A 213280-nucleotide genomic window follows, 5' to 3' on the forward strand; every position below is an offset into this window, starting at 1 on the left:
ACCTAGACCCAGTAAGTTTGGAAATTCATATATAGACCTTAGCTCGTGAGTGTAAGTATGATACGCAGAATTACCATTTTCCCTGCGTTGGAAAAAGACATCACATCTGTCATAAAACTAGATAAAACTATGAAACATGGTTGTCAGTTCATGATTAAAATAAAATAGTAATGTAAATTATTTTTAACATTGTGTTAAATATATTCACATGATCACCATAGCTATACGAAATGACCACTACTGCAATCACACACTATATGTACATAACACGTATGCCACAACAGTTTGCAAGTGTTGAGCTTTCACAGACTAGCCAATTCTACCAGACATAAATAATCTTGTACCAATTTTTAGGCATTTTAAAAGGAATTATATGTCCTAAATATATCTGTTCCTCTGCAAAATTAAAAAAAAATCCTAAAAAGTCAGTGCAAATTGAACTTGTTCACCAAGATAGATTCTTATTAAGCTGGGGATAAACAAAGTTTAAGAGATTAAAGGAAGAAACTCAAAGCATTGTCAACTGCCTTTAGCAGAGGTTAAAGGAGATGAGGAATCCGAAGTCCTGGATCCTATAGCAGAGCCTTCTGTGAATAAGTATGCTGTGGCTGTTGAGGTGGCGGAGGCTGTGGCTGTTGTGGAGGTGCTTGTTGACTGCCTGTTGTCTGTGGCAGAGACGTAGAAGCTAAGTTATAGTTTGGCACCTGGGACATATTAGTTCCAGCATTCTGATAAGCAGCAACATCAACAGTAGCAGGTGGTGGACTGTACACTGAAGCTTGGTTAGAGTAAGTGTTTCCAGCAACAGAGCCAACCATTGCACTGAAAAATAAAATAAAATATTTAAATTTAAAAAAAAAAATTACCAACAGAACAGCAAGACAACTTTTATTGTTCCTTTAACTGTTCTATATACACACACAGGAAAAGCTACCTCCTGGCTCCTGACACCTTGCATACATAAAGTTGTAGCCAGTGAATATTCCAATTAAAATTTAAACATACTCCTCAGATTTAAACACACCTAACACATTTCTAATAGTTTTAGAACTAAAATAAAACAGATTCAGTCTAATGTGCAATACAGAACCCCATCCATTTTCTGTTCTGGTCATGAAAAAAAAACAAAAACAAGTGTTTCATACAGTAAAACAAGTTTGGTGAAGTGTGCAGAAACTTGGTTTATCTGTTTATTTGGCATGTCTGACCACCCTAAATTTGGAATAATTTGAAATATTTGAAACAAGTGTGACATAATATACACTATCTCAAAAATTACGCAAAGCTAGACAGAGCAGCAGATAACTTTTTTAAAATAAATTTCAATAGACGTTTAATGATGAAAATTATAAATACAGCATTTTCTCTAATTTTACATATATGTAAAATATGTATGTACATATGCATGTAATTGTATATATATGCACACACAAAGAAATGTTTGAAATTTGTCAGGAATTTTTACCAAATACACAACACCAATAAAAAAGCACCACTGGAAGTAATTGCACTTAAATATATTTCAGTTGTCATTAAAACTATACTTCTAGAAGACAAATTTTCTCCTTCAAATATGTAGTCCTTTATGTTTAAATTGATTTAGGTTTAAATAGGAAAGTAACTTAAAATTACTTTGTGTAAGACGTTTGTGCAGGCTGGCCAGGCAGTACCGAGCTGGCAGATGGAGTAACTGTGCCTTGGCTGAGGGAGGAGAGCTGTTCAGGAGGAAGATTATAGCCTTGAATATGGCCCATCTGTGCACTGCCTGCCACCAAATATGCATTACCTTGAGGTTGCCCCGGATAAACCTAGGAAGTTAAATAAAAGAATATTAAGAATAAAAGAAAATAAAATTTTGGTAGTTAATATCTGGTGAAGAACTTAAAGACAGTCTCTGAAAACTTTTATTACAGGTATTTTAAATAAAAAGTGACTGATTGTCTTCTATTAGGTGCTGCAGTACAAAAAAATGCTGGATTTGTAAGGACACTATTTGCATTTCTATCCTCAGGCTCTAGTACCAAAATGGTCAGACAGTTCACTGGACAACTTGTATTCCTCATTTTATTTCAATTACTATCATTCATGCTAGTTAGTTTCATTCCTCTTCTGAATGAAAATACTGCTTATGTTGTATAATAAATAGCAGTCTAAAGCAGAGGTTTTTGATGCCCAGAAAACAGCTCTACTTAGTGAAAGTTAAAATGGACGGCGAATCACACATCATTTTCCTGCCTTTAGCTAACCTATAATTTCTTTTAAGTAACACCTGAGACTGGCATTGTGAAATTGTTTGAGAGGGGCAGAATGAAAAAAGAGGTTTTAAGAAAAGTTTCAAGTGAAAATGAAGTTTTACAATTAGCTGGAGGGAAAGCTTGCCAGTAGATGTTTCAACTAGATTCCAAGGCTAAATTAGACTAGATTAGAAGGCTAAATTTCTAAAACCTATGCTTTTGTTCAGTCTGAATTATCTGGCTTAACAAAAATTAAGAAAAGAAATTATCAGGTCTCATGCATAATTGAGTTCATATAAATTAACATCATACAGCCCTTCTATCTTAAGATCCATGAATCTCTTATAACATTTAAAAAGTGTAGATCAATAGGTTCATGTTCAACCCCAACAATCCAGTTTTTCCTCTTGAGAATCCCCAGAAACATACCCGTTAATAAAATATTGAGATTACTTTAAAAGAGTTGTGACATGACTGCTTGTATAATATGCATGGTACACAATGTTTTCCTTAATAATACTGGGAAAATATACATTTTTTTAAAAAGACACTGAAAGCAGGGACATATTTGTAGGAAGCTAAAAACTAAATCTGCTCCAATGATTTTATAATACTGCATGAGCATTAATAAGCTGAAATTTGTTTGTTTGTTTGTTTTTACTTACTAAAAAAACAAAGTAAACTATTGAAATAACAACTTGAAATATTACGTATTCCTACAAAGAAGAAATATAGCAAATATACATTAGACTGTGGAATTAAAAGCAAAATAAAAAACAACAATCACTTTAGGGTGGAGTATAACTTTTAGGGTAGAGTGTAATTGTAATTTAAGAATTACAATTCTTAAACAGGAATTTTACTCCTTTGATTCTGTACTTTCCTTGACCCACTATGCAAAGGCCTAGTCAGCTTCTACTTTCCAGCTGTTTATGTGTGACTCAAAACAGGATAGACTTTTTCCTTGATCAAAATAAACTGAGCAGAAAAGAACTAGAATTATTAAAACTGGCAAATAGAAAATCTCTAAAGCTTGCAGCTGAAAACACAATATTCTGTTTTCATACTGTGCTAAGAAAGATTTGCTAGTTCATTTTAGAATATTTCTGAGGGAGCAAGATGATTTTTAACCAAGAGTTAAGGCAATGAATTTTCCTAAATAGAGATTTCCAACTTCTAGGGTGGAGGAGGCAGCAGCAGCAGGGCAGAAACATGAAATACATAACTACTTGCCATCAACATGCCCCACACTATAGAACTTGCACTTTCTTACAAAATCAATACTTTATTTCAGTACTGTACAGAAGTACATTGTAAAAAAAAACATTTCAGCAAAATTTGAGCAAATCACCTCTAATCTAGTATGTACTTGATAATGTTAATGGCTCTTAAAGCTTACATACGTACCTGAGAGCCAGAAACGCCAGATGACGGCATGTAATACTGTTGGTTTTGTAGCTTTGCATACATGGAATACATTGGGTCCTCATTCATCAACTTGTTATACAAAGAAAGAGCCTCCATTGCTTTAACATTGAGCTCTGAGAGTTCTGAGTGCTTCCTAGAAAATACATTATATAGCTTATTCTACAGTCTAGATAACTTCCATACAGAACAGACAAAAGAGAGGAACTTTCACAAGGGGTGATAATCAAAATTCTCCTACTGCCTGTCAAGCGATGCCCATTAAGTGCCATAATGTCAAATGGTAGAGTACTACAAAATACTATGTGACCTTGAAAAAAAATAATCCTTCAAGACCTCCTCCCAGATGAGAAGATACTAATAAATACACCTGTTTTCTTTACCAGTATTGACAGAAATGGCTGAGTATATTTAAGTAGCAACTCTATTATTTCTAAAAACGTGTCTTAATTGAGTCAAAACACCTATGTTTTACCTGTCTATATCTTCCAACTTTTCATCTATGAGGGGTCCCATCTGGTGGCACATTGCTAGAAAAGAATATTAAAATATTATCAGAGTAATAAATATTTCTATATAGCAAGTCAGAAAATAGCTTTAAAATGAATTATCGGATAGAAATGTGTAGATGCAAAAATAAAGAAAAATGTTTAAAAAGAAAAATTATGATTAGTCCTATAAACTATATGCTAAAGAATTACAGTAAGAGATGCAGTTTCATGAACAATTTAATAATGAGATCCAGTTGAAGTTTTCAATAATAGCACAGAGAAAGAATCCCAGTTTAAATAGAACAAAACAACACATTTAACATCCAGGGAGTGTAAAGCAGTATCAGCTGTAGACACTTATGGCACATAAAAAAGGTAAATAGAATGATGAAACTATTTTGCATTAAAAAAAGTTCAGGTAATATGAAAGGTGATCTTTCTTCAAGGAAGAAAATTTGCCATTGGAACCTTGATTGTGTGCTCCATCAACATTACTACAAAAAAAATTGCCTGTTAAAACAATGAAGGGGGAAATAGACTGAAATTATTCAAATTATCTGCACAACAAAGACACTAACAACTAACAGCACATTGTGATTTCACTGGAATCCTAACTGTGTGAGGGGGATCCTGTCAGGTAAGGCTTTTTCAAACCACTAAGATATTACATGCAAAAGCCAACACAAAGAAAAACCTAGCAGAAGTAGAATGGAAGAACATTAAAATAAAAGTGCACCTCCTCACCCCAACTTCCAGCATAAGGACATAGGGCTCATGTAACTGCAAAGCAAACAACAATTAACTAACAGAAAGTCTGATTTTGTCACATGTAAAATAAAGAGGAAGGAAAGGTAAAATGGGATACTACAGCTTAACCCTACTTCAGAATGCAAAATGTGCCTACTTCTCCAAGCAATGAATTATTTACCAATTTAAGGTAACCTGCTCTAGGGGACCTGCTTTGGCAGGGGTGTTGGACCCAATGATCTCTTGAGGTTCTTTCCAACCCCTACAATTCTGTGATTCTCTGAAAAGACTGGAGATATCCAACACTTTACAGGCTCAAGCATCTTTTCTTGCTCAACTTCTACATAGATTCAGAATCCCCCATTTTCTTAAAGTCTGATCCTATCTGGATTGTAAATTAAAGCCAATATTCTGTTCCATAACACGTAGTTTCTTTACTTCCTTCTCCAAGGTTCCCTTCTAAAACCTTCGCTGCATCTATTGACCCAGATAGAATGGCCTATAATGCCTCTTTGAAGAGGTATTCTGAATAACTTTGAGTCTAAAGGACAAGTCTTTGTAGTTCTCTGGAAGGTATTCCCTAATTCTAAAATCCTAATAGGAAAATGCATGCAAGTGAAAAGCAAGTGGAACACCCACAGGCCCATCCTAAGTCACAGAAATATTTTTATTCTTCTCATGGAATTCTCTTCGCATTGCTTTTTCAACTTATGCTGTGCTACTCCGTGAAGGAAAAAAAAAATGGAGAAAATTGAATTAAGTATTTCTGGGTCTTGAAAAGTAAATGAAAATGTAATATAAGGTAATTGAGAGAAGAGGATAATTTCTTCAAATTAAAATACTGCATTTTGGTCTCTTAGATATGGGAAACAAGAAGTGAAAAGACAGTTAAGGCTTAAGCACTTTCCTCAGGCATATTTGCAGCATGTGAAACAAGCTGAAGTAGTTTCAATTCGTTTTGACATAAGTAATTACTGGAAAGCAAAACAACAACAACAAAACTGAGATTTTCTTACCCTCAAGATGAAGCAATTCTGGGAGGTCAGGTTGGTCATCGGATGGATCTGCACTTTGTAACATCTGCAGAAGTTGGTCCATTTTATCCTAGAAGAAAAATTGTGTAATTAGTGTGGAAGAAGTGGGGGAAGAATCAGCAGTTTCAGAACAGTAACTTAAAACAGCTATTTACAACATCCATTTGGGTCTCCTGGAACTGGGAAATCATCTAGACTAGCTTTAACAAATGAAGATATTTCAACAAGGAAAAGCCAAATGATAAAAAATTGATTAGTAGCAGCAAGTGGAATATGCAGTATATCCCTTTAATTTTAGAAGTCATTCTAAACAGTATTTCCTGAGCAGTTTCCATTTTTCCATTCTGCTTATTACATATGCAACACTACCACCTAGTGGGATTAGTGCAAATGTTTTGACAGAATACCCTGAGTAAAGAAATAGGTACTTAAAACTAAATTCACTGAAGAACCAACCCACATTTTGTACACACATGATGCCTATCAGCACACTAGCAATGTCATAACTAATACATAGGAAAGAGTTTTTTAAGATGATGTTCGGAGGGGTTGTATGGTTTACTTCAGAATCTCACATCCTCGATTAACAAGGTTAAATGTAAACTATTTAAAAAAAAATACCAAGGGAAAAAAATGAACATTCATAAGCTCTTCAGAAATTATGCCTTGCTGTAAATTATACTGCTTAACTAAACAATACATGTAAATGATTAAGAATCACTTTTTAGCTGAGTGGCATCAAACAGTCTTAACAGGGCAGAGTTACATAGGCAGTATAAGACATGATTTTTCTTCCTCAACCCCAGGAAAGTGTGGATAGAAGCCAAATGAACTACTTCCTAAAAAAATATTCCATGGGAAGTTTAACAACAAAACAAAATGCTTATATGCAAACTAACATGAACTCATCACAGAAGACAAAGCTGAAAGGCACCTCAACACAGGCCTGAGATAAGTCATTTCTGCAGATTACAAACTAAAAAAAACCTCTCTGGAGGAAGACTACCCGAGAAAGGGACAGATGAGGCAGGAGATATACAGGATTTTAGGAAGGCAGTAACTCATTTTTTTCATTTCACAAAACAATGAAATAACCCTAGTTGAGAAACATATAGAAGCTCATGAGAGAGAAAGGAAAAAAAAATCTTACGACAATAGCACCCTTGGAAAAAGAAAAGGACAGGGGAAAACAGCTTTGGCTGAGAGCTCCTGGGAACCTTGCAGTATCACCAAGGTGAGATTGTGTGAATCTTAATGGATATGTTTTAGACCAACAAAAAGCTCACAGTTTTCACAGAAGGAAGTGCGGGAGAAGACAGCACTGGTTATACTAGAGATAAATCTAAGGGAGTATTTATAATTGGTACATCTGAGGGGTCTTGAGGTCTTTAAAGCACAGCTTTAGAACAAACATGACTCCACACCAAGCATCTAGATGGGAGGTAAACAGTCGTGGAGTAGGGCCCTAAATTGAATGCAGCCTCCAAATTCAGTTTCAGAAATTCCTGAGAACTTCAAGGCAAATGAACAAATTAGAGCACTGTAGATGCCCATTTAAAAAAAAAAAAAAGTTCAACTTTTCCTTCCCATTTCTCTTTTGGTTACGCTCTCTTGATATTTCAAACTGATTACTTTGGAGGTAAAGTTTGAAAGGGTTAAACATCGCATGTTTAAGCATACCACTAGTTGAAAAATCAGTGGCTGTATCACACTTACTTCATCAATATAAACTGGTTCGGGCTCAGGTTCTATTGTCTCTACTTGAACTTCATCACTGAACTGCACTGTTTTCTTCTCGGTTTTCACTGTAAGGTAAAGGCAGATCTTTATTTTATAAAATAGAAATAAACAAAGCAATGACAACGTTTCACAGCTAGCATGTTACCTAAGATCTTTGGATCTGAAAAATCTACTGTGAAAATTTTAAAAATTATTTTGTTGACATTATTTTGTCCATTGAAGGACAAAAGCATCTCCACAGACAAGAAATTTTCAGAAATAAATCAATAAATTGCACTAGAAAAAGACATCTGTTCACACAAGGTCAATAGAAACACACGTTTTAACAACTAAATGTCTTTATTATAGTCTCCCTCTACATAACACTGCCTAATAATAAATAATCAGGAAAGCAGACTAAGAGTGATTGGAAGAAACAGGGCTAGTGAGTAAACCTTACAATAAAAATGGTAAAATCATCCATGACAAACTGGAGTCTTCTTTTCCCCAAAGTAAAATACAGAATGGAAAATTGTCAAGTTTTGCTATTCCTTCTCCATCAAATATTGTCTGCAAAAGCATCTCACTCCTCTGTTGCAGAGGACCCACCAAAAAAGCTGCCATATACTACTCTTACCAATTAGCCTTAATACAGAACATACAACCCCAACAGGGTCTAATTCTGCTGACCTGCTCACACCCTTGACACACAGATATTGAGAACACAAGAAATTCATCTTTCAAACCCATCCAGTTTACAGAAATTAGATTTAGCGTCTTAAAACTTTGCCTAATATTATTTTATTACATGCTTAGAGTATGTTAGACTGATAATAAGTTGATACAGAGAGATAAATCAATATGCAGCAAAAAATTCCTTCCACATATATACTGATATAATTTAGATTTCTTACACCATTCGAGCAATGGAAATCTGTTTCTGTCTCCTACCTTCAGTTTTTCCTTGATTAAATATGTACTTTTGCAACCAAGTAAAAAGACAGTTTGGAAAAAAAGCTGCTGTTGCCTACAAAATTTATCTATCTGTCTATGAAATTGTTAAATGAGTCTCAAGGAAGCTAATGACAAAGCCAGCAGCAGGTAGCATCCTATTTTTCAAGAGATGCCAGCTTAGGTAACCTTGGTCTGCCACACAGAGACATGACTGTGAAAGCACAGTAAGGGCTCAGTTTTACTTCAAGCTTTACATTAAATTGCAATTGAACCTTTCCCATTCAGGGATCACAGAGATAATACCTGACTACAGAAGCATCCCTTGAGCCAAGGCAAATCTTAACTTATAAGTAAACATAAAGTTACTTACTCATTTCTGGCTCAGCAGAAAGATCAGCTGTTACAAAATTAGATGGAAACAATCCTATACCCTGTTGAGTTTCACCCTTCCACCAGTTTGGATCACTAAAAGATAAATACATATTTAAAACCCCATACTGACATGGATTTTTTCCAAGAATTGCACTGTACAAGGCATTTTTATTACTTGTACATAAACACAATTTGCATATATGCAGAAATCTTTATATATTAATCTTTATACCATTACATTTCTGTGTCAAAAATCAGAGATAAAATATTTAACGTATAAATGTATTTAATTGCAATGGTATTCCAATATGCTTCTACATACCAGACACCATTATTCCTGATCGATTATTAGAGTCTAAACCACTTCTAGAAAGCATTCTGTACAAGGTACCTGTCATCGAGGATAGTTATAAGTTCTCCAGCTTTAAAGGTTAATTCGTTGTCTTCAGCAGCCTCAAAATCATAGATTGCACGAACCTTTCGGCCCTCATGTTTGTGATTTGTTAAAAGACTTGAGGTGCTTGGATACAAGCTGGAAAGTGTTGTTTGCTGTTGCCTTTGTTCTTTTAGTGACAATTCAATAGCTACAAAAAAAAAAAGTTATTCAGATAGGTTATGAAAAGTTCTTAATCTGAAAAAGTTATCCAGATGAACATTTGCTTTATAAATGCGTTGAATGATTTGAAAATTTATCTCTATGAAAACTTGTAGTATCATTCCATTTTTTTGCATCATAACCAACTTCTGACTTTCATTTATAAATAACAGTAAAAAGATGAAAAGACGTTTTACAACTATGGAGCATAATTCCACTCCTAGTTACTGAGACTTTCAACATGGACAGGAGGAATGAGTAGTACTTAAGCACAATCAGGATAACTCAGTGAAGTGATCCATTTATTATTATTACTATTACTGTTAGCGTCTTAAACAGATATGCAGATCTACATTCTAACTAGCATACATGAGGTTCAACTCTTCCAGACTGCTTAAAATGCTAAAAAGATACAGCTGTTTAGCTGCACACTATTTGTCTTTTAGATCAGTAGGCTTTAGCCTAAATCAGACAATCACACAGATTAATTAAGGTTGAAAATTAAGGTTGGAGGTCATTTGTTCCAAATCCCCATTCAAGCAGGGTCATTTAGGGCCAGCTGTCCAGGACCACATCCAGATGGCTTTTGAATATTTTCAAGAAAGGAGACTACCACCTCTCTGCAACCTACACCAGTGCTCAATCACCCTAACTGTAAAAAAAGTCTGTCCTTAAATCATAATTTATAGAAAGCCTTTTGCTTGTCTATTTGTCTATCCTTTTTTCTCTCCCTATCTCTCCTGGAACAATTTTATAAATTGCTTTATCATTGTCAACTAAACTTCACTAAGCAGAAAGGTTTCGGTCATAATAAACTCCTCCAAATTTGTAAATAGATGACCATGTATAAAATGGGACAGACTGAGACACAAAAGAATTGGACAAACGTTAAAGAACCCATGCAGAATCTGAACCTTGAGACAGAAAACCCTTGAAAACCAGACCTTGGTGGATCAACTACTGAAGAAGCCACAAGTAACATTTACAGATGGGTTAATGGTGATTTAAATAGGTCAAAGTTATATTAGACAATAGCTAAATGAAGAATTTTTCTATCAAAGATGAGAAACTGCAAATATCCACCATCTACTAGCACAAGGTCTTCATTCATATAATGAAGAGTCATTAACTTTAAGCCAAAAGCCATACTACATACAAGGTCTAATTGATGCCTTTATGTTGCTGAAATCTGAACACTCTGTAAGCCATACGGATCAGTCTAGTCTAAGAATAACTCTTTGCACACGGTATAGGATCATTAAATTATCTTTAAATATACCTTGGTACAACAGTAAGTAAATAAATAAATAAAACACATCCTAGCTTTGTTTACTGGGACTGCACTGAGACATTTAACAGTCTGCTTACAGCAGTCAAAGGCTTAAAGTCATGTTAAGTACATTAAGGAAGCATTATTCAAAGAAATACAAAGTTTAAAGTAGCACACCCAACCTACTGAATTCAACTTTGCATACCACTTATACTATAATCCTCATGGTCTGCTTCAATCAAATGTTTAAATTGCAAGTGAATATGCTTCATTGGCCCCTGAGAGAGGGAAAATTCAAGTGCAGAACTTGTATCAAACATTTACATTAAAACCTCATGTTAAGAATGTTTTCCATACAGATTTTTACGTTGTTTTGGTCTGGCAAGGGTTAAGAAAATCTGGCATTATTCAATTTTGTTTTATACATAGAATAAGTTTTGATCTCTAACCCTCCAGAAAGGAAGGAATAGAAATCATATCTACAATCCATAAATACACTGCACACAGTGAGGAAGGAAGCAAAGTTCCTGCCTCACTAGATACTTACCAACAAATTATTTGGGTCAGCAAGTAAACGTACTCACCTTTAGCTAAATCCTCCTCTTCCTTTTTGTTAGCTACTGCACCAGGATCTTTGGCAACTAGTGCTGGACTTGCTTTTGCCTGTTCAGCAGCCTAACCAAAAAAATTAAAAATGTAAAAGTAAATTAATTGAAAAACTGTGACAATGCAGTAAGTTCACCGTTTTGATTTGTATTCATCTGCAATATAAAAATAAAAGGAAAACAGGGCAGTTCAACTCACATATGAATGTTTTATTTAGAAAAGAAAGATTTTGTTTTGTTTGCTAAATGCATTATAGAATTCAAGATTACAAATTTTAAAATACAGAACTGAGGATAAAAAGAATTTTTCATTCCTTTTAAGAACCACCACAAAATGTATTGTACCTGTGAACCAATAGCTGGGAAGGTAACTCCTTGCTCTTTAAGATTTTTTATCATAGCAGATATTAAACTAAGCTGCGGGTCATTCTTGAATTCATCAGTCCATTCCACCATAAGGGCTTTCAGCTTTTCACAAACTTTTGGATGACCCTGCAGAAAAACAAGCTAGTTAAATAATGTAGGAATCTATTCTTAATTCTTAAATTTCATGTAATTTCATATTGTTGTCAACATAAACTGTATAGACACTTTAAAGTCACGTACATTACTAAGTGATGTTCTTATTAGAAAAGGGACACCCTTTAAGCACCCTTTTCAGTACTGTGTTTGATGGCCTTCACGAATATCACTTAAACAATAAGGACTAGCCCCAAAACAGAGTAAAATAAGGTTATAGAAGGTCCTGTGTTATGTCCATTTGTATACTTATACAGTAATCCCACTACCCACGTGAACAGAATACGTAAGTCTCAGTATTGTGAAGTGATATTCCGGAAGCTTTTTCTCACAGTCAGTCTTCACAGTCATCTTGTATCCTTCTGCCCAAATCCCCCCCTTCTCCTTTGTATCCCCTCCCAAAATTTCCAATCTTGCAGAAGTAGATTCCACTCCAATTTCAGGTTACCCCAACTCTCTAATTCAGCTTTTATACGAAACATAAATTAATGCAATACATTACCTTATTCAATACATTGCTGACTTCACTGGCAAAATCTCTTGAACAGACTTCTAAATGAAAGATTTTACCACAGTTTGATACACATGCTCCTAGAAGCTAAAGAAAGAAGGATCAAAGAGAAAAGTCAGAGAAGAGTTTTTGCAATATAGCTTTCTAGGAAGGAAAAAGACTACATTAAAAAGTAACCTACTGTTAACGCCTGCATAGCAACATGGGGATCTTTATGGTTCACTCTCTTCATAATAGAACGGAGACAATCCTTAGGCCTAGAGAAACACAAGACAGCTTTAAAATAATGTACTGCAATGAACATTTCCTACTGCACACATGACAACACCAACAGAGCGCAAGCTCTCCTGAATACAAACAGTAAATTATTTAGTAGCTTTAAAGTGCAACATTCAATTAAAAAAAAATAAATCAACACCATTAGCTGTTCTAGCCATTTTTATCTGTATGATTGCTAGTCTTAGTTATCAAAACCTCTCAATAAGCTACATATCCTTTTTTTAGTTGGAGAGAATTACTGTAAGTACTGCAGAAATGCATAAAATTCCTGACAATTAGAGTACTGTAGCTCTGTGTAGTCTGTACACCTTCATTAAATACTTCTTTTTCACTCTAAGAAAAACTCTTATCAGAGAAATCATTATATAAAATATTTGTATATGATTGCAATGTATTTCAAAACTCCATAACAGGATTTTAATGAAAATACTTTTTTGCTACATCAAATTCATATTGTTGCTTTAATTTCTTTTTAACACAGATCTCTTAAATAATCTGGTATCAAAACAAAATCTTTCAGCATCTAAGACATGCAAGTGAATTTACAGTCATCACTTCAACCACCACATGATTTCTTGTGCTTCTCTCCTACCTGCTCCCCAGAGTGTCTTTCCCTGTATGGGTTACTCTCTTTTCCCACTCCAACCTTCTCACACAACAAACACATTGAACTCCTTCAGATATCAGAACTCTGTGTTACTTCCCCCTTCTCCAAGTGAGCTCTACAAAGTGCCCAAGGACACTGAACACTTCCTGCAAGGATTCAGAACTCATACCCCATTGATGACAATACAGCTCAAGAAAGGAATGCTTGCATTTCGCTTAAGAAGGAGCAGGGCAGAAGTTGTCACTTTTACATGAACATAACCAAGTTTTTGTACTGTAAATCCCTTCCTTTTCTCCCTCATTTAACATCTCTCTAATTCCCATGTGTCCATTCAAATCACAATGAAAAAAATCTGACTTTTTAAAGTTAGGTTACAATCTCTACTTACATCAGTCTTGTAAGCCTAAATCAATGTAAAATCTTCTCTGGAAATACATATACAATATCATAACTGTCAGCGTTAGTCACTAACACGTAAAACTTCATAAGCAAAAAAGCTGAAATTAAGACTTAAGTGCTGTAGAAGCCTCCTCGGATATTCAATGTTTTAATGTCACAATATAATTTTTATTAGTAACTGAAGTTAAGCAGAGAGCAGTTTCCTACATTTAACTTGTGTCATGCTCATCAATCACCTTCAAGAAAAGTGCTCGGTAAGCTTAGCTTCACTTTCAATTCATCCCAGTCCATACTTAAAAATTAGTCTGAATATTCTATCCCTTTTAGTAGATATACAATCACCTTATGCAATTAATATTTATTTAACGAATTAGGGTGATAATTACCTCCACATACGTTCCCTTAAGATCTACTCCTCCTCCATATTCCACACACATATCTAAGAATATTTGCTTACATACTGATTACCAACACGCCCTTCCTGCATTGTTTTTAATTACCACCACTATGCTCCTCAGAGTCCGCTTTAATCTACAGGATAACATTTATAAAGAAAATACATAGCAAATAAACAAGTGGGGGGGGGGGGGGGGGGGGGAAGTGTTAGACAAACTGCACAGAAGTTTTAAAACAGATAAATATAGAATTCACGTTTTACCTTTGTCATCCTAAATAGACATAAAGGGAAAAGGAAATTTAACAATTTGAATGGGATTTTCAGACAGTTTAATGTATTTAAATCCGTGTGTGTCTCAGTTATTTTGTCTCTGGAGATGGTAGAAGGCTGAGCAAGTGTAGGGTATAATTACCATGAGCATACAAGTATTACCTATTGAATAGCCCTAAAAAGATAGCCTTGAAATAGGCAACAGTAGGGAAATAGAAAAAGAGAAGGGTATATTTAAAAGTAAGAGATTTTATGTTTTTCTGAGCATTTACAGCAACTTTGTGTTTTTGTGTTTTTTTTTCTTGGAAGCAAAGTCAGTTCTATTGAACTGATATCCAAGAACTAATATGAAACTCAGGTATAAGTTACACCACTGCTTGGCTATACTATATTTGGCAGTGTCTACATTTTACAGAAGTGTCTCTCTCATGTTCAGTAGTACTAATTATAGAAAATGCTGTCACATTGAAAGACTACATATTACTCAGTGTATACCTTCATACAACCAATTATTACTGCAAATGAAGGCTGTAAGACAAGTACTGTCCATTACCTATTAATTATCTGAGACTTCTGCTATGTTCATTTTACCTGAGAAAGAATACATGATAAAACTTTCAGAAATAACTGTGTTTTTAATGTATACATTATTATATAAATAACTGTGTTCATTTATGAGTAGGATAAACAATGTGTTAGAACTGCAAGCAACAAAAATCATGAACAATGGACATTAATTGCTAAGCCAGTATTTATAAAAGTAGGCTACATGTTCAGGAGCTTAGTAGTCCAGGACCAGGACCATTAGTCTACAATGATTTTGTTATGGTAACTCCTTCTGAAAACTAATAAAGTAACAGGAAATCTTCAAAATCAAATGATCTTTCATATATGTCAAGTACAACTTTAAAATATATATATATGTTAAAAAAAAACCACACCTTTCTCATTAATTCATAAAAACTTACAAATACATCAGCAAAGATTTTTAGACTGACCACATTCCCTGTTCCCCTGCGCTGCTCAGGGGAAGGAGGTGGAAGAGGGTGGTTGGGGGGAAGATGTTTTTAGTTTGTATTTAGTTTTTCGCTGCTCTAGCTTGTTAGTAATAGGCAATAAATTTCTTTAATGCTGAGTCTGTTCTGCCCACGATGATAACTGTTGAGTGATCTCGCTGTCCTTATCTCAATCCCTGAACCCTTTCCATCAAATTTTCTCCCCCATTCCCTTTGAGGAGTGAGATCAGTTGTGGTGGAGCTCAGCTACTCAGCAAGGTAGAACCACCACACCACGTGTCTCCATTTTCCTCCTTGCTCCATGAGAAACAAGCTAGTCCAAGAGCTTCCTGGTTTCTGTATGACACATACACTGGATGACTAGGGATGACTACGTAAAATGGTACTTACATTGGGTAACTTGAGGGGGTAGGAAAAAAGGTAAGAACTGGTTTAGAAGACTATCAAGCATGCAATTTTACTGTTTTCTCTTGTACAAACAGGCATGGAAACAACAAAAGGATAACGAGCTAACCAGAACACAGACTCACAGAGGCAGTGATTAAGCCATAAGGACTCAGGACAAAGTTAAACAAGTAGCAACACAGAGAAGCCATTTCTGAATGACAGGTTTTCAATACCCAAATCCCTCTCCATGAACAGACAGCACTGCAAAATGTTTCTATTTTCTTAACCATTGCTATCTTCACCCAGTCACCAACTTCCTATTTTTTCCATTGCCTCATTGTTATTAACTACCATTCCTAGAGAAAAACTGCAGTAGTTATAGTTTCAAACATAAGTACTGATATGTCTCATTAAGTCAAAACAAAAGGTACAAACTTCTCAAGGCCAAATGCAAACAGATTTGGACTCAAGAACTAGTTAGCAATGAACTAAAACTCACTGAGGAATTAACAGAGAGCAAGCAAGACGGGTGCACCTCAAACTAAAACATATTACATTTTTTAAGTTTCCTTTTCTTTCTGTTTAATGAGTAATTCCAGTGTCATAACATTATTTTACTAGGAGCTGATAAACTATAGATTAAGTTGTGTAAGCACTTTGATTGCAAGCCAACAATATGCAGAATGTATAACTTTCCTGTAGTGAGTTGATTTAAAATGCAAGTCAAACACAATCAACGGTTCTAAAATAAACAATTTTCCAAAAACACTGTGTTTTAATCATCTTTTCATGTTGAAAAGGCAGCTTGCTCACTGAACCATTTTGGATACTACCAATGTTCCTAAAAAACGTAACACAAAAATGCAATATGCAACTGCAGAACTGGACAACTTACTAAAAAAAATAAATATATACATATATATATATATATATCAGAGATTTAAAAAGCTGTTTTGATTGACTCCAAGTGAGACAAATTCTAGATCACTGTAAGAACCTGATACACAAAACATGCAGAAAGTATCAAGTTAATTCCAATTAAAAAGAGGGAGCTGTGGAGGGGTTCTAACTTGCTAAAGCAGTATTATTTTTTTTTTTGGTTGAATTAAGGGAAGAAAGATAAAAGTGGTTGCTATTTGTGATTTGCTGTACCCAAGGTATGGCAATATAAAAAGTAACAGTAGCACAATTGTATGCATGCAGTTAGCCATTCTGTTACTGGACTGTAACTAATTTATCTTAGGAGAAAATGAAACTTCTTTGCAGCACAACAGGTATCCAGCAACTACCTTGGATGAAAACAAATTGTTAGCATTGTCTGGGACAATGTGCCAGATAACACTATGCAACAAAAAATGCCACTTAATAAATAATACAATCCTTCTAGTCTATTTTGGCTTTTGGTATAAGGTGATTTCTATCTACAGTGTTGCAGGGCATGCAATTTAAAGACTAGTACAAAAGAAAATCCATAAAATAGAGGCTACATAATCTAAACTTCTGCCAACACCAGACAGTTTGCATCAGACCAGAACTGGTGAAGAAATTAAAACAGATGCCAGTTCTGATGACCAGTATCCCTGCCATAGGAACTTAAATTGCAGAAGAGTTACAAACAGTGTAGCATATCTGCCTTAAACTTAATGGGGAATTCTGCCTTGCTTTACCTTGCTGTAGCATGACATAATCCATCAAAACAAAGAAAACACACTATCAGCAAGTTTTAACAGAATCTGATGTTAAGCAATGAGTCAGCTGGCAGCTTATTACAAGCAGGGTAAGTATTACAAAGGTTAAAGTCACAGCCAGTATAAAACTACTGTTGTTTCGTTCTGTTTCTAAAATCACTGCAGAAATTCCAGCTGTCGTGGAGACATCTAGCTGTATGTTGCCAGAAGATTTGCCTGTACTCCCAAGCAGCTGTCTCTTGCAGCCAAACACATTTGAGCACTGCTCAGGGTAAGTCACTGTGAGGCTAAATCTTGCCTATGCAAAAGCTTTCAGTGATGAACTAAAGTACTGAAACCTTCAATAATAATATTATTGTTACAGGCTCAGCAGCAACACACACACAGCAGAAATACAGTTTTACATATAGGGACTAACAGCATTATTAATAACTTACCAGCTGTTTGTTATCCTAACTGGAGTGATACACAACAGCACAGCAGTCTCAACACACCATGCTATTTATAAACACTCCTGTAGAGACCATCTCTAATCCCAAGGAATAAGCTTATTTTCGAACCTGTCCTTCGGAACAAAAATCCCAGGTGGGAATTTGCTGTCTGACATCCTGTACTGTTTCCCACAGTCTTACAAGGCAGTCCGAGTCCTCCTGAAAGAAGCCTTTCTCTAAACAGCAGCAACGGCACCACTCTCTTTTTGATGCCATTCCTTATGTGAATTATTTCAGAGAATGCTTGGGGGGGATGTATTTAATACATGTCCAAAATCTGAATACAGCGTAAAGACAATATTTCAGTGTATCTATCACGTTTTTATTCAGTGTTGTATTTTTATTTGCTATCTCAACTCACATTTTAGCTTTTCGTGTCCAAGAAATGAGGCCATACATAAAGTCTACGAGAAAGTTCATTAAATAATTAATAATGGAAGCATTAATGGCCTGTATCAAGGTGGGTTTCATTCAATAGCACATTTTCAAAATGAACAGTTAATAAAGCCCTGATGTCATAAAACGGCTTCTCAAAACAAAAACACAGCCTCATTTCTGTGACAAAGAGGGGGCAGCAGATGCTTTCTATTTTGGTTCTAGCAAAGCTTCTACACTGTCTTATAGTCTACTTATCACTCAACTGGTGAAATATTGGTTGGATGGAAGGGTGATAAGGTGGGTGGAAAGCTGGCTGGACTGCTAAGATCAAAGAGCTATCACCAGTAGTGCAAATTCCAGCTCTTGGGACCAGTACTGCTAAATGTACTGCTCTAATGACCTAGATAATGGGAGGCAGCGCACTCTCAGCAACTTTGCTGACCAGTTGGAAGAAGCAGTCAATACACTGGAGAGCTGCGGGCTAACTGCAGGGATCTTACTGTCTAGTAAGAGTCTCCTTACTGTCTAGTAAGGAGAAACTGTCTGGAGAAATGGGCAGACCTCATTAAATTCAGCAAGAGAAAAGCAAGGTGTTACATTTGGGGTAGGCAGCACTAGCCTGCCACCAAGAAAGCAGCTCCACAGGAAAGGATTGGCAGGTCCTAGTGGGTGACAGCAGTCAGCAGAGCAGCCTGACTGAAAAGATGACCAGCCACATCCTGGGCCACAGTATAACATCATAGCCAGCAGGCCAGGGAAGAGATCCATCCCCTCGTTCAGCACTTGTGAGACTGCAGCTGGAGTTTGCCTGGTTTGGGGTTCTCCAGCACAAGGAGGATATTGACACGCCACAGCAAGTCCAGTGGAGTGCTGCCAAGACAGTTAGAGGAGAGTCACGTACAAGGAGACATGGAGATCTGGGCTTAGTTTTGAGAAGGGCAGGCTAAAAGGGGACCTTATTGCTTTCTTCAACTCCTTAAACAGAGAACACAGAGAAGATGAAGCCTGAGTCTTCTCAGAGCTGTGGTCACAGGGCATGATGCAGCAAACAAGTAAGAACAAGGAAAATTGCAATCAGATGGCAGGTTTATTTATTCACTTGCTTACTATGAGGATAGTTAAATACTGAAATGGGTTGCCCATATAGGTTGTGGAAACTCTGTCCCTGGAAGCATTCAAGGCTCGGCACGGTCCAGAGCAACCTGATCTAATTAGACTTGCTTCAAGCAGGGGGGTGGACTAGATGACCTCTGGAGGTCACTTCCAAGCCAGATTATGGTTCTACAAGAAAACCCCTAATGATGTCTCCTGGATTTACACTGACACTGCTAAAACATATCAGCTTGGTTATTCTGTTACACCAATGAAAAACTGCTGTATGTAATTCCTAATTTTAACAGATCAGTTAGTATCTCCAAAGGAAGAACTGTAATTATTTGGGCAGAAAATCTCTCTGTTTTCCTCTTCCTTGTAGTACTTACTTACCAGAGTAGATTTAAATTAAGTTAAACCGAGCTGTTTCAAAAGTCTTTACAAGATAACGAAGTTTTCATTCCTCTCATCTGAATATAAGAAAGACTGATACAACAAAATTAAAGTCTATGAGATAATTTCTAAACTCACTTACCCTGTGCGCGACTGTCCAACTTTATCACAAATGTCTAAAATGAGGCCCCAGTCCTCCGCAGTGTTCATCTCACTGGTTGCTTTCTCTGATAAATAAAGCATAAGTAAATCAAAATACAATTCTTATTATATTTAAAAATATAACAATTTAACAAAATTGAAAATAAAGATGTTGCAACATTACCTCTGTATACTGCTAAATGCATTAATATATTTAATAAATTCATACATTAAAACTGTCATACCTAATTCTGTTTACTTTTCAAATGTTCGCTTGCAGCCCTAAAGTTATATGAATAAGCAAATTAATATACATATTTTGTCCACACAATAAATATATACCCAGAATATATATACAAAAGGGTATCAGCTATCTACAGATTTACTTGGGGGGTGGGAGAGGGAAGTGAGCATTTGGAAATGTTAAGTTTAATACGACAGGAATACTCCAAGTATTAATTCATTGTTAGCAGAGTCAGACATAACAGCATTTACCCCATTGTCAGACACTAAGTTGCTGTGTCTTGCATTTGCTTCATACGTATTTTCTCCTTTCCCCTCAATAAGGAGGCTTCAACAATTCATTAATAGTCACTAAACTTTTATCTCCCCATTCTCGTCTCTGCTTTGGTGATATATTCCACCTTCGCTTTTCAGCTACAGACTGCTAAACTAAAGCTGATTTGACAGAAGCCACTGGGACTCCTTCTTCCAAACCTTCTGAACAGGACAAGAACAGTCCCTGCTGAAAAGTTAAGAAATAAAGAGGGTAGGTATAAAGAAAAATCAAATAACAAAAATAAGAAAAACCCTGAGCAGACAACATGCTAACATACGGCACTAAGAAACACCAGCAGATCAACTGACAACTTCTTTTTTTTTTTTGGTCTGCTGATGTTCTAAATCACACTTAGGGCTAGCACAACTAACAGAGAAATTCTTGGGTTTCAAATCTTAGTCATAAAGAAGACAGAATGGTGGAACCCAGACATCAAGCGAAATAAGAATGCCAAAACATGACCACAGAGCAATGAGGCTGCACCCCGTTTATATCAATGAGCATTGTTCCATTACCTGAGAATTTCAATTCTGGTTTTGAGGATACCTTATAACATACAAGTAAATGAGATACTAAATAAAGCCGAGGAGAAAAACAGACTGCAGACAGCTGGTCAGCACAGTCCGGAGCCAAGCTAGACAAACCGCACGGAGGCAGTTTAGTTCCAGGATTCCCCTGTTGAAGTTCGTTGCCAGTTTTGCTGGAGCTGGACCAGCTCCATTCAAAGTGTGTCTACACAGCGCCCTGCAGAGCCCTAACGTGCAGCCAGGCTTAGAGCTCACGTGCAGCCTCGTACACCCACACAGTTCACCCCTGCCCCATGCTGTCCTTCAGCCAGGGCATCCTTCAACAGTCAGAGGGCTGAGAAATCCCATGGAACTGAAATTTGGGGCTATTTTCTTGTTGCCAGAAGTACTGTCTGTTATGAAGATTAATGTAATTCATCTTTCTTCACAACATCAGAGAGAATCAGCGTGGCAAACTAAGATGTAAAGAAATGGATGCTGTAAGGTCTCCCTGGAGCCTTCTATTCCACAGGCTGAACACCCCCAGCTCCCTCAGCCTGTCTTCACCGGAGAGGTGCTCCAGCCTCTTGATAATCCTCACGGCTTCTTCCGGACTCACTCCAACAGCTCCATGCCTTTCTTGTGCTGGGACATGAGAGCTGAATGCAGGGCTCCAGGTGGGGTCTCACAAGAGCAGAGCAGAGGGGCAGGATCCTCTCCCTCTCCCTGGCCACCCTGCTTCTGATGCAGCCCAGGACACAGTTGGCTTTCTGGGCTGCAAGCACACATTGCCAGCTCACGTTGAGCTTCTCATCAACCAACACCCCCAGGTCCTTCTCCTCAGGGCTGCTCTCAATCCATTCTCTATCCAGCCTGTATTTGAGCCGGGGATTGCCCCAGCCCAGGTGCAGAGCCTTGCACTTGGCCTTGTTGAACCCCACAAGGTTCGCACAGGCCCACCTCTCAGGCCTGCCCAGCTCCCTCTGGATGCCATCCCTTCCCTCCTGCGTGTCAACCCCACCACACAGCTTGGTGCCATTGGCAAACGTGCTGAGGGTGCAGTCGATCCCACTGTCCACCACACTGACAAAGATGCTGTACAGTGCTGGTCCCAGTCCCAACCCCTGAGGAACACCACTCATTACTGACCTCCACCTGGGCATCGAGCCACTGACTGTAATTGTTTGAATGCAACCACCCAGCCAATTCCTTGCCCACCAAGCGGTCCACCCATCAAGTCCACATCTCTCCAACTTAGAGACAAGGATATCACGTGGGACAGTGTCAAATGCTTTGCACAAGTCCAGGTAGATGATGTCAGTCTCCCTTCCCCTATCCGCCAGTGCTGTAACCCCATCGCAGAAGGCCACCAGATCTGTCAGGCATGGTCTGCCCTTAGTGAAGCCGTGTTGGCTGTCACCAGTCCCCTCCTTGTTTTCCATGTGCCTTAGCAAAGCTTCCAGGAGGATCTGCTCCATGATCTTGCTGGGCACAGAGGTGAGACTGACTGGCCTGGAGTTCCCCAGGTCCCCCTTTTTTCCCCTTTTTGAAAATGGGGATTACGCTTCCCCTCTTCCAGTCAGTGGGAACTTCACCAGACTGCCACGACTTCTCCAATATGATGGGCAGTGGCTTAACAGCTACATCCACCAGTTCCTTTAGGACCTACAGATGTATCTCGTCAGGTCCCAGGGATTTGTGCACCTTCAGGTTCCTTAGATGGTCAAATACCACCAAACCGTGTTTTATGCCAATTTAAATTGCTTGGCTAAAACTAGAGATAAGATGGTGGTTAATGAAAACCCTAATCCTCATCCACCTCACCAATTACAACCTTCACTTTAATTCTCAAATGGAATATTTTGCAGCTTTACCCATGAATACAATTACAAGTGTTCTACCACAGCTACGTTTCTTCTTGAAAGTTGAACTTAGTCCTGTCTAAAAACTGCCATTTGCTTGCAAGTCCTCCCCACCTCCTGGTATTAGACAGACATTTCCTCCATCACCAAACACTGAGTAGTTTCTTACCTTATTTCAGTCTGAAACCCGGTTTCTGTGTGCTCTCTGTCTTCTCTAGTAATAAGCACCTCTTACTTCCCTTGGATAAAAATCAATCGTAGGACATGAGCAAAGTTTTCTGCCTCTAAAGGTTCAGTTAAATTCTGACTCCAAGGAGGGCAGTCAGAAGTTACTGGCACAGCGTGAGCGTTAGCTGACAGGGACTGCCCACAAAAAAGGCCAGTGCCTCTGTCAGAGCATTAGCGAGCAGCTATCACCTTTCACCACACTGGCAGCAGGAGCAACAGAGACGCTTTGACGAAATTGCTATGTTGCATCAGTGTTTTGTAGGCAAAATTACAACTCAGGGCTACTTAAGTTAAATTACTTACATTATCATCACTTTAAATCCATGAACACTCTCTCCTCCAACACGAGGCAGGCATTTGCAGCCAAAAAATCCTTCACGTTCGTTCATTCAGCATTTCCTTACTCTGACTAACAGCTGGCACCCCACCCGTCTTCAGGTACAGCTGGCACGTCACTATCTTAGCACCAAAATGGACTAAAATGGAGGTGAAAACACAGATTTCAAGTCTTAAGGTAGCTTAACACAGGAGACAGAAGATAACCTCAAGTTAAACTTTGAAATGTTCTTCATCCTCCATCTCTGATCAAAAATAATTCTGTTACAGCAATATTAATGTTTACCTCCGACTCCCTGAGTGCACCTCATCACTGCTACAAAATCTTATTTGGCTTGCTGAGTACCAACACGGGATCAGGGAACATTTCAGGCTTTACTAAACAACTTTTAAAGGCAGCACTGGCTCCTGCATGGAATCAGTGCTCTTTAAGACTTATTCATGCTATTTCAAATGCAAAGGAAAACTGAACTACAAGACACAGAGGCATGCCTTACCAGGCTTTGTCTCTAGTTTTCCAGCACAGCTCTCTCCCACAAAGTTGTCTCACTAATGACGGAAATGCTCAAGATTTTGTGTGTTTTGTTTTTTGTTTTTTCTAGCATAAGCAAGGCCTACAAATTAATGTACCAACTTCAACCTCTGCAACACTGCACCATCCTTTGTTGCCTCAGATTTTAATTGTTAGTTTCTAAATTTTACAGCATTGCTTTCTTTATTTGTCTCCATTGCAAGCTCTCAACTTTCACCTCTAAAAAGTGGCAAAAGTTGCTGTTTCAGAGGAAAGGGATACTTAGACCTATGGCTTCTTTGGACAATAACCAAAATTCTGCATAATATAAGAATGTCTTTCTACATAGCTTCTAATAAAACAAAAGAAACACATACAAAAGTACCATCACAATTTTCAGCCAGTTGGAAAGACACTGGGTGTGAAATCAGTAGTCTTCTCCCTTTGCATTTCGTCTGTCCTCATACAACCTATCACACCAAGTAAGACCAATTCCATCTTGCCCCAAATTCAGTCTCTAATATACAATACAACTAAAGAAAGAGAAGCCTAGGAAAACACAGAAAAAGACTAAGGTAAGCATTAGTTGTACTTCCCTACAACACACCTGGAAAGAACCCCCCAGAAAGGTGACAGGATTGCTGACGTGCATCTACACCAACACACACAGCATGGACAAGAAGCTGGAGGAGCTGGAAGCTGTTGTGCAGCAGGAAAACTACGACAGCTCCATCACCAGCACATGGTGGGATAGCTCGCACAGCTGGAGCACGGCACTGGGAGGCTACAAACTCCTCAGAAGGGACAGGCTAGGAAGGAGAGGTGGGAGGTGGCCTCTTTGGATTGACTAGAGCTTAGTAATGGCAACAAGAAGTTTGAGTGTTCATGTATAGGAATCAGGGAGGAGACCAGATGTCATTGTGGGAGTCTGTTAGAGACCACCCAACCTGGGTGGGACTTTTGCTCATAAACGAGAACACAGGCTAGTGATTGTGAGAGTTCTCCCAGCTGCTGATGAATATTTCATCTGCAATTTATCAGCAGTCCAGGCTATCAGGGAGGTCCCCGTCAACTGGTAGCTAGCAAACGTGACAGCCATATACAAGAAGGGCTGGAAGGAGGACCCAGGGAACTACGGGCCTGTTAGGCTGACCTCAGTGCTGGGGAAGCTTGTGGAGCAGATTATCCTGAGTGCCATCACGCAGCACTTGCGGGACAACCAGGTGATCAGGCCCAGTCAGCACGGGTTTACGAAAGGCAGGTCCTGCTTGACAAACTGGACAAGGAACCTGTCCTTCTATGACAAGGTGGCACGCTTAGTAGATGAGGGAAAGGCGGTGGATGTTCCCTACCTACACTACAGCAAGGCTTTTGACAGAAAAGGATCTGAAGGTACTGGTCAACAGCCAGCTGAATATGAGCCAGCAGTGTGTCCAGCATCCTGGCTTGTACCAGGAATAGTGCAGCCAGCAGGAGCAGGGAGGTGATCGTCCCCCTGTGCTCTGCTCTGGTGAGGCTGCACCTCGAGTGCTGTGTTCAGCTTTGGGCCCCTCGCTACAAGGAGGACATGGAGGTGCTCAAATGTGTCCAGAGAAGGGCTACAAAGCTGGTGAGGGGTCTGGAACACAAGTTCTGTGAGGAGTGGTTGAGGGAACTGGGGTTATTTAGCCTGGAAAAAAGGAGGCTCAGGGGAGATCTTACGGCTCTCTACACCTGCCGCAAATGAGGTTGTAACAGAGCAGGGGTCAGTCTCTTCTCCCAGACAACTATCAAAAGGAAATGCCATGTTGTGCCATGTGAGGTTTAGGCTGGATATGAGGAAACATTTCTTCACTGAGAAGTTGATGAGGCATTGGAGCAGGCTGCCCCGTGAGGTTGTTGAGTCACCATCCCTGGAATTATTCAGAAGACGTAGGTGTGGTCCTTAGGGACATGGTTTAGTGGCAGTCTTGGCAGTGCTAGGCTGGACTTGACAATCCTGGAGGTCTTTTCCAACCTGAATGATTTTATGATTGTATAATCTCACCATGTCTGAGGCAGCCTCATCAACACAAACACCACTCAGCTCAGCGAGCTGCACAGAACGAAGACAGAAGGATTAAAGATCTGGTAAGAACGCTGAAAACAAAGTAAGACAAGCTGGGCAAAAATAGAGATTTTATGCAAACCATAACAAATCCACAGAATTTAAACAACCTTTCACCCAGAACTACCACAACAGAGCAGGAAGGTGAGCACATCAGAGAGAGATGGTAACGATGGCGACGACTCCACAACCAGGGTGCATCACAGGGAAGTAACACAAACAAATGGTGCCAGGAACTATTTGCAGAGCCCCACAAATCAAGCCATAGTAGAAGTGGCATTTCAGAAAGATCAGCATGAGACATTACTATCCACAGCAAATACATAGTGTTATTTTTATCAGCTAGAGGAACAGATTTTACATACTACTTTGATTATTTGCATGTTGATGTTATAATGTATGTTGCCACAGCTGAAATGAAGGGAAGCACTTAAAGTGACAGCTCTTTCCTGGGAGGAAATAAAAAGAATTGCCAGTAAAGTACAGCTACAACTCCTTTGCCTAGGGAATGTGAGTTGTTGGCTTCAAATTTGCTTAGCTCAACTCAGAGTCTGGTGATTCATTTGCAAAAAGTGTGACACTAAAAAAAAAAAAATTTTGGCTATTCTACAGAAGAAATATTTATTTCACTCATCTGGAGCCTGTCAGCATTGCCATTTTTCATTGAGAATGTACACCAAAGTGAGAAATCCTTGTTCTTTAGAAACATTTATAAATAACTGGAGAGGGGCTGGCTACACCTCCTTTCCCACACGTTTTCTGCTCAGCTCACAGTTAATATCCTTCTCCCTAAAACAATGCTGAGAAAAGCAGTAGGCCAACTTGAGCAGAACAAGTGCCAGTCTCCTGACAATCTGAACCACTCCTTGGAAAGTCATCCTTCCTTGCAGCCAGAGGTAAGTTGCCTCACTCTGCATTCTCCAGAATTCTTCAGGGTCAAGAGTCTCCTCGGCAACAATTTGCCCTCCTTTTGGCAAACAGAAAAGCCCAGCTTACAGAAAGGCACAGTTGGGTGGTTTTGAAGACTACGAAATGGGATAAATCTAAAGACTATCCAGATTAAACAACAGTATTTTATTATGAGAAATTGCACAATGCGACTTGAGGTCAAAGCATTTCTTACACCCTAATGTATCAAACTGTATACAGTGGTAATTTAACTTACTTACTGTACCTACATATGACTGAGTACAGTCATACGTAATCCATGCATATTATTACATTTCTAAGAGTTGTAATAGTAAAATGGTCAATAAATACCATAGTTGATGAAAATGTAGGAAAAACAATGACATCAGTTTGACAGTACATTACTAAACTACCTGCTTAATTTTCTATTGGTGTAAATATTAAGCCTGAATCCTTCCTTTGTTCCCACTCCTGTGATGCCTCAAACCAGTACACCAGCTACAAGGCGAACAAGAATGACATGCAAAGCAAATGCAGGACATGCCTCCATTCCTTGCTGTGGGTAAGGGAGAAAAATCATTCAGAAGAGTTGCATCATTTGGCATTCTGGACATTGCTGAATGACGGATCAACTTCAAAAAGTTTTTATTTTAATTCCTTTCAAAATTAAAAGTAAACATCTCCCCTTTAAATTGGGTGATTTTTAACAACTCATACCAGAATTTGTATTTATTATAGCCTATAAAATTTCAGAAATATATTGAAATAGTAAGTTTATGCCACAGAGTAAAAAACTCTTCCAATTCTCTGCTTACAACATAGATTAAGTTTACAATGCTTAATGACAAGTTAGAGTTAAATATGCACAGCATTAAGTCCAGCGTTACCGACTGTATTCTCAAGACAGCATCTAAATAACACTTGAGAACTGCTTCAGCAGTGAGTTCTTCATCACACCTAGCCTAACCACTGCTACCTTACCAATGAGCCTGGCATGACAGACTAGCAGACAGTCTTTTGGTTCATCAAGCACGTTACATCGTTACCTTGCCTGCAAACTTACAGATAAACCCACACTTCTCAGGAACAATTCTCTGCAAAAGATGTTATGACTGAGGTTATGAAACATGGCAGAAATGGACTTCATGTTAAACTACAAGTACATCATCAATTCAAAACCCTCATTTGGAGGATTAACTATATCTCAACTCTTAACTATATCCTCAACAGTTCAGTATCTTGAAGGATTTTCTTATTTCGTATTTCAGCATTATGTTCCTTACATGGACACACTGTCAAAGTTTTCCACAGCTGATTGTGAAAACCCACACCAACTTATGTCACCATTGATTAGCATCCCTTCATGTTGAAATATTCCTAAATATGGTAAAAAGAGGATTGAGAAAACAGAAGTATTGGGACTCCTTGAGGATGACAATGACCTATCTCCTGAAATCTAGAGGCAGCTTAAACTAATATTTTAAAATGTTTAACAGTAGTCATTAACATTGTTTTGACTAAAGAAGTACACCCCTCAAAATCTGTGTACAAAGCTGACTCCAAGTGGTACACTATTCCAGATGACCAAGCTGCACAGCATGAGCGCGCTAACTGGATTAGGCAGATGCTGATGACCAGAGAGAAAAACTGAGAAATTTCTCCTCCTGAGCTTAGAGACGCTTATGCTCCTCAAAATAATGGTAAACAAGTTAGTCCCAGATGCGTTCACTGCAATCCATCATCCAAAATGATTCCGAAGTCATTTCCAACCATTACACAGCACTAATTAGCTGTCCAGGAGGCAAGAATTCACAGCTACCCCAGCAACACTATCAACTAGACCGATGCCCAGCTTTGTATGAAACTAAGACCAGCTTTTGACTGCTTTCCTACTTCGGGAATCTGATTTTCAAAATAAAACGTTCTTGCTGAGCAGGAGCAAAAGCAGAGCACTCAACTTTCCTTCTGAGAAAAGAACTGTAAAGTAACACTACTGCTTGACAACTTTGGGAAGTTTCCCGAGAACACGAGAGCTTACTCTCCAGCTGACGTTATCTTACGAAGCCTGCCAAGAAGTTCATCCAGATAATAGCGCATTCCCAAGAGGCCTCGGGGAAGAAGGGCCTGGGGACACTTTCCTGGAGACTTCACCATTGCTGCCTCCATGGCACAAATCCAGTTAAGCGATGGATAAAGGCAGCAAGTAGCTCTGCCACCAACTCCACTGTCTGCTGCTTCTTTGCTCTCCCTCAGGGCACTATGAAAGGGGGCCCACACAAAGAAGCTGGATTTATTGCCTGGGGAAAAGCAGCCCATAGCCTTCTACCTGCTTTTCCAAGAACAATTTGGAAGTAAGCAGTTATTTACTAGTGTTCATACGATACACAGAATAAAGCTTTTGAAAAATATCTACTGGAGTCTGTACTAGGCTGTCACAGCAGGTAAGGTGTTGGCGGCATCCCCTGTCCTCAAAAATAGCAAATAGCCCACTGAAGTACCAGTTGGGCACTACTACTCCACATTGTTAAACCTACAGTGCTGACAAACATATCTGTCAGCCTCAGCTCTCTATAAACTCCCTCAAGCAGCCTGATCTTCACAACTGCTAGACAGCTGCCTTAAGAATTAAGAAAATGAGCACTTTCCAGAACCTCGGCTATCAGTTTTTAATCTTATTAGTTCAAATAATTCTCACAGATATCACCGATGTTTCAGTCCTCTAACAGTCCACAGAAAATTGGCAAGCAGTGCAATGTCTTCTTTGTTTTCAGCTGCCAAATTATGCTACAGGACAGTGAAACAATGAGGAAAAGATATTTACTGCTCTTCAGAACATAGAATTGTTGGCTTTGCCATCAAGAAAATTACAAATTAAAGGGCAGCCTTCACCAGAAAAGACCGTGGCACACTTAATTATTCAACATGGGAAGAAACGGAGCTACGCCTCATTAAGATGCAACAGATTAACGAATCCTGATAACACACACACCGAGTCTGGGTAACACTCGCTTGTTTATGCGCTAACCCTTCCCCCAGAGAAAAATACCTACTTTCCAAGCAGTTTTGAGTTGGTTTTTTTTTTTTTTTTTTTGAAGGCCTGGAGTAACCGAATCGGAGCCCTGGCTTCTGCAGTTGGGTAAACCGTCAGAAACAAACGGTGCATTTGTAGCTGAGAGGGGCAGCAAATGTAAGGTTAATGAAGAGAGGTGTTCCCAGAAACATCGGCCGTGTCACTCTGCTGTGGGGAGGTAACAGGGGAGCTGGGTGCTGGTCCAAATAGGAGAAGAAGTCAGCCCGTATCCTGCTGTATCACTCGGAATTACACCGATGGCAGCAGCAGGTACGAGCGGAGCCTTCTTACACAACCAGCCGTGCCAATTTTCGGGCTGCCTACGTGTGTTGTTTTGCCTCGGGTTGGGCCACACGAGCAGGCAGCGGGATTTCACCCCCCCACCACCCCCCCCAAACCGTGCAGCCTGGCCCTGAAACCAGCCAGGTGGGGCTGAGACCTGCCCACAGCCCAGGCTGCACCCACCCAGAGGGGGCTTCGCGTTCAGGCAGCGGAGCCCAACCCGGGGCAGGGCGAGCTCCAGCCTCGGCCCCGCACCCCCCCCCCCCCCCGGAGCCTCCCGAGGCCGGGCAGGGCCCGCAGCCACCGGGGCCAGGCCGCAGCGGGAGGGCCGGGGAGGCGGAGAGGAAGCAGGAGGGGAGAGCCCCGGCGGGGAGGGGGCTCCCGGGGCCGCCACTCACCCACATCCTGGTCGAAGGGGTTGGTGGCGAAGAGCGGCATGGCGGGGCGCGGCGACCGAGCCACGGGCCCGCGGCTCCTTCCTCCTCCTCCTCCTCCTCCTCCTCCTCCTCCTCCTCGTCCCGCCCGGGGTCGCCCCGGCCGCCGCCGCCTCCTCCCCGCAGGCCCGGCCCCGCTCCCTCCCCGCTCAGCACGCCGGGAAAGCGGGGCCGGCCCCGCCGCCACCGCCACCACCCGGCCGCGGGCTCCCCCCGCCCCGCCCCGCCGAGCCCGGCCCGGCCCCGGGGCCCCGTCACACGCCAAGGGGTGGCCCCAGGGGGCTCGCAGGGAGCTCGTTGTCCCGGGCTGGCGGTGGTTTAAGGGCTCGGGGGTGACTGGGGAGCAGGCTGAGGTCGAAAAAGAAAAGGGCTGATGGCCGAGCTGGAGGCATCAGAAAGTGATGGAGAGGGTGTGGGGGGCGCTGAGGTGGGCTGGAGCAGCTCTCCCTAAAGACAGGCTGAGGGAGGTGGGGGTGCTGGAGAAAAGAAGGCTCTGGGAGACCTTATAGCGGCCTTCCAGTGCTTAATGGGGTCTTATAAAAAGAATGAAGAAGGACTCTTTACTCGGGTAGATAATGATAGGAAAAGGAGGAATAATCTTAAACTAAAAGGGGTTAGATTTAGACTCGATGTTATGAGGAAATTCTTCACTCAGGGGGTGGTGAGGCCCTGGCACAGGCTGCCCAGAGAAGCTGTGGATGCCCCATCCCTGGAGGTGTTCAAGGCCAGGCTGGATGGGGCTTTGGGCAACCTGGTCTGGTGGGAGGTGTCCCTGCCCATGGCAGGGGGTTGGGACTGGGTGATCTTTAATTTCCCTTCCAACCCAAACCATTCGATGATTCTAATATTGTCACGTGACAAAAAATGGCAAAGGTACGGCTAATGTTCGCAGTGCAGAAACACTAGACGAAATCAATAGCCCTAACTATGCTCAATAATGAATGTAATTGCATGCATTAGGCAGGCTTTTGCCACATTAGATGAAAAATCCACACCAAGCCTTTTCCCATAGGGTTTTACATTCATCAGGCGCTACTTGTTTTCATTTTTCCAGGACCTCAAGTTCAGTTCCTTTCGCTATCCACAAAGCCTGATGCAGGTCAGCATTGATCTACTGCTCAGGACAGACTCCTTTTAAGGAATCTAGTATTCTCTTTTTAGATTCTGCCTCAATTTAATGACATCTGCTAGGTATTCCCAGAGGACGCTTTACCTCCTCGCTATTCATCATCCCCCACTATGTTCACAAAAGACATATGGCAGATGTTCTCGGAGCCTGCTTTATCCCCTCCTTTTTCATCCCTTCCTTCTGATGGGTTTCAAAATGAATTGTAAGAATCCTTTTAAAGTAGGCAGAGCCTTTATACCTTTTTTTTCTTTTCTTTAGTAAGAGCAAACACAAGATGTGGGGAATTTGGCTTTTAGACCCTCTTCAGCCTGAATGGATTCCAGCCCAGCGTTACTTCCCAGGCAACATCCCATTCAACATTATGAAAAAGGTAGCCCATACTCAGGGAGCATCTTAAGGCTTTATAACCATGGCTAGTATTTTGTTTCTGTAATTATTATTTTTTTCTGTTGGACACAGTGTAAAGTACAAGACTCCTCTGAATGCTCAATGCTACACTGAATCTCCCTCTTCTCCCCATCCCATGGCTCTAGCACTCCTATTGCACAACACTGGACGATGGTTAGAGCACTCTCCCATGAAGCGTGGGTTTTGCCCTCTCAGACAGAGATGGTTATGGAAACCAGCTTTACCACTTTATGTGTGAGTAGTGTAAGGAACATGCTATTAAAAGGGTGTGTTAAGCTTCCCTTATTTTATGTAGTTCAAAATGTGTGTATTATTTCCTACTGTATTTGAAATGGGATTCGTGCTGCCCAAGCTAGCTATCTAAAAGTAAGGAATCTTGTCCAAGGGTACAGTGTCAAATTGCATCTAATTTCAGGGTAACTACAGCTGATACAGACTGCAGCAACACTGCACTCCCCATGTCCACAGCTATGTGCTGCCATCACATTTCTTGCTTTAGATATGGAATTTGATCCAATTCATTTGTGGCTGCACAATCAGCTGATCCAACTGAAAACTACCTCACTGCAGAAAAGTTCCCTGTTGGATCATGTCACTCATCTTCCTCACCTTGTAATTAGATCCCGTGCAAGGGAAGAGCTGGGAAGGAGTTGCTGGGGACTGTACACCAGCTTCACCAAACTGGATCAAGAAAAACAGGCACGTCCAGGGGATTATTCATCTATTTCTATTTCAGACCTCCTTCCAAAGATGCCTTCTGCAAAGGTCTGACTATTAATTTCATAGAGGAGCCTATCTGCCCAACACTTCTCTGATGCAGAACTTGTCTTCTGACAGCCTTATAGCAAGTTCTTTTTTTTTTTTTTTTCTTTTTAAATATATGCTACTTTTGTCCAAATAGAACAATCTCCAGACATTGGTACAGGCATCTGCTGTTTGGGCACATTTCAACTTTTATATATCGCACGGTTGTTCATGTACTGCTGTGTGATCAAGGTTTGCATTCAGTTAATTGCCACTGCAACTCACTTCCTGAGTTTTAAAGATGTAAAATACTTCTAAATTTAGTTATGAGTCACTATCAAATAACTTGCCCTGATATATATTCAAGTCATACCACTATCTATATCTAAACAGTGAGAGTACCAGCAGTATTAGAAAACACTGCGTAAGAACTGATGAGTAAATGCAAAGATGTTGCTATAGAAAAATGTTATGATATGTAGGACGTTCACTAGAGTTACATTTTCTATTTAAAATAAAAAAAAGCTGCAAAGTAATGCCACTTAAATATTTTCTGAACTTACTATAGAATGTACTTAGGAAATGCACCGTAGTTATTTATCCACTAGCTAACACAGAGAGTGATTCTATAAAAGACCACTGTAAACACATTAATTTTGTAATTTAAGAAAAGTAAAGTGTTAAAACCTGCTACTTGTTGTCACTGACAACATTGTAAAATCTGAAGCAGCCAGTGTAGGCAAGTTTCTTCGCATTCTATAACAAAACTGACAGCATGCGCTAACAGACTATTTTTTGAAGATGAACACCTGCCCACTAAGAAACTTACCAAATCCAATCATGTTTTACTGCTTGACCACTCTGTATTCATCTAATCCTGATGAAGAAAACTACACACAGGTACAAGTGCAGACATAACTCTTTATTGTTACATGTTAAACCATGTAGAATGTTGATGTCTAAGTAGCTGTGTGTTTTGTTTCCTGTTGTTGTTGGTTGGTTATATAAAATATTGCTTATTTTTAAAACATCAATAAGGTTTTTTTCTGTACCAAGCTCAGTGCCAGATTCTGACGATACACAGTGAATCATTTCCCTATAGTCTTTTGCTTGGAAAGGATACTTGGAAACAGTAACTTACCTGCTAGGAAATTTCTGATACTTTTAGCAGTCCCTCAGTTGATACACAGTTGCACAAGAAGTGTATTTTTTAGAGGAAAACAAAAACATTGTGTCCATGGGAGGGAAGGTTCACTGCAGTTCCTGTTCACTGGAGGAGAATTTTACTTGGCATCCCCATTTATTTTAGCACGTATTACTTTGCTCGCTGCTGCACTGTCAAGATAAGGTGTATAACTCCAGGAAAATGTCAGTTCAGTACACTGTTAACAAGGAGACAGATATGAAGACCAGTGGTTGTCTCTGGGATCAGTCTCACTGACCTTGGTTTTAACTGCATTTTCACTGCAGTCTATTGCGTACATTGCTTTCTGAACTGGAAGCTGGGCAGAAAAGAAAATCAAAGGAAGAGAGGAAAGTTCAGGATGGAGAAAGTGCCAGGAGTCCATTTAATCACAGCTTTTGTTTTTGACAGGACAAGTACAAGATGTTTTGGATGGCACACAAGATGCTGTAATGCATAACAATGCAATGATATGACTAAGACAAAATTTATCCTGGTCACAAGCCACATGTAGGCATTCCAAACACTGGACTGCAATGATTCAGTTCCCATCCATAAGTTTATTGTGCACCCTAATATTTTGCAAGTTCCCAAATTGCATGGCTTGCTTATGGTATTCTTACACATTGCCTTATATAAAGAGTATTCATGAAACATATCAAAACTGTAAGTCTGGTGTCCTGTGTTAGACAACAAGTCAGGCCACAATTGTTTAATTGTCCTTTTTGGCCTCAAGATTTTGAAGTATGCAAACGGAAATGCATATACCTGGAGTTTCTTCAAACATTAGTACTAGGCAAGTAATCAAATAATAAACTTAATAGAACAATCCCATTTGCCCTGACCATGTTAGAAATCACTGTGCAAATTTCTAGTTAATATTTGCATGTATTTGTGCCAGAAACTAGAATTTGTCTTCCTATTTTTTTCCTCACTCAAAGCAGTACTTGCAGCTCACATTAAGTAATACTTAATATGTTTACATTGCAGTTTTGTTAAATGATTTTGGATAACAAGTTCATCAAAGATAAACATAAAGATGTGCTTATACTATTTGCTTTAGTAATCTTACAGTGATGCTTTGTGATATAGCTGTAAGAAGCAGATAATCGGTGAGCTGCTGGAACTTCTGGGTGCCTGGGCTTCCTGGGGTGCTGGTAGGAGCATCACTCTGTGCCAGGTTCCTGACACAGCCACAGGGAACCGCTTGTCCTAATGCTTTTTTTGGCACCAGCACCTGTTCTCAGTGTGGCCAAACTGACTACACCCAATATCTTTTCCTTGCTGATAACTTGGACCAGATTTCCACCAATGATGAGGTTAAAATTAATCTTTATGTTCTCTACCACTCTTCTAACAAAGAAGATAGAGATATTTCCACCAACCCTAATGGAATTTAGATTGGAACACTATTCCTTTGATAAAGAGCCCTTTTGAACTCAAGTCCTTGAAATAAAACTAAATGTCAAGCAAAGACTGTGTGTGCTACACAACTAGTAATGGAAGCAGTGTCCTCTATAGAGATTGTAGTACTCACGTAAGCAAGTTACTGTAGAAATATACTGAAAATCAAAAGGTTTTTTAATGTTACTTAAGTGTGCATTTTGTAAGGCTGCGTGACACATGTTGACAAGGTAGCAAAGCTTCTTTATTTTAGAAAACTATTACATGCTACAGGGAAGGGAACTTAAACTAAGTTGATTTTAAACATGTACTCTAACTCACATGAACAGTACCATTGAATTTAATGGTAATAACTTTAAGCTTTAAGCATTTTGTATGTGCTTCTGTATAATTAGAACATTATAGCAGAGTTAGCTTCTTGATACAGCCAGTCTGCATGCTGTGCAGAGAAGCCAATTGCACAGGCTACAGGCTGTGGGACAGGTCTATCCATCAATCTATCCAAGCCTAGCAGTGCAACAAAATGTCAGGCTAGTTACACAGCAGTACAGTCCGAAATATCCCATAAGGAAAATAATTATTTTACAGAGTCCAATTAGTCTGTTATAACAAAAAGCACACTGAGTGCTAAACCAATCTCACATAAGGGGGATATTCATCTCCTAACATGTGTGCATCCTTCAACACTGCAGTTTGAATTATACTTTTGTTTCTGAAGAGGATTAAATAGGACAATACACAATGGCATCTCAAACCGGTTTATTTTCAGATATATAGAATCAACAGTTTTCATGTACAGATTTCTAAATGTTCACACCAAAATTTTTATATTTTCATATATAGTTTCAGCCTGTGTTCATGACACATTTTTCTTCTCTGACTGCTAAACTATATAGTCAGAGGCTTAATATGAGTCATTTATCTTGTGATAACAGCACAAAACCCCAGCTGTTTCAGACGTACCAAACAGAGATATCTTCTAGTTCTTTCCAGACGACATGCAATCCATTCTACACTATGTCTTTTGAAAGCATTTTCTATCCTATTCCTGCAGCAGTAAAAAAAATCATAGACATATGTGCCTGGATGAACTCAACACACTAAAAGTGCATAAACACTGTGTTGTTCAATCTAAACATAACTAAATCTAAACATAACTAAATTCTGTTTACTCACCCTTGAACACCTCACTGATAACTCAGAAAATCCCAGAAAGCCAAAAGCAATATGCAAGTCCTATACATAAGTCTGTTGTCTCAACAGCTTGTTCTAGCAAGGTATATTAGGAACGTTAAGAGAAGAGAGGGCAGGGGGACAAACAGAATTTAAGCTGTTATCTTTTTAACAATTTCTCCTTCCTTGGGATATAGTTATCATCTGGCATTCAGCTACTCTGAAGTGTAAAAGGTGATCTCATGATGAGATCGGGGCTCATTCTAAGTAATTTCTGCAGCATTTCATGGTAGGTGACCTTCCCCTGTGATAGTGGAGCTGATAAGTCATTACATTATTTTCAGAGTACCGCTACTTTTCACTTTATAGGAATATTCCCATATTGGATAGGTAAATTTTGTAACAACAACAACAAAAAATGTTGTAGAACACAACAGGAGAAAATAGTTCTCATAAAAGCATCACCTTATGTTCCTGAAAATAATTTGGAAATAAAAGCCATTCAATTTTATAAGGTGTTGAGAATCTATTTGTGAAAAAGGGAAGGTATAAAAGAAATGTACATTGATAATATCAATAATGAAGTAAGCTGGGAAAAATGTTAATTTTTGTAATAACAGTGTAGCTGTTTATGGTTGGAAACTAGAGCAAGTAAAGGAGAACAGCCTGTGAAAGTTATGAATGAATATCAAATGTAATGGTGTGCTCACCTACCATACATAAGACCAACTATCTTAAAATTTATTCAGAAATTTGATTTCAGACCATACTTGAAAAAGAGCCTAGTTGAGATAGATGGGTGTGTCAGTCATTATAGGAGTTTAAAAACTCTGCTGGTTTAAATAATGCAATTAATATATAAATTGATTCAGTTCCATTGGTTAAGTTTCTGTGTGTAGACAAAATTTGTGTTAAAAATCATTCAGAGATTTTGGGGGCCAAAAGGTGCTAGACAAAGTTTAAATATTAGAGGAAGACATTGCACTCTGAAAGAATTTGATGATGAAACAATTTTGAAACCACAGTATTTCTAATTAAACACAGAGATTGTACTTAATGCTTTGAAAATAGCTGACATTTTAACAAAGTATCTTGTAGTGATTCAGAAACTGCACACTAGTAAACCCAAAATATATATTGGAGCACTGACAGAAAATATAATTAAAAAGAGAACAATAGAAAGCTTATGAAAAGGAAATTATGTTTTAACTAATTTATTTTAATTCCTGGAACACGTCATCACAAGAATGGTTAATATATATATATATATATATACACATTAACATAGCAAACACATTTGAAAAAGGCTACTGAAAAAATTTTCACAGAACGACCAAACGCATGAAATAGTTAGAGACTAAAGAACAAATAGCTCCATGGATCAAAACACGGGAGAGAAAAACAAAGAGCAAGCATTCTTTGTCATGGGAAAAAGAAATCAGTGGGGTGTTTATGAACACTCTGCAATAAGTCATGCTTAATATATTTATAATAAGTGATTGGGAAACATGGGCAAAACATTGAATGGCAAAACTTGTAAATGACACAAAATGTTTAGTTAATTCAAATCCAGAAAGGATTATACGGATCTTCAGAAATTTCTCATCATTTGGGTGAATGGGTAATGTGGTAGCAAAAGAAATTGTACTTTCACAAATAAAAAATATAATACTAGAGCAAAAACAGTGAGATACTTATCCTTGCTAATAAGTTCTTAATTAACTAAATGAATTAAAGACAGAACTAGTTATAGTAAAAATAAATTGTTTATCCAAAATCAATGATTTTGAGCAAACAAATAACAAGAAGGAAAATAATACAGAATTTTAATGAAAATATTTATATATCGTTGCTTATCAAATTTCAAAAGCTTCTGTGCACAAGTATGGAAAGCATCAAAGGAAGGATTTAAAAACTGAAATTCCCTATTTCAGAAAGCACATATGACTTGTTCTCTCAAATCTGCTGTGGAAAAATCTTGAAAGAGAAATGGCAAGCTATAGTGCTAGTGGTATTTTAAAAATTACAATATTATAATATTAATTTGGGTCAGGCAATGACTTGTATCAAAATTTAAGATCAGAAAGACATTAGTGAAGTCACAAGTAGGCAAATTCAAATGAGAGAACTTTTCACATACATGGTTAATTTGTGATACCCATTTCAACTCCACATTCTCAAAGCCAATAAAATGGGAATATAGAAATACAGAAAAAGTTTTTGAAAGCTTTGGAGTTTAAACCAACTTATAAGCATTACATTAAGATGAAATTTAGGCTCAGATAAACCATGTATTTGCCTACCATGCAGTTCTTTATGCTTCAGATAAATTGGCAAAAGTTTTTGAATTAGGTCGTTTAATCCTGTGTGTAAAATCCTCTATTTTTTTTTTTATTTTTTTTTAAACTACAGGATTCCCAAATGGTGTTATACTTATGACTACTTGTACATGAAAAGTGCTTGTGTATGTGTGCATATATATATGTGTGTGTGTGTATGTATATATATATATAAACACTGGTACTATAGTTTTTCCTATAGTTTTAGTAGCACATACCTGGTGCCATTTGCCAAAGTTTTGCATTGCTGCATATGTTACATATTCGCTGTTGCCAGTGGTATGAAGCTGAAAGCTGAATATCTGTTTGTGTGCTTTGGTAAGAAGTGCGAGAGAAAGTTTCTGTGTGGCATACCTACTAATCCTTTAACCAAAGGCCCACGAACTGAGACCACCTAAGTGTTTAAACAGTGAGATGACTTACCGCATGCTAAAGAAGGTAGACTCGGATTCCTGAAATCTTTTGGGACTGACAAAGTAGGATTTCAAAGATAGGTCCTGACTTGCTTTTGGAGTTCTGCTGTCTGTATGGCTGTGTTCAAGGGATTTGTCCCAAATGGCAATGCCTGCACCTCTGTAGGACCATGTCACATGAACACAGTGATGCAGCTTTGGGTCTGTAGCTAACAAAAGCTCTGTCCAGGCTCTGTTTTCATGTGCACAGGCTGCAGGCTTACAGTTTAGGACAACTTTTATGTTCATATCTCATCCTTCAGTCTGTCAGCTGGTCTCTCTCTCTTCAGGCCATAGGAAGGACTTTTCCCCCTTGTCAGGGGGCCTGCCTCACTCTGCCTCGTGTATGTAGGGTGACACCGAGACACACCACACTGGAAGGGATCCTCTCCCTTAGGGGGACCCCTGAGCCGGGGCCCCATGGACTTGGTCCAACAACTCCACCTCTCACCAACCAACCTCAAACCTCTTTGTGCTTTGATTTGTGGATGTGTTTGGTTTATATATACATTTTTTAAGACCGATATTATCTGTCAGTGGCGTTTGGAGCCGGGGACACGGCGCCAACTTCCCGGTGTCGGGGGGCGCTGAGGGGCAGCGAGGGGCGGTGAGGGGAGGCGAGGGGCGGCCGCGGCCCCTTCCTCCCGCCCGCCCCCTGCCCGCTGCCGTGCCCGGGGAAGCCCGGAGTGGCGGAGGGTGGAGCGGGCAGCGCCATCGGAGCGGGTGGCGGCCCCCGGGGCAGCGGCCAGATGGGCTGAGGGACAGGGCGAGCTCCAGCTGTCAGCGCGGCCTCAGCCCCGCCGCGGCGGGAGCCCCTCCTCCCCGCGGGCGGGCGGCTTCGCTCGCTGCCCTGCCGCGGGGGGGGGAACCATGGCGTCCAGCGAGGAGGACGGAGGCGGCAACGGCTCGGTGGAGGAGAAGGAGAACGGCAAGAAGAGGAGCCTGGGCGCCCTGGCCACGGCCTGGCTCATCTTCTACAACGTCGCCATGACCGCGGGGTGAGCGCGGGCCGGCAGCGGGGAGCGGGGTCGGCGGCGCGGCGGGGACCGGGAGGGGGGAACCGGGACCGGGACCGGGACCGGAGCCGGGGCGGGAGCCGCCGTGGGGCAGGGGGAGAGCCGGGGGGCAGCGGGGGGCTGCCGGCAGCGGGGCTGCAGCCCCGGCGTGCCCGGCATTGCCTAATACGGTGCAGCGCTACCCGCGAGCGGGCGCGGCGAGGTTAAGTATAGCCGGGCCAGGAATGCCGGGCTGCCCGCTGCCCTCGCAGCCCGCTCTGCCCGCGGGTGAGGGCCCGGCCGGGGCCCCGAGCTGCTCTGGAGCCCTCCCGGGCTCTGGGGACGAGGCCGTGTGGGCGCCCGCTGTCCCCTCAGCCGCCGGCTGGGCGAGCGGTGGGGGAGAATGAATCGTTCAAACGGCTTCACCTCGGGTCCCGAAGGGCGAATTCCCCCTCATTGCAATACTGCAGAGGACTGGTGATGCTTTAGTTCTGTCAGGGTGGCCACACAGAAGGGCAGGAATGGGATTTAAATGGTTTTCTTCCCACTAGCATCCATGCGCACACTATTCGTATATCACAAGCCTTTGGGAAGTGCCTTTACTGGCGATTTTTGTAGCTTGCAGGTTAATTTCCCCTCATGGAGTTCCCTGCCTCCTCCTCCAGGTGTGAATTTGGCAGTGAGCGCTGACTATTGCCATTGACTTTCATCTGTCAATGCCATTGCCTGTCATCTTAGTCTGTGTAGAAAATTATTGAACCATTTTAGTTCTGACCCTAGGTGCTGATTCAGGCTCTCCCACTTCCTCCTCCCCATCTTTGGTTGTCATCCAGAGGGATTCAGACTTGCTGAACTGTGTATTTTATGTGGAAACAGAGAAAGAAGAGATAGGAACAAATTATTGTCATCTTTTCAAACAGATACAATTTAAGAGAAAAATAAAGGTTTGAAGTAGAGAAATATTTCACAGGGGTGCTACAGAGGACAGGTGAACACGAAGAACAGTGTGTTTGTCCAGATGGTGCAATAGGGCAAAACATTTCTAGAATTTTAACAACCTCTCTGATACATAAGCGCATGTGAACAACCAGCCCAATACCAAATTGCATTTTATCTTTTGTTCTAATGAAGATTTAAGGCACACATTCTGTGACTAAAATGGCAGGTCAGTACCCAATCTTACCAAAAGTCCCAGCTGGAAATCCTACCTTTATTACACAAATTGTTTTCCATTTCCTGCTGATTTTCAGTGTTCACTACTTCGACAGTCGAAGCCACTGAAAGCTAAATAAAGTGATCGGCAGAAATTTCAAACGTCCAAACAATAATTTACTTAAGAAAAAACATATTTACAGTCTTTGGTTCTGGATGGAGTCCAAGACTACTTCTCTCTGCAATGCTTTTGTTAAGAATGAGATGCAGAAAATGCCTTGTGAGATTAGATGTAACATGACTTCTCAGGCTAGGGTTAGCACAAAGCTGTGGCTGTCACCATTCGTGCTGCCAGCTGGATGCACACCCGCTGTCACCTTCCTCTTGTCCAACACGTCGCTGTAAAATGGGGCAGCCTTGCTGTGAAGGACTACTAGTGAGATTCCAGCAATTCCTCATTTCCACTGTCGTAGGAGACAACCTCAAATTAACGCATTCATGTTTAACATCTGTTATAAAATCTAAATAATATTTGGGAAGGGGGACAGATTTTGGAGCTCTGGCAGATCAGATTCATGGGCTTAAGGTAAAAGGATGGAGGGGAATCATTCCAACAGTGTGGGGAAGCCTGACTAACTTCATGTAGAGCTCGAAATGCCGTCATGAACTGTTGTTGGCATGGACAAAGCGAAACGACTGTGTCATGGTAGATGCTACACGTGAGAGTTGTTGAGGGACTGATACTGAAGTGCATGTCACGCGTGGGGAGTACGGAGCTGTTATGATCCATGCAAATCTCATGCTGTTACAGCATAACATGTCCGATCAAATATCCATCTTTCCTGGTGTCTTGTTTCCAGTTTTAGTCAGTACATTATGTGTAGGGGACAGTGTAAAAGCTGGGGAAGAGTTAAATATTTATCCACATGTTTATATAAATAGAGAATAATAGAATCATTCAGGTTGGCAAAAGATCTCTAAGATCATATAGGCCAACCTTAAACCTTGTGCTGACAAGTCCCACTAAACCATGGTACCAAGTTCTACATCTACGCGTTTCCTGAAGACCTCCAGAGATGGTGACTCAACCACTTCCCCGGGCACAACCTTTTCAGTAGTGAAATGTCTCCTAATATCCAACCTAAACTTCCCCTGGTGCAGCTTGAGGCCACTTTCCCTCCTCTTATCACTTGGTGCTTAGGAGAAGAACTTGATCCCCACCCCACTACAACCTCCTTTAAGGTAACCGCAGAGCACAGTAAGGTCTCCCCTGAGCCTCGTTTTCTCCAAGCTAAACAACCCCAGCTCCCTCAGTGGCTCCTCATGAGACTTCTCCAGGCCCTTCACCAGCTTCATAGCCCTTCTCTGGACATGCTCGAGCACCTCAATGTCCTTGTAGTGTGGGGCCCAAAACTGAACACAGCACTCGAGATGCGGCCTCACCAGAGCCGAGTACAGGGGGACGATCAGCTCCCTGCTCCTGCTGGCCACGCTATTCCTGGTACAAGCCAGGATGCTGCTGGCCTTCTTGGCCACCTGAGCACTCTGCTGGCTCATGTTCAGGAGAGCATTGACCAACACCCCCAGATCCCTTTCTGCTGAGCAGCTTTCCAGCCACTCTGCTGCCTGCCTGTAGCGTTGTGTGGGGTTGTGCCCCAAGTGCAGGACCCGCCACTTAGCCTTGTAACATTTCATTTATTTCCCTGAATATTTCTATACTCTCCTGGTATGCCTCTGAATATTTCTCAGACCTCACCACTTTTTGTTTTGGGGCTGCCTCAGCCAGAGTTCGTGTTGCTGCACAATGCGCTTGTGACGGCTTTGCGGAGGATGAAAGGATTGAATGATTGTTCTCAAATATAGTCAGACAAGAAGTTAAACTAATGTTATTGCAATTCGTATATTTTCATTTTTAACAATCAAAATAGCCGCTTGCAGCTCTGGCTGTGCCTATGAATTTATATTAAAGAAATTTTGTACGTAGCCCTTGTGGTTTTAAGCCTGAAGTTTCGAGGAATCTTGCTAGTGTGATGTTTGTAAGAGTGCAGGAATGCATTAACAATGGAACATGTGGTATATTATTTTGAAAAATTTAATTTCATAAACATGGATTAATTATGTGGAAGCAATTGCTCATACCTTCTTATTGTACTTGATCTTGGCTGGGATGGTGGGGTTCAATCCACCATGGTTATGAAGTGGGTTTTTTTGGTGTTTGCTTTGTTTTTATCTCAGTTTCCATTTGAGATCACAAATTTCAGTTTGGTTCAAAGATATCATTACTTTCTTTCATTTACATTGAAAGGATGATCAGTTAAGAGCATCACTCAATTTCATTAAATAATTTTTAAAAAATTAGCCATCAAATCTGCAAGTTAAATGTTCTTGCCTCTGGAAGCCAGGAACTTAGAGCACCAACCTGACAGCACATCAGACTTTGATTTCCAAGATGACTTCTCAGCACTTCTGAATTGTAGAACAGAAGCTCTGATCCCTAGTCAGTTCTGAAAATAACAAGTTAAGGTGCCGTAAAAAATGTAAAAATGATGTGCATCGGTTCCAACCTGAGACCAAAATGGTAGCATCAGTGCTGAGTTCATCAGATGTTTTCCAATAATGGTAATTCACAGTAAAGACACATGAGGATTTAACAGTAAAAATATAGAGTGACTTCTGGTCTGATGGGCTCTTAATTTAGGTAATTCAGATCAGTCCTCTGAAGGTAAACAAGTCATTCTCTATCCCTTTCCAGGTAAAGAGATAAAAGAGTGTAGTGCTTATGTAGCACTACGTAATATTTCTGTCTAAAGACTTTTTTAACAATCTCCTAAGAACACCGACAAGTAAAGAAGCAAAGATATTCTGTGAGGAAAATATTCTACTAAATTATTTACAGCGGATGGATATTTTTAGAATTCTTATTTGAAATGTATCCATTCTCTTTCTTTTGTAGGTGGCTGGTGTTGGGTATTGCCATGGTGCGATTTTATATACAGAAAGGAACACACAGAGGCTTATTCAGAAGCGTGCAAAAGACGCTTAAATTTTTCCAGACATTTGCTTTGCTTGAGGTAAATTTCAAACATAGTTTGCTTTACTGGATGCTGCGTATCATAGGCAAACCACATTATTAGCCTGAATTTAATATCAAAATGTTATATTAGTGCTGAAAGTTGTTTTACCTTCCTTATTTGATTATTTTTTTTTTTTTTGTGGGGGAAAGGAGATTAGTTGAAAGAAATGAGCATATTTTTTAAAAGTTAACTCTTAATATTGCCGTAAATCAAATATTCTCTGGGAACTGGTGTGCTTCTAGTTATTTCCAGACTGGATTCACATGCCCCATATAAATCCTTACAACAAGGTCTGTGCAAGTTGTGCAAAGCATTCTTGAAATAATATGACTTTGCCAAGCATGCGCTCATGGTCTCAATTTATGGTACACCCGTGAAATAAAACTGTTGGGTATACTGAGCAGTTACGGTTCTTTCCCAAGCTCAGCAAAGAGTGTCTGTCTGCATTTTTACTCTTTCTCTCGGTCTGCCCCTAACATCTGTGGTTCAAGCAGCTGTTTAAAATTATGTGGCCAGCTCTCTATTGGCTTTTTTGCTATTAACCTTTCCCAACAGGTAATTCCACTTGGATCTATCAAAACAATGAAAAACACTCCATTTGCTAACCATTACTGACCAGAAGATAAATCTGAAGATTCATAGCTAACATTGGCAAAATGATAATAGTGATATTAGTCCATAGTAAATACAGAACATTTTAAAATTTCTATTAATTTAGCGTACACTGTATGACTCCTTCCACATTGTCCTGTGAAATTATTCTTTGGGTAAGATAATGGAAGGGAAGTTTACCAGTTCAAAAAAGAAGTACTTTGTAAGTATTTAAATGTTCAATATATCCAATTAGGAAAATAAATCTCTTTCATTTAGTGTTTACACAGATCAGATAATGAGCCCATCACTGGTTGCTACAGCTCCAACATGTACTTATTTTAAAGATGCTGAAATATTAGTTGGAGAAAAAAAACAGCAGAAATAAACCTAGGTTTAGATTAATATCAAAAAGCCCATGTTAGTTACTATGGCAGATAGTAACATACTGTAAATTAGTAACCTTTAACTTATTTTTATTTACAGGTAGTCCACTGTGCAGTTGGTGAGTTCTTTCTTTAGTTTCTGCTGTAACTAATTAAAATATGAGTAGTGGAGCAGAGATAACATGTTTCTCTTTTCAAGGAATAGTTCGCACATCTGTGCTTGTGACGGGGGTCCAAGTGAGCTCAAGAATCTTCATGGTGTGGTTCATTGCACATAGTATAAAACAGGTATGTGTGTGAGCAAATTGTGTTTCAATTGTTAATAAGAAGGAATTATTAATACAGTTCTCATTTCATCAGGAAGACAAATTTAAAAATTAGTAAGATTCATACAGAGAAGACTGACATACTCAAGTGCAGTTTCTGAAATAGGGGTTACAGGACTGAATTTACGTACTTCTGCCCAAGTGGCTGGGTCTGGGTCTCAGGTGTGAATCAGCACTGTCTTCAGCATCATGTCAGCTATGGTCTGCCTAAGTGAAATCAACAACTAGTGCTTTCATTTACCTGCATATGTACCATAATGCTACCTATTCCTTTTGAAGAACTTAAGTTAGCATTTACTGAATGAATCTAAATGAAAATGTGTCTTAAATTGAACTTACCTGGTTTAAATGGTTGTGATTTTGCAATTCCTTTTAGGAACCTTCTCAAAATGTTATTGTTATGGGAATATCAGCATTTGATGGCATGCATACTGCATTGTTTTCATTAAAAGTATATCAAGTTTTCCAGCATGTCACAGGAACACTTAGGTTCCTGAATAAATGATAATAACTTCTTTGCCTGGCTGTAGGTGGTTATTGTAAGTCTAGTGATTTTTTAGCAGAATGAAACAAGCAGACTGCTTACAGCTAGTAGATAGGATATTTATTCTGCTTTCTGTAAAGGGTACGTAAGAATTCAGTGATAGATTTTGAGCCTGTGCTCCTGAATTTCTTTAAAAAGCTGAGCCATTAAACTGTCTCACCAGCAGATGGCATATGCCCTTCTGCCGATGGGATATCATAGCTCCTGCCTCAGTTGACAAATCCTTTAATTTCAGTTCACAGAGAACTTTTTCTCAACTCTTCATCTTTTCCTTTACTGTGCCTTTTTTTAAACATGAAATAAGCCTTTCATAGTTGTTTTTTTTTTTTTGCAAGTTAAGTGTATTCAGTGTTTTCTTTTTCCCTTATGTGAAAAAGTCTCAAAGAGTCACACGTTTTTTAAATATTGAATATTTACATGAATGCTGGAACTTAGCACTTTTTCTTTTTATTATTATTATCTGCAGTGGATTAAATCTTTAGCATAACCAGTCATTTCTCTTGTTTCCTCTATCTTCAGTACAGCTGTGTCCAAGCAAAATACATCTAAATGTATGTCTGATTGTATTTCACGCTGTTACTGCTTAGCAGGCATGAATGTTCAGGGTCACGTAGGTGGTGAGAGGCATGTTAGTGATAACAGCCAGACCCAGATCTCTGTACTTGACTGGAGATTTGCAAGGCAACAAATAGGAATTCTCTGCATACTTACTTAGAGCACTTCTGCTTGGCTTTAGCACTGTGACAGGAATCCAAGTTTGGGTTATCGATGTTTGTCTCTAATCGCATGAGGCTAAGAACAGCCTAATTCTGTCTTTTCCTTTGCTTATCTGTTTGGATGTCTTAGCACTGCCATTGTTGCTGTTTCTTTGTGAGTTTGGTGGGATTTTTATATCTTATTTTGTTTGTGAGATCCTTTCACTAAAATTGCACCTTCTTTGACACATTGAGGGCGCGATTTTATGAGAAGATGATCAATTAAAATTCTTCTTGACTTTTGACAGAGTTGTGCATTTTCAGCATCTTTGTGATGTATTAAGCTTTGTCATCATGTTGCATTCTATTAAAAAAAGTCACTTCCCTTTTTTTTTGTCATTTTAACAAAATTTATGTTGCTTTATTTTATTTCACAGACATCCCTGGAGCTTTTCAGCCTTCAGGCATGGAATTGTATTACAAAATTCCCTCCCTTTTAAAGAACAGAAAATTACTTGCGTGTAATTCTTCTTCAGAAGGTAGTGTTTGCAATAGATCCCCACATGCCTTCTTTGTATTTGGGGTCTTCTGTTTATTCGTTCACTTAAGGAGAAAAAGAACTGATGTTTTGAAATAGCAGATAGATGTGCTACCTACTGATGAGGCAGTTTAATGACTCAGAACTTAAATCTTAGACACGACAGTCGAGTAAGTTTACACAAACATCCTGATCTGCCAACTACTCTTAATTTAGTGTTCATCCATGTTCCAACTCCTTAACCATCTTGCACCCAGATTTGATCTGCAGCTAAGTTCCAGTCACTATACGCTACTGAACAATTCATCTCATCTAAAGTTTCATGGAGACATGCATTGTATGGTGGGGAAGAAGCAATATAAAAAGTAAAAGAAAGTCTAGATAGAGGGAGTACTGAAATATGGAATAGGTAAAAGCTGGTTATGAAAGGAGTGTATTTAGTGTTTTCTTTTTTCTGTTTTGAGGAGCAAAAAAATAAACAAGCAAATCAACCACAAATAAAGAGGGAAACAGCATAGTGAAAGTGCAGATAAAGAGGAGGAATAAGCTCAAATATAGTTTTATGGGTTTGTATTTGCATAATGGATAAAGATTGCTGAGTTTGCAAAATGTTTCTATGTTAGTAAATATATATATGATAGTAATGGTTTCAGCATGGTTTCAAAGAAATTTTTTTTCTTTACAAGATGTTAGTTCTGTTCCATATATCTTAAACAGAAGACTGTTGCAGTTTGCACAGAAAAGAAGCTTAAGGATGAAGAAAGTGTTGGTTCTTTATACTTCTGCAGATCCAGAATGAGGAGAGCGTTATTCTTTTTCTGGTTGTATGGACTGTGACAGAGATTACTCGATATTCCTTCTACACATTCAACCTGCTCAACCATTTGCCATACTTCATTAAATGGGCCAGGTGGAGATGTCTTGCATTTCAGTTTCTCATGGTTCTGTGCATGTTAGTTTCATGCATGCAGAGCTAACACACGGGAGAGCTTTGGTTATGTGCCAGCAGAGTGCAAGTTGGTTGCTTTCTCTACTTGTGATTATCATTACGTGGTTTAAAATATGAAAAATATTTTAGCTGAGATTTTGGGGTGTGATTTGTTCCATGCTTTCTGTGTCTCATGGCTTGAACGGTGTTTTAATTCACTTTAATATTTTTTCCTTATCTTTGGAGTCATCTTTTAACTTACAGTATGATTCCTTAAAATGCTTTTGAATACAGTGCCTAAAATTAAGCACCCGTACTAGTGTTTGTAGATTTAAGGTCTTTGAAATTATTAGAGCTGTTGTCTTTTTCTGTATGTGTAGTACTGCTTTGTGAGAAGTTCTGCTTTATCAGAGCTTTTGTAGTTACATTAATGTAGTGAAGCTAAATATTGGCATAGTTTAGCCAACATAAAAAGTGTGTTCTGTATCAAAACTGCTTTGATTTTGAAACACACTTTAAGGTCTGTCACTATATCAGATATATTACAGAGACTGCGTGTTTATCAGGAGATTTAACTGGAAGAGTAACATTCTCTCTAGTTATCGTTTGACAAATATATGCCAAGACAGACAGACTTCCCCTGTTAGAAAGGAAATACCTACATTCAGCACAGGTGACTATTGAAACAAGTTTGTGTGTTTGTTTATTCTGCTTTATTTGTGTGCTGTAGATAATGCAGTTCTGATGCTTCTAATGCACTTCTTTGAGGTGTCTGATAATTATGTCCATTATTAAACGTTATTTTTTTGCTAATACCTGAGGTTGTAGGTTTGGTCATGTTTAAGCACTAAACTTGCAAATAATCAGGTCCAGTTTTTGTAACGATTTTTATGTAGTCTTCAGAAAGAGAAATGCATTAAGAAAGTAGTACACTGACAGGCTTTTTGCCATCAAATCAGTGTATGTTGAATGATAGAATTTTTGTTTCTTCATAATAGGCAAGCTGCCATTCTCACAGCAGAGATGTATGGTGAAATATGATATAAACAAAACATTCAAAAATATGTTATCTTTCCAGGAGTTCAAAATATCCTATCAAGATTTTTAAAGAATCAAATAGCACAACTGAGCATAAATCCAGGATTCCTAAGGAGCTGGACCTTTCTGGTCTTTAAGATATCTGCCTGTCCATAGTTAATGGTATAGGTGTGATCTAAATTTTAGCTCAGAGTTTTTACGTTATTTCTTTTACGCTGCATAGAGCCAATCTGTGTATAGGTCATGGCATCAGTTCCTTCTTATACCTCACGTAATCTGTTCTCTGACCTATGAGTCCTCTAAGCCCATTGGCTCCTGAGAGGGTTTCATGTTCAGTTGCTACCATTTTGGATCTCATCTCTTTTGGTCATGGAATGCACGCTGTACACTTCTCTCAGACCCTGTGTGACAGCTCTCATTGCTCTTCCCCTGCGTCAGCTCAAGAGAGCTGTTCCTTAGGAGAGACTGCAGCTACATGATGCACTGTGCATAAGGACTGCACAAACCCCATTGATTACATTTTTCATTTTGTCTACATGTCTGTAGCCTGTGGCACTCAAACCATAATTTCTTTAAACTCAGTGTCTTTGCCCTTTATTTGAATGTGTTCTGCCTATTTTTAAATGGATTTGATGATTTTCTGGAGTTGTTTTCTTTAATTTTTAATTTGTATTAGTTGTAAACGTAGTATTACTTAGATTTCCCTTGTGGCAGTGGGTAAAACAAGTTTCTGATATTTCTCAACTTTTCCATTGTCTTCAAAGAAATTATAGTACATAGAATTGACCTAGCGTGCATGCACTGTGACAGGGATGTGCAGGATCATCTGAATTTGGGATCCAGTTCTGGTTTTAGTCCTATCAGTGACAACAGACGTAAGATCAGTAATAAATAAATTAATTAAAAAGACATTACTGGAGACTACAAATTTACAGAATAATTTTTGACTCTTTAGTATTAGAAAGGCATACATGCATTCCAATATTTCTCTGTTTTTAAATAACGTGATTGAGGAATTCATTCTCTGTAAACAAAAACGACCCAATCTAAAGTAATTGAAACTGATACTCTGTGCCAACTGAGGAGGTGGTCCTTGACTTTGGTGCAGGAACTACTCCAATATATTGCTGTGCCACTAATAATAGCAAAAGGAAATTTTAAATTCATTGGGCATTTCTCACATTTTTTAATTTATTTTTTAATGCAGATACAACTTTTTTATAATTTTGTATCCTGCTGGAGTTGCTGGTGAACTGCTGACTATATATGCTGCTTTACCCTATGTGAAGAAAACAGGAATGTTTTCATTGAGACTTCCCAACAAATACAATGTCTCCTTCGACTACTATTACTTCCTTATTATTGTCATGTTCTCCTATATACCATGTAAGTATTATTTAACTTCAGTAACATTAGCAATATAATAACCAATTATCAGCAATGCTGGCAACAGTGCTTGTAGTTACATTTCCTGACACTTTCCACTCTTAACATCTGATTTCTGTTGTTTCAAGCTTTGCTGTGCTTTAATTATTTAAACTGAAATGTTCTGTTCTGTTATTTGCATCAGAACATAAGCTATCTTAATTTCTGTGAAAATGCTAAGAAGACCAGCAATAAGTAAAAATATTTACATACAGAAATGTCTGTCTGTAGTTGTAGCTCTGTGAATTTCTAGTGCCTCTGCTGCTTTGAAGCAATGACTTTAAAATTCTCCTGCAATATCCAAAGATATGCCTTCTCTCTTTTTTTATTTTTTATTTTTTTTTAATTGCTGTTAGTATCCTCTTACCTGAAACCATTTGAGCAAGCATGCTTAGGAAAAACTTGAAGCAAAATTTCAGCTTCACAGAAATCCACCCCCTGCCTCCAAAACCTCTCTGAGTGTACTTCAGTCCTGGGTTTAACCAGATTTTCCTTGTGCTTCTGGATACCAGGAGCCACAGAACAGTTGGCTAACCAGAACTAAGACTAAAGAGACTATCTGTCTTGAACTTCCATTGTTATTTCCACTGTAGTCTAAACAGTGCAGCCAAGGGGAAAGCAACATGATTTAGATACAGCACATTGACAACTGAAATGGAGCTAGAGCAAACTGGGCAAGTAGTTTATGTTAGATACTCTGGACAGTGAGGTTAGAAAAAAAGCAAGAGACGAGGGAGAGGAACTGAGAAGCAGGAAAACTGAAGTTGAAAGGAGCTGTGATGTACACCCATAAAATGTATTCCTTCAAGAAACTGACTTAAAGTGTGGACTTTGTATGTAAACACACTTTGAATTTTCTTGTTGTAAGAAATCATGGAGACCAATGAGAGAGATTTATATGAGTAAACTGATGTTTGAAGTTATCACAACTTACTAACAGTTTAAGAATTGTTTGCATAACTTTATGTTTCAGGAATAAATCCAATTTTCTTTGCATTAAAAATAATGATCAAATGCATCAGAACCGTAATATAATAGGACCAAGAGAAAGAGAGAGCTCTTCATTTCAGACTTGGACAAGTAGGGTAAATTTGGATCCTCAAGGTCTCAATTCATACATGCTTACCTTAGCATAGGTTTAAAGACTTAGGTACTGCTAAGTCCTGTTAAGTGGTTAAGTCTTTTCTGTACAAATAAAATGTTGAAGGGAAGATCCATAAAAGCAGAGTATACATTCAGAGGGCTTTGTCTGACTTTTGAGTAATTATTGTTTTGTAACTCACTGCGAAGTTCATGACTCACTGTTATTTGCCTTAACCAGCTGTGGCACTGTGTGCCATAATTTTTCCTCAGTTCATCATTCTGCAAAAGTGTACTTTTCCGTAATGTGATCTGTTGATTTTTTTTTTTAATCTAATTTGCTTTCTTCTATGCTTTGATCAAGTATTTCCACAACTCTACTTCCACATGCTGCGGCAGAGAAGAAAGGTGCTTCATGGAGAAGTGATTGTAGAAAAGGACGATTGAATTGAGCCGTGTAATTATGGTGCTTTTAACGGAAAAACAAGGGTAAAAAAACAAAACTTCCTGTGATTTTTCTGAGTCCAAGTTTTAAAACATGGAACAAGAATAAATGTGTATAAAGTAACATGGACTGTATTATTTATACAGATAATATATCATCAGAATTACCTTTTCATCTTTGGTTTCACTTTGATTTTTAATTGTTCATTTCTTCAAACGTTTTCATATTTTCAATAGGCTGAAAAATAGCTTTAACAAACTGAGTGGTTGGCTAATGTGCTTTCTATTGTGAAAGGCCTTGATGATCTGTAGTCATGCTGAAGAACAGAAGGAGAGTTGATGAGTTGTGTTGAAAATGAGTCTTCTGGAAAACAGAGCATGAACTAGGTAATGATGTTTTTCATAGAGTAGGTGGGTTAAATGTTATTTAAGTTGTATGTTAAATTATACCTTTACAGTTATAAGTACTGTTGGTGTGTTGTTGAACATTCTTTGAATTACAGGATCACACTGTAGAATTCTAGAAGGATTTTTGAAAGGAGCTGAATTCTTGATCGTCAATGCGAGTTTAGATTTCTCTATATTTTTGCATCTAATTTAAAAGAAATGTTGATTAATAGATATAATATTAACTGGTTAGAAGTTTGTGCTGAGGAGTAGTCTTGATGTTCTTACCTTTCTCTGGTCAGTGGCTGGAACAGGACTCTTGTGGAGGAAGACTAATCGTCAGCATGTTTCTTATTCTACATTTAATTATGTATGCAGAAAAATTATGGTGTTGCATTTAGAAACTGTAGCTACAGTGAGATATTTTTATTCCCATAATTAGGTAAGAGGGATAAAATATACTTGAAATAATGTCTTAAAATATAGATTGTGCTTTGAATCATCCCATTGTGCAATTTTAATTGCTCCCTCCCCATTAATTGTTTGTAATGTGATTATGTAATTCTAATTAACATCTTCAATAATATGCAAGGGGGATCTACAGTGTATTAATAAAAGTTACAGCTGGTACTGCACTATATGATACCTGAGGGAAAGAAGTCCAATAGATGGATTAAATATGGGCAAGAGTTGGGCACAGAGATCCAAAGACAAGGTAATGCATTTGAGGATACTTTGATAGTTAGTGAGAGGGAGAGAAGATTGAAAAGTAATAATGTAGCAGGAAGTCTTGATAATATAGGCAACAAAGTTGCTTCCAGAATCACTAATATAAAAATAAGAGAATATATGCGGAAGAGCTGCATCAGGCAGCTGGAAATCAGAATACTCCCTGTGATCACTGAGGTAATTTCTAGAGTACTGTCTTATATTTTGGGTACCTCGGGAGCGCAGAGTTGAGTCGTTCTTCAGAAAGGTCAGAAAACATTAAAAAATAGTTAAAATAAGAAGGAAGTTGGATAGGTTGAGTCATTAAGTATGTACAAATTTTGGTTATGTGACAAATACATGTAGAGGAAGAGGCTTTATTAACATGAAGGTGTAACTAGAACTGGTTATATATCTAGTGAATGTCAGGAGAAAGATCCTACCAGTGAGATCAGAATCATAGAACCATAGAAACACAAGGTGGGAAAGGACCTACAGGATCATCTAGTCCAACCATCCAGAATGATACAGTAAAGCTTATCAATGCATATAATTTTTTGAAAGGTTTTAAGTTGGATGTAATACAGTACTGGAAAACAATCTTTCGTTGGAAGGAGTTTGAACTTCATACTCAAATAGGCAGTTTCCACTTCTAGCTTCAATGATTTGATGATAGTACAACTTCTTTTGAAAATTGTAGATGCATCTTTTTCAGGTGTATCAGGTACTTTGATGAAAAAGCAAGGATTTACTGTACCCCTAACTTTTAAATTCCATTTTGTACCTTACAGTTTTGATATTTACATTGTCTTTATTACATGTAAATGAGATTCCTTTTAAATGGTAGGTGCATAGTGGACTTGAGATAGAATAGCTGTATTCCTTGAAATTTTAAAAGGTATAATCTTTTTATTTTTTAGAACAAATGTATGCAAGGTGCTATAAGTTAACTTATTACTTTTCTGTTTTATATGCAGCTAAAAGTATTTAAAGTTTAAAATATAAACCACATTTACAATTCTGATTCACAAAATACTTGTGTTACACGTTCAGACTAGCAGTTGTATTTGTCCAAAGTTCTTAGAATACACTTTTATAAACTTTGCTTGCATTTTGATGCATGAGGAGCAAGCATCATGGCAGTTTTTAGAAATATTTCTCAGTAAGCAGAAGAGTATGAAGAAACATGAGTAAATAAGATTAGATTAAGTTCTGTGTCTTTTTTTTTTTTCTTTCTTTTTTTCTTTTTTTTTACTGTCAGGGCAGCTCACCAAAGACCATAGCTATCAATTTATTGAAAATGCATTGAATACTTGCAGTATGTGATTTTGAAATCCTTTATTGGAGTGTATCCCACAGATACTATTCTTGTAATAAAAGAAATACCCGAGCTCTAATACTGTATTACATTTGTTTTCATTGTGGCTTAAGGCTCTTATCATATGACAATCCAGGAGCTATTTTTATATCCTTTTGTAAATGTGACATAAAAAAATACAGCACAGCTTGTTAAAATCTTGTTTTTCATAAAACATCATACAAGATATTGATACAATTGTAAAAGTAAGTTTATTCTCTTCCTCTTCTTTTCTTCCTCTTCTTTTTTGTTTAAAGTCTTTCACTGAAGCCTCAATGTATACCTTTTGTTTTAATATCTTCTCTAGAGTAGTGAAAATTTTGGGTAAAATGGGCCAGGACTTTATCCTTTGTAGCTTAACTAAACTTCAGTATAACACCGTGAAACATTTAATTAATTTGTTAAATGGACAGAAAAAGTTAAGTATGATTTTCTTATGGTGCTCTCTTTCCAACTTATTTTTGACACCTCTCTTTTTTGTATTCCTCTCTGCAATATTCCTGGTTTGCATTGAAATCCTCCAGTTTATGAGAGATTAGAATGTAGTCAGGCATCAGTGTCTGTAATGCTTTGATGTAGTCTTTAACAAATTGTTTGTATGAATATGTTTTCTTACTTGTGCTGTATTTGCTTTCTGACATGGATTAATACAAAGTATGACCTTATGAAGGTTTTTTGTTTGTTTGTTTGATTTTTTCTTTATGCTAATACATAGGAACAGGCATTTGGAATGAGATTTCTAATCACGAAGTGACATTTCTTACTATTGCTAGTAATGTAAACACGAGGTCCTTTTTGTAAACTCCAGTTGAAAGCAGTTGGATTTGTTGAGGTTTCCCCCAACAGACACGCTGGGAAAGGCTGTTCGAGGACAGGTTGGGTGAATCACCTCCTTTCACAGCTCTGCCCACAATGTCTGGAGGCCAAATCCTGACATCGGGGTGAGGCCAGTACAATGGAATATAGTGCTGAGAAATTGCATCCTCCACATTAGCTGCCAGGAGGATCGCGGAGGCCATTGTGAACAGTAGCTGTTATGCATCATTTCCCTCACTTCTCTTTGCTTGGGATTTGAGAAGAGAGGCAGCTGAACATGCTCTCATACCCTCTGCATAAGGAACTAATGAGATCAGCTGAGAGGATCTCTGTGCACAAAGGGTGTGTTACAGAAAGAGGCTTTGTGCTTCACTCAGCTCTCTGTATCTGTATCTTGATCTATAAGCGTATATTTCTTGAAATACTGGTATGACCTGTCAGCTGCTGTCAATAGTACAGCTCAAAATGAACAGCCCTGGAGAAATCATGCGGTGTGCTGCTTCTCCTAATTCCCATTGAACACAACACCCGGCCAAGTCCGCATTAATGGGCAGATTGCAATGACTCGTTAACGAGGAATTGAATGGAGACCTTTCCTGTGACCTTTATTTATCCAGAAATATGTGCAGTTTAAATCTAGGTCTAGCTACTGCTCTGACTGTGGTACTTGCTCTCTTCATAATGGCTTACCTTATTTGTATATTTATGTGATTAGAAGGCAAATAAATTAGTAACATTGCAATAAACTATAATTTAGAATAACTGCTATGTTAACAGTTTCTGTGAACTGAGCTTTTGCTTAATCTGTTTTATTAAAAAAAAAAAAAAAAAAAAAGGAAAAATAATACAAGTAAATATTCTGCACTAGGCAGAAGGGCTTCATAAATCAAAATTTCCAGGCAGGCATGCAGTTCTTTACAAAACATTGGTTAAATGTATTTTTGAACAAAAAGATGGAAAGCTTTTTCTGAAAATTAAATTTTATTTCACAATGTATATTTTAAAATGTGCTCAGAGAGACTGTATTGTTTATGATCAGTTTACAATTTAAATTCATGCTTATCACAGACTTTTATAGATGATTAACCGTAGCCCATTGAAATGTTTTAATATATGTTTGTTTTAATGACTGTTTAAGAAACAGACACCTTTTGTTTCTGCAACGCTCTTCTGTCTGTTCTCCCTTGCTCAAGTGAGTTCAATAATGTGAAGTTTTGCTAAGTTTTGCAAGGCCGTTAAAAGGGCAGGTTCACATTTGCCAAGGGTAGTCCCTTAATCTTGCTTTCGTGGTGGCACACCTTAACAGGGTATGGTACTTTTGTTTCAGTGTCTGACATTGTAAGCCACTGATGCCTTTCAAGGGGTCCTGAGTGCCTTTAGTAGGACAAGAAGCTTTACAGATGTTAACAAAGTTGTTCATCCTTATTAGCAGATCAGGGGACCTATCCAGTGAATTCTTAGGCCACAGTAGGAATAAGTTGAAAAAGTGAACTTAAGCCTGCACCAAGACAAACTATGGAGAACCTGAATGTTGGGTAACTCTAGCTCTCTTACAGGAGCTGGTTATCAAGATCAGGCCTGCAACTGCTAATGGTTTTGGAGTTCTAAAACGTAAATGTGTACTACTTTCCATGTCATGTTGTATCAACTGGAACATGTTGTCTTTTTGTTTGCAGTTCTCTTGCTTCTCTGTTCAGTCTTGACTGTATTTTATGTCCTTTCAGATGGCTTTGTAAAAGTGTAAGTACGGAAATATTTATGTAAGCATATCATGTATAGATTGTACTTAAAGATTCTTAAAAATGTAAATGCACTGCAGCTGTTCATTATTGTTACTTTTCCTGGAATGCATTATTATCATTAGCAGTTTACACAGACAGGAAAACGCTCACTATGATACTTTTAATAACTTATTTATTTGTAAAGATCATAAGATTTGATGAGCTAGAGATTCAGATATTTGTTTTAGAGATTCCTAAATTGCTGTAGCACTGTAGAAATTCATCATCAATTAAAAGCCATGTTTTAAACTGTGTTCTGTTTGATTTGATTTGATTTTTTTATTATTATTTTTCTGTGGTAGCATATAGAAGTCAGTTCATACAGACATTATCATTCAGTACTGCTCATACTGTTCAGAGTATTACACTAGACTGGTATCTGTTTATAAGTACTGTGTGTATATATATATATTTTTTTAATCTGGAATTATTTCACAAATCTTGAGGTTCCAACTTTAACGTATTTGCTAGTAGTCAGACTTCCTTTTTATATTCCACATAAAAAGAGGTAAGTGGGAATAGTAATATTGGTTTAACTTCTCTTTAACAAGACAGAACATTACAGGGCATAAAAAAAAAAGACGTATAGCATCACGACAGATTCATGACAATATGAAGACAATTACATTACAATGATCCTGAAATAGGTATTACAATAGTGGATATTTCAATGTTTTGGAACAGGGCTTTTAGTGGTATTAACCTTTCAGGGGTGCAGGCAGCGAACATCCTCTGGCTGTCCTTTGCTGTATAACTAACAACGACATTGCAGCTATGAGGATTTTGTTGCCATGACAGTAAGATAAAGCAGTATGTGAGCATTCACACCTACTTCTTTTGAATTAGGAATCAAGTGGTTGTAACCCCAAGGAGCTTAACTGCATATAGAGGCTAAATCCTGTTAGTCAGAGGTATTATAATGCAGACTAAGATCTCCTAATCTGAAAGTTGCAGAGGTGGACTTCTGATCTAAATTTATAAGAGAGGATTTATTTGTCCTGGCCCACTACCAAGGTTAAACCAGCGTGATTTCTATAGAAGTTAATTGAAGAATGTCCACTGATCTCAACAGGAGTCTGATGGGACATAACCATTCATATATTCTGTGTAAATCTGGATTTAGCAGGAAAAAAGTAAACTGTGGCCTCCTTGTTAGCACTATCTCATAGAAAGCCTGGGCTGTTGCATGGTGGCTTACCTGCCTCACAGCTTTGCAGTAGCTGCACCCATCTCTGCTCCTTGAGGAATGCACCAAAAGACCAGAAAATCTCAGCAGTACACTGCCGTTGCATTATACAAATCTGAATTCAGCAGAGTCATACAATCTCTCTTCACTTATCTGCAGAAGTATCTTTTATTTCTGGAATTAATCTAGGCCCAATGACACATCTCATTAAAAATAGGCAGGGTAGATCAGCCCTCACAGCTGCTTTGACATTCCTGGCCTGGAATGCTGCTGTCACTGAGTAACTTTGATTTTCGTATGTAGTCTCTTGGCGGTCTCTGTTCATACCACTCTCATAAAATGGCACTTTGCCTGCCCTTAAGTGGCTGTTCCAGGTTCACTAGAACAAATTGTAAATGACGAGCAAAAAAAGATTCACATGGGTATACTACTTCACACTCCAAGCCCTCTGAAGTGGTCTGTAGTCCGGGGTGTGTAGTCAAATGTATTTGTCTCTTAATCTATCTTGTCTGAAATTGCATTGTATAATGGAATGAGACCTTCATATCATGAGGGAAAGAAGGAAAATTGAGTACTAAAGGCGGTAAATTACAATATAGTCTAAATTAGTTCTGGGAAGACCATTAAGACTGAATTCACTCTGTGAGAAAACAGAGACTGAATTTCAACTGGTGGATCTCACAGCCAAGTGGAAGCCGGAACTGGAACATGGCTCCCGTTTGCATTCAAAGAGGTGATATTGCTGAAAGTAAACATCCAGTTGTTTTTTTTTTTTTCAGAAGCAGTCTTTTATAGTGATCATCTGTGATGACCTCAGTTGATTTTACTGTCCAATCTCTTCATCGTAGCAAGTAACCTAGTGAAATGGCCTGTCTCTCAGAACAAAATGATCCTGAAAAAAAATCCTCTAGAATTCCTATACAGAAACTATGCAGAAACTTCCTATACAGAACCTTCACCTAACCATGAGCTGTGAACACCTTGGGACATTCTCAGTCTATCAACTCTAAGCAAAAATAATCATTTAATCAGATGTGGATTAATTAACTTATTTATTTGTTCTCTGTCCTTACTACTGTAATATCAAGCATATTTGTAGATTTGGGTATCTGAAGAAAGATGCCCAGTTACTAAATATGATGGTATTGAATCTTCAAAAAGTTGATAATATCTTAGGGCTAACAGCAAGAAAGCAGAGACACAAACCAACTTTTTTCAAGACAGAAAGAGTGGCTCGGATCTTGGGTCTGCCTGTACAGCTCTGTTTAATCCCTAGGCAGTGTTTGCTTTGTCTAATGTTATAATTTCCACTACGTTCATACATAGTATTGAAAGGGGTTTTTTTTGAAAAAATTAATAGACATAATTAGTGACTGAGAGAAATGTGTTACTACAGTGTGCAACTCAGCTCAGAAAAAAAAATGGGAATGGTTTCTTCATTTCTCAACCCTTTTAAATGGAAAGGTTTGCTCATTGTAAAAGCCACATTAGACAGTGTTGACATGACATTTTTCTTTTGCCATGAAACTGAAGTTTTGAGTGATTATTTTTTATTTTCCCACTTCTTGCGTGTGTTTGTGTGGGGGGAGGAATGAATGTATGATTTAGAAGATTTTTGGTTCTCTTAGTGCCCTGCTTTGTTATGAGTCAGCAGTAGTCCACAGTGCACAGCTGGAAGAATGCTGCATTATGGTATGGCTCAATGGATGCAGCTGCTAGGTTCTGTAGAGGGATCTTCATTCTCCCAATGATGGCAGGTTGAAGATAAAATATTCAAGACTAATTCTTTAATGAGTGTGATTACCTTCTGAATAATGTCTGTTTTGTGTGAAGAGTTTTGAGGTTTTTGTTTGTCTGCTTTTTCCACCTGTACAGTTACTTAGATATTATCACGATATTATCTACAGACTATGAAGTCACTACACTTGTGTGGTTGGCATGTGGTTTGAGTTCCTTGAGTTTATGGCGGTTTTATTGTCCACTTTCTTGAACATTAGTTTTAACACTTAGCTGCAAATATTTATGGGAAAGATAACAGTGATTTCACCTCCTGTCTGAAGTGTGAATTATACTTCAGGGTTTCTTTCTCAATGCGTGCTATATTTAAGCATGCTTCTCTTTTTGTCTTGCATCCTTCGGATCTGTGCAGGCTGCTGACAGAAATTGAACAATCACAAGATCTCTTGTAAAAGGCAACCATTTCTTGTCAGTTCTGTTGTTTCACTCCCCCAGCTCCAATCCTTCAGCTGTTAAACAGCTCTAAGTTGGAGATAGCTCAATCGCCTTCATATTGTTTGTAAAGTTTCCTTCTCACCTTAGAGCAAGACTGTGGCGCATTTCATTTTCGTGCTGCGAGATCTGGCAGTGCATCTTGCTCCTCAGCAAGGAGCTTGGGTGACCAGAAGCAGCAGGGGGCAGAGTGTCCTGCTTCCAGCCTGCAGAGGACAAAGCCAGCAGAGAACAATGGAGCTAACATTAAATTCTGCGTGAGGCGAAGAGTGGCCAGCTTTAGCCGTGTGCTGAGGACGGTATGTAGGGTGTATGTTTAGGGAACTGAAGAAGAGACAGCGTGTTTCTGAGTCAGAGTCACTCCTAGATGGCTGCTGTGCTTGTGACTGGAACAAGCTTGCTGTTTAGCACATGGTATTGAGAAGATACATGAGACGTGCTTCACTGTATATCTGTTCTGTGTTTCATCTCTGGGCACATTACGTGTTTGCAGGTGCTGCTTTTTAAATGTTAAAAAAATTAACACCTTCCTCTAGTGTTTTAACAAAGTTTACTTCCGAGGTGCCAGGGACTTCTTGGAAGAAGTAGCTCCTTAGACTGACCTGATTCCATCTTGAGAGCATGAACATTTCAAGCAGCAGAAGTAAAGCTACTCAGGGTTTCGGGTGCTATGTGTAAATAGTTCTGTCTCCTATCTTTCTTGTGACGTCTTCTTCAGCATAGCCTGTATCTTCTTCTTTTTTTTTTTTCCTTTTTCTTTTTCTGTGCTATGCAATATCACTACATGAACTATGTAGGAAGGAGAAATACTGAGTATGCAGGCAGAAAGCATGCTTAAAATATGGAAGCTATCCTTCCTCACTACGGTCTTCTGTGACATTCCTGGGAGAAATGTCAACCTGACAGTTCTGAGGACTAGCAAAAAGGTTGGTCTCTAACAGTGGCCTTAAAGTTTCCTGACTCAGTTTGAGAAGAATCTGCTCAGGATTTATTTACTTATTTGCTACGTGCTTGCTGAGAAGCCAGTTGCAAAGTCTCTTTTCCAGGGCTTGTTGGGGTGATCTTCCTGCCTTAAGATGACTGCTTCTTCTTCGCTTTGGAGGTGATGCTTAAACCTTCAGGGTGCCTTCTACTAATACTAAGATTTCTACCTTTAAGGTGGCTTTAACCTTATTGTTATTCATTTATACTCTGCAGGTACATTGCATCTATCCAGTGATAATCTTTCCTCAGTGTATTTCATATTTCTCTGTGTCGCTGTGACTGTTGTACTCAAGTGTTCAGAGTAGCATTTCTGAGCATTTCCTCTGGTTGAGGTAGGGTATTACCCTTGTTTTGATAATGTTGAACGTTTATTTCTTTATTCATTTTGACCAAGGAATGCTTAGTTTCAGAGTTGTAGCATCCACAACAAAAGCAGGAAACCTCAAATTGCAGGAGGGGTTAAATTACTTTATTATTTACCAGAAACTCTAAGACTTGTAACAGGTGCACATTGAATGAGATAATTAGGCATGCTTTAAAGTCAGCTCCAACCAAGCTATTATTTCAGCATTTCTCTCTCAGAAACCACAGGAAGAGAATTATTGGTCTCATGATGATAGTAAATGCCCTCAGAGCTCTACTCAGGCTAACCAGTGTTGTTTCCCTTTGCAACTCCTCTTCCATGGGAAAGTGAGAAATAATTACTGTGCGAGTACACTGAGCTCCAAACAGCAGGTGTGCCGTGGTGCAGTCTTTACCAGGGGGTTTCATCTGCAAGTAATACGTTTTGAGCTGGTACATGGGGAGGATGGGACAGTTTAGAAAAACCTTTAAGAGATCAATTTTTAAAATTTCATAGCTGGGTGAGCTTGCAGTTCACAGTGGGTTTGGAGCTACAGATAATAGGAGCAGATCCACTGCTTCCTCGCCTCAGTGGCATTACAATGACTTACACAAGCTTGAGGACTTGACTCCTTTAAAAAGCTTTTTTTAAGGACATTTAGTTTGAAGTTAGAATGTGTAGTCCATGGGAAATGCTGATGTTTTTCCTTCCTGAATTTATGGAACCAGTGGAAACACCACCATTTCCTTCAGAACGAGAGTTTTAGAAAAACAAAGCTGGGAAGGTGTGGTTTTGTTCTGAACCAGTTCTAGATTAAAACTTTTTCTGAACCCTCCGTTTTTGTGAAAATGTAAAATTTGCTGTCCAAAACGCATTCTGTATATGGGAAAATCCTGACCAGCTCGGCCTCCAGGTCCTGCGACTGAGGATGGAGGAACAGACAGACAGCAGAGCGGAAGAGGGTGAAGGAAAAGCGGTGCTACCTCCCCAGCTGTGAGCAGGCCAGCAGGAAGGCTCCCACGTGGAGAGCTGCTGGACGGGACCGCAGCCCCGGCAGAACGGGGTCAGTAGGTGGAGAGGCTGCTGGCTGCCAGGGGGAGGCTTTAGCGAGGCCAGCTGCAAGAAGCTGTGGAAGGAGCAGCATGGAGCAAAGCCTGCCAAGTCGGGGAAGTGGGAAGTGGCCACAGGGAGCGAGGGACAGAAAGGAACAGCTCCGGGTTGCTTAGCACGCGGTCATTAAAACCAGATGAAAGATTTCCTGGGTCTTCTGCCCTGAGGGGAGAGAGGGGGTGGAAAGAGGTAATATAATATTGCTGGAGGAGGAGAAAGGGGAAAGGATTAATTAATCCCAGACTTGAGGTCTCAAAAATACGGTCTCCTTTTATGAGATTCCAACTGTATTAATTTTGCCCTCCTCTGACACTTAGACCACGCCGTCTTTTAGCCCAGATTAATTTGTTTCATCCCAAAATTAGCAACGGAGTGGAAACATCTTCTGACGTATGATGGCAGTGAAGAAAGAGAGTCCGTCTGTTTTCTCTGCTGGTGCTTTTGACTTGGAATTCAGAGAACAGTGGCAGGAGCTGGATCCAGGAACCAGCCAACTCCTCCTGAAGGCAATCATGCCTGCATTTGTGCTGCCTGAGTCCAAAGGAGCGTTTGGTTCATTCTGTGTATTAGGAGGTGAACCCTGATATACCTCAGCTCCATAGTGTGAAAATTCTCAAATTTTCAGTCTGAAACACCTAACAGCCGCTTCCATGAAGCCTTTGGGTGTCAGAGTTTTGCTACCAATCCCGCAATTTGAGATCCACCTCTGCTGATCTGCAGGAGGGAGGAGACAGGAGGGTTTGGCTTCAGGCTCAGCAAGCCTCCAGCTCCCCTCTGCTGTGGGAAACCTTCGGAGGAAACCCAGCCACGGCCATGAGTCAAGAGTCTTGCACTGGTTCATCGCTTTCAGTCTGGCAGCATAGATGAGGTTAAAATAATCCCTGTTCTAACAGTTCACCCATCTCATTTTTCACCACTGTGTCCTTTGGGAAGTGTAATGAGCTGAAGGAGCTGTATTTTGAGGTTTAATGTTGTGACAGACAAGAAATTGGTTGAGAAAGGAAAGGATGAACAAAAAGTTTAGATGGTAGGAACGTGGGATTTGACAGCAGCATGCAGTAAAAAACAACTAGTTCCAAAGTCTAAATGCTGATCTTATAGATTTGAGGTAAACTGAGAAGGTTTCCATGCTTCCTAGGTTTTTTCTGACACTGAAAGTGGACCAGCTGGTAATTCAGTGGGAACTGGCTTAGTGCCGTGAAAGTTGCTGGTTTACATCAACTGCTACGTGCCCCCATATGAGGATAAAGCAGAGCATATGTATTTTCCTGCTCTATATTGAATTAGGATTTCTAAATCACACTTCTCTAGATCGTTTTTCTTTTTTGAAAACTGAAAGAAGTTCAGCAGTTCCCTCACTTCGTTGTATTAGGCCTTACTTGGTTTAAGGCAAAGACAATTTTTTTCTGTGTGAGTCCCTTCTGACACTATCTCCACATTGCACTGTCTCCACAAAGAATTGATGCTCTTTATTGGACGTAAAACTAAAGGGTGCACTAAAACCAATGATAATAATATAGTATCTGCAGACAAACAGGTTTTCAGACACAAAACAACAAAATGAGCTATTGCCATAAGTATCAATTAATGCTTTAAAATGCTTTAATTGCACAGTATCTATTTCAGAATATTGAAATGCAGAGTTAATTTGAGCTAAAAGAAGATATGATTCACAGTCAAGATGTAAGCTGTGACTTGACAAGGGGTTTAATAGCTGCCTCAGGCAGATCAGAAAGTGTGATAATGAGAATCCAGCAGAAAAACATCACGGAGCGGAGCTGCAGAGTTTGCCAGGGTAAGCGGTGTCAGTGGCTGGATAGCAATGCTCCTTCTACAAGGTACAGAGACAGAAGTGGTCACTCTGGGTAACAGTGACTGCTCTAAGCTTTCAATCTAGTTACAGAATACTCCTTTCTGGAAGGAAATACATCCTTTCATGTGTAGCCATATTCATATATGCAGGCATACTCACACATATATAAATATAGAATCTATTTTTTCGGAGTACAGTTTAGTGAAATGCATTTCAGTATGGCAGGGAAGTAGGTTGATTGCCTTCACCAATAGATTGTGCTTCGTTGTCCCCTGCCAAGTCCTTTCTGGGAAGCTGTAAAAAGAAAATTATTTGCTGGCTTAGGGTTGGACTTGTCTCTGTACCCTTCATTGCTACTGTACTCTTCTCTGCGGGGGATCATTTTACATTTTCTTAATTGCAGAGACAGCTCGTGGTGTTGGCAGTGGTTGTACCGAGAAGTGGATTTTAATGAAGTGCAGTTCTCTTAGTCCACTGGAGCTTCAGCAATCGCAAGCTGAATGATAGCATCCTGTCAGGCTAATGCAGACAACATTGTCACCACGAGGAAAGATTTACTCGAGACCCGTGCATTTTATAGCAAGATTATCCTGTAAAAATGACTTGTCGTGTTGCTTTATGTGTACTTGCATTTTTCAGTCTGAGAACATTTTTATGTGGAAGTACAGTGAAAGGGAAGTTACTGCCTAGGTGAGATTCCTTCCACGTAGCTGGGTGTCCATGGTGCAGATGTTTGCAGCTGCAGCGGGCACCCAAGGCTCCTTTCGAATCAGGAGAGAGAAGCGGGCACTCAGAGGGCTCATTCATTTAACCTATGGCAGACACTGGGTTAAACGTTGAGTTGAGGTGAATCACACTCCAGCCACTGTGCTGTAGCTGCTCTGCAAACAGCGTTGCCACAGGTACACTGGCAGAGGCCTCCTGCACCACACGGCCCGTAGGCTGCCCCACCAGGAGCAGGCAGGTCGTGTCACTGCTGCCTAACTCCTTTACCTTGAGAAACTCTCCAAAACAGGTCACTCTCCACGACTTCTGAACCCCGTGTGGAACCAACGGAGGAAAGCATTGTAGATGATCTCTCAAAGTCGGAAATAGATCTCATATTTTTGAAGTTTTTGCCTACCAGAAGGTTCAAAGTGCTGCGTCTCTTAGCAGCTTCCCGAGGGATGATGCATATGGGACTACTTTCTGTTTGTGCCTGATCCTGCCCCCTCTCCAATGGCTTTTCCACCCAGTTGCAAATTTCAGCCACATTAAAAAGAGGTGGTAACATCTAAAAGACATATATATGAATATATTTAAATTGTTTTTTGGATAGATAAGGAAGGACCAACTGAGTTTTACCATAAAAGAAAGGCAGTGGCAGCAGCCAAGCAGTTACCTGCTGTGTTTGACTCGCTGAGGGGTGCACCCTTGGCTGCCCTGCCAGCACCAACAGGCTCTGAACCAGCCACTGCCCCACCGGCCTCTCTGGCTGGTACTTAGGGGATGCTAAAGAAAACCAGGATTTCAGGGATGTGAGAGCAGGAACTGGGGCCGCTGAGGCAGGATCTGTAGGGAATACCTGGGGCTGTGGTGAAACGGGTGGGTTACAATCCATAGGAGTCCAGGCTGAGGGTGACTGGTAATCATAATGTAAATGCTGTGAACTTCTAAAAGTCAAAGGAGGACCAGGAGGATTTGAGAGGGTAAGAAGGGCGCCGTGTTCCAAAACTAGAGCAAACAATTGTCTTGCCTTCACCTGCAGCATCCTTTTCTGCAGTCCCCAGTCTCCTGCTGTGAAATCCTCTTAGCATCCCCCCGAAACACTTACAAGTCTAACGAAAACTGCACTCTGTCTCCGGCTCTGTTTAGGTAGCAGGAAAGAGGTCACCTCTGCTGCCTGCTATTGTCCAAATGCTATACTTCCTTAGTCTGCTTAAACAACTTAATGAGAGAAAAAGGTGTAGCGAGGCTATTCCTCCAAGCAGTTTATCACAGGAGCTCTTAAAAGGTCAGCGGTGGAAAGGCTGTGAAATGTGCAATGCCTGTAGGAAATGGAAAAGCCTTTTCTGTTGAGGAAACAGTTTTCTGCCCTAAGCACAATTTGTAGCCTGTACAAAGCTTGCTGCTCAAGGCCTGGAGCACCCAACAGCAGTCATCAAGTGGTGTTTGGAACAGGGAGATTCATTCTGGAAAGCAGCCCCTCATGTTGCTTTTCAGTTTGTGTCTTAAACTGAAGAAAATCTAAGTTTTAATTGTATGTGCTGCAGTGTGTTGTGAGGATTGATCAAGGAGAACTCGGGGCTGGAGCACATACCTGAGCCACATCTCTGTTTTACCTGTATTAATCTTCCCTTGACCACAAGGGCTTTGGGTCACATGAGCTTTTTGATTATACATTTTCTTTTTGATCTGTTTTATTATTTTTTTATTGTGTTTTAAAGAAATTTTAGTGCTTTTAACTGCTTTTAACAGCAGTTGTTCCATGCTGAGGTGGTGTCTGTGTCAAACAGCAGACAGCAGTCCCAGTGCCCCTGGCAGTGCTGGTCTCACTCCTCTCCCCAAGCCTCCTGGCAGTTTCAACACTGCTTTCCAGCAAGGCTTTGGACTGTGCCTTACACGCTTCTTAAAAGCACCTGAAATTATCAAAATCATGTGTGAGCGTACTACTTACCATCACCATATGTGGAAGCCAGTAGATAAGATGCAATTTGGTGTCTTGCATTGTCACAGTGCTACTTCTAAGCAGTGCAAATAATAATCCAGATGCAGTATGTATTTATTTAGCACAAATAAGTTCATTTCACGCTATATTGAGTGCTGTGAATAAAACACGAGACTCTTCTTTATGTTGTTAATGGTAACAGTACCTTTTGTTATCTTATTTCTGCCCTTTTGTCTGCTTGCTCTGGATTATACTTCGTTTGCCATTTCTAGACTGCTGTTTTGTCCATTGTTCTTTTTATCTGTGTGTTTGCTTTCTGTCTTATCAGACTCTTTTACTTTTTAATGAGAATGGGTATTTGACCTCTTTTCCCCTTTACAACAGACGCAGTAGTCCATTGCATAGAAAGGAGGTTTTGAGACATTTTTGCCCTTGTGCATGAAGCCCTTGAACGCCCACCACAGCAGCCCACAGAGCAACCAGCAGTACCAGGTTTTCTCTTTGAGATCCCTGGTTAGCTCAAAAGGCAACGTCAAGTTGATACAAACTTCTACTTAATAGGGGCCCCAGTACTCTGGGTAATATTCTGATGGAATGATTCCCTTTCAAAACACTCTTTTTCACTATGTAGACTGAATGATTCACTGTTTCTTTACAGGTTGTTATAGGTACCTGATCTAAAAGCTCTTACAAAATGTATTTCCATATAAATGTAACTATTCTTCTCAGTGTTTGGATGCTGGCCTGCAAAAATCCTAAAGTTCCTTATTTTTTCTTTGTCTCAGTGACTTTGGGTTTATCCCTCCATGCTGTAATACCATCTGCTCTTCCTTCTAACTCTTGCAATTCGATCTGGATCTGTTTTGCTAACACTGAATAATCCCACCTTTTTCTCAGGTTACATCAGGACTGTTGATTATTTTTTCCCCCGATATTGATATCTGACCCCCTTTTACAATTTGTTCTGACCTAGCGATTATAATAACAGTATAAAATATATTTTGAGTGAAGACAAGTTCCAGATCTGCCATACTTGGCCCAGAAGTTTTTTTTCCCTCAGTTTGGTTCCTGTTGCAGCTGATATCTTTGATAAGAACTCTTTTTTTCTCCTAGATGTGTTGTACTCCTTCAGTATCTTACTGCTGACTGATCGTTGGCTCAGACGTCAACACTTGAACACTTACCTGGGTAAACCTGAACAGATGAAAACCTAGTGCCTCTCCCCTGACAATATTTTTTAAAATACCCACCCCTAAGGGCCATCTTTAAAGGGACTGTAATGGCCCCTTGAGTTTCTTCCACTTGTTTGAAACATTCCTGGAGAATTTCACCTTTCTTGCAGTTTTTAACTGTCTTCATGAAACATTTTATTCGCTACTCCTTTCTTTTCCTAAAACATTCTAATTTTGAAACGAATTTTGTTTATGCTCCCATGACTTGCATCAAGGAGTATTCCTTGGTCTGGGAGCTTTTGGAGAATTCTGAGTTACAGCTTCTGAGTGCAGTGAGTCATTATTACAACAAAAGGTAAAAATTAAGACACCGTGAAGAAATAGCACACGAGGGAGGGAAAAGAATCCAAGTAGCCCCCTCTCAGCCTGCCTGCACATCACCTAACTAACAATATGGCTCCAAGTTGGCACGTTTCAGTCTCTTTCATGGCCCGTTGTCCTAATTCGTGTGACACCAATCTATAATCAAGTGCACTCTAGGACAAATGTTTCCCTTGATCTAGTAAGTCAGAAATGTAGTTAAGAAACATTCTGGACACTGAAGAATCATAATACAGCTCTCCGTACAAGAAAAAGTGTTGGTCATTATTTCAGCTGTTGACATAAGTAATACAATAATTATAAAGTATAAAGACTTTATCAGAAGGTGATATTCAGCTGTTTGTAAAGATGTTAGTTGGAAGCAGGAAAAAAAAGCAGTAAAGTTGAGTTATAAGCTGATTGTGAAGAGGATCTGTGCTTCTGGCAATTGATGCTTCCTAATTCCAGTGGGGGAATAGATACGTGCATGCAAGAGCCCCAGGGCTCCCATCAGCTCAAGAAACATTGCACTGCTCCCCTAGTAGCCGCTCCCCAAATGTGCTCTTCTACCTTTGCAGAATGAACCTGATGAGTGACTGGTGTGTTGTTGGCAGCAATAAATAACTGCTGGGAAGGTGCTTATTGAAAGCCCTGAGACAACAGAGATGAAAGAGACGAACGATTATTTTCCTAGTTAAGAATCACAGCTATATGGAAAGGTGCGTCGTGATGAGCAGGAGGGAAGGAGACCTACCAGAAGGTCTGTAGGCATAACTGACAGCAAGAGACAAAGCAATTTAATGATGTGAGTACCAGCCTCTGGAGTGAAATAATATGGAGAACAACATGGCTAGGAGGGGTGGTTTGCTTTTTTATTTTTTTATTTTTTTTTTCTTTTCCCAATAGCTGACAATAGCAGCAGGAGGAGGTACCAGAGGGTGAATAGACTGGGGGAGCTGGGATTATCAGCAAATAACAGTAGATAAGTGACTTGAAAAGGCTCTGGGTCCTGGGTGGCTCTTAGAATAGTGAATTAGGACAACAAAAGCAAGAGTGTACTTTGAAAGAAAATATAAATGTTCTCTTCCACCTGGCCGCGTCTGAACCCTTTCTCATCTGATAGATCAATGCACAAAGCAAAGATCTGTTGCATCTTTCATGTGGCTATGCTGTTCTATAATAAAACTTGAACAAACAGTTTCTGTTTACCAGCCTTCCAGAGAAGTCACATCTTTCAAATGTGTCCCTTCTCGTGTCTCTATCTCCACCCTAGAGCAGCAGAGGGCTAGATCTTCCCTTGGCATTGGTGAAGCTGCACCAGCATGCAGTGGTGAGTCTCTAGCTTCTCACTTTGGAAGCAAATTTTGTCATGGAAAAAAAAAAAAAATCTTTAGGTTTTGGGTATGGGGAACAAAATTTGGTTTCGTCATGTCAAGAGTTCAGTGAAAGGCAGGCACCAACAACTTTTGGTGGTCTGAATTTATGGGGTTTGCCAACAGACCTGAATTTTGATCGTCACACCCAGGTAAATAGCCCACTCTTCCCTTGGATAAACAGCTTCACACAGTTGTGTTTTCCTACTTGGTTGGCTGGTTTTTAAAAGTGGAGTTTGTCAAGAGACAGAATTTGGTAGGTGCCCTGCAGAGTGCCTAACAAATAGCTCCCTGAATCAAGGATGGGTTCTTGCCTTGTTTTCTGCCACTGGCAATCTCGGAAGGAGCTTGGGTCAAAGTACTCACTGTCAAAGACTGTGAATCAAGGATTTGTGTTCAGACTCCATCAACATATGTTTAAAAACATTTCCTGTTTAGTCAAGTACTTATCTTTGTCTTCATACTGTGTTTTTAGCATCTCTTTTACTGTATATTATTTTGGGGAGGCAACAGCAGCAGCAAAGACATAGGCAGTAGTGTGGAGCTCTGACCTCTGACAACAAAACTCCCTTCTCAAAACCTTGTCCTCGCTCATGAAAAACGTAAAAACCCTTAACTAAGCTGCCCTATCACGGGCAGCCCAGCTCTGTGCAGCCCCAGGTTAGATACGAAAACCCTTTCAGATATATCCCTCTCGTCTGAACATAATGTCATGGAAAATAAAGTATGACAGTCAAATCTGTCGGTAACCACGAGGAGAATAGTAAGTCTTCCCCCCGCTCCTGACACGTCCAATGTTCACAGCGGTGGCTGGCAGAGCTGCTTCATTCGCTCGTTTCCTTTGCTGTGAGCCAACATTCCCAGTAGCGTCAGGACAATTTTAGAAGCAAAATGCACTCAACTGAACTTCGTCTATGAAGACATGAACAGGTGCTTATAGCTGAGTTTTCAAGTCCATATATTACCTTGATGGCTTTTTTTTTTCTGTCTGAAATGGAGCAATTTTTGAATACAGGCATTTAGCCAGGCCCCGAATCTCAGGAAGCAGTCTCTCCAGAATTTGTTCATTCTGGGAAGAAATAGAAAAGCAGAGAAGAAGATAGGAGCACATCTGCAGCACACGGGTAACTGAAATAGGTGAAATAATTGTTTGGCAATATCCCGAATGCCTTCTGGTGCAATAACGCTCTCCCTCAAGCCTGCTTACTAAATAGATTTTAACTTATCTTTGCTTTGCTACACTGAATGATTTCAGATTATATCTCGGGAAGAAATAGGGCTGAGGACATCCACAGGTGTAAACAAGTGATAAGAAAATGTTGTGGGGAATCAAGAAGAAAGGAGCTGGATGTTGTGTGAGTCTGTATGAGGAGGAATGCGTGAACAGCCTGACATATAGTCTGGGGGTTCAGATTTGGAAGCGTACAGCCCGCAGGCCTGGAGATGTGTCAGCTGACGTGCTCCAACAGAATCGGAAGCAGCAGAGAGCCCATACTGCTGAGCAGATCATCAGACGCATAAATCAGCGTGAGTCTGGCTGGCGGGTCTGAATGGACACCCACACTGGCAAGTAGTGCCAGGCAACAGGAGTAGGTCCGTAGAGTGAAACAGTTGGCACTGGGGATCCAATGTCCACGCTATTCAGGGCGGGGAGGGGAGGAGGTTCAGATTAAATTAAACACGAGGACATGCTCCTGGACTGTACCTAATGTGCTGGACTGTACCGAATGGAGCACATTAGGTACAGTCTTGAAGCATGTCTTCATGTTTAATTTAATCCGAAAGCAATCCAGCTTGAGCACCCTGAGACCGTACCACAAAGCAAACAAAAACAGGGTTGATAGGGTGACTTGCTTCAAAAACATATGCTCTGATGTCCTGCTTTCTGCTGGAACAGAGTTAGTTTTCTTCCTAGCAGCTGTATAAATCACTGGTATATGTGCAGCCTTTTTCAACTTCTCTAATGATATAAAGAATACATGCCATCTGTGTGCAAATCTTCCCTGCAGGAAAGTTTGGTAATAGGTAAATGAGTACGCATGAAAAAAAAAAAAAAAAAAAAAAAAAAAAAGCCGTGTTTGTTCTAGAGTTATCTATTTAGGATGCCAAAGATTTTCTCATGTAGCTCAACAATTTGTAAAATACTGCAGACCCACAGTTCTGTCTGGAAAACTTCCTTTGATTGCCTGCGCACGCATCTGTGGGCACTTGCACAGCAGATCTTTGATCCCCCTGCTGGGTCCTTGGGTGATACTGCACAACGAGTAACATAAACCAGTTGCTATTTCCTCTGATCATTAATCACTCAGGATTTCATCAGTACTTAATTGAGATACCTAAGACACCCTTATAAAGACTATACGATTTCTTGTGCTTGGAGCCCTTCTCCCTTTCTAAGGCACTTACATTTTCTTTTTCTAGGAATAGCCTCGGTGATAAAATGAGTCACCTAACTCTTTGCCAACAGGCAACACGATGACTGACACTTATACGGCACCTTTCATCCCAGGAATGTTTAAACCTATGCCTGGAATCCTGCCCTGGCTGCTGGCAGGGCTGTCGGAGTGATGCAAGGGCCTTCCCACCAGCACCGAGCGGGGGGAGCGCTGTGAGGGTTCAATGCCCTTTGTTGCTGCTCTGAAAAGTGTCCATGCCCTTGGCTACCTGATCTGCCTGACACGCATATGCATTAGAGAGAGGGTTTGTGGGCTCATAAAGAGGCTAACCATGCCCTGGGAAGCAGAAATGGAAGGGACCTTGCATGTTGTTGGGTCAGGCTCCAACACGGCTGTGTGCCAAGAGCTCCATCCTGTAGCGCACCCCAGCTCTCAGGGGTGTTGCAGAGATCCAGGCAGTTGAGTAAGCAAAGGTGAGTGGCACCAGCGGTGCCTTTACTCTGTTCCTGCCGGGTTAACATAAGCATGACTTGGCTGTGTATTATGAGAATGAATTACTTTCTCTGGAAAGTGGTGCCTAGCACTTACGTATGCCTAACCGAGCACAGCAACACTATAAATAATCAGGCAAAGGAAAGAGACATCGCCTGATCACAGTCTATGATGGAGTTGAGACTAACTCCATTATTTTCTAATAACACCTCTGGGATATTTACTTATCTGTGTTGTCCAAGAGGACCCTTGCTTTATTTCTCATTTAAATTCCTCATTAATGTGTGTCCTAATTGTTCTCAGGAGCTAGGTGGAAAAATATTCCCAGCTCAATTTTCAGCATTATCTCCTGTCACCATTATTAGTGATTTTCTCACCCAGCTACTAACAAATTCCAGCTCGGTAAGATGTGATATGATAACACTATAGAAAATTGCTTCTGTAGCATGGCAAAGTTCCTGAAAAATGAAGATAATTTTTTAGATAAATCAGAAATAAGATAAAATGTGAATGTTCTTCATAATTTTTTTAGTACTGACTGAGTATCCCTAATACTGTAATTAGGAAAAGGGTGTTCAAGGAGTAAAAGAACAGGGTCTATAAGCTTACAGACTGTTGCACTACAGCAAATGGAAACGTGCCTCTTACTAAGCGTAAATGTCACTCTTCCTACCTTTTTGTGCAAACAGCTAGGACTGATGCCATGGCTGCTGGCAAGGCAAGCTGCAATCCAAGGAGGGAGACTTGAATATTGACAGGTAAAGCACAGCACAAAAGCCAAAGTGCTTCTATACAATTGAAATCTATACTTCAGTCATGGGCCATTAATTAATATCTTGGTGCTACTCTAAATTACTGCCATGTTACAAAAGTAGAATGACACATTAGTTTTGGCAACTCAGCAGCAAATTCAAGAAGAAAAAGCCAATAGGAATTTTTAGATGTCAGTCTGAAGACTGGAATTATTTAATGCTAATAAGGAAGCCAAGAGTGATCTGCAGATCTCAGAGAGAAGACTAGGAAGTATTTAATATTAAAATTGGTAGTTTACAGAATGCTCTTCATGGACAGAGTCACGATGCAAAACCACCTGAAGAGCAGACACCTCAGCTGTTCCTTGTACTAGCATGGCAAACACGTCCTTGGCTTCTGCATTACAAACTGCCTGATTTGGAGAAGCCTGAAAACTGCATAAGGAAGAAATTAGAAAAATGAAATTGGACCTCATTTTTTCTTTTCTGAAACTTGAGCTTCTGCAGGGCAGATACAGAAGTTCTTAAATGAAAGTGTCAAAATTATCAGATGAAAGTAATCATTTAGTTCCAGAAGAAGTGGGTATTTCTGTAGCCAGAAGCAAGCAAGGAGGCCAAGAGGGAGATGTAAGTGGATGGTGTCGTTCAGCATGAATGAGAGCCCTGGGCTTTTGAGTGCCTGTGCTCATCTGCCCAGAGACATCAGTAGTTTGCTGTTTAAAGTCCAAGCACTGGTACACTGAACATGTCTCAAAGATAACCACAGCGTGTTTCATAAAACTGCAAAATTAATCAGAGTGAAATGTATTGGAAAACAGTAAGGTTTTCATTTGCCTCAGCAGTTTCCTTATTAGGTAAAACAAGCTTTTGATTGTTCTCCTAGGGCATACAATACCTCCACATGCTGTAAAATAGGCTGTTATAAAACAAGCCCACGTGACTCGCATACTTCAATGGCCACTTCTGCATCAAATTCAAATTGATAGTTTGATTCCAAGGTCAAATCTTATCATTCAAATGATGGCAGCACTGCTGGTGACCTGTTTCGTTCGAGGTGTGCCCTGCTGTGCAGTGCTAGCTTGGCCTGGGCTGACGGGGATCTTGGAGGGGGCATGCAAGTAGAGGGCAGGGACGTCCAGCTTCCCTTGTGCTGCGTTCCCTAGAAAGTCACAATGCAAGTTCATCCCCCCAGATGCGAAAGAGACAGGCATGTGATCAAAATCTTCTGATGGAAAAGGAAAGCACATTAAAATAGAAAGATTAGAAGCTCATAAAACAAAAGGTTGGCTTAGAGTTCCAGATATATCATATTGCAAATGGTCTTTCACAGTTGGCTCCTTTCCTTGGAACCGCTGAATCATTTCCTACTTGGATATGTTTAGAAATGTCAGCTTTTTCCAATTCAATTCTATCTGGTTGCATCACTGAAAATTCAGAGTTGCTCAGTGCCAAAGTCTGGTAAAGACACTTGCGCAGAAGAATATAAATGAATTCATTACCCTAGCAGAATTAGCCTAGTTTAAATAGCACCACCCTCCACCCTGAACAATGCTAGAATAAATATTAAAGTAGGTCCTATTGCAGGAAGAAAGTGTTTCTCTAAATCTGGATTATGTTTCAGCAAGTAACGCGGGTCTGGGCAACTTTTTAAACCTTGAGAAGTTGTTATAATGGGAGGGAATGTATTAAGAGTTGTGACCTCCAGCTGCAAAATACTCAAGCAGGCAACTGAGCCACTTCCTTGGGCTCTCAGGATTAAAGCCTGCATCCTTCTTACATACATTTCAAATTGTTCTGATATCATTTAGATAGTATTCGATTACTAAGTAGATAAATCTGGGATGAGAATTAAAGTCTTAATGAGGAAAAAGTAGGTATAATGTGAAAGCTGCCATCATACCTAGACATAGGTTTTATAAGGCATTAAGAGCCAGCTTCTAAGGCACGCGATGGAGATTGATGGGGGCAAACACTCCCAAACTTACTGAAACAGATAATCCATCTTTCCTCCCGTATTAGTGTAAAAGGGAGAGGCTGTCATAGGAAGAACCTGGCAGAGCCCCTTATGAACCTGAATGCATGGAACAAGCCCGAGGAGCAGCACCTGTGCATACAGAGATGTTTTATCACAGGAGCTGGGGTGCTTTTGGTGTCTCCTTCTCCTGCTGTCCAACTGCAGGTGGCACTGGTTGGACACCTTATAACAATTTAGGGAGTTGAAGATTACTTCAGCTCTTGGGAGTTATGGAAATAACTGGATTCAGGCGATCTGGATGCTCTGTGGCCCTAGCCATGAGGGATGGGGTGATAAGACAAGAAAATCTTCTGAATTAAGCCTATGTCCAGAACAATTAATTTTGGCTCTGTATTCTTGATATCAGCTGTCAGCTCAAAGGAGAAGTGTGATGGTGATGGATGTTTCAGTGCATATTATTGAATTGATAGCTACTGATTAATGACTACTTTCTATCCCGGATCTGAAAAATGACACAGACCCAAATTTTATGCATCTCCTTCCCAAGTGCAGATTATGACTAGGAAAAAAGAATGAAAAGGGATGGTGAGACTGCTTCATATACATCCCTACGTCTGGTCTAAACGTAGGAGACTTCCTGGCCCAAGATGTGAGCTGACGGTGTGAGTTCACTCAACTAATAAATCTGGGATGATGTTAAGACAACACGTGCTGGATGGACTTCAGACCTGTCCCCTCCTGCCTCTTTCCCTGCCCCACCAACAGCAGCCAAAGCAGCAGCGCCCTGGCCAGCGCTGCAGTGTCAGACATCCAAGGCAGGAGGTTCTCCCCTAACACTTCCAGAATGACTTCATTTTTCAGAATCACAGAATCATCTAGGTTGGAAGAGACCTCCAAGATCACCGAGTCCAACCTCTGGCCTAACACTAACAAGTCCTCCACTAAACCACATCACTGAGAGTGATATGAGGGTTTTTTTGAATGTCAGGGTAATGTTGACAGTATGGATGAGAGGGAAAACATCTTGCTACAGATAAGAAGTCATCATAATATCAAGGTAATTATTTCTAGTGTTTTGTTGTCACCTGTAGCAGCAGTGAAAAAAAAGCTTGACCATAAAGCAGTGTTTATGAACATGTAATTTCTGAGATGACATTTATTTTCTATCCATATCATATTTGCTGCTTGTAGAAGTTAAATTGTAAAGATTTTCTTTTTGTCTCCATGAAAAAAATGGAGTTTTACAAGTAAAACATCTGTGAAGATGGTCGGTGTGCCACTATCCCCTTCAAACCTTCAGAAACAAAACGCAACCCGAAATTCTGTGATGCTCAGATCCTTTCTGTTTGCTATCCATTATTGATATTCATTGTCAATAGTTCATCAGTTCTGGTCTGTTTTTCCACTTCAAAGAGCCTGTTTTTCATGCATACAGCCGTACAATAGAAAAAACAGCGTGATCAATGACCTCAGTACAATGAATATAACCCACTTAAAATGACCTTTTTGCATACAATCCACAAGCTGAAAATTTCTCATCCCACTTATGCAAAAAACATTTCAGTGAAATGAAATTCGTTCTCAAATCGAAATGAGTTTTTTCTTCCTGTTTTGAGCGAGGTATATGAATGAATTCTTGCAAATAACAAATAGACTGGTGGAAATCAGGACGGGTTTGTAAACAGCCCACAAAGAGGAAAAATTGCATTCTTCTGATAACATAGCCCTCTTCATAAATATTGTAGGTAGTCCCACCTAACCACAAGCTGTTCATCAGCATTTCTCAAAGTGATGAATGGCATCTCACCATTTCATTCTCTTTCTGATGATCTGTTACAGTGGCAGCAGCTTTTATCATAACTCTGTTTGTAAGGCTTTCTCTTTCTTGCAGTCTTCCTTGTCTTCCTTCTTTTTCTACAAAGGCTCTCAAAGGAAGCCTTTGTATGTCAGGAGATGCTAAATTAACATAATATGCAGCACCTATAAATAGTTCCTTCAAATTGGATTCTTCCACAAAACCTTGAAGTGATATTTCTTACATTTTTTTCCCACAACAGTGTTTTTGGCGTTCTGATCTATTTAACCTGACATTTTCTTTGGCTATTTTTCAGTGTTTTCATTCAGCCACAGGTGAAAGATAGTCACCACCTTGGTATCGTATCCTGAATTTGTGCAAAAAGACCTTGTTAGAAATGTGGCCTGTAGTATTGGCAAATTAATTACCAAAGACAATAAAAGAATGTCCTAAAGACAGATATTGGAAACCTTTGATATCTTTGTAAATTGTGTTCCTACTTTTTTTTTTTCAGCCTTTTTGAGGATTGCTTCCAGATACAAAGGAATAGAATAGAAAATAGCTCATCAGCTTAGAAGCATTAAGACAAAGATATTTAAATCAATGGCTGGTATGAGGATGATAAATGAGAAAATGTTAGTCACCGTTTTCACGCTGTGAAGATCATGTGGTGAAACTACCACAGATTTAATCCAAACAAAGTAGCAGACTGTTGTTTTTTTGGTTGTTGTTTGTTTGTTTTTTTTTCACACAATGCCCAACCAAAGTGTGGGATTCAATTCCACGTGGCAAAAGGAGTTTAGACAAATTCATGGAAGACAAATCCCGTAGTTTTTTTAACACGACAGCCTGGAGATCACCAGTAACTCAGAGATTCCACAGTGCTCTGACTGCTGCAAGCTGAGGAGTTTCACAAAGAGAAAGCCTGCTCTCTGTATCCCCTGTTCCTTGTATTTCTCCTCTTGGACATGGTCGGACAAAGGCATTAGGCTACCCTAAGTCACGGTGGCTGTTGTTATGGCCTTAAATGTGTGACAGCTGTTGTCCAGCTGTCATTCTGGAGGCAAAGACCCAGCTGTCAGGACAGTGTGTGTGTGTGTTAATACTGATCTGCTCGCTTTCATAACAGCCTGGCTTAAAAATCTGCTCCCTGAATACGGAATTAATACTGCTGTTGACTGAGGGTAGTTGCCACCGGGTTGTCAGCACTGTAAATATCAGCCACTGTCAGGAGGCACCAGCTCCAGACGTGTCAGAGCTCCCACCTGGCCCGTGTGTGGCTTGCTGCAGAGGAGAATGTGCCTTATCCTCTGCTCTGCTTTATCCTCTGCTCTGCCTCATCCTGATGGGTTTGGGTCTAAGGATCAGATGGCAAAAAATGGGTTAAAAACTATCCCCATGAACTACCCAAATCTCTTGAGAATATTAGCTGCTTGCCACTGCTGAAGACAGAAGAAATGACTGATATTGTCAAGCACAAATTTTCAAAAACTGCATAGGAACACAGCAATTCTTCCAAAACATTTGATCTTTTTTCTCTTGGATTTCTTTAACACTCCAGAGGTTCTTTCCTTTCTTTCTTTTCTTTCTATCCTTTTTTTTTTTTTTTTTTTTTTTTTTTTTTCAATTTTAAGGGCTGAGAATTTAGTTTTGAAAGAAAAAGCTCAGCTTCTCAGGATCTCGTGACTCCAGTGACTGAGCAGTGGGAAAAACACTAAATATCACAAGATGAATAATTAAATCCTAGGCATCCTTCAGTTTCTTGAGATTTTGTCCTGGGAGTATTTTTCTGATCTCAAAACCAGCTATCGTTTTAATCCTGGGCAGGGAAAGGCAATCACCCCTAATCCAATTTAGTTTAGGGCGTGCAGTGAAGCCAACTCATGACCAAACCATTTGCATCTCTAATTCTGTGGCACTATAATCTATTGCTATATCATGGGCTAATTACTGATTCCAGCTCAGGTATAAAAATAAAGGTGTATTCACATAAAAAGCACACTAAAAAGTATCAGACAGCTTATCAAAGATTGTCTATTTTGTCCAAACTAAAAATAGCACGTGTTGAAGAAATCCTACGATAACTATTATTTCAAACTATCATGGCTCCCCGGTAGATATTTTTTGAGAAAAGGTGAAGAAGCGTGGCTGGAGTGGCTGAAGAAGCGTGAACTCTTCTCGGAGCCAAGCTCCCTGTTTTCTGAGACAGAACCATCTACACTAATTAACAGCTCCCCTTCCATAGAAAAGTTGCTTAGTAAAGAGGAACTTAATAAATTAAAACAGCTTTGAATGTTTTCCATGGTGGAAATTCTTTAAACACTTCTGCTTCTTTAGCTGAATACAATGACTCAAATGCAGCATAGCAAAGTTCTTGAAGCAAATTGACAGGAAGGTTTTAGGCACAGCTTTCATGCAGGGCTTCAATTCGACTGCCAGTTTCCAGAAGTCTCTCCTTTTTTTTTTTTTTTCCTTGCAGCGTAAGGGTTGTTGTTACAGTGCTGCCAACCTTTGTTTTAAGGAGTTCAGCTCCAATTTGTTTGGCTGCGGAGCCCTTCCAGAGGCCTCGCGTGCGGCCAGGCCGCGGGCCTGCTGCTCACACCACCGAGGTTTCTGCGCGCTGCGTGCCTGGCTCCGCAAGCTCCATTCGGGGGCTTTATCAGCTGTAATCACCTTGCACATTTGTGGCTCAGCACAATGAAACCGCTGGCAGCTTATTTTCTTGAAGGAGCATGCTCGGCTTGACAGAATAGGGGATTTCACTGCTTTGCTCTCAGCTTTCTGGCACATTACAGCACGTAGCCGCTCATTAAATATTTTCTTTCTCGTGTAAAAGAAAATTTAAACCCAGTATTCTTTCCAAGCCTCTGATAACCAGGGAAAAAAATAACTTCGAGGAGAATGGGCTTTCTGTAACCCCAGCAGCACAGCAAGTGTGTATTGTGTGACCTTAACACAAGCACTGCCACCAGCCAGCCTGGTAGAGCTCCGCACGCACCCCAACACCTCCCAGATTCAGAGGACCAGAGCCCTTCCCAGGCAAGGGATGAGTTCCTCTGGTGGGGGAAGGATTTTCCTGAGTGCTCCCTGCCAACTAATTCTGCTCTCTATGAAATTTAGCAGCCAAATCCCCTTTGATTTCCGTGGCAAGTGGTGATAAACTCCCACCCTCCTGTAGCCCAGAGGGTGACAGTGGCCATTTTCTACAGGAAGAGGGAAGGGAAGATAAAGGCAAATTTCTGTGCTAATTTCAGAGGAAACTGAAGTAGGCCAAGGAAATGCACCACATGCACTTACTGACAGGATAACTCATGTCAATAAGAATATTTATGAGAGTAAATAATATAAAAACAGGGAGCATGCTGCTATTAGCAAACAGATGGCAATGCCTGAAATCCTGCTTCTAATAAAACTCAATACTTTGTGCTCTCATGTTGCATCCTTTAGTCTTACATGAAATATCATGTAAATTGAAAGCCCAAACTCCATAGCCTGACCAAATCTGACCCACAGTTACTGAGAAAACACGGGGAGCCGTAACTTCTTTCTGGGACATTAGTGCAGCAGTGGCCCTGAAGTGCAGCAGTAGCCCCTTCGTTATGAATAACACTATTTCAAACTGTATCAGGCCAAACTGTGTAGATTAAATGGCCTTAAATTAGAAGTTGAAATGGGATGAAGAATGGATCTCTGGGTTTGGGTTTTGCAGGGATGCACAGTGCTTGGTTTGGAAAATTAACTTGTAGAAATATATCCATGAAGTTCATGTACTGTACCAAGTCTCTGTGAATAATTTTTCCCAAGTAATTAAAAATGCAAGTGCTATTAAAACCCAGAATTGATGAGCCTAGTCCATGCTAAATCAGAGAATCACTGAGGCTGGAAAAGGACTTCAAGATGGGAATTGACTCAATCACGTCTTCAGTAGAAGTTATGTACCAAGCTATGTAAGAAATGCTTAAAAGTCTGTACCTGTCTCATGGCACAAAACATTTGAATAAAAGAAACAATCTGCATTTTCAGATGAGGACAGGAATGCTTTTAATTCCCATAAATCGCTCTCACTGTCAGGCAGGAGGTCAGGCAGGAGGGCTTTATCCTTTATCTCACTTAAAGACTAATAGCCAAAAAGTTCTCTCTCTCTCTCTCTCTCTCTCTCTGTTTTTTTTTTTTTTTTTTTTTTTTTTTTTTTTTGTTTGTTTGTTTGTTTGTTTTCATGGTAAGAAACCTGAGCTTGAATATGTTCACATTTGGATGAGGTAAATTTCTCCCCAGAAGTGAATGTCTTTCCTTTAAATATAAGTGGAGCCAGGGAGAAGGATTCAGATGTGGATGTGGTTTAAATGTTTAAATTTAAACCACATATGATCAGATAACAGTTTAAATGACTGTTATCTGATCATATGAAACCCAGCCATGTATCTCAGTTGCGCCCGTAAAGGTTGACATTCATATCTCTTGTTTTCAAGATCTTTTAAATAACTAGATCTAATGAGGCTGATACTTGCCTGAAAAATGCGTTATTTGAGCTTTCCTTTAAAAGCAGAGGTCCTTACAAGTTTTTGTACCTATAATTGGCAAAAACAGCTTGTTTGTACATCGTTAATTCATCTTACATTTTATCCTCCCTAGGAGAAAACAGTATCTGTAGGCTGTTTAGAAATAAAATGTGGATGGGAGGTTAGTTTTCTAAGCCTATATTTAATAACTTACTTAATTCCCCAAAACACTGTGTGTGTAAATATCAGAGAGGTGACTAAATGTGGAATCAGGAATCTAACATAGATTTCCAAATAATACAGTCTTAACCTTATGATTCTAGAATAGATCGGTACAGTCAAAGTAGGAGTTCTGTCACCTTTTCGTTACACTGCCTTGACCCGTGAGTGCAGATGCCATAGTTGGAAAAAAATAATTCCTACTTGCTACAGCTGGAGAAGACCAAGAGTGATTTGATTGCAGTGTGCCTACCCCACAGAGCATTTTGCCTTCCCAGGGTTTCTTCACCCAGTGGCTGAGCAAAAGAGGGCTCCCACCCCTGCTGTCCCCTCCAACATGTGCTGCAGGACGTGGTCAGATGATGCCTTCTGTAGGGCAAAAGGAGTGGACACCTTTAAGGACCACCACCCTTTTCACATCAGCCCCAAGCTTTACCTTTATTAAAAAAATCCTGCACTAGCTTTATGAGTCTAGATAAAATATATGTTCAATAAATGTAAAATGTCAGTAAATAGGAAAATGGTATTTATAACTGGGCTGCTAAGCAATCATTAAAGCGAAAAAACATTGAGCTATAGTGCCGTGTTGCAGCTTTACAGATAATATGGTGTCTGTACAAAGAAATCGATATGTCACAATTTTGAATTCCTTGGCACCTTTTAATTTCCAGAGCTCATCTTTCTTCGGATCCTGACATGCATCACGGGCAGACACGCAACGAGCCCCATGACGACCACCAGCTCCTGTCTTGCAGGGCTCAGTGCGCTACGTTCACAGCAGCTCTTTCGGGTACCTGCCACTACGTGTTAGTCATCCTTCGCTAGAAGCCAATGTGCCACGGAACTGAAAACTGTAATTTAGTTCACCGAGTCTGAGAAAGGAACCTCGTTCCAGTTCCTCCTATCTGGACTCAATCTCTGGTCTCAATGGTGTTCCTGGTGAAAAGATCAATTCTTCACAAGACTATTGCACCGTGGGCAGTACTGAAGACTGGGCTGCAGAAGGAGGGAAGGAGTGGTGCAGGGGCTGAACCTGTTCCTGAGGAAAATGCGGGCAGAGCGGTTTGGGGCAGTACGGAGAGGGGCTGCTGTGCTGCTTTGCTGCTGCCCGCCCTAGCCCTGTCAGCTGCCAGCAGCACTCGTCCAGGTTTTCGTGACCGCACCCATGAGCTATCAATAAAAGCACATACTGCCTGCTTGTTAAATTCCCAGTTTGCTCTTAGCCACAGCCACACTGAGCCTGAGCACATCTGGGAAAGCCTGAATAAATTTTCTCCAGCTGTAGGTTTCAAGTGATGATTCCTTGCTTTAGAATCGCCTTTTACACATAGTCAGCTATTCGGTCAAATGCACACTCATGCAATATGCAAACGCAAAATTAAAAGCGAAGGATTTTAAATGTGGGTACTTAAAATGCACATCTCCCCAGCAGCATGATAATGGGACTTCAAGCATCAGCACTCTCTCTGATGGAAATGCCTTCCTCCCCCTCCCCACTGCTCCCTTCTGCCCTTGGGGCCCCACAGACCCTGGGGTACCGCCGAGCTGTTCCCCACACCAAGCCCCCATGGCCCCCCCCAGCATCCCCTCTCCAGCTTCCCGTCCCCCTTTCGCTCCCACTCTCCCCTTTGGGTCCTCCTCCCAAACACTGATTCGCTTTTAGTCTCTCAGAGCTGATGGTTATGCCAATATTATTGAATAAAAATGACTCAGAAATGTTGTATGTAAACCATACACCTAATGAACTTAGTCCATTAGGCAGACTTGTTAACTCATGGACGGTCCTAATGGCACCTAACATAGTGCGGCTCCAAACAAGTACTGTGGCTGTCAGAGCCCTCAAGGTTAAAAAGAAAGTGGATCAATTTGTAAGTATCCACAGAGAAAATGAGCATGGACTACACAACTCTCACCTGGGAGCCAGGTACTGAATGCCTGTTTTGGAAAATAATGCTAAATATAAGAGTATTTATTGATCTCTCTGTTGAGATGGCACCCGTTTTTCTGGGCTACATTTGGTTTTCCCCTTCGCCAGACCTTAATCCTATCAGGACACTGAAAGCACTGGATAATAATAAACAAAAATGTACTTTCTCTGGAAGTACAGGAATTGAGAGGGAGACAAATACATAATTGGCTATCTGAGAACCATAAGAGAGATTCTGGCTTACCCAGCACATGGATTTAGTGAGAATTACAGTGTATGTGCAGAGCCTAATGAAAGCGAGTCAGGAGCGTAACACGATCAGCGGGGTCTGTCTCCGAGGCACAGCACACCAGTGCATTTACCGAGGCGGAGAAGGTAACATTTAAATTATTTGGATTTTCTCTATTATTATTGCGTGAATCACAGAGGAGATGGTATTTACATACGGACGGATCTGGCTGTGGGGATGCAGTGCTGTACATAGCGCCACGAGCTGAGAGGACAGAGACAGCTCAGCACAAAGGATGGTTTGCAGGATGAAGGGACAAGCTCCAGCTCCTTCCCATAGCCTCACCTGCCCTGGCCAAGGCACAGACCGTGGTTTCTGACTCCCAGCCCTGGTTCCCCCACCACCTTCCCAGCCCCAGCATCACGGCGTTACCCTGACCATACACCAGCACTGCCACAAATCCCACTGCTCCCGTGGTGACTCATTGGGGACTACAGGCTGCCAGCCGCTGGTATCCTTCCCAAATGCCTGCAGGTCTTGCCAGCCATTGAAGTTGCCTGGATGTATTTCTGTTTGGAGGTAAAGGCTTTCAGTTCCAGTTCAGAAATGTCTCAGGGTGTTACTCAACAAACAGAAATGCAGAATTGCCTGGGCTTTTTTCTTTCCTGGGCTTGGTTTCCTTGAGGTTCCCGAAAGAGGAAGGCAGCCCCGATGCCAAGAGGTATTTTATCGCATGGCTTGTTTTCCTGTGTCACTTCTCTTCCCAGAGTGTGCTCTGACAGTTGTTACCACCTTGCTTTTCCCTGTCTCTGCATGGGTATGCCCCCACCTGGACGTTTTGTGCTGATGTTTCCTCGTGGAGACATACTGACCTTTTAGACGATTTGTGCTTAACTAGAAGCAGGAGACTGGCTCCAGTTTAACAGAGATATTCATGTGTCTAAAGCCAAGTCTAAAGGATTTTGCCAGGCCCTCCAGCTCCCTCAGGACAGTGTCCTCACCTCCAACGTGACCTGTGGGATGTGGGTTCTGCCCCAGGTCTGCTTCCAGCTGGGCACCCGCTCTGCAAACAGCTTCAAAAGGACACGGTAATAGAAAATGGGGAATCCAGGATCCGCAGCAGTGATGTTTCTATGGAGTATTCAACATTTTTTTACTGCAGAATAGAATGGGAGAATCAGTCTTATGTGAAAATAGGTTTAGGTTGCATTCTGGGCAGTTATATTTTTAATTCTGCTTAATGAGGTTAATGGCTTTTGCTCAGTTTAAAGACAGAGGTCCTGTCATCCCCGTTCCAGGTTCCTTTACACCCATGAGTTTACGGTGCTCTGTATCACATCTGCTGCTTTATTCAGGACCAGCAAAATAATCTATCCCCATATATCAGCACATAATGTGTCCTTATTTTTTTTATTTATTATACCCAATGTGAATTTCTACAAAAGAAATGTAAGAATGGGGAAAAAAGGGCTCCAGCTTTTTTCAGTGCTCTATGACCCCCCCCCCCCAAAACAGCTTGGAGATGGGCCATCAGGCCACTGTCTTGGAGGAAACTCAAGAGCTAATCTTTCCATCCCAAGATTAGGCCTCACACGGCCATCCCTCTCTTTTCTCCTTCCCAGTAATCCCTGCTCTCTGCATACTTACATCATCCATTTATTTATTTTTGTAAACTGTGGCTCTGATTTCCCATAAGCATAAGCGACGCTGACTGACCCCTGCAGCCCATCACTTGTATTAAGGATGACTCTGACTCCACCATGGTCTCTCACTCTTATTGCTGAGTATTTTCTTTGCACACTTCAACAAACGTGATCCCAAATTAGATTTTTCTATAGATAAGTAGCTGGACACATCATCCATACTCACCGATGGAAGGAAATGTTTAGCTGGACATAATTACCTCAACCGTTGACCATCCTGCCCGATGAGAAGCCTTGTGCTACATGACATCCCTTCTTCTGCCATGCAGACATTTTCAGAACAGCTGGGAGCTGCACCATTCGCCTGCACGCTGATCTCTGACGAGTAAATGTTGCTCAAACAGTTTTTGTCAGCGTTGATTTACTTGCTTTGTTTGTTTGTTTGGGGCTTTAATAATAGTATTAAAAGTCTTTGCTCCTGATGTATTTGACATTGTGCTGTTGGTCCATTAGGATTTGTTTGAGTGCTGTGCATTATTTTTAATTTGCATTCACAGTATGCTCTGTAATAACTCACCCTTGATTCGAGCAATGGATGCTGTGCATTTGTATTAACAACAGTGCTAATTTGTGCAATGTGTAGCAAAATTCTTTACAAAAGAATATTTAGCACTTCGTGTCCTTTAGCATAGGAAACCAGAGTTTCCAAATAACAATGTAATTTTTTCTCAGAAAATTGTTCCTGGGATAACTGTAATGGGAAGGATTTCAAATTGGATGGAAATCATTGACACAAGCTGCTGTCGATGACAAAAGTTTACATGGTTTCAGAAGCAATTAGACACAATTATGGAAGAAAAATCTATGAAAGGCAACCAAACCCACAGATAGCTGATCTATTGATTGCTGGAAGCTGAGAAAGGATCTAGGGATGGATCGTTGCATGCCTCTTCCCCAGGAGTCTGCTGCTGAGTGCTGCCTGAAGAACATGCTGTTCTCACCTGACCCACTGCAGCCTTTCTTATAGTGTCACGTTAAGAAGTCACACTGAGTGCATTTAGGAAGAAGTGAGAGCAGAAAAAAGAAGTCTTTACCTTCAGGTTAACAACTTGCAAGTTGTCAGGAATTCTGCATTAAAATCCTCCTTTGTATCTAATTAGTATTCAGATCCTCTTCTGCCCATTAGCTTCCTTCAGAAGAACATACACATTGGATTGCGCTACAATCATGGGCATATCAACACCAGCCGTGCCCTTAATTGGATGAAGTCTTGCATGGTTGCTGGCAATAGAGCACTGATTCTCAGTGTAGTTGCTGGCCTCCAGTTTGCTCCTGCTACGAGGGGCATTTTAGACAATGAACGTTTGTCTGCTGTCAGGCGGGATCACCGTTACTGGACAGTGCAAGCTGCTTACCTGCATAGACTAGAGACAGGAATGTGGAGGAGCACGAGCAATGCATTCCTCTGACAGAGAAATCACATGCAGTTAGCAACAGCAAATACCATATTCGTTTTCTGCACGGGAGGCCAGTCCTACCATCAGTGTGACATCTTATGAGACACTCAACATCTTGAGGAGTTCTCCATGTGCCCTCTTTTCATCTTGAAAGCAGAGAGCGAACAGTGCCTTACGGGATGAGCTGTCACCAGCGTTCTTGATGAGTATCTCAAAACTGGGGTACCTGTAACTGCTTTGAAACACGTGATACTTCAGCTTCTTTTGTCTAGACCTTGACACGCTGTATGCTGGCTGAATTTTGTTATTAGGTTATTATTTTAGTAAAGCCGAACTTGTAAGATCTGAAAAAAAAAATATACTGAAGAATATTAAGGAATGACTGAAGAAAAGCATAGCACCAACATAAAGTACTCACTAGTTTTGAATTTGGCTTTATTTTTTGTGTGTGTGTGTGTGTGTGTGTGTTTGTTTTAAATGGGGGTACTTGTCTCTTGCCTGGATATTTTGATCTTGGAGTTTGGCAGACAGCAACATTGTTTTTGCTGCTTATGACTATTTAAACCATGCTGCCTGGAACTACAGGTAGAAAGAAATAAAAAGTTGTGAAATTCAATGAACCAATGACTTCCTCCCAGTTTGAAATGCATTTTTATTTTATTGCTAACAGCATCTACTTCCACTGATGCCTAAACTAAGAACAGTAGGCTCACACCTACACCTCACTCTGAATACTTCCATGTTTTACCACAATGTGGGACTCCAGTTTCACCGAATACCTTTGGTACCTTGGTCCTCTTCCTAATTGTACCAACTCCCCTCCCCTCCTGTTTGGAATAGCTAATATCCCTGTGACAGCCACTGCTTAGATAAGAAGGCAGCATTAGGAAAGCGTTTAATGAACATTAATTGCTTCTTAATATGATTTAGCCGCTGGAAATAAGGTGGCTGTAGCAGCACCATGTGACCAGGCAGCCCTACAGGCATCACCAGGCTTCTTTTGAGATGCAATCCCATCAGCCTGAGGGGAACAGACCTTCACAGATGATACCCAGGGCCGTATTTTATTTTTCCAAATTAGCAGCTAAGTAGGGTTGTAGGAACGCGGTGGCAAAGTCATCATGACACCACCTGGCTGATTAGTGATCTCTTCCTTCTGTGCAAGCCAGCAATTAGCAGTTCTCACCGACTCCAGAAGCTAATGGGAATCAGAAGCTGGGGGCCACTGCCAAGATGCAGCAGCTTCCAGCTGTCAGGAAGGGGATGGGATGGGACACGGTCCTCTTCTGCAAGGCTTCTTGGGCACCTGTGCCTTTATCTTTTTGACCTCTATGCTAGGTTATGAGAAACTGTTGCTCCTGATGTGACAACACAATGGAAGAGACACATACAATAGTTGAATCCAGCATTCCTAAATTCAAATTCTGATTTACCATCGATTCTTGACTCATCCTTTAGTTAGGTCATTAAACTTCTCCACTAAGCTGCTCTGTCAGAGAATTAAGGCTGTTAACACCTACAGATACTGTGACAATCAATCAATAGGCATTTGTAAAGTTGTTTGTAAACAATTGCTAAGCCTAATTTAAACAGATATTGTTTATTATCTTCCCCTTTTCTTTGCAAGAACTTCAATATGATGCAAAGATTAACCTTTTGATCTGAGGAAAAAAAACAACCTGCTGGTATTAGACTGGTGTTGGCAGCAGACCTGTAGCTTGAAATACAATGTCCTTACATCACTAATTTTCCCATGGATTAGCTGACAAAGATACTTCAGAACTCATGGGAAAACTACTTCAGAAGGAAGTAACACTGAGTGGAAAAAAACAGATTTATTTTCTGGACTGTAATTCTTAGTTGTCCTTCCTTCACATCTGCTATAGAATATCATTAGACTTTCTAAAATGGAAGATTTATTGGTTTACATAGTATTTAGGGGAAATTGCAAAATAGTTTGCTAGTATTTACTAAGATAAGCAGAAATCTTTGCATTTTTCAGAGGTAACAGTGGAACTGAAGTTTCTATCATCTACTAACCAACAAACACACATTTACCTTGAAAAGCTTGACAGTTTGCCCACGTTCACATACAGTGCCAACTGGGTTTATACCACAGGCCTGAAAAGGAAATCAATTTCCCAGAAAAGGTGATTTTTATTTTTATTTTATTTTTTTTTTTCCCCAAGATGTTTACGATTTATGACAGACTCAAACCAGCAAACCTTTCTGGGACTCCAGAAGCCTTAATGCTGACTTCTGCGTTATGACTATGTACTCTGAAGCCAGGAGGGAGGCTGGGCAGCCTCTGAGGGGCTCAGTGAGCCCAGGCAATACCTGCTGCCCCTCACCATGCCAGCCCCCAGCTGCTGCCAGCACCCACGGTGCTGCTCTCCGCTGCCTTAGCAAGTGCCCTGGAACAAATAATGAGATATTTCCTGGCGTAGAGCCTCACAGCTGGTGCTGTGCAGTTCCTTTGATGGACCATAGGCATGCTGTGGCTTATTGCAATATCTAACCACTTACCAGTCAAATTACCGAGTCCCTCGTTATTCCATTTACGTAACTACAACAGGGCTCTCATTTCTGAGACTTCTCAGCCACTGATGTACAGCAGAGCAAGAAGGGAAGCTCAGATGCTAATACAGAAAACAGGAAGGATACAGAAAAAATCTGCAGATGTAAGTTGTCAGCCTGCTGGCTCTGACTGACCGGCTGCTTTAAGATGTAGCATCTCTATTACCAGTTCTCTTAATAAAGGGTGCCTAATTAAAGGTGCCTTGTCATTTGACTTCATTTCTCACAGCAGCGCTTGGCTCCGCGCAGACGCCACTAATGACAGAATTAAGAAGAAAAGAACTGCAAGCTTTACCACAGATTTATTCACCGAGGGCAATGACAACACATTTTATACAAAAAAAAACAGGCTGAGTGTGTAACTAGAGTAAGACACAGACACCAAAGCGCGGCGACCTGAGGGTACCGCTCCCCTCCAGGAGCCCCCCTCCGCCACCACCGCGGTGGAGGAGCCGCTCCCCACACGGGAGCACCCCGACCCCACAGCGGGGCAGCCGAGGAGGCGGCCCCATAGGGCTCCAACCCCACACGGCGGCCTCCTCCTGAGGGGAAAGTTGGGCGGCACGGCGCTGAGGCAGGAGGGGGGCTGATGGCGGCGGCGCAGGGCGAGGGGCGGGGCGCGGCGCCCCTGTGCTGCCATGGCCGCCTCCCCCTGCCCGCCGCCCGCCTTAAATACTATGGGGCGGCCGCCGCTGCGGCGGGAGCCGCCGCCGAGCGCACCATGCGGGCTGTCATCGCCTTGGCCGCGGCGCTGGGCAGCCTGCTGCTGGCCGCCTGCCTCCTGCGCCTGGGCGGCGAGCGGCCGCTCCGAGCCAGGTAAAGGGCGAGGGGAGAAGGAGCGGAGCGGGACGGGGCTGGGCTGGGCTGGGCTGGGCTGGGCTCGGCAGCCCCCGGAGCTGCTTCGTGGGGCAGGGAGCGGCGCGGCTGGCGGGCGGTGGGGGCTCGGGCAGCGGTGTTGTCAACTTTGTTTTGCCGTCAGGGGCTGGGAGGAGGAGGCAGAAGGAGCGCCCGGCACGCCGAAAGTGGTGCGAGCCCTCAGAGCCCCCCCGCCGCCCCTTCCTCGCAGCGGGAACAGGTAGGGGCTGCCCGGCTGCTTGCTGGAGGTGGCTGCGTTACTCAGGGTCTGCGGGAGCGCTCACCTGCCCCTGCTCCCACTCCTTCAGCCTTTCTGTCGGGGGTGGGCATCTTAGCATCCTCATCGGGGCGAGCCCATGGGGCTGAGAAGGTGCAAATCCACTTTGCCTGGGGTGTGTGGGTCCCATGGTGGGGCCTCGTGGTGCCGGCTGGCACTCGGGTGCTGGTTCTGAGCCCGGGGAAATGTTGCGGGTGGCAGCTTGGTTACAGCCGGTGCAAAAAGTCCTGGCAGACACCTTCCAGGTGCCTTTATCCGCCTTTAAGGTGGGGCTGAGGCTGGGTAGTGCTGTGACCACCTTTTAATGTGTGTTCTGCTAAAAACACACATTGCTCCTCCAAAATCCTAAGCCAGCTGTGCAAAGCCTTTGCCATTTCGCGGAGCATCTTCTCAGGAGTCCTTTAGTCCGATCCCATACCTCGGTCTTTTGCATCACCCTAAATCTTTGCTTTACAGCCTGCTAATTTACACTGGAAGTTTGATAAGAAAATGCCTGGTTAAATCAGCTGTGAAACAAGTTGTGCCATACATGCAGGTATCAGCAGTAACACCGATGTTTTTGTCCTCAAGTCTTTGCGCACTGTAGGAAAACTAATAGTGCAGAAGGGGATGGTGCATCCCCACGTGAGATGCTGCCATCTAAGAAGTAGTTTGCAAATATTTTTGCAAATATTGTCTTTACGTTATATGACCACGTTAGCATTGCAGTTCCAATGGGGGGGAGAAAAAAACACAGAAAGAACATGGGAGCTGAGTCTTTAACTGAAGCTGCGATGTCCTGGCTATACTGAAGTCAGTGGTGACACTGCAGGCAACCTTTCTGAGGCCAGCATTTCATCTATTTTAACTGAAATTTGAGGCTGAAACAGCATATGCTCTCCTTAAGTGAATGCAAGTGACAGTGGTCTTAATAACCCTTGCAACGTACCCCAGCAGTAGGTCTATTACACGTTTCCAGTGAGAGACCCCTGTACTCCATACCTCAATATTTTGAACTTCCATAAGTTTGTAACATTGTTCAAAATCAGAGTGAAAGGAAAGAACAGGAGCATTTGCAGACTTCGAGCTGCTATTATGTTCTTCTAGCCTGCTTCTCTTTCCTTGTTCATTTTTCCCTTTCTGCCTTTTTCCCTTCTTTTCCACTCCTTACAGTTTATTGGCTTTGCAGTATGTGCTCTGTTCTGCTTTTTTTTTCTTTTTCTTTTTTTTTTTTCTAGCTGTCTCTCCATTCTCATTTCCACTCTGTTTTGTGTTATGTCTGTGGTTCCCCCCTGCAACCGTCTTCTCATACTCTGCCTTTCCCTGCTTGTTTCTGAGCTGCAGTCTCCTGCCACTCAGCTCTGTGTGCTAAACCATGGAGTCAAATTGACTAGAAATGCTGCTGGCAGAGAGCACTTCAGAGAGCAGAATCTAGCCACTTCCCATCTGCTTTAGTACACACACACAACTGGAGCAAAGAAAGTGGAAGCAACACATACCAGAGAGGGTTGAAAATTCACCGTGTGCATGGGTCAGTTGTTAATCTCTGTAACAAGGCAAGCGAGCGTGAGGTTTTAAATACATGTTTTTCATTAAACTACTTGAAGGATTCTGACACCAAAGTGGAGCCAGTTTCCCTCAACCTGAAATCATATATTTTAGTGACTAAGTGACTGCAAAAGTACAATAAGTGAATTATTCTTCCAAAAAGCTTCACTTCACTGTAGCTCCAATAGCTGTAGAGTGGAGGGGTGGCTTGCTGGCTGAGTCCAAAAGGGGATGTTCTTTCTCACCTGAGTGACTGTGCTTGGTAGGCTGTCCTTTGTGGCACATGTTTGGCATCTGAGGAAGGAGAGAGTGAGCTGCGGGACTGACCAGGAGCCACGATTTAATCCAGAGAGCAGCTGGAGTGGGCAGGGAGCCATGCTGTAGGGATTTCATCCAGACAGCAGCTGGACTGGGCCTGGCTGAGGGCCATGCTGGAGAGATGTGATCCAGAGAGCATCTGGACTCGTTCAGGAGATTCAGACCAATCCCTCAGTGATGGAGATGGATGATGTGGGCAGTAGGAATTAGACTCCAGTTTTTGGTGGGATTTTGTTGCAGTCTCCATGAGTATGGCAAAAGCACAGAAGAGTCCATGGCTGAAAGTTTGTGTAGGGATTAGTGGATTTTTGAATCAGATGAGACACAGTTAGTATGTTGATGCATAAAACTAGGAACAATCTTTAGGAGAACTACACTTTGGGAAGGCTGCACCAAAAGTACCCTGAAGGTTTGAACAGCCGTGCTGCGTTGCTGACAGCAACGTCCTCCCCTGTATAAGAATAAGAGGGTGTGCATAGGTGTTAGGTTAGACTCTGATCTCTTCATCAGTTTGACGCATTTCTCTGGCAAGCTAATATTTTTGTCACCAACTTCAGTGAGGGGGAAAAAAAAGGAAAAAAAAGGCCACTTTCCTGTTTGAACTCCAATCAGAATTAGTAGCTTAGGTGATCTTTAGAACCGCAAGCTAACCTTTGCTCTTATTGTGATTTCCTTTGCTGTTGGATGCATATTTGTAATCAAACATCTCCTGAAGAATCTCTAAGACCCTATTATTCCGTTGCCTTGCAATAATGGAAGCTAATCTGCTCTTTCACTTTGAGTAATTCTTTTTCAAAAGGATGAAACTGAAAGATGAAAGGATGGAAAGCAGGAGCTTGGTTCAGACTGTCTTAGATATCTAGGCAGCTACTATGTGCAGCAGTGTTTAATTAGACAGTGACTGGGCACCTGAAGTTCTCTGAAGATCATGATAACCTTGAAGATGTGTTTTTGTCTCTTACAAGACATTTCATACCGCTTTTCCTTGTTAAATGTTAGAAATCTCAAACGATGTGACTGCCTCTGCAGTGTGATTTCCAGTTTTTGCCTTGGATTTACTTCACAGCCTCTATCTGTTAGAAGGGTTTCTTAGTGAAAACACAACCATTGCTAGCAAGACTTCTCTAGTAGTTCCCCAATGTTTTTTTTCATGTAACTGGTATCATTTCTACTGCAATGGGATTGTTCTCTAGCAAATCCTCATGTCTGTGCCTCATACCATCCCCTCATGTTTTAAGCTGTAACTGCAGGTACAGCTTAAACTTGCCTAGGCCAACAGTGCAACCAAAAAAGTAATCCTGCGCTTGTCCCACCTTTAGACACTCAGTTCTCCCTCCCTGCTTGTGTTTGTGCCAGCAGATGTGTTTGTGCTAGTGCTCATCACGGGAGGATGTCTATATTGAGAGGACCTAGGTAGCCTTTCCCTCATCATGGAGCTGCCATGAGTGTGCTACGTTAAGGTTGAGCAGGAAATCCAGCTCCTTTTGCACTGTGGCATATTGAGCAGATAAATAACTCCAGCTCCTACCAGGAAGGTGAAAATAGCCTTTTCAAGCACTATGTATGTACATTTTATATACGAGCACTAACAAGGCAGCAGTACCCTGAAGAACTGACCACCGCTGTTCTTTTATTCTGTGTGCATTGCCTATTTTAGGGCACTCTTACTATTTTCCTAATTTACTCTCTGTCCTTGCAGGTTGAAGGCAAGCACAGCGTAGAGGCTGTTGGGGTAATTGAACAGTGGGAGGAAGTGATTGAGGAGCTAAGAGTAAACAAGTTAGTATTGATACAGGGTTTCATAGTTCTCCTTTCCCCAATTCCTCCCTCAGCAGTAGATCTTTATGCAGGCCTAGGGAATAAACAACTATACTTAATTAACTATGCTACAGAGACCTGTACGTTCAGTCTCCTGTCAAAATATTGCATCCTGGCAGACAGAAAGGGAAGAAGAGATGGGTTATTACCAAGATTATAAACAGTAGCTTAGTTTATTGCACAAATAATTTGCTACAGTTTAGATTAGTCAGCATTGGTGACCACTTCACTAATTTTACTGCTGTTTTAGTATTCTTTCCCTTCATTCCCAAGTGATGCATGCAGACATATCTTAAAAGCACATTTCTAAGGCATGCCTCGTGTATTAGTTCCGTGTAAATGAATAGGTGTTCAGCAGAAATCTGCTGCCTGGACACATTCATGTTCTGACAGTGGTGAAAGGTTTCCCAGCCTCTTTCAGTTCCCCTTTCTGTTTACTTGGTCCAAGTGAAACTGCTCTGTCATTCTGTCTATCATGTATGATTGTAACATCATTTTAGTGTAAGTACCTTATTTTTTTCACTTTACCCACTGTGAGACTCTGAATACTGTTTTCCATGTTGTATGCCATGCGGTTAATGGATTTTATAAATAAAAAGTATCTGATGTCATGTATAATGTTTGTGAATGCACTGGAAGGTCTACCAAATAATTTCAAAACGCAGCTTGCCTTAAAGACCTGATTTAGCATTCCTTAGATAAGCAAAAGCTCCATGGGAACTTGAACAAGGATAGTAGGATCAGTCTCTTTCACAGTTACTGTGATTAATTTTAAAAGACAAATTCTTATTCCTTACAAATATGGCTTGATAAAGCCATTTTCATAGTCCATTTCACCAAGCATTTAAATTGTGTATTGCCTTATTAATCAAGGTGTTGTGAACCTTAAAAACATCACTATATTCTTCTCATCCAATTCATTTTGAAGTGGTGTCAAAGACAGCTCTGAAGAGCACGCTTCCCAGGGAAGTAAGGATTACAGGTTTTTAACAACTAGTATTCAACTGGTAGAGTATGAGATTCAAATATAAATGAATCACTTCAAGGGAGAGATTAAGCTAGAAGGTATCCATGATCTGTATAGAACCAGAAGGATGTGAGTGTGTAGTTTTGCATGCAGAAGTTAGCCTGCCTAGCTGGAGATGCTCAGCCGGAACAGAGTTCACAGGTTTTGTGCTACATCAGGGAGACAAGAACAGGAAGACACAGAAAAAATGCAACTAGTTTTGCTGTACAGTGAGTAAATAAAGCCAAAGAGTGGGATTTTTCTCCGATGATCAGTGTGGGCTTAACTCCTTCGGCAATTAGGAGTGAAGCTATTGTTTGTTGTGGTGCTGCGAGGCAGCTGAGTCCCAAGATCTTTCAAAGATCTCATCCCAAATTCTTTAATAGTTTCCAGCTGTTTTTGTGGGAATTCTGGAGGACTGGTCTTTCAGCCCTTGGCATATCTCTGTTAAGGTATAGGTCGCAGCGCTATATTTCCTTTCCATATTTTTTTCCTGCCATACATCGTTGTTGTTTTTTTTTTTTTTTGTCCATTCTATATGCATCCACTTCCCTACTATCATCATTTTTAGGGGGATTGTGTCTTTTTGTTTTTTAAGGGGCTTCCCTTTTCTTTCCATTGCCATACCACTGCTTCCCTAGAATTCCATGTTACCAGAGGTACCTGTCTGTCTGGTGACTCCCAGCACCACGGCCCCTTACAGTCCCAGGACTGAATGCTATAGGTACAGCAAAAGGGGCCTTGCATTTCCTATACAGTTTCTCAATTTAAAAGGGTATTCTGGAGCAACCTGCCTCTCCAGCCCAGTTGCTGGAACGTGATTACAAACAGTAACACACTTTTTTTGCCCTCCCTATTTCTGGTTACCTTTCATTTGTTAACACCATCCTCCTGAGAGAAGACATGTAGTTCCTGAGCTGGACACACAGACTAACAGTGTATTTGCTGTGGTCAATCCATTTTTATTATTATTATTTTTTTTTTTTTTTTTAGAATTTACATTTTATTTGTGTCCGTTGACTCTCAGGACTTAGACCCCATGTGAAGTCCATAGTACTGCATGGAAGTGGGTGCAATCCATGTCTTAAAGGCTTTTACAGTTTGAGGAAATGCTGTATTCTGTCTTTCTGTGAGTAACATATAGCATAACAGCATACTGATAAATATGGTACATGATCTTAATGTACTGTGGCTTTATTAAAGTACAGATGGTGTACTTTCTGAGTTTCTAGAATTACCATAGGAAGGATGTAGCCCTCAAGCTGTTCATACACAATTTAAAAAAAAAAAAAAAAAAAAAAAAACACCCTTCTTTCAGATTTGGGCGAGTAAGATAGGCTTTGAGAACATCTAAAACTTTAAAGGAATTTTATCAGAAATGGACCTTTCATCTGTTTTATATGTTTGAGCCAACAGATTGGTTGGCATGGTTTCCCCTTCAAGTTCTCATCTAGCTGGAGTTTACAAAGTCAGTTGCATGTAGCCTGATGTCTGCGTTGTTAGATATGTTATCTGATTTCATTGAAAAAGTTTCCATGCCGTTCCAAGCACTGAACAAAAACTGTCATCCACTAGCCATATAAATTCATGCAGTGATAAATATTGCCTGGCATGACCGTCCGAAGTGATCAGAAATCTAATCTGAGTGTGATGTCTGCACCACTCTGCGATGAATAATGCAGTGGAAGTCTGGAATGCCCCTTGCACACCCCTTTTTATTTGAATGCAAAAATCTTCTGCTCATGTGAAGCAGAGGCCACTCTAATGGTGAAAGAGGAATTCAAAAGTTTAACCTTTACTGGAAGAAGTCATTGTCTTGCATGCCTTGCAAATACGTTGCTTTATTTGTGTGTCTTTTTGCATTGAGTTAAATTTGTATGGGGAAAAAAAAAAAACACAGCAGAAATATTTTGGTGATCTGTCTTGTGTCTGCATTGTATGGATAAAGAGTGTAGATTAAGAAGTATGTTTGGTTTTCCCTACAGCTGTGCCATTTTCACCAGTCTCTATATGGATCATGGAAAAGGAAGGGAAGATTCCTTATTCCTTTTGCCTCCAGTGGTGGCTTTAAAAATGATTGTCAGGGTTTAATGACAAAATGGAACAGCAATTTATTTTGCTCATTCTTTTTTATCTGAATTCTTCCTTTTTGAATTTTTCAATTCTTGTAAATGTGTGCATAAAAAACAATTATGTATGAAAAAAAACAAGGCAACGCGCTTCAGTTGATCTTAGCGCTATGAATTTAAAATGCTAAAAGTCTGTTGAATAAAGCTTTTATTTGGTTGAGAGAATGTTATTCACTGCCTCCACTGACCTCAGGACATAAATTATCAGGAAGCTGTAAGGCCCTTCTCTGCACACGGTTGAATCTTGCTTGTGAAAGGATGTTACTTCTCCAGCGATGCCTGCAAATGCACCCAGCAGCGACCTGATCAAACCTGCAAGCCAGCTCCTGACGTGGTCTTCCTGGCAGGCTTCATGGTGAAGGTGATCTCCTCTGGCCAGCTGTGGTTCAGAAGGGCAAGGGCCATTTCTCAAGGCAGCGCCCAACGTCTTGATTTTCAGCTGTAATTAGAGACAATTGGCAGCAGTAACATGCGCTTGGTTTATGATAACAATAGTTCTTTTTTTTTTTTTTTAGGTATTGTTTATGCAGCTAAGCTTTGCCTGTAGCCATTTCTCTTTCTTGAAGCTGCAGCTTTAGAAGGATCGTTTCCAGCCTGCTGAGTTAAAAGAAGCAAAGGAGAGGAAATATGAATTAGCACTAAACAAAGTTGTTTGGGAACAGGCATTGGCTTATTCTATGAAAGGAAGGGGCAGCCCACCTGGTTCTTCTGTGTACACAGAACCACTCAAACCAAGCTGCAATAAACCTGTGTACCCAAACGTTGTAAGCAGAATACTTGCTGTCACTTACCATGTATGATTGGTAGAGTTGTGTGCTTGACCCCCTGAACTGTGTGCTTTGAGAGCCTTCTGCCCTCGCCCTTGTGTGTCACTCCTTGAAAAAGAATTAGATAAAAAGCTGTGTGCAAAGTCAGCCATGGAGCTCTCGGTGGGTAGTGCCAGCTGTTACTACACATGGAAGTCACTGCAGAACTCAAAGGGCAGAGGTTTACACTGTGTGGTCTTACCATTGCCTTCAACAAGGGGCACACTTCCTTGGGGGGCAAATTTATGGGCAACGGAAAGAAGAAAAAAAGGTGCTTTATAACTTTCCTTGAACGCCCCCAGGGTGGGTGATGCCACTGCTTCACTGGGCAACCCGTCCCAAGGCCTGACTGCTCTTTCAGAGAAGAAATTTCTCCTCATTTTCAACCTAAATGTCCCCTGGCACAACTTGAAGCCATTCCCTGTAGTCCTGTCACTAGTTACCTGTGAGAAGAGGCCAACCCCCTGCTCTCCACACCTTCCTTTCACGTAGTTGTAGAGAGCAATGAGGTCTCCCCTGAGCCTCCTCCAAACTAAACAACCCCAGTTCCCTCAGCCGCTCCTCACAGGCCTTGTGCTCCAGGCTCTTCACCAGCTTTGTAGCCCTTCTCTGGACATGCTCCAGGGCCTCGATGTCCTTCTTGTAGTGAGGGGTCCAAAGCTGAACACAGCACTAGAGGTGCAGCCTCACCAGAGCAGAGCACAGGGGGACAATCACCTCCCTGCTCCTGCTGGCTGCACTATTCCTGGTACAAGCCAGGATGCCGTTGTGGCCTTCTTGGCCGCCTGGGTACACTGCCGATGTTTGTTTAGGATTTTGTTTAAGAAGGGGAAGCTCAGGGATATCTCCATGTGTACAACTACCTGAAAGGAGGGTGTACAGAAGATGGAGCACAGGAGGTTCTGTTAGCATCAGGAAGCGGTCCTGTGCTGTGTGGGTGACAAAGCACTGGCACCATGAGAGGCTGTGGAGTTTCTCTCCTTGGAGATCTTCAAAAGCTCATGGTACAGGACATGGTAAAAGGACATGGTACAGGACAACCAGCTCTGGCCTCAGTTTTTTAACCGGTGAAGCCAAAATAGTTTTGGTCCATGTTAGTAAAGAACGATGATGCAGAAGCAGACTGCGATGTGTATGAAGCACGAAGACCCTTGTGCTTCTAGGAACAGCATGGGGTCTGTTCACTGCTGCAGCTCCCAGCCAGGAATGAATGACACAGCATCTGTGTCTCCCGTATTTCTAATTTTGGTTTGGGTAAATAGGCTGCAGTGTCCAAGTGCTCCGTAAGTAGTGAGTCAGTGGAAGGAAACCAAGAGGAATGAGGCAGGTGGAAAGATGGTGAGGAACGGCGAAAATAAAAATGATGGAGGAAGGAACATCATGATAAGTGATAATACGGAGAGCAGAAGGTTGAAAGAGGAGGGTGATTGTATGAGATTAAACCTGGGTACATGGTGAACTGAGGTGAATGAAATAAGACCGTGGTATTTCAGGCATTTACTAATTTACAGCTCAGGCTGGCAGGACTGCCAAAGCAAGAGGACCACACAGGATTTTGGTGAAAATAAGGCAACAGGAGTTAAAGATCACTGTCTGGCACTTGCATTGGTTCCTTTTACAAATATTTATTCTCACTGTGTAAATAAAGAATAAACAAGGAAGGAAGTATTAAGCTCGAGTCAATAAGTTAAGGCCCAAGTAAAATGATCCACTTCACCTGTGGTGTTTCCTATACATATTATATTGGCTCTGAATATTGCATTTCATCAACAGCTTTAGGAAATCACGTCTGCTGGAATATTTTAATGACAAATATTTTAAATATCTTCATAATGTTCAAGAGGCTTCCTGTTTCATTTAGTTCTTAATTACATTTTTCTGATTACAGTGTAAAGCAGAAAATATAATTCAGACTATGAAATAGAGTTTCTTTAAGGAATCTAATATGTTATAGTCACTAGCAGCAAACTCTCATTTTATACAAGAGCCCCACAATAGAGGTGAATAAGATTGCTTTGGTAATGTTTTCAGCTAAATTAACAGTTATTAATCTTAGTGTCACAGCAAAGTAAATGCAATGGGTCTGTCAGAATATGCTCTTTCTTTTAAAGTATGTTGCTTTTTCTCCCACCCCACTTTTTTAACAGAACAACTGCTAATAAAAATGGAATTTACCAGTTTGAACAGGCTGCGAAGTGTAAGGCGATTCAGGACAATATTTTATCATCATCAATCAAGAAGAAAAGGTAGGTGTTTGCTGTGCTTTCTGCTTTGTTTGTTTTAAATAAAAGCCTAAAATATTGTCCTCCTCTTTCACATAATTCTTGATGATATTAATGTGGAAGAGCACAACAGGAAACTGAAATTGTTCAACCAATGTTTGCTTGCATTTTTTCTTTGACAAGTTATATTTATTCTAGGTTGGATTTTCTTTTTTAATTCACAGCGTAAGTCAACAAGATTTCTTATTCTCATCTTTTACAAGGTATTTGCAAAAAGGTAGACCAGAATCTGTGAGGCATCATTTCATTCTTGAATGTCTTCTTCCTGATTGGTGAACACTCCCGCTATGAGCAACCTTAGTTAGTAGTTCTTTTCAGCATATTCACTAGATTAAGTATAGAAATGTACTAGTATAAAAACTTCTTAATTGCTCTCATTATTATAATAACTAGTGCATAGGAAACTAATTATTCAATCTTAGATACATCAAAACAAACACAATTCCATTTCTGGTTTCCACTTGCTGTTCTGCCTTTCCCTGACATGGAAAAAAATCCTTGCTATCAGCCCTGCTCAAATTCCTTCCCACTTGCTAAAGTGGAGGTAGGAAAAGCAGCCCATTACTTTTGACATGTAACATGGTGCCAATAAGGATACAGCAATAAATAAAACATTGCGAGTAAGAAGAGTGTTCTATTAGGACCAAGTGCCAGCTTAAAATTAATTATGTGCTATGGTGTCTTTAAAATTGGAAGCTTTTTTTTTTTCTTTTTTTTTCCTTCTTCTTCATTTGTGAAGAGAAGTGGAATGGAATGAGAAACAAAAACTCTGCTAAAAATAATTATGAGCTTTTCCCAATTCAAAGGACTGGGGAAGTCAAAATTTTCCTTAACACAAAAAATAAAGAACCACTGAATCATAATTTTAAATGTTCTCCTGTGCTTTCTGCCCCCTCTTCAATTTCTCTTTGCATTTTAAGATCTTCCACCCATTTTAAGTCACTATATTACCAGCATTTTGCCTTTACTATTTCAGTTCTTTTTTCCTCTTCTATAACCTCTTCTCCCGCCACTGTTCCATCTCATCATCAACATTACCATTGAAGTTTTACTCTTTTGAGAGGTGGTGCTATAGTACTATGCAACCATTCCACTGCTAGTGAGAGCTGAAACAGAGGTGGGCAAACAGAGGGCAAAGAATATAATTGAAGTGCCTGTTCAATGCCGAGAGAAGCACAAGCAGTCACTATATTGGCTCCCAAATCCAGCTCTGGTGGTATAGGTCCTGTTATCCTGTGTATTACAAAGCTGTAGAGGCTGTAGGAATGCAGACTTGCTTTTTACATCCAGAACATTTTGAAGCTGAGTTTGTAGGTGAAACGTGAGGAAATACCGGACCTTTATTTTGTGTCTAAAGAAAAAGGAGGTGAGCCATCTTCTAACGGGCAGGTGGGAAGAGCAACTGGTATTTGGAACAAAAGAGCAGAGCATTGCTTTGCGCCATGAATAGTGCAGCTCATTGCCCTTCACTGGGAGGAGCTGCTGGATGTTGGCTGCGTTTTCAATGTGTGACCCACGGGCATGGTGTAGAAATGCTTTACATTGCAGCCTGAGACTTTCAGGGATGTTCTGGACTCTCTGGCCTCTCGAGCTGGCAGAGACTGGAAAAATTTCCTAGTTTAGAGCTTGTCAGATGATTTGATAGTAAAAAATGCTATGTAAGTGGGAAGTATTATTATAACAGGTAGGTGCTGGTGGTGATAAAGAGCTTGAAATGCTGTGTTCTGCTGGCAGCTTTCCATTTTCATTCTAGAGCAAGCTCTGTGCACAGTCTCCTGAGGGCTTTAAAAACCAGTAGTTGTTTTTATAGTATTAAAGTCTCCAAAGGCACAAGAGATCCTCCATTTCTCTTGCTTTTCCTTCTGATGTTTTTCTTTTTGGTTTTGTTTCTTTCTTGAATGTAAGCTGCCAAATAGGAAGTTCTCCCTTTTTCACGTCTGCTGCTCAATTTTCCTGCTAATCAAATAGCTTTTTTTTTTTTTTTTTTTTTTTTTTTTTCCAAGTAGGTGTTAGTTCTAGCGAGTAACCAGTGGGGCTGCATCTGTCTGTCTGCTCTGACGTTTTACCTGTTGTGCCCCTACTATCTCAGCAATGCTGTCCCTGCTGTTTTCTTTTAGATAGCTGCCAAAAATTAGAAGGCACTTTGTCAGTGCCTCAACTATGTGTAATAGTCCCGCGTTAACATCGGCGTTTAAATTAGAAGGACAATGTGTACTTGATGAGTACTAGGCAAAACCAACCCCTTCCAGGTGTTATTTGCCAGCAAGACTCAAACAGTGTAAGCGAGTTTCCTACAAGAGCAAATTTCTGTAATGGCTAGGATGCAGGTGGCAGACAAAACTTGGACCGAACATGTTTCTTTCGCTATTCTCAGCACTGTAATTACTGGCTCATCCACATATTGTTAGAGTTCAATTTAACTTAATAATAAAGATATTTTAGCATCATCGAACACGTACTCTAAGTTTTCAGGTGCCAGTGGAAATACACGTATTGTTCCAGCTCTTTAAAATGAAACAGTGGAGAAAAGGACTGTCTAGGTTACAGCAGAGCCATGAAATAATATCTTGATGGCCTTCCTGGACTGATTCCATTGGAGCATGTCCCTGAGGCTCCTTTAGAGCAGGAAATGCTAAAATAGGCTTTCTGAGAGGAAAACAAAGCTTTCTGGGCTGTAAACCCAGCTGCAGCAAATCCCAGAGCTTCGTTTTGAGTCTTAAAAAAAAAATAATTAATCTATGGGAATATTGTCTGCGTTCAAGTGGAGTTCATTTCACGGAACTGACCGGCACAGACGCCTTACGCTGCTGCGGGCAGATGTGGCAGCTGCCTCGCAGAACTCCTGTCCCCAGGGATTTGCTGCTGAGATATCTCTGATGCTTGTGGTTCTGTGCCAGCACGGGCAAAGATGAGGTCTGACAGGCCGTGGTGTTTCTGTAAGTCACAGGAGGAGCAGAACTGGGTGCACAGGGTGAACAGGAGGCGTTGCTCCATCCCATACGGACCTGAGAACGGTGGCTTCTTGGTGAGCCCTGGGACACCTCTGGGCAAGTGATTTCCATCCAGCACAGAGCAGTGGAAAGGCAGCCGTGTCCTTGCACTGTGATAGGTGTTTTTACCCTAGGTGCAGCTTTACAGCTTCTGTTACACCTAGCAGGAGGCCCTCACAGTTTCTGACAGGCCTGTTTCTCATGAGGCCTTAATACTAGCGCTGTGGATGATGCTTTGATTTTAATCCACATGAAATGTTTCCCTGTAACTTGCTAATAACTTGTCAGTCCATGCCATTTCTTCCTGGTAATTTTCCTATTTGTTTCTGACTCTTATTTTCATCTTATAGATGTCTTCAGGCTAGAACTTGCTTTCCCTTCCCTATATTTTTTCTCCTAGATAATGATAGCCTAAGTAAATTTTCACACTCTGTTATCCTATTAATTTTTTGATTTTTTTTTTTTACCTTAAGTCCCAACATCTAAGATTTATTTATTGTTTAGCCTTAAGTAACAAAACTAGACGAGTGATTCAACGTTAGCATAGGCTGTTCAGATCCTCTGCATCTCTCCCACCCTCCCCTGCTCACACGCTGCCTGTGCTGCCCTGTGCTGCTGCTGGCGCTCCTCTGACCCCACAGACGAACCAGTTTGGGTGGCTGCTTCAGCAAGAAACTAGTTCCATGGTCTGTGGCTGCAGTTGCAAGGCTGCTAGCACAACGTACCAGCAGGCAGCTGCCGAAGTAGGAAGGCCTTGTTTCCAGTTTCTCCACTCCTGTCACTTCTTATACTGGTAATGGTGTGTGATGGGGTCTTTCCTGATGCAGCTGAAGACGCTAAAGCAGAAGAAAATATATATGCTTTATTATTTTTTTTTATTTACTTCTATATTACTTTTTTTTTTTTTTTGCCATGGTAGTGACTAAAAGTGGCCTAGGGAGACATTTACCCAGGGCAAAAGCTGGTAAAAACACAACAGAGGTGTTGTCGAGTCAGTACCAGCCATGGCACAAGGGGGAGAGCAGACATGGAGTTGGACTGGAAGGAGGAGGAAGGTACTGCAGCAGGTCAGGATGGCCACAGCTGCAATGAAACCAGTTGCATGCTGCTCCCACTTCAGCCCATTTCTTCCTGCTCTCTTATACTTGTGCAAGGGACTCAGTAAAATCAGTTTGGTTACAATGATTTGGTTTCTTAGGTGTTTTCTGTGTCTGGTAATGCTTCCTGTGTCTGTGCGTAGAGAGTGAACATCATGCATGTTGTCACAGGTGCAAACTTGAGGGAAAAACCAATTCCAGTGCAGAATTCCTCTAGGAAATTTTCATTTCTTTTGCCATGTGGAAATGCAACGTAATTTTACTCTGGGATAGACAAAGCAGGTTACTCTAGCCATAGCAGTACTTTTATGAAGCAAACAAACAAAAAGAAAAGGGTTCTGCTTTTTCAAATGTTTACCATAAAGCTGTGGTACTAAAAGCATGTTGAACATGGAAAGAGAAGGAAGCTTTTGGGTTGTTGAGTGCTCTTCTGTTGCAAGCCATCACTGCCTTTTCGTTTTCCTTTTTATCAGTTCTCATGCTCCATTTAAAAACAAGTGAGGTTTTGTGCCTTCCCATGTTTGTTTTAAGGTTGTTTGAAATACACACTTCTAAATTCCAGGTTAAATAAACTCACGATCATTTGGTTTTGGGCCAACACTGAGCCATTTTTGCTAGAATGGTACAAGGTAGATATTTGCTGGAGATATGAGTCACATAGAATTTGTAGCCTTGACATCCACATCATCTCTTATTCCATCTGCCCAGTCCTCCTTTTAAGTCAGAGTCCTTGTTTTTAAAAACCTTCTAGTAGAAACCAAGCACAAATGGGAGAGTTAACATTGAACCAGGGAAGACATGTCTCAATTCTTTTTGGTTACACTGTCTGCAGTATTTCACATATGGACAAATTTAAATCTCTTGAAACAAACCATAAAAAGTGCATAAAACTCTTTGGGTACATGTACCCCTCTGGTGCATAGTTCTGGTTGATGCAAAACACTTTTTTTTTTTTTTTATTTAAAAGATAGTCTGAAGGAAACCTTATATCTGTAAATGTTGGTTTATAGTCTTAGATGACTGAATTGAGCTTTGGGGACTGGATAAGGTGAATGAAGGAAAAGGCATAAAAAGTGTAATTTTAGTTTTTGCTTCCAAGAGACACATGTCAAAACAGTTTTGAAGTTTAAAACACCAAAAACAAGAAACAGGGGGGTTGTATTATTTTGGACTTTTGTACGAGAGATAATTTTTGAGGCATCTAATAACTTCAAGATATTTATGGTTGAATACTTATGTTTGAAACCAGAGTAATTTGAAAGTTTCTGAAAAGAAAAGTTCATTAGGACGTCATTATTAAGAACCAATGTTTAATAGGTCATGCTAATTAAATGAGGACAGTACAGTTACAAATTATGGAAATAAAATAGGTCATGGAGTTCTAAAAGCAAACTATTATATATGCACCATGCACATTATTATTAATACATGCATCATTTGAATGTTTTAGAGACTGTTTCTAAATATATATATATTCAAGTGTTTGATGTTGTTTCTTTTTTTAGATATTCAGAAGATTATTATCTTCACATAGTCAAAAAGCTACAGAACTGCACGTGGATAAGGAGACCAGAAGAATCCGCAAAATTCAGGTAATTTTGGCTCATTTAGAAAAACTGTTTACCCTAGACTTGTCTAACAAGCCATAAATTTAGATCTTCCGTTTTGAAAAGATAATTTTGTATTGCTTTCAGACTTCATTTTCAGCAATACATTTGTATTATGCTTTTGCTGCCGGGACTCTACTTGTTTATTTGAACTGAACTGTGCAAACTGAGTAAGATAAAAGAACTACACGAATGAAGTGATTTCACCTATCTCCTCTATAATGAATAGTTAACTAACTGATCTGGAATGGATTAAAAATATTCCTGACACAAAACCTACAGTATTAAAGAAAACGAGTAATGTGATGTTATCCGTCTGAACTGGCACCCTGGTAAAGATTGTAGTGAAGCAGTTTCTGTCTTACCCCAAGACTATTGCCTCTATTGCAGCAGCACCCTAGGCACTCATTAGGTTTGGCTCTGTCACAGCCTCCTTGCATATAAACACATGGCTACATCTGTCCTTGTTCAGGATGGCACATAAGTACTTGCTCAGTAGGGACAGAGATCCCTGAAAAGCTTCCACATTCACTTGGAAATGCATCATGCTGTGTTTACAGAACAGCTTCCCTCTGCCAATTTTGTTTTTCTCAGGGGCAAATACTCTCTTGAATTCCATTATTACATGCATCAGAATTAAAGATTCTATCAAGATCATTAAAAATAATTAAACTGTCCTACCTTCCAACTCCTTGGAACTGACTAGCACTGAAAACTTAATATCCACAAGCTCAGCTTGATGTTACTGTAAGAAATAGTTTGTTGGTGGGGGTGGGGAGGAGGAAGAAAGGCTTTTTGTGCAACATAAATTGCTGGGTTTGGTATGTATCATAACTGATTAATAGCATTTCCTGAAGCCGAGGTACTATATTACAGAGAGTTAAGGTCTAAGAAACTTTCAATTAACTCAGGCAGGCTTTAGCTATGCACAGAGATATCAGAGCATGATAAGGAAATGTTGAAGCAGTCAGTTCTGGTTCAGAACAGGTGGGTGTTTCGTAGAGTTGACAAAAGATAAAACTACTCTCATTTGCTGTTCACACTACTACAGTTAGAGTTTTTGCTTCCCTTTTTATTTTTTTAACTTCTCTTCCTTCTGAACCTCTCTTCCTTCCTTCCTTCAGCCACCATTTCACAGCAATTTTCCATTTCTGCTGTGCTAGGTGCACAAGTCAGAGTAACTGCTCCCTGTTCCAGCTTTGCTTCTTTCTTTGCTATTTATTGCTTCCACAATTGACCTTCCATTGAGCCAACTTCTACATCTTCCAGGCCTGTGAGAATGGAGCATGACACCTTCTATCTAAACCCTCACATTTAAAGTCCTGTTGGACTTTAAGGATGAGACGCTCACTCTTCCATATGCTATCTTTTTGCCTTCTGGCAAGGACAGGGAGTCATAAGTGGTCAAAGTGGGTTATAAAACCAGTGATCAGACTGGAAATATACAAAAGAGCAAACTGTGGGGTGCATAAAGAACATGTGGATTGTATTTACACTGAGGTGAGCTTGCCAGCTTTTACTTAGCCCTAATACCAGGTGAAAAAAATCTTTTGCAACCCATGGTTCAGCACAGGCTGGATAAGCTCTGATACTCCTTTGACATTCAAGAACTCTGCTGTTAGGGTTTCAATGCTTTTTAACATCCAAACTGGCTGGGATCCTGGCTAGTTCACATAGCACAACCTGTGCTGTAATTGCAGTTCTGAAGACAGCATTCTGTATTCTTCCCTCTGTATGAAATTTGACCTGCATTGACATCATCCAAAAGTTCTATCGATATGACCAAGGGCTGGTTCTCTGGTTTGAGGCATTGCTGATGATTATCTTACAAAAGCTGTGTGCTCTTGCATAAATCTTTTCTTTCTTTCTTTCTTTTTTTTTCCCTTTTTTTTTTTTTTTTTTCTTTCAGAGTCATTTTCTCTGTTCTTTTCTGGAAACAGGATATTAAAATTTTACAGTTATCCTTGCTCCCAGACCATATTGGAGATTTTCAAGGCTCCCAGTTTCTTAGTAGTTGGTCAAAACAGACTTTTAAGGGAAAATTAAAAAAAAAAAAAAGAGAGAGAAAAATTCAGTATAAAATTTACTGTCTAAATCAGTATACACTGCGTGCTTAATGCACTCCCAGCCTTGTTTATTAGACTTAAGCACAAGAGCCTGGAACTATTTTGAAAGGATGCTCTAGCTGAGAAGAGACGCATTGACAGAGCTCTATGGGGAACAGAGCTTCTAGAAATGTGGTGAAATTAATGATTTAATAATCCCTTGGCAGCGCATCTCTTCCTTCTTCTAACATTGTGTAGTATCAGTAATGCATAATAATTGTGTAATATAAATATTATTCAGTTCTAAAAATCTCATTAAGTGGGTAGATAAACACACCCATTTTGCAGGAGAGGAAATTAATCTCAGAGGGGCCGTGCAACAGGAATTAGGTAATACAGCTAGCCACCTTCAGGAGGAGAGCTTGAAACTGCCTGTCGCATTATTCACCTGCCAGTGCCACCAGAAGTCTGCCCGCTGACTGGACTGCAGAGGAGCTGCTTGACTTCTTTCCCTGTTTGCCCATCTGTTAAATGGAGTGAACACTTACATGCTTCTCAGGCATGGTGTCGGTTGTACAACATCTCTGTATTATTCCGAAGTTCTGAAGAACGAACATACATATTTATAAGGGATTTAATGTCTTATGCTCTGGGGCGTAAACTAACCTCTAATTAATAAGGTTCAACAGAAGCTTCCCCAGGGGTAGCGAATTTCTCAAAGAAGCTTTCTTATGTTTTCCTTTGCAGCTTTTGCTGTTGGCTACTCTCATTCTGGTAGTGGGGTGAATGAATATGTGATCCAATCCAATAACTCTCGAGTTCCTAGAAGACAGCACTGTGTGCCAATGAGTACACATCATTTTTCCTTGTAAGCCAAACTCCCGGCAGATCAAAGCCAAAAAAAAAAAAAAAAGAAAAAAAAAAAAAGAGAAAGAATTAGAGCTGCAATACAGGAAAGAAATACTTGTCTTCGTGTATTGGCAAAAGGGCTACAGCTGACAGCCCTGGTTTGCACAAACCACAGTGCTAGTGCCAAGACATTGTACAAAAAGCAGAGAGCAGGATTCCAGGTTGACCTAGCTCAGCTTTGCCATGCAGCTGTGTGAACTGAGTCCCTTCATTGTAAGAGAGCTGCCCCTTTCCCTTTCCAAATGTTGTCTTCTAAAGCTGCTGCAGTGTGTATGCTCACATCCGCTAGACTACATATCTGTCTAGCAGTGGTCTGTGGTTCTTAACAATCATGTGGTATTTACCCGTGCATTTCTCAAAGTCAAAAAGAATCATGAGGCAAGGGTGAGCCATGATGTCCTCTTTAATACCTCCCATACCCACAGTCTCTCTTCTGTGGTGGATTTTTGTGCAGCCCCAGTCAGGCTCTTAGAGCTTCATTTAATTCAGTATCTGTAATGCTGACATCAGCACTGCTAGATTGAGGCTAACCTTGGAGAAACTTGTGCAAGCACTTGGTTCATTGCTCCAGCAATCTAGTTAAGATTTGGGGTGCCCCATGTAGTTGTTTGTCAGCACCTGCTAAGGAGTTCCTTGGCACTTGATGCTCGCAAAGGCGGCGTACATATAGCAGAAGACCTAACAATGCTGTTAATTTGCTGGTATAAATGGCATCCTACTAAAAGCAATTCAGGGAAACTCTTCACCAACACTTATGTATATGCTACTGACAAATAGAGAAATATTAAAGTTTTTATTCAGACATTTCCTTTATACAATTCAGCTGTGCTTCTCTTATTCTTTTTTTTTTTTTAATTATTATTATTATTATTATTTCTCTTGTTCTTTATGGCTCTACAATCATCTAGCTTCTTCACATAATCCTTTTGCCACTACGCTTACCTGGTTTCTTCCTCCTTGTTCAGATTTACATCAGCTCTAACTTGTTTTAGACAAAGCAAGTCCTCGGATTTCGTAGTTATTAGAGAGGATTGATGCAAACTGGGAAAGAGAGGTGACATAATCTCAGTGCTGCCTGGAAGCATCGTTCTTAAAGCTCTAGAAAAAAAGCAGTGTTGGGTAGCTTCCTCTGCAAAGGCTCTTCTAGCTACAGTCGGTAGAGTCTTAGGTTCCCTAGGTAACCTGAATATTAATTATTATATTAGTATTCTTCAAAGGTTTTCCACTTAAAAGAAATGTTTCATTAGTGCAACAAATTACAGAACCCAATTGGGTGGAAGCTGTAATTGGTTTTTACACCTCCACATCCCTTTGCTTTACAGACTTTTAAGCTTGATGTATTCTCATTTGGGCTATGCTCCCACTGTGGCAAATAATCTGCAGTTCCTCCAAATCGTTGCAACTCCTGTTTTTGCTGGAAGCTAGCAAATAGCTAAAAAAAAAGCCCTCAAAATGGCTGGGGAGGAGGATGGGGGGGGATATGGAGAAGGGCTGAGCAGATGCTGTGTTTCAAAGAAGCCTCTGGGCACTGTATTTCTGGGGTACCTTGCTGAGCTTGGAGCCTGGCAAAGTGATACAGCAGTTCTTCAGGAGCAGTGTTGTACTGTGATAGCCCCGTGTGAGCTGTGGACTCTGGCTCCCCTCCCTCTGTAAATACCATTCCTGAAAATCTTATTTGCACTTGATAATGAAGAGGAAAGGAAACTCCTAGATGTAAAATACAGTTCTAAAAATCCTGATATTACACCACAGTTTAGCCAGCAGACCGCTTTGCAGCTACCAAAATATTTGTAACCTTTTATTTTTTAGGGAAACATTACTACTTTAGAAAAGAACCGTAGATCTTGAAAAGAAATAGTTGAGACCAACCCATTTTCCTAGTCCTGTTATTTACTCTTCTGCTTTTTATTCCAGTCAATTTCTATTACTCTTTTTCCACTTTAATATCTCCTCTGAAAAGTGTGATAAACATCGCTGCAGATTATATAATCCCACTGCTTCTCAGAAGGATTAATTTGTAGTACGTTACACTCTAGCATATATAACAGTATTGCTTAACACAGCTGTGTACTGCAGTGAAACAGTTGAAACACAAATAAAATACCCTGCAAGGTCAATTTATGCTTACATAAGATCACACCACCACATAATCAATAGCTTTCCTAACACTAAACAGATCAATAATTCCACTGTACTCTCTGAAGTCTTCCATTCCAGTATACAAGAAATAACTCAGAGATTACGGTGTGATTTAAGAATACATTTGCTGTGGGTTTAATAGACCATATGTAAAATCAGAAGTATATATTCAGAGACATATTTCCATTTCAGAAGAGAAAAAGGTTGGGTCAAGACAGAGGAAGTGGTGACAGTTTGGAGAAATGGATGAATATTTAAATTGCTTTGCAGCCTTTATACTTTCCTAAATGTTGGAGGATTCCTGTAAGGGAAGACTGATTTTGAAACAGATTTAGTTATATTTTATGGTTGACTCTTTACATAGTCTTTGCTCTAAAAATTTTATTGCATTTGTTATGTATTCAGCCTTGGTTTCAAGTTCAACCTTGTTGGATTTCATTGTCTTAGACATAAATGATGTTACTTCATTTATAAACAGTTCAAGGGCTGTCAGTGTAGCATATCCCTTCAGCATATTCTGTTCCAGATATATTTAACCACGCTTTTTTAAAAGATTGGAATATGTCATAATATGCCTCATTGCACTTTGATGCTATTGACTTGGATTGACAAAAGCCTGGAGAAAGCAGTAACATGGTCTAGCATCCCCAGTGCACTACAGTAAGATAAGTGTTTGCTCATTGTGAAAGATTACAGGAGTGGCCATAGATGAGAGGTCCTCTCACTGTCTGTGATTGCACCTTTTACATTTTGCTGCTACATTGAGGAATTTTTTATGGGTTCTTGGTATTGTCTCTTCAATGTGAATCCTCAAAGTCCTTGTCATCTGCACACGTACAGTACAATAGCTTGCATGAACTGATGGTTGCAAATACCCAAGCTAAGTGAAAAACTAAAAAAAGCTATTGGGAAAATGCAGATTTTCTCTGGTTGTTAGTATTCCACAGACATTACTTTGAATACTTTGTCTTTTATTCAAATGATATTAAAAAACATGTTGTGAAATACACTTAGCACCAGGCTCCGAGGAGTTACAGCTTTAAATAATTGCCATTCTTACTTTGTGTGTGGTTATCTATTTTATGTGGTGTTTCAGTTCCTGACTGAGTAACTGAAGAGCCACAAAGAGATATGGCAGTAAGCATTGCTGGTGTGGATAGTGTGCCAAGAAGAGTGACAGGACATGCTTTTTGAAAACAAGCATTCACTTACACAGATATTTATGAAAGATGAATTGAAGAGATTTCAGTCTGTAGAAATACAGAGCTTGAAGGGATCTCAAGACTATCTGGTTTTGGGACTATCTTTGTAGTCCATCTTGACTTAGACAGAATCCAATGTGTTTGGAACATTACTGAAAGACGTTTGGCCATATATCTATCAACTATCTCCAGTTGTCGAGATTCTGCAGCTTATCCAAGCAACCTGTTTCAGCGTGCTTCCTAATAGTGAATTTAAGCTTTCTTTTGTGCAAATTAAGATGATGTCTCCTCACCCTTCCCCCAGTGGCCTTAGTGGACAGTTGAGCATCTACCTTTTAGAGCAATGTTTTACTCCACATCCACTTTTCCCTTCTCCCACCTCAATTTAGTCCAATGTATAATCACTGTGATGTATTTCACACTGCTGTCCTCAGCGGTGAAGAATGCCCTCTGGCCTCCTGTCTCCAGGCACTGGTGTCACACTGAAGTGTTACCTACAGAAAATAAATCCTATGAAGTTCACAGAGTTGTGTCAGATTCTGCCAACTCACGTGCCATGGCGGGGACAGTAACCCCTTGAGGATCACAGTTAACTGTGTTGGCCAGTGGTCCGGCTCTAGATTGGAGCAGACTGTGCCAGTGGTATCTTCTTTTTTGTGCCACAAATTATTAGGGTGAGTAAGGTTTTTGTGCAGAAGCAAATGCCTGCAGGTATTTATCTGAATATACATTTTTGAAAAATATAGAACAAAATGACTTTAGCTAAGCATCTCTGATGAAAGAAAGCATTCTGAATAAAAACCATCATGCTTTCTGCAGGAGGATGAAGCAAGGGTCCTCTTGCTGCTTATATGAGTAATGTGGAGGAGTCAGGATCTTTTAAACTCTGCAGAATCTGTTTGCATGAAGACAGATTTCACCGTGATTAACTGTTACATTCTTCCCATTCCACTCAGGATAAGGACAAAGCTGGCTTTTGGATCTGCTGAGAAACTCTGCTAGCCCTTGGTTAAGCAACTGCTTTGAACTTTATGGCTGGTTCAAAATGAGTTTTTGGAAGGAAAGTGTCGAGACATTTGCAGTCTCTTCAGGATGTGCACATGCTGTGTCTTGTCAGCAGGCATCTGCGGGCTGTGCCCAAGCACCGAACCAGCTCAGAGACATATATTTGCGCAGAACCAGGCTGAGCTAATTAATTTTGCAGCTGGGAGGGATACAGTAGTTCTGGCTGAGTTTTCTGGCTACACAGCTACTACAGACGCTGTAAAGAAACTGCATCAGCATGTTTAGATCCTGCAGATACGTAGACATCTGACTTCCAGTTCACTAAATAAAGTATAGCATTTGTGTGGTGGGTTTGTGTTACGCAGAGGATTTTTGATGCAGGTGCAGTCAATGGAGCAGTCCTGTGTACTGCCCACAGTTCAATATGGACTAACTGTATAGGAGTTGGAAAACATCATTCCTTTGGCTTGTCTCAATACTTTGAAGACTTCCTTCGGAAAACAGGATTGTCTTAAGTTCTCAGTGCCTGCAAAGCAGAATAAACTATCTAGATGCTGTGTGGGCTCAGAATCCCATCTCAGTTGACCTCAGTACAGAACTGGTTCCAGTGTTGCTGGTCCATAAAGGAAGAAATTCAGCAAAAGCATCTGACGATCAATAAAAAGCGTTATTCAGTTCAACAGTGACTCTGTTTTCTAATACAAACAAATCTTCAGAGACAAATACAGCACACCGCTCTGGTAAGGTTATTGATTAAGGCTATCATGACTGTACTTCCTCAGGTTTATGAGATATGTATTATCAGTTCAAATGGTGTAGCAGCTCTGATAACAATTGGCACTTAAACCTCACTGTAAGATGTACCCGTGTTCTTACATGTATATGGGGTGGATGCACAACCTGGGATAGCAACATCCCAGCTTCCAAGGGCTGTCCCCATGTCAGCATTTTTCTTGGTCTGAACAGACAACATGGATCTCTTTCTATCCTTCCAAGGGAAATGTAGAGTTTGGCTTTCAGGTAGTATCATTTGATGCTGTTATGATTCTGATCTCTCTCTCTTATCCCACCATCTGTTTAGAAATTGTCTCGTCTTGTAGATTTTACTAATTTCTCTCTCCTCAGGTGGCATGATACACTTGTTAAAGTTTTGTCTTGTCTTTATACCACCTAACGTATCATACCTGTTGAAGAAACAACTCATGCAATAGATGTCACAGTCTTATATATAAGCACTTCAGGGTGTTGTTAGCTCATGACAGAGACCATGAATGACATTAATTTAGGATGACAGCGATGCTAATAGGTTACCTGTACTGCCCAGTCTGTACCCCTTTCATTCTTTGTACTGTAGAGGTGCCCCATGTCCCAGCTTGTAAAAGTCTCATAGGAACAGACTGCTGAGTATGCTACCCCTGAGCATTGCTGTCTGCAGCTACACACTTTCCAGCTTCGTACGTGGATGCATGGGCACTGTGGAAGTCTGTCCTGATTTGATCTAGGTGCTAGGTTTTTATTGTTATGTCTTAGCATGTATGCTGTAAGGTAATATAAGAATATATATCATTAATCAATGTGTATTCTCTTCTCGCTGCATTTCTGAACTAGTCTGGCTCTGTTTTACTTCCTCAGTGAACCCATAATATTAATTTAAGCGATTACTTTCTTATTAATTCTGATACCTGCTTTTCTCCCCGACTGTTTCTGCTTTTATTGAGGCATTCATTCCTGTGGATGAGTAATAAAAAGCAAAAATGCATCATCTTTATTAATGAATGTTATCTATCATCAGTTTGCTTTCTCAGATTCTGGTAGCCATCACACGCTTCTGCTTTATGAGAGCCGGGCAAGAATATGCTGGTGTTATTCCTTCTACTCCAAGTGTCCTGTGGTTGGCACAGAAAATACCTAGGCTTGCTTGGTTTACTTTTAAGAAAAACATTCAAGAATATCAAAATTACCATTTTTGTTATTGCTTGTCTCCATGTGATTGCCAGGGAGCAACAAGGGCTGGCTGCTCTCTAAGGGACAGAGAGTGGGGTCCCAGAGCAGTAACCTGGCCAGCAGGGCAGGGCTGTGGGGAAGCTGGACTGAAATGGGGGCTGAAATGGGACAGGTATGACCAGTCAGTCACCACCAGTGGAATAACATTCAATATTCCTGGACTTACTTATTTTACTTTCCTGCCTCATGGCTCAATTTGTGTTTTTCCATGTGTTTAAAATAGGACACTATATGCACAGAGTAACTATTTTCACTGTGTAAGCACCTCCTGACCCACAAGAGCATAGTCTTAGTTCCATCCCCACCTCTACCTAACAGTTTTTGGATGACTGCAAACCCAACCTTAAGGCTTCAAGCAAGGCAATGGGAATCACTGTGTGTAGGGACAGGACTGGAATGTGGCTTGTGCAAATCCAAACGCTACTGTTTACTCTCTCAGGAGTAATTATTTCCCAGTAACATTTCCTGCTAACTCTCCCAGTACGGTTATTTCAGATCTGTTCCATCCCAGAACACAATCATTCCCAGTGTTCCTCACACATCTGGAAACTTTGTCTTTGAGGAGTTTCAGATACCAGTATTTAAAACAGGTTAATACGTACCAGTAAGCAGTGTGCCAATTGAAATGGTACTCTTGCTCTTTCATTTATGAATCAAACCAATTACTTACCAAACTCTTCCTCTCTACCTCTGCACACACCATTTTGACCATTATTTCAAGAGAAGTGTAGGTTGGCAATTGCCACCTAATCGTTCTCTTCCCTTGTCTTCCAGGAAATACAGTCCTTGGGTTCTTCCACATGCTAAAGCACCCCCCATCTCCATCAGAAATAAAATTATATTATTATTAGAATATGCGCTCTGCGTACGATGTTGATAAAATCAGATTTAGCAACTTCTCTTACCCATCTTACCCTATTAAAATCAGCTTACTTTCAGACAGAATTTGGCCTGTATTTTTCAATTTTTTCAAAGTTTGTTTTACCTTAGCAAAGGAAAAAGCTTGAGATAAAACGTTCCTGTTTCTCTGGCTCTTCCTGTAAATGTGTTTATTCTTTATCTTCACAATTAACCTTCCATGTTTGGACAGGAATTATTATCTTTTCCCTGCTCTGTTATTTTTTTCAAAATTCCAAGCAAGTCTGTTATCAGTGAATTTCCCTCTCTGAGTGGTTGGTATTTCCCTTTGTATCACACTTCACGAGATAGCTATGTCCTTTCAATTGATAGGTAATGGCTGGCCACGAATGGTTCAGCTTCACAATCTGAAAATCGGATCCAGTGCTGCAGAGATCATCGTTCCCTGAACCAAATGCATTACAGAGTTTCAGGTCTGATCTCAAACTTCTGCTGGGGCTTGCCATTGCATTTCACAGTTAACGAAATAGGTTGTTTACATACCTATATGTCTTTATAAATTTGGAGGTAGCAGGATTTGTAAGATGAGTGATAGAGACTTCACTCCAACATGAAGTTTGAGTGAGTCCCTTGCGCTCTTACATATTTAAGGACTTCTGCTAGGTATTCTGGGGCACAACTAGACTGCCTCTACAGAGCGGATGTTTGTCCTCTTACTTAAAAATTGTGATATAATTTATTTAACATTTGTGATATATTGTGCACAAGAAAACTGTGCTGAACAGTTGCAGAAATGAATTATTAATTAAATGACTTGCAACCGTCTATTTGTTCCCTGAGTACTATACCCAGTACTTCTCATCACCATTCTTTTCATCTGCGTGGTTCTTTCTTCGGCTTTCTACTTTCTTACAATCACTTGTTCTAGGTTGATGGAAATCCCATTGTTAACTCTTTGGGGAAATGAAGTCTCTCAGTGTTTCTGCAATAATCTTAGCAGTTAATAATAAGGAGAAGCCTGATTATGACTTTTTCTGCATGGCAAAGGGAGACCAAGAGAGCAAAACAGGCCAAGGGAAGGAGTTCTTGAACTGATCCGCGTCTGAACATTTGCTGTGAAAATGGGCTTTCTCTACAAAGCAAGTCAAGGGAAATAACAGTATTGTAGAGGGTTCATACAGACTTCTGGTGCTTAGTTAATTAGAGCTGGTTTTCATTCAGCTAGTTCTGTACCACCTCTTTTCTGCTTATTTGCCTGTCTTTGAGCAAGTTTTGTTTGTTTGTTTGTTTGTTTGTTTTTGCAGGTCAGAGTTGGCTTCCTGCTGTGATGCAGCTCACAATTTTATTGCTTCTCAAAACAACACCCCACTGGGAAGTAACATGAGTTATGAAGTGGACAGTAAAAAGACCATCCTTATTACAGAGGACATTTATAGGATGCTGCCTGTGGTAAGAACTGTAGCCTAGCCTGTTATTATACTTGCAGTATCATCTATATTGTGGTTTAGTAATAGAGCTGCTTTGTTTCATTCATATGGTAGAGCCCCTTCAGCCCCTGTATGTGCTTCTTCATTCACCTTGCAAGATCTTTTTTTTATAAGCTTTCTTCTGCAGTGGTGGAGGCATGGACAGCACATCATAGATGAAAGCTATTTGGGGGATAAACCTGATAGTGGTGTGGGTCCTTTGCAGCCAGAAACACAGGTTGAGCAAAGGAATCAGATTTTGCAGCTGGGGACTTCTAACAGACATACAAGCTCTGGAGACCAGGCAAAGAGGGGCACAAAGTTGTACTTAATTTCTCAATATGAGTGCATGGGAGCCCTCTTACCCCTTTTTGGCATTCTTGATTTGTGAGATGAGCCTAGTCCTTTCTTATGCTGCTCTGAATCACTAAAATCTTCATTGAAAAGGAGAAAGTTACAGTGGTTCCAAACTTACAATGAAGGAAAGAAAAATGTAGTTTTTTGGTTTTTTTTTTTTGTGCGTGTATATACTTGCTAGGCTAACCAGAGGTATCTGGCCTGTGTGTTCTCCTGGTGTCTTTTCAGAGCTGAACAAAGTATTTGAACATGTTGTTTTGTGATATATTGGTGGGCAACATGACATCTGTCACTTTCCTCACTCTTTTTTTCCTTGTTCATAATGGTGCTCCCTCCTGCTTTTCTTTGAGCAAGCTGATGAGAAAATGAGGAAGGATAATGATTTCTGTAAGCAAGTTTTGACTCAGTTTTACAAGGAGGTTCAGTTTCTGCAGCTGAAGTAGCCCAGCTGTTGGCCTCTATGTAGAATGCCAGTGCTCCCACAGCAGGGGAGACTGAATGAGATGTATGAGATGTTTCTGAGACCCTGGGATAAGAGCCAACTATATTGTCAACTGAAACAGCCAACAAGTTTCATTAATTTGCTAGGTTGTGATCTGTGCTGGTTCACAAGTGGACGTACTTCGCTCCCATTCAGCTTCCCCACTGCAAGACAGCAACCTCTAACAAGAAGAGGAAGAGAGGAGGTGAACAGCCAGAGGCAGTAACTACTTCAGTTACCAGATTCACCATGAGCTAAGCCAGGGCACATGCCTATCCCTTGCAGCATCTTCAGGTTCCCCTGTCTTCATTATTTTACCTCAAATATAATTGAGCTATAATGGAGTAATGAGTATTCACAAATTTATTTTCTGTAAGCTGACACAATCAGTCTGACTCTGTGACAACTCAGCCTGGTGCAGTGCAAAGGAAAAGGGGTGAGTTTAAACTATCTGCAGTAAGAGTTAGTTCTTCAGCTTGTCAAGAATTCACTCCACTACTAGATATATTTTCATTTTGCAAATTTAAAATGTATTCATCCAATATTGCTCTCAAAATACTGAAGACAGAAGTAACAGTCCTCAGTCTGTTGGGGCCTATTTTTGGCTCTTGGCTGTCCATGCCAGGCAACAACGTCTGCTAAATGGTGAATGCTTTCACTGGGATTTACGGGATTAAGCCTGCAAGGACAAATGACTGAAGATTCAAAGAAATAAAAGATTTATAAAGCATATGCTGTGTCTTTATATTTGTTTGCAGTCTCCTCCTCTCTCAGTTTATCCCTTCAAGAACTGCGCAGTGGTTGGAAATGGAGGCATTCTGAAAAATTCCAGCTGTGGAGCTGAAATCGATCGTTCTGACTTTGTGTTTAGGTAAGAGCTGCTTCATCTCACTGAAGACTGTTGAACATTTCTACAAGCTTGGCAGGCTTGGAAGCATGCCAATGCCAGTTTGTATCAAGGAGGAAAGATCTTCTGCCTCTCAAAAGATACTCTTTCTGCTTTGTAGATTTCAGGACTCTGCTTCCTAAGTGAAGAAAGAACTATGTGGATAGATGTATAATCCATGATTATAAAGATACCTTGCCAGTGATGTGAAATTTCATTATCTGAGAAACTGAAATTTCTTTTCATTTAACACCCTTAGGGACAGAGAACTCTTTTTCTCTCTCTCTTTTTTTTTTTTTTTTTTTTTTTTTTTTAATCAGGAGAAGAGAATGAAAAAAACCTGAAATTGAAACAAGAAAGACTGGTGTTAAATATCATGTTCACTTTTGCCCCTGGGCTTTCAATAGGTTTACTTAGCCTTAGGTTGTCTCACTAATGCAGTTACTTAACTGCCCCAGTATTGTCTCACCTTCTGTTATCAATCTAAAAAATTAGACGTCTAATTTAAGTATTTTTTTCCAGTCCCTCTATAGAGTGTGGTGATAAATAGGCACACTCAGAGCATAACTTGACCCACTCTTTCAGTGCAAGTCATGGGTTGTTGCCTCTGCAAGTACGGAGATTAACCAAGTGAAGTTTCATCACTCAGTGATGTCCAATCACATGGTCTCCCGGATATTGTTCATTTTCCTGTCTTTGAGTCATATATGGGTTTTTCAAATAATAATAAAAAAAATCTAATTAGATAACTGATTTTAATACAAATGGGGATTTGTATTAAAATCTGCATACTAAGATGCTAAACCTAAATACCTGGCTTTAAAAAAATACCTTCTTTACCTTATAACAGAAACCACTGTTTCTGCAGTTGGGTGAGTTACGCTGCTGTTGTCTCATGAAACAGCCATCAGTGTTGATGACTGAGGGGTTGGTATCAATCAATCTTTTTAAACAGGAAATAATAGAAGACTTTTCAGATGAAATGCATTGTTTAGGCAAGAAGTGCAATGTTTTCTAGCAGCTAACATAGGGCATTCACAGACTGGCTCCTTACGGGATTTTGACTTCGCCTCTGATTTGCGAGGTGATTTATGAAAATGAGCTCTCTGTGCCCTATTTTAACCATCTGTACAGTAGATTAAATATTTTTACCAGAAGTGCTCTAAGCCTTATTTAATATTTGTAAAGTGCTTAGAGATCCCTGAGAGCTGACATGAAAGTGTCATTGCACAAGAGAAGAATTTGCAAGTAACTACTGCAAAGCATTTCTGGTGGGCATCTGTTTAAATAAGTGTTTCTCAATTTCAGGTGTAACCTCCCTCCAACTACAGGAAGCATTAGCAAAGATGTTGGCAATAAAACAAACCTTGTGACTGTTAATCCAAGTATCATAGCTCAGAAGTAAGTAATACTGTAATTCTGATTCTGTGCAATATCGCGTAATTGTTTGACATGATTTAGTTTTTGTTAAAAATCCATTGGGATACCTTCACAGAGAGCAGTGCATACAGATTACTCCATTAATGAGCTTTAGTTCTCATGTAAAATATGCACCATTCTAAATGGAAATCTGTAAAACCTGGCCTTTTGTAGTAGAAAGAAGCCAGCAATATCCCCAGTTTAGCAAGGTTTTTGATTGGCATCAATCTATACTTTATGACAGAGTAAAACTGATGATTGCAAGCCTGAGCCTCTTCCTTTCCCCACCTCCCCACCAAGGCCCTCATGACCCCAGCATGAGAAAGAAACTGGAATCATAAATCAGGAGAGCTTGGAAATGTGTGCCCAACTCTATCAGTTGGACTGTAAACACGTTACTAGTTAATGTTCTAAGGGGCTGTTCTGATTAAGGGTATTTCCTAAACAGAGACCCAATTTCTCTAATCTGTTTTCTCTCCTTCTCTTTTTTTTTTTTCTTTGTATAAAAGCTGGTCGCACCTTTTTTTCTCAGAAAATATTTTTTTACCTCCTTGATGAAAAGAAAATCTAATAAGACCAGGCTGACTAATCTGGCATCTTCAGCAGTCTGGAGCTGCAGCTTATCTATGAAAAGGACTACTGTGGCATGTTATTTACTCCTTACTGATCTTACTTTATCTTATTGTCTGTCATATCTGTATTTGTCAAATAGACAACATCAGGCAAAGATTTTTTTTTTCCTTAAAAGCCAGAAGGAAAGGTACAGTAAGCATAGTAAGCATAGAAATGACTAACAGGCATTTGTCATTGATTTAGGACAGAACTTGATTTTTTGTAATGAGTACTAACTGCTTTGATGCTTACCCAAAGCAGAATTTAAATTTAAATGAAGATGGATTTTTGCTTCCCCTATAATAGATATAGCTCATTGATGTTATTGGGCATGCACAAGAATAAGAGAAAGGAAAACTTTGTGCAGTGACTTAGCTTCACTGGTGACTGCTGGCATGATGCATGATTTCTCTGGGCTTGATCATAGTGCCCTGCCATAGCTACACTCAGTGTTAGCCAAATTAAACCACACCAGAACTGATAGCACTTACACTGAAAGTAATAGGAATTAAACCTGTTTGAGGATGAAATGAGATTAGGGGAAGACTTTAGGGTTTGTAAAGAATAATTATTTAAATATTCAGAGAAGACTGAATGCTTTTGAAAGAGGAGAGGGAAGTAACTTCATTCACTTTAATTTCTAATGCTGTGTTTGGGTGCTGGGTTAATCTGATGTTACTACTGTTAAGGTGATCACCTTATGAATGGTGTCTGCCAGAGTTTATGATACAGACAGAGACTCTCTTGGAGGAAAGAGCACAATTCTTATGTGTCCTAACGGAGCCGGGCTGTGCTGCACCTTACCAGAGCAGAGCTTGAAGGGAAAGCAAGACAAGATCGGGTTGGGTTGTTCAGGCTTTTAGCTAAGCAGGAGGAACAGACATCTAGATTCTGTCCTGAAGGTCTTTTATGCATTTTACACTGAGTAGAAGCAAAGATGATTCTGGTAGTAGAGGGCAGAAGTTTACCTTTGGCCACTTTTCCTAGCTATAGGACTGCCTATCTGTAGCTCAGGATTTGCTTGCTTTCTCTCTGTGCCTCTTGGATTCACAGGGCCCCAGGTTCAAGAGGAGGGGCTGAGAGTCTCTCATTCATTCTGTTTCAGAGCCTGGTGGTAATGGCACTTTTCTGGGAATCAGAAGCTTAAAGCCCTTCAGACTGAGAGGGGGTGTGTCACTGCTTGCATGAATTCAGTTGTGCCAGAGGCACCTGATAACTACTCCAGCAGGGAGAGTTTTGAATGGAAATGGCAGTGGCTGCTGTCCTCTGTCTTGAAGTGCTGCATGAGAATAGGGTTTGAACCTGCTCAAGTTGCAAAGAGAAATGAAACCAGGTTTTCCATTTTCTGCTGGAGCCATTTGTGAACAGTGGGTTCTGGTAGCCAAAAAAAAAAAAAAAGGTGAAAGCACACTGCTCAGGTGATCAGCCACCAACAAAAGAGGACTCAGTGCTTTGAATCCCAAGGGGGGCGCAAATGCCATATGTTCAGGGCATTCAGACAACTAAGATCTACAAAGGAAATGAACTGAGTGACTCCCTTGTGTGTTGTTTCACGCTGTAAAGTTCCCTATTCGATATTTGGGAACACTGCATTATCCAACGACGAGAAATAAGTTTCTTTGCTGGCTGTTGGGGAACTGAAGCAACTGAGTATAAATCCTCTTCATTTACGAAGTTAGACCTCTAAGTCTTTACAGAACCCCATGTGTGTTCCCTTTGTTGTCAAAGGAGACAGATATGCCTATATTTTCAGCTATTTTAAAAGCATATCACAAGCAGCTAAGACCCAGCAAAACTTGAGCACACACAAACCTTTAATGCTCCAAGACTGCCTACATGCATAATTGTATTTCCACAAAGGGCAGACAGCCAGGATTTGAAGAGGGGTTATTTTATGCATGTTGATGGCAGAAACATTTTTCACAAATACATGCAGTAGATACCATCGTGCCTGTATTCTTACACAGAGAAAGTATAAATACTATTTCTTTTTTCCATTCTCCTTTGAAATTTCTTGAATAAATCATTTCTATAAACAGGTCCTGGTCACATTAACAGTAAATTTGATTTTCTCCAGTAACTCCTGTGTTGCCAAATCAATCCTACGAAATGCACTTTTATTATACAATAAAGCCAGATTTTCATAACAGCACGTATGACGACATCTAACAGGTTGGTATAAATCTGCAATGTAGACAGGCTTAACTGGTGCAGCAGAGTTCACAGCTCGTATATGCAAGTACTGTTGTACTGTCTTGTTCTGTAATGTATTTATGGCAGTACATTCCATTCACTCTTTTCCTAAAATGTTGTACTTGGCAGATACAACAAACTAAATGAAAAGAAGACAGAATTTGTGGAGAACATCGCGGTCTATGGAGATGCTTTCCTCTTATTACCAGCCTTTTCCTTCAGAAGCAACACAGCCACTTCTTTTAAAGTCTATCACACTCTGCAAGAGTTCAAAGCAACCCAAAGGGCAATATTTTTTCACCCCACCTATCTGAAAAGTCTTGCCCAGTTCTGGAGAACTAAGGGTGTGAAAGCCTATCGTTTGTCATCTGGTTTTATGATCACTAGTGCTGCTGTTGAGCTGTGTGAGAATGTGAAGCTTTATGGCTTCTGGCCTTTCTCAAAATCCACAGAGAAGATGCCAATCAGCCACCACTATTACGACAACCAGCTGCCTAAACCAGGTTTCCATGCAATGCCCAAAGAATACAACCAGATCCTTCAGCTTCATGGCAAAGGCATTTTGAAGTTGCAGTTTGGTAAATGTGAATCAGACTAAAAAGGTAGGTCACATTCTTACCACATAAAATGTCCTTATTTAAGCACTGAGTCAAAGGAAAACCTGTTTTGCAAACGGTTTGGGTCTATCCTTCCTTAAAGACACCTTACAGTCGTCAATGGATGCTGTGTTCATAAATAAGAGGAAGACTGGAATTTCCTGAATACATGTAACGTATTGCAGAGTTGAGGAATGCTTCCTAATAGTGAACTTTAGATTATGAGCATAACTAAATACACATTGTCACCACAATTCACAGCCAATCAGTAGTGTCTCCTCATGTCAGATACATGTCTCCACCAACCTGTTTGGTTCGGTATCAGTGAACCAGCCTCCGTTGTGAATCGCTTTATTTAAGGCAGTCACATACAATACTCTACAAGAGAAGATGCCTAATCCAAACACAGCCTTCCCAGGTCTATACAGAGGACAAAATAAGGATTACAATGAAGGAGTAGCATGCATATGCACTCTGGTTCCCTCTTGTTAGGGAAGGAGATGTTGAGAGCAGTGTGCTGTCAGCCCTGGGCTGCAGAACAGCTTGTGGACAGCAGCGAAGAGGCTGCCATGCACTGTAGCAGATCCTGCTGAGCATTTTACCTTGAGGCAGCTCCAAATCTGGGAGTTATAAATATAGGATGAAGTTTCATTCCCTTTCTGTTCTTTCTAACTGTCCCATCCCCCTTGGACCTCTACCTTCTGTGTATTGCCTTAAAGAAATGCCGCACACAGTCTGGCCCCTGACCTTCAGCCAATTTACTGCATACAGATTACAGATGACTTTGAAAAGATTTGTCTGCATGTTTTCAATCTTAATTTGCCCTGTTGACAAAAGAAGACCCATTTGTACAGATACTTAGAATAGAACATAAAATCTCCCAATTTGGAAGGGACCCAAAAGGATCACTGAGTCCTACTCCTAGCTCCACACAGCAAGGACCACCCAAAAACCGGACCATATGTCTGAGAGTGTTGTCCAAACACTTCTTGAACTCTGGCAGGTGTGGGGCTGTGACCACTGCCCTGGACAGCCAGTGCCTGTACTTCTTCATCCTCTTAGCTAACTGAGAAATTCCCCAGCTCAGAATGCTGTTGTCAGATTTGCCTTCCATACAACCAATTTTTTTTTTAACTTAACTTCTTTTTTTTTTTTAACTTGAACCCAAGCTAATATAGCAGTAAGTAAACGGTACAGCAGACCTACCACTGTATGCGATATGTTTTATTCAGAGTGATGTAATCTTACGACTGTATTTCTAACTAAATAAATTAAAGTAGCAGATTGCTTAAACCAGAAATTTTAAGTTTGAAAGCTAAGGGCTTTCTTCTGACTAACTTATGAAATGTATTTTAAGGTACCCTTTGTGCTCTTTAGAAAATATGCTGTCAAAGATGCATTCACAGTTGGTTCATAGTCAGAGGCTGCTAAGTTTTAAGCCAACAGATAGCTAACACCAAGAAGGCACAATCTTATTCAGTTTCTTCAAAGAAATAGAAAAACAAACTGCTTTCATGTATTATTAGCATAATATAAAGCAGGCTAGAAGGGACCTAGAAGCTGTCTAGTGAATCCATTCTCATTAGTAGCCCATGGCAGGAGGTTACCTAAAAGGAGGTGTGTGTGTATGCAGCTTCATGCTGCTAAGGTAAGCTTTTTCACTTGTCAAAAGTTGCAGCATTATGTAGTTTAAGAAATACATAATGTATTTTTCGTAGTGGCCAAGCTGTTTATATTCCTGCATTGTATTTATTCTTCATACAGTATAAATCGTATAAATCGCTGGAGACATACCATGTAATTTTAATTGTAGTAACTACACCAGCTAAGAAAATGGAAGGCAGCTCCTTATGAATTTTTCATCTAGAGAAAAGCAGCTAGCAGCCACAAAAATGTTTAAGCATCTGTATAGGTTAATTAAATGCTGTCCACGCTTTGCAGGCTGAAAATAACTTCTGCAGCCAAATTTATGAAATAAACTGTAAAGGAAAAAGCAACCAGAAGGATACGTTGTACTGCCCTAATTTTTTTCTCCACTACGTTAATCACTTCTATTTACAAAGAGAAAAGTTAGTCCCTAAAAAAAATAGAATTTAAATGCTTTTAGTATGAGCTACCATTCTGCTGCTATTATCAACTATTAGAGATAATTGAAATTCTCTAATGAGTATGTTTTGCCAGAGATGACCTTTTCTAAAAATTGAACAATCTCATTTCTCTTTTCAATTTCCCTTTAACGTTCTTCTCCCTGCTCCCCGCTCTTCCCTGTTAGCGGGTAGCTGAAGGTTCCCTATATCACCGGGTGTCCCCAAAAGTCTCAGGCAGAATTTCCCTCACAAATTCCCGGAGCACAAGTCTGCTGCTCTAAACAAGAAGTGAGCAAAGCTGCTTTGTGTCCCAAGCAGGGAGCAGGTGCTGGCACACTACCGGGAGAGCAGAGCATACCTGCATCCCAATGAACCATTTCAGCCCTGTCGCTCCTAAACGCCACCCTTGCCATTGCAGAGGTGAACTTTGTTGGGTAGAGGGGATTGTCAGGCACCAGAGTCCCATAGATCATTGTGGAAACTCCATCAGCCTTACATTATCCACTCCTGCACCCTTATGATTATACTCAACAGATATGCCCGTCTTCACTAAAGCAGATGCCTACCTATCACACATGGTAAGCTGGGAAAGGAGACATCAGAAAAATCTTGAAATGTAATTAAAATAATGAACTTGATTATTTTGTATTGAATTATAAAATCATTTTTGCTGTGGCCCTGCAGCTGAAGGAAGTCTTGTTTGTTCACTGCTTTAACCTGATAAGCCTGAAGGGTGTGTTATTAGCTTCAAGTAAACATAGGCTCAAGGAGGGGAATTGGCCTGATTCCTATTTAAAAATAGAGAGAAAAATCTGATTAGAAAAATTGTGAGATGATAAATTAATCAGACTGGCAAAAAACCTGATTGCTCAGAAGCCTGGTTAAAATGCAAATACTGTCTGACCAAGGAACCATCAGTTTTTCCTCATGCTCGAAAGAGACAGCAGGGAAGGAGAGTATGTGTTGCTTTGACATACAGCACAGCAGCATTAAGCAGCTGCTCAGAGGAGTCAATCAACAGAAAAAAAAAAAACCCACAGCAAGTAAGAATGAAACTGAGACTCCCTGAGCCTGGGGAAGAGAACAGCGCTCAGTCGTCCAAGCAGAAGGCGCTGAGGGAGGAAAGGTTGAGCCGAGAGGAGCTGGAGGTTAGAGTAAGAACTGCTGAGTGAGTGCATGTTACCTGGAAAGTAAAAATTGGCTCTAGGCTTTTCCATTCCAAGCAGATGATTAAAAGCTGTCTATTTTTGACAGAGGGAGAAGCAGTGCAGCCTTCCAGTCCAGGTGGAGCTGGCTGGGCCGCATCAAGTAGAGCAGGGGGCTGCTGCCTCTTCATTTTCTTGTGATTCTCTTCCCATCAAAGCAAGTTGTGTTGTTCCAACCTGCCAGCATGTGATGGGTTTTTAATACTGAAAGCTGCTGGAAATCCAAATAAGTTATAAATACTGCTACAAATGACCTATTTATAAATATAATTGTTATAAATAACCTATTTATAATGGTAGGATACCTACACGAGCTTAAATTCTACTGGAATTCTGTTATCCTTGTGGTGTCTCAGTGTAGCTGGAGCAATATGAGCTACATCACAATGTATTTCTAATTACTGTGAGGAAAATGATAGCACGTTTTGAAAATAAGGACCCCTTTGGATTCCTGTCAGGCAGCCGAATTTCAGCCTATCCTTGACTTGGGAAAATATTATCCAGCGTGAAATTATGAGATGTGTGCAATGTTGAAAGAAAGATCTTCTGCTTTAGTAGCCATGCGGTATAGCTCTGAAGTACACACTTGGCTCTTGTGTTCAGCCACTGAGCTAAGTTTAAGTGTTAAGAATAATGTCAGCAATGAAACCAGTGGAGATAAGTTGCTTCTGTTCAGTTAAAACCCACCAGAATAGAAAAATTTAGGTTAAATCAGATTAGAATTTAAATTAGGTTTTAAATCAAATGAAAAAAAAAATCTTTACAGATTTATGAGGGATTTGTTTTGTTTTTCCACAGCAGAACTAGCCTGTTGAAGAAACAGAATAATTTCATTCTCTAGCTATTGCAAAATATGATTAAGCTAATTTAATTCACCCATATTCAGATTTGCAGTGGATGTGTTTACGCCCAGCCTTGTTCGGCTTAGGAAGGCTGAAGAGGGCAGTACAGGTGGGGTAAGTGGGAGCAGTTTTGGGGGTATTAAAACGAAGCAGTCCCCCTTTACAGAGAGCAGATGCTCAGGCTAGGTCAGGCACTAAGAGCCCAGCTTACCCAGGAGAATTCTGTGAGCCTGTAGGACTGTATAATAAATGTCACCGACTTCCAGCTTGAAATAAGGCTGAAAAAGCACATGCAGAAGGTGAAATGCATACGCACAGAGGACCAAACTATCGGTTGATTTGGAATATAACAAGTGATTTTCCTACTGTACCAGTAACATGTTTTATTGTTTTAATTCCAGGGTGATGATGCTAAGGAGACAATTTGTGTATCTCAGCAGCTTGGTGTTGGATTTGATCCGATGTGATTTCGTGAGCATTAAACTGCATTATTACAATAGAGAAATATTTTACACTTAGGGAGAAAAGAAAGTGATTTTTCCACACATTGACTGCTACATTTCTGAATCTTGAGTAATCTTTTTTTTTAATGCAAAATAGCATTTATCTGGTAAATTATGAAACTCCTTCCTATTGTTTTAATTGTAGCAAAGCACAATCTCAGGATGGTGGCAATATGTGACGTTCATCATGTTTTGCTTCTTAAAGCATTATTAAAATATTTTGGTGTAAGATCTCCGATTTTGTTACTATCCCATAATACAGGCAACAGTCTCTGTATGGTAGCTCCGTGAGTTGGCAGTGAACACTTGCAATTAAGAACTTGATCCTATAAAGGCTAGCATTTGTCTACATGACAAAGGTGATGAGAAGAGCAATGGTGGAGTACTTAATTCAGAGCTAAGTCAGTCTTAGTTTGTCCCTGGGAGCACAAATTTAAAAAGTTCCTCAGGTTAGAGATAGTCAAATAGTTTATGTGCTTTAATTTTGTGGCCAGTAGATAATGCTGTGGGTTTAATGGGATCGCTCATGTGAATTATGTTAATTTTGTGAACAACTGTGTGAAGGACCAGAGATGTGTAATTATTTTCAAACCCCTCTTCCTGCTCCTGTTCCTGTCTAAGGTCCAGCTCAGCTCCAAATGAGGACAATAAACCAGGTTTCATGCTGCAGTCCCCAGAGTCCTGCTAGGGCATGACTTTGCACACACTCCTGCAATCCCAGATCTCTATCTCTGCTGACACACGAGATGGACCTTTCACAAGAAAAATGATCTGTACCAGCCCCAGCAGTTTTCCTGGTTTTTTCTACCTAGCATAACACCTTTCTCTATGTGACCACAGATAAAGAAACTGCATTGAGCATTATTAGAAGAGTGTTCCCTTTAGAGTCAACTCCTGTACCAGGACATATAAGAAAGAAAATTACGGTTATTTAATTCAAACCCCGTGCAGTTCTTGTGCTTAAAGTTTCCATATGGTCCAGTGGAGCAACATCCTGCGAAAAGCAAAAGTGAAATAAAGGATCACATTAACATTTATGGGCGCTACAACAAGCAATTGTTTCCCTAGCTGTAGCAGCTTGTATATTTCTGCTTATATTTTTTACTGCAGTAAAAAAAAAAAAAAAAAAAAAAAAAAAAAAAGGAAGAGTTTCAGTGTTTTTTTTGAGACTCAATGATCAGTTCAAAGATAAAGTGTCCTTCCTATCCTTTTACAGTTGGATACTGTCAGGTATTTTCTTTACTAAAAAAAACTCATTTTACCACAGTAGCACTAAATCCCCAATCAACTGATAGTTTACAGAGCATTCAATTTTCCACTCATTGAGGATTATTTCTCTCCCCCACAAAAACAAACAAACAAACAAACAAAACCTACTTAAATGTATTGAACCTTATAGAATATATTTTTAGGCTGATACCTTATCAGAGCATTTCTATATTGATGCAATATTTGAAAGCTTACCTTGCAGCAGTTTTATAATCACAGAAATAATCCTAAAAGCATTAGAATCAATCGTTATTGTTCCAGTTCTGCTAGCTGAGAAATATCCAACATTTTGATCCATTTCCAAAATAATACTATCAGAATCTAATGGTACCCCACTAATACACAAGTGGACCTCTGAATATCAGTAGGGCTTTTAGCAGAAACAAAGATGTCATAATTGAGTCGCTGGTACAGCTGTGTTACCAGCTGGTGACTGAAAAAGGCGAGCACAAGGGTTTGATTCACTGTGATCTGTTACGGTTCCAGCACCACACGTCCACATTTTGTCCTCAGTAGCAGTGAAATTTGTGCCAGTTTCTGGCCACAGGCATCTGTCACTTGTGCAGAGAGCTGGCTGCTGTAAGACCTCGCATCCACTTTACAAGTGTGGTGGATGATTGCCTACTGCAAGACCCCAATTAAGAGGTAAAAGACAAATTTACTCCATCCAAATTTGCTCCAAGACAAAATCTGGAGAAGACAAACAAAAGACCAGTTTTCTCCAAGAACTCCTCTTTGCCATAAATCACTCGTGTGGACTCTACCTGAGTGTTGGTAACTGGAGCTGTGCAAAGTGATGTGCTTTGCGTGATGCAAATAGACTTGGTTGAGAGCCACCTCGTATTTCCTCCAGGAGTCAAAGACATACCAGTGTTCAGGCATGGACTGTAGCTTACCCCCAGCTAGTGCAGAGCAATGAGATGATCTTGGCTGTGTAGCTTTTCCTCCTTCTTGCTGAGTTCTGTTCAGCCTGTGGATCATTATCTCAAAAGGCTCCACAGGTGATATTTATTCCTTCCCCTTATTTTCTTCCATCCTGGCTGGCTCCACCTCTGAGCACAGTGCAGGGAGAGATCAGTGCCATGTGTGCAACAGGGTTTGGGATTGGACTGTCCCTACAAAGAGTTTTGGGGTTGAAATTACTGTTCTGTTTCAAGGCAAGGAGGGTTTGCTACCACAGATGTACAGCTGGCCTCAGTCCTCGAGACTTTCTTGCCGCATTTACCAGTGCAGACCTTGTGCCCAGGTAAGAGCTCCATTTCCTTTGAGATCTGCTGGTTGACACCTGTAGCTGCATGGCATGAAATTTTTATGCAAGCTGTAAGCAGCACCTGTTAGAGTCCCAGTTTAGTCGTGTGGCTGTCGTGAATGCAGCTAGGCAGTCACAGTAGACCCCAGACCAGTCTCTATGGCCCTAGACTCTCCCTGTGCTTTGCATGGGAGTAGAAGCAGTACCCAGCATGGCAGGAGAGGGGCTGCAAGCCCACTCAGCCCTGTAGCCAGCATGAGTAAAGTGCAAAGCCTGGTTTTGTGGTTTTGTGTAAGTAGAGAAGTAGAGAAGCAACTTCCTGTGTTGGATAGCACCGTATTACCTGATGTCAGTGAATAAATGTGTGCTGTGTGCTATGACACACCACAGAGCTGAAGTTACCGTGTGTCTGGGCTATTTCTATGCAGCTATGTTATTTATAACACACGTATATTAGTAACGAGAAAGTTTATTGGAATATACTTTAAGAGAATTGTAGCTGAAAAGAAGAAAACCGTTCTAGTTTCCTTGACAAAACAGGGCTAAACTGAAGGGTTTAATGGATCAGCACAAATGGGGGCAAAGTTCTGTAACACAGACAGACACTTTGACTTTTCAGTGCCTTCAGGGAAGTCTGCACTTGCCACTGACCTGAAGACCTGCTCCTTGATGCTCTCAGAGCTCTCAGCCATTTATGTGGAGCACAAGACTGACAAGAAATGTGTGGAGGGATTGTTAACCTTTCCTACCCTTTCCTGCAAACACTCTTAACTCCCCCGCAGTATAAAAATGCAGTCTGTTAGACTCTAGATTAAGACATTATCTTTAATGTAGCTTTCTCAGGCTGTGCTCCAGACACGAGGCCATTACGTGATGTTGGTCGCATCCACTCCACATCACCGGAGCGCAGTGCTCGCCCTCGGTTTTGGTGCCGCTGCTGCTGCTGTGTGCTTTGTGGCTGGTCCTGCTTAATTTGTGCAGAGGCCAGGCGAGCTAATAGCAGCATTTCTGGGTGGCAGAGTGCAGTCAGATTAATCAAGACTCGCCGAATTACAGTCACTGTGGTAAAGGATGCTTTCTCTGACAGCTGAATAAATTATTTCTCGTTTAGTGCACATCTGTGCCAGGTTAACGATGAGTAAATGGATTTGGTACCTGGCTGGGAATGTTTATGATGCTTTTGCAAGACCAAGCCAAGTGCGGTTTTGATTAAGGACTCTTGACCAGAGGTTAGGAAGGGCCTCTCAGCTCCCTCTGCTTTGTATGAGGAGTAATCATTCCTCGGGTTTGTGGGCCTCCAGTGCTGTCACACGCTGCGGAGCGAATACAGAGATTAAATAGTTTTCTAAAGATAGAAGCCCTGACAATGTGCTAATACTTCCACTGTACCTTTGCAGGGGCTGACAGTGTCCTTGCACATGACTGGGTCACGGCATCCTTAGATTAAAGCCCGCTCGTCTCCTTTTGTTCCCTTTTCTCCTCCGAATCTTTAGTGCTGCATTTTCTTGTAGGATCCGGCGCTGCCCGGAGTTAGTTACTTCTTTTTCCTTGGGGGCGTTACGTGGTTCTGTTTGGTGTCTGTCACTGAGCCTGTGTGGCTGTGAATCAAATGCTGCTGTGCTTGCAACATAGTAAAACACACCTAAGATGGCTTGGTGTGCAGTCACCAGGAAGGCAGCAATGTTCACACTGAGGTGCTAAATTTGGGCTGTAGCTCCGCGGTGACTTCAGCTGTGGTGGCTGGCAATGGGGTCGAGTCCCCTTCCTTCGTGCTGTCTGTGGTGCCTGTCTGCTCCCACACTGACCCATGCGGCACACCGAGATGGCAAAAATATAACATGGCGCCAAAAGGAGAAAACTGGCTCATGCCAACAGAGCCAGGGGAATTTCAGCCACAGCAAAGGAGGGGTGAGACCAGGCAGGTGGGAATGTAGGGATGCAGCAATGCCCTTCTGGTATCTGATGGCTCTTGGATGGGCCCAGCTGCCTGACGAAGCCTACGTCAAGTTGGGGAGGTGACACCGCTGGGGACCTCGGGGGCAGGGCTGGGGCCCGTCTGCTCCCAGGGACAGGGGGGCTTGAGGGCTCTGGGTACCTGCACTTGTTGATTAGGGATATGGTTTAGTGGAGGACTTGTTAGCGTCAGGTCAGAGGTTGGGCTCGGTGATCTTGGAGGTCTCTTCCAACCTAGATGATTCTGTGATTGTTGCTGCCCTTTTCTCCCTTTCCCAATTCAGTCATTTTAACAAGCTGCCCACCATCACTGGGTTCAGAAATGATAACCGTAAGTGAAGGCTTTGACTGGAAATAGTATTCTCACTTCACTGGTAAGCTTGCACAAACTTGCATGCAATTCAGCACACCTGGGCTCTCAGCCTCTGCTCAGCCCAGCGTCTCATACAACACCTGCAGAGAGCAGGGTGCTGTAGTACTTTGAAGCAGTAAACTTCTTCCACATGAGCTGGCTGGTTAGGTATACCTTAGCTGGAAGTATTGACAGCCAGGTAATCCTTTATCTTGCAATATTCCTGCAGCCAGTCTCTCTCTCCTCTCTGGGTCTGCTCGCCCAGAGTTGTGACAAAGGGTTGTGTTATTACCACGTCAAGCCTGGCTCTCTTAGTTTCAGATTCTCTCATTTTAGGCTGGAAAATCCTCCTTCTCCACATTTCTGGACAGCCAGAGTTTCACAGGCTGCTCTCTTGGGATACTCTGAAGGAATCATTTGAGGCTTTCAGCTACAGGGCACAATGAGTGGGCAAATTTATTACTGCTAAGCTTTGTTCTGGATCTTCATGAGGCTCATATTAAGTATTTCTTAATTGGCTCTAAATTACAATAATGTGTCAAGCAGAGCATTAGAAGATCTGCAGCATACCACTAAGCAGAGGAACTGGTGTGGTTATTTAGTGGTCTCTGTAACATCACCTTTCAGAGCAGCTTCCTGTCCCGTGGACCCCATCACGAGGGAAGTGAGCTAAAATTATTGTGATGTTTGAGAATTTACTGAATTAACGTCCTTTTGTGGGCGAGAAATAACTGCCCTTCAGTGGCCAGTGTTGGCAAATACCCATCTAAGGATGAAAACACTCTGAATGTGTTTCTTAATTCAAATAGTAGAACTGCTGGAACTTCTCTTTCCTTATTAAATCCAAGAAGGAATGGCATCCTCACATTGCCTTCCAGTAACTAGTCAAGCCTGTCTTTTGCTAAATTTTGAGGTAGCACCAGCAATACAGCGTGCCACATAAATTGCTGCACCTAGTGCTGTTTTGTCTTTTATTTCTCTCATCCTGCTTTTCTCCACAGCGGGAGACAGCTCAGAAAGCTGAGTAATGGAAGTATTTTCATCATCCCACCATCAATTCATGGTACTATGGCAAGAGGCTATCAGAATGAGTAATGCTAATGGTTGGGACGGGATATCCTAGTGTAAGACAAGATTACGGGTTTCTAATTCCTCACCATTCACTTTAGTCCTCGACAAGAGGAGATCCTTCACAGCAAGCCTGTGGTTCAACAGCCTGCTAGGTTTCTCAGCTCTAGGCTTAGTGGTGAGGTGATTCCCTAAAAATCCTCTTTCTACTTCTTAGTGCATTTATTTTTAGAGCTTATGGTACAGAATCGGTCTTAGACTGTTGTGAAACTGAAGTGTAGTAGGTGAAATTTCTGCTTGTTTTATATGCACGTTTTATATAGCAGCTTCAGATGTGTTCTTTATGTTGATATTCGTAATGTTCTTTTCTTCAGGTATTGAATTAAAATTATTTTAAAATATTCATTGTGTTTTATTCTACCAGAGTAAGCTACAGGGAAAGTTGCATAATGCCACCTAAAATAACAGTGATACAACCCAAAGTCATTTCTGAGGGTATCTGACTGATTTCTAGAAGGGAATCTTGGGGACAGCTGCTTCATGGATTTGCCTTTCTAAGGCAGGGCTAAGAGGCCACCTCTGCTGCTGGTTTAGGTCAAGAAATACAAGAAAATAGATGGATGGAGAGGTTCTGCTTGGGACTTTTGCTAAGGGATGCCAAATGCACATTTTCTTCTTTTCAGAGACTGTTCCATTTGTCAAGATGTAATTTCACAAAGTTTCCCCAATAGCTTGTGCCCAGAGGTTTCATGATCTCTCCAAAGGTGCGTTGTGCTCACTTCTGGCCCTGTGTTCTCAATGCAGTGTGGTCCAAGCAGAGCTTTCCCGTCCCTGGAGCTGGTGTGGTTGTGTTCCGCGAGGGCCAAACTCTGCGTGAAGCTGCTCTGCAGCTGCTCTTTCCAAAAAGGTTCCCTCAAATTCTCTCAGTGCTGAACTTATTTATGTCTTCAGATGTGAACTCGATGTTGTCTGTCCGCACATGAGTAGCACGTGTGCAGCCTCCCATAGACGTGTCTGTGCAGGATTTAGGAGGAGGCAAGGAAAGCCCCTCAAGCGTGTGTGTGCTTTTATTACAGAAAACCGAGATGAAGTTGTATTGTTGAGTCATCTGTTAGCTGACCTAATTTATACTTTGTTTTCATGTTTTAAGTGCCTAATGATTTTTTGTCGAGGAGGCAATGGTTTCTGTTACACTGCATACTTAGAATTCTGCACTTGTTACCTGTTCTGTAATAGAACGTTTTTTTTTGCGGTTTCTGTTTGGAAATAAAGACTTATTAGCCATAATTGTGATTTATTTTCTTGTTTAATTCCTGAGCCTTAGCAATTAAAAAGACATCTTCTGAGGCACAGCAGTGTAGACAATGCATTAGTCTGATTTCTCCACAGCAGTGTTAGCCACTGTTAGTGCAAATATGAACAGTTCATTAAAAATGAACAGGGAAGAAAGCAAGCTGTGCTTGAAAACAGGTATGGGCTGTGCATTGGTGCCTCCATAAAGATATATACCTTAAATAATTCTTTCATGTCATTTCATTTCTCCATTCCTGTATGACAACACAGTTCTCCATCTGCTTTGGTTAATTCTATCGACTTAAAAGATGGTTTTTATTTCAGCAAATGAATCGAAGAAAAATCAATCAAGAAAAGGAACCAAACAAGAAACAAAACGTTGCATTTTTTTCTCTAAAAAGTAGCTATACGGTTTGAAAAATATCTCTAAAAAGAACCAAGCAATTTGAAACATGTTAAAACCAATCATGTGAAAGTTTTTCATAGAAAATACTGACCATGAGTACATGTCTAGTGGACACATACCTGGTGGACCTCAAGGACACAGGACATAGGACACGTACACAGATACTTGTAGTAGGTGCGCTTCAAACATGAATTTCAGAGAAAGAATTTCCCCTCATTGCATTTACTTCTCCCTTTGGGACAAAAGAAGGCCATCTAGCTTCTGTGCTGCTTGCTGTGACTTCTCCAAATAGAAGCTGGCTGTCTCATCAAATCAGGGTAAATGTGTACGTGCAGCTGTTTTGTGACGGGGACTATTATCCTTTAGGGCCCTCTAGGGACTGAACTGCAATTGCCAATTTGTATTGAAGCCAGAAGAGAGGATGAGAACTGAAAGGTTTCGTTGGACCTCAGAGACCACGAAGTGGCTTCTGCCCAATGATGAGGATCTGGGTGGTTGTCCCCTCTCCCTTTCCCATAGAGTGTCAGTCTTTCAGGAACAAAGGGTTTCTTTTGTTTGCTATGCTAACAGCTGGAATTGCATATGTGAGTGATACAGATGCAAATGTGTCCTCATAAATTGAGCTGTTGCTGAAGCAGAAGTGCAACTTCTGCTGTGGAAGGAAAGTGTCTTAAGATGAGCGTAGGCATCTCAAACATTTAGCCGATGAGCAGCTAATTGGTGAAAGAGCAGCACTGCCTGGTGATCAGGATTGCTTGTCCAGGTACTGAATAAGTGAGCAGTGCCCCAAACAGAGCATTGCCTCCTCCTCAACCCCTGCTTCAAAGGGAGCAGTCTGGAAAAGGCTGGCTGGGAAAGGTGAGGGTGGGAGGGATGCGGCTGTGTTTCCCTGTCAAACAGCTGTAGTGCCTCTGGATCATGGCAAGCAGAAACCATCCTATGGACAGAACCTCTCACGTGAAGGCTCTTCTGCTACGGGGAACACGTGGTCGCTGGTGGTAGAAGGACTCAAAAGGATTTTTTCTCGGAGCAGCAAGACTGGTCAAGACCAGGTTAGGTTTTTCTCCTCTCTCAAAATACGGTTAGGCAAAAAGTGTCACGTAAAGTTGTTGCAACATGAAGGCACTTACGTTCAATGGGTTGGCTGAGGAGAGGAGAACAGCTAAAATCTAGGCCACAAGATGAAAGTCATGGCAGTGGGCTAGCAGGGATCATGGCCACACCACAGCCAGCAGCTGGAAAAGTATGCATATGGCTGAGGAAGACCAGCAGCATTTTTAAAAGAGAGGAGAGATCACCTCCTCCTGAAGGATCCTGCTATTCCCTTCTTTGGGTATCTGAATGTGCCTGGGTTTTGAGGTACATACAAGATTTAGCTTCCTTCTTCCATCCTGTATGAAGGATCTGTGCCATCCTCACCCTGTGGCCAGAGCCAGCTAATAGTGAATAGGAGCGGGGGGGGGTCTCACAGCCTGTGGGGAGCGATAGAAGGAACCATCTGGTTAATGGAGAGGCCGTAATGAAAGCACTGCCTCTTAAGTATATAAATGCGGATGAAACTCTTTTATCATGTAAGTGAAAAAGGAGAGAGACCAACAAGGACTGCATTTAAGTTGTTGCCTCTTTTCTGCAGCACAGGGAATCAAAGCTGAATTAGTTCAGAAGCACACATCCCGCCACTGTCATTGGAGGAGGAAATGCTGGATGTGCTGGGAAGAAGATAAAAGTATTAGAAATGGAAAAACTTTCATCTTCCAAATTACTTTATTAGGCATTTTGAGAGACTTTAAGGGCAAAAATAATTTGGCTGAATTCTAAAAGCAGTGCTGCTTGTGTAAATCCAAACCTGCAGGGGCATTAGTTCTTTTTGTTTAGCTTTTAATCTCCTTTATACGGAAGAAAATTGCTCTTGTACTATGTATGAGCTTTAGCAGAGTAAAAACACTCAGTAATGGGCTGTCAACTCGAGCTGCCTCTCTGTAACTGATACTTCACCACGAATGATATACATCATGCAAAAGCTTGCTGTGAGCCCAGCCAGGGGTGAACCCAGGGGTGGGCTGCAGCCTGGTGCTTTCTGTGCCACCTCTCATTGCATGGGCCCAGCTTCTGCCCCAGGGCTCTTACCTGCTCCTGCCCAGGCTGGTCAGCAGCTAGGTGCCTAAGGGTCCTTCCAGAAAGGCAGAAATTGCGAATCTGAGTCACCTGGAGGAGAGGAAGGAGTTGGGCTGGATGACATGCTGCCTTGGTAGATGTCCTAAAAGTGGACTATGGTATAAAAGAGGAACAAAGGAGTCTTATCCTAGCTGGATTTTAAATGAGCCAGATCTAGTCTCCAAACATACGGAGTTGTTACCTTCTCAGGAATGGCTACAGAGCTAGTTGCAGAAAAGACAAAAATATTCTCTGAGGCATTGGAATAGAAGTACAAGAGATGAGATTTCATATCCTCTGGATATGCTCATGCACAACACAATGGGGAGGAATGTGACAAAGGAAGGAGGAAGGGTGTGTGATTATTAAGTGACACAGGCAATGACCTAAAATGAGAGATTATGCTACTCTGATATTAAATACGCTGTTCTTCAAATGCTAATGCAGAATTACTTCATTTCAAAGAGCCAAACATACTGAAGTCCTGGGTGGTGAGAGTAGGAGACAGATTTAGGAGCCGTGACACAGGTCTGCTGGCTGTCTTTGGGCACCTCATGTCTCTTTAAAGCTGAATGAGGTGGTAGAAGCAAATAGCCTGAGGTTAATCTCACCAACTCCGATTCAAAGAAGGCTGATTTGTCTGCTAAGCTCTGTGGTCCATAATGACTGGATGCTACTTCATAGACAGAGTATACACTTGATATATAAATTTCTACATCAGAAACACCTACACTTACCAGATGAGTCCCATCATTCCTGTCCTACCCCTTTCCTGTCTACACTGAATGTTTTTTAACAGTCTCTTAATTACAGAGCCCTGACCTCTGTTGGCCCTGTTCACTGTGCTATAATGTGGATAATAATTTCTGGGATGAAATCTCTTTTTCCGAATATATTTAACGTCTTTCATAAGAGTCTAAAATAGAAACTCTAAGAACATTAATTTAGAGCACTTTTCAAGTTCATCTTACTTGCAGTCCATTAAAGTGAAGTGACAACTGAGGTGTGACGTGAAGTAATTATACTGATTGTGTTGTATGTGCTCTGCAGGAGCTGAGTGATTTGCTGAGGATATTAATTTCAAAAGCCAGACAGCAAGAGATCAGCTGAGATGAAAGATCACTGCAAAGTGACCTCAGACCAGGGGAAAAGAAAAAGAGGAGAGGAGAATGAGTCCCAGAGTGGGAGTTCGGTGCCTATAGATTTGCAGCAGATGCATTTTGACACCAAGCGTGGTCTTTGTGTGACTATGGTCAAGCTCTATGGAGCTTGACCATATTGGAGCATAATTGGAGCATATAATAATTGGAGCATAATTCCTCTAGTTTATTTTAGATATCTACATTAGGGTGTGATAAATTATGCCCTAGACTCCATGGTTTGTAAAGCTTGGGCATATTTTCTGCAGTTAGATGCTCTACTCTCAGGGCCCACAGTGTTGGTGAAGTGCAGGTACAAGCCCAGACTGAGCTACCATCTGCCTTATCTCTACAAAGTCATGGGCTTATCTATGGCCCAATCGTCACACCTGTGGCATCAGACTTCATGGCCATGGAAACAGTAGCTAAGTAGCAGACTGTATAACATTACTTAAAGATAGCATACAACAAGATCAAGTTGATAAGGATTCTCTGGAAGACGTACCTTTTTTGATAACAAACAGAGTGAACTTAATTTCCTTGATCTTCCAAGCAATTTTCACAGTCACGAGAAGTTAGTAAGAATGTAAAAGCTCTTTATGAAATGTTCATTGTTGAAATCAGTGTTGGATTTGTGCAGTTAAACTGTTGAGCAGCCCTCAATAGATATATTAAAAGTAGTTTAATCCCATTTTACATTGGCTTTAGCTTAGTTCAGCAATCTAGCAGTGCAAGTAAAACTGCTTTTACTTAGGGATTCTCACAGCCTGACTTGAGTAAATTTATTAGCAAGACGTAAACTGACTATGTCTGAGGAGCTTTGTGAGCCATGGGCTAGACCTTCTCAAGAGAACCAAAACCAGAGGTAGGTAGGAGCCAGTTCTCAGTGTAATTAATTAATGAAGAGGGTGTCGTGAAGCTTGATTGGGCAGCATATTCCTTGAATCTGGTTATCTATGCTCAGAGAAAGAGGTAAGCTGCAACAAAAGCATGATTCTGTGCTAACAAGGACCTCCATCCTCTGTCCACTCCACATAGCTTTGTTTATCGTTTGCCAGAAAAAGCAGCAAACTAGTTTGAAGTGTTGTGGTGATTTAGCCAAGAAACATCATTTTGACACATCCAAACCAAAAGAGAAGTCTGTAATTGCCATGACCATCATGGTTACTGGCTCAGACTCTATGGGTCAAAACACAAGGCAGTTCCTGACCTGGAGGCCCTCAGCTCATAGGCTCAGAGCTCGTGTTCAAGGATCTCTGGGCGCCTGTATTTTTGGCTGCTGAGGCTCAGCCTGTACTGAAGAGGAGACTGGCCAGTGGAGTTTGCCCTCAGAAAGGCTAGAAGTCAGGGTTCACCTAGCCTTCATCAGCAGTCACTAATGGAAAACAGTAGTCACTACTGGAAACAGGCCCTTTGACCCAATCACCATGGTGCCGATGTGCCTCCACTGACAACAGAAAGCCAACTTGAACAAGAGGGTTAACTTTTTGACAGATAAAGCAGACAAAAGGATCACCTTGTGTGTTGATTAAGGTTGTATCCTTGCATGACACTATTAACTGCATCGATACTCCACCCTCTGCAACATAGGCACCCTCCACAGGCCTTTTGCAATAGTGAGAAGGGATGGGATGCTAGCCAATTTGTGGCCATCAGACCTTTTCTCTCTTTCCTTCCCACACACCCCCGTGGAAATGAGGCATGCCTTTGCAGTTCAGAGGGAAGGGTGCCTCTGTAGGGATCTTTAATTTTTAATTTCTATGTAGTGATATTAGTAAGCAGTATCTTGATTTCTCTATGGCCAAGCACTTTGTCCCGTAAGAGTACTTAGTCCCCTTCTAAATGAGAAAAGTGATGCTTGGTCCTCTCCCAGTAGTGTCACTGGGGTATACACACCACATCTTGAGACCTATTTGTGTTCTCTATGATGGAGACTATGCATGAACTGAAGATAGACGGCTTTCCATCTCTCTTAAAACTGTAGTTTTTCTCTTGCTGCTGTTTCACAGCTTGATCTATGTTTGGTTGGACCATGACATAAAGCACAGTTGAACAGTTTGGATGTATCGTGCCATTCTTATGAAACTTGAATTACAAAGAGAAAACAAATCAAAAAGAACAAGGAGAGGATTTAACTTTTTTGATCACCCTTTCTCCTTCACTTTCTTACTATGTAATTTAAACCAGAGCTGTTTCTTTCCTCCTATAGTAATCATCCATCTCCAAGAAGTGAAAATACACTTGCAAAACTAATAAATGAGAATCTATTTGCAAAGATATTTATTTATGCGGCTGGCACTTCAGGGTGTTTAGAGGGTAATCTCAAACTGTGAGCACTGCACTCTGTAAATTTAGAAGCAATTTTTCTAAATGTCAAGTATTTATTACATGAAAAAAACATTTGGAGTGTGGAGCAGGTCCCTGGTGATATATGGTGCATTTGGGGAAGGTCTTCTTGGATGAGCAGAAATAATATTTGAGAGTTGAAAAGCAAATCCTCTATTTGAAATTGCTTTGTGTACCTGGAAAGGAAATTGAACAAAGGTAGAAGGCCAGCCAAGTATTTTGCTTTGTCTCATGCATAAACTTAAGATAAAATAGTGGTTTTCCAAGCCACTTATATCCAAGCCTATACCAACCTGTCTTATCTAGGTCCTGTAGAACTTCCTCCTCCTCTGATCAGATTGCTGCTGTCTCCTTCTCACCCCCTCAACAGCTCCAGGGAGCTCAGTTCAGACTGCAGGCAAATAAACCCTGCAGAATTTATTCATGTAGACTTTAACCCGCATTAATGTCAACAAATCTCAAAGTTCGAAGTGCATCTCTCCAACTGGTGGCTGATGATGTGGGATATCAGGTGGAGGTGTTACTCACCTCCCTTTGAAAAATAAATTCATGCCTCAGCCTTCAATATCCTGCAAGAGCAAAATACCTAATATACATAGTTCTTTGTGCTCAGCCAAGGAATTAAAGTCAGATGCAAAAGCAGTAGATCTGTAAATGTTTTTCTTGCATTTTTATGCCTCTTTTTGTCTCCAGATATAGCCTCTCAATTTACACTGCATTTAGCACGTATTCTGAAGCTACCATATTACTGTTTACTACTATTCTTTCTGCAGAAGTCTGTGATGTTTGTGGAGGAGCTAAGGAGAGCCTTGCAGTTCCTGAGCAAAGTGTTGCAGACTGAGTTACAGACATGATGCCTCAGTGCTCTACCAAGCACAAGGCACCTCACTCCCACTGTGTAGAAGGGTAGCAGCACATGGAGTTGAGATCATAGAATTGTAGAACCATGGAACCATAGAGTCATAAATGGTTTGTGTTGGAAGGGACCTTAAAGATCATCTAATTCCACCCCCCTGCCATGGGCAGGGACACCTCCCACCAGACCAGGTTGCTCAAAGCCCCATCCAGCCTGGCCTTGAACATCTCCAGGGATGGGGTATCCACAGCTTCTCTGGGCAACCTGTTCCCGTGCCTCACCACCCTCAGAGTGAGGAATTTCATCCTAATATCTGATCTAAACCTACCCTTTTTTAGTTTAAAGCCATTCCCCCTTGTCCTATCACTACACTCCCTGACAAAGAGTCCCTCCCCAGCTTTCCTGTAGGCCCCTTTCGGTACTGGGAGGCCGCTATAAGGTCTCCCCGGAGCCTTCTCTTCTCCAGGCTGAACAACCCCAACTCCCTCAGCCTGTCTTCATATGAGAGGTGCTCCAGCCTTTTGATCACCCCTGTGGAGGATGTGACAGGCTATGCTCCAAATTCACCATCTCCACATGGTCCACCTCACCAGTACCCCCAAAACGAGCCAACCTGTTGTAGGGAGCCACCTCTGAGGGGACTACAAATTAGATCTTCATATGGTGTATGGAGAGCCTATAACTACAGTAGGCAGAGATATCACTGCCCAGCCTTTGAGGGGGTTGTCAAGCACAGAGACTGACCTATGGCCTGGAGCTAGTGTGACACAGTCAGTGGTGGCATCAGGATACCACCTACATTACAGCCAGTGCTGCTCTCCTGGCATTGGAGGTACCAACGAGTGAAGGCATAAACAAGGATCTGTTTCAGGGTCTGCACTCGAGCAAAGCCAGAGCTCCCGTGTTTCCCTTGGTGAGCTGAATGCCATGGGGCCTGGCTTCTGGCAGCTGAGGCCTTGGCATGCTGGCCCCAGGGAGGCCTGCAGTGCCCCAACGTCCCTTCAATAACAGTACAAGACAAGGTTTTTGGATAAAGGCCCTGTGCTATAGTAGCCCAATCTAATAAATTTTGGGGAAAGAACTAACAAGCTTTCATCTGAAAGCCCTTTTTATCATGTTTGAAGTAGATTCCATGAAGTTCAAAGCAATTGCTGAATGTTCAGTTAGATACATAGGAGCTGCAGTACATGAAGGAAAAGGTGGCTAGATACCGAGAAATTAAAGGAGAGAAATGTTAAGAACATATCTTGCAAAAGAAAGAGAGAGATGGGTAATTTATACCCTGTGTGGAAAGTGAAGAGGTTAGTGGTGAAAAGGATATAGCAGTTGCATGTACTGAAATTTAATATCCAGCCAGGAAGGAAAAAGGCCCTGGAAGTCCACTTCAATCAAGCTGAACTTCAAAAGGGAGAATTCCTCAAATGTAGACACCAAAAACGAAAAAAAAAGAAAAAAAAAAAAAAAAAAAGATTGAAAACTTATAAGCCACAAAGACACTTTTTGAGATACCTTATCAAACACTGAAAACTGCCTGCTGTCCTGCTGAAAATCCTCGCAAAACAAATAAAAAAGCAAACAAAAACACACATACACACACAAAAACACAGCTCAATTAAAAAAGCCAGTGAGAGGAACTACTAAAATTTGACAGCAGCCACGTTCAAATGAGCAAACCAGAAAATATGGTCTCTGTCGTATGAGAAGTAAATCTCCAGTGAGCTGGATCAAATACCAGCTCAAGGGGTAAATTGCTAATAAAAAAAAAAAAAACACTTTCATACACATCCAAAACATAATGCCTATCAGAAATTCAGTGCAGCTTCAAGTGAGACAGTGAAGAGTTAGAACTCAGCAAAGATAAGCCATAGGAAAAATACGGCATGGCTACAGTTCATTAAGAATAAGGTCAGGGAGCCCCAGATGAAGGTCAATCTCAAACTGAAGAGGTTTTGGAACAAATCGATGCATTGACAGGTAAGAAAAATATGGAATGGCAACCACTAAATAGGTCTGAAGTGCCTCAATGTGAAAGTACTAATTGCTAGTTGCACTCCAGAGTCAGAGGAATCATCAATGGCCAGTAAAATTTCAGACTATAAAAAGTCTCCAGGATAATGCTGAAGTTTATAGAGCAATAAATTTAACATTTTCACCTTGCAAATTCAGAAGAAATTGTAAAAGCAGCTATACTGGGTAGGATTCCACACACATTTTTTCCTGAGGAAGTCATGCCTCAAGAATCTGGTGGAAATGTCTATAGGATTTGACAAGCTTTGTGTGTAAGACAGATGGAAGATTTTGTCAGAAGCTTTTGAAAAATGATCACTGCAGATTGCTAAGGAATTGAGAGGGAATATCCTCCCTATTTTAAGTTAGAAAGTAGGAAACAAGACAGAAACAAGGAAAGTAGGAAACAAGAAATAATGGACAGCCTTCGCTACGGAAGGAAGTTGTCATTGGACTCCCACAAGCATTTGTACATTGGACTTTGCCATTCAATGTATTCTTCAGTGACCTAGCAAAGAATGAACAGCAAGTTGACAAAGTTTTCAGCTGGTACAAAATTAAGAGCAGTCAGTGTTAGTGCCAAGCTCAAAGTTGCAGAAGGATATCACAGTCCTGGCTGACTGGGTGATCAAAATGAATGAAAATTTAATGTCAAAGACTGCAAAGAATGGGGAAAAAATAACTCTGTGAAGCTAGAATTCTGAATTAGCTATTAGAAATAGGTCTTTGAGTCAGTGTGGATAACTTTCTGAAAATGTCAGCCCAGTACTGAGCAATGATCAAAACTCCAAACGGGATATTTTTACTTACCTTGAAAGCAACTGAGCACAAAGCAGGAGTTCCCATTATGTCACTCTGTGTTGCTTCAATGCACGTCTTAAAGATTACTCATTGTCTTGGTCACCTTGTTTTAAGTAGGTTATAGCAGAACTAAAATATGAAGAAAGATGAGGATTATTAGGGTTCCTGGATGAGGGCTCCTAGATGAGAAGACACTTAGGTGTTAGAAACATGCAAGAGCTACTAGAGAAATCTGTCAAATGAGGGGTGGCATGCAGGGACTGAATGCAGAGTGAATATTTACTAAGTTTCCTAACACATAAACGTCTGGAATAAAAAATAATAACAATAATAAAATAAAATAAAATAAAATAAAATAAAATAAAATAAAATAAAATAAAATAAAATAAAATAAAATAAAATAAAATAAAATAAAATAAAATAAAATAAAATATCAGTCGGTTCAGACAGTGAGGATAAAATCATCCAAAGAAGATGTTTTTCCCTGGTACGCTGTCAAATAATGAAATACAGGATGATAGTAGCCAGAAATATTAAAGGATTCAGAATAGATGAGACAAGTTCATCAATGGTCTGGATGAAGTCACTGGCTCAAAAACTTCCTGAATTTGTTTTCAGGAAAATGAAGGATATTCCAGGGACTGAGACCCTGTTTCTTGTGCCCTTTTCTTCAGCAAATACTATAACAGATGAGGTGGATAGTTGGTCTGACCTGCTATGGCTGTTCACTTTAGAGCTGTGGCCTTTACTTGCACTCCCATCTGTCACGTTACCACTGTATATGGATCCTTTTCATGACCAGTCAGTGTAATTCAATGATTAATATTGTGTACTCCACGGTACAAAAGAGATATTTACAGCTGGAGCAAGTCCAGCCAAGGGCCACAAAGACAGGGAAGGGCTTGAAGCACCTGACATACAAGAAGAGGACAAGTTCAGCCTGGAGAAAAGAAAGCTCAGGGGGAAAATGTTGTGAGGGGATATGTCTGGTACAGCTGACCAAATGGGCCAAAGGAATATTCCATTCTGTATATCATCATGCCCAGCAATAAAATTTGTGATAAAGACAGAAGAAGAAGAGGAGTTTTGGCTTCCCATGTGGCCATTGCATAGAGACTGAATGAGCATCGACCTGCCTGTGGGGGGTGCTGTATGATTTCCTTTGCCTTGCTTCTATTTTTTCCCCCTCTTTCACGTATTAAACCGTCTTTATCTCAACCCATAATTTTTCTTACTTTTGTTCTTCCTATTTTCTCCCCCTGTCCCAGAGAGTGAGGGAGAAAGCAGCTCTGTGGGTGCTTGGCTGCTGACTTCGGACAATTTCCCACAGTTCTACATCCTGAAAGCGATTTCATTTTGTGTCTGCCAAGTCTGAGACATCTTCAGCATCACCTCTCTCCCATTAGTGACCATACAATCCTGCATAGCACACTGCAGTAAGGGATCCATCAGACAGCAATGCTTGGACAGGCTGCCTTCCCCTTGCAGTTTGTGTAATCCACCACAGGGAGACAGCTGCAATACGTCTCTGAAAAAGAAATGGACAGAAAATGTCAGGCTGAGGAGTTCATATGGAAACTATTATGCACCATTGTGCAGAGATTCGGCTGCTATGGACTTGCATTTTTGTGAAGCAGTGAGTTTGGTTGCTGCGGACCGAAGCCCAAAAGCAATTTTCACCTGTGGGCTTCTCATAGAGTAGCCAAGGCCCAAGGTGTGGCCTTGGGCTGGGTTGTGGAGGGACAGCTCGCTAGAGCATCGCTTCCCTTATTGCCACTGAAGGGAACTGTGGATGAGCAATGTGATGTGCTATAAAGAGAGAAGGGCCCCACAGGTAAGGGAGCTCTATGACATGCTGTAGAACTGGATTTTGTTCCCCCTTGTGCTACAGCTTTACTGTTGGAGGCAGGCAATTTCACCTGAACCATGCTTTTCACTGGTATCCCCTGAATCTTCGGTTTGTGAACTTGAGCTGAGATCCAGACTGTGAACGTACCCGGACCTGAAACCAGTAAGTGTTTTCAAAGTATAGAGTGCTGACTGACCTCACACCAGATCCCTGGGCTTAGCTTACACTCCTGAGCTTGACGGCTCTTCCTCACAGTCCCATGCGTGAAATGGGGAGACTGTAACCCACCTCGCAGGGCTGTTGTGAGCGCTCACTTCTGTCTGGTATGTGCACTGAATGGGACAAGGTCCATGAATTTGCAGCTGAAATCTGTAGCACTCTGCATGAGCACAAAGAGACCAAATGAAGATTGAAAATGTAATTTTATTTTTGGCACTTCCTAGTTCTGCATGCATGACTGCACTCAAGCAAATGTCTGCTAAAGTGGTTCATTATATGCAAATGACTTCAAAAATTTCAGTAATACCCAGGCTTTCATTCCTTTCCCTAGTAAAAGGATTTGCAATTAAAATTTCTGTTATTTACCTGTCATCAGTGAGATTCTCTATCCAGACACTCAGCCACTCATCTTCTCTAAATGTGGGCATTCACACCCCCTGGGCACCTCCCTTTCTACCCACTGGCATAAGCAAACCAGGCTCTGCAAGCCCTGGCCAGGAGCAGGAGCCTCCCCATGCCAGGTGTGCCCCAGCAGGATGTGATCTCCACATGGCACAGGTCCTGGGTGACAGCCACCAATCCCCCTATGGCAGGGACATCAGCTTTCTTGGTGCTCCACAGGTGCCTAAGGGCAACTGAGGCTAAGGGATATGTTTTAATTCTCCCATAGGAGAACATATCTGTCCCAAAATGCTCAGTAACCTACACCGGGCACCTTTTACATGTGGGATTTTACAACTGCAGATAGGATTTTGAGCAAGAGTCCTGTAAGTGCCCAAATCACAGGCAGATCTGGGCACCCTGTCTGGTGTGGAGACCCCCATTAGGGCGCTTTCACACCAGGCAAGGTTCAGCAGGCTCCAATAAATGGCTTTTGGAAGATTTCTGTTCCTTCTGGCCACATGAAGCAAAACAAACTAAATATGAGGACTCAAGATTATCAAGATTTTCTGGAGGATTACTATTATTTACTCCAAGTACAGCTCACACACTTGGAGGCAGGCACCGTGCAAGGTTTCACAACGCAGTAAAAGCGACAGGCAAAATCGGTTCTGCCAGGGTTGACTGGAAAGGACACTGACTGTCAGAAAGCCTTGTTAGAAATCAACATTCACCCCCCAAAATGATGTTGCCTTTAGCAGTAACTTCTGTTACTTATCATACAGTGACCCGGGGACTTTCACTTGCAACAGCCTCTCAGCGAGGGAGGAAAATCTGCCCTTTGGTGCTGCTGCTCAGCTCACAGGAGCCACTTCATGATGCCTGTTAGAGGGTAGGACAAGTGCACAGCCGCCAGTGGTGGCGAGCCAGCCCGTACTGCTGTCAGCTGAGGTTATTAGGATGTGAAATACAGGTCTGAGGTTAGCTGCTGGCTCAGCACTAAGGCGCTTATATGCGAGCACAAGCCTGGCGTGCCCAGATCAGCCAGAAGTTTACACAGGCATCAGCAACACTCCTTTCTGCCGTGAGAATGCTCTTGTGCTTGCACACAGTACAGGCTTTGAAATAGTTTCCCGCAGTCTTCCTATCCCCTTGGCAACTAGGTTTTATTTTTATTTATTTTTTCTATTTATTCCCAGGATTGAAAGCTCTACCACATATTTCTCTGTGCTATGCGTAACCCTGCTCACAAAAGAGCCAGGAATAACTCCTTTGCTTCCCTGTCAGGGCTCGATACAGTCACTTCTTTTATCCAGGTGGTGAGGAAATCAAAGGCAACAGACAGCAATCAGCTGGGTAGCTGGCAGCAGGGGGAGAAGCAACATCTGAGAGACCATCACAATGCAGGTAACCTCCAGCAATAAGAGAGCATTTCAGAACCTGCTCTGTGTTGCAGGTTCTGCCCAGTGCCACCAGTAGCCCCCACTGTCCCCCTGTGCCAGCTCTTCCTGCCCACACACCACTGGATGCCACTGTCCAGTGCTCCCTCAGTGCTGGAGCAAAAGTGGGGACTTTTCAGTACCCCAAACTGTCAGAGGCAGCAGATAAGCACCATGCTGCACTCTTATCCTTAAAGGTTGTAGGCACCAGCGTCTAGCAAGTGTTCAACATCAGCTATTGCACATCCTCAGCGCTGCTACTGTCACAGAAAGCATCTCACATGAGAGCTCGTTTGTGCTTTTTTATTGTTCTGGATGCTTGTATGTAGCAAAAAACCCAGTGTCTGTAATCTCCATGGCATAAGGAGGCTGTGTTCACTCACTTCTTAGTGAGAATATACCATTCACCATGCTGTTGTGCTCACAGCAAGCAGGGGCTGAGGCATGGCTCCAGGCATTCTCCTGAGAGTCACCTCTGACCCTTTTGCATGGAAGAATCACCAGAACGAACACAGGACCAGCTGCAGGACTTTTCTGTCTGGTGAGCACCTGAGGCACCAAAGCAGCAAGCCACATACCCCAGGCTACTGGATTTTGTGCTTTTTTGCTGAGCGTCAGCACAAGTGCAGCAGAACAGGGAAAACTGCTTGGCCTGCCATCACCTTCTGGGAGACAGAAGTCCTCTTGAACTTGTACCAGAGAAAAGCAGTGTAGGGACAGCACCATCGCAACCCTCCTTAAAAATTAGGCGCTTTTCTGCTGTGAAGATCAGCTTCAGCACTTCTCCCTGGGCAGTGCAAAGTTATAAACTCCAGTCATATCCAGGCACCTACCTGCAGATTGCAGGACACCTCCATCCCCAGGACACACAGTATTTCAGCATGCCCCTGTCACTGGCTATCTTCCTCTTCAGCACCTTGGTTACTGCACATCTAAATGAGTGCTGCAGACAACAGCATGAAGAAAGTGGACTCCTACTGCCCCCTCACACTAGCCAATAGTTGTATTTGTTTGGTCAATATATTTTTTGGGGAAAAAAAAGAACTTGTGTGTGTGCAGGGGGATTGATAATACTGCAGATCAGTTCACATCGCACAGACATTTTCACAAGTACTCAAACTACCACTAATACCCTGAACTAGCAACTAATGCTATTCATACTTAGTGATCAACTCCAATTGTCATTTACTCACCCCATGAAAATTAGATCTGACTGAAAGTTTGTAAACAGCAAGCTTTACAGGGAGAGCAATGCAGAACAAATCAGTTACTTCTGTAGCCTGTTCTAATTGTTTTAGTTTGAAAAGTATCTCACTACACAAAATAAATTTTCTCTAATAGTTCACTTTAGCCTCTCACTTGTCCCTCTAAAAGGACTATAGCAGGCCACATGAGTTTTCTCTTCCCCCTTCTGCTGCCTTGTGGCTGATATTCAGCAGAAAACATGGAGCATTATGGCTCTTTCATAAAGGGCAGGCATCAAGTGACAGCTGGGAAAGTTTCTCCTACGGTTCCCCTGAAATACCACTGCAAGCCACCACTCCAGCTGAAGGCTTCATTTGAGCTTCTGTAACACTGACAAGCCTTTGGGAACTAATCTTTCCTGGAAAATGAAGTCACTGCATCAAGTCAGCTGTTAGCTTTGCAAAGGTGCTGTCTCAGATAAGGACTCGCATGAACAACATTTCACAGTTATTAGAACTAGACCCTATAAAACTAGTTAGAAGTACTTTGAACATTCTTAGCTCCTGTTAACTAGGAAAATAGTATATGAAAGCAAGATTTTTTATTAGCTTGAAGTATCATTTTATTCAACTGATAAGAAATATCATAATACATTATGCATCTGCCAGTTATAGTCCATTTTAGTTGGTTCCAAAACCTAAGCAGTAAATGGGAAGACAGTTTATCTAGTTAATCTGAAAAAACAACATTTCACAAAACCAGTACTGGAGCCGTCAACCGTATAGTAAATCCAGCATTAAGTTATGGCTTTGCAGAAAGTCATGAAGTTAAATTAGAACACATCAAGAGCCATTTTCCAAAGATTTATTGAAGTAGCGACAGGTTGCTCATACTGTGCTGGAAAAAGCAGTTTTATTGAATTCAGATACTTAAAAACAGTATTGCAGCACAAGATATTGCTATTTGTAAACTAGACTCCATTGTAAACTCTAATCCTTCAGGGAGAGTCAGTTTGCAAGATCTAAGACCTATTTCCTAGCATAATAATCTTGCGCTCATGGAAAAACTGCAGAAAGGCACTTGAAAGCTGTTTCTTCCTTTAAGACATGGACTTTTTTAAACCTTGCTGGTAAGAATTTCTCCTGCATTAAGTTTGCATCTTCACTTCAGCTTTACTCCAAGTCATCATGGTGCTGGGAAGTTTCATTAATAACCTGTTGAAAAGGAGAAATACTTGTGTTGAATTTAAGTATCAAGACAGTTGAAGAGTTAGAATTGGAACTAGCAGCACAGAAATGAACAAACAGATATCAACCATCACTTATGAATGAGGAGGTCTAGTTGGTTAATGGGGTGAAGAAATCATTTAAACTTTGACTTGGTCTGAAAACAGTGCTTTGCCTCTAGTTAGTATTTCTGGTTTAGTGCCACTTCTTCCCTGGTGGTGGTGGAAGTCTCTTCTGAGAACTGCTAATTCATCTGAACTTAAAATCCTCTCTAAACAGCAAACTGGCAGCTACTCAAGTTTTTACTCTCAGATGAATTTTGTGATCTGTTCCTTGAAAATCCATTTGCTACATCTGCATGTAAAACCATGCAGCTTGGACTGCCCCAGATGCTGCTCTCCTCAATACTCACTACCACATACACACTGCACTGACCAGCAGCCCAAGTTACAGCACTGTACAAAGTAGCCAGCCGTGCTAGGAATAAACCCAGGAATAAAGCCAGAAGTTACTACCAACCTGTCCATCTCTAGTTTCCACAGTCTTAATTAGAAGTGTCCTCTTTGAGTGAGTGTCAACCATTGGCTGAGACTCAATGTTGGTTTCTGCAGAAGAAAAATATATTATTAATAATCTAGATGAAGAAATGAGGAATAACAGTTTAGGATGCACTTTCAGAATCCCAATCTAGTATAGTGGGAAGTCTTCTGCTCTTTGAATGAAAAAAAAAAAAAAAAAAACAAAACTCATCTTCCTTATTCTCATCTTATTCCTCCTAAAGAATCTCAGCAGAAATCTAAAGCAATCACTTGCTAGGTACCAGTATTTGTAATGCCTGCATCCAGAAACAAAGTACCTCCTCCCATCCAAGGTTAAGTGCAAACATTGTAGTTTTATGTTAGAATATTCATACACATGCATTTATACCAGTTCAAACACTAGAGTTCAATGAACTATTTAAGACTTGTGCTAAAGAAAAGGCTCCCAGCAATGAACAAAGTGAAGCGGCTTACCTCTCAGGTTCAAAGAAGCAAAGGTTGGAATAGGCATGTTAATCCTGAAGAAAAAAAAAAAAAGAATCAAATCAGACACTGGTACAGACTATTTTCTATCAATTACTGTTTAGAGAAGTGTCTGCATGGGATTTTTACCTGCTCTCTTCTCCCTCCAGCAGTTTTCTGTAGGTGGCAATCTCAATATCAAGAGCCATCTTTACATTCAGCAGGTCCTGGTACTCACGAAGATGGCGAGCCATTTCTTCCTTCATGTTCTGAATCTCATCCTGCAGACGGCCAATAGTGTCTTGGTAGTTAGCAGCTTCAAGAGCAAAATTCTCCTCCATTTCACGCATCTGGCGCTCCAGGGATTCATTCTGGAAGAGAATAACAAGATAAGGCACTGCTGCAGTTCATCCACTCCTCCCCACCCTCAAGGCCTGTAAGATTTCAAGAAAGAACAGGACAGCTGAATTACATTAGTGTCCTTTCTGAAAATGCCCAGGCACGTCCTAAATGTGTCTCCTTATCCTCCCCTTGAAAAGTCAGGGTGTTATTCTACTGCTTGATCAGAGGTGTGCCACATTTGTTCTACACCAGGTAGCAAAGCAAACCCTTACAGTAAGTCTAACACTTGCACTACAAGTCAGCACACAAAGTACTCAGTGAGGGGATTTACAGATGTAGTTAGATCTATTTCAAGCCAGCCTTTCAGGCAATCAGCTTCCAGCAACAGCAAGATCTGCACCTCTTCCCTACTACTGCCTCAGGCTTTTTGTATAGCTTCAGCTGTACCTGACAGACAAGTGATAAACACTCTCAGGAAGCATTATACGAACAGTGAATATTTTGGCAAGAGTATGAACTCCTTTTGTATTGTTTATACCCGAAGACAGACTAGTTCAGTGTATCAATCTGACTAGTGCACTGTAGCCCATGCAGGCAAATGGAAACCAAAGCATCTTTTTCAAGAAGTACTGGTGTGCTGCTGTCTTGCATGGGAGATCAGCTGTAGTCACATCTATCCATTGAGCTACAGCACAGTGCTTAAAGCTGTAGTGGAAAGAACATCCCGACAATCGCTGTCTTCTACTTACGCTTCCTTTAAGGGCATCAACTTCACAGGTGAGAGACTGAATCTGTCTGCGGTATTCATTAGCTTCTTGTTTGGCCTGACGCAGGGCATCATTGTTCCTGTTAGCAGCTTCAGAGAGATCTGCAAACTGTGGAAATCCCCAGTTTGGTTAGCAAAACACTTCAACAGAAATGGTTTAACAGACTATTTTTGGACACAATTTGGAGGCAGCTGAAACTATTTCAAGTCCTAACACCTGAAACAGTTCAACATTACACATAAAATGTCTTCCTATTTCTATAGGATTATTAATGTCTCCCATCTTTTCATCATCTTTTCACCCATTATTTTTTCTCCAGTATATCATCAACAGCTGCCTCCAGCTACCAGAATAGAAATATACACCCTTTAGTTTAATGCTGTGTTTACAGCAAACATTGATTTTTTTCCAGCTCTTCACAGACCAGGAGTTTAAAGACTACCCTGTTCCATAGCTGTACTAGTGTCCAAAACAAACAGCAAAGCTGTTAGCTGAAGTTGATTTGAGTGCCTGCTGGATCTGAACAATCCAGCAACAGATTTTACTTACTTTGGACTTGTACCACTCTTCAGCTTCCTGAAGATTCTTAGCAGCAACGCTTTCGTACTGTTGGCGAACATCACGCAGGGCAGCAGTAAGATCAGGCTTGGAAACATCCATATCGATCTGGATGTGCTGTTCCTGGAGTTGGGCCTGCAGTTCTCGGATTTCCTTAGAGAGAAGCGGACACTCGGTTAATATCTAACAATATACACAACATATAGGTTAGGACCCTGGGCCAGAACCAGCAAAGAGTTTGCTCGCCCACTTGACCAACAGCACACAATCACAGACCTCATTGTTCAGCTTACCTCATCATGAAGCTTCTTCAAGAAGACAATCTCTTCTTGCAGGGACTCAACTTTGCGCTCAAGATCAAGGCGTGCCAGAGAGGCATTGTCAACATCCTGATGAGAGAGATAAGACCAATTAGCAATCTTACAGAACTGTCATATCATGGAATCTTCTATGGCAAGTTCAGTAGCACACAGACTCTTCCTACATCCAAGTTCCTTGGCAAGACAAGATGAAATCAAGACCAGCGAAAAACCTCCACCTTTTTGCCAACTCCTACCTCAGCCTCAGAAACGATTATATGCACCTTTATCACAGCTTTGGTAGCTACACAGTATATGAAGATGTCACCTTTGCTATGGCATTGCTAACCACAACCAAGAGCACACAGATCATGGTGGATGTAAACCCTGCTCAAAGATACAGCACATACCTAGGTTACAAGTGAGTGCTAAGCTCTTTTAGCTTGACATCACTGAAAACAACAAGTTCGTCTTTCAATTTTTAGGCTTCCACCTTTCCAGTGGGGCTTCAAAGTGTAACCCATGTGCCCAAATGCCTAGCAGGGAGCTTAACTTCTTGTTTATCTCCTATGGACTCCTCAGTAGCCAACTGTACAGCCCCTTGGGTCCACAGACCACAGCTTGAAAACATGGCTAAAGCTAGAAAAATATATAGGAACTGCAGGCCAGCACTACCACAAGTAGTTCGCCAGATCTCCCCTGAGAAAAAGAAGGTATGAGGACAAAACACAAATTGAGTTAGTCATTGCTGCCTACACCCTCAAGTTAGCTGGCAAAGACTCCACCTTTTGCTGGACAGAGATAGTCTTAATCAACGGCAAAAATTCATTTAAGGCACAACAGAAGATATGTCATAAATGTTACGTGGGAGCAGCTTGAATTCGTTCAAAACATAACTGACACCTAACCATTGATTGGTAACTTTTTACATTTTAAACATGGAAGTAAAACAATTCATTTGTAAAGGGGAAGACCGATCCTTTCATACCAGCTGCATGCTTGTGCTCCTACGGTATTAGCCTAAGTCCCAGGTTTTCACAGCCTGCTTCAAAGCCTTTCTGGATTTGTCCAGAGCATAAGCATTCTTAATCAGCAGTGCTTGCTGGTATGGCACCTTTGAAAATGGAACTGTTTTCTTTAGGCTACTAGAAAGCCATTCCTTGCATTATTGCCATTCAGGGATTAAGTTCTTGCACCAGAAGAGTTCTCTGGTGTTCTTTCCCAGCAGAACGCCCCTTGATGTGTTATGAAGCAACTTCCCTACCAACTCCAGCTGTACACCCACAGGTCATCTTGGCTCTGTTTTCCAGTCCAGAGGAAAAAAAAATCCTTAAATCATTTGTTCTCCTCCCCAAAAAACTTGAAGATCCATCTGGAATGAAGCTACATGACTATGACCTAATGCTTACACCATTAGGCAGACTTTTAAAGACTTCCCAGAAGATCTTAAAAAAAACGAATACTGTAGACTGACTTTTTCCTAGACCTGAAAAACTACAGAACTTTCAGCAACTTGTAATTGAAAGCATCTTAAGTTGAAGGCTCATTCAACACGCAATGTGTTTTACTACATTCATTTTCATTCAGTTGGATGCACTTCTGCATTCCCTATTTCCTAGATGGATAGAGAGCCATATAAATGAATAAGCTATTTATAGCCCGAGCAAGCGGGGTTTAAGTCATGCATACAAGTAATTGAACTGTGTATTGATTTTATCCTAAGAGATTCTTTAATGTCAGCCACATAGGAGGGTTGAATGTGCTTGCTGATTTCAGAAAAAGCTCTCATCAGGCAGAAGCTGACCCATTATAGTCTTGCCATAGGGTCAGGTTCTTTCCCTTGCTGCTGGAGTAGTTGACAGAGCTGCAGTAACTTTCTCACTAATGCAGTAATTCTCACTAATTACAATTCCTCTTTTGTTCTGAGAAGTCACTGAACCTCCATGTTTATTTTACGTAGAACACCCCACAGCATATGTGAAAATTCATGTGTCTTTTCTTCAGAAAACTAGAATTTTAATTCAGCACCTCTCAGTTAAATAGTCTACAGTAGGCAGCTTTTGGACATGCTAGTTCAAATAGTTGTTCACTTTCTTTTAAAATACTGAAGTGTACAACTGCTCCAGTAAGGTAAATTTGAAGATCATCAGAACAGCGAAGCATCTCCTGAAGCATTCCAAATCTAAGCATATACACCCTTCCAGTGCCAGAACATAATGGTTTAATAATCACTTTTTTCCATAATGGAAAGCACAAGAGGGTGTTTCAGCTCCAGCATTGTATGAACTGTATTTCACATGTCGGAACCACTTATACTGAAACATACTTAGTCTTCAAAATCTTGATGTTAAACCTACTGTTCTCTGGTAAGTAAAAAAGTAAAAATTAAGTATTATTCTGGTTCAAGTCATACTCATTAGCATGTACTATTTATATCATCACTGCATTAGTGCTTCAGACTGATCTGTAGTTCTTACACATAAGCTACACCTTAGAAGTTAAACGGGTACAGTTCAAGCTGCACTGCTGCCACAGACCAGCTGGAGGCTGAGCTTCTGAATGAGCCCTCACTGCAGCACAGAGAAGTGGATAATGAACATGGGATATGCACAAAGCCAAGCTCGCTTAAAAGCCTGGAGCCTTCACAAAGTTTAATCGGTTTGAGACAGAGGTAGACATGCCTTGAAGTGCAACAAATATTTATGCAAGATTAAGTTAGCCTTAAGTCAAAGGAACTTTTGACTGAATTAATCTGAATAGATTAGATTCTCTAGAACAAAAAAGAGAAATGGTTTTGCATTGAACTTCACACTACTTTAAATCGACTTAGCACTAGTAATTGAGCAACTGTAGTTAAGACGGTGTCTTGGATTGTTTCAAACTTCAGAGCCCAGAATGGTGGCAGAATGGGTGGACTTGCCAGGCCAAATGAGAGTAGGTGTCTCAATTTCCACACTACCTGATTGAGACACCTACCCTCAGACCACAGTTACAGTGTAGTCAGAAGCTTTGGGCAGGGAAATACTGAGAATCAGATGGTGACTTCCTGAATGTTGGTATCTACCACTGCCTACAAAGAGCTCCGAGACTAAGTCAGCGCTGGAGATACTGGGCAGTCAGCTCCAGCTAGGAGGAGTGCTAGCAATGCAGCAGTTTTAGGAAAGATACCTTGTTTTGAGAAGGCACATTCCTAAATATCTCCCAGTCCAAACAAGGCTTAACCCAAGCCAAAAGCTGTTTTTGTGCAAATCAAAGCCTGAGCTCAGAACTTTTTAACACTACACAGCTGGTTCTGGCCACCGCTTGAGTTTTAGATTATCCAGCCAACATCATAGCTTCCTTACAGAGACTGAACTCCAGTGCAGCTTGTTTCTTACATTAACACCTTGGTTCACAGGGGATGAAACACCACATTCCTAACAGGCATCACACGAATACGGACTTGACTGCTGTGAACTTACCCCAGGCACGAATTGCCTGTTTCTGATCAGACACCGCCGATACAAGAGGCTAAATTTGAAGCAGTTCTCTGAGAGAGCACCAAGCGATGCAGTTCGCAGAAAGGGAGCTCTACCTCGTACAAAACCTCAGCCCCACACCCGTCGGACACTTTCCCCCCCAAAAAACATTACACACCCGGTAGGAATGCAGCCCCCCGCGCCCTCCCCCCGACACAAAGCGGGCTATTATCCCGGCCTGTAAAGCCCCGATCTGCATTCCTGGGTGAATCCCATAGAAACCATTAATACCCTTCAGCCGAGCGAGCAGATGGCTGCTCCCTTTCTCTTTTATCGGCTCGCCAAGCGATTCCGCAGCGCTTTTGTAACCCGGGCCGGGCTCCAGCCAGACAAAGCACCCCCCCACCCACCCACCCTCCTGGGGTCCTGAGGGGCGGCTCCGCCTCAGATCCGCGCCGGCTCCTTTGTGTGGGGCCGCAGCCCCCCGGCCTCCCCCCAGCCACCCCACACGGCCCGCACCCACCTGCCTGAAGGACTGCAGGGTGTTCTCCGCCTCCTCCCGCTGCAGCATCTCCTCCTGCAACCTGCAAGCGGCGAGACAGCGGTGAGGGGGCCGCCCGGCACGGCACGCCCTGCCCTGCCCTCCCCACGCGCCCACCCAACGCACCCCTCCGGCCCCAAAACCCGACTCACTTCTCCCTCAGCCTCGTGATGTCGTCGGCCAGGTTGTCCCGCTCCACCTCCACCCGCGCCTTGTCGTTGGTGAGCTGGTCCACCTGCCGGCGCAGCTCCCGCATCTCCTCCTCGTACAGGTCGCCCAGGCGGGACGTGCCCTTGCCCTTGAGCTGCTCCAGCTCGGCCAGCAGGATCTTGTTCTGCTGCTCCAGGAAGCGCACCTTGTCGATGTAGTTGGCGAAGCGGTCGTTGAGCTCCTGCAGCTCCACCTTCTCGTTGGTGCGGTTCGCCTTGAACTCCGAGTTGATGGCGTCGGCCAGCGTGAAGTCCACGGCGTCGTGGAGCCGCATGGGGGGCATGCTGCTCCGCAGCCGCACCGAGGTGGCCTTGGTGGCGTAGATGCCGCCGGGCGAGGCGGAGACGAAGCGGGCGGCGCTGGGGCGCAGCGAGCTGCCCAGCGAGTAGCGGCTGCTGCTGCTCGCCACGTAGCGGCTCGACGTGCTGGGCCGGCTGCCCCCGCCGAACATGCGGCGGTACGAGGAGTTCTTGCTGCTGATGCTCATGGTGGCGGCGGAGAAGGAGGACGAGAAGGAGACGAAGCGGGCTTTGTAATCCGGCGGGGAGCTGAAGCGCGGCGAGGCTCTGAGGAGAAGGGCGGCGGCCCCTGGCCGGGCCCCATCTTTTGAGGCGGCACCGGGCCCGCCCCGAGCCGCCCGCCGCCAATGGCCGCGCCCGGCCCGCGGGGAGGGGACGGCCCGGCCCGGGGGGGGAGACGGGGCGGGGGGCTCCTGGCGGCACAAAGCGGGGCGGGGGGCGGCTCCCGGGGGCCCTGGGGCTGCCGACGGGGGGGACGGGGCTGCCCCGGGCCCCCACGCCCCCTCTGGAGCCCGCAGTGATTTGGAGGGCGGGGAGGGAAAGCCCGGAGCCCGCGCTGGGGCGGTACACGTAGCGCTGAGTCTTTCTGAGAAACCGTTTTTTTTTTTATATATATTTTTTTGGTTTTCCCTCTTTCTTAGCTTCCTGAAAGACAGGGAGGTTAAGGCAGAGTGATGCTAACTCCGCACAGAGGGCTGCCAGGCGTCCAGCACAGGCAGAAAAATGAAATGTTTCTGCCTTCCTTTGTCACCAGCAGCCCCCTCAGCACACGCACTTCGTGGTGTCCTCCCTTCACAGCATTTCATGGTGTCCTCCTCCCTTCACAGCACTTCATCGTGTCCTCCATCCACTCGGGTCTGGCCCTCGGGTAACCGCAGCCCCAGGCCAGAGCTGGTTTTTAGTGTGGATGCCAGAACCGTACAGAGATAGCCGCGAGTGGGATCTCGCTGTGCTTTTGGACACAATCCCTGTGACAACTAGGATAGCAGCAGGCTTGGTTTTAGCCAAGGCTTTTTAATAGGCTTTTGCTTTTAATTTCAGTAGGCAAAACATCAGAGTCCTCAGAAGGCACCTCTCTGGATGATAACTATTCGCTAGACACAATCCCCAAATAGCCTCAAAGTCCAGGCAAAAATCCTGGTGCTACCAAAGTGGGGCTGCCCAGCGGTAGAGAGTGATGTTGGTAGTAGAGGGCATAGCATGTGGCAGGGAAAAACTAGACCAAGTAGCAGTAAGAACACTCCCCGAGATCATTTTCAGCATGAATGCAGAAGTAATTTAAGGGAGATGATGGAAGCCCCTATCGTTTAGAGAGTATAAAACTTGACTGGCCAAAGCATGAGGCGTGTTCCCTAGGGAGCAATCCTGCAGTGACACATCTCATAAGTGACACATTTTCCCTCTTTGCTATAGGAAGTGACTGATACAGCGTAGAGATGCTATCTGTAATGTATTCCTTCAGCACTTGTGGGATGCAAAACTACCACTGATTTTTAATTCTGTTCAACTGCAGAAGCAAGTGTCTGCACTGGAAATTCTGATAAACCTGAACACAAGCAGTGGGCAGACGGTAAGGTCATTTTCATACCCCAATTCACAGTGAAGATATTCTGCTTCAGGTATTGTACCTTACAGGAAGAATTGAAGCCCATATATTTTATAAAGGTTGTGGTGTTTGTTTGTTTGTTTTGTGTGTGTGAGTGCTTTAGTTTGATGGCAACAAGAAGTAAGGGTTTGTGTCTAAATGTTGGTAATTTCCTTCGTCGTGCATGGAAGCTTAGTAGTAACAATGAAGCTGACAAGGTTGAGCTACTGAAGTGCTTGCCGTGTGAGTCCTAGCCTACAGCCTGCTTCATTCACGCCCTGAATAGGAGGCAGGGGCCACTCGGCCTTTCTGAGGCTGGCTGGCTCTTCGGTCCTCTGACAGTGCTTTGTTCAAGCCATCAAGTTTGAGCCATAAGGCTCTGTGAGTCCTGGCACAAAAGTACACGCTCCTTGTATGAGCAGGCAAAAAGTAAAGCGGCACATAGCATACAGCCTCACGGAGTAAAGATGCTTTACTCAGCAGCGCCAATAGTTGTAACAGATTGTTTTTTTAGAGGTGCGCCATGCTCAATCTGTTTCTCCTAATAGACCACAATTTGTTTCTACTCCACAAAACCTTTTATGGCACACACACGCAACTGTCATCCTTCATTCAGAAAATGCTTTGCCCCTAAAATTCAGGGAGGTGTTTGTTCTGGTAAATAAATATGACCTCCTCCCCCCTTGTTTCAAATGTAATCTCCATATGTTTATGCCAATGTTACCATATGTACTCTTGGCTACCTGCCTCATTGCTGTTTCTCACTGTGAAATTTTCCTAAAAATGTTAGGATATTGTCAGTTGTCAGACTTACAATAAACTCTAAAGTGCCTTTTGCTGGTTGGCATTTAACACAGGTGCAGAAATGGAGGAAGCTCCAAGTTTCTTGTAAGGCTGTGAAAAACATAGCTTGTATTTGCATCCCAAACCCAAAGGGGAACAAGAACTGGGCTCTTGAAATGCAGAAAGATATCCAGAGTACTTGGCAGCAAAGGTATCTCAGCATAGCTGTAAAAATCATGGAGAGTGTACTTGTTTGAATTGCAGTAAAACCACAGTAATCAGCCTAATTTTAAAGAAAGTGCCATGGGACTCTCGGAGACCCTGGCCAGTCAGGATCTTGACCACTTCTTACATGAAGGATACACGGCTAACAGCATCACTAAACACCACTTCGGGGATTATTCATAAACTGGTCTATTAATGAATTTTGTGTTTTTCTTGTGAGCCTTTTGGTTCATGCTGCTACATTTGTTTTGGCATTTTTAATTATTTTTAATCTTATTTTTATTTTTATTTTTTGGCCAGAGAATTGATGTATTGGTTCACAGCCAAGAATGAAATACAGAATCAGTGCCTATAAGTGTAGCAAAAAAAAAAAAAAAAAAAAAAAAAAAAAGAATTGTTGCTTAACTTTCATTAACAGGGAAAAGGAAAAGGGGTGTGCATAGGGAGAGGGTGCAGATGGCTAAACTACTTTATACTGAAAATGTGTTACACTAAGAATGACAAATTCTTTGTAACAGTCAGAACTTCTCTGACAAGTAGGTGTTGGTCTGAAAACATCACTGAAAATAACAAAATTCACATTATTTTTCTTTAGTCGTTTGATTTAAACAGCAAGAAACTAGAGAAATTTAGTCCAAATATTGAATGTGCTTTCCTATTACTATAAACCTGGATTAAACAGATTTGACTCATTTCATGAATTAGATTTCCACACTTTCAGTGAAGATTCTGCTTTACAATATGAAATGCTTGTGTTTTTTTTTTTTTTTTTTCCAGAAAGTATGTAATGACCCTTAAATATAAAATATCCACCAAAAACATCTTGCTATGCAAATGCAATCACTTTGTCTGTCAGTTCCATAAAGCATCCTTAAATCCTTTTGGGAGCATGGACTGGAAGGCACTGGGCTATAGAGGCATTCCTTTGCTCTTCCCCTGCTCCCATGAATATTGAACATGCTCTGTGCAAGAGGGACTCGCTATAACAAGAGGACATGAAAGAGTGTTAATGTCCTGCAGCAACTGAATAGGGAATCTCCATAATACGCAGACACAGCAAGCCCTGTGGCCTGCTACTTGAGTGACTGCTGCAACTTCTAGTGAAAAAGAGCACTTCATCCTTCAGCTGTGGTTTCAGAAGACTCAGACATGTCAGGTTTTGAAAGCAGGAAAGTCTAAGGTTCCCATTTCCAAAAAATAAAAAAAAATTGCAAATTCTGGTTGTAAATCTTCAGCTGGGGCTGTCCCTCACTCTAACTGGGGGCTGTGACAGGGGTCCCCCAAGAACGGCCAGTACTCCCTGTAGCCTTGGTTCAGCATTTGGACAAGCTAGTTGAGGGCAACCCCTCTGAGCCTAGAGAGAAGTCGTCTGTTTCTGAACCCAGAGATTGCTTCTCCCTACACGCTGCCAGAGAACAGCTGATTTTGTTTTTTGGAACACCATGAGGCTAACACATAAGTGTCTGGGCATTTAAGTCTCCCTTTTTGAGTGACTTCCTTGACTAATTATGGCCTTAAAATACATTGAAAATTCTTTTATGAAACTTATTTTTAAAGTTGTATTGCCTACGGTAGTTGCCATTGTTACAAAACATACCGAATGTCTGTGAGTAGCTACTGATTTTTTCAAGGAAATGACTAGGTTATATACTCAAAACTAACCATGTCTCTCTGCAGTATTATATTTTAATGTAAAATGAACTATATGAAACTGGTAAGTCTTTCATCACTAGGGAAGTGTTCTGAGCATGACTCATGCCACCCAGTTGCACGATGTTATTATTGCTGTGCATAAAGTTCCCCTCTACTCTGGTTTCTAGTTGCCAGAAGAGGGTATTTTCTGTATCCTTTCATCCCTCTTTTAACAAATCAGGTAGGCATTTTCAAAGCCAGTATGGCCCTCTGCCTGAGTCCCATGTTGTCTCAAACAGCACGCACAATTCTAGCAACATAGTGGAGAGAAACTGAAGTTTTTCAGCTCTCTCATAGGTCGAGTGATTATTGTAATCCATCCTTAAAAAATAAGGAAAAAAAAAAATGACAACCTGTATACTCTGAATCGCTGCATTTAATAGCAACAGCACTAGCCGATGACTCTCAACAGTATCTTTAGCAATGACTGGGACGTAAAGGCCAAGATTTTCCAAACTGACAAGAGGCATGGCACGCTTTGAGGTTTGATGCTTAGCCTGAAACTCTTTAAGCAGAACTAATTTCCAGACCGTGCCAAGTGCCTCGGTCTTGATTTGGGTGTTCAAAGCTAGGTAACTTGAAATTTCAGCTGTTTGACTTCCTTATTTCATGAAGCTTGCATTTTGCCAAAGACAAACCAGGCAAAACTCATTCAGAGGGCAAAAGAACAAGAGAAGAGCATGAGGATTTTGAATATAAATGAGAATGTTAATACTGTTAATTTGACCCAATCATCTTTTAAAAGCTTGGAAGTCCTTTTTACTTAGAGAACTTGTTTTTTTTATTGTGGTAGGAATAAGAAAATGTGTGTTTGGATGGTCACATAGTTGTACATACAGAAGAAAACAAGGCACACAACGGAGAAATGATGGCAGTGAAAAGGGCAACAGAAATCACAGACTGAGGAAGACATCAGATTAAATGAACATGGTATAATCAGAGTCCTTGTCTTCACTTTTTTGAGAGAGAGGAAAAGGTACCACATTCAGCAGCAGAAAGATGTCAATACTTAAATAACAGGGACTGAGTGGAAAAGTAAGGAGTAGATGAATGCTGCACTGAGCTAAATTACAGCATGGCAAGATGGGGAAAATGGGGGCAAGAGAAGATGTAGGACATGAAGTGTTTTTTAGCTGAAAGGGAGTACCCCATAATCCTACATTGAAAAAGAAAGAAAATAAAAAAACAAACAAAAAACAAACAAACAAACAAAAAAAACCAGGTTCAATAAATACTTGGGCATGTGTTGAATACTTAAAGAGATGATGTACAGGACCATAGAAAAGACAGGCTTGAGGAGAAAAAATGAACTTCACTTTATGCTTCCAGAGCTTGAAGAAACATTAAATCATCCAGGAGAAAATACAGTAATGACAGAGATTAATTATTGTTGCTTCTTCTTCATGGTTCACTCTTGTGGACTGATACAAAACTGGAGGAGCTAGCGATTGCTGACAAGAAAAACAACATTTTACTGAAGGCCAACTCTGTCAGTGCCGTGTTCCCCCTGCCCCCTCCCCATGCTTACTAATGTGTCTTCTAGCCTCAGATTCTTTGATCTGGTGGAACTAACGTCCCATGGTGCAAAGCTTGCCTAGCTCATCACAAATGAACTGAGGAAAGAATGGGGAGAAATTCTTTCAGCACTGTTCACATCTCACCCTGATACCTAATATTGGAACTTGTTCACGTGGCTTTAGTTATAGCTGTGCTTTTTGTTTTGAGGGAGTCTCACAAATGGAATAAAAGACTATTGTAAATATTTGAAGATGAATTTTCTGGAATACCTTCCTTCAGTATCCATGCAAACAATTTCACATTGCATTTTGATGACTATATAGTCTATTTATTTTTCTTTTTTTTTTTTTTTCCTTCTTTTTTTCCCTAAGGAACTACTCAAAGATCATGACGGACACTTTATAAAGCCTTTTTAACTTAAGTAAAGGATTTTACTTTATAGTCACTTCAAGCTTTCAGTAGAGGCTTTGTAAAACGCTTTTTCTTTCTGTCCTTTGCTACATTGTTGACTTTGCTGTCTTGGCTTTGCTATCAAGAACAGTACTCAGTTGTTATCCCTGCAGTCAGCTGTTGGCACAGGTAGAAGTCAACAGCATGGATGAACATTCATTTGTCACATTACAATGGGAAACCATACATACAAATTTGTCTGGGATTGCTGTTTTAAATTTTGAGATTGCAAACCTTTTCAAACTTGAGTCATCCATCCATTCATCCATCCATTCTCTCTTTTGGAAAAAGCTAAAAGAAGTGATTCTAGTATGCCATTAATGAACCCTGTCAGTTACACATTTACTACTTCTTTTTGGCCAAGCTTTTTCAAAGCAAACTGCTTCAAGGGCTCCTCTAGCCAAAAAACAATTAAATCTGGGGAGTGATTTCATTCTTCTCTCTCCCCCAGTTCCATCACTTACACAAAGCATAAATAGCCTAATGTTTTCTTGCCATGATATACCAGGAAATGATGATGTTCTTTTTGAGGAAGGGGCAGGACACAGCAATGGAATTATTAATTACGTGCTGCAATTGTTCAATTCTTCCTTTGAGATGCCCAGGACAAGCAGAAAAGTACTAGCTGAGGGCCAAGTTTTTACTGGATTCCTCAGTTTGAGCTCTTGTGCCAAATCCTTGGTTCCAATGAGTCTCATAAACTGACTGTACATTGTGTTAGCCACTTTGGGATTAGTTAGCTTCTTACAAAGGGAAGGGGACGTGGCTTGCACACCCCAAAGCGGAGAAGACTGAGTTTCTAAGACGAGTTGCTTTTACATGCCAGCTCTATGCTTCATCTCCGAGCATAAATATGCTCTGTCCAGATGGGGTTGAAGAGGGAAGATGATCCAGATTTAAGCTGGTAGTATGCAAAAATCAAAAATAAAATTGTATGCTGGAGGGACTGGAGTAGAAAAAATATTAAATACACATAAAGCAGATGGTGCATATGGTTGGAGAAGGAAACGAGAAAGTATCTAGAAGAGTGGAGAGTCCATATTTTTCAGGTGGAAAGGTGTCCTGCTTTCCATTACAAACACGGACTCACAATATACCTGAAACTTTCCTTGATAATTTGGCTCTTGCTTATGGTCATTGAGTAGGAAAGAGTTAATGCCTGTGTAGAATGACTGGAGGAAGGAAATAGAAACTATTTAGGAGCTTTGTAGATGCTTTATTGGTGTTGACTCTCAGACTTTTGCCAGTGTTTGTGACTGCTTATCTGACATGGAATATGCATTTCCCATAAGCTCCACAACATGGAGGTTACCAAGCCTACAACCCAAGTCCAAAGCACAGCAGGATGAAATACCTTCCCGTGTAATGAAGGAGCCTTCTAGGTAATGAAACAACATGCAGGCCAGACCTTTCAAAGACAGAGGACTGGATTACTGTGGATATGGTAATAATGCTGTTCTCCAACAGATGTATTCCTAAAATCATCAACTGCTATAGTATCAAGAGAAATCTAGAGATACATTCTGTAAATGAATTCTCTCAATAACATAATACTATTGTACTATCATATTTGTGGTGCCTGGACTGGTGCTGACGATGGGATGTATGCATAGTGTAGGTTTATTAATGACTTGTGTTTAACTCCCTTACTTTTCTGATTTTTGAACAACTGTGCTCTATAGCATAGGAGATGAGTGCTATATGTGACTTGGCACTGTTTCTGCAATGAAGTCATCCTCAGGGACTTTGGCTGCTGTGCAGGGTCCCTGATAGACAATTCCAACAATATCCCATTGTATGTCTCTTATGAATTATGTGAAACATTTGCTGGAGTCTTAAATCAGCCCAACTCCCTACAGATGAATATTGACACTGCCAGTCTATACTGGCATATGTCTTGTGCAAGAAGACTTCCCTTCTTCAGAAAGAACTATTTTAGGCTTTCTTAACCCATTTAGGTTAGGTTTATTTGTGCTGCTGTCTCTAGGCTGTCTCAGCAAAATTAACATTTTAAATTTATAGCCCTTTTTCTAAAAAAGGTTTGTTTCAGCTTTAGGAAGACCCGTTCTTACCTGAGGCAATACTTAATTGGGAAAAAGGATCCAAACAAACCTAGCAGCCAAAACTGACAACTTTCTGCTTTAGCTGGAAAATTTTACAAGATTTTGCAGGATTTTCAATTTATCCTCTATTCCATTTTACCTTTACACAATCTCACAACTTCTTCAAACCTGTGCATTTCTATAGACTATTTTCTAAGAGACTTTCTGGTAGAACAGAGCTATGTCCCAGCTGCTAAGCTTTAGCATATCGGTATGCTTGACAGACACCTGAAGACACAAATGTAGTAAAAAAAGAGAATATTTACACTGCAGTCACTCCTATAATTGCAGTTTTAAGTGACATATCAAATGGACTTAAACTAGTTTTGAAGTAACTCATTTGCAAAGTGCCAGTAATGTAACCAAGGTGGAGCACTTCAGTGCTGCAGAGGCACCGTGTACTCAACTTCTTGGGCAGGTTTTGTAGTCCTCAGTGCGTGCATTTGTGGTTTCAAGGCAGCTCAGAAAGTCTGCAGTTACAGCTCTGCTGTGGCTGCATTAAAGATTTTCTTCCTCTCCGGAGGAAACACCCTACTACTGAAATCCTACCACCATGGTGACCAGCGCAAGGCATCTCATTTCCTGTGCCAGCTACAGGCTTACTCAAAGATTAAAATCATCACGTGGGGCCGAATGAAAAAAAAAAAAAAAACAAAAAAAAACAAAGTTTGGGCAGGGGAAGAACCCTTTAAAAAAAGACAAGCCTGTGGTATACAAAAGTTTTAGGTGATACGAAATGGGTTTGTGACTAAAGGCATGATCAATGCCAATGTATAGATAGCTACAAATCTTTCTCAGTTTCTCATTCTATACACTATATACTATGCACACCATATGGGGATGCTGGAAATTAAAACTCCTGCCTTAAGCAAAAAGGTAAGAAGCACATCCAGGCTTGCCATCTGCACTCATCTATCTCTTTTCCCTTATCCCCCCTCCTCTGAGAGAGCTGAAGGCATGTTACCATCTCCTCCTGCTCTGCAAGCGAGCTGGGATCTCCCACACCATCAACTCCATCCTGAGGGAGTGGCTTGAACGGTTCCCTCCTTGAACCAACGCCTGGCCCTGCGTCTGCTGCCCCCAGTTTCCTGTGACCCTTCAAGATCTGACTCAAAACAAGTTCACTGCAACAGAAATCTTTTGGCTGACTGCAGCAGGACTTGTAGAGCTCAGATTCTGCTTTTGTTCAGTCCTGCAAAGATTTTATATAGGGATATATCTTGCTTACTGGCTTTTATTTTATTTATTTATTTTAAATCCTTTATTTTTGGCCAGGTGTTGGAATGCGTAAGTACAACAAGAAAGTCAACAACACCATGTTGACATAATGCCTCTCATCCAGCCAGGCTTACCACTGCAGGCCAAACATAACAAACAGGCCAGATTTGTTTATATTTATTTCAACCAGGAAGGTAATGAATTAATTAGAGAAGCAATGTCTTTTTTATCCCTTATTCCCTACAGAGTACATGCATAACTCCAGAACCTGAAAATAAAATGTTGAAACAAGATTAATGTCTGAAAATAGAAAGGCTATAAATACTTGTGTTTGATGGCTCTTCTAAGTAATTTCAGTTATATATATTTTCCCTGCATAGAGTGCTTAGAAACGGGTTGGGAGAGGCTAACAAACCTATCTTGATGTGGGTTTCACTTCTAGTCTTGCAGATGTGTAGGATTATAAATGAAAATTGTAGCCTTCATTGGACGTACTGGCACAGCCCAGCACGGTTCCTAGAAATGCCATGTTGGTGGCTGAAAGCTACCTTTACTGAGCAACACTTCATCAGAAACCAAGTGTGATAAAGTCTCTCATGAAACATTACATCTCGTACAGCTCAATTTTGATAAACTGCAAAAGGTTTTCAGTATTAGTAACATACTGGGCCAATGGTTATGGAAACAATAATTTATGCTAGACATCCTCAGTGAACTTTTTGAATCAGTGATTGCATTGCAAGGGTATGACATGCCTAGCATTCCTTCCTAGCCACTGTGATTTCTGACCCAGAACTTGAGCTTCTCTTCCAGACAGCTGAGATGTCTGTATAATTTTTCTGATCTTCATTTAGGTATTTAGTAGGTTATACTAGACTTTTGGACAAAAGAAATCTTGTTTGTCATTCAACCACCAACAATATTTGCTTGTACTGCAGCTTCAATGCACTTTTAAACACTTGGCATGTCCGCAGAGAGAGATTTTTCTTGTTCTCTTTCCTTTTTTGCATATAGAGGAAATGCTCACAAACACTTCAAAGTACAGATCTACTAGCTTCCACTATGTGGCTTTGCAGTGAGGGATTACATTCAAAGGAAACTTGAAGCAATTGATACTGCTACGGCGTCGTGGCATCAATAAAACCCTGTGACATGCACTGCAGACTGGCGACCTTCAGCTCACAGATGGGTGCAGATGGATGCCTTGCTGGCCTGTTAGTCACTGCTTCCTGCAGATGGGATGGCAGGGAGGAACTGCAGGAGAAGATTTGAAAACTGCAGAAGGCCTAAGGTGCCTATAAAATGTTGCTTGGGGGGTTCTTTCATGTATTTGTTGCTGGTGTGAACTATATAAACACAACAGTGGAAACCCTTTCTTTCTATTTTCTTTGAGCACGAGAGCATGCATAGCCCTGTCACAGTTTGTTACTTTAACTTCCAGTTGCTGCTACAGTGAAATACAGAATCCTAAAGTGGTGTTTTTTGCATGTTTCTCTGATGTTATTTTGCAGCATGGGTAACTGTAACAGTTTTAACAATTCGAAAGCCTTGCAAGAAGAGAAAATATTGCAGTGGTTTCCCTTGCATGTTCCTCTTACCACATGCATCTATTTCACTGGATGTGTTTAGTGGTTACCAGGACAACAGTTTCAGATCTAGCATGATTACCTATATCATACCAGTCATCAGAGATGTGGGTAAACTTCGGAAACTTCTGAACTGAGGAAATGCTGCCAGTTGCTAGGAGGCAGGAGTTTTCCAAAGCTATCTCAATGAAAATGCTGGTATCACATGCTGATGTCTTGGCTTTAGAAATGTCACTAAATGATCAGTTTGCTTAACATGTATTTTACTGTAAATATATGTCAGTCAAGAAAATAGATGTTTTGTCAATGCATTATCATAGTTCTATGGATATGTTGATTTAGAATAAAGTACTTTTTTTTTTTTTTTTTTTTTTTTTTTTTACAAAAGCCTAGCATTTCTTATTTAAAGCCAGGTATATTGTTGGAGCATAACTGATACATGAAACAGTAAATACCTGTGTCCAAATAACATTAAGAGTTCAGAGCTGCAGAATCTGAAATCCTTTATCAGAAAGTCAAAATCAGAAGAGTCATAGAACAAACTTCTTCCCTTGAAGTCTTAAGGAGCTGTACAAATACCTTTACTGAGAGTAGAATAGGGCCTGAAGGCAGATATTGGACTTGAACTCTTGTTATTAATCTCCTCTGTTAATCAAATCAAATGTTGTTTGAGATTTACAGGAATCCTATCCATCCTATATGCACAAAGCAAAGAAAGAGCTGTCACAGTACCCAAATTCCAGTAAGTCAGAGAAATTCTGTTGGGAAATTTTGCAGACATCTGGCTGCTGCCAGGCCACAAGACCAAGAGAAAGCACCCATTTAGCCTGTCCCATGGTAGTGGCAATATGTGTTATCAAAATTTTTCCTAACTTAACTATGAACAATCACTTTCACATGGCACACTCTCTTTAGCAATGCTTCAGATCTTTTGTAAGAAGAAGGGTATGAGTGACCAGTGATCTTGGTGCTTCTCAGTCATTGCCTCAATCTCTCAAATAAACGCTATACCTTAATTTTTATTATAAAAGGTCTGATAAAAAATATAGTTATTATTATGCTGTATTTATATAGGAAGTGTGCTAGATGTAATTGTTTCCAGAGTCTCAGATTTGGTTTGGTCCTTTTCATAGCTGTCAATTAATAAGGAGAACCAGGTTAGGGCAGATGCCATTACACATAATTATGAAAGTGATTATTGGCATTTGTTTAAAAATGAGTACAAGGGAAATTTTGGTATTTCCTATTCTTTGCAAATTTCAGCTAATGAAATCTTGGCCTAGTTCATGCATTTCTTTGTTGCCAGAGTGGAGGCTTGTTGATCAGATTCTATGGCTTACTACACAGAGGATGCCTGGTAGAGGAGGTAGGTGGAGAATTTCCCCTGAGCAGAGAATATTCCACTGTCACCAGTATGGCAAAAATGTATCTGCTACTTTCTCCACTTGACTCTACCTTTGCCACATGAATGGCAAGAATACTTTGGAATCAAGGAAAGGGGAGGGAAAAACAGGGCTCAAGTATGTCTTCCCTTCTGATACAAGGAAATATTGTTCCTCTGTAGCTTTAATTGCTCCAGATACTGGGCAGCTCCAAATAAATGAACTGCTTGTGACTGCCTAAAGCCCTCATTACAATATTTAGCTTTGCTGTGATGTATATAGATTGTTGAACTAGTAACACAAGGAGCTAAAATTCATTAATTGGCTTTACTAATTTCAGTAGTCTCTTAAAAGCTTCATTTTTCTTTACCTTTACCTTGTATCTTGTATTTTGACAGGCTCCTACTGACGTTTATCTTCTTAGCTGAGAACAACCTTGTTCATCACAGCCATCATCATCATCCTGAATCCTTTTCTTCAGTCTTCCTCATCACCTTTGTCTGACAACTGTTTTCTTCAGCCAGAATACTCCCTATTTTGTTAAGCCATGTGATTCAGCTGCCTTTCTCAGTTCTTCACCCACTGCCTGTGCAAGCTACCTATCTTGTCACTTCTTGTAATGTGCGCTGCTCCCCTCTTTGGTACCTCAGCCGCTACACTTCCTTTCAGAAATTGTCGAAGTAGACTTCAGGCTTCTTTTTTTAGTCACATGCTTACTTCCATGGCTGGCAAATAAATCGACAGCCCCAGACTCTGTTGATGAAAATCCACAGTGAATGACAGAACTGTTACACAAAAAAAAAAAAAAAAAAAAAAAGCTCGAGGACTGATATTCTTACTTTGAATCTTTTAATAGTGCTTCTGATTCTACTGTTTTCCACAGTCAATGAGCTCCCTATTCTGGATCAGTATGTTGAAAGACAGCACATCTCCTTCTGGTTCACTGTCCACTTTCAGCTAAAAATTGTGCCTACACTGAAAGACAAGAGATAGGAGTTACTCTGACAGGCTGCATGAGGCAGCTGCTAAAGAAAAACAAACACCTTGAAATCCACCTTATTTTTGGCAGGTTTCTAGGAGGCTCCACAAAAATATAATTAACTTAAGATTAGAGAAACATTTTCAGATTTTGTTTTTTTCATGTTTCATCTTCACTTTTGAATCTAAATCTTCAAACTTTGGCATAGAGGAGTATTTTTACTTTGTGTGAGGTAAGTATCCTACATTGTACTGTGCAGTATATTTACTCTTTGGGTTTTGTAAGTACATGTAAATGCATCTGCCTGGCATTTCTTGTTACAAACTAACTGCTTCTCAGGGGCAACTATGTGTCTTTGAGTCACCTCTTCCTTTTTAATTTAGAGAAAGCAATTTCATAGCGTTAAGACAAATTAGGAGAGTTTCATCAGTTATTTCCTTCCTTCCTGTTCCACCAACATTGCGGGCTTTGAAACGGCTTTTCAAACCATCCCTGCAGACTAAAATCACTCCTGCAAAAAGCAGACAAACGCTTAGGCCGGCAGAATTGCCACATGCCATCAGCATCAGCTGCCCAGCCGGACAGCAGACCGGCACCATCCCCAGCGGGCGGGCACAGCCCTTTTGGGGGCCCTTTTTCCCTTCTCTCCCCATGTCTGTCCTGCAGAGTTTGGGAAGCATCCTCCTGGGCTCCTGCTGACAGGCTGGGCTTGGGGAGTCACTAAGAGCCCTGCCTCATTTGCAAGGCACAAGCCACCCTAATCAATTTCTGCCCCCAGCCTGCCTTTCCAGCACGCCCTTTGCTGATTTCACCCACACGACCGGCCTCCCCACACAGGCGAGGGACTGGCCATGCTAGCAGGTGGCTTCCCCACGGGGTTTCAGCCCGTTTTGGGGTTTAATGAGCAATTAGCAGCGCCCCACGGAGCGAGCGGAGTGGGAACGAAAGAGAAACGGAACGGGCGGACGGCGCTCGGGGAGGCGGCCGGCGGGGCCGGGCTGTGCGCTGCGGGATGGCGGCGCTGCGGGTGCTGGAGCTGTACAGCGGCATCGGGGGCATGCACCAGGCCCTGAGAGGTACCCGCCGCCATCACCGCCTTCCCCGGGGCCCCCTTCTCCTTCCCCCGCGGGGGCGCCATCTTCTCGCTGCGCCCCCGGCCCCCGGGGGGCTGCGGAGGGCGCCATCTTCTCGACGGGGCGGGCTAAGATGGCCCCGCTCCTCAGCCCCTCTCCTTAGGTGGTGCCCCTCGCCCCGCCGTTTTGCACAAGCACCGTGGGGAAGGAGGGGACGGAGGAAGCCCTGAGTGAGGCCACGGCCTCTCCTCTCATCCCTTAGCCACGTTCTCCCCTTCTCCAGGGGCAGGAAAGCGGTGGGGGGCTGGGGTGGGGGCTGTGCCCGTGAGGTGGACGTGGGGGTGAGATGTAAGGGGTGGTGGCAGCTGGGTTTTGGCTAGTGAGGTGTTTGTGTCAGTGGTCCACGGCAATGAGGGTGGTGAAGGGCCTGGAGCACAAGTTCTATGAGGAGCGGCTGAGGGAACTGGGGTTTAGTCTGCAGGCTCAGGGAGACCTCATTGCTCTCTGCAACTGACTGAAAGGAAGTTGTGGGGAGCTGGGGGTCAGCCTCTTCTCACAGGTAACCAGTGACAGGTCTACAGGGAATGGCTTCAAGTTGTGCCAGGGGATGTTCCGGTTGGAAATGAGGAGACATTTCTGCTCAGAAAGAGCAGTCAGGCACTGGGACAGGTTGCCCAGGGAGGTGGTGGTGTCACCATCCCTGGGGGTGTTCAAGGAAAGGTTGGATGTGGTGCTTAGGGACATGGTTTAGTGGGTGACATTGGTGGTAGGGGGATGGTTGGACCAGATGATCCTGAAGGTGTTCTCCAACCTTTATGATTCTAAACTGGGCCGTGCCCCAAAGCGGTTGTGGCTCGCTGGGTAGCACCGTGCACTCAGAGAATACTGGGGTGGAGGTGAGGGATCTGTGGTCCTGTCTCGGCTCAGGTACCTGCTCTCAGGAAAACCCTGATTTTGCACACATTAATATGTGCTCTGTTGTCTGCTGGCATGCCCCTGCTACAAATGGGATCAGGGTCACACAGGCAAATTAGCCAGGTTATCCCATAGGCGTGCAGGTAGACTCAGTGTTTTCATCTTTCAGTACAGAATCATCTAGGTTGGAAGGGACCTCCAAGATCACCGAGTCCAATCTCTGACCTAACACTAACAAATCCTCCACTAAACAGTATCACTATCTCACGTAGTTTGGTGAATAGCTATTTTCTAAACATGAAAATCGAATATAACACGTGAGCTAATATTGTGAGTTCATGCTAGATCATGTGACTGGATGAGTTTTTGATCTGGTATCAGGAACGCTGGAGAAGAATTTTATTTATTTTAAATTGTAAAAGCTGTGGCCTGGGTGACCTTCACCAAGTCCCATGGACTCTTTGTGACTTGGCTTCCCCAAATAAAAAAATTGAGCTAGGGTTATTGAGCTCCTTTGTTAAGCACCCTGGGCTTTGTTACTGTGCTCAGTCCAGGTGTCAACACAAATCTGTATCATTTACAATGATCATGATAATAATTTTAATTACAACTACAATCCTTCAAATACTAAACCTTTCATAATTGTTAACAGCCCTTCTGTTACTCTGTACAGCAGAGAGCATTTTCCTAAAAACATCAGGCGAAAACTCACTTTACCTTGTTCTTCCAGTGAGCTATGTAATATTAAAAGATTATGCCTAGGGTAGAGTCCGCTTTGCATCGTTCATTCATTTAAACCATTGTCAGTGAGGCATTTTTCTACTGTATAATTTTTGCTTGAATGTTTATGTATGTTTTGTGTATGTATAACATGTAAAATACATTGTATACCAAAATAGGTACCCTCATTGTTATTGTAAATAATCCTAACCACCTGTTGAAGTAACGCGTGTTCCTTATTTCCAAACACATCCTTTTGAGTGTTAAGAGCAAAATATATCTGGGTACGGAGCTGTAGATTTGCAGGCTTTGTGGAATCAAGAGAGAGTATGGCGGTAACGATAACACTTTTCTTGTAGTCTTGTTCCTTAAAGTGGTGGGGAACTATGTGTGTTACGGACACGCATGGGGGTGGAATTAAATGATCTTTAAGGTTTGTTCCCACCCAAACAATTCTACAATTCCAGACAGTTTCCAAATTTCCGTAGAAAGTGGACAGATTCCTGAAACTTAGCCTACACCACGGCCCTCACTCAGCTTGTTATGTGTTGGTTTTTGTATGTATACAAAAATATTTACCAAGTGTCACCTGGCTCTGTTCTTAACACAATAATAGGCATCTTGTGAATGTTCAGCTGTGTTCTGCACTAATTAACTCATCGTAATGCCAGATGTGATATCCTGTAGCCATCCATCTCCAACTAGGCAAACACCATTTGCAACACAACAAAATGCTTAGGGAATGGGGACGTTGGAAATGCAGCCTTAGAAGATTATCGGACTACTTGTAAACTTGTATCCAAAAGGTATACTGATTGAATGATGCCACAGGGGACATACCAAGGCTTGGAAATGTATACATCTTTTATATCTTGTGTACTTTGGAGAGTGAAAGAATTAACCAAAGCATATGTATTGCTTCCCAGAAGGGTAAATTTATTTCCAATAAGATGAGAATCTTATTTCAAGTCTAGTGAAAGCTAATAGGCAACTGAATAAAAGGGTATATATAATTTGCACTGAATTATATATTTAATGGCAGGCCATTATATAGAACTGGTTTTGATGAATTGAATTGCATTCAGGAATACTGATACAGTCAGGCGTTTTGATCTCTTCTGCTGTTTTTTTCTTTATAAGTCTTTTAGACATCTGGATTCAGTTTTCTTAGTTTATAGAGGAAGAAAGTGAAGTCAAGAGGATTTAAGTGTTTGCTTTTATGTGGAAATCAAACAGAAAAGTGAATGTTCCTTTGAAAGTACTTTTTGTATTATAATAATAGGATTTCTTATATGTTTTCAGCCTATATGTGTATCTGAAACCATGCTATTTGAAGATGTCTCTGGTACAATTTTTTGGATGTTGAAAGAAAGCCCTCCATTTCACGAGTGCTTTTATAAGCCAGATGCGTGAGAGATGAAGGCTATGTGCAATACTGTATTTTCTTGGTATGGTTTCTATTGAATCTATACAGCCAAGAACAACAACAGAATCATTTAGAAAAGAGAGAAAACATAAAACACTTCAGTGCAGCCACTCCAGGACAGCTACTTGTTCAGCAACATGGATTCTGTAGTTCTGGCAACTTCTCGCTCAGTGTTGGTTCCTGGCTCTGTTACACAGCCAGTTTTTTGGCCAGTTGTGTTCAGCAGCACTGATCCAACATTGTATTTTGTCTGTGTAATTGTCAGCGTTTTCAATGGCAAATAGGTATTTTCCAGGAAATCTGTGGCTTTCTTTTTTTTACCTTGATGTCCTTTTTGGCAGCAATTTTTTATAAGCTTAATTCTAAGACAGCATATAATTGGGTTTGCAGGATGAGGATGTTCATTGTTTTGTCAGTTGTCATTAAAATAAAATGCATTTGGCAGCAAGTAATGTACCATTGTTTTTTAGGTTGTCCTCACCTACACTAAGAAATAAATGAATTTTAATAGACCCACAGAGGTTTGTATCCAAGTCTTCTTCTATTTCTACATACAGCTGTATGTAGAAATTATTGATGTGTAGTTGAATCAGGTTCTTTTGGGCAGCATAAGGAGGCCTGCTCATGAATTTAGGTTTCAGTCCAAAACTAAAGAAGAAAATGTCTTGGGGTTGTCTAGCTCGATGCTGACGCTTCAGCTGCAGATAATCCAGCATATGCAGAATTTCTGGTCTCAGATGTTGAATGCTTCATAGTCATATCTTAATTTTAACAGCAAAGGCATGGAAAATATACATAATTTGGAAAGTTGACCTTGATTAAGTTTGGAAGTCATTGAGCCTGTTCATATTCACAATCGTGAAGGCTTGAAGCAGCTAACAGATAGGAACGTGTTTCTTCCCTTTTTCCCATCCTGTGCTCCAAAGATTTGCAGAGGTTGGTGTTTGGATCATGTGTGTCTAAACCTACGATATTTTATACGTACGTAATGCATGCGTGAGTGTTTTGGCTGTATGTAAAGTACAGAGTCCTACAATCATAAAATACAACCTTTATTTTTAGAAAATCTGTGGCTCTAATTCATTTCCTTAGCAACTTTCCATCAAACAAACAGCCTGCTCTAACTCACTCCCAACCAAAGCAAACTCAAAATGGCATATTAATTTAGGCAGTTTTCCCATGAAAAATAGATTCCAGGTCTCTGCCACAAGCGTTTGTCATCTGCCAGGTCACTGAAAAAATAAAATAAAATGTGAAAGGGCCACTTAAAAAAAAATCCTGTAATTTTGCAGCCCCGAAGTTACTGACAGTTTTCCACTGCAGCTGTTATATGTAAGTTTTAGAGTAAGAATTAGTCTTTTGTAGGCTGTCCTCCGCGCTTATTGTTGTTCATTTTATTTGATAATCTCCGTGAATTGCACAGCGTAATGAACCGAAGTGCGTAACTGCATAGCATGGCTATCTCGGGCGGGGAGGAAAAGCAGACAGAACTGGCAAGCAGCTATAAGGCTGAGCACAATGTTCAACAAAAACCTTGCTTATCTGAAGAAGTTTTTCCAGCTAAATTCATTTAAATGTTAATAGCTGTCCAAAATGAAGCCCTTGATAGAGCAGGATGGCGCTGGTTGGGTTATAACATAAATTTGCATTGTTTGTATGGTTAAACACGAACAAAGCCTGCACAAATACAGCAGTGGAAAAAAGTTGCTAAGTATCCTGCAGGAAGCAAGTATCACGTTTCCTGATAATCGCGCTGCCTGTAGTCATGGACAGTGCAGCCTAATCATTTAAGCCACGAGCTGACAGCTCAGAAATGAAATCTTCGCTGTCTGTTCTAGAGGGAAACACGACTGACACAATGTGTGACTAATCTTCCCTTTTCCATCTGTTTCCATATACCTGGTAGCGTAGATAATTGGCTTTGGCCCTGATTTCCCAACGCAGCGGGATCTGCCGGGCGCTGCCCTTGGTGCAGCTCCGTGCGTTTCATGTGCTCTGCTGGCATCGATGATCATCGTGGTGCAGGAGTAGAGGGGTGGATATAAACAGATCTATGCTAATTTTAAGGTCTGGTAGAAATGCATCACAAAGGAATCGATGATTCTGGCATGGAAAAGGGCAAATAAAGTCAGAAATTTTATTTCCAGAGTTTGTAGATGCCACCTTTTTTTTTTTTTTCCCAGGTCAGAAGCTAGCACACATCCTGCCCTCCTTTGTTTGGAGTGCCACACCTTCCAGTCATCGCAGCGTGAACAAGTGGATGTTGGTGGGCTAACACAGCTTTGTGTGTGCAGCAAAGTAGAGAATGGGTGCCCAAAATTTAATTTGCAATTTTATTAAGCTGACAGGGCTTCTGTTTGTGTATTCAAGAGGTTTCAAGACCCAAGTGCAAAATCAGTACATTTCTAATGAGATGATACAAGTTTGATTTCACCTGATTTCAGCCTAGAGAGAGCTTTATGCTCTAGTCTGCCTAAAAATAGGCTGTAACGCCTCCCTCAGCAACTTCCCCATTGTCTGTGGCTTCCTACTGAGCTGTAACATAACTTGGTTTTGTGCCTTCTGTCAGTGGGGATAGATAGTTAAACACAACCTTGATTCTGCTTTTGTAGACTGCTTGCAGTCCTTTTTAATGATATGTTCTTACAGTTATTTTCAATTCACAAATACAGCTGTCATAGCAAAATGTCACAGTTTAGCATCAAAGCTATGTACATTTCAGGAGAGTTGTTTACAAATGTTTCATTTTCACCTTATGTGAAATTTACACAGGCTTTTCTTTGTTAGGTTTGATGCGTGAGATCTGCTTGTCTGCTCGAGCTCCATGCGTTTCCAGCGTATTCCCAGAGAAATACACTTAATCAGCTTTCAGAGGGAGGCTGCTCTGTAGCAAGAACTCCCAAGTGAGCCACAGCTATTGAGTGAGGAGGAGGAGAAGCTTTGAAAAAATTATTAGGTCCTTGAATAGGGAAGAGAGGATGTCAGATGGGATAGTTCAGGAAAAGATGCTGTCTCCTCCCATGTGGGTTCACATCTCTTGCTTAGGCTGGACATTTTATTGTGTGGTGTGAATGTGTCAATAAATTATTAGTTGTGTGCTCTCTCTGAGGATTTCCAGGCATTAGGGCTGATGAAGTCCCCTGCAAATCCTCACGATTTCTTTATTCTTGTATGTATGAAGAGACTGGACTGATGTTCATCCTGTAACAATGATGACCATCTGAATCATGAGTTGCAGGGAAGGCACGCTGCCTGCCTTTCTGATTGTCATTTTTAAACTGGGCGTTCATTTAGCTAATAATTCAAAATTACTGATTATTTTCTTTTCTTCTGGACCACCTGAAACAGGTAAGTAAGGATCTGTTCATCAGGACAACATGCTTTAAGAACTGAAAGAATTAATTGGGAAAGCAGTTCCTTAAACAACACTTGCAATTTGTTTCCATTTCGTAGGTGTTCCAACTCACTTTAGGAAGATTGCTTCTTGAATACACCTTTCAATTTAGACAGGCAGCCTGCGAAGGCGATGCTCCTTCCTCACTAGATGTCAGTGTTAACATACCTGTTCTGTGAGCCCAGGTGTAGTCGTGCTGTTGGCCATGTGGATACACCTGTGTTTAACAACCTCACTTACAATTTGCGCTCAAAGTGTCAACACAGAAACTGCAAACAATGATTCCCACGTGGACCCTTAGTGGGTGGCCACTGGTCATTATTTTTCTTGTGCAAACTCTTATCCACCTTGCCATTTATTGCACCAAGTAAACGCTGGACAGCTCGGATGATTTTTCTTAAGCTATCTGCTACAACCTTTGCAGTACTCAGATTTCTCTTTCATCTTAGTTTTGCATGAGATGGCCTTGAAAATGTGAATGGTAAAAGATAGTGGGTGGGTGATAACTGCATCGCTCAAATTTATATGGGCTGGAGACATCGTAGCTGGTTTTTCATCCTCTCAAACTGTAAATAATTAGCTGGCTAGCAGTAATTCGTAGGATGTCTCGTAAGGTCACTTGTTAATATGTCACTTGTGCACGTTGTGAGAGTACCTGCAGGCACATAGATGGCTGTTTGCCCCGTTCCTGTGGGCTTACAGAGCCCTTGTTAAACTTGCCCGTGTTTCAATGGGGGCTTTGTGATGGTGACCGTAACGTGGCTTTCCTGGTGGTTGGAGAGGTCTGGTCTGGTGCAGGAAGAGCATTCACAGTTCTCTGCCTGCAGTTTTCCCAGTGACCACAGCCTGTCTTTCTGACAAAAAGCCTCAGGGAAGGTATTGGAGTGCATAATAAACAGTGTGGCATGATGAGCAGCGGCTTAAACACTTCTTTTTCTGTGTTAAGTTTCTGTAGACCTGTTATTCTGTTCCTCTGTAAGCAGACCATTGATTATTTATATTACTCTTAGCTGTCAGTAGGTTTGTTGTTGTCCTTTCCTCTTTTCCATTAATGGCTCTGAGCGCCCAGAAATACTTCCTTTGATAACAAGAGATTAGGAGCTGCTTAATGTTGTCCTTCAAAGCGTTTGCTATTTTGGGGACCTTGAACCCAACAGGGGCAGCAGTTGGGTTCGAGGCCCAAGGCTTTGTGGGGAGCATAAGCACAAATACTTTTCAGGTACCTTCTTAAAGTTTTATTCCACCAGCATACATACCTCAGATGGGTTTTAGAAGTATGCTGCTTCCCATGGTGAGCAGAAAACCAAAAAAATACCACACATGGTTCTTGTAAGTTGTCAGTGGCCAGAGAATCGCAGGCAGTGGCCAAAGGGCTCAGCCATTGCCTTGGGCTGCGTTCCTCCAGCGAAGGAACTTGGTCCTTCTGTAGATACAGAGGCTGTATCTACAAATAAAGAAGGGCACGGTTAGCTTCCCTTTTTGGATGTATAAAGGAGGGAAGTATTGCCCATATGATTAGTAACACGGTACATATTTCATATAAACTTTCAAAGGCAGCACAGCAGAGTTTGATCTTTGTCATTTCCCTTTTATTTTTGAGCACAGCTGTAATGCAACAGAACAAACGCATTTTCCAAGCATAATAAAGAGAAGCTACATTTTTCTTTGCTGTTCTTTCTTATTAATTTTAGAAAGCTGCACATCTGCAGAAGTTGTTGCTGCAGTTGATGTGAACACTCTTGCCAATGAAGTTTATAAGCACAACTTTCCCAGCACACCACTATGGGCAAAGACGATTGAGGTGAGTAATGAGTATCTTTTTTCTTCTAGTCTGGTATTTCTAGAATCAGATTGCCTTCTCTATCTGTAGTAGTAAGGAGGACAAACAAACAGACTTAATTTATGGTGTTCTGACTATAGCAGTTTTACAATAACTTTCATTTATTTTCTGTGTTTGCTCACTGAAGTATAGGAGTACTCACACTGCGATCTTTTCCTGAAAGCCTTGATTGCTGCATCAAGAAAGGTTATGTGAATGTCAAGAGGAATGCTTACCAGCTCGAAAGGAATGACAAAAATCACAATTTTAGATTAAAAAATATTTTCATGTTTTGAAAGAATTTAATTAAATCTGTTGGAGTCATGCCATTGTTTTGTAATTATAGTTGATCTGAGTAAAACACAGGAAAATAAACTGGATGGGACAGTCTTGCTTTTATTTGTGTGGGCTCAAGAGATCATGTGTTTTAGGATTTCTGGCCCTTTTCCAAATCATTTGAAGAAGAAATAGGTACAGTTGGCTCATACTTGAATAATAGAGGAGCAGACTAGATAGGTGGTTTTTCCTGCGTTCACATAGTACCGCATACTTATTTTTCTTTTACAGCTTTACAACATGACAGTAAAAGATACTGGATTTGTTTCAAGACATCAACTTAAGACTTAAATAGGTGGCTAAAGGTTAGCTGCTTATTCAGCGCTCAGCAATAACAGAGTAGTGACAGTTTACAGTTTTAAATGGGAACAGAAGATGAAAAAATGCCTACATCTCCCTATAATAGAGAAGAATAGTTTACAGTCAGTAAGACCTTCCTTAAATCTATTGGAAAAAATAGCAGATTTAGTCTGTGGACAGTTACGTTACACTTTGCTGTATAGATATCCTTCAAAATATGTAGGCAGTGATTTCTTTGTCTTGCCTTTGAAAACTATTGTTTTCAACCATATAGTGGCTTTGTGGGATTTTTACTCAGCAAAAAAACTAGAATGAAGTAAACTTCACAGGATGCATTGGTAATGACTTCCTAAGAGTTAAAACACATCTGTCTAAGGTTAACCGATAGATAAGCTATGACGTGTACCACGTACAGCATTTTCTGTTTATTATTTATTGTGTGCAGGGTGAATTAGAAATCATGGATTATGATCTTAATGCTTATCATATCTCAGAAACTGCCACTAAGCAGACAATTTTTAATTGTTGTATGAAATACATATTTTTTCCTTTAAAATACATAAATATGTATGCGTGTATTTTTTTGCTCTCCAGCAGAAAGTAAGCCTTACTGTAAATTCAGATAAATCCCCTGCATTTACTACATATGCATGGCATTTTTGTAAAAATTTGATTATAACATCCGTATGCTGAGTATACTCAGTATGTGTAACCTTTCACTGTCATGAAAAGTCCTGTTTCCTCATGCATGGCCAAAGCCCATGGTTTTTCACAGTTCTGCTCTGTAAAGGCAGTTCACCAAAACCTTCACACCAAGACTGCAATACCATAAAAACAGTGTCTTCATTTGTGCTGAAAGATAATTAGTTCATGTCAGTGTTCTTCTAGGGTGTTCTCTTATAAGAAAAGGAAGAAAAAAAAACAGCACATCTTTAATGTTGATGTATGTATATTTCTTCTGTAAGGTACTTCTTGGGTGTGTAGGTGCTTAATCTGAACTACTCTGCTGTACATGAGGTAGAAATAGGCTGAAATTCTGAGGATAACTGCTTGGTTCTTGAGTCCATACTGCCACAAGTCTGTCTGAAGGCACTCAGGCAAAGAGTGCCATTGCATCAATTCTTATGGTAACCTAGGGTCTATCATGTTATTTTTAGGCACATCTGTGTTTACATCATGTAGGTATTTCATCTTCTGAGAAATTCTGCTATTTATTTCATCTGTTTTGGATATGTCAAGACTTTTTTTTGATGTACAAAGATGTAGTAGTACTCTATTTGGAGGAGGGATGGGGAGAAATAACTTGTCAGTATTTTGATGTGATCAGCTGAAAGAACCATGAAATACTACATCTCTTCTGAAAGAGTGATTAGATAAAAAAATCAAGATTACATATAGATCCTGATATTATCAGTGTTTTGGTTCATTTTCAAAACAATTGATACGTATTTGTTTTGTATGGTTTCCTAAGATAAAAAAGAATGAAGTTATTAGGTTAAAGGGGTGATTAGGGAGGTTGTTTGTTTTTAATTTTCTAACTAGGAACTGGGATATTAATGGGATAGTTTTATCTGAAGGATGACTTTGGAGTTTCATACAGTTTACAATATTCAAAAATCCTGTTTTGTTTGTTTGTTTTCTTATTCAGGGCATTACACTGAAAGAATTTGACAGATTATCTTTTGATATGATTTTGATGAGCCCTCCTTGTCAGCCATTTACAAGGTAGATACAGCACATTTTGGAGAAAAGTGAAGTTTTTATGATTTTTACTGTTAAGGGAGAAATGTTTCCAAGTGTTATGGTGTTTGGTTCATCTGTGTAGCTTTATCTTCCAAAACAACTGTTTTGTGGCTCTATTCACCACGAGTTTTACTAAAGTGAAAGAAATGCAGCAATTTGAATCTTAATTATTGATCACACTTCTTTTAATGTATATTTTAATTCAGTTAAAATTAATTAAGCTTTTTAAAGCACCTATTTTGCACACATTATGGTTTGTGTAACAGTGGAATTAAAGGATTCTGTGTTTTGGAGTGCTTTCTTTACCTTAATTACCAATCTAATATTTCACTGGGGTAACTCCAGAAGGAGAATTGGAATTTCTCACTTTTGCCTGTGACTAAGAGTGGAATCTGTTCTTATTTGTACTTTGAAAATTGCACACACACACAAACAGTTGATTCTGGAGATGCTTCTATTTTAGCCAACATTAGGAGTATCAGTGTCTGGATATACACGTAAGTTACATACATGCACAAGATTTTGAAAACATACCGTAAAGGCTTTGAAAGGATTTTGTGTATGACCGAGAAATATCTCAGTGTTTAAGAACAGAACCTACTGGGAGTTTATTTATCCATTTGGTTTCAAATTCAGATAGGTTGACAGCAGTGATCGCTGGAGGAAAGATTCTCTTTACTATACTTATACAAAGGAGTAGCTTTATGAACAGATCTGTTGATGGTGATGAAATTACTTGTGTAAGAAAGCTTAACTCAAATGAGTGCCCTAAGATTAAAAAGAATTCTCTCTAAAGCAGTGCCGACCTATACAAATGTATTTGTGCCAACATATGATGCATGGTGGGATAATTCCTTCAATTTTATGTTATTTTTCTTTTATAATGTAATAAAAAGAGTAGTCTGTGTATGACTGACTATCTTAGAGACGTGCTAAAGCTCTTCTACCAAGGTTTAAGTCTTTTTAAGAGCTAATACAAGCATAAGTTAGGGGAACCCTGGCCTGGAAGCCAGGGTATTATTATCATTATTGTAACCTACTTGAGCTGTCCAGTTTGATGTTACAAAATTGGTTACAAACTTATTCACACGGGGATTGATCTTGCAAAATGCTGAGCACTGAGGCCTTTGTTTGTATGAATAATTTATTTAACACATTCAATATAAAATAGCTGGCTATTCCCAGGAGCTTCAGGGTGTGTGTATGTTTTTTGGTTTGGTTTGTTTTTTGTTTTGCTTTTATTTTTTTTTTTTCAGAAGGTTTTTGCTAGCTAAGGCCACAAAGCTAAATGCTTTGCAGACTGGGGAGTCGGTTTCAATACTGAATGCTTCGATTTTAATCTCTTGAGCTGATGGATTCCAGGTCAGACTGTCATTCCTTAGAGCATTTTGTAGGACACTGCCTCTGTGAGCAGGTCCTCATGTGTGGACCTGATGGTTTTGCAGAATCTCTTTTCAAAGCTCAAAGCCAAAACTCTAAGCCTTCTGTAGAAAAATGTAAGTGAGATGATGGTCTTCTGCAAGTAACCCACTGGTGTTTCTTTATTCTTTTGTAGAATTGGCCTACAAGGTGATGTATCTGATCCGCGGACAAAGAGCTTTCTCTATATTCTTGATATTCTCCCAAGGTACAAGTTAACTTCCACCTTGACTCTTCAGCCTTTGTTACCAGCTAGGTGTTTTATTTTGTAGCCAGACAAGTAATCCATAATGTTTTGCAGGGATACTACAACTCTTTCACTGTATTACTCATTTATTTTCACATGATCATATGTAACTTATAAAATTCTTGTATTGTATTAATGTCATTATCACCACATAATTATTGTAGAGGCCTTCCTTGTCTGGTTTTCTTTTTAGTTGTGTATCTGTTTAAACTGTGGCTATCCAACTTCTTCAGTTTATGATATAATGTTTATTTTCAGTTCAGCATCAACCTTGCACTGACTTTGCTTGAAAACAGGAACAGGTAGTATAATAGTTTGCTAATACACATCATGCAAACCTGAAAATTGTTTGAAACGCCACATTAAAGAGCTTTGATTCAACATTTAATCACCTTGTGAATAGGTAGCATTTGAAAGAGTTTGCTTAAAAATATGTTATTGGGCGCACAATACAATACATCCTCCTTTCCCATCCATTTTTTCTTAAAATGACTATTTTGTCTTCTTGGTGCTGCCTCTAGATATCTTGGGGCAGATTGTGTATTTGTTTGGTTTGTGGTAAGTCACTTGTTTTGAGTTGTAATCCTAAAAGTTTCAAATAGCATTGAAGTGTCTGAACAGTGCCCTTCTTTTGTGTGTGCATCTGTGCCGTTTTTGTCTGGTCAGACAGGACTGGTTCCTAATAAAAATGGATGAATAATGCAAATAGTTATGGCTTTAAGTTTTGAAACAATAAATCCAAGCAAAGTGTTTATTGCTGACCTAAACTGTTCTTACCAAGAAGTGTTAAAATCAGCTCCAAGTGATGCTTGTAGTTCTTTTTGCAAAGAGATGCATAGCACTATAAGAAACCTTCATGGGGCTACAAACCAAGCAGTTGCTCAGGGAGATTTATTTTGCAGAAATCTTTGCTTTTGGACTGTGATGTCCACTGGGCATCAGCTTGAAAATTTGCATCAATGACAGTCCACCAATCCACTTACTGTTCCTGGTAGTCCTGCTTCTGCTGGAGACCAGGACAACTGTTCTCTCTGTGATCATTCCTTTGTGGGTTACTCTTACATTCAGAATTGGAGGAGGAGGAGGGAGAGAGGTCTGTCTGTCTGTCTGTCTCTTCCTCCTCCCCTGCCTTGTATTTCTTTCTCTCAACCTGCTGTTAGTATGGGGAGAAGAGTTTCTTCATTCTTCTTCCAGCAACAGCTTTGCAGCTGGCAATGTTGGTGGGACCCCCTCTTTGCACTCGTCACCAGCAGATAGAGAGCGTAGACACAGAAGGGCTGAGAAGCTTGACTGGGGTCACCAAAGAAAACTGTGGCAGAGAACACACAACAACCATTTGACTTGATTCCGTATCCCAGTAAGTTAGACAAATAATAGGTAAAAAGCTAGATTATTATTACTCTCCCATTTCTAGCACAGACAAAAAGAAAGGGGGGAGGGATATGTGGGTTTAAAAAAAATGTGAAAAATGTTTTGGCTTTTTTGAATAAGAAACTCAGCTCAGTCCTCCTCACAACTGACTTTTCAAAATGATAAATTAAAAACTGCAGGTAGTGGACTAAGTTAATCATTTGTCAGAATAATAGTACCTTCCTTATCCATAAGAGAATCCTGACCTCAGTATTCCTTTCCAGTAAACCGAGACACCATTACGAGGAGGGCTGCTTTGGGGGCAGTGCTGTGCACTAACATGGAAATGTTTTTTCCTGGTTGCTGTGGGTTTAGCTGGATAAAGGGCAAAGGCTTTTCCTTCTCAAAAGCAAAGCTTTAGTCACTACAGGACATATGTTTTTCGTCATGACGATGCAAAGGAGCTGGGCTTGGCTGTGACACTTTATCTCGACATCCCACGAGACATCCTTATCTCCCTTGGGCAGGTTGTTTCTTGAGGCAATAGTTACTGTGAGCTGTCTGTAATATGTTCAAGATGGTGGCTTCTGCAGAGTTTCTTGGTTCCAGTAGATTTATGTTTTCATGAGATAGTGTTTGTGTATGTTTTGGAAATGACATATTTGCCAGACATTGAGTAAGGAGTATTTCAGCCCAAAAAAGGGAACTTCTTAATATAGGAATTATCACTTTGCATTCTAAATTGGTACTGCATGCATTGAAATTGTGAAAATTATAGAATAATTTCTCATCGCTTGGCTCTTCCTACCTTATGTTCCTCCTTTTAGAATGAAATGTAGCTAAAATGAGGCTGATAGATAGCCTGGAAAGGCAAATGTTAAAGGCATGGAAAGGACAAGTCCAAGATTTGGAAAGGCCTGGGAAATCCTTAAAGCCCCAGCCACTGGACATGAAGTTTGGCCCAAGTGGTCCAGATGCTGTCTATTATGTTCAAGCCATAACCCAGGAAATCAAACTTCAAAGTTTGCTAATTTTACCGACACATTACTAATGTTAAAATGTGCCAGGTACTTAACACTTACTCTTTGTATAGTGATTATTTGCCTTGTGACACGTTGATCCGGTACGAGCTCTTGCGTTTCAAGCACTGCTCTGGATTTATTACTTCAAAAATAAGTTTCAGAGTGGGTGATGGTGATGTTGAGCATGGGTAAATGTACCAACAGATATTCTCCATTCTTTTAGAGGTAGGTTGGCTTCTTTTTCAGTTCAATACTACTTTTAGTATTTTCATATTTGATGTTCATTTTCAAATTTCTTGTGAAACACTTTAATTCTTCATTGAATTTCTGTAATTGATGTTAGTTAAGAACTAGCAAAACCAACTTCTGCTGTGATTTACATCAGTGCAAGTCCAAAATCACTTGTTAAATGCGCATGGAGTGGCTGCCTGCTGGCATAAGTGTTCTATTCCTACGTGCCACACACAGGGTCTCAGAGCAGCAGCCGTATATATCTGCACTAGCCTTACTAGAGTATTATTACTAGAGTATTATATTAGTCAGTGGCAGGAGGTGTTCCCAGACACTTGAAGCTGAATCATCTATGGTTTTAAATTGCTAGAATGGTTCCTGGCAGTTTTATGTTCCTTTCTCCAGAGATTTAATATGCTGTTTTTGGAATGAGCCTATTGCCAGACCTCTGCACTGATCTTGCTAAACCTCAGGCAGCTCCTTCCCCTTCCCCCCACATAAAAATGAAAAAGTGTAGAAAACTGAGAATATATGTAGTTTGAACTCTAAATATGTTGCATTTCTTAAAGCAGTTAAATGCATGCTGACTTTGATGTGTTATCTCTAAAGTTGATGTGATATTTTAACACTGATTTCAGGTTTAAGTACTTTAACTAAAGAAAGTAAGATTTCTGTTCTATGGCTATGTAGTGGTATTTTTCCTCCTGACAGTTGTCTATTCTGTTACAAACTTAATCTTTAAATAATAATCATATGATTTAGGAAATGAACAGTGGTTAACATTTTCACAAGTACATGCACGGGGTACAGCATTACATCTGAACAAAAGTCATTTTTTGTTTTTAAATTACCAACAGTCTACATTTCTAATTCAAATGGGCATTATTTGATCTAGGCAACCTTGAAAGTTGAGTTTTGTTTTTTTTTTTTTTCTTTTCAGAATTTAAACTTTGATAATTAACATGGCATGGGAATGTTTTGATCTTTCTTGTAGCTGAACAAATCTGTAGATAAATATAATGTAGTTCTTGTAACTCTGAACTGCTGGTCTTTTCTTTTATCTTGTAGGCTCCAGAAGCTTCCAAAATACATACTTTTAGAAAATGTTAAAGGATTTGAATCCTCTTCTGCGAGGTAAAGTCTAATATATGCATGGCTTAGTTTTTAATAAAGGTTGTCTTCTTTAGAAGAAGACAGGATTTTTAGTTCCTAGAATTTAAGTGAAGAAAAGAGTGAGAAGGCACAGTTAGCAGCTATAGGTTAAAAATACAGTTTTAATCTAGGAATTAAAGTCTTAGGATGTGAAAGGACCTTCTTAAATAACTATTTATTTCTCTAAGTAGATAAAGTATGTTAGAACTTGAACAAATTCACTCTGTGTTGGATGGGGTCCTTGGCAACCTGATCTAGTAGGTCGCATCCCTGCCCATAGCTGGGGTGTTGGAACTAGGTGATATTTAAGGTCCCTTCCAACCTAAGTTATTCTATGATTCATTGTTTCATTGCTTTTCTTTGATGATCCTGCATCCATCAGAAAATGTTGACATTAATTTTCAAAGAAAAATAACAATATGGGTAGCGCTCAGGGTTTTTTTTTTTTTTTTTCCGTGACAGAAGATCCTGGTATCCTGTGTTGAGGTCACAACCGAATGTAGTTGCTTTCTTTGGTACCTTTGTAAGGTACTAAAGAAAGACCACACCAGGCCGGATCCTTGCTTTGTCTTGGGATGCAGCATCATACACAGTGCCAGATGCAGGTCACAGCTCATGATTTATGCTTAGCCTGGTACAACCTGCATGGAATAGGTGTCCTATTCCAAGAAGGTGTCCTTTTCAGCAATTTTCTGATGTTTATAGAACACAGTCCAACCTTGCTTTTATTGTTAAAGCCATTCATTTTTCAATTAGCCCTTTTATTAGGCTTAGCTGATGCCATATGCATGACAGAGAGAAACAGTGAGCTATTTGTAGTGGGTTTAATCTCCTGTTTAATAATTCACAAAAAAGAAAATGCCTTGCCCTCTAATTGCTTTGCTTGCTGGCACACTCATCTAGAGACGTACACTTCTTGAAATGGGATATTTTTTGAAGGGGTATTTGTACTGAAGTAGGTGTGAGGTATCTGTGAATGTGGTAGTAGTTATTTTCAGCTACAGTAACACTGAACTTTAAATGTTGTCTCCTGAAGTTCAGAAATGGATGACTTCCCATCTGTAATACTTTGATTCTTTCACTGAATGTGATGAAAGTCTTGGTACCTAAGGTATTGCATGTAATGCGTTTTTACGTAGGATAGAAAAGGTTTTAAAGGGTGTATAAGAGCCTGTGAAGGGCATAATTGCTTTTCAATTCTTCTCACTTTAGAAATGAACTTTTGCGAACACTAGTAACATGCGGATTTAAGTATCAAGAATTTCTCTTGTCTCCAACCTGTGTGAGTAGTAATTTTATTCTAAGAATAACTGTTCAAACTATACTGAGTCCAATGACATTTAAAAATTATCTATTTTATTAGAAAAGAGAGTGATGCCCAGAACTGAAGATACTCTTTTGAATGAGAGCCATCTCACGGGACTTCTGATTTCTCATCCACACATTGGCACGATCATACTGCTATTATTGTTGAGATCCTAGTCCTGTATTTCTTTGCTAACAGTTGGTGGTTTTTTTAAGTAGCTATGAATTTAAACCATGACTAAGAGGGTAGTTTTCCCTGCAGGAGCCTCATTTCTTCAGAAGTGCTGATGCATGTGATTTTCCCAGCACAGAAAATGTGACTCTGTCATTTGTGGGAGGAGGGCCTCTGTTTGCACGTTTCCCTGGCAACTGAAAGAGTTGAGAGAGATCTCAGATTGTGCAAGACTAAATGGAATCAATAAAGTGCTGTATATATTTGACAGAAGATGGTAGAGAGTAGCTTGAAAACCAGTTGTAGTACATTTGTTTCATTGTTAGATGTCTTTTAACTGCTTCTTCAAAAAAGCAGAGAAATATTTTTGCTTTTTAAAAAACACATACATATATATATACATATATATAGGCAGTACCTATGCCAAGAAATGGTGCAAGTCATTTTTTTCTCACCTCCCATAAAAATTTGTTTATATTCCTGTCCATTTACAGGGGAAAAAAATCTCTCAAAATCGTAAGAAAAAAAAAATAATTGCCTGCTTGTTTCCCTGAGATTACTTAAGCATGGGAGTTATGTTCATGGTTCATCATAAGTGTTTTAGTAGTATCAGCTAGTGCTGACATCTCCAAAGTGACAAAATGTATTAGTGTGGCATAGTTATATTATTATAAATGCTAGTACATAACCTTTATAACATTTTGCTACATTTTGCTTACAGCTTGGCATTCCCAATTCTAGGCTGCGGTATTTTCTAATTGCAAAGCTTCAGCAAGAGCCATTTTTCTTTCATGCTCCTGGTCAGGTGAGTCTAATTTTTGTTATTTAAATTTGCCTTGTTTAATGAAGATTGAGATTTAAATTTTCAGTTTCATGGTATGTGGGGATGAAGGGATAGAAAGAAAAGGGATATCATTAGAAAAGTTAAATTCTGTCTCTTCTTTTTCAGCCTGGGTGCTGTGTCTTCTAAGGACTGAGATGTATGCCAGTGGCTTAGATGGCTTTAAGCAGTTGAGGGGCAGTGACTGATGGTGGGCTAGAAAAAAAAAAAAGTGTTCTGCTACTTTTTTCATATCCTAGGAAATGTTTTTTATAAGGGAAGTTATTGCAGTCGTTCCTGTCATCAGTGCTGTTAGGTCAGCCAGTCTTGATGCTAACATATTTTTTTTTAATCTTTATAAAAATAATGCCAGGTGGTTACTTGCACTTGAGCATCTCTGAAGGAATTCTTACCGTAGTTTCTGCTGTCAAGTTGTTCATCAAATGCAGTTCCTTAATCTTTCTCACAATTTATTTCTTAGATACTGACAAGATTCCCAGATCTAGAAGACAAGATTCAGGATCTAGAGGAGTTATGTAAGGATGAAGTTGTTGATAAAGTGTGTGAATCTAGTTCTTTGCCTTCTGGAGAGAAGAGTCTGGATCCAAATGTTGGTCCTCACTGCAGCAGCAATAAGAGTTTACCAAAAGGGGCCTTTCTTTTTAAGCTTGAAACAGCAGAAGAAATTGCAAGGAAACATAATCAGGACAATGATTCCTCTATTCAAATGCTAAAAGATTTCCTGGAAGAGGAAAATGAAGAAATGAGTCGGTATTTCTTAGCACCCAAATTCTTGGTGCGCTACGCTTTCTTGTTAGACATTGTTAAACCCACTTGCCGGAGATCCACCTGCTTTACAAAAGGGTGAGTTGCAAAGAAGATATTACTGAGTCATGTCATGAAACTGTAGGTGTGTTTTTGCTTGTGTACTTGAAAAGAAAGGAGTTATTTCATCAAAAACCCTGGAAAAAAAAGTAAAAATCTCCTTACATAGAATGCTTCCTGATCCAGTGGAATGCCAGCATGAGAATCTGTCTGGCAGAACACCATGTGCCCACTCAAAAAAGGCATTCACAACAGACACTGCCATTTGTTGTTGACCTTCACAGAAGCTTAATTACCCCTGCGGAAATATAGTTCCAGTAGACGGGTATAGTACTGATTCATTAATGAATTTCTTTATCTTGCTCACTGAAGTTACAGAGTGGCATGCATGACAGATCCATTCTTCATTAAAACTGCCTCCGCTGTACATTTTATTGATTTCTTGGATTTTTCAGCTGTGTAGTCAGAATAGCTGTGGATTGGCCATATGTCATATAACCAGTTAGCTTGCCGCATTACAAATCTTATTTGATGGAACAGAACATCAGTGCTTTTCTGTCTAGTGGTTTTCTGATTTGTGCTTTGGAATTTTGAGTTTGACTACCAGAGGCTGTTGAACGTTTGGAAATCCCACAGACAACCTGTCAGGAGGTTTTCCAGTGAATGCATTTTTATGGAAAGTGCCAGTTAGAGCCTGGAAGCATGTCTTTGAATTCTCAAGATGCTTCAACAAAATGACTTTTGGTTAATGAGTTAAAGCTAATTGTAACAGTGGCTTTTTATTAGTGATAGGAATTAGAATGTCAGTTTGACATAATTCCTACAGATTTTGTGATTTCAACTTTTTGACGTGAAATTCTCTCTCCTCAGCTTTTTAAAAAAATTTTGCAACAGGAAAGCCCTTCCTCCATCCCTCATTGATAGATGCACTTTCTGCCTTCAGTGTTTGAGTTGTGGGGGAGTCAGCACCTTGTGGGATCTGTTTCAGCCAGTAGTCTGACCGGAGCAGTCAAACAAAAGCCTAATGCCAGAATGATCTTTTACAATCTCTTACATTCGCGTTAAATACAATAAAGAATAAATTGGCCATTTGTGGCTTCACTAGAATATGCTATGGCAGTTTGTGGTCATGTTTATTAATTTCACACCAAGGAGACTTCTGAATAGTTAAAATGAAGTCTACATGTGTATATAGAGGCAGGAAATCTGACATCGAATGTGACTATTGTCCTTCTGCTGATTTGGAAGGAGTCATGCTGGATAGTTGTGGTAGTTCTCGGCTCAGAATGTAAGAATCTGATTTACTGTCTGTCTTTGTTCTTTTTGAACAAAGAATTGGAGAAGGAAAATTCTCCAGTATGGTCCTCCATGCAGTAATATTATTTACAGCTCAGCACTAAGAAGAAGATTATAATTCTAGTTTAGGCTTCATCCAGGTCTTCTTCTGAGGCCAAGAGTAAGTTGCTGCTGTGGGCAATCCAGGAGTTCTCTGAAGCATCAGATTTAGAAAAGACTTTGAATGGAGCAAAACAGTGCTGAGTGGTTCAGAGAATCACTTTTCTGTGGTACCTGTCTGGTGTCTTTCTTACCCATCATACTGATCACCAAATTTGAGGCTGGGGAAAAAAAACACAAAACAAAACAAAAAAACATTTTCCCCCGGTTGTGATCAGTCCTTAGTTTTCTCCAGCAAGATCCATGTGCTGAGGATAATCCAGATATGCCTCCTCCAGTCATTGCTATTTCAGGGACCTCAAACACTGATATCACATCAGTGTTTTTGCCTTTCTCCCTTTGTCATACCACTCCGTCTTTTGAGGATCAAAAGGCTTTGGTGGAGTACAGGGCAAAGTGTAACTGTGATGTCTGAGAGATAGACCAGAACCTTCTGACCTTAGACTCCTAGCTAATTTGAAAACAATTGCAGAGTTCCCTGAGAGAGTACAAATGTCATGGTTTCTCTAGGGAGTGTGTTTGTAGTGACTGAAGTTCTGAGAGAGGAAATTGGCCATTTTGAAGGACAAAGTAAATGAAAACTATTTCTTTAGTTATGATTATCCTGGACCTACTTGTAAGTTCTTGCTCTACTGACAAGAGATACCTTCTAAAATAGAGTAATGTTAGTTACAGAAACTCTCTCTAGCATTGTGGAATTCACCTTTTTATTACCCAAGATATAGGACACAGTATACCTAGAAATAATATATTAAGTGTGTAAAATGAAGTTTTTTTAAAAGCTTACAGAAATAAAGCTGGGGGGTGGGGAAACAGTCTTGAGTCAGGTGAAAATTAAGACTGCAATTTCTTAAGCCATCAGCTTCAATCATTTTAAGTGGTAATGAAATGTCCAAAAATCAATGCATCGTTTTTTTTTACTGTGGTAAAACTTCCCATCTTTAATTATGTTCTGAGTCTAAGGTAGGAATGCAAATTTTTCTGTAGTCAGCAGCTGCAATAACAATTAATAACAATCCAGCTGACACTGGCCATCTGGCCACTTTTTTTTTTCTTTTAAAGGCACCACCCCAGAACAAAACCAACCTCCCATACCATTCATTTATAAAAAAGAGTATGGTGATCTTCATTTTTAAATATGTCACATTATCTTGCTACATCAACCAGATTTTTTTATTTATTTTTTGGTGCATTCTTTACTGCAGTGACAGTTACTTTGACTGGAGTATTTTATATAACATGAATCTTGTTAAAACTATTTTTCTTCCAATAAAACTCTAATTACCACTTTGAAATTTATCCTCATCTATTTATTATGGCTCAGATATGCTCATCTGAAATAAGATCAGTTGCTGTATAAGACGATGAGGATTCCTCAATACTGCATGTGTTACCTTGTTAAACATGGCATTAAGGAATTTTCAGAGTGCTGCTATCCAGTTAAATGTTATATATTTACAGCATGATTCAATTTCACGTGTTTTTAATCTGCATTGGTGTTCACGTCATTTTGTCCTGATCCGAAATACGTTTTGTATGTACTTAATTTTAAAAATTTGTGTTGGTCTAACTGGTATTGGCAGAACTACTTGTAAGCTTTTCCAACTGAAGAAGAAATTCTGAAGATTTGAGCCTTCCTGGGTCATTGTGTCTTTGCTGAAGGCCAAGTATTCCTTTATTTGTTGTGGAGTTAGGCTTGAAATGCAAATTTGTTTCAGCTGTGAAGACCATGTTCTGTACAGTTACACAGAGAAAACTAAAGGATAGTATCTGTTAATGGTCGATGTAGACCACTTCCATCTGATTCACAGGATCTTCCGAAGTTCTTACACTTAGCAAAAGCCAGTGATGATTTGACTCAGTCTCTGTTTTTGTTCAGAGCATTCATATGTTATCATAGTTAGACCATTGGAGCATGTTTCCGAAAGCCCATGATTATATTTAAATGATAGCCTGGAAGAGAGCACAGAGTAAACATGTTGTTATGCAATCAACCACAAAGCATCCAAAAAAGCTGCATTATGGTTTTAAAATGTAAATTTACTTACTAGTTAGTTTTTTCTTTTATTTCCTTTCTTTTTTTCTACTGCTCTGCATAGCAGCCATCCCCTGTTCCTTCCTTCCCTTTGTGGAAAATCTGCAAGCAAGCAAAAGTTAAATCTGACTGAACAGATTTGTTCCTAATGGATTGATCTAAAAGCTGCAGGATCACAGTAATGGTCCTCCTTTGAATATGAGCCAATTAGAAGCCTAGGACCAAAATGTTTATTTTGCCTTAGTGTAAAATGAGCCTTGGCAATGTAGATGGGCCTTCCTGATGATGCTGTGCTTGAATTCCCTGGCTGGTTGCCTTATACAAGGTTCATGGTTCAGCTATGAACATGGTACATGGTTGAAGGTACCAAGGTACATGGTTCAACCCTAGTGCACTGCTTGCAGACTTATCCCCAAAGATTATGGTCAGAGTCTACTGCACTCCAAGAATCAGCATTGCTAATAAGGCCTTTTGCATTATCAATCCAGAAGGCTGTTTGTTAATTAAAGCAAATGAAACTCACCCTGCATCCTTGCAGCTGTCCATTCTGTGAGGTCCAATGAAAATACTCAGTTAAGATTGTTGCTGTTGTTCTTCCTAAGGTATGGACACTATGTAGAAGGGACAGGCTCAGTTCTGCAGACAGCAGTGGATGTACAGGTAAGAAAGTCTAGACTAACCTAAAAGAATGATTTGTTTTAAAACTTGTTTTGTCTTCTGCTTTGTTATTCTGAATATTATAACAGAAATGCTTTTAAAACTACTTTTTATGGCAACTAAGTTTCCAATTCATCTACTTAGAGTTCCTAAACAACAGTTTATTTAAACCAAGATTATGCATGTGCCTCTCTGTGGAGAATGAATTGCTGTTATTTTCTGTAGTGTCATGCAGAGATTTCACAGGGGTATTAAAAAACATTAAAATTTACTAATTCTGTGGACAAATTAAAGTGCAATGCTGTGATTCTAGGGCCATTTTAGTATATGCGATTTGGTAAACATTGTCAAATGTTCAATACTGAATCATAGAATCATTTAGGTTGGAACATACCTCTAAGATCATCTAGTCCAACCTTCAACCTAGCACTGCCAAGTCCACCATTAAGCCATGTCACTGTGCTCCACAGCTACATGTTTTTGAAGACCTCAGGGGATGGTGACTCAACTACTTCTCTGAACAGCCCTTTCCAAAACTTCACAACCCTTTCACTGAAGACATTTTTCCTAATATCCAACCAAAACCTCCTCTGGCACAACTTCCATTTCTTCTTCTCCCATCACTTGGTGCTTGGGAGAAGAATCAATCCCCACCTCGCTATAGCATCTTTTTAGGTAATTGTAGAGCACAATGAGGTCTCCCCTGAGCCTCCTCTTCTCCAGACTAAACAACCCCAGCTCCCTCAGTCGCTCTTCATAAGACTTATTCTCTAAGACCTTCGGCAGCTTTGTTACCCTTTGGACACACTCCAGCACCTTGACATCCTTTTTGTAGTGAGGGGCCCAAAACTGAACACATTTGAATACCAAAAGTATTTATCTGGGAAGACATAGTATTTTGAAAAGTTCTTCTGTTGATGCTAAGTTCACCACAAAGTGACTTCTTGGCATTGGGAAAGGTAAAAATAAATGTATGAATGAATCAACATTCACATATACTTTCACAAAGCATGTTTTGCAGACAGGCACCTCCTCCTGCACCCCTATGCCATTCGTTAATATTATAAGGTATTTCTAAGCATAAGAGGAATGCAGTTCAGAATTCAGAATAATCTCAGACCAAATGTATTAAAACAGCTGCATTAATACAGTTTTAACTTGTGTGCATGGTCTTGCTGCTGAGTTATATTAAGTCACTATTCTGTCATTGACAAATGTTTCTAGTCCTTTGATTGTCTCCTTCAGTATTGGCATGGCTTGTAAACTGGAGGAAGGCATGATGAATTGCCTCATGGCAACATTGATTTTGTTCTTGTAAGTGCAGGTACTGAGATATTGGCTGCAAAAACGTAACTCCAAACATACTTTCAAATTGTCTTTGGTACTGTGATAATCAAATACGCTGTCGGGATATGATTGTTACAGCATGATTTCACATATTCTGCCTGCATAGTGATGATGATTGTCTTGGATATTCTTTATAGCTTGAATCAGTGTTTAAACACATTGAGAATTTACCAGAAGAAGAGAAGCTTAGGAAACTGTCAACACTAAAACTGAGGTATTTTACTCCGAGAGAAATAGCAAATCTACATGGATTCCCTCCAGAATTTGGTATGTGCTTGCAAAGTACCCATTTGTTCTTCATTCTTCAGAAATGCCGATGTAGTTTTTTACTGGGAGTAATCCTTGTATTTTATATTGCAAGTTTGTTCTGACCACTCTATTCTTATGATTGATTCTTATTAATTGGCTAGCCTTTCTGTATTAATTTTTTTTTTTTTTTGCCATTCTACTAGTATTTTTCTATATGCATTTTGAGAACCATCCTCTATGGTTAGGTTTATCTTCATAGACAGGAAAAATGTTTTGGCTTGAGAAAAGCTATTATTGAATGGCAGTGAAGGAATATCTTTGTGTTAAAATTGAAACTATTTACTCAGCAGCCAATGTTACCCACAACTGTGGTAAGTCAACATATCCTGCCAGTTTAGGATGTCTGTTAGTTGTTCTCAGTGTTTGAGCTGCTTGCTTTCTCCCTTCCAAACATTTGCAGCTGCTGACAGAAAAGCAGTTTCACAATATACAGATACTTCTTTGTTCAGGAGTAACCAAACTCTTCAGTTAATGATCTTTTAAACCCTCTCTGTTTTCCAGAAAAGACAGTCCAAGCCATTGGTCAGTTACTTCATTTTATCACTGTTTTTGTGGAAACAAGGGAGTCAAGGAGCAAGACTGGGCAATACCAGTACATTGCACACAGGTCAGCCAGAATTAAGCCTGCAATAAATTCACCAGAGTTCCCCCTTGCTCAGTAAAGAAAGAAGGGCAAGGAAGTGGAGCTGTTACTACCTGCTAAGGAACTTGGCCTGCTGCCATCACATCAGATCAATGCATTGTCTCTCAGAAACTTGAGCATTCATAAAATAAGACACCACTGACCTTGAGCCTTGAGTAGTTAGACTTTTCTTCCACTTCCCCAGTGACTTCGGGATCTGAGGAGTGCTAATGGTTTACATATATTTCTTTCTGTTGCAGTTTTAGTTTCTTTTATTACTTACAACTGCATTAAAATTATTACCTTAAAACAACTTTATCAGGGTTGAAAAATCATTAGGTTTGCTACCGCTAAGCTCACTTTTTTAACAGTATTTGCAGGAGTGTGCTATGTTGAGTTAAATGTCAATGTGTGGGATTTTTCATACCCTGCCTTCTTTAATAATTTGTCCTTTTTGCAGACAGCCTTTTTCTTGGCACTGCTCAGTTCTGTATTGACTTGGATTGATGTAAAGAAATTTGAGCTAAACAGGACCAGTTTGGTCTTGTATAGGCTTATCATGCTGTTTAACCTCCCTCTGAGCACCAGATCATCTATTTTCTCTTTTTTAAATATGTTACTTATTATAATAGCTTGTGTTTTCCAAATGTTAAATCAGTCTTTGCAATACCACTGAGAGGTGTACTAGGGTTAACATTTCTTGGATTTTATGGAGGCAGAACCAAGGCACAGAAAGATAGAAAGATTTACATTTGAATGACTCCATTAATTAGGGGTGACTGGTTTGTGAAGCCTGACTTTTACCATTTCAGAGTGCTTGGAATGATACTGAGCTTTCTCTATTTTGAGTTCGTCTTCAGGAGCAGGAACTCTCAAGACAAGTCAGGCTTCTGAATTTCAGGAGCACGCAGATAGTCACCTTCTACAAAGTGATCTCTTAACAAACTTGTCTCTTGTCACTGGAGAAATGCACAGCAGCTGGGGACAGATTCCAGCTTCTGCCTTAACCATGGGACCTTCTTTACAGTTCTTGCAGTTTGCTGCTTCACTATACCACTTTTCCAGCTTCCACAACACATGAAACAAGCCTCTCATACAATGCCTTCCACTGTCATATACTCCTGATTCGTATACTCAACAAGGTTTTCCCAGTGCAGTGTCACAAGTCTTCCATTTCTTTCCTTTGTGTTTTAATCTAGCCATTTCCCACTTTGTACTTTGAAAGAAAAAAAAAAAAAAAAAAAGCGTTAGCTCTAGGCTGATTGGAATCTGGTAAATTTAGCTACTCTAAGTTTCTTGTCAGGATTTGCATACTATATATATTTTTTAAAGACCTATAAGTTGCTATATTTATGGCTACAGTGAAAGGTGTATGCTGGACAGCATTTCTCCCATGCTAAATTTCAAGTCATTATTTGTGAAGTGTGACATTTGCGGAGGAAAATGTGCTATCTTTCTCTGCTCTTGTGTTCTGTAGCAACATTTGGGCTGAAATGTTTAGTGACAGAAAGCCTGGAAATGTAGCCACTGCAAATATGTTCACCCAAGAAGCTAAAGAATGAGAAAACTATATGCTGAAAATTAAATGAAGAAAATGTCAGGAAGCTTTATCATGGGTACTGTCATGTTGCTAGCTGAACTGCAGTATTATCTGAAGAAACATGACTGTGTCTAAATGGGTCTTTATTGTAACAAATGGATGGCCTTTTCCAGTACATGAGATCCAGAGCTAAAATCATTATTCTGTCTTAACATTAACAGATTTATTTGTGCTTTTAACATCTAACTGTATATCTAGTAATTGCACTATAGGTCAATGAAATAATGTGCAGTCATTTGTCTTAGTTGTTGTCACGGGTCCCACAGCAATATCATTAAAAGTGATCAGAGCATTTTTGCACCTGCGACCTGCTTTCATGAGGGTGACGTCAGGGGGCCTTTTCCATTTTTCCTGTTAGTAATGTACGTAAGCTATTCAGAAACAAGTGGCAGCCTAGTGGAAAGCCAGCACTCTACTAGTGCACATCGCCAAGACTTCAGCATCACCAGGTAACACACAAGACCTAAATGATGTGATGAGAGCTGTGCAGTAAGTACCAGTGTGCTATGAGTTCTTAAATCTGTCCTTCTGATGTAGGCTAGTCTTGAGCCAAGAAGATAGAAGGTGAAAGATAATGCAAAGAGGCAGATGGAGGAGGCTTGGGATAAAGGAAACAATGAGTCCTGAAAATGAATTCAGGCTTTTCAGTTGCTAAGAGGCAGAAGGAGAACTGAAACTATCAGTGTTCAGATAAGCCTCTTGGCCTCTAGGTGCGTGTGTGTGTGTGCACATAAATACACTTTTTAAATATACATACTCTTCTAAAATGTGTAGATTTTGTACCTTATTCAGTGATTTAATGTGAAAACTCCATCTAAGGAAGTCTGTGTAGGGGAACGCAAGCAAACGTTCCAAAGAAAGAAGAATGGTTGCCCAAATTTGAGTGCTGGGAAGCTGGGCAGAATGGCTGGAGCTGGCAAAAAATGTGTTTACCAAAGCAGTCCACGTTCAAAGCATTAATAACTGGCAGAGAAGTATGGAACAACTCCTCCCAGACACCACCTCCTTGGCTTCCCACCCACTGTCAGCCACGTTCTCTCCTGAGCTCTCTTTGGACAAGGACTTTTCTGATGTGCTCTGCAAACTTCAGGACAAATCTGTTGCTACTTCATCCCACAAACGGTTTATGCACCAAAGCTGGGTGGTGATGACCTCAGGGTCAAAGTTAGGTGTTTCTTCTTAGGGAATGAGCAAATAATTAAATATGATCAAGTATCAACAGCTTAGCAAATGACCCTAGTAGTTGAATCACCACTGCTGTTCATTTTTCACTCAGTCTGAAGCAAGTGCACTGTAGCTCACAGCTGGAGTAAGCTGAGAGTGCAAGCAAGGGCAGTTACAGGAGACGAGCTGGCTGTTGGTAACTCCCCAATTTTCAGAAGCTTGCTCACCTTTGATTGCACATTGAATATACAGCACACAGCCCTTTCACAATACCTGGACCAGTTTAATGTTTTCTGGCCCTCCGTTTTCTCTGCTAGTCATGAATGTACAATGAGAAGAACATTTTTGATGCTGTCTGTATTTCTGAGTGCATTCTACAGCGTCAGCATTGAATTACATGGAAAATTGTTAAGGTGCTTAATCGTTCCTGGAATAAGACTTGCTCATAGCTTAATCTGTGCTGGTTGTATCTTGCAGTGCGAGTCTCATTTGATTTGCCATATCTGGTTAGAGGACCTCAGATTGGAAGTAAAATATAAAGCTTGTCAAGAAACGCAGTTCATTACATCTGTAGAATCATGTTTTCTTTCTCCCATGGCCACGTTACTCTGCATGTTCTCTAGAGTAGCAGTTCTGCAGTGCTTTGGGTGCTGCTGCTGCTGCTGAGACTGCTGGATGTGTTGAGCTGTAGTAAGAGAGGCTAGATCAGCATTAGATACACAGCAGAATGTTTTGAGGCTACTTTTTAAATCTTAGGTATGGCAGTACTACTCATAGAAGAACTGATCCAAATCCAATGAACTTGTTGGAAATTATAATTTCATGAATTTTTAGGGCTGTGTGTTTGTGTGTATGAAATCTATATGTAAGCTGAAGTCTCTGATAACTGTATTAAGAATTGTTCATTGAAAAAAGGAACGGACTAAAAGTTAGGAATAAAGCCAGACTAATTACACTGTATTATCTGTTTTGTTTTAGGCTTTCCTGACAAAGTAACAGTGAAACAATGCTACCGTCTCCTGGGAAATAGCCTCAACGTACATGTGGTGGCAAAATTGATCTCTGTTATGCTTGGATAACTAAGAACATCAATCTGATGGTAGACTGGTAATGGAAAATGCTTTCATCTTTCAAGAGAAAGCGGATGGCAGCTTAACAAAATCCATGCTAACCAAAATATCTGTGCAGATATTTTGCTAAACAGTTCTGATGTGTTTTAATAACTTGCATTTATGGATTTGCACTGTAGAAGCGTTTTATTTAAATGGAAGTTTCTGGGAATTAATTGCTGTATTTAGATGTTGAATTTAGTTCGCAAAATGAAAAGTAACAGCGTTCACATATATCTCAGTGCAAATGGTTAAACCAGTTTGATTCTATCTTAAACTGTACTGACAGTACAATATAAAAGGGCTGTAAATGCCAAAGCTGTTTTAATTAAATGCAGAGACCAAGTTCTACATGCAAAATGTCTTCCTCTGTAAATATCAGTGATCCATTCTTAACAGATGTATTGTATATGTGATTTATTTTTTCTTTTGTATCTAATGAAACTGTAAAATTCAGTATTTTATATCATTTTTAAGAAGATGGTGTCATATGTTTGTCTGACCCTCTCTAAATACTTTCAGGTTTATGGAACCAAACTGTGTCTGTCTCAAATGATTTGTCTAGGTGCAGCTGAATAAAAATATGTTAATATTATCACAACTCTGACAATAACTTGGCTGTTTCTGTTCTCACTTATATTATCCAGGATGAGATCATTGCTTCTTACCAAAAACCTACACATGAAAGACATAAAAATATTTTAAAACTTCATGTCTAGGTTCCTTTGGCTTAAGAAGTGTAGAAAAGCTATATGGGTTTCTTCTAAAAACTTCTTTACAAACTTTGTAGTAGTACTAGAGTTAAGAGTGTATTTCGGGATGAGATCATTGCATATGGCCTGCCTGAGAGTCACAGTTCAATGTTATCTCATAGACATAGACTGAATGGTTGTTGTTTTTTTTTGTTTTAATCATTAGGTCTTGTGAGTTCAGTATCTCTGTAACAGTAATTTTCCTTACTGTTACATGGGAAGACTGAAAGCCTTCTGAAGTAGTATGTGTTCAGGTTGTTACTTTCTGTACCAATAACGTTATACTGGTATCTAGAGGAAGAAAACAGAAGAAAAGGTGAGATGATGCTTAGTAAGCATCCACTGGGGAGCTGGAATGCTACACAAATGAAGGATTTCATATACTGCTCATGGTTCCTGTGCACCAAAACTATTAGTTGTCAAAGCTGCCAATACTAAAAGAGTTTTTTTCCCCACTGCCATGGGATAGTAACAGTCAGTGTGTATGGTGCCTAGGTTTGGTAATGCAGTAGAAATTAAAGACTGCAGAGAACAGAACCAGTGTAGAGATCCTGCAGCTATTCTGACCTGTAGTAGTCATCCTGAAAAAAATAAGCATGCCGTTGTTACTTTATGCCATACTTTTATCTTATGCTGACTCCTTGTTTAATTCCTCTTCAGTCTTGATTTATGTGTTGCTTCTGGACTATTAAACTGGGAAATCCTTGGGCTGAGCTTCTGCAGCCTGTCTTAATCCTCAAGAGCATTTGGACCTCTTGGAGTGTTCCAGCTATGAAAGAGAACAAGAAAAGGATTCTCCTAAAAGACCTCTGGAGTAGGCTCTAGAGAAGCAAGAGACCACCTATCTTCAGGTGGTGTTTTGCAGTAGAGTAATGGCAAAAAGTAATAGGCTAATGTTAGCTGTGCCTACTACTAAATAATGCAAAGAGCAAGTGTGTTTTTGGCAATGTTATGAACCATAGTTAGTTACCTGTTAACATGGTGATGATAACTGTATAGATTTATTGACTAGATTTTGTTCTTGTGAGGCATAATAACAGGAAGTTCTATTGCTATTTAAAGTGATCCAAATATTCAAAGGAAAACAAAAAAGATCAGTTCTATGTATAAATTGGGATTTCTTCCTGCTAAACCATGTAAATAGCCTGTTGATTTCAATTCTCTGTAATGGCAAAATATTACTAATAACATTTAGTTTTAAATTCCTTAATTTGTAAAACATTTTAATTAGTGTAAAGCATATTTTAAGTATTTATATACTGTTCATAGTAAGTGGTATTAAAGCATAATTTGCAGTTAATCTAGCTGCATCTGAAACTATGATATAGCACTACAGCCTGTTACATGGTGGGAGTCAATTTTAATTTAATATGATTGTGAAGACTCAAATTTGCTTACTAATCAGAGCTGTTTATGAAGGAGGCATTTTAAGAAAAAAAAAAAAAAAAAAAAAAAGGATATTTCAGAGTTGCAATTCCATATCTATCTATTTTGCTCCTGGTAACCCTGTAATACCAGCAAAGCTAAATTGAGTGACTGCTTCTTATCCCATCTGTTTGTCATTAATAGGCTCATCACTGAGTGAGTGCTGGTGGGTTGCACCTGCTTGACCTCACTTGGTGATCATGTTGCTTCCTTTTCCCGAGCAGTCTCCTAATAATAAGTGCTTTGCAGCCTACATCAGTGCAGCACTTTGCAGCTTCAGCTTAATCATTTTCACAGCACTGAAGTATAATTGCAAAAACAGCTGAAAGGTAAACGAGTGAAACCTGGAAGACAGCTCTGGAAACTGGAAGAGATTTCAAGACTCTGTTTTTTGTTTGCATAACTTGCTTATTCTGCATGTATGAAATATATATCATTATCTGAGTGAGATGATACGGCTGAATTTCCTCAGCCTTGAGAAGTTTCACTGATAGAAAAGGTGTCATATTTGGTGGTGACATACTTATGCACTCATTTTTAAAGCTTGCTGATTGCCTTACAGAATGCCTTACCTACATGAGCTTGTTTTCATCTGAGTTAATCTAGGTATCCCTATACCCATGAAGAAACCTTTGTAATGATGAAATTACTAACATATCTTTTGCTTAAAGCACTGGCTTGAGTATTTTTGATATGTGAACTCAAAGTTCTCCAGTGGAGGTATATCCTTCTGTGCAGGGAACATAACGCTCCTGCCCGTAGTTTTTTTAATTCACCTTTTGCTGACCCCCTTAGGAGGAGTATAAGGTCTGTCAGGAATCTGTGTATTACAGCCTGGAAAAACACTGGTCTGTGCTAACGCTATCATATGTCTAAGACTTAGTCATGGGGAAGCTCAGTTTGTTTTCCAGAGAGAGATCTCAATGGTAACAGTTGAAATCTGAACAGGTCTGCCAGTGTCTCAGTGACTATAATTCTGTGCTAGCAGTCGTTGCAAATTGATAAGATGAATAGAAAAATTAGCAAATGTTTGTTATATCTCAAGGATGAGCTATTCATTCTCAGCTCACCCTTTGATTTTTCTGTTCTGTTAGCTTGCTATTCATACTGAAGGTTAACACTCCGGGGTCTTACTGTATAAATGCTGAATTTATACACTCCCTCCACCCTCGAGGGAGTCAACAGCCCCTCCCAATTTAATGTCATCTGCAAACTTACTTAGTATACCTTCATGTCCTGCATCCAAGTCATTTATGAAAACATTAAAGAGAACTGGCCCTACAATGGAGCCCTGGGGAATCCCTCTGGTGACTGGCCACCAGACTAACCCACAGATGTAACCCCATTTACTACAGCCCTTTGAGCCCAATGCATCAGCTAGTTGTTCACCCATTGCATTATATATTTGTATAGCTGTATGCTGGATGTTTTGCAAATATATATAAAGTTGAAATCTGTTGAGTATATTTTATTATATTTTTATGTTTTTTTTTTTTTTTAATATATTTTGTCTCTTAGATACTTAGACACTTAGATACTTAAACACTTGTGCTCTGTGTATTTTTTTCTGCATCGTGTTTAAATAACAAACAGGTCATATCAGTGAGAAATAGTATGTAAAGTAGAAAAAATCAAGTAAATATCCAAGGCAAAGTAATGCTAAAGTATGAGGGATTAGGCATAAAGTCCAAAATGAACTCCATTAGGCATCCATCCTTTGCCTGTGCAAATAGAAGTGTTCTAGTGTTACTGACCTCATTAAGGGAAGTTTATACTTGTTTAGTAACAACTTGCTTGGATAGATAACATATCCAAGTCAGGATGGAAAATGAGTAGTGAAAATGTGTTGGTTTAAATGTTATTGTGAAACACATGAACAGATTTGTATTACTTTTATCTTTACTTGGTTACAAGGGCTGAGGAACTTACATAGCTGTCCAAGAAAAGAAGTATATGGCATTAGATGACCAGCCAGCTATCTGGGAGTGCAAGAAAACTGGATCAGTCTCTCTGACTTTCCTCCACCTTGTCTTTTTGACTGTAGGAAGAAGCATAGACAAGGGATGTTTTTACAAGAGGTCTGATGAACACAGAAACAGAATTAGAGGAACTAAATTAGTGCAATGCAATACTCCACTTTTAGTGAGAGAGAGGCGTTAGATGGAATTTCAGGGATTCTCCGGGTGGCCACTCTGGTTGGGTACCTTCATTGGGGGCTGGTACTAAAGTTCAGACAACTCTGCAACAAAAAAAGTCTTTGAAGTCTCCTCCGCTTGGGAACCTCTCTGTTTTTAAAAATGGGAATAGATCCTGAAATCCCAGCATGGCTGAGAGCATGTTTGTTTGTCCATGCAATGGGATGTTTTAATTTAAGGTACAACCTGGCGTTTGAAAGCAAAATGCATTGGTGGTGCTAATGTGTTTTCTCATATAGTAATAGTTTTAATAAGTTCAAATGTTTGTCCTGTGTATATTAAAAGTAATAATATTTTCATTTATAAATATTACACTTTAGTATGGGATTCTCCTCAGAGCTAACAATTCTGAATAGCATTTTGACTGCATATTCATCTCACCATGTGGCATTGCTGAGTCACTGTGCATGTATTATAAGGTGAAGCATGGGGAAGAGCTCAGGAGAAGACTGGGCAAATTCATGGAATAAAAGTCCTTCGAGAGTACCAAGTAGGTAGACTTCTGGCTGAAGAAGTTCCCACACTGCAATATATGGAGGCCAGGAGAGTACTTAGGAGAGGTATTGTATGTGCTTGCCCATCCATAAACCCTTTCTTTCCTAACTGTCTGCTCTTGGCTGCTGTTGGAGACCAGGTACTGACCTCGATGGATCTTCTTCTCAGTATGCTCACTCTTACTTTCTTATATTTGTGTTGTGACAGCATGCCAATATTTGTAATCACACCAATGTATAGCAAACGATTTATGGACTGAGAATGTGCAGCTCAGATCTAAGCCTCCCCGTAAAGCCAAGAGTACAGAGTGGGATGAATCTGAGGGAGAGTGTGCAGCCAGGGCTGTTCATGGCTTTAGGGTTATTGGTGGAGAAGGGTGACTATGCAAAAGGAACTCCCTAAAAATAACTCCAGCATACTTGAATATGCTGAATGGAATATGAGCAATTTGAATATGCTGAAAGGACTGGAATAATCAATAGGAAATAATAATATGACTGTAACTTACTGGAAATGTTTCGTGAACCTAATTTTAAAAAAGAATGAAACAGAAAATAGGAAGCATCAAAGTGGTAGTCTATAAAAACAATATGTGTAGGAAGAAGAATCAAAAAGACAGGAACCAAAATGTGAGTTTTGTAACAAAGGAAAAAAACTAATACATGCTATAACTGTTTTCATTGTGACAAAGGAGAACTAGGATGGTAGATAAATTCTAGCTGAACTAGCTAACTAAATCAAAACTCCTCTGTTATTTACTATTAAAAGCTGAAAACCTACATTTCCTAGCCAGTTAAACTCCATCAGCAGGTAACTTATTAACTTCATCGACTGTGTTGAGGGAGCAAAATCTTAAGCAGGTGTCAGAGGGCAGCGTGCTGAGAAGTAGAAGAAATCTTTAAGGAGTGATGTGGGAAATGGAGCCTTGCAGCTGCTGCAGCCCCTGAAGAAGGTGCTGTGGCCATAAAACTTTCCAGACACACATTATGAAGAGGAGGAAGGAGTAATGGGACAGCTGAACTTTGATGCATTTGGGCAGCCTCCCCTCCATCAGAGAGCTAATCCTTCCGAAATTGTTTTTCAGCCAACATTGTTTCAGCTGATGTAAGCTGTGGTTGTTGATCCCCTGTAGAGGGCCCAATACCAGGCTGGTGCTCGGTCATCTCAGAGCTGCAGGGGCACAAAGGGCTGAATTCTGTAACGAGCATTGTTTATACCAGAGATTTGCACACTTGTACCATGTAGGTAACAGTCCTTTATATGTCGTGTGCCGCAGGGAAGATGGAAGTACTGGTAGGTATGACCTGAGCTGAAGTGAAACCAGGGTGAATGTGTATTACTTAGCAACATGCAAAATTATCTGCAAATAATTTAGTTTTTCCTTAAAAATTAGCTGAGTTTGGTATCCATACCAGCAGTTGCACTTCCCCCTTAAAAAGGGAGCATTGTCAAGTTTTGTGTCATGTCTGCATCTGAGTTGATTTCTTAGATGTAATTTATGCGTGTTGAATTCTGGCTGTGCTCTCAGTCAACTCTTGTCTTCTCCAGCAGCATCTCTGCATTGCAAGCACATGCTGCTGCAGACGTAGATGGAAACCGCCATTTCATATCACACAGCTTCGTACTGAAGCATAAGATGGTGATGAATTGTAGTCCCTGCTAGGACAGGATGAACTTCAACCAGAATAAGATAGAGACAAATGCTCCATTACTTTCTGCCAAATCTGTGTGCAAATTATTCTCTTTAGAGATGTTTCCTCAGCTATAATGTCAGTGAGGTAATGGAATGATTTTCCCCAGGAGGAGGTGTTCATGCCAGCTCTCCTTGTTATAATGAACAGTCCCTATACTTATGCCAGATACTTGCAGGGTTTCCATTCTGTTCCCCCAGAAAATGATGTCTTAATCCAGTATATTTCAGTAAAATTAAAAGGTGTGGACCTATTTTTCTCCTTAAGATGGTTTATAGATTTCCCAACTTGGCTAGCCTAAGGTGCATTCACTAGAAATAGAGCAGTAAATTAAGCAAAATCTTGAAGGTCTAATGAAAGGAAAGTAGTGTGTCATGCAAGGTTTAGATAGATGTCCAGAGCTCTCTTTCCATCCTATAACCAGTACATAGTCAAAATCACCTGGTCTTCAGGTCAAACATTGTCTAAGCTGTAAAGCCTGCATGAAGAGAAGGTGAAATGAACTGTTTTTGTTTCCTGCTTGGATAAGCAACAATTTCCCCAAACTCTGTAATATATTGCTCATTTGTCATTTGCTATATTAGAGTTAATTAGTTGGAAAGTGAAGCTTGAATTAAAGATTGACAGGCAGGAAAGAGAGACAATGCATACTGAATATGCCACAGCAGTAAATAGAGATAAAGAAAGGATTTGGTGGGGTAATAGCCTAAATTCAAGCTGAAAACTGTCAACATACAATGCATTTTGTTAAAGTCTTCAATACACATGTATGTGTACATTCAACCAGGCTGCTAGAAAGTGCAGTTTTAGCTGTCCCATAAGCTCTTCAAGCTGATACCCAACACAACATACATGCTTAGTAGGCTATTAGGTAAATAAAAATAAAATAAATACAAAAAGCACCACACAAACCCCAGGCATAACAGAACAGACATGAAGAATGTTACTAAGCACTAGTTTAATGGACAGTACAAGTATACCCAGAGGCAGAAGGTATCCTGTTGACTAGACAGACATCAATAATTCATCTTTGCTTTCCTATTCCAGAACAGGGTTTCAGAGCAAAGAGCGGAACAGAAAATAAATAATAATAATAAAGGAAAAGTAAAAACTGTGGGGACAGATTCTCATTTGGTATAAAATATCATAGTTTGTTTGGATTGACTGGAGTAGGGATGGTTTACATCAAGTGTGGATACAATTCCATATTTTCACTTAAACACCATCCCCTACATTGGTGAAGGATAACACAAGGTCTTTCCTCCTCATGCTCCTGTGTTCTGGCAGCAGCAGCTGATAGACTCCATCTGGAGGGCACAGCCTGCTGTGGGCAGGGGGGTACCCAGAGGGCTGAGCTGCTGCTACTACATCAGTG

At 40.7% G+C, this 213280-nt stretch overlaps 5 protein-coding genes and 4 long non-coding RNA genes across 21 annotated transcripts; 4 read left to right on the plus strand and 5 right to left on the minus strand.

Moving 5' to 3' along the window:
• Positions 1 to 440: 440 nt before the first annotated feature.
• STAM (signal transducing adaptor molecule) lies at positions 441 to 30870 on the minus strand. The gene is made up of 14 exons (XM_084508293.1): positions 30762 to 30870; positions 20016 to 20100; positions 12658 to 12733; positions 12468 to 12563; positions 11792 to 11938; positions 11426 to 11516; positions 9368 to 9560; positions 8975 to 9069; positions 7648 to 7736; positions 5914 to 6001; positions 4135 to 4189; positions 3642 to 3795; positions 1633 to 1808; positions 441 to 822 (listed from the first exon to the last, which is right to left on the minus strand). Exons 1-14 carry the CDS (start codon positions 30799 to 30801, stop codon positions 573 to 575), a joined length of 1635 nt encoding a protein of 544 aa, XP_084364419.1. The 5' UTR covers positions 30802 to 30870; the 3' UTR covers positions 441 to 572.
• Positions 30871 to 40373: 9503 nt separating this feature from the next.
• Positions 40374 to 58148, plus strand: HACD1 (3-hydroxyacyl-CoA dehydratase 1). Of its 2 annotated transcripts, none has more exons than XM_084511485.1 (7): positions 40374 to 40627; positions 44730 to 44847; positions 45928 to 45946; positions 46033 to 46115; positions 48719 to 48840; positions 51104 to 51282; positions 52766 to 58148. In XM_084511485.1, exons 1-7 carry the CDS (start codon positions 40500 to 40502, stop codon positions 52846 to 52848), a joined length of 732 nt encoding a protein of 243 aa, XP_084367611.1. In that variant the 5' UTR covers positions 40374 to 40499; the 3' UTR covers positions 52849 to 58148. The 2 variants fall into 2 exon arrangements, with proteins under 2 accessions (XP_084367611.1, XP_084367610.1); XM_084511484.1 differs by having other exon boundaries at positions 40375 to 40627; positions 46027 to 46115.
• A 26981-nt stretch (positions 58149 to 85129) lies between these two features.
• Positions 85130 to 91658, minus strand: LOC311432250. Its single transcript, XR_014689915.1, has 3 exons — positions 91022 to 91658; positions 90554 to 90616; positions 85130 to 88839 (listed from the first exon to the last, which is right to left on the minus strand). It is a non-coding gene; the product is annotated as an uncharacterized lncRNA (long non-coding RNA).
• A 31-nt stretch (positions 91659 to 91689) lies between these two features.
• ST8SIA6 (ST8 alpha-N-acetyl-neuraminide alpha-2,8-sialyltransferase 6) lies at positions 91690 to 137789 on the plus strand. 3 transcript variants are annotated; one of them, XM_084510510.1, is made up of 9 exons: positions 91690 to 91888; positions 92052 to 92147; positions 101956 to 102054; positions 107683 to 107769; positions 119251 to 119395; positions 121009 to 121121; positions 122445 to 122537; positions 125490 to 125962; positions 137289 to 137789. In XM_084510510.1, the coding sequence occupies exons 1-8, from the start codon at positions 91794 to 91796 to the stop codon at positions 125956 to 125958; spliced, it is 1197 nt and encodes a 398-aa protein (XP_084366636.1). In that variant the 5' UTR covers positions 91690 to 91793; the 3' UTR covers positions 125959 to 125962; positions 137289 to 137789. The 3 variants fall into 3 exon arrangements, with proteins under 3 accessions (XP_084366636.1, XP_084366635.1, XP_084366634.1); XM_084510509.1 differs by lacking the exon at positions 137289 to 137789 and adding an exon at positions 136418 to 136885; XM_084510508.1 differs by lacking the exon at positions 137289 to 137789 and adding an exon at positions 130492 to 132812 and having other exon boundaries at positions 91693 to 91888.
• A 15618-nt stretch (positions 137790 to 153407) lies between these two features.
• Positions 153408 to 161595, minus strand: VIM (vimentin). 3 transcript variants are annotated; one of them, XM_084510506.1, is made up of 9 exons: positions 160904 to 161595; positions 160734 to 160794; positions 156747 to 156842; positions 156445 to 156606; positions 155878 to 156003; positions 154937 to 155157; positions 154799 to 154842; positions 154305 to 154390; positions 153408 to 153773 (listed from the first exon to the last, which is right to left on the minus strand). In XM_084510506.1, exons 1-9 carry the CDS (start codon positions 161446 to 161448, stop codon positions 153732 to 153734), a joined length of 1383 nt encoding a protein of 460 aa, XP_084366632.1. In that variant the 5' UTR covers positions 161449 to 161595; the 3' UTR covers positions 153408 to 153731. The 3 variants fall into 3 exon arrangements, 2 of the variants coding, with proteins under 2 accessions (XP_084366632.1, XP_084366633.1); XR_014689914.1 differs by lacking the exon at positions 154799 to 154842 and having other exon boundaries at positions 154905 to 155157; positions 160904 to 161582; XM_084510507.1 differs by lacking the exon at positions 154799 to 154842 and having other exon boundaries at positions 154305 to 154419; positions 160904 to 161582.
• Positions 161596 to 170022: 8427 nt separating this feature from the next.
• Positions 170023 to 172782, plus strand: LOC311432254. The gene is made up of 2 exons (XR_014689918.1): positions 170023 to 170491; positions 171848 to 172782. It is a non-coding gene; the product is annotated as an uncharacterized lncRNA (long non-coding RNA).
• A 2525-nt stretch (positions 172783 to 175307) lies between these two features.
• On the plus strand, positions 175308 to 205948 carry TRDMT1 (tRNA aspartic acid methyltransferase 1). 8 transcript variants are annotated; one of them, XM_084510518.1, is made up of 12 exons: positions 175308 to 175856; positions 181098 to 181180; positions 184000 to 184109; positions 186412 to 186488; positions 188062 to 188133; positions 191844 to 191909; positions 193140 to 193209; positions 194126 to 194209; positions 194706 to 195088; positions 199142 to 199199; positions 200681 to 200810; positions 205217 to 205948. In XM_084510518.1, exons 4-12 carry the CDS (start codon positions 186451 to 186453, stop codon positions 205315 to 205317), a joined length of 1002 nt encoding a protein of 333 aa, XP_084366644.1. In that variant the 5' UTR covers positions 175308 to 175856; positions 181098 to 181180; positions 184000 to 184109; positions 186412 to 186450; the 3' UTR covers positions 205318 to 205948. The 8 variants fall into 8 exon arrangements, with proteins under 8 accessions (XP_084366644.1, XP_084366638.1, XP_084366640.1 ...); XM_084510512.1 differs by lacking the exon at positions 181098 to 181180 and adding an exon at positions 201354 to 201459 and having other exon boundaries at positions 175374 to 175856; positions 203433 to 205948; XM_084510513.1 differs by lacking the exon at positions 175308 to 175856 and adding an exon at positions 201354 to 201459.
• Positions 178402 to 181093, minus strand: LOC311432253. Its single transcript, XR_014689917.1, has 2 exons — positions 180814 to 181093; positions 178402 to 180146 (listed from the first exon to the last, which is right to left on the minus strand). It is a non-coding gene; the product is annotated as an uncharacterized lncRNA (long non-coding RNA).
• LOC311432252 lies at positions 188910 to 190041 on the minus strand. The gene is made up of 2 exons (XR_014689916.1): positions 189762 to 190041; positions 188910 to 189481 (listed from the first exon to the last, which is right to left on the minus strand). It is a non-coding gene; the product is annotated as an uncharacterized lncRNA (long non-coding RNA).
• Positions 205949 to 213280: the final 7332 nt, after the last annotated feature.

Source organism: Aythya ferina, assembly GCF_964211825.1.
Source record: "Aythya ferina genome assembly, chromosome: 2".
Taxonomy (NCBI): Eukaryota; Metazoa; Chordata; class Aves; order Anseriformes; family Anatidae; genus Aythya; species Aythya ferina.

Coding starts and splice junctions, on each gene's coding strand:
- STAM (XM_084508293.1), bottom strand. CDS start 30,801: ATGCCGCTCTTCGCCACCAACCCCTTCGACCAGGATGTGG. Junction 1,809..3,641: donor CTGGCGTTTCTGGCTCTCAG/GTACGTATGTAA, acceptor TTAACTTCCTAG/GTTTATCCGGGGCAACCTCA. Junction 823..1,632: donor GCACAAACGTCTTACACAAA/GTAATTTTAAGT, acceptor TTTATTTTTCAG/TGCAATGGTTGGCTCTGTTG.
- VIM (XM_084510506.1), bottom strand. CDS start 161,448: ATGAGCATCAGCAGCAAGAACTCCTCGTACCGCCGCATGTTCGGCGGG. Junction 160,795..160,903: donor ATCACGAGGCTGAGGGAGAA/GTGAGTCGGGTT, acceptor CGCCGCTTGCAG/GTTGCAGGAGGAGATGCTGC. Junction 156,607..156,746: donor TGAAGAAGCTTCATGATGAG/GTAAGCTGAACA, acceptor CTTCTCTCTAAG/GAAATCCGAGAACTGCAGGC.
- TRDMT1 (XM_084510512.1), top strand. CDS start 175,793: ATGGCGGCGCTGCGGGTGCTGGAGCTGTACAGCGGCATCGGGGGCATG. Junction 175,857..183,999: donor CATGCACCAGGCCCTGAGAG/GTACCCGCCGCC, acceptor TATTAATTTTAG/AAAGCTGCACATCTGCAGAA. Junction 195,089..199,141: donor TCCACCTGCTTTACAAAAGG/GTGAGTTGCAAA, acceptor GTTCTTCCTAAG/GTATGGACACTATGTAGAAG.
- ST8SIA6 (XM_084510510.1), top strand. CDS start 91,794: ATGCGGGCTGTCATCGCCTTGGCCGCGGCGCTGGGCAGCCTGCTGCTG. Junction 91,889..92,051: donor GAGCGGCCGCTCCGAGCCAG/GTAAAGGGCGAG, acceptor TTTTGCCGTCAG/GGGCTGGGAGGAGGAGGCAG. Junction 92,148..101,955: donor CTTCCTCGCAGCGGGAACAG/GTAGGGGCTGCC, acceptor CTTTTTTAACAG/AACAACTGCTAATAAAAATG.
- HACD1 (XM_084511484.1), top strand. CDS start 40,500: ATGGCGTCCAGCGAGGAGGACGGAGGCGGCAACGGCTCGGTGGAGGAG. Junction 48,841..51,103: donor TACTTCATTAAATGGGCCAG/GTGGAGATGTCT, acceptor TTTTTAATGCAG/ATACAACTTTTTTATAATTT. Junction 51,283..52,765: donor CATGTTCTCCTATATACCAT/GTAAGTATTATT, acceptor GCTTTGATCAAG/TATTTCCACAACTCTACTTC.